Source organism: Brassica rapa, chromosome A03 (genome assembly GCF_000309985.2).
Source record: "Brassica rapa cultivar Chiifu-401-42 chromosome A03, CAAS_Brap_v3.01, whole genome shotgun sequence".
Classification (NCBI taxonomy): domain Eukaryota; kingdom Viridiplantae; phylum Streptophyta; class Magnoliopsida; order Brassicales; family Brassicaceae; genus Brassica; species Brassica rapa.
In genome coordinates, this window is record NC_024797.2 from 31035462 (window position 1) to 31314803 (window position 279342).

A 279342-nucleotide genomic window follows, 5' to 3' on the forward strand; every position below is an offset into this window, starting at 1 on the left:
TATATTATGTGATACAAAATTCTGAATTGAAATATATTATCAGTTAAGGATCAAAATTTTAATTGAAAATTATTATATTAAATTAATATAAAAAATTTAATATAAATTCTACATGATTTTAGTTATAATTACAAAGTTAATTAGATATTCAAAAAGTTTTCTATTTAAAATGGAACATCGATACGACACCAGTCCATGCATTCTCGTCAAACCTTCGAATGCTATCTCCCGAAGACCGTAGCAAGCTCAGTCCATGTTTCCCGCTATCCTAATTCATCGATCAAACTTCGCGGATTAGAAACCGCGGAAAACTCGTAGTAAATGTGTCGAGTCGGAAAACGGCCCAAAGGGACCTAAAACACGATTCGAAGCCCATCCTACGATTTTCCTAACCAAAAGCCCGTAAACCACAGCATGGTTTACGCTTGGCCCACGAGGAAGGATAAATGTCAAGTTTCCGCGGATAAATACGGAAGTTTTGAAGATAATTATGAAGAACGGGAAAAATGGAAAATCTCCATTTTATGCTATGACGGCTTAAGGGCAGAAGAGTAAAAGCGTAAACCGACCTTGGAGCTAGTATATAAGGAGTCCTAGGCGAGGAGCAGAGAGGAGGACTTTTTTCAGAGCAAACTTAGCACTTAGAGCAATTTAGGCAATTTTCCGTTTTTGTTATTTCGAGCTGCGACTCAATTAGGTTTAGCCGTCTTAGGGTTGCTAGAACTAAGAATCTCGCCGACAGCTCTCGAGCCCAGGCTTATACCTTGTTGTAACGCTCATACGCAGATTCGGAATAAGATCTACTTTGCTCTCTTTTCGATTTCTTATTTTTATCGTTGTTATTCTCGTGTTCTGATTGCTTGACGTGTGGTAATTAACAGATATCCGGGTCCTCTGGGAAACTAGGGTTTTCTTAGTTTCCTTATTTAAACGGAAATCGACAGTGTGAATTTCGGTTCCCACAGTTTGGCGCTAGAAGGAGGGGGCCTTACGGATCAATCTAACCCGCAAAAGCCACTCAACGATCAGGAACGATATGCGATATTCGACGTGCGCGAACGTCATCTCATTCAAGGGGGGAGAAACGATCGATCGGGCCAAACCTCGAAACGATCTCCTTGTTATCGAGTTGACAATTCGAGATATCGACGTCGCTAGAGTACTAATCGATACCGGAAGCTCGGCCGATATCATCTTCAAAGACACTCTTGAAAAGATGGGGGTCAGTCAATCCGAAATCGTGAAATACCCAAGCCAATTGCTAGGACTTTCGGGAGAAACGACCATGGCCTATGGATCGATTAGACTCGCTGTCAAAGCCGGAACCGTGACTAACATCACAGAGTTTCTAGTCGTTGACCGCCCTTCATCTTACAACGTTATCATGGGGACGCCATGGCTAAACACCATGCGCGCAATCCCATCAACCTACCATCTTTGCCTCAAGTTCCCGACCCCTAACGGAGTCGAGGTAATCTGGGGAAATCCAAGAGTTTCACAGGTTTTTTTCGCCGCGGAACTAAAACGAAAGAGACCGATCATCGAAGTTACTCCTAAGAAAGCGGAGAAAAAGACCTCCAGCAAAAATACGCAAAGTCAGGATTCAGCGGAATTCTTCTGGCAGTCTCGCAGCATCGCAGCTCTAGACGAAAAACGCGAGCCAACATGCGAACCCGTGGTAACGATCTGTCTCGACGAAGCCTTCCCAGAACGGTGCGTCGAGATTGGAGCCAATCTCCACGAGCCTTTAAGGACAGAACTCATAACCTGTCTTAAAAAGAACCTTAATACTTTCGCATGGGCTGCGGAAGATATGCCAGGAATTGACATTAACATAACATGTCACGAGCTGAATATCGACCCGACATTCAAACCCGTCAAACAGAAAAAAACGGAAGCTGGGACCCGAACGTGCTACCGCAGTAAACGATGAGGTCGAAAAACTGCTTAAAGTTGGGTCGATAACGGAAGTAAGATACCCGGACTGGCTCGCCAACCCCGTAGTAGTCAAAAAGAAAAACGGGAAGTGGCGAGTTTGCGTAGATTTTACCGACCTAAACAAGGCATGTCCAAAGGATAGCTTCCCTCTACCGCATATCGATCGATTGGTAGAAGCAACAGCGGGCAACGAACTCTTATCCTTCATGGACGCCTTCTCAGGTTATAATCAAATTAGGATGAATCCCGACGATCGTGAGAAGACTGCGTTCATTACCGATCGCGGAACTTATTGCTATAAGGTAATGCCCTTCGGCCTCAAAAACGCTGGAGCAACTTACCAACGACTCGTGAACCGAATGTTCTCCAAACAACTCGGAAAAACGATGGAAGTTTATATCGACGACATGCTCGTCAAATCCCTCAAAGCAAGAGATCACGTATCACATCTCGAAGAATGATTTGCACAACTAAACTCCCATAACATGAAGCTCAACCCGACGAAATGTAGATTCGCCGTGGCATCAGGAGAATTCCTCGGCTACTTGGTCACCAACCGCGGCATCGAAGCAAATCCAAAACAGATCAACGCATTAATCGAGATGGCTTCACCAAAGAACAAGCGAGAGGTCCAGAGACTGACCGGCAGAATCGCAGCACTTAACCGGTTTATTTCACGATCAACAGATAAGTGCCTGCCCTTCTACGACGTCCTGCGAGGAAATAAAAAATTTGAATGGACGGAAGAGTGCGAAAAAGCCTTCCAACAGCTGAAGCGTTATTTAGCTACTCCTCCAGTCCTCGCAAAACCTGTGGAAGGGGAGCCTTTATTTTTGTACATCGCGGTGTCAGCAACGGCCGTAAGCGGAGTCCTGATCAGGGAAGAACGCGGAGAGCAGAAACCTATTTTCTACATAAGCAAAACCTTGCTGGATGCCGAATCTAGGTATCCGTTAATGGAAAAATTGGCATGCGCGGTCGTGACATCGGCCCGAAAACTAAGACCATATTTCCAATCCCACACGATTGTCGTCCTCACGACTTTTCCCTTACGGACAATTCTGCATAGCCCAAGTCAATCAGGTCGATTGGCTAAGTGGGCGATCGAGTTGTGCGAGTATGACATTGAATACCGACCAAGGACGAGCGCAAAATCACAAGTGCTTGCAGACTTCCTGGTCGAACTTCCAACGGGAGCAATAACCAATGAGGAACCAAATTCTACCTGGCTCCTCCACGTCGACGGATCCTCATCCAAACAAGGATCAGGTATCGGGATCCGTCTCACATCTCCAACGAGCGAGATCTTGGAACAATCGTTCAGACTGGAATTCCATGCCTCAAACAACGAGGCCGAATACGAAGCATTGGTCGCAGGTCTACGTTTGGCTCACGGCTTAAAAATACGTAATCTCCACGCTTACTGCGACTCCCAGTTAGTGGCCAGTCAATTCAGCGGAGAATATGAAGCCAGAGACGAACGGATGGACGCGTACCTCAAACTAGTCCAAGGTCTAGCTCAAGACTTCGACTGTTTCACCCTTACCCGGATCCCCCGTTCCGAGAATATCCAGGCGGACGCCCTCGCGGCCTTAGCATCAAGTTCCGATCCAGGACTCAAAAGGGTAATTCCGGTCGAATTCATCGAACATCGGAGTATCGGACCACCAGTCATTGTCAATCTCATAGAGGGTCAAGACGACGAAGAAGAAGAGATTACAATACCACCACCATCGGAGCAATCTGATTACGGCTGCGATACCTCATGGCTTCAGACGATTCGAGACTACATTATCGACGAGCAACTGCCCGCCGAAAAATGGGCGGCTCGCAAGATCCGAACACAGGCCGCACGCTACGTAACAGTGGACGGCGAAATCTACAAATGGAGATTCTTCGGACCACTCCTGACGTGCCTGGAAGGAGAAAAGGCGAGGAAAGTAATGGAGGAAATACATTACGGCTCATGCGGCAACCATTCCGGCGGAAGATCACTAGCCGTGAAAATCAAACGCCACGGATACTATTGGCCAACAATGATCGGAGATTGCGAGAAATTCGCACGAAAATGCGAAAAATATCAAAGGCATGCGCCAACTATCCGACAACCGGCCGAAGTTCTTTCTTCCATCACATCGCCTTATCCTTTTATGCGCTGGGCCATGGATATCGTCGGACCTCTGCATAATTCAAAGCAAAAGCGTTTCCTTCTAGTCCTTACCGATTTTTTCTCAAAATGGGTAGAGGCGGACTCATACACAAGTATAAAAGACGTCCAAGTCGAGAATTTCGTATGGAAAAACATCATCTGTAGGCATGGAGTTCCTTACGAAATCGTAACCGATAACGGGTCTCAATTCATTTCCACCCGATTCGAGGCATTCTGCGAAAAGTGGAAGATACGACTCAACAAGTCAACTCCCAGATATCCGCAGTGCAACGGACAAGCTGAAACAATCAACAAGACCATTCTCGACGGGCTGAAGAAACGCTTGGAAGTCAAAAAAGGTAGATGGGCTGACGAACTCGAGGGAGTCCTCTGGTCTCACCGTACCACCCCAAGGCGAGCAACGGGAGAAACTCCCTTCGCGCTGGTATACGGCACGGAATGCATGATTCCCGCAGAAGTAGAATTTCCCGGTGTTCGAAGAAGGTTCTTACCTGAACGAGAGGAACTCAACAATGCTATGCTCTTGGACGACCTCGACCTCATTAACGAACGCCGGGATCAAGCGCTCATCCGAATTCAAAACTACCAGCACGCCGCTGCAAGATACTATAATTCCAACGTACGGAATCGTAGGTTCAATCAGGGAGATCTGGTCCTTCGCAAAGTCTTCCAAAACACCGCTGAACGAAACGCGAGAAAACTCGGAGCAAACTGGGAAGGTCCCTATAAAATCGAAAAAGTTGTCCGACTGGGTTCTTACGAAATAACCAACATGCAGGGCATAAAAATCCCTAGAACCTGGAATGCGATGCATCTCAAAAAATACTATCACTAAACAAACCAACTCGCAATCACTGAACTACGAGACGGCTTGATCTCCGCAAGGAGTACGTAGGCAGTTTGCCGAAAGGCAAATTCAGCTGTCCCCCCTCATTAAAAAGGGGGGGGGGGGGGGGAGTGGGTACGTATACTCATATACTCCCAAAAAAATCGAAAAACTTCTTACCATACTTTTGGTGTTTTCGACTTACCAAAACATCCTCACCCGCGAAATCGCAACAAGGTCTTCGGAAATCGGTCGGCCGCTTGGGAGAATCAACCTTTAGCATCGCGAGACGTCGCAAAAGATGCCTCAAAGCTGGTTTCTTCCGAGCAAATGAAATCTCCGCAAAAAGACACACACATGCACACATTAACATTTATTTTGCGCAAAATAATCAAGACAACAGCATACGCCACCAAGTCCGATGCTGATCACATCGAACTCATAAACGTCCTAAACAGACATAGACATCTCATGAAGATGACTCTCTTACATCCGACACAAGGATAATAGCGCTATAAAAGAAATCCGAAATTTTGGTCTAGCACTTCCGGTCTCCGGAGAGATGCTCGATTCGTATCAAATAAGTCGTGTAAGCCGAGAACTTTTCGCGGACTTTACATCGATACGAATCAGGAAGAAATCACGACAGGAAAAACGATAGCCGGTTAGTCACCGCACAATCCTTAAACCGAAAGTAAACCTAGGTCTTGCCCTAAACCCAGCGCTCTGGTCTCTAACATCTCAAAGGCATGATATCGAAAGATAGGAGATTCTTAAACCACGCCTCTATGTTTACGTTCGATACCTTCAGCACCCCCGCAGAGTAGCGACCGAGCACTCGTCCCGCTCGGTCGCTACGTAGCGACCGGGCTCGAGCCAAAGTTCGGTCGCTGTGTAGCGATTGAACCTTTCCGAACATCGATACGACACCAGTCTATGCATTCTCGTCAAACCTTCGAATGCTATCTCCCGAAGACCGTAGCAAGCTCAGTCCATGTTTCCCGCTATCCTAATTCATCGATCAAACTTCGCGGATTAGAAACTGCGGAAAACTCGTAGTAAACGTGTCGAGTCGGAAAACGGCCCAAAGGGACCTAAAACACGATTCGAAGCCCATCCTACGATTTTCCTAACCAAAAGCCCGTAAACCACAGCATGGTTTACGCTTGGCCCACGAGGAAGGATAAATGTCAAGTTTCCGCGGATAAATACGGAAGTTTTGAAGATAATTATGAAGAACGGGAAAAATGGAAAATCTCCATTTTATGCTATGACGGCTTAAGGGCAGAAGAGTAAAAGCGTAAACCAACCTTGGAGCTAGTATATAAGGAGTCCTAGGCGAGGAGCAGAGAGGAGGACTTTTTTCAGAGCAAACTTAGCACTTAGAGCAATTTAGGCAATTTTCCGTTTTTGTTATTTCGAGCTGCGACTCAATTAGGTTTAGCCGTCTTAGGGTTGCTAGAACTAGGAATCTCGCCGACAGCTCTCGAGCCCAGGCTTATACCTTGTTGTAACGCTCATACGCAGATTCGGAATAAGATCTACTTTGCTCTCTTTTCGATTTCTTATTTTTATCGTTGTTATTCTCGTGTTCTGATTGCTTGACGTGTGGTAATTAACAGATATCCGGGTCCTCTGGGAAACTAAGGTTTTCTTAGTTTCCTTATTTAAACGGAAATCGACAGTGTGAATTTCGGTTCCCACATCAATCATTTTCATAGAAGAAGATCTACTGTATGAAGATTTGATGAAGATTGTCTCTGAAGATTTTAGTGTTAAAGAGGAAGAAATCAGTTTGAGTTATGGTATTTTATTGCATATGAAATGTATTATTGAAAGTTTCCCCCCACTCTCGATAGGTAATACTCGTCAGCTCAGAACTTTTATTTCCAAGACTAGAGCATTTGATGGAACCTGTCGTTTGTGTGTTAAGGTTTGTATGATTTTTTTCTTCCTTAGACTTTTCAGGATATGCTTCATAACCAAGTATTATGCCTTACAGAAATACTTGACTTTTGCAGATTAGTACTGATCCAGCTAGCTGTAACACTCAAGCTTCTGATACATTTGCTTCTACTGTTCCATTGAATGCCAATCCAGTGATTCTTTCTACTGTGCAGAGAGAAAAACAGGTACATTGTCCCTAATTCCCTTTTTCTGTTTGTGTTTGCATGATATGCTTCATAATCAAGTATTATGCCTTACAAAACTACTTGACTTTTGCAGAGTCTTCTATATGAAGGTGTTTCTACAGTTCCTCTGAATGCTCTTCCGGATTTTAGTACTGATCCAGCTAGCTGTAACACTCAAGCTTCTGATACATTTGCTTCTACTGTTCCATTGAATGCCAATCCAATGATTCTTTCTACTGTGCAGAGAGAAAAACAGGTACATTGTCCCTAATTCCCTTTTTCTGTTTGTGTTTGCATGATATGCTTCATAATCAAGTATTATGCCTTACAGAACTACTTGACTTTTGCAGAGTCTTCTATATGAAGGTGTTTCTACAGTTCCTCTGAATGCTCTTCCGGATTTTAGCCCTGTCCATATTGGACTTTCACCAACCACGAGAGGAGCTGGTGATATTAAGGTGAATAGCTATTTTAAGACAAAGAGAGAGTTGATGTTGAGGATGAAGAAATGGGCTTTAGAGTGGAAGTTTGAGTACAAGACTGTCTCTTCTAACAAGTCAAGAGTGCTTTTGAGTTGTGTTGATGAAAATTGCACGTGGAGGATGCGTGCTATCAAGCTACCTGTTTCAGATTTTTTCGTTGTTAAAAAGTATGTTCATGAGCATACATGCGATACAACACACAGGAAAGCCAACCACAGACAAGCATCTGCAAAGTTGTTGGGTTCTTTGATTTGCAGCAATTATGGAGAAAAAAAGGAAGGTCTCAAACCGAAACAGATCATTGAACATGTCAGGATGCTGCATGGTGTTCACATCAATTACAAACAAGCTTGGAGAGTGAGAGAAGAAGCTCAGATTTTGGTTAGAGGGACTCCTGAAGACAGCTATTACAATTTGTCTAGGTGGTTGTATAAAATCACAGAAACAAACCCTGGTTCCTTGACTTATCAACATGTTGATGCTGCAGGAAAGTTCAAGTATGCATTTGTGGCTTTTGGTCCATCGATAAGAGGATTCTCATTGATGAGGAGAGTTATTGCAGTAGATGGTACATTTCTGAAGGGAAAGTTCAATGGGACTTTATTGGCAGCTTGTGCTCAAGATGGGAATTATAATTTATATCCTCTCGCCTTTGCAGTGGTTGACGCAGAAAACGGCGCTTCTTGGAAATGGTTCTTTAGAGGTTTGAGCCAGAAGATCCCGGACGCTTCGGATCTTGTTTTTGTATCAGACAGGGCTAACTCCATTTCTTCAGCGTTGGAGGATGTATATCCCTTATCTCACCATGGAATTTGCAGGATCCATCTGCTCTGCAACATCACTCCTACATATGCGAAGACTGGGTTGCTACCTCTGGTGGAAAGCGCTGCTGATTCCTATACGTGTCACGAGTTCCGGTTAATCTTCAAGGACATAAAGGATAAATGTCCTGAATTGGCTAAGTATCTGGAAGAGTCTGATTTTAGGAAGTGGGCACGAAGCTATGCGCCTGCGAACAGGTATAATATCATGACTACCAACATTGCAGAGTCTCTCAATTCTATGTTGAGGATGCCTCGTGAGTTGCCCATTATCTCTCTCCTTGAAACTATCAGATTGATGATGACCACTTGGTTTTTTGAGCGACGCGAAGCGGCTGCGAAACATAAGAACCTGGTTACTCCAAAAGTTGTGCAGAAATTGGTATCTAGGTTAGGGGCCGCAATGATGTTGAATGTGTATCAAGTTGATCGAAGCGAGTTTGAGGTGAAGAATGAAACAATGAAGTTTGTTGTTGACTTGGAGAAGCGGCATTGCACATGTAATGTTTTCGACATTGACAAGATCCCCTGCATCCATGCCATCGCTGCAGCTAAGCTATCAAGAGAGATGAAAACCGTTTTGTTGATGCTTCTCACTTGATAGAAACGTGGGCTAAAGCTTATGCTGAAAGCATACATCCTGGTGGAGAGTTGTCAACGTCCACCTATCCAGAGAATATTGATGAACTGTCTTGCCCACCTCCAGCTACCAAAAAGAAAAGTGGACGCCCTCCTACAAAGAGAAAGAGATCCGTTGGCGAGTTTGGGGTTCCTGGATCTAAATCTCAGTCCCACAAGTGCAGCAGATGTGGCACAGGAGGGCACAACAAGATCACATGCCAGAGGCCTATAGGATGAAGTTCTACATTTTTACATTTTTATTGATTATTATTTGGATGTTGGCTATTTGATGGTTACATGATATGCACACGACCATATACATTTTTTCTTTTGGAACCCTATCCTGAATAAGTATGATTTCTTCCAACTTTTATAATATACAACATTATCTTTTGATCTCATTTCAATTCTTAGTTTAAACTTCTTTGCTAGAAAACAACACAGTAATATTCAACTATTCTGGAATCCCATCCAGAAATCCCGAGTTCCTTTCCAAGGTTTATAATATAACATTTTCTGTTAAGAATATTTATGTGGAAAAGTATAACAGATGATTCTCCTCGGTCTAGCGGCTAAAACACCTATCTGTCGAAATTGTAACGCTTGACTCGACCCGGGTTCGATGCCCCTACTAATCAGAGTTTTTAAAAAAAATTTAAGTTGAATAAAAATAAAAGAAATATATTACTTTACTTACAACATGTAATGACTGAAATTAACTTGGCCTAGTGGCTACTACACCTTAATTCCCTCTTTCCTCCTAGTCATCTTCAGGTTCGAATCCTATGAGATGTGTATATATATTTTTTTTCTTCCAAAATTTGCAAATCACATTATCAAATTTTCCAAATGTGTAGATATTAATCCTTAGTTTTGATCTCATTTCATTTTTTTCTAGTTTTTAATTAAATATTCAAAAGTTATTTTCGTTTTATTATAGCTTTTGGCAAGTATAACACCCTTGGCACAACGGCTGCACACTTTGATTCATCTTTCGAGAGTTCACGAGTTCAATCAACATCGGATCACATTCTTTTTCATTTTTTTTTGTAAACTTTAAAGGAATTTGCTAGGCTATGGTGTATTTTGCTTTCTCACTCTTTTCTGGAAACCCATCCTAAAAGTACCATAAGCATTTGACAATTCATCAATACATCCTAAAAAATTTTCAATAACAATCTAAATGAAAAAAACGTTAGGGATAATTCATTACAAACTTAAACTTAAACGTTAGGGATAATTAACATCAAAGTAGAAAAACAGAATAGAAAACAGAACAAATATGACATTTTCACTTCCTTTGACCTTCCTGGAAATCTTTATCCATAAACTGGTCGAAGATCTCACAACATAGCTTGCTTCGTAAGTCCATCGCAGTTTCATCATTTATATTAGCCATGCTCTTCAATCCCAGTGACCTGCATTCCAGCATCTTCACAACAAAAATACCACAGTTGTATAGAAATTTTGTCTTTGGAAGCCCTTCTGCAAACTTAACTTGAAACGGACTGATATCTTCGAAATTAACCTCTTCACCAAGAAGTTCCATCTTTATGGCACTAATCAACACTGTCATAAATACCCAAAATTATACAATAAATCAATAACCAACAGACAACAAAATGAATATGTAAAAATGCATCACAAGCACAAGCAGCAAGTGACAAACTTTTATTTTTTAAATTAGCTAAAATTCTTTTTTCAGGATACGCATTCTTTCACAATCCTATCCATTATCAATGTAACAATATAAATAAAACTGATTTTTCTACACTGAATGATAAAATTAATAAATCACAAAGAGTTTTTACCTGCCAGTTCTTGGATTTGATTAAGAGCACGTTTGATATTTGCTTTTGGAAGACCACAATGGAAGAGTGTGATTGTGTTGTTCATCAATTGTATCTCCACCCCAATATAGTGATAGCTCAACTTATCTTCACTGACACCATATATAACATCAACATCTTCCAGTCATACCTTCTTTGGATGTATTAAACCTTTCACAAGTTCGCCTACACAGCCCTCCAATAACGTTTGTTTTTTCTTATGTGGCTTCCTGACAGATTCATAAGCGTACCTAACCACTTCTAAGAATTTGACTGGTACAAAGCATGCTGCTGGAAGATTGTTGTTGCGGAACCAAGCACCTTGCTCAACCCTCTTACAATTTAGCATTTCAAATGCAACATTTATGTGCTGCCAATGTAACAATATAGTTAGAAACTTCATATAGAACTGCTATAACATGGACATCTAGCATAGCTCAACTCAACCTCTTCCTAAACATATGACACAATCAAATAGAAGACAGAACATAGTGTTGATTACCTCTTTGTTGAGATTGTTTTCTGCATCGTCCATTTTTTGAAAGAACTCTTTTTCAATTTCTCTTCCACTGATATAAAACGGTCTGTAGTTGATAAAATTAACTAGTATCAATCGAAACTTTTACAAAATAAATTAGGAATATTTATGCAAGGATAAAAAGTTGCTTACACATGATATATGCCCCGTAGATCCATCCAGTGTGCAAGCCTTGAAAACCGAGGAAATTCAGGTGTCACAAATGGATCAATTGGAAGGATTACCACGGGTGTTACAGGCATAGGAGGGTTTCTAGGTCGTATTGGCCTCTTCTCTTTTCGCTGTAGAAAAGGAAGCAAATCTACTGTCTGAGCATTTGCTTTCTTCTTCTTACCAACATCAGGCTTCCCCTTTAATTAAAAATAAAGACAAAAATTCAGGATCGTTTTTATCTTTATACTTGAATGCCTTCCTAATATGAAGTAAAAATATTTTTATACCTTTTTTGCATGATCGTCTTGACTTGGTTTCACACTCTTACCCTGCTTTACTTCCATCTGTGAAACAAAACCGATATATCAAACTATTGACCTGAACTTCAATTCAAGTGGATCTTATTCATTTGTATTACCTCTTTTGCCATTTTCCCAACACCATCTTCTGATGGACCAGCTACTTCATTTTTCTTACAAGCGACAGCCTTCGCCTTCCCCTTTTTGAATGACAAAAATTCAGATACATTTATATCTTAATTCCTAGTATGATGTATAAATATTTCATACCTTTTTATCACCATCTCCTTCACTTCGATTCACACTCTGCGTCTGCTCTTCTTCCATCTGAAAAACAATACCGAGATATTAAACAAATGACATTATTTTTCAATTCAAGTGATCCAAGGCATTTGTTTTACCTTTTTTGTCATCTCCCAAACACCATCTACCCATTTTCTTGGTTTTCGCATCTCAGAATGGTTGAAGTAAATTTGTTCAGTAGAATTGTTCAAAGAGACAAAACACGTGCCATCAAACAAAATGACTTTAACTTTTCCAGCGCACCAGGCACCATTGTCGAACGCCTCCATGTCCTCCATTAGCTCATAACTTTTCTTCGCTCCAGGTCTCTCAGGTGGTGGTTGAGGACATATTCTGTCAGTTGATACACGTGTCTGAACACTCCTTTTCCTCTTCTTTTCGTCCAGAGACGGGGCGGAGTACTCAACTTTCCCCATCTCAACCCCATCAACCAAATATGTTGCCAACACATTTCCTGGATACCATTTATGACATGTATTGTCATCTTGTGATGAAATCTCCACATTTGCTCCGATCTCAAAGGGATTTTGAACTCTGCTTTCTACATCCTGTGATGGTTTAGATTCAAGGATATCCAGTCATTTTGATAGTTGTTGTATATTTATTAAAGGTTTTAATAAAAGTAATACCTTATTTTGCTCTGTTAAAAGATTTCTGTGAGCTCGGGTATTTGGCTGTGTGTCGGAAATGTTTGGTGAAATGTTCTCATTCATAAGCTCGTGAGTCTCCTGAATTCAGGAATGGTTTCATGAACACGTACAAGGGCTTCCAAAAATTACTTGAAAAGTCTAATTTTTTAAAGAAGGTACCTGCTGCGTCTGAATTGGAGTAAGGACTAGAGTCTCAATATTCTGTTGAGCTATTGGAGAACCAGGTGTCTCTTTCGTGATCTCATTCATAGGCTCTCGTGTATCCTGAAGTCAGGAATGAGATTATGAACACGTACAAGAACTTCCAAAAATTAATTGAAGTACAACCAAATTCATAATTTTATAAATACCAACAGTTTTCAAAATTATACTTGCCTCATTGTTAAGTTGTTCATCTGCTTGATCTGTATTGGCTTCACCTTGTCTGGAAGCTGTCTCATGAAATGGAGTTGTGTCAGTCTGTGCAAGTACAACAAAAATTAGGAAGGCAATCCTAAATATGTATAACATCCTCCAAAATTACTTGACAACTCAAAAAAAAAACTGAATCAAGAACTAGATAAACATTAATTTTAATTTCCGAAAAAAATTACCTCATTGTTTGGAGTTTCATATGAAGTAACTCTTTGTAGTTTCTCTAGTTTTGTCACACGTTCTTTAATCTGTTTCCTGTCTTTTTCAATCAAACACAAACGATCGTTCATGATCCTTAAATTATCTCCTACCATCTCGCTGATTCTGTTGATCTTTAATTCCAAAGACTCCTCCTGATACGAAGAAGAAGCTTGACTCATCCCTCCATTCCCAAACAGTAAAGATGCTCTTCTTATTTGTTCATTAGCACCGTATAGGTCTACTGACATGTTTCGCCAATCTCTAATTTTAAACTTATAACCTCTCTTGGATAAATCGGCCATGTCATCCAGATCTTTATTAGCTTCGTCTTCCATGCAAACATCAGCTTCTGGTTCATTAGAAATAGGAGGTAGGATGCATGTGACCTTAAGCTGAAACCATAAAAATAATTAGCTTTTAAATGGAGAATCATAAGGCAAAACAGAAACAAAAAAATAATGTAAAAACTTACATGATCTTTGATTTCAATTAGGAGAACATCTATCAGCTGTGGAGAAGCTATTTGAAGGTACTTCTCACACAAAAATATTGGGGTAGACGGTTGAACGCTCAGAATAGGAACCACTTGACTGAATGCATACTGTAGCAAAGGTACTGACTCAAGTATCCATATAAGAAATGCCATAGGGAATCCTTGCAAATCATAATTGTTTTTGTCGAGGCTTTTGTCGACAGCTCTCTGAAGTGATTTTAACAGCAAATTATAAGCTGTTCTCCCCCATGGGTATGTCATCAAGACATCCATATCCTGCGCTATTTTCACATAATCCAAAGTAAAAGTTGTGCCACCGTCGAGAAGGCTCTTCTGTAGTAGTATGCTCTCAATCAGGAGGAGCATTGCAAGGCAGAATCTCTCATCAGAAGCATCTTCTTTTGTGTTTCTGAGCTGCTTCTCCACGTCCTTTACTGTATGAGTACGCCCTTTTAGGAAGTCCCACTTAAATTTCTCGGTTTCCTCTCGTGGTTCTCTTGCTTCACCACTACATTTCAAACCAGTCACCATGTGGAATTCTCTTATAGAGAACCTCATTGGCTGAGCACCAAAATGGAACCATGCTTCGTGTCTCTTCACTGTCTTGATGCTTTTGGTGAGAACTGCGTGCACTATCTTAGCTGATAATTTCAAAGACCTCTCTCCAAGCTTGATAACCGGTCCCAAAAACGTCCCTCTTATTCTGTTGAACTCATCATTTCCTAGAATTTCCTTAACAGTTTTGATATAAGCAACTATCGAGTGTTGGTTTATCGATATCGTCTTCTCTGGCTCTGATCCAATCGGATACCTCAGCTCAGGCAGTGCTAGTCTTAATGGTAATGGATCTCCCATCTTGTTTCTATCCTGCGTAAACAAGAAAAATTTTATTGTCTAAATTAATTAAAATCCAATTTTCAGGAAGGGTTTCCTGAAACAATACAAATTCTTCCTGAAGTCTATACACATGCTTTCACATGAACTAGAATTCTACCAATCATATTAGGTTAAAACAAGCAAGTCTATACACAAGCAAAAACCAGGAGACCAATCTCTCAGAAAGAAAACACACATAAGGTTGAATCTGCAACATACCTTAAAGAGATAGAGCTCTAGAAATAGTTTTTCTCGGAGAATAGAGAGAGCTCGCGTAAAAGATCGAGAGAGAGAGAGTTCTGGAGATGGGTTTTTGTCGGAGATCGAGAGATATGGAGATGAGAGAGAGATTCGAGAGGCGGAGGCGAGTGAGATTCGAGAAGTTTGAAACGGCGAGAGTGTTGAGACGGCAAGAGTTTTGTCGTTTTTTCAATCGAAATGTATTGTTTTGGAAACCTATCCTATATTAATTGGTTTAAGTATGCTTATGTAATATTCTTTAACAGATGATTCTCCTCAGACCAGCGGTTAAACCGAGGCATTTCATAACTCAAAAGTCTCTCTATCCCCGGGTTCGATAAGTGGTGGATTCAAAATCAATTTTAATTTTTTTTTGTGTTACAGTTTGGAGTTAAATACAATTAAATGTAATCCATTAACAGATGATTCTTCTTGGCCTAGTGGCTAAACTCCCACACTATCCAAATACGCAAACTCTCTCCCTCTGGGTTCGATCCTTTGTGGATCTAAATTTTTTTTTTTTGTTGTCTGTAAACATCACAATTTTAAGCTTACCATATACATGTCCAATCCTTAGTATATAATCTCATTTCATTCTTTTTTACATTTGAAACACTCTAACAATTTTTTCTGGAAACCCATCCAGAAACATTATTTTAACCTTCCAAGATATATGATACCCAAAAAAAATACTTGATATCCTTCCAATCTTTCTTATGTAACCAGACGCCAACAACATAACAAAATAAACAGTCATAACTAAAACCGAGTCTTAACTAAAACAAAAAATGTTTTCATGCATCATTCTCATTTTCCAAAGCTCTCATCCACAAATTGGTTGAAGATCTCACAAGACAAGGTTCTCCTTAGCTCCAATGCATTGTCATCATTAATCCTTGTCATGTCTCCTATCTTCAATGACTGGCACTCCAGAATCTTGACAAGAAATATCCCACAGTTGAAAGGATGTTTTGTCTTGGGTAAACCTTGTGCCTGCTCAACCTCAAATGGAATCATCTTCACTTTATCTACCTCATCACTAGAAGATTCCACCAGCAGATCAGAAATCAACACTGTCATATTTAAATCAAGATAGAATCAGTTGAATATTTCAAACCAAGAAACAGTTGAATACATCAAATATAAATTGTTTATACATACCTACCAACTTTTTCACTTGAGGAATATCAATGATGTTGCTTTCCTTTTGAAAACAATCATATAATGTGATTCTTTTCTTCTTCAAATGAATTTCCATCCCAATCCAGACATTGCTTTTTTTTCCAAGAGTAATCCCATACACAACATCAACATTTTCTCCCCATGTCTTCTCTGGATATACCTTCCCTCTCACAATATCTTTAAATAAATCGTTGAAAATCTTTTTACCTTTGACCTTTTCTTTCTTGTAAGCCAAATCATCAGAGAGCAAGCAATGCAAGAACTCCATAGGTAGGAAGCACGCCTTTGGAATCTTGTAGTTGTGGAACCAAGCAGCATTCTCATTTCTTCTGCAATTTAGCATTGCAAAGGCTCCATCAATGTGCTGCAAAAAAAAGGCAAACATTATCTAATTTGTTACTATATAATTCCTGAAACTAAACAAATCCTTCCTGAATTTTTTTTTAAAAAAAAAGCTCAAGGCAAGAACATATGTAAACAAATTACCTCTTTCTTAAGGTCCTTTTTTGCATTTTCCATGCTTTGAAAGAAAGATTTCCTTATCTTATTATCATTGATTGATAGGGACCTGCAGTCGATTAAAGATTCAAAGGAATTACTAAACCTCTTATACATAAATATAAGAATATATAGACAAGGACAGAAACATGCTTACGTTTCATGCATGCCGGGCTTTAATGTCATCCAATTTTGAAGCCTTGAAAGCTTATGTTCCGCAGGAGTTGAAAACGGATCAACTGCAGGTATAATCTCAGGTATTACAGTTAAAGCCGGATTTCTGACAGACTTGAATGGAGTTTTTGTGTCTCTAGATCGTTTAGGCACCCTCTCGCTCCTTCTTAAGAAAACATTATCCATTCCTGAATTTTGCGATGAGGCAGCAGCTTTCCTTTTCTTATCAGGCTTCACCTTTATTCAAACAATAGACACCAAGCAAAATATTATCAAATTTGTTGCAATCGGAATTTCTGGAAACCATTCCTGAAACTAAAATGTATGTATATCAAACAATTCACGTGAAGTATAATTCAAGTTATGATTTACCTTATCTGCCATCTTCCAGACTCCATCTTTCCATTCTCTATGAATTCGCAAACATTTCTATGCTTACCTTTTTATTGTTTGCTGAAATGATCTCAGTCAATGGCTGTGTAGCCTCATACTTTTCCTCTGTTACCGTCTGCAAAAAAAAACAAAAAAAGTCAGGAAAGGGATCAAAAACACGTACAAAAGCTTTTAAACATTACTTGAAATCTCCAAGATTTTTTGAGCATTTACCTGGTGTTTCTGAATTGGAGTAAAAACTTGAGCCTCAATACTCTTTGGAGATATTGGAAAAGAAGGTGTCTCATTCATTTCCAGTGTTTCTTTTTGCAAAACTTGAGTCTGAGCAGCAGGTGACTCAATCACAATCTGCAAAAAATATCAGAAAAGGCCATCATGAATACATTCAATTATAATTTCTAGAGTAAATATTACCTCATCATTTGTTTTTCCTTCTTCTTGATTAGTTTTGGGTGGCGTCTCATCAGTAGAGGTTTGTGTTTCCCTCTGCTAAAAATTAGAAAGGTCTATATATGTAAATCACCCAAAACTAATTGTAAACTCCAACTGTCATTGAGCATATACCTCTTTTGTCAGATTAGGAGTAAAAACTTGAGTATCAAAGGCAGGCGTGTCATCCGATGGCTCTCTCTCAATCTGTAAAAATTATCACGAAGTCAATCCAGAGTACGTTCTAAAGCTTCCAAACATTAACTTAAAAATCCAAGATTTTTTTTTGACCATGTACCTGCTGAGTTTGACTTGGAGTATAAACGGGAGTTTCAATACTCTTTGGAGCTATTGGAGAAGAAGGTGTCTCATTCATTTCCACTGTTTCTTTCTGCAAAACTTAGCTCTGAGTAGCAGGTGACTCACTTGTTAATTTCTCTCTCACAATCTGCAAAAAAATATCAGGAATGGCCATCATAAATACATTCAACTATACTTTCTAGAATAAATATTATCTCATCATCTGGTTTTCCATCTTGATTAGGATTGGATGGCCTCTCATCGGTAGACGTTTCTGTTTCTTTCTGTCAAAAATCAGAAAAGCCTTTATATGTAAAAAAAAAATCACCCAAAACTAATTTGTAAACTCCAACTGTGAAAACAATATCATTGAGCATATACCTCTTTTGTCAGATTAGGAGAGAATACTTGAGTATCAAGGGCAGGAGTGTCATCATCTGATTCATTCATTGTCTCCTGCAAAAATCAAGAATGCATTCAAGAATATGTACAAAAGCTTCCAAATATTACTTCAAAACTCAACAATATTTATTGGTTACATACCTCATGTGTCAAATTAGGCAGTTGAGACATTGGAGATAAAGGCGTCTCACTCGATGGTTGCGTGTGTAATCCTGCAAAAATCAGGAAGGCATTCAGGATTTTGTACAAGAATTTCCAAATATTTTCTTAAAAATTTTTGAGCATATACCTCATTTTGTTGAGACTTTGGAGATGCAGCTGATTCAATCATTGTCACCTGCAAAAATCAGGAATGCATTCAAGAAGTACAAAAGCTTCCAAATATTACTTCAAAACTCAACAATATTTATTGGTTACATACCTCATGTGTCAAATTAGGCTGTTGAGACATTGGAGATAAAGGTGTCTCACTCGATGGTTGCGTGTGAGACATTGGAGATAAAGGTGTCCTACTGGATCGCTGTTTGTCAAATATTAGGAAGGCATTCAAGAATATGTACAAGATCTTCCAAAAAATACTTGAAAATGCAAATGTAAAAGAAGATGTTTTGAGAATTTACCTTTTGTGTCACGTTAGTGGGAAAAACATTGTTGTTTCCTTCCAACTCTGACACACGGGCTCTAAGATGTATGTTTTCTTTTTCCAGTAATGACATTCGATCCTTCATGCTCTTCAGATTCTCCTCCATTACCGTGATGATCCTGTTCACTTTTTCATTTACTGAATCCTCATCAATCGGAGTAGAAGCTTGGCCAGTCTCCTTATTTGCCATCATTTGAATAAGAGCATCCAATGTGTCAAATGTGTCTACACACCTATTTTCCCAGTCATCGGCTGTAAACTTGTACCCTTTCTTTGTTACATCTTTCACTGTTTCCAGCTCGTCACTATATTTGTCTTCAATGGAGATATCATCTTCTGGATCATGAGGAATAGAAGGTAGTATGCAATGGACCTTCAGCTGAGAGTATTTAAAAAAAGACCAATGAGAAACATATTAAAAAGAAGAAGCCAAATAAACTGAGAAACATATACTTGGAAAAGCTTACCTTTGTATCAGCTTCAACATGTAAAACCTTATCAAGTGATGGATTCTCTACCTCAGTGTATTTTTCACACAAGTAGGTCGGCCCAGGAACCTCAACTGTTGGTACACACTTACTGAACTTATTCCTTAGCAAAGGAATCGACTCTAGTATCCAAAGAAGGAATACTAGAGGATAACCTTGCAACTCAAATTTGGATTTATTCTCCAAATGATTCGCGACAGCGTTTTGAATTGACTTCAGGAGAACAATGTAAGCCTCTTTTCCCCATGGATATGTCATATCCTGTGCATTTTTCGCATATTCCAAAGGAAAACTCCCTCCTTTGCTCTTCCGCAATAATATGCTCTCTACCAGGATGAGCATTGCGAGGCATACTCTCTCCTCAGAAGCATCTTCTCTTGTGTTTCTGAGCTGGTCCACCACGTCACTTAACTTATGACTACGCCCCTTTAGCAATTCCCAATTAAATCTCTCGGTTTCCCTTCATGGTCCTTCTAATGCACCACTACATTTCAAGCCTGTCATCATATGAAATTCTCTTATAGAGAACCTCGTTGGCTGCTGTGGGAACCGAAATTTGCACTGTCGATTTCCGTTTAAATAAGAAAACTAAGAAAAACCCTAATTTCCCTGAGGTCCCGGATCTCTGCGAGAGCCAACGACAAGTGATCGAATATATGCGGAAATCATGAAAAGATAACAAACGAGTTTAGAGAAAACAGTAGATCTAATTTCGAGTCCGCGTAAGAGCGTTGCGATCATTACAAGGGATCATAAAAGCTTTGGCCGCAAAGGCTGTCAGCGAGTTACTTAGTTCTAGCAGCCTAAAAGCTCAAACCTATTTGAGTCGCAGCTCGATAACAAAAGACGAAAAAGATAAATAAAAGGTTTTTGATTGATTTCGGACTGAACCTTGTTAAAGGCTGCCTACGTACCCCTTTCGAGGATCAAGCCGAACGTAGTTCAATTGATAGAGCTGGACTAGAGATCGAACTGCCTGGGCGAGTTCGTCTAGTAATTGAGTGCCGGTCATAGAAACCGAACTTGTCGAGAATAAAGCCTAAAGTTTCTAAGTGTAGAGAATTCCGAATCTAAAAAGTCCTCCCCCTTGCTCCTCGCCTAGGACTCCTTATATACTAGCTCCAAGGTTGGTTTACGCTTTTACTCTTCTGCCCTTAAGCCGTCATAGCATAAAAATGGAGATATTCCATTTTTCCCGATCTTCACAATTATCTTCAAAACTTCCGTATTTATCCGCGGAAACTTGACATTTATCCTTCCTTGTGGACCAAGCGTAAACCAGGCTGTGGTTTACGGGATTTTGATTAGGAAAATCGTAGGATGGGCCTCGAGTCGTGTTTTAGGTCCCTTTGGGCCGTCTTCCGACTCGACACGTTTACTACGAGTTTTCCGCGGTTTCTAATCCGCGAAGTTTGATCGATGAATTAGAATGGCGGGAAACATGGACTGAGCTTGCTACGGTCTTCGGGAGATAGCATTCGAAGGTTTTGACGAGAATGCAAGAACTGGTGTCGTATTGACGTTCGGAAAGGTTCAATCGCTACACAGCGACCGAACTTTGGCTCGAGCCCGGTCGCTTCGTAGCGACCGAGCGGGACGAGCGCTTGGTCGCTACGTAGCGACCGAGCTTGGCTGAGCTCGGTCGCTAAGTAGCGACCGAGCGGGACGATCGCTCGGTCGCTACGTAGCGACCGAGCATTGGCTCGAGCTCGGTCGCTACGTAGCGACCGAGCGGGACGATCGCTCGGTCACTACGTAGCGACCGAGCTTTGGCTCGAGCTCGGTCGCTACGTAGCGACCGAGCGGGACGATCGCTCGGTCGCTACGTAGCGACCGAGCTTTGGCTCGAGCTCGGTCGCTACGTAGCGACCGAGCGGGACGATCGCTCGGTCGCTACGTAGCGACCGAGTTTGGCTGAGCTCGGTCGCTACGTAGCGACTGAGCGGGACGATCGCTCGGTCGCTACGTAGCGACCGAGCTTTGGCTCGAGCTCGGTCGCTACGTAGTGACCGAGCGGGACGATCGCTCGGTCGCTACGTAGCGACCGAGCGAGACGGATGCTCGGTCGCTACGTAGCGACCGAGCTTGGCTCGAGCTCGGTTGCTACATAGCGACCGAGCTGTGTGCATGCTTGGTCGCCGCGTATCGATCGAGCTTGGCTTGTCCGCGGTCTGATTTCCATACTCGAGCTTGTCCGCGGCCGATTTGGATACATGTCCGTTGCCTTCTGACAATCGGTATTTAGTGGTTCGATTGAGATTTAGACGATATTTTACTGCAAGGCTGTTCGTAAAGATATCTTTACGAAGATTACTTTTTGTAAAAACGGTTATGCTGATTTTTACGGACTTTCAGACATTGATTCCGTTGTGACCGATTTTGACCCCAACACCTGCGCACCGAAATGGAACCAGGCTTCATTCTCCTTGACAGAAACGATGCTTCTAGTGAGAATGGCGTAGACTATCTTTGCTGATAACTTCAATCCTCTCTCACTGAGCTTCATTATAGGTCCCAGAAATGATCCTCGGACTCTTATCATCTCATCTGGTTTTAGGATGCTGTCAACAATGGAGATATACTCTGAGCCGGAATATTGGTTGATTGCTGACTTTTCCTTTGGCTGTGAACCAATAGGATACTTCAGCTATGGCAGTGCTAGTTTTAGAGGTACTGAATCTCCCATCTTGTTTCTATCCTGCGTAAACAAGGGAAAAAAAATCCAATTTTCAGGAAGGGTTTCCTGAAACAATACAAATCCTTCCTGAAGTCTATACACATGCTTTCACATGAACTAGAATTCTACCAATCATATTAGGTTAAAACGAGCAAGTCTATACACAAGCAAAAACCAGGAGACCAATCTCTCAGAAAAAAAACACACATAAGGTTGAATCTGCAACATACCTCAAAGAGATGAATTATGCTCCAACAACTTTGTGTTCCCACAATTCAAAAGTCTTTCATTTGCTTTAACTGGTTAATAAAAAGAGTAACAAATAAATCAAAATCAAAACGCAAGCTTCCCAAATTTTAATTCAAAAACCCTAATTTTAAAAAGTTACATAGTGATTTGTGTCCGATTTTGAGAGTAGAGAGTGTGACGCTGATGATTTGATAGCCGGAGAAGATGATTAGCGAGCCGGAGAAGATGATTAGCGAGCCGAAGAAGATGACTAGCGAGCCGGAGAAGATGATTAGTGAGCCGGAGAAGATGATTCCCGAGCCGGAGACGATGATTCCCGAGTCGGAGACGACAGTGCCGGTGAGGGTTTGAAGATTCCCGAGCCGGAAACGAAAGGATTCAAAGATTTGCGATTGAAGGAAATGAGATGTTTGTTTTTATTTATTCTTATAACACAAGGGTAGTAGTGACATTTTACCCTTTAATGAATGTCATTTTTGTGACTTTCATTTCCTGGTGTCATTTTTGTGACATAAACTTGAAAGGTGTTCTTTTGGACAATTGCCCTAAGATTTATGTTATGAATAAATTTTACCAAAAAAAAAATGAAAAGATTTATGTTAATAGATTTAACCAATAAATTTTTTACCAATAAATAATTTTATGCATGTAATCTGTAGTACATAAATTCAATAATTAATAAGATTTATGTTAACAAGATTTAACCAACAAAAGATTTCTGTCCATAAATAGCCCAAAAACAATGTATAAAAGTATAATAAATCTACAGTTTAGCACAATACTTTAATAAATCAATAAGAAAATTTGTTAATGTCGTCCAAACCTATAGCCTCCACCACCGCCATGAAGGTTGAAGTTCTACCTGTTCTAACGTTGCTGATGCTTCCTGAAGAGTTAATATTGAGCTGCTTGGTCCGCGTCCCGAGATTGTACTATCCGACTCTCACCCTTGTCTCCAAGAGCTTCCGCTCTCTCATTAATTCGCCAGAGCTTTTGTAAGACGCATTCACTTTTAGCTCGCACCGAGAGTTGTCTATATGTATGGTTTCAATTCCAAAATGACGAGAACACACATTGGTTCACTTTATACCGGAACCCTTATCAAACCGTCGATGATAACTCACAAACGAATAAATTAGGTGGCTATAAATTAGTTCCAATTCCATCTTTAGATTCTCCTCCTTCGGCCATGTCAGGTGTTGCTGCAGTTGGTTCTGATATATATGCCGTTGGTGGAAGTATTGATGGCGTTTCTTCGTCTAGCGTCTTCGTCATGGACACTCACTATCACACATGGTGTAAGGCTCCAAGTATGCATGTGTCTAGGGTGTCTCCTTCTGCTAGCGTTCTTGATGGAAAATATATGTGACAAGTGGAGGAGGATGGGGAAAACTTGATTATACAAACTGGATGGAGGTATTCGATACCAAAATCCGAACTTGGGAGTTTATGCCGAGTCTTGGCAGCGAAAGCTTTGATTATGAAAACATGGCATTGGAAGGAAGTATCTACGTGAGGTCTAATGAAAAAGGAGAGACTTTCAAGCTGAATAAAGTTCGATGGAGAGCGGCAGACCTAGCGTTGACTAGGGGATGGAGTTATAATTGGAAAAGGTTGTTTTGTTATTGTGTGATAGAGAATGTGCTGTACTGTTATAGTTCCATAGATTTCTGTTGGTATGACTTTATTGATAGAAAATGGAGAGAAGTAAAGCGATTGAAAGGACGACTGCCTATGTCTTCTAAGAATGATCATTATCGATTGGCAGATTATGGTGGAAATTTGGTGTTTTTGTGGGAAGAGCTTGTGCATATACTAAGAATGTTCAAAACAAAACGTTAGTTTGGTGCGCTGAAATTTCATTCAAAAGGCGCCAAAGAACGGAGATATGTGGAACAGTTGAATGGTGTGACGTTGTGTTTACAATATACGAAGCAAGGTGATTTAATGCATTTTATTGCTACTACTGTTTGATGAATGACTTGAATTAGGCTTCACGATGAATTGAGTCATCAATATTTCTTTTGTTCCTTCAAAAACGAAATGTTGTTTTGTTTTGAATCTGTATATTTTGTAGGTTTATGCTAATAAAAACTTCTATTTAGTTTTCTTTTGCAAATTTACTATTAATATATTGAAAATGTAAATCAGATTATCAAGTCGGGATTATTCCGTTTTATAAATACTGATTGTGTATTCATTTTTGTGATTTTTATAAAATTGAATATATTTCTAAAAATATGTATTCCGTACATTTTTTTTTAAAATATTATATTACTAGATAGTAATCCGCACAGTGTGCGGAATGAAATAATTTATTAGACTATTTATTGTATGTACTAAAAAATTTGTTGTATAGCTTTTTCTAGGGATGAACATTCATATATACGTTCAGATTCAGTTAATCTATTTGGATTTCAAATTTTTAGAGTTAGAAATTTAAATCGTATTCGGATATTTATAAATTTGATTTGAATTTGATTCTAATCATTGCGGGTTCAGTTTGAATTTGAATTCGAGTATCCATTTTAATTATGTATTTTTTTAACAAAAATCTAAATATACTTAAATACTCAATATCTTAAAAAAGAAGAAGAAAAAAACATAGATTTTGAATAATGTAAGACTAAATATATAAATTTACATAAGAATTCATTCAAATTAAATATTTGGATGGAGAACATATAAATATTTTCAGTATTTTGAACATTTTCCTGTTATTTTTAGATATTTACTTGTGACTATGTTCATATTTTTTTAGATATTTTCATATTTTTGAATATCTAGTAGATATAAAATTTAAAATAAGTAACGTATTTAAGTATATAATTTTGATTTAGATATTTTTGGTATCTAAAATATTTTAGTTTGGATCAGATTCAGGTATTTATCTGGATATTAAACTTTTGAATCCATATCAGTACTTAATCAATTTTAGTTTGTGTTTTGTATTACTTTGTAATTTAATTTGGTTCGGTTCTTCGGATCCAGATATTTTACCTAGACTTACTTTATTCTACTAATATAAAGCAAAATAAAATAAATGTAAAACAAATACTATCGGCTTATTTAACATACATAATTACTGGACCATACTTTTAAGAATACCAATAAAAATAGTTGGACGTCGTGTCAAAATTGTTGAGAATTTTGTAAAATTGATGTAGTTTATAACCAATAATGTGTATTTATTATAAAACATATTGGTAAATATTATAAAATATAATTTAGTGAAAATAGTTAGAGTTGATTGGAAATAATGTCATCTCTTCAGTCGGTACCTAAATTCTGATTTTAATCATTTTCACGAATTTTCTTTTCTTTTTAAGTTTTTGTGATTTCCGATTTTTTCTAACAATCTGATTATGTTTTTAATTGTTGGTTTGATATGAAAAATCCGTTAAGAAACATTATATTTGGCTAAGCTAAAGAACTGAATTTGTATGTGGTATTTTTTACCTTAGTTTTCTTAAATCATACAAATCATAATTATTTATTGCCTCCGTTGTGTACAGAAGCCTCAACCATGGCTAAGTTCCACAAAATGATGCGTAACTTTCAATTTCTGAAAACATTCTCAGACACGCATATGTCTCTTTCGACATTACTATATACTTCTTGATCTCCTTATTGGTATCTTCCCGTGACGCCATGTAAGCATCCAAGTCATTATATATATCATTATATCTTATTTTTAATTTATTTAGTTTTCTTTTTTCATGGATCTTTTTTTATCTAGTTATATCTCTTTACAAAAACCAAAACGTAGTTATCAGATTTCAAGAGTGATCATAACTCATGTGTTCTTGCTTATTATATTCACCATATGACGCCCGATATGAGTTGAGTTTCTGTCTAAGACATCAAGAACATCTCTGTAATATGTATTATATAAATTCAATAACTAATAAGATTTATGTTATGAATAAATTTTAACAAAAAAAAAAAGAAAAGATTTATGTTAATAAGATTTAACCAATAAATTTTTTACCAATAAATAATTTTATGCATGTAATCTGTAGTACATAAATTCAATAATTAATAAGATTTATGTTAACAAGATTTAACCAACAAAAGATTTCTGTCCATAAATAGCCCGAAAACAATGTATAAAAGTATAATAAATCTACAGTTTAGCACAATACTTTAATAAATCAATAAGAAAATTTGTTAATGTCGTCCACAACTATAGCCTCCACCACCGCCATGAAGGTTGAAGTTCCACCTGTTCTAACGTTGCTGATGCTTCCTGAAGAGTTAATATTGAGCTGCTTGGTCCGCGTCCCGAGATTGTACTATCCGACTCTCACCCTTGTCTCCAAGAGCTTCCGCTCTCTCATTAATTCGCCAGAGCTTTGTAAGACGCGTTCACTTTTAGCTCGCACCGAGAGTTGTCTATATGTATGGTTTCAATTCCAAAATGACGAGAACACACATTGGTTCACTTTATACCGGAACCCTTATCAAACCGTCGATGATAACTCACAAACGAATAAATTAGGTGGCTATAAATTAGTTCCAATTCCATCTTTAGATTCTCCTCCCTCGGCCATGTCAGGTGTTGCTGCAGTTGGTTCTGATATATATGCCATTGGTGGAAGTATTGATGGCGTTTCTTCGTCTAGCGTCTTCGTCATGGACACTCACTATCACACATGGTGTAAGGCTCCAAGTATGCATGTGGCTAGGGTGTCTCCTTCTGCTAGCGTTCTTGATGGAAAAATATATGTGACAAGTGGAGGAGGGTGGGGAAAACTTGATAATACAAACTGGATGGAGGTATTCGATACCAAAACCCGAACTTGGGAGTTTATGCCGAGTCCTGGCAGCGAAAGCTTTGACTATGAAAACATGGCGTTGGAAGGAAGTATCTACGTGAGGTCTAATGAAAAAGGAGAGACTTTCAAGCTGAATAAAGGTCGATGGAGAGCGGCAGACCTAGCGTTGACTAGCGGATGGACTTATAATTGGAAAAGGTTGTTTTGTTATTGTGTGATAGAGAACGTGCTGTACTGTTATAGTTCCGTAGATCTCTATTGGTATGACTTTATTGATAGACAATGGAGAGAAGTAAAACGATTGAAAGGACGACTGCCTATGTCTTCTAAGAATGATCATTATCGATTGGCAGATTATGGTGGAAATTTGGTGTTTTTGTGGGAAGAACTTGTGCATACTAAGAATGTTCAAAACAAAACGTTAGTTTGGTGTGCTGAAATTTCATTCAAAAGGCGCCAAAGAACGGAGATATCTGGAACAGTTGAATGGTGTGACGTTGTGTTTATATATACGAAGCAAGGTGATTTAATGCATGTTATTGCTACTACTGCTTGATGAATGACTTGATTAGGCTTCACGATGAATTGATTCATCAATATTTCTTTTGTTCCTTCAAAAATGAAATGTTGTTTTGTTTTGAATCTGTATATTTTGTAGGTTTATGCTAATAAAAACTTCTATTTGGTTTCGTTTTGCAAATTTACTATTAATATATAGAAAATGGAAATCAGATTATCAAGTCGGGATTATTCCGTTTTATAAATACAACTATTTACTATTCCTTTTTGTGTATATATGTTTTATTTTAAACAATAAAGATTTCATCTCTTGTTTAAAATATATATATAGCAATTAATGATTTTAAACAATAAAGATTTGATAACAATCTGTATATTTCTTTTATCATTTTTGTTTATTTTTTTATTATTAAAATAAATTACATAATTACATTAATCATATAATAAAAATCTAGATTTTTTTGTATATGTTATATTTTGAATTTTTCAAAACGAGTATAAATTACTAGTTTTGTTAAAAGTCTCACATAAACTTTTATGATCAAGGTTTAAATTTTTTTCTATATTAAGATACAATGATTATAAGACCATTTGAAGAAATAATTTTATTTTAATAGGTTTATATATATATATATATTTCATATCGTTTAAATTAAACTATACATCGTATGAAAATATATACTTATATTTTGATATTTGCATTGAACATATATTGGATAGTTAATATTTTATTTTTGAGATCTTCATTGTTTTTTAAATGATTATAAATTATTGAAATTATCCCACATTAAAAAAAAATTGTTGGTGTAAACTTTTGTTACACAAATATGCAAATAATCATGAAATCATATGAGTAGAAACTTCATTTAATAAATATCCATATTAAAAGTGCACTATATATATGTTAATATCATTTAAATTTAATTATATATCATATACGATAGATAAGATTGATTATTTTTATTTATTTACCCTGAAATGATTGCGAATAAACAAGAGTGATAATTTGATTTATATGCACACGCCAATTTATTACATAATAGTAACTGATTTCTTTGTTATTTAATATATATAGTTATTATTTTATTATTTCATAATATGCAAAAAAATATAAAATAAATATATAATATCTAATATTTATTTTGCAAAAGGTGCATATCTTAACTTAAGTATGTATTTCTTTAATTATTTTAAATCATATGCATTTTCTAAATCTCAGGTCAAAACAAACAAACGAAATGATAACAAACTTCAAATTCACTATTTATATCGAACAATAAGTAAAATGAAAAAAAGAAAAATATTGAAGATAGATAGGATTGTCACGTGAACATAAACTTCTAATAATTATAATTAATTTTTAAATTACTAAATCATGATATAAAACCAAGCTGACATAGTTTCATTGTAATCAAATATACCCAAGATTTTTCGACATAAACGTTAGGTTCTTATGCGGTAAGTGATTTTTTGACCTATTTTTTTTTTTTTAAATGGGATCTGCTCGTTAGTAAACAAATTATGTAATTAACAAAAAAAATTTTAAAAAAATGTTTAAAGACCAAAATATTAATTGAATCAAGAATATAAATTTATTTTACCGTATTATATTTCTTTAATAATTTTTATATAAATTTATCATGCACAACACGCATGTCTTATACTAGTTTACCTAATATAATTCAAAGTTTTCAACGTTTAAAGAATGGCTACTTGGACATTCACGATTTAAATTGGCACGATTCTTCCAACAAAATTTACCCATTTGATTAGTAATTATCTATCCAGTCCAATTACTGGGCTAATATTAGCTTTTGACCCAATTATTTTCTCATCAATTATTTTCTTTGGTTAACAAAAAAAAATATAATTAACTTACAGAGAAAATTTTATAAAAATACGCCACCTAATTTTCATTAAACTTTATATCATCAATTTTTTTTTATATCCAGTTTAATATCCCAACTAATTATTTCGTTCATTTTAATACACAAACTTCTAAAATTGTATTTTATTTAATACCCAAACTTTTATATTTAATTAAAAATACTAATAAGTTTCAAATAAAAGTTGAAAATTCTCCAAAATCTAAGAAAATACTAATTTTGATTTTAAGAATTAGTAAAGAAGGTAAATAAATTAGGGAGAAATTGTTTTAAAAAATTAAAAATTAATTGTGAAGGAAAAAATAAATTTGTTTTCTGTTCCAAAAACATAACTAGATTAAATATTAAGACTTATAAATTTTATTGCAAATTTTAAGATTATACACAATTTAATTACTTTTATTTCTCAAACAGAAAATTTGTTTCTAAATTTTGGAGGTTTTCTAATTTTTTTTTGAAATGTAGTAGTATTTTTAGTTGAAATAAAAAAAAAATTTGAGTACTAAAATGGCCACAAATTTAAAAGTATGTTTATGAAAATAAATGAAACAATTAGTTGAGGTATTAAATTGGATAGTAAAAAGTTTGGGTATTAAAAAGCTTAATGAAATTTTGTTATCGTATTTTTATGAAATTTTCTCTACCTTAAATATAACATCTTCATGCATATATATTCATTGAAAAAAATGGTGAAATTTAGATGTTGTAAGTTTCGCAACTTCTTTCAATGCATACTAGGTGTTTTCCTGCACTATGTGTAGTAAGAAATTTTTTAAATCTAACTTATATTTAAAAACATATTTTATTAAATATTATAGATTTTATTATTTTCTTACTAATATTTAATATAGATTTTATATACATTAAATCAATTTGTATAAAACTAATAAAAATGATATAAAATTGTATAATTATCAAATATTTAGCCTAAACAATATTTATAAAATTTGTAGATATATAAGAAACTAATGATCTTACGATTAGATATTTAAATTTTTAAAAACTGTAGAAATTTTTGAAAGCTTTAGTAATACAAATTGTGTAATTGTACAAAAATAATAATATTTCAAAATTTGAAATGTTATATATGAATATATTTATTTTATAGATGATGTATGAGCTATTACCATATTTAGAAAAAGTTTACCAAAAAGAAATATCAATATTGAATGTAATATATGAATTATTAGCATATTCTAATAAGTTTGCCAAAAATATAAATCAACATTAAATGAAATTATCTATGTCATATTTTTCTGAAAGCCATATCATCAATTTCAGTAAGCATATCATATTTTTTTTGTGAAATTGATTGTAGAGAGTTAATGTGGCAAAATCACTTTGCAAATATAGTGTAGAGTATTTGTATTATTCTTCAAAATTTATTTGACTTAACTACATAATACAACTATCTTCTGTTATACGCGTTTTACTAGTTAAAGGGAAAAGTCCACTGGGCCATATTGGGTCGATATTAACATTGTATGTAACCGGGTTTTGTACATGGGCTTAGGGTACTTAGCATGCTTGTATATAAGGCATTTGCCGTCGTTACTTGCCGTCGTTACTTGTTGAAAAAGAAGGAATATGACACACTGCTGAACCTTCTTGACAAAGTCAAATTTACAACATCTGATTGTGCATATATATATTATGAAATATGATTTTCTATATTAGAAAGCACAACACATAGTTCTGATATAACTTATTTTTATAATAATATTATGTGTATTATCATCTATTATTTCATTGACAACGTAGCATTTGAGATATAATTAATGTAGGTAACTCTTTTACAAATAGCAAAAAGCAATTTTCCGAATTATCTATTTTAATATTTGTTTCGGTTGGGCATTCAGATCTTCGGGTCAGATTCAGACCGGATCTTATCGGATCCAGATCCTTCAAGTCTTAGATATTTAAATCCAATAGGATAATTAGAACTTGTCGGTTTGGATTCGGTTCGGGTCTTTTCGGGTCTATGTCGGTTCAGATCTTAGATAGCTAGACTCAATGCGGTAATTAGAGTTTTTTGGTTCGGATTCGGTCAGGTTTCAGATAGGGTTCGGTTCGGTTCCAGTCAAGTCCGGACAAAAAAAATACTCAAAACACACAAAAATAAATACCTGAAAATATTTGAATACTCGAAAATGTGATAAATTCTATCTAAAAATCTGACATGAATACATGAAATACCTAAAATGTTATCTGATTACGAAATTATATTTTTGAAAATCTAAATTTTCACCTGAAATCCAAAACCATACCCAAAAACTCAAATATGAAACTTAAAAATAAAATACCCATAATATCAAAAATATACTGAAATATCCATATATACCTAATATTTACTAGAAATTTCGGGTTTTCGGATATCCCACTCGGATTCGGATTGGGTCCAAAATCCGCGGGTCTTCCATAACAAGATCCAATAGGATAAAGAAATTGGTTTGATTCCTACCTGAACCGAAATTTTCCGAATCGGTTTTAGATCGGGTCCGGATAAAATGCCGAGGCCTATTACGTATAGTTGTTTACTTCTCGTCTCTCGTCTTATAGGAAAAGAAAATCAGGGAGAATATTTTCATATTCCATTTGAATTGTTCTATCAAGTTTACTTGTTCCGACGAATAAAGAAGTATGCGGTGGTGAGATTAAAGTGTGCAAAATGAGAAAAATAAATTATTTTAAATGAGAAAATTTTACTTAACAAAAAAAAAGAGAAAATTTTAAAGGTTTCCCCTAACAAGTAACGTGACCACATGCGAGATCTATTCTTCCTCTCTCCTCTCACCCCTTCCTCCCCCCGACTCTCTTCTCCAAAGTTCACCACCATTTTGCTTGCTTTTTCCGGCGGCCGCTCCGCCGTTCGCGGTCGTCGGATCCCCTCCTTTCTCCTGTGTGTTTTCTTCTGTCTTTATCTTCTTTGTGCTCTCTTATCTCTGCGGCAGGGAGAGCTCTGCGTAAGCTCAGATCCAGAATTTCAAGTTTCAGATATGTGGCCTCCGGTGGCGAGTTTAGGCGCGTGAGGACGGTGTCTGTCTTTCCTATGGTTGTGGCCTTCAGTCTCGTGCTTGGAGTTCTGGCGTTTTTGTTTTGCTTGGTGTGGGCTCTCGGGTGAGCAGTGGCGCGTTGACGCCGGTTGGGTCTTCTTCACGGCGGTTCTCTCGGTCTTTGGTCGGGGTGTCTGTCCGTGGTTGGCTCTGGCTAGGAGCTTTGTGGCAGGCTTCTTGTTTCTGTTCAGTCTCGGGTTATCGGTTGTCCTTCCGGTAACGGCGCGTGAGAGTCAGTCCGGAGCTATAGTCGGTAAGCTTGGTCTCTGGTCTCTCTAGTGGTCACGCGTTTGGTCAGAACTTTGTTTCTTGCTCTGTTCGATCTACGGATCTGGGGTGTTGCAGAAGTTTTTGCCTCCGTTTGTGTGCAGGTCCGATGTTGTGGCCCTCGGGTTACTCTCGCCTTTCCTAATAAAGATGTGGGGTTTGGCGGTGGCGGTCGTCGTTTCTCCATCCTCTCGGGTTTTTGGTGATGGTTTAGCTGTGGAGTTGTTTGGGTTAGCAGGAATTGGATAGGCTTTAGTTTGGCTCCGGCTTTCTAGCGTGCTTGGTGGTATTTCTTCGGAAGAGGTGTTTCTGGCCGGTCCCACTGCTCTATATGAGCCTTGGGTTCAACGGGTGTACACGGTCACGGGTTGGTGAGTTGGAGGCAGCAATCTTCAGCACCCTTCTCCGAACGACGGCATCGTCGGTTGTGAGATTCTCTTCGTGCTGCCGGTTAAGTATCTCTCGGGTTAGCTAGCGAGTTTGGGTTGTGATTCTTTGGGCTGTTTATGACGTTTGAGTTCTCCAGAAGCTGCAGGAGCCGTGTGTTTCAAGGTTTGAGGGCGCCTTTCTCTCCGGTAGCTCGTGGCGACTGGTAGCTCTCTCTGTTGTCGATTCGCTTTCTGGTCCTTCGCGCTAAAGTTGAAGTTTTGTTCATTGTCAGCTTCTTCTTTGCTTCATTAGTTTTTCGTTGCTTAGATCCCTTTTGTTTAGTTTATTCATGTTCTTCTGCTACTAGTTCGCTGTGTATCGTCTGTAAAAAATTGAAAAGTTGGTATAATAATTTAATATTTTACCCAAAAAAAAACGTGACCACATGCATGACAGTAATTCCTTATTAAGATTGACGTCGTTGTATTGTAAGTGCAATTTAATGCTTTATTTGATTGTAGAATTTCGTCAATTGTGCAGTCAATCGGATTTCGTCAAAATTTAGAAAAAGGTTAAAGAGAACTGTCACGTGTTCCAAGGGTGATGTTCCCAGCTTCATGTGCGTTTCTTTAATTTGATTTACCTAAATTTCATATATATATCGTTCAGCCCAATACATGACTTTAATAAGATAAACCCATAATTAAGATCCAAGGGACCCAATGAAAGGTTAGAGTTAGTCGGCGGAGGGAGATAAAACAGCTTCGTAGAACTATAGAGATCGGTCGCAAATGTGAAGGATAGGGTGATGAATGATCAATGCATGCAACAGACTTGTCAGTCGGCTAGCCATAGTTGCAGAAGTGGTTTCTATAATTATCATTGGTTCTCTCAGTTCCGAGGGTGATGTTCGTAGCTTCATGTGCGATTCTATAATAATCATTGTAAACTTATATCTTCGTTTCTTCCGTGTGCGTATCATGCTACTATTTGTAAAAAATGTCCCGTTTGGGAAGGTGGAATGAATAAGGAAAAAGTTTTTTTTTTTAAACTGTTGCGTGTTACTTTATTAAAACAAATATGTTCTTGGTCAGACAAATGAGGAAGGCGTTGGTTAGATGAGATTAAAGTGTAGCAAAATGAGAAAATTTTATAGGGTTTACGCTAGCAAGTAACGTGACCACATGCATGCATGACAGTAATTTCTTAGTAAGATTGACGCCGGTGTGTTGTAACTGCAATTTAGTGATTGCGTAAGCAAATCGGGTTCGTTAATACTTTTTGTTACTTTCATTAAGCAAATAGGCAAATAGGGAAAACTAATTGACGATCCGGATCATTTCCACGTCCACTAGTAGATAAAAGTAGTAAACGATCGAGATTATAAATAAGCTATATGGTATTGTTCTGAAAACTCACGAACTGATCGAGCTCATAATTAAAATCACGAAAAAATGAATTCTTCTCTTTCAACTTCCCCTCTCTCCAACTCGGGAGATAACCAAACCTCAGAGAACCCACCATTTCCAAAGGATATAATCGATAGTATTGTGGCACGTTTACCCATATACCTACACCCGATAGTCCGCCAAGTGTCCAAAGACATCAAGAATTTTGTGGACACCAAGAGTGTATACACGAAACGGTTAGAAATCTCACGCGCAGAACCTCTACTCTATATTTGCTTGAGAAGTCACATAATTAGCAAGCGAAGGGACTGGTACGAGCTTACCAAGAAGGCTTACAATGAGAAGTTTATCTTGCGTTCTGTTGGGCTATTCCATGGTATACCCGGCCGTGAGTACTCACTTGTCACGGCCGGCTCGACGGTCTACGCAGTAGGTGGACTGCACAACAACGAACGGACGTCTGACGTGTTTAGCATCAACGGTGTCTCTCATGACATTGAAGTTCTCCCCAAGATGAAGGAGCCTCGCTTCAACTCCAAGAATGTTGTCCTCAACCAGACTTTATATGTAATAGGAGGCAGTCTTCGTGAAGATTCTCAGAATTGGATGGAAGCTTTAAAACTCAAACCAGGGTCTGAATGGGAGTCTGTTCCTTGTGCTGCCTACAAAAAGGATGTAGGTTTTGGACCCACGGTGGTGATGAATGGGAAGATTTACCACCTCGGCTATCGAGGGGAATGCTATGTTTACGACATTAAGGAAGACCGTTTCGAGGAAGAAAAGGCGTTGGGTGCTCGATTTTATCATGGTTCTTGCGTGATTGAAAACAGGCTGTACGCTTTAGACGATGATGATGGAATCGTTGTGTATGATCCTACTCAGAGGGCTTGGAGCGTCTTAAAGGTCCTCAACTTACCTGAGCTCAAAGTTTTGTCGACTAAGTTGGTAAATTACGGTGGGAATTTACTCATCGTTCACAACCTTGTCGCTAAATCAATATGGTGCACGGAGATCGCATTAAAAAACCGAGAAGGAAACATGTGGGGTGACATAGTCACCTCGAATGAAGCACATCATGTCACGAATGCCTGGGATACGGTGATTGATAACTGTCAGGTTATAGAGATTTAAGCCTGTTCCGTACGTATGTCCATGCCTAGTATTAAGTATTTGCTGCTTCGTTATAATTTAATGTAAGTATATGGTAAAGCTAACGAAATAAAAGGTGTATGCATTGCATTAATTATATTATAAATAAATGATAAAGCTAATGAAATAAAAGGTGTATGCATTGCATTATATTAATGTCTCTCTGTTAAATTATGCACTACTATAATTTCACCAAGTTTAGCAAATTTCGAGACATCATATTTGCAGTTACATCTACTTCGCTCACATTTCCTAATTTAAAAGAATACAAAGCAAAAGAAAAAAATGTACGAACATGATCTATCAAATCCCATTTTTATGTCATTATAGACTTTAGTTGCGGGTAATATATCATTTACATGTATATTCGAGACTCTTATAAAACATGTGAAAATATCAGTATTTTAACGTTACTTTCATGGACACACTTAGGAAAAGCTAATAGATGACCAATCACGACATTTATCAGCGTAGTACCAACTCCGAGGTTTCAACAACGAAAGCAAAGAAATTATTTGTGGAATTGGGTCATAATCTAAGAAGAACATGGAAATTAGGAAAATACCCAAGATAGAATTTATGTTGGCCTTCGAAATAGAGCAGAAGGTTGAAAAGACCGAACAGTCCTTCTTCCGTTTAGGCTTCTAATTTGTGTAGGCTAAATATAGGCCCTGTTCGGAAACTCGCTAGGCGCTACGCGTGCGGCACACCCGGGCCTAGCGATTTATTGAAAAAGCGGAAAAAAATCGGAGAGTACGCGGGGCAGAATTTTTTTGTATTTTTATACATATAATACCATATTTTTATACATAAAATTAACATTTTAAAATGCAGTCGTTATATAATATGGTTTCACAATTGTACAGATAATTTACGTAGCCAAAGTAGTTTTTGATGCATTGTAAATTGAAGAAGTGAAAGGTTTGATCATTTTAAAATCAGATCAATAAAAAAAATTATCTTCTAAAGGTCTTATATTTATACGTTTATAAGTGTACAATGATTCTCTATAGCGTAATTGGTAAGTATGCATTGGAAATGTCGACCTGGACAGGGTTCGACGCCCACTGTATACTGTTATGTTACTTTTACGCATTTATTTAGTAAGGGTAAAATCGTAATTTTGCGTTCGTCTTCTCCCCAGACCTATTTTTTTTTTGTTTGCGGCCGCCATTGTTTCCACTCGAGGTTTTGACGACTTCATCATATAATCAAATAGATTTAGCATTTGCATTGTAAAACAAATACTAATCACGTGTTTCCACTCCAAAATTAACAAAATATGAGCTTTTTCTAGTGTTTACATGATTTGGACAAAGCTGGGTTTTATCAATTCGACGTCCGCGTTTTCTTATTCTATGCTCTAGTCGGAAATTCCGCGTGTTACTGTACAATACAACCGAATCAAGCATAATTGCCACGTTCATCATCCGTAGAGCGTGTAGGCGGCCGCAAAATCGGTAACGCGGCCGCGTTTTTGAACAGAGTATATAGGTTATGCGGGTATTAAATATAATTGGAGGGGTTAGTAATGATTAGTCTAGGTATTTTCCCATAACTTGTTACGTGAGGGTGGCTAGACCAATTTGGGCCAATGAATGTTGTACGTGTTCTGACACAAGTGTTCTGACACAAGCGGTGACGGAAGAGGTGTATGGAAAGTCGGTGGAATCATGCTGGGATCTTAATATTTGTCTTATGTACTAGTACTGCAAAAAAAAAAAAAATACTAGTTCTGCTTTTCTCAGCTTGAAGGTGTGTAGGAGTTATGGATGTCTCGATATGTTATAATAAATAAAAAATGACCTTTTTATATTTAACGTAACGTGTCTTATAATTTATTGACCTGTTAAATATATATATATATTTTTTAACGACCTGTTAAATACATTTATTTATCCTTTAATATATAATGTTGCCAGTGTAACCATTGGCAGTATAGTATACATTGTGTCTGTAATACCCAAAACTGAAGCCCAAAAAGTTTTTGTGTTTTAAAAGGAAATGCTCATTCTGCAGTCCATTAGGATTAAAACCCTAGGGTTTCCTTGCCTTTTCCTATAAATACAAGCCTCTACCTCCTTTGTCTCTCATCAGAAATTCCAGAGCGAAGCTCTGCAGAAAAATCCCAAGACAGGAAGCCCTAGCCGTCGACGATCTCTCTCTCTCTCTCCCCGCGCTGCCTCTCCCTCTTTTCTCTCTCCTCACCGCATCTCTCTCCCCTCTCTCTCTCCTCGCCGTGAGCAGCCGCGAGTGGTGGTGGTGGCCGCTTGGTGTTGTAGATCTCAGATCCCGTTTCTCTCACCTCTTATTTTTAGATCCAGATCCAGATCTAGGCTAAGGTGAGGTGTTCTATTCCAGATCTTGTTCATGATCTTTTATATTGTTGAATGAGGAATTAGGATGGTTTAGATCCTGATTGATGTTAGGGTGATAGATCATACTGCATAAGAACGCTCATACTGATTAAGGACAGTAAATGGATTGTTTGTGTTGATTGAATGATGAATGATTGATTGGTTGATGATCTATTTCTGTTTGCGGTTGAAAGCTAGGATGCTTAGAAAGAATTAAAAGTAGGTTGATAGTAAACGTTAACCGGTTGATTAGATGAATGATAGGACATCCGTGAAATGGTTGTTTACTGAATTGAGTGTGACACGGAGAACGGGTGGCGTCTAAAAAGGAAAGTATGAAAGAGTCTAAAGAAATGATAGGAAAAAGGAAATGATAAGAAAAAGGAAATGATTAAGGAAAGAAAGAAAGAAGAATGAATGATTAGTAAATTACCCGGGAAGGGTGGGATAAAATACCCGGGGAGGGTGGAAAGAAAGATAACGCGGCGGTCGTAGCGTTCAAAAACGGCGGAGATGCGGGGCCATAGCATCGGATAAAAATGGAAGGGTAAGAATAGAGGCGCCGGTAAGATTGAGTCACGCCGAGTTTTGGCGGGAAGGGGTCGTAATACACTGCAAAGGCGGTCCGTACCCGAGGAACTGGGCGATGGGCCTACCAGGGCAGGCGACTTCACAGGAAGCAGCAAGAAAAGGGGAGGAATGGTCCGCTTGAGCTGTGTAGGTCCTAAAGTCCCATTGGGAGTCTTAAATAATAAACTGAATTCTATGATCTGAGTGATGACTGAGTTCATTACAGTGCTTGATGTGTGAAATGAAACTTAATAACTAGCTGATAGGTTGCATCGACTGAGTGTAGTGACTAGACGGTTCTCGTTTCGCATTGAGCCGTATAGAGGCTCATGGGGGAGACTGGTCTAGAATCGCTTCACTGAGTATTAATACTCACCCCTCTTTTCTCTCTCCCATTTTTACAGAACTATAAGTGGAAATGTCAACGGTGAGGAAGGAAATGCACCTGAAACTCATGGGACCAGAAACGGAACACACGGAGATGTCGGGAAAATAGACATGTGTGTCCTAAACCCCGCGCCCTGGAACCCCGGTCGGAAATGGGGAAGGGGCGGGTGTTTCAATTGGTATCAGAGCCAGGTTAAGGTCCCTTAATACTAACTTAAGGGATCAGCGTTTCCGCCATTGTTCATTTTTCCTTTATGGTTCTGTTGGACCCGTTGTAGTCAGTGTTGAAAGAGAATTCGAACAGTTCAGAGTCTTCGTCCGAGATCAGAACAACAAAAATTCCTCGAACCGCGGTGTGGAAGAGTTTTAGAGGCCCAGGAAGGGATTAACAAGGAATTCTAGGACAAGTGCACAGAGGGGTCAGTTGCCTAGCACGACATGCTAAGGAGGAATGGAAGATCGGACATACTAGCTTGAGATGATACGTCTAGCCGACATCACCACCCCACGCCGGCCCGGGAAGGTTAGGGGACGAGGATCAAACACAAGGTCGAGGTGTGCGCCGCTTCACGGAAGAGACATCTCTACAGGAAATAGCGATGCATCGCTCTGACATTACAGTCAAGCTCGTTTCCTATATATAAAAAAAAATGGAAAAAGGCGCCAAGTACTGAGCAAGGGAGAAATGCTAGTGTGGACTCTTCCAACATCAGCAAGGTCAAAACTGAAGGCGACATGGAGGCTGGGAAAAAGGAGCGGGCACGACATGGAGTAGCACTCCGATTTGGGAAGATGACCCTAGAGTAATTGGCTAAGCAGATGAAAACTATAAGGGAAAACAAAGGGTCTCAACTCTAATATCAAGGATTCAAGTCCTTAAGGATAGGCATGGTGAGAGTTTTATTGGTAATAAACTACACAATGACTAAGGATGAAGTAGCTAAAGGAAGGAGCTTCTCGAAGTCGCAACGAGGAGGACCAACTCCGGTTTACAGGGAGTAAACTAAGTATCATCTTACGGTAAAATGGTTGATGGTAATAAGGATCATTGTGGGGTAAGAAAGATCGTCTTGGGGTAAAAAGGATGATGGAGTATCACCATGTAACAAAAAGGTTAATGCTAACAAGGACTAGGAGGGAATGAAGTTCGTGGAGCAGCCGAACGTCCACATCCGGAGACAACCATGAGTCGTCAAGTGCTGATGCCCCAGTTCCAGAGATCTGCAGAGTGTAGGCGGATGTACCAAGGCCATGTGATCTTCCAGTTCACGCCTGAAGTCGAAATGACGCTGCCCAAGATGGGCTGTTGGCACCCAAGGAAGTCAGGATTGACCGGGAAGGTCTTGGACCGTTTAGGATGGAAGACAGTGTGCCAACGAGGAAACGTGCACGTCCGAGGAAGATTCCTAGTATTGAAGCAGACCGCCTAAGGAGCGTAACCGGGGTATGTCGGTGTGAAAAACTTATGCAGGCTAATCAAGGAACACACTCAGTTTGGGAGTACATCGAGGAATTCTTGGAGACAACCAAAAGATGCAAGCCAAATTCAGCGGATGATTGGTGCCGAGGGATTAAGGTAGGGCTCCGCGAGGAAATTCAGGGCAAGCTGCTTGGTGTGTTGGAACCATGGGAATTCGTTCTGATGAACTAGATAGCCGGTCAGGCAGTGGAGGCAGAAAGGGCACTTACCATTAGGGTCGTCGCCATCTCGAGCTCTAAGGAAGAAGTGGAAGTGGAAGAGGATCTGCGGAAGAGATTGATTATGGATGAAAGAACCTCGGGAGAATGTACCGAGCCGTGCAAGTGTGAGATCCTTGTTCAGATAGTGCATAAGCCTCGCCTGGTCCAAGAGTACACTAAGGAGTTCTTAGACATGGCCGAGAAATGCAAGTCGAAGCCTGCGGAGGGGTAGTGCCGGGTTATAAGGCGAGACTCCGTAGAAACATTCAAGGAGAGCTGAATGGAGCCATGAAATCTATGGAATTTGCCTTAGTGGTGAGGATGATAGGGAAGGCGATGGCAGCAAAAATGTGGTTGTTAAACATGTTATTTATGTCACAAGTGCTGAACCGAAAGAGGATCCATCGGAAGATTAACAATATGGGGATTATCTGGAACCGTCAGCTAGAGGTGTCCGAGTGTTTGGTTATGATTCAAGGCAGAAACGCACTTCTTCACTTTGTAGAGACTAGATAAGATTTTGGAAACATCCCGTATGAGTAGGAATTATGTTCTTCCTTATTTATTTGGGAGATTTCGAAAGAAGATCCTTAAGAAAATATTGTGTGCCTCCCTTGAATGTGTTTGAACTCACCTCGGGTTTTGGGATGTTAGTGTTCAAAGCCTGAAGATTGGAATTCGGGGCGAATTCCAATTAACAGGGGGAGAATTGTAATACCCCAAAACTCAAGCCCAAAAAGTTTTTGTGTTTTAAAAGGGAAGGCCCGTTCTGCAGCCCATTAGGATTAAAACCCTAGGGTTTTCTTGCCTTTTCCTATAAATACAAGCCTCTACCTCCCTTGTCTCTCATCAGAAATTCCAGAACGAAGCTCTGCAGAAAAATCCCGGAGACAGGAAGCCCTAGCCGTCGACGATCTCTCTCTCTCTCTCCCCGTGCTGCCTCTCCCTCTTTTCTCTCTCCTCACCGCATCTCTCTCCCCTCTCTCTCTCTCCTCGCCGTGAGCAGCCGCGAGTGGTGGTGGTGGCCGCTTGGTGTTGTAGATCTCAGATCCCGTTTCTCTCACCTCTTATTTTTAGATCCAGATCCAGATCTAGGCTAAGGTGAGGTGTTCTATTCCAGATCTTGTTCATGATCTTTTATATTGTTGAATGAGGAATTAGGATGGTTTAGATCCTGATTGATGTTAGGGTGATAGATCATACTGCATAAGAACGCTCATACTGATTAAGGACAGTAAATGGATTGTTTGTGTTGATTGAATGATGAATGATTGATTGGTTGATGATCTATTTCTGTTTGTGGTTGAAAGCTAGGATGCTTAGAAAGAATTAAAAGTAGGTTGATAGTAAACGTTAACCGGTTGATTAGATGAATGATAGGACATCCGTGAAATGGTTGTTTACTGAATTGAGTGTGACACGGAGAACGGGTGGCGTCTAAAAAGGAAAGTATGAAAGAGTCTAAAGAAATGATAGGAAAAAGGAAATGATAAGAAAAAGGAAATGATTAAGGAAAGAAAGAAAGAAGAATAAATGATTAGTAAATTACCCGGGAAGGGTGGGATAAAATACCCGGGGAGGGTGGAAAGAAAGATAACGCGGCGGCCGTAGCGTTCAAAAACGGCGGAGATGCAGGGCCATAGCATCGGATAAAAATGGCAGGGTAAGAATAGAGGCACCGGTAAGATTGAGTCACGCCGAGTCTTGGCGGGAAAGGGGTCGTAATACACTGCAAAGGCGGTCCGTACCCGAGGAACTGGGCGATGGGCCTACCAGGGCAGGCGACTTCACAGGAAGCAGCAAGAAAAGGGGAGGAATGGTCCGCTTAAGCTGTGTAGGTCCTAAAGTCCCATTGGGAGTCTTAAATAATAAACTGAATTCTATGATCTGAGTGATGATTGAGTTCATTACAGTGCTTGATGTGTGAAATGAAACTTAATAACTAGCTGATAGGTTGCATCGACTGAGTGTAGTGACTAGACGGTTCTCGTTTCGCATTGAGCCGTATAGAGGCTCATGGGGGAGACTGGTCTAGAATCGCTTCATTGAGTATTAATACTCACCCCTCTTTTCTCTCTCCCATTTTTGCAGAACTATAAGTGGAAATGTCAACGGTGAGGAAGAAAATGCACATGAAACTCATGGGACCAGAAACGGGACACACGGAGATGTCGGTAAAATAGATATGTGTGTCTTAAACCCCGCGTCCTGGAACCCCAGTCGGAAATGGGGAAGGGGCGGGTGTTTCAGTGTCCATTGTATTTCAGCAAACAAGAGTTGACTAAGTGAGGTGGATTTGAGTTTTGTCAACATACCGAGTTATATCAGTTTGTTCAAGTTTACAAGATCAATATATTTCAGACTAGGACCGGCCCGCGGGATGTAATTTTAAATAATTAAAACAGTTACATTATAGGTTTAATATATATTCTTATATATGAAACTTTACATATTAGTTTAATTCTGTACATGTTATTGTACGTGGAGACTAAATAAACCATGTTATTTGTATATATTATTATTGTTTGCATATAATTATGTATTATTTTTGAATCAATGAGTAGATCGCAGGAAAAAAATCTTAGGGGTTTCTTACTTTTTTTCTTTTTTTCTGTATATATTATGTATTAAACCTTAATAATGAATATAAATTAATATACATCGCTTTTACATCAGAATATGGGAAGAATACATTTTAACCTAACAATATTTTGGATGTACAATTTTGTTATTTGTTTTTTTTTTAACTATCACTGTTATATTTATGTGTATCTAGTTATGTTAGAATAATTAATACTATTTGGATTATATTTTATGGGGCTATATAATTTGTATGAATAAGCTAGTACGAATAAAACTAATTGTGCTGATTTATTTGACATATATTTGTATTTTTCTGTATGAATAATGTAGTAAGATATATTCTATGGATATACTAAATCATTCGAAACACAGTAAACAGGTATTATAGACCCTGTATTTGGTAACTAATAATTTGACGTATGTGTAAGTGTTAACATGATTTTTTTTATTTAACCGAGAAATGTAAACTCTAAAGTATGACGAAGTCGTCCATACCGATATCTAGGTGGTAGACTGATGATACAAATTATGACTCAAATCTATACCAAAGAACTCTCTTTTTCCTCTGCTCTTGTCACTCATGTTGGTTCAGATGGTGTTTGTCTATCCTTTTACCTCCAGACTTCATATATATAACAAACACACATGTCTTCATTAACAAACGATGAATCTAAGAAATATGTCTGTGACTAACAATGATATATCATTAGACACAAATGCATGCAACTTTGAATCCAAAAAGAAACGGGTCCGTGATTGACACCACAAAAATTTGAAGCGGACTATATGTTAAACCATACTAAACCAAAGAAGGCTGTATCTCCCTCCAGAACATAACCCTAAATGTATGACAGGAAACTTATATTTACAGGTTCGTGATTAACTCTGTGAGAATCTCCTACTCATGTCACGGTTATCATGCATGTGGCAACTGGTAAACGTAAAACAAAACTTGTAAATGGTCAAGTGCCTTTCCTATCGAAACTGGTGTACCACTTAAAGAAGGGCAATAGAGGTGGTTAGTTGTGTACTTAAGAAAAAAACAAAGAATATTACTGCTTAAAGATAATTTTAGACAATAGTTCAGAAAAAAATAGAAGAAGATAACTGTAAACCTTCAGCCAAAAAAAAAAGATAACTGTAAACCTCGATTGTGAAACCTAAGCAAAGCAAAGCTCTAAGCCTTTAACGTAACGATACAAACAAACTCCTTGGTTCTTACGAAAAGATGAGAAAGGGAATTCAAGTATCAAGACGTTCCATCAACCTGAAGAATCTCAGTGTCAAGATATTAGCCAATGACTCTCAGAAATTGAATAGCATGAAAAGTAACAGACTAAACATGATAATGGAACTCATTAGCCGTATATGAAGATCCAAAAACAATTAAGTATGATTCTCATATAATAAAAGCTTGAGGAAACTACGAAAGGAATTCGGCTAATTATCTACTATAAATTAACAAAAGTATAATAAATACCAGTTGAAGTGAATCCTGGTTTTGCTGGTTTGCATAGGATCTAACTCTTTCTTCAAGCATAGTTGCACATGTAGTCACACCCAGCAGACCACGCTCAGCACAGATCCCACCTGATACTGAGAAGATCAACTTATTATCTCTGAAAATATCAGTGCATTAATGCATATAAGTTGATTGTTTTTACTTTTACCTGAGCTTTCAGGGATGGTAAGACATTCCAGAACCTTAAGGTCGCATCTCCTCCTCCAGTTACAATCGTCTTTCCAACAGGTGAGACCGCAAGGTACAACACGTTCTAACAGTTTCAAAACTTAAAGGATCCATTTCACGCAGCATTTACTGTGAGGATCGAAAATACTCCAATTGAAGTTATAAACTTCAGAAAAAATCAGTTATAAACTCCAATCACTAAAATAGCGTCTACCATAAAATAAAAACTTAGAAACATTTCTGCAATTGTTCGAATAATTACCATACGGTCTTCTGCTTGACCTTCCTAAACCAGATGCTGAAGGACTACCAGCAATTGTTGAGAAAGCAACTCGACTGGATGAGAGATGAAGAGAGAAGAGGTTTCAGTTATTAATCACCTAAATACTGAGTATGCTGCCGACGGAAACTACGCCATTGAAGATCTCGTAGTTGGCGTCTGAATTAATGGGATTAAAGACGTAGAAAAGACAACGTGATCCGTTACAGAAACGGCTAGGACACTCGATCGGCAGCATCTCCGCGAAGAACACACATGTTCATCACCACAGATTAGGGTTTGCGCAGTAAGGTGGTCGCTGGGCCAAAAACAAAGAACGAACTTAAGCCCAATCTTTAAACAAAGCCCATCTGATCGCCAAGTTAATGAATGGTAAAGCTGGACACGTGTCAATAACACAAAACTCGAATTAGTGAGCTGGAATCCTAGTTGAACACCCTGGAAAAGATTCAAACTCTTCATTGTACATAAAGATTGTTATATCCAATAGAACGTACTAATCTATTACAACTAAACATTACTTTTCACTAATAAATTATTTGTTATTAGCTAATAACTATTATAAATGTTATGAGTCTAACCTTGATTTGGCAATCATATAAAGTGTTTGATTGTAATATATTGTTCATTGTTAACAATACTTCTATATAATCCTTGTTGTTAATCTTGAATGTGCGCAACTTAAAAACATTCAAAATTTAAATAAGATAAAATAAATTGTTATATGTTATTGGATATATTAGCTGTTTAACAAAAAAATTCAAAAACTAATTCAAAGATGCATATAAAAATACAATCAAATTGTTATATGTTGTTAGATATGTTAGCAAGCTAACAAAAAATTTCACAAATAATTCAAAGATACATTTAAATATATATGAACAAATTGTTATTGCAATTAAAATGGTTAGACATCTAACAATAGTTCTTTATGTTATTAAATATGTTAGCAATCTAACAATGAAATTTAAATTTCATTTGGAATTTATATGTAGCCAATATCTGGCCAAAACTTGTACTGTCTAGAATAAATCTGTAAGTGACTTTCAATTATTTGTTTATCGCGCCAAACAAGTTCTTAGAAAATTAATCAAAATTTTAACACATAAATACAAATCGCTTGATCATCTAAATACGGTTGGAGCGAATATCTTCCTTCCTTTGCAGCTCGAAGAGTGATTTAAAGCTCTTTAGTTACTACTTTTGAGCTAATAATGTCTGCCTTTAAAGACACACTCCGTGTTACAAGAAAAGACACACTCCTTTCTTGATCCTCTTCGTCTCTATGTGGTGATGGTATCTAACACACAAAAAAAGCGAGAATTCACACATTGCAATCTCTTGATGAACCAGTTTAAAAGATTCAACATACCAGAAGAAAATGGTTGAGACCATGATCTCCGAGCAAATCACAACACCCACTCTCGAAAGAACTTAATACAAAGAAACCACATTCTTTGTTCGGAGTTCATAGGTGAGGCTTATAAAAGTGTTTTAAAGAATGTTTGTAGCTCACTGAGATTGAAAGAGACAAGGATGCATTCTAACGAGAATATCCATTTCATCAAAAGCTTCAACAACATTTTGGATCAATGGTCTCCCACACCTCATTCACTTTAAGGGCAATCTTCATCCACATCGACCAGACGGTATAGTTAATAGAATTTAACATAGGAAAACGGATGGAGGTTGGTCCGGAATCCTTGCCACTCATCTCGGTTTCGTTTTTGACGTCGCTCATGGTTCCGGATTTGTCATCTTCAATCTTTCAAAGATGTAAGCTCTGATACCAATTATAGAAAACACAAAATCAAATTCAAGAACAACTTTCGTATTGCTTTAGAAAAGTAACTCAAAAACTAAAGCTCTCATCGATCACACAATTCATTAAATCACTCAACACAATATGCATCTCCTTATATTGGAATAGATGTCTCCTAAACATATTGAACTTAACATATTCCATATTTCCTTTTTCCTAAACCTTTACAAAATCATAACTCAATAAGTTTAGGAAACTTGCTTCTTAAGGTTTCTTCAAGCTTACTCCAACAGAATCAATGACCGTGGCAGGAGTTGCCGACCTCCTCCGCCTGTTGTAACTCAGAGCAGACCCTCTGATTTGCCTCTGTCCATGGTCTCTCGTCTGTTAGCTTAGAGGCGAGTTAGACCAGCTGTTTGTCATTTTGCTGCTAGGATTTGTAATCTGTTAGCTTTAGTTTGAGTGTACTGAATTTGCTAGACCTAATATTTAGTGCCCAAGTATTTTTTTTTATCCTTTTGGGATGTTTAGGTTCTTCTCTGCTGTTAACCATACTGAGATCCAAGCTCATAACTTGTACCAATCTGCTCATTGTTCACTTAATTTTTTTTTTTCATTGTTCAATTAATGAAATTTACATTCTTAGCAAAGGAAAAAAACAACCACAACGAAAGCAAAAGTATCTTTAAGAGTAAAACACAAGTCTTCAAGTAATACACTATTAACAAGCTAGTTACGGGTATTTAGATATGTGTGATTGTAGAATTTCGACAATAGTGCATGGCTGCATGCAATCGAACCTCGTCAGAAGTAAAATATCAGTTTTCGAAACCGACGTCATTTTTAGTTATAAAATGTTACAGTTAATTATTCAAAGTAAATTAAACAGTTTAGTATCATGATTTTAATGTTTGTGACGGAAATGCTGACTAAGGTTATCAAAGGCGGTGGTAAAGGAACCTCGGCTGAGGTGCCCGCCATCACGAGTTCAAGTCCCGGCCACACCGGATTTAATATGGTTTCTTCCGTTTGGTCTCCAGAATCTTTCTCGCCAGTTTCGGTTGAACGTGGTGGGATAGTCGGATGTGGTGGGATAGTCGGAGTAAGTGAGAGGTCCGGATACCTGGATTATCAAAAAAAAAAAGGTTATCAAAGGCCTGTAGACGAGAGGGAAAGAAAAACAAACAAATAAGCAATTTGTCCACACATACACACATAAAATCAATACTTTTAATCTATTAATTTATGATCATATTTTTATTTACTATTAAAAATCATAGTATGACCACTTCAAAAATTATTTAATTGACATATTTGATTATTTTACATTAATAATAAACCAACTATAAATTTAACTTTTTTAATTATAACAAAATCTGTTGAAAAGAATCTAACAAATCTTACTAAAAAATTAAATATTTTATAAAATAAGACATTAATTAATTTCCTAATTAATAATATAATATTATTATAAATCAGTGTTAATTAAATTTTTATTATAAAACAAGAAAATAAAAAACTCTATACTATTTTTTTTATAAATTTTATAATTGTATTCTGTATTATATAACAATAGAAGTGATTTATGAATTAAATATGAAAAATTATATTAAATAGGTAATTTTAAAAAAAAAATTAAATTGTTTCATTTAAATAAATTATCACTCATCATTAAAATGAGTTACAATTCGTAAACTAAAGAATATTTTTATACAAAATACATTTATTAACATAAGTTAAACTTTTATATCTACATCAATATATTTTCTTAAAATGTTTATATACAAAAATATAATAGTATATGATAACCTTTAGTTCATATACTATTTAAAAATATGTTTTTAGAAAATTAGAAAATTTTAACTATAAATTTATTTTTATTTTAATTATAACAATATCTGTTGATAAAAATTTAGAAAATATTACCAAAAATAAAATATTTTTTATAAAATAATGTATTAATTTAGTAACAAAAAAATTCAAAATTCATATAATCTACTCAAAAACTAATTCAAAATTCATATAATCTACTCCAATTTTACAAAAGATAAAATCATAGAAAATAAAGAATAATTTTTTTAAAATGCACCACGAAAAAACAAACTATATATGTTGTAAAAATTTAAGTAATCTAATATTTTGAAATCTTAATTAAAAAAATATAAACCATCCAAAAAATATCCTATATCAATAATATTTACTAAAATAATATGATAGGTGTCACTATGTATAAAATTTACTAAAATAATAAGATTTTATTATTTAAACAAAACAATGTTTTTATTTATAAATCCCGTAAAATGCTAAATGATATATGTTAAAGTATACTTTTTAAACACAACATGTAAATGTAAATTATCTTAAACATATATATTTTCTATAATATAAATAAAGAAATTTAATAATGTGTTATATGCAAAATATATAATTTATAAATAAAATTTGAAGAAGATTTTTTATTTGATTATTTCAGAATGATATTTTATTGTACCTAACTCAAAAATATATTCGTAAGTAATAAAAATTAATAACAAAATAAAATATATTAAAAAAAATCACTATATGTTAATAATGCCGAATAAGAAATATAAACAATAATATTATACAGTTACCCAATAAATAACACTAAAATGAAAATTATATATTTAAAAAAATTGTAATAATATCAAATACATTTATAAAATGAAAAATATTAGCACATATGTGCGGGGTAAAAATCTAGTTTCAAGTTAACAGAGGTGTATTTGACTTCAATTCGTATCTAAATTAATCAGGAAAACGTGTAACCAAAGAAGAGAGAGGGATTCGAATAATGAACCATAAAGTTGAAAACATCAAAGATACTACTATTACTTTCAAGTCTCAAACATTACCAAAACTGTAAGAAAGCCAAGATAACATTATTGTCTTAAACCCAACAAACGAAAAATCCCCCCAACATCAAATCCTCCAATTCAATAATCAAACAACACACCAAACTAGAGCTTGAGGAAAACAAACTCTTCCACCGCTGGAATCTCCCCAATCTTCTTAAGAGTCTCCTTGCTCGGCTGATCATCTACACCAATCGCCATAATAGCTTGCTTCCTCGGTGCGATTCTTCCAACGCTCATGAAGTTAACATTAACATTAGACTCTCCAAGAATGCTCCCAACCGTCCCGATCATACCTGGTTGATCCACCTGCCTGCACAGTATGATACTACCTTCAAGAGTCACATCCACCTCAAACGATCCAACCTTTGTCAAATGAGGGACTCCGTCTTTAACCTTTCCCTCTACTTTGACCTCTCCTGACTCGGACAAGGAGCTCACGAATTTCGACTCCACGTTCCCTAGCTTCACAGTTATCGTCTCCAACGGGTTCTCTGGTGACCCGTCCAAGACCACACGCTCCTCCGAGAGTCTCAAACCTCTCTGCTTAGCTGTGAAGTCAGCGTTGACCAAGTTGACATAAACGTCAGAGATCGGCTCGATGATTCCCTTAGTGATCATTGCCCTTAGAAGTCTCGTGTCAAGATCGTCAGTGGCTCGTGCCGACGTGTACGAGACTTTAACGTTCTTCACGCCGCTTCCTCCAGCCACCAGCTGCACCGCTAGTCTCCCTAGCTTCTCAGCTAGTACCACATACGGTTTCAGCTCCGTCAGAACCTCAGCAGAGACCATAGGCGCGTTGACCGCGGTCGCGGCAAGCTCCCCGTTCAAAGCTCCAACAACAGCTTCAGCAATCTCGATAGCAACTCCTTCCTGAGCCTCCATCGTGCTGGCTCCGAGATGAGGCGTCACCGTGACCCTCTCGTGCTGCACGAGAGGGCTGTCTTTAGCCGGCGGCTCTTTGGTGAAAACATCAAGCGCGGCCTGAGCAACGATCCCAGCATCAAGGGCCCTCACTAACGCGTCTTCGTCTATCACACCTCCGCGAGCGACGTTCACGATGCGAACTCCTTTCTTCATCTTGGCAAAGGTTTCGTCGTTGAGTATCTTCGATGTCGCGGGCGTGAGAGGCATGTGGAGAGAGATGAAATCAGCGGTGGCGAGGGCTTCGCCGAAGCCAACTAGCTCAACGCCGATGGCGTGCGCACGGTCCGCTGGGGCGTAGGGATCGTGAGCGATGACACGCATGCCGAGACCTTTGGCACGACGAGCGACTTCTGTGCCGACTTTCCCGAATCCCAACACTGCAAGAGTCTTGCCGACGAGTGAAACACCTACATACTTGTTCCTCTTCCATTCCCCTGTTCATTCATTACAGAGAGATTAAAAAACAAGATACTTTCAGACAAAGCTATCCACGAGGCAGTAATATAATATTATAGACACACACCACATACACAAGAACCATCTTTCAGACAAAACTCTCAACGACTCAGTAATATTCCAATGTTTAAGAATATAGATAGGGAGTAGTTAGGTGTTATAAATGAGATTGTTGATTATACGCCCAGACCAATTTTTTGAAAGTCTACACCGATTTTTTATAAAAGTGTTCAAGAAAAATCATTTTGTTAAGGTCTGATTTACCGCCTATACCAAAATTTAGAACACTGAATATTACAGTAAAACAAAATCTTTCAGACAGAACTCTCAACAACTCAGTAATATACCCAACGTTTAAGAAATTGCTAAGGAGTAATTAAACGTTTTATGCCTATACCAATTCTTTCAATGTCTACACCGATTTTTTTTTTAAATAAAATCGTTCAAGAAATCATTTCGTTTAAGTCCGGTTTGCCAAATTTATAACAGTAAAACAAGATCTTTCAGTCAAAACTGTAAACACCTCAGTAATACTACCAATGTTTAAGAAATTGCTAAGAAGTAACTAGGCCTTTTATAGGAGATTATTGATTATACAGATGCATATACCAAACTTTTAAAAGTCTACACCTATTTTCTATAAAATAGTTCAAGAAAAATCGTTTGCTTAGGTCTAATTTGCCGCATATACTGAATTTCTGAACACTGCAAATCTATGTTACAGTCACTCTACACACACACACAAGAACCATCAAAACAAGTATGAAGCTTACCAGCCTTAACAGACGCATCAGCTTGAGCAACGTTCCTAGCCATGGCGGCCAAAAGCGCTATCCCATGCTCAGCGGCGGCAATCGTGTTCGCCGTGGGGGCGTTTACAACAAGACAGCCAAACTCCGTCGCCGCTCTCAGATCCACGTTGTCGATGCCAACACCAGCGCGTCCAACAACCTTGAGCCGTCCACGAGACGACTCGAAAACCTCGCGGCCAACCTTAGTCCCGCTCCTAACGATCAACGCGTCGCAGAGAGAGATCTTGGTGTTGAGCTCCTCGGGTGTCATGTTGTAAGAGCAGTCGACATTCGCGAAATCCTCCAAGAGCTTCACTCCGGCGTCGCCGAGCTTCTCCGCGACGAGGATCGTGGGTTTGGATCCGTCTCCGGTTGTGCAGGAGACGAGAACGAGTCGGCGGGGGTTGCGGGAAGGGAAGGAGATGGAAGAGGCGGAGGGGAGAGGCGATCTGGAAGAGAGGGACAAGCTCTTGAGGGGGTTGGTGGTGGCGACGGAGATCGTTGAAGACGCGGCGGCTGACATTGCTAACGTGAAAAATGTTAGTTGGTGGCACGAAGGAGAGAGAGAGAGAGATCTTAAAGGGTTAGAGAGGCGACGTCGGCGTTTTTATAGGGGTTTGGTGTAATCTCACGCGCCTTCGCGGAATATTATCAGCGATTGAGGAGAAAGCTTTGTTCTCGGACCAAAGCCTGATTAGAGATCCAACTTTTTATCTGAATCTTGTAGTAATCATGTGAAAATCGACTAATGTGAACTACAAATCAGTAATTTAACACAATCGAGCGTGGATTTACTTTCCAGAGTGATCCAAATTGCTATTTCCAAATATTTCAGTAAAAAAAAAAAAAAAATTTGCACTTCGAGTAAATATTACATTTATGATTTATCTGCTACCCGAGAGAAATATTTTACAGCTTCCAAGATTTTTTCCAGATCTTAAACTTTGCATATGATTTTAGCTTATTCAATTGAACTTTTTCTTAACTCAAATCACTTTTTAATTATTTTTAGTAACTTTGAAGCAGGAATTTAGGTGTACCTATAAAACAAATGTTGAATATGAGAGATGCGACATGCTAATCACACTACAACTTAACAATCGATTAATGATTTTTTATTTTTTAAGCGACTATACTTGTATGAACCCAAATAGTAACAAGGGTTTCACTACTAAAACGAGGTATGTATGCACTAGAGAGAGTTGCAAAACAATTGAAAAGTAGCTGAAGACTTCAAATTGGAATTGAATTGGAGTTGTACTGAGTATATAAAACTTCCAAAAAGAGTAATGTAGAATAGTACAATAACTTTATTTAGTTGGTGGTCAAGTTTTACTGCAGTATTATGGCTTACTCGTGTGGAATATTTCAAAGGATATACTGGTGGCTGTGACGTATGTTTAATTTATGGCACGTGAAAGATTTGCATTTTGTGTGTTTGCATCTGCTTTAAGATGCATTGTTTTTTTGGTAGGTCGACCTGTCAAAAACCCGTTACTACTATGCAGCCGCGCATGCTTTATATACTGTTACATGTGTTAAAACTTAAAATCAATGCCAAATTTTGTTTTGTTTTTGTATAGAACATTGATTATCTATATGCAAAAGAAATATCTTTGAAAAAATAATATAAATATAGATAGGCTTCTCCGAACCTGAGAAAAAAAAAACACTACATTCTTTGACCATCAGGTCCATCACAGTACATGCATAAACGCCAAACCAATGTTCTTTGCAGAGAAACTAAAATAAAAATACAAAGCTGGTTTCTGATCGAGATGTGATTACAATCTCTGATCATGTTTGTGTTTGCTTTGTTTATTCAATGGCAAGCTGCTAATGTCAAATTGAGTTATGTCACGCAATGAAAGAAAAATAGCTTAGTTGGATAGCTTTGGAACTTGTTTCGTCATGCTGCTGGGGTTGGCTGAGCTGAAGATGGACATGTTCGCTCGAGTTACCTCCCATGTCTAGACCATTTGTGAGAAGAGAAATTTTGTCTGCGCTTTTCACACTCTCAACCTCTGAAACCTGCAAGTAGTAGCCAGATTACATTATCCTCAATTTAGAAGAAGAAAAACATTGTTAGTTTTTTGAAAGATTAATCTGCCTTCCAAACTCAAAATACCTTCTTATGTAACTCCATGTGCTGCTGGTGCATTAGGTTTACTTTCTTATGGAGCTCTAAATTCTCTTGGTGCACGAGATTACCCTGCAATCGAAAATATAAGAATTAGCAATTTGTAGGTATTAAATAATGTGGATATGCCTAATCAGAGTCCTACCTCTCGGTTCAGTTCTTTTATTTCTTCGACTAACATTTGTTCCTGCAAACGTCAATAAAAGAAAAGAGTAAGTACAACATACATGAAAAAGTTGACTTATTTGCCACAACATCTATACCTAGGCCCTATCTATACCTTTTTCATTCGTACGTCACGAAGGCTCATCTCAAGCTGATTCTCCAGTTTCTGAAGATCTTCCACACTTAGTCCAGAGAGCTCTTCACCCATCATTTGCCTATCAATTACAAGCTCTTTCCCCATCACTTTTGAATATGCAAACTTTTCTAGAGTGATTATATACCTTTCCTAATTCATCCAAACAAAAATAAAAAGAGAGATAGGGAATGTGGAAGTGTTTGGTTATTCACTTCTTGTGGATGGTCTACAACTCTAGATGTGTGGAGATATAACTCACGAGTTTGCTGAGATAACAATGGTGATTTTGGAGAAGATATCCAGCATCATGGTAACAGGTAAAGTCCTTAAGAGGTGTTAAAACAGTTTTCCATTTTATTTTTGATATCCACATTCTTTTATTGAAAAAATGCAAATGCTGGAATAGTTTTACTTTTCCGAAAAATCTTATAGCCTTTGACATTTTTAGTACATCATGTCATGTTAATATCGAGAGTGTTTGACGAACTCAGAGGATGCAAGAACATACCGGTGGTTTTCTTGCAAGTTATGTAGCTGACGCTTTAGAATCGCAGCCTCGTTTTGCCAAAACTATAATATAGCAGAATTATTTTCAGGTGACTGAAACTGAGAAAACAATTTTTTTTTTTTGCGGCATTAACATCTTATCAAGTCTAGAATGGATTCTTGAAAAAGATAATGCAACGTAATGTATGTAATCTTATGTTCAGGTGCAGCTTGAGAGGAGTCAAAAGTTGAAATAGGCTAACGAAGCTGTAACAAGCTAACATTATAAAACGCACCAAGTAACTATCTCTTTGTTTTACTATGTTACTTGTTTGGTCTATTCGTAACTCATTAGAAAATTAACTGCAGCAATTATTCGTTGAAATCCATAGAGAGGAGTAATAAACATTAAACCAAAAGAGGAATTTATCAAAAAAAAAACAAAAGAGGAATACCTTGAGTTCTGAAGCTGGGTTCATTTCCGAATTGGTGTCACATTTGGCATCTCTGTATCTCTCTATTACCGATTTCATGCTGCCATAAAAAGAAGAAGATTTAAGTTGTATATCTGCAGGAGTGAGTTTGGCAGGTAAGGTAACTAGAGCAACATCAACTGCATCATTTCTACTTACATAGTTTCGGTGACAAAACTTTTACTTAAACTACCCTAAGCCAATTTTACCTACATGGAAATTAATTCTCTGCACCAAAAATACAGATTCTCCATACTCTAAACATAACATGATGCTGCATGAAGCTTAAGTAGAGAATGAAAGAAACAAGACCAAACTTATGTACAAGTGGCCAACTCTAATCACCAAACCAGAGTTAAGTTATTATTGTTGTCAGCTGACAAATATGAACTAGTGAGACATAAATGTGTCCCTTTAGAACCATTGCCTATTCTATCTAAATCTCATGGAACCATCAACTCTTCTGGATCTACATTTATTTCTGACAATCTTTTTAGTTTTTACTCTATAGTTTATTTTCTTTTTACTTCAGTGAACTCCTTCTAAAGTAGAAAATCAGAAGGGATTTGATGATTGATATGTAAAAAGAATATACTTTTATATATAACTAAACAATGACCAAGTTGAGCATTTAAATGGAATGGTTTCTTTCCAAATTGGATAAATTAAATAGGAAAAAGATAGATTATGGATGACCACGAAAGCAAAAATGATTCCCCCACTAGTGTATTAATATATTAACCATTAGATAATGCAGCTCATTTTAGGTACATCAAACCCACCAACTAGTTGCCAATAAAGAAAAAAGTAAACAGTGAAAGAGAGACTACTCTTTTTCTAAGAAACCTCAAAACCAAACCAAAGAAGAGTTTCTTCTGCCCTTTTATACTAAATTTAGTATGGTTTTGAGAGAACACTACAAGTCCACCTTATGATCTATACACTCCACACAAATCTCTATCATTCTAGTCCTATCCAATTTACTTTTGTCCTGTCCTGCATCGAAACATACATAATATACAAACCATAAATCAAAATCTCATATTACGTTACAGAACTCATATAATCTATGACTCTTAAACACAACCGTACTGGCCTTGTTTTTTTTTCCAGCTCTCATATATGTAGATAGTCAACCAATCAAGTGATGTACAAATTTCAGCCATTGCCATAAGACTAAGATGGTGTTTATGTCTATCTTCAGTGGATTGAATTTGCAGAGAACAAAAATAGCGAAAAATCGAATTAAAAAACTGGAGATTTATGATTGGTTTGTGGTCAATAAACCGTCGGTGGATCATGGATGGAGTAATCAATAGCATCAAAAATTCAACCAAAGAGATAACAAGTGATACCTGGAGCTGGAGAAATCGTAGAGCCTGCCAGTACTAGAGAAGATGATAACACCAACTTCAGCATCGCAAAGAATCGCAAGCTCCTTGGCTTTCTTCAACAAGCCGTTCCTTCTCTTGGAGAAAGTCACCTGACGACTCGTCGAGTTATCGATCCTCTTAATCGCGATCTTTCCCCTTCCCATTTTCTCACCGCTTTTTAAATCCAATCCATCACATCATTCACACAAAACATCGTCAACTCGGCGCAAACCCAGGCTGAGATAAATTCAAAATCGAAAATATATAATCATTACCTTCGTCAAAGAATCTAATTGGAGAAAAACAGATCGCGCTAGATCTGCTCGAGAAGAAAACCAATGTGAGTTCTGTGATCGAAATTATAAATAGAAAGAAAGAGACAGAGCAGAGAGCTGAGAAGAGCCCACAAAAGGAAAGAACATATGGCTAGTTTGGGAATTTAGGGCAAAAGGCTTCTTACTATTTTAAACATAAATCGCTTGTCATATCTTGACACTTGCCATCTTTTAAGTGGCTTCTTTTGACCTGTTTCCTTTTTTTATTACCATAAAAAGTCATATTATATATTGTCTTATCGTACGGCATTGCCGCATTATTAAAGTACACTTCTTGTTTTGTTTTATTAAAGAAGAAAATAAAATACTTGAATCAGTGTATACGCTACGAACAAATCAACAAAGAGAACCCCCAATAATTTTGTGAAACCCAAAGTGGAACTATTTTTTTCAAAATAATTATAATTTCTGAAACCTAGAATCCCGACAGAGAAGAAAAGCACCCAAATTCAGACAGAAAATACGGAAGGAGCGGACTCATACGCATCTTAAAGAGTATATACCCTTTTATGTGTATATATAATTTACAGGGAAGGGAGGAGAGACGACGACAAAATCTACAATAATAAAATAAGAGGACGAGGGTTAAAATCTAAATCCAAAATTAAAAATGGTTAAAGGCCTGTGAAGTAGAGCAATAATGCCTTAGTTTTAGGCCCGTTCTCCTTTTTTCTTCAAAGGCCTGTGGCCCATTTCCTCCCCCATAAATTGGATCACATGTGTTTAAAGTTAAAGATCGATGTCACCTCTTCTTTTATAATGCGAGTACTTTTTGGGACTGATCCACATTACCCTTCATGTTCCCTCGTCATTAGTTCAGTAGTTTGACTAAGGGTTCATTAATACTTTTATACCACAAAGTCTGAAATTCAAATCTCAAAAAACATAAATTATGTAAATTATGAAGAAAAAATATTACAAGAGATCTTCTGTAAATATCATTGAACATGGATCTCATAGGGTGGTTCGAAGTGACGCAGTCAGACGTATATTCTCATATGATAGTAGAATTGTCGGATGTAAAATCGTTTCTGAAATATTTCTCAGCGTTGTAATAGCATAATTAATCAGACATTAAAAAAAGCCTAAATGGAGTTTAAGTAAATTAGACCTTTTAAATTACATTTTCCATTTTTTTATTAGAACTATATATCAGAAACATGGGTGGCAAATGATTATTTGTCGTACATGGTTTTAACAGTTTGCGTCAATCTTGTATAAATTTGCCATTTATAAAAAAATGTGACATTTCAAGGAAAAAAATTACAATTTTATATACTATTAGTAAATATCTTTTTTTTTTGTTAAAAGGCTTCAGTTAGTAAATATCTTACAAATGAATATCGTATTAAAATCATTTTGCAAATTGTAGTAAATAGTAAAGTTATTTAGTATGTAGTTTTTTAAAAATATCTAATTTGCATCTGAATATTTAGAAATATCAAGATATTCGTCCAGCCACTTGTCGTAAAAATATATAAAAGAGGAAGAGGAATCATAGAAACAGGCTAAAAGTGTAATGAATTATCCCTAACTTTAAAATATTCTTGCCATGCTCGCTGGTCTGGTCCAAAAGTTGTCACATAGCACTGAGATGCGTGACTTTATTTACCAACTACGCATTATTGACCTATCTGCACCACCGATTGTGTATTAAAATTTACAATCAACAGCAACGTTCTTGTGGGTGTAATATGTAATACATAGAAATTCAACAACGTTATCGGAATTAGTCCCCACTAACCTAACTACCACTTACTTTGATAAACATGACATCACCAAAGGTCCATATTGTAAATCAAGCAACAAACAATCACCTTATGTTCCTCAACCACCGCATGATCAACGGCTTCAATTTTTTGTCTAAGTCGTATGTTTAGTTCGCTTTTGCTTTTAGTCACTTTTGAATCGAATAATATTCTCTTTTATCATATAGTACCGGCTCCAACCCGAACAAAGTGCTCAAGGCCAGTAACTTAATCCATCAAAGGAGTAGTATATATGATTAAAATTGCTCAAGCAAAGACGTTTTAAATTCAGTATAAGTATATGCTTTCACATAAAAAGCAGCGACAAATCATTTTTATGCTCACAAACAAACATAAAATGTTATCATCGGTTTGTAAAGAAGGACAAAAGATGTTATAGTTTCAAGTAACTCAAGCCTCAAGTTTGCTTCCTTCGACATCAACCACGAACCTATAACGCACATCGTTCTTCTCGAGTCTCTCAAACGCAGTGTTCACATAATCCATCTTCACTACTTCGATGATCGAACTCAAACCCTTTTCTTTACAGAACTCAAGCATCTCCTCTGTTTCCTTCATGCTCCCAATGAAGCTCCCCGTTATCACTTTCCTCCCTAATTAAAATAATCATCATAACCCAAATTAATAAACCTCAAAAATTAACCCTTTTTTTTTTGATACACAACTTATATTAATGCCATAGGAATAGTTAAGTGACAGCCATAAAGACTTCACCATCAAAAATTATAACCGTTTATTATATATTATTCAATTCTTGTTTTTTATAATTGACTCACCAAGCATAACCATAGGAGTGAGAAATTGTAATGGATTGCTTATGACTCCCATGAGTATGAGTTTCCCATCAAGCCTAAGCAGAGACAAGTAAGGCTCAAGTGCATGATGAACAGGGACCGTGTCGATTATGTAATCCATTGAATCCGCCAATTCGTTCATCTTCGATTGGTCGGATCCGATCACGTAATCATCTGCTCCAAGATCTTTCAAAGCCTCTTCTTTCTTCTTGTTTGATGAGCTTATGACAGTCACATGGTGACCCATTGCTTTGGCTATTTTCACACCCATGTGACCAACTCCACCTAGCCCTAGTATACCTCCTCTTAGGCCTGGTCGCTTCAGACCGAAGTGAGCCAGTGGACTGTACACTGTCACACCGGCACACAGTAGTGGTGCCGCCTGCTCAACAGCCATTCCTTCTGGAATCTTCACCACAAACCTGACCACAAAATTGACCCTTTAGCGATACATACCCTAACTTGTTCCACAGGAACCTAAAGATCCGGTTTGAAAGGTCGATTGTTATTTTAAAATATTCAAATTCATATGCACATCGCATTTCGATTATATATAAGAATTTAATATTGATTTCAATCCTCTTTTGTATTTTTAACGAAAATTTTCTTAATGATTTTTAATATCTATAATAGTCTTTAGTAGTTTGCATATTAAAATCAGTAGTTGAACAAAACAAAGATCGTTAGTTGAACAAGACCAAGATTACCACAGAGTTTAAAACACATGACATTTTCAGGTAAACATTTTGTAATTAGTTAAATTACTATGATATTTGCAATAATACCTAGACTAAATAAAGATCATTTGTTATATAGTATAGAAAATCATAACGTTAGGAAAGATAAGAATAAGTTTACTTTTGGTGAACGACGGTGGCTCTAGCGAAACCGCCTTGTGTTGGTTGACCATCGATGTAAACATCGTTGTAGCTCCAGATCTTCTTGGGACAATACTGTTCCAGATCTCTCTCGCAGGGGCTACAACCTCCGCAGCATCCAACGAGACAACCAACTCCAACTATATCCCCTGCGGTGAACTTGCTCACATCTGATCCCACCTCCACCACTTCCCCAACAACCTCGTGCCTAAAGAACATGATCAACTCAGTTTTAGATTCATTCTAGGTTTTCTTGGCTATAAGGAGATCAAGAAAGAAGAGTTACCCAGGAACCATGGGGTAGTTTGACATGCCAAGATCGTTTTTGGTTTGATGGAGATCTGTGTGGCAGATTCCACAGCATATGATTCTTATGTGAACATCCTCTGGTCCTGTCTCTCTGTAAGCATATACGATCAGATTCAAACCAAGAAAAGATTCATATCATAGATCGAAAGAGAAGAAAAATGAACCTGAGAGTGTAAGTGTAAGGAGAGAGTAACCCAGAAGGGTCTCTCGCAGCCCAGCCTGTTGTTTTCCTCTCTACCTCCATTTTCCCCATTCTTGATTTCTTTCTCTGTTTGTAATGCTTTCTTGCTTTTCTTTGCACCCTGTTGCCGATTATGCGTGTGTGTTACTATTATATATAGAGAAAGTTGGAAAAGGTGATCAAAAAAAAAGAAGAGAAAGTTGGAAACCCAAAAGCATGCGTAAGTATGTGTGGTAAACTTGGTGCTTGTACATAGCGTACAATTGGGGGCAGTTTTAGTGTGAATTTGTGTATTTTTGACAAAATTAGTCAAAGCTTTTAATTCTTTGGTCGCTGAAATAAGGTAACTTCTAGAAAATATTTTATTTCTTCTTATATATGCGGCTCTCATTTATTATAAATTATGTGAAATTATGTGAATTTGTTCGACGTTCTTAATTTGATCTTTCAGTTTATGATAATCATTTTAAAATATAAAATTAAATGAGAAAGAAAGAATGAATATTTAGCAAAAAAAAGAAGAAGAATGAATATCATTTTTAAACCAATGACAAATAAAAAAGAAAATTGTAAGAGCATGAGCATCAGTGAACCCCCCTTTGGGGTTCACCTTCTTAATTTTTTATTATTAAAGTTTTTCTTTTTTTCATTTTGATTTTTTTTTTTAAAAAAAAAAAAAAAAAAAATTGACCAATCGCGGGCCGCCACGTGTCGTGGGGCCCGCGCTACAGGGATGAACTTTAGGAGAGAGGGTATCATGCAGAAGAGGTGAGAAAAGGTGAGTTCATCACTTTTACTTTTTTTAATATTTTTTTTTTCTCGTAAAACGTGTGAACCTCCCTCTTGAACCTCTAATGTTCTTGCTCTAAGCTTTAAAAGGAAGAAAAACTCCTTTATGATGTGGACTCGTCAGCTATAGGGTCCACGGGGGTTGGTGAACCAACATTTGTGGGGTCTAGTCTTTGTGTTGTCCGGCCACGTGTTGATTCTTAGCCTATGATATGCAACTATAGTTTCGCCGGCTCGGATCAACTGTAAATACTTCCTAGTTCTCATTTTCATGCAAATTTCTTAGTTTTGACGGCCTGATCAACTATATGTTTTATGAACATATTATACCAACCGGATTAGAAAACACCATCTAGATGTAGTTAATTAACTAGCTACATGTGACACCATTATTAACCAATAAAGGGTAAAGAACACACTAATTTTGTACCCAAAAAAAAAAAGAACACATTAATTCTCAAATTGAGTGAAAATACGCCTAGACGAAAACTGGATTATTTGTTGGGAGTTGGGACATAATTATTTAACAATGGTCGATCGCTTATTATAAGTAGGGCAATAAAGTATGCAAGAAAATAAGATATAAAAGGTGAACAAAATAGAATCTAAAAGTTTATTGGAAACGGTCACAATAAAGATTATGTTTATGTAGTACGGTCAACAATTACAGTTAAAAATTGATAGATCGTTTTAGACCATAGAATTCATCATCCTTTTTTGATCAGAGGTTCTTGAATACCACAATTTCGGAAAGGGTTGGCACTTGTGGAGACCACTAGCCACACCAACAAAGAAAAAAATGCCAGATATACAGAAGATCAATAGCAACTCACTATATTCTAAAACGAATTTTCAGCATAAATATTACGTCATTGCCTACGATATTTTCTTCCTTTTAATGATATACTATGACTGCTAATTATATCTACTGATTATGATCATTCTGAAGCAAATTTTGAATCCTTAAGATATAGTCACGTCTTTGAACTCTGTAACAAGAAATATCCATGTGCCAGTAGGTCCGTTTCCTGCACAATAAACATCAAGAGTATATAAAGAACAACATTGATCATTTAATGCAATAACTGAGATAAGCTTTCTTGCATCACAAGTAATCAATTCCTCTCTTGGGTTCTGGAGAGCTAATCCGCCTCAATGTAGATGTAACTGCGTCTATTAGCTACATATATTTCCATATTCCCTGAATGTTCTCAACTTCTCTAGCTAGTGGTCAACTATAATTCTAACCGACATGAACAGAGGGTTTCTCTTACTAGTTTGGCATCATCTCTTGTTCTCCCAAATGATAACGTTACATGACATCACTCGATCTCTATCCAGCTATTGTAATATGTCGCGAAGCTCTTCACTTGGAAGGCAAGCTAGAAACGTAACAAGTGGATAGAGATAAGGGTAAAACTGGAATTCTGCTTCACGAGCTTGCTTCTCCAATCGCTCTCGCCTCACTAAATGGTCAACTACTTCCACTGCCGATGATTAATTATTGGTTCCTTCTTGTAACAAAACTGTTATCGATTGTGCCATTGTGGATAGCCTCTTCTCATTTTAATTTTACTTAATTAAAAAATCTCTGATAAAACAGACGAGGAGAGCCATTCTTTCTTTCTTTTTCCCTTTCCTTCGCTTTTTGTTATTGAAAGAGGAGAACCACTCTCGTTTGAATTTTTGTCTGTTTTCTTTCTTTTGTTGCAGCAGGTTAGTCTTGTTCCTTGTTTGCTTTGACTAAGAACTCAAATACTTCACTTTACTCAACACATTTCTTGACTATTTTTTTTACATGTGAATCGGATCTTTACTTTCTTTCTTCTGATTTGATCTCACTCAACCTTTTTGTTTGTTTTTCCTTTATCGGTTGAATTTGAAGGATATTGAAATTGGACATCCTGAACCACATCTTCCATGGATCAGGTGGGTCATACCCTTGACTTTGGTTATACTTATTTCCAATCTATCTTGTGATAAAAAAAAATCAACCCAACTTATAAAATTCAGTTTATAGCAGATTATATGTTACGCTCCCTTGTATAATGCGCGTCTCTGATGTAATTTTGACCTTGCAGGTCAAGACAAGGGTTTCTCCACTGGAGGCGTACATGACAAGTAAACTCTTAAGGCAATGTAATACAAGTACCTCACGCCTAAGAGAACCGTTGCTGGATGCAGTAAGATTAGTTCTATTTATTTTTTCTTCCCTTCTCTCACCTCAAATCAAATAGTGTTGTCAAAGTTGTGTTGATTGACTCAGATGATAAACTAATAAGGTTATGTCTACTTAAAAAAAGAGTGCCTTCGTCTGTTTTGTTGTCGTTTACGTTAGTTTACAAACAATTACGACGATCGATAAGACATGCAACATATTATAATACTATTCCCTTGACACAAATGACGAAAAACATTAAAATATATGGTCAATGCAAAAATTTGATTCGTATAGTGATTAATAGCTAGTGATAATCAAGTTATAACAAACAAACTTCAACATTAACCTAAAAAAAGGGTGAAATATATTAATAAGATTTTTAAATCTTGGAGTGTTGAAGGAAAACTCAAAGCAAATGGAGCAAGAAACTGAAAAAGTGGACAAGGAGATTACAACAGTTTCGCCTGCGGCTCAACATGTAGTCGGAGACAACAGTGACATGCAGAGTGTAAAGGAAGAGGTGAAGAAGCAATTTTGGCTCTCTGCTCCACTGATCGGCGTGAGCCTCCTCCAATACTCTCTTCAAGTCATCTCCGTCATGTTCGTTGGCCATCTCGGCTCACTTCCTCTCTCCGCCGCATCCATAGCCACCTCCTTTGCCTCCGTCACCGGCTTCACTTTCCTGGTCCGTTTCTCTCTCAGTCCAAGAGTTTGATTTAATCTTTACACTTGTTTCTGACTCGATTTTTCCAAACAGATGGGTACAGCGAGCGCGTTGGAAACACTTTGTGGCCAATCTTACGGAGCAAAGATGTATGGAAAGCTAGGCATCTACATGCAGAGAGCCATGTTTGTTCTCCTCATACTCTCCATTCCTCTCTCCATCATTTGGACTTACACTGAGACCATCCTTGTCTTCGTCCACCAAGACAAATCCATCGCCAACCTTGCAGGCTCATACGCTCAATACATGATCCCAAGCATCTTCGCATACGCTCTTCTTCAATGCCTAAACAGGTTCTTGCAAACGCAAAACAATGTGTTCCCTGTTTTTGTCTGCTCTGGAATCACTACTTGTCTTCACGTGCTTCTCTGTTGGGTCTTGGTCTTGAAGACTGGTCTAGGACACAAGGGGGCTGCTCTTGCTATCTCGGTCTCTTATTGGCTCAACGTCATTCTTCTCTCGTGCTACGTCAAGTTCTCAAGTTGTTGCTCACAAACATGGACTGGTTTCTCCATAGAGGCTCTTAGCCACATCCCTGCTTTTATGAAGCTTGGGTTTCCTTCCGCGGTTATGGTCTGGTACATTGTCCTTACTCCAATGATTTTTGTTTAGTCCATCTTGTTTTATAGTGTCATGACTACGCGGTGTGAACATGGTTAATAGCTTAGAGCTATGGTCGTTCGAGCTTCTGGTTCTCTTGTCAGGCCTACTTCCTAATCCGGTTTTAGAAACTTCAACTCTTTCAATCTGGTAAGACTTGTTATATTCTATTTTTTTTTGTCATTTTTGATATAAAGTTATTGTTTCTACTAATTTCTACAAAATTTTCAGCCTTAATACTTCATTAACGCTCTGGATGATACCGGTTGGCCTTGGTGGTACTGCGAGGTATGTACACAAATAACCAGGAAAAATGGGCATATAAACTCAGTACTGTTGGTAACACTATTTTGTTTTTGCTGGGTCACATGCAGCACAAGGATTTCGAATGAGTTAGGAGCAGGGAATCCAAAAGGGGCAAAACTGGCTGTACGTGTTGTTGTAGCTATAGTAATCGTAGAGGGTATTATGATGGGATCAATTTTGTTAGGTGTACGGAATAAATTGGGATATGCTTTCAGCAGCGATCCAAAAGTCATCAGTTATGTAGCATCAATGATACCAATTGTCGCTGCAGGCAACTTCTTGGACGGATTCCAATGCGTTCTGTCAGGTTCTTCCATCAATAAAACAAAAAGATAAGTTTGTGAGTGTAAATGATTTTTTTAATGTTGAAACCAAACCTAGTTGTACTTTTTATATATTAAAGGAGTTGCGAGAGGGTGTGGATGGCAGAAGATTGGAGCTTGTGTGAATCTCGGCTCATATTATCTAGTTGGAGCTCCCTTGGGGTTATTACTAGGTTTCCATTTACATCTCGGTGGTCGGGTAAGATTAAAGAAGAAAACTCAAGAATTTTTTAGTTACAGCCAGTGGTGGTTCTAGAAAACTATTATGTATGAAACATATCACACATAAACATACAATATAAGGTTAGAATGTGATTTTTAGTAGGGAAATAAATGAAGTTTGGAATCTTTGGATATATTATAAAGAATTTGAAAATATCTGGGGGCAAGTGCCACACCTCCTTGGCTCACCTACATCCACCACTGGTTACAATATCATGATATCAGAATAGAGCTGCATAGTGTAATATATTAATATCACTTATGCATTTATTTTTAGGGGCTATGGCTGGGAATTGTAACGGCTTTAGTTGTTCAAGTGATGTCTCTTTCCATCATCACATTAGTTACAAACTGGGATCAAGAGGTAATCAGAAACCTGATGTGTTATCGAGTTTGGTTCTATAATCTCTTTTTTAGGTAGTTAATATTTTCGCTATTTTTAAAGGCCATGAAAGCTAAAGACAGAGTTGGATCTTCGAATAATGAGTTTAGAGAAGCTGAAGCATCAATCATATAGTAATGGCTCAGAAAATGTTTCGATCTTTTTTGCATTGTTCTGTTTCAAATTGTATTTTCTCGGTGAGTTGAAGCTTTCCACGGATTTTGGTAATGTAGTTTTTTTTTTTTTATCAACGTAATGTAGTTTTCATGCCATGAAATTCATGGTTGAAACTTATACCGAGTGGAGAGTAGTTGTTTTTTCTTTTTTAAAAGAGAGTAAGGGTCTGACTGGTTCAAACGCAGCGGTTGCGGTTGCGGCTGCGGGCGTTTACGGATGCGGGTGGTTGCGGTTTCTAGCGGTTTTAAGAGATTTGTACGACTGGTTCTGCGGTTAGAAATTGGTGCGTTTGCGGGATACTTATGACTGGTTAACTACCAAATACAGCAGCAGTTAAATAATAAATTAACAATATTTACATTTTATATAATTATAAAAATATCAAAAATCATAATATTATAATAAATATGTAAATTATATTTTCAAAGTTATAGTTTTAAATTTTTAAAATTATAGAAAATATTTTTATTTTAAAATTTTATAATATTAATTAAAATATAATAGATATCTTTTACTATTTTTATAATTCCATTTTAAAATTTTTATTTTTATTTTTATTTTTGTATTTATATGGTTTTTAAAAAAAAAAGAAAAAAAAATTATCCTCCCGCAACCGCCCGCAACCGCAAACGCTAGCTGGAACCAGCTTTTGATTTTAAGAGGTTCGGAGCGGTTTGAAACGATTTGTAGCGGTTTGTATGATTGTTTCGAAACGCTGTCAACCGCTACCAATCGCAAAAGCTGCGTTTGCGGGTGATAGCGGGAAAACCAATCAAGCTCTAAGTTGTTGGCAAAAGTTAAACGCAGGAAGACCATCTCTAAACCAACCCTATTTTTTCTTAATATATTTCCTACTAAAATATAGTGAAAAAATGGCAAAATAAATAAATATTAGGATGAATGCAGGAAGACCATCTTTAAACCAACCCTATATTTTCTTATATATTTCCCATATTTCCCACTAAAATATAGAGGAAAAAAATATAGTTGCATTGGAGATGTCGAACATGAAGTGCTATGATTCATATGATATAATCAGGTTGGGGAACATTAATTCACAACAATTTGGATTATATTTTTCATCTTTAGTAAAATCACTGCAACTGTAAATTATGCAGATTAATTGAAAAATACTTGTGTTAAAAAAAACTTACAGTTCTTTAAATCGTACTGTAATAAGTGTGTGTATATATATATATATATATATATATATATATATATATGTAACTGTTGTAATGATCCAAAAGTGTCGGTAATGGAGTCATGTGACTGTGTCGACAGCTCTGGTACGATTAGGTCCAAACTCTTTATAAGGTTGGTGCTGAGGTAAATTTGGAGAAAAAATCTACATTTTATTTTGCAAAATTTGAGAAAATTATTTTTAGTTTTAACAAAAATGATGTATCCAGTAAAGATGGAGATAACACAGAAAAAAACTCCATATACCAAAAGAAGGAAAATAAATGAGGTTTTATTGACTTGATTAAAATAGACATGGTATGCACGTCTATCTATTCGTACTCAAGGCTCTGTCTCATTCTCACCTTCTTGGTTTCATGGCTTGACCCGGTCTGCCCTCTATTCTTCTACATGAGACCCATATGCAACCCCACCGTGATGTGTCATGTCAATTCCACCTTCTTGTTCTTCCACATATATTCTAAGAAGATCCATCTTATGTAACCACAAAACAAAGATCCCATTGTGAGCATTTGTTAGCTGAATTTAAATCCTTCAACAGAATTAAGATGCATCTATGTAGACGTCTGTTAGGATTGCCTAAATACATTGATTTAAGGAGTGTCACAGAAAATAGCTACCCGAGTGAATGTTCCCAACCACGCTCTAATTAAGTCTACTCCAAACATTCAATTAGCTATCACCGAATTTTCAAATATTCTGATGAGTGCATTACCTCTATCAACTGTTACGTTATGGAAAACTCGGTGGAACTCCAGATATGGAGTAGTTTTTATACAAACATCCATAATTCTCAAATAGCTTTTAACCTTGACTTGCTTTTTGTCACAGGCTATCAATCATCATTGAAGAGTTCTTACCAAGTTCGACAATTTAAAGACAAAAATAAGAAACATCAAGACATAAAAAAGGGAAGAGTCTCAAAAAAATACAGATTCATATCAATATTATTAAGAAATTAAAATTCCAGTGGATTTCTAAACGATAATGATGCTCTCACACGTCGCACTCTCAACTCCCAATTCTTTATCAAACATAAATTCTACGGTTTAATTTCTATAGTGGTGAAACAACTAGTAAATATTGTTATGCCCAACCATGTTTTTCTACGTTGAGATCTGTGCGCACCATCCTTCCGCTTTAAATTGGGAGTGCAAATTATCTGAATACAATTAGTGTCCTGCGCCCATATGTGGACTTGTATCGACTCCATTCCATCAAATTTAATATTTTTAAACAAGTAGAGTATATATAGACAAAATAGCATTTAATGTCTTCTCATATCATGAATGGAAATACTGTTTAGGAGGTAATCTTTGCTTTTCCTAGAGAAAACCCCTTTGCTTGCATTCTTTTCTTTTTTTTTATAAAAATATACCAAAACTGATAGATTGTTTCAAGGTTACGAAAGCATGTTTATTGTAGGTCTTTTAGGTTGGATCTTTTAGGTTAGGTCTCTTGACGTAATATAAGATACAATTTCTTATTTTTTAATTAAAAAAGGTAAGAGACGTCTCTTAAATAAAAGATATAAAAGACGTTTAAGCTAGAGACTGTATCTTATATTACGTTAAAAAACTCAAGTTAAGAAACTTGCAATAAACATATGCTCTGAGATTTCACTATAACTAAAAAAGTAGGAGTAGAAAAAGACAAACTGTTAAAGGAAAAAACCATTGTTACCTGACAATGTCTTAGGTTTTTCTGAATTCTGAAGCAAGAAGATGCTTGTTTTACGGACATGCGGCAAAAGATAGGACGTTGTTTAGTTACAAGCATTTACTACCTGAGTGTTGTGTAAAAATTCATTTTCTAAAAATTTGAGAAAATACATTTTCTACAGGATATAAGATTCTTTTTTAAAAGATTTTAATAATGAAGATGTAACATATTAAACTTTGATTTTTTTCCATGCAAATATCTTTGAATATACACTCCAAACTTTGACATAATCAGCATAGTAAAAAATCGAAAGTATGATGTGATATGAAAATTTATTGCATATACATTGACTAATCCTAGTTGAACAAGGGTAAAGTATATATAAGCTCGTATAATAAATGATTTTGGGTTGATCTAGTTATTTTTAACCATGAGATGTACAGCTTTCGGTCCAAATAATCTACCTAGGTCAGGGACCAGTTGGCGCAAATACTGATAACACAGCCACTACAAGAAAACACAAGTTTTACGAAGGCAGTTTTCCTCGTTACTTCGTCGTAAAAGCAGTGTTACGACGAATTAGCGAGGAAACCCGTTTCGTCGTTATACGTTTGTCGTAACGCATATATCCTCGCTAATTCGTCGTAAGTTAGCGAGGAAATAATTTCGTCGTAAAAACGAAGGAGGATATTTCGTCGTAAAGACCACGTAAAGATTCCACGTAAGGACGTCGCTAAGTTTCCTCGTAAAGACCACGTAAAGATTCCTCGTAAGGACGTCGCTAAATTTCCTCGTAATTACCACGAAAAACTTTCCTCGTAAAACCCACGTAAATAAATACTCGTAAAATTAACGTAAATACCTTGACAGCTTTCCACGTAAAGAAAACGTAAAAACCTTGATAGATTTCCACGTTATTTCCTTATAAATGATTCCTCGTAAAAACCACGTTAAGCTTCCACGTAAAGAAGCCGCAAAATTAGCTACGAATTTACTTCGTTTCATTATTTTATAGAAATATAAAAAATTATAATTATAAATATAATTTAAATTATTTAAATTATTAATAAAATTAAAATTCTAAAAAAATCAAAACCAAAATATTTTATATATAAATAAGTTTTGAATTCATAATACAAGAACCGAAATTAAAAAGAACTAAGGGTGGTCGTTAATCGCCTCGTAGAATTCATCACTCCTCGCCTGAACATCCGCCTCGGCATGTGAGTCGTCGGTCGGTGACTGGCCTGGGATAGGATTTTGTTGTCGCATGGTCCTCAACAAAGTCGCCCATTCCGGATTTGTGGCCGCTACAACGTCCAAGAAGCCCTCGAGTCCACCCATACGAGATCGCAGCTGAGTAGAATCTCTACGCAGCTGAGTAGACTCTCTACGCAGCTCTTCGGACTCCCTACGCAGCTGAGAGACTTCATCATCCCGTCGCTGAACATAAGACGATGTCGCTCTCGGAACATCGTTGACGGAACCAATCCCCAACGTCCGTCCCTTTTTTTTAGGGACAACCTTAAAAACAAAAAATAAATTTTGTTAGTAAAAATTTAAAGTTAAATTAAATGAATATTTAAAAAAATTAAAATTTTAGAAAATTTACCTCCTCGTAAAGCTTATCCACTTCAGGTGTGGATAAGGTGACGGGTAATCCATCGGTGGACTGTTGGGTCAGCTGGGTCTGGCGTTCTTCAACCCGAGCAGCCAAATCGTTGTAGATTTGCTCGGACTTGCCATCTATAAATCGGCCCGCCTTGTTCTTGTGGGTCCTCTCGTAAAGTTGCATAAGAGACGGGAATTCTCCCGTCTCTTTGGCCTAAAAAAACATTTAAGAAAGTTGTTAATTAGAATATATATAAAAATATACTAAAAATTTAATATAATTAAATTTTTAATTACCATTTCCAAACGGACACCAGCGTGGGGTTTTTGGCCCGTAGTGTGAAGCATCGGCCCGTTCCCGTGCTCATCGACTGTGTTACGGGAGTTAGAGCAAGACTGGGCGATTCTAATGGAATCAGGAAGACGCCAATATCGGATGAGGCCATCCCAGACATCCGTGGTGAGCTCAGCGGGTTTGCCACGCTCATACCCCTTCACGATCCAGTCACCCTTCCAGTTGGAGACCGTGTCCAACAAGCGAACTTTCGCCTTCGCTTCAAACTTCTTCCTCACCCTCTCAGTGATCCCGAAGGCCCAATTATATTTTTGCTGTTGAAAAAATAATTTATAATTAGTTTTTCAGAAAAAAATATATATATAAATAATAAAAAAATTTAAAGATATATATTTAATTAATAGAACTTACAGCGTAAATTTTGAACCACGTCTTTCTGACGTAGTGGGGCGTCATTTTCCAGTTCGGATGTGCCATGGAGAAGTAACCTTTTATCGTGTCGGTTACGTCCGATGCAAGACATCCGTCAATCCCCCACCTGAAAAATACAAATTTAAAATATAAATTATTTTTTAAAGTTATAAAATAATTTAAAAAGAATAAAAAAATAATGAAACATACCATAAAGTTCCGTCCGGTCGGTCGGGGTCGATGACTGGTAAACCTTCTCTGCCTGGCAGACGGAGAATGTCCTCTACGGTGTACTGCGAGTAAGGAGCACTCGGAGGCACCATCAAATCGGGATGAATCTCGGCCGCGGGCATCGGAGGTGCCGGCATCGTAGGAGGCACAGGAGGAGGAGGCATCTGGGGAGGCACGTGAAGAACCGATGGTGCACTAGAAGAAGGAGATCCAATGACTCTCTGAGTGTACTGAGTCTCGGGGACAGTCTCCTGACCCGAAGAACCGGGAGCTGAAGAAGACGACGGGTCTAAACGACTACCCGGCTCACCGAACATCTCTCTGTAATGGGCAGTAAGTCTACCTTTTCGAACCTGAGAAAAAAATTTAATTTTTTAAATTTTCGTAAACATATACTTCCCAACATTATCCACCTAATCAACACTAAATAACATAAGATCCGTAAACCTATCTAAATTCCCTATACTAACCACCTAATCTATCCTAAACTAATCAAACTAGAGAGGAATTAGAGAGACTTACCATTGCTACGAATTAGGGAGGAAGTGGAGAGGAAGTGGAGAGGAAAGACGGAGCGAGCTCGCTCGGGATATATATAAGATTACTTGTCCTCGTAATTTCCTCGTAAACTTACGAGGAATTACAGAGGCCCGCGTTTTCAGTTACGACGAAATAGCGACGAAATACAAAGGCCCGCGTTTTCGTTAACGACGTTTTTACGACGAAAAGGGTTACGTGGAATTAACGAGTTAACCAGTTACGAGGAATTAGCGAGCCTTTATTTTCTATAAATACCCACAACTTTCCTTCTCAAACCACACACACAAGTCCCACACACAAATCACACTCCTCACCAAAATACTTTTCAAATTAGAAATATTTGAAAAAAAAAAGAAGAAAAGAAGATATTAAATTTATGTGGGTGAGACTTAAGTCTCGCCACATATAATTCTAGTATCTTTCTTTTTTTCTTTTTTTTCTAGTTTTTATACTATGAGGAAGTAGCAAGTCCCGCTTTTCACCAATTTAGAAAATTTGGAAAAAAAAGAAGAGAAGAAGATATTTGGAACTATGTGGTCGAGACTTACGTAAGTCTCGCCAAATGTGATTCAAGCATCTTTCTTCTCTTCTTTTTTTTAGTATTTTTAATATTTTCGTCGTAATATCGTCGTTAGTTTACGACTCTTTTACGACGATTCTGGCTTACGTGGAATTAGCGTGCCCCGCTTTTTTAATTTCGTCGTAAAATCCTCGTGGCCTTACGAGGTGTTTACGACGAAATCATCCTACGTGGAATTAAAGAGTGCCTCCTTCGTCATTTACTTTACGTGGTATTTACGTCAATTTACCTTACGAGGTCTTTACGACGATTCTGTCCTACGTGGAATTAAAGAGTGCCTCCTTCGTCATTTACTTTACGTGGTATTTACGTCAATTTACTTACGAGGTCTTTACGACGATTCTGTCCTACGTGGAATAAACGACGATTACGTCGTACATTCGACGTCAAGTTACGAGGAATTAACGAGCAGTACGTTTAAATCCCTAAAATCCGAAACCCCAAACCCCAAAACCCCATATTCCTTATCTTCTACTTCATATATTCCAAACCCCATGTTTATTTCCATTCCAAACCACAATTCCCACATTTACTTATTTATAAAACAAACTCCCACAATTTCTTATTCATAAAACAAACTCCCACATTACCTTATTCATAAAACAAACTCTCACAATACCTTATTCATAAAACAAACTACACAAAATCAAATACATCAATCGGATACATCGACATTCTCGTCATCACTAGAAATATCATCATTTTCATTAAACTCGTCTTCTACAGCTTCGTCTGTGGCATCATCGGTAAGATCTTCGTATTCGTGATTATGCGGATCAATGAGAAGGATGTCATCAACTTCTTGTTCAGGTTCCTCGACTTCATTTATCTGTTCTTCTTGCAATGGTGGTTCTTCTCCACTGATGATTCGTCCTCGAGGTGTAACTTTGATCACTGCTAACCAATTTATACCCGAATCTCTCATCCGAGGGTATGGAAGGAAGCTAACTTGGTCTGCTTGTGAAGCTAAGATGAAAGGCTCGAATTTGTTGTACCGACGTCCACCGTTGACATCAACTACACCAAATTTGTTAGACCGAACACCTCTGTTGACGACGGGGTCGAACCATTCACATTTGAAGATGACGCATTTCAGCTTCAGTATCCCTGGAAATTCGACTTCAATAATCTCCGTCAAGATCCCGTAGAAATCTGTTTCCCCTTTCACACATATTCCATAGTTACTGGTCGCCCGCTGTCTACCATACTCATATGTGTGAAAAGTGTAGCCTCGTGTGAAATACATCTGTGATGTGGTGACCTTTACAAGTGGAGATTGAATTACTTCGTGTAACCACTTAGGATAATCTGCATCGTCGTCATAATCAACCTGCAAAAATAAAGAGAACATTAAAATACAAATCATGTATGAAAAAATAGTTTGAGTTATAATACCTGATTCCGCAACCACTTAATGAAGTGCTGATCTTTCCTTTTGTCTACGTCACTTGTGGATATACCAGGAAATGTTTCTTCGACTTGAGAAACAAATAGGCTGTAAAATTAATCACATTTCATAGGAATGAATCTCTTGCAATTATATAATTAATTATATGTGTTTTGAAGTGTCCATATATGTTACCTTTCAAAATAACGCATCAATGGATCCTCGCAATTGAGTAGAATATAGGTGTGTGCACTATGAGCGTCTTGTTCACTCGACCACCAAACCTCTTTAGACTTCCCACCGAGTCGTCCAATCTGGCTAAAGATGTCTGGAACACCAGCAACTGCATATGTTGGCGCAACTCCACCATCATCATATCTTCTTGGAGCTCTTCTACGGGTACGTACTTTTGACGCAAAGTAGTACGATGTGAAGTGAGAAACTTCTTCCGTCAAACTTCCAGCAATTATAGAACCTTCAACTTTGGCGAGGTTCTTTGCTTTTCCCTTCAAATATTTCATGGCTCGCTCATACTGATACATCCATCCGTAATGTACAGGTCCACGAAGCAATGCTTCATATGGGAGGTGGACAGCTAGATGCTCCATGACGTCAAAAAATCCAGGAGGAAATATCTTCTCCAAGTTGCACAATAAGATGGGAATGTTCTCCTGAAGCTGTTCTACAACTTCTTCTTTAAGAGTGCGTGTGCTCAGATCCCTGAAAAATGCTCCAATGCCTTTTATATTCCAAAAACAATTAAACACATTGTTAGTCGTATATTATTTTGCAAACTAACCGTTATATATTATTGTGATATAAAACACTACGAACCTGCAAGTGCTTCATGTACGTTTGTTGGAAGTAGCTCCGCAAATGCAAAGGGCAGTAGTCGTTGCATAAAGACATGACAATCATGACTCTTCATCCCAGAGAACTTTTGACCCTTTTCAACACATCTAGAGAGATTTGAAACATACCCATCGGGGAACTTCACTTCTGATGCCACCCAGTTGAACAACACCGACTTTTTTTCTGAAGACAGTCTGAATATCGGAACGGGAACTTGTCCATTGCTTTTAATATGTAACTCGCTTCTTGAGCAAATATCCGGCAAGTCCAACCTCGATTTTATGTTGTCTTTTGTCTTCCCTGGGACATTCAATATTGTATTCATGATGTTCTCAAAGAAATTCTTCTCTATATGCATCACATCGAGGTTGTGGCGCAGAAGAAGATCCTTCCAATATGGCAACTCCCAAAATATACTCTTCTTGTGCCAGTTGTGATGAACACCGTAAGAATCAGGCATATTACGAGGGACATGCCAATTACCACCCCAACGAACTGTTTCGTTAGCTCCGTAGTAGTCGATTTGTGCTTCAATTTGTTCTCCAGTTAGATATGGTGGAGAAGTGTCTCTCACAACCCTTTTGTGCCTAAACAAATTCTTGTTTCTTCGGTAAGGATGGCCAATGGGAAGAAATCGACGATGACAATCAAACCAACTTGTCTTCCTACCATTCTTCAGTTGAAACGCATCTGTCGTTCCATTACAATATGGACAAGCTAATCTCCCATGTGTAGTCCATCCAGACAACATCCCATATGCAGGAAAGTCACTTATGGTCCACAAAAGCATAGCTCGCATCGTAAAATTCGTCTTCGTTGAACAATCATACGTCCTCACCCCTGTTGACCACAAATCCTTCAACTCTTTTATCAGTGGTTGTAGGAAAACATCCAGGGACCTTTTTGGATGGTTCGGACCAGGTATCAATATCGTCAAGAATAGCAACTCCCGTTGCATGCACATCTCCGGTGGCAGGTTGTATGGCGTAAGAAAGACTGGCCACAATGAATATTGTCTCCCTGACATTCCGAACGGACTAAATCCATCTGTGCATAATCCGAGATACACATTCCGGCTATTGCTAGCAAAATCCGGATGTACTTTGTTGAAATGTTTCCAGGCTCTTGCATCTGATGGATGAGTCATCTCACCATCCGTCTGAGTATGCTCGGCATGCCATCTCATCTTTGCAGCAGTCTGCTCTGATTGATACAATCTTTTCAATCTGTCTGTAATTGGTAGGTACCACATCCTTTGGTACGGTACCCTATTACGTCCCCGTCCTTGCGGCTTGAATCGTGGCTTCTTGCAGAATCGACATACTTCTAGCTTCTCATCATCTCCCCAATAGATCATGCAGTTGTCGATGCAGACATCTATCATCTCCGAAGGCAACCCAAGACTATAAATTAATTTCTGAATCTCATAATAAGAATCAGCAGACACATTGTCTTCCGGCAAATACTCTTTAAACAAGTCCGCCCATTCGTTCATGCAACTTTCAGGTAGATTGTGATCAGTTTTAATATTCATCATTCTAGCAGCCAACGACAATTTAGAGAGACCTTCTCTACAACCACTGTAAAGTGGTTGATTCGCCGCGTTTAACATTCCGTAAAACTTTTTTGCATCTATATTAGGTTCTTCATCATGAGCTACGAATGCATCAGCTACCATATCATGAACCCTATCATAATCTACCATCTCCTCCTGATGGTAACTATGTTCATTATGCAAATGATGATTAACCGGTTCTTCCTGAAAATTGCTATTACTACTACTAGCTTCATTCTGATCATAATTATAACCTTTCCCATGTTGAAACCAGATATAGTAATTTGGCGTGAAACCTCTATTTATTAAATGCTTCCAAACATTTTCACGGTTTGCCAATTTCGAATTGTTGCATTTCCGACAAGGACAGAACATCTTACCACTTTCTTGGGCGAGCGGTGTTGAATCTGCTTGGTGCATAAATGTCTCCAGCCCCGCAAGGTATTCTTTCGTCACTCTCCCGTTAGCATCTCTATGCATATACATCCAATTCCGCAACTGGTAAATAGTCCCAGAGCCAGCCATTTTTTTTTCTTTCACGTTTTTTGTTGTTGGTGTGTTTAAAATGATGTTCCAACATCCATATTTATAGAAAATTTCGAATCTGGTAGTTGTAATTTTACTATGAAATTACGACGAAAATTAATTGTATGGCCAAAAAAAAACGTGAGCCACCTACCAAGTTGGTGGATTCAAAATTTCCTCGTTAAGTACACGTAAAATATTTCGTCGTAAAGCACTCGCGAAATTTACGTGGCTTTTACGAGGAAAAACTATTTCCTCGTAAAAGCCACGTTAATTTACATCGTCTTTACGACAAATATTTTTTGTCGTTAGCTTACGACGAAATAACGATGTTTTTCTTTCTCAACGTACTTTCCTCGCAAAATCAACGTTTTTTTACGAGGATTATTTTTCCTCGTTAAACTTCCTCGTTAAAATTACGTTTTCTTGTAGTGAGCGTAAAATATCTCTCCCAACGAAATCGAACTAGGGGCACAATGGAACCAAATCCAGTCATTAAACCACTGGCGGCTGATCGAGTTGAACTAGCTTCAATATATTGACACCCCCATAGTTGATATGATCATACGGATTATCCAACTTATATATCGGATAGGGTTGGCCAACACCATCTTCGCGCATGCATGTGTATATCTTTTTTTTTTTATTAATATGGGGTATCCCAAGCCTATGGAGAGGCCTAGACTAATCTCCAAAGGGAGATGCAGTCCACAAATAAACTTTTTTTCTGGGTATTCAAATAGTCTCTAAAATATAAGCTTATATCTGTGTTAGGTGACCAGGATAATTGTGACTTAGTTTCGCACAGCAGATGGATCGAACCTGAAACGTGTTGACGTCTCAGTCATGTCTCCTTACCACTCGACCACAATCACCTGGTCAATGCATGTGTATATCTGTTGTCAATCGAACACGTTTCATAATTTTTTAAAATTTTTTGGTAGTGAACTGACAATACAAACGGCGTAGTGTCTCCATTCATATTTGTTCTGTTTAAAAATATGTATGTGCATTGACAATCCTAACTAGACGAGGAAAGCACCTAACTAAGACGTTGGTACCCAGCTAGGAGACTGCATCGCCGGTTTGTGTACATTAACATGAGATAAAATTGGGTTAGTATTTGAGTGTTTCATCTGACTCCATATTTTGCCACTGACTTTATGACTCGTAAATGATCCCCAACAATGCATATGGCCTACAAACTTCAAGATAAATGCACCTCTTGATATATATTTTTCTCTTATCCTCGTTAAACATGAAAGTTAATATTCAGTGTGTAGCTAAATAACTCATACTTACCAAATGAGGAAACGCTGAACCTGAAAAACATCCGAGTTACATTTGAAGCGTTAAAATAAAACTTGGAAATGTCGCTATTCGGAGTAAAAACTTTCACGTGCTTGCTTATTTATTACATTCATTGCATGAGAGCTGTCTCTCTAGCTATCTCTCTTCTTCTTACCCCCTCTATCATACTCAATCAAAACCTCTATAAATGTAATACGAGCCAGAACGAACAAAGACCACACTAAGAGTTTAAACACAAAACAGGGGAAACATATCACTAAAAAGTATTCCCCACTGAATAACGTAGAAATGGTTTTCAACTACCTCACGACCCATCGCTTGAAGCTGTATTTCCTCCCATTGTCGGTTGCTATAGCCATGCAAGCTTCTCGTGTTTCCTCACAAGATCTCCACAGCTTTCACCTCTCCCTACAGAAAAACTTCACATCCCTAACCATATTCTCCTTCTCCCTGATTCTCGGGTGGACGCTTTACATTATGAACCGACCCAAACCCGTTTACCTTGTTGACTTCAGCTGCTACCTCCCACCGTCTCACCTCAAAGCCAGCGTCGAGAAGATCATGCACCACGTAAGAGTTGTACGTGAATCGGGCAAATGGGCGAAGTCAGGCGAGAACGATTACTTGATGGACTTTGTGACCAAGATTCTAGAACGTTCCGGTCTAGGCCAAGAGACCTACGTACCGGAAGGTCTTCATTGCTTGCCGATAGAACAAAGCATGGTCGGGTCACGTAAAGAGACTCAAGAAGTTATACTAGGAGCGGTCGATACTCTTCTCCGCAACACCGGAATCAGCCCGAGTGATATAGGTATATTGGTGGTGAACTCTAGCACTTTCAATCCAACTCCTTCGTTAGCAACTATCATAGTGAACAAATATAAACTTAGGGAAAATATAAAGAGCTTTAATCTTGGTGGGATGGGGTGTAGTGCTGGCGTCATCGCTATAGATGTCGCTAAGAGTTTGTTACAAGTTCATAGAAACACTTATGCTCTTGTGGTCAGCACCGAGAACATAACTCAGAACTTGTACGTTGGTAACAACAAATCAATGTTGGTTACAAACTGTTTGTTCCGGGTAGGTGGAGCTGCGGTTTTGCTTTCTAACATCTCTAAAGACCGAAAACTCGCTAAATACAAGCTTGTCCACACGGTGAGGGTCCATACCGGGTCCGATGACCGATCTTACGGATGCGCGACTCAAGAAGAAGATGAAGATGGTGTAGTTGGAGTCACCTTGTCAAAGGATCTACCCATGGTAGCTGCAAGAACCCTTAAGATTAATATCGCAACGTTAGGTCCACTGGTTCTTCCCATAAGCGAGAAGCTTCTCTTCTTTGTCACATTCCTTAGAAAGAAGTTTTTCAACCCCAAGATCAAGCATTACATGCCGGATTTCAAGCTTGCGTTTGAGCACTTCTGTATTCATGCTGGTGGTAGAGCGCTTATAGATGAGCTTGAGAAGAATCTTCATCTTTCTCCGTTACATGTGGAAGCATCAAGAATGACGTTACATAGGTTTGGTAATACATCATCGAGTTCTATTTGGTACGAGTTGGCTTACACGGAAGCGAAAGGAAGGATGAAGAAAGGAGATAGGACTTGGCAGATAGCGTTGGGGTCAGGGTTTAAATGCAATAGTTGTGTTTGGGTGGCTCTTCGTAACGTTAAGGCTTCTGCTGATAATCCTTGGGAAGAATGTCTGAACAAATATCCAGTTGAGATCGATATATGAATCAAGAGTATGTCCGACTCTCTATAAGTTTTTTCTTTACTCATTTTAATGTGGTGATGTTTCTTCTCGTGAAAGAATAAGTTTAAATATTCCGTGTGCTTTTATGCAAACAAGTTTTTTAAAAATCAAATATACACATAGACATAGGGCAGAAATACAAGACTTCAATAATCATCAAAAATCTAAAATTCCACAGTTTTACGTTTAGGAAAAGTTCTTAAAATTCAATATATATATATAATTTAATTATTGTATGACATAGGTGATAATATAATTAGAATCATCAGTCTGCAGATACTTGAAAATTTTCATAATTTTTGATAAAATAATAAATAATGTTAAAAGGTTAAAAAATCCATATTAGATCATCAAAAAGACTAATGAATAGCTTTGAATATTACATATGACTAACTTAATTAGTTCAAATAAAACTCAACAACAAGCTCACTTACATTTCATGTTTCCTCCTTTATATTGGTAAGACTTGGGATTCATTCAGAGTCAGAATCTGAATTAGCACTCTGCCTTACACTCCTCCTGGCTTGTGTCATAGACTTTACCTTATGAGATGATGATTCACCCTCGTAGTGGATAACTTGAGCTCTAGCTAACCTGTCTTCCAGATCATCTGTGCTGAAATCGTCTTTCCCTCCCAGCTCATTAAACCCAGCCTACCAAAACAACATTGAAAAACCAATCATACTCCAAAAGACAAAAAAAAAAAACAAAAGTTAAGAGTTTGTGTAGTGTGTGATTATACCACATAATCATCCACTTTAGTGTTCTTAAGGAGGGCAAGAGTGGGAAGAACCACAATCTTGAGCCTCTCAGCCAAGAACGGACTTTTCTCAGCTTGGATCTTCACAAAACGCGTCTCAATGTGCTGCTTCGCCAATATACTCATGTCATGTGCTTATCCATCACCTGCAAAAAAAAAAAAGAAGTTTATTTTTATATAATAACTAAGTTACTGTCCTAACATAAAAAGAAACTAAAGTTACTGTCCTAACATAAAAGAAAAACTAAGTTACTGTCCTAACATCTCTTGTCAAGATTGGTGAATACCATACTTTACAGGGCCAATTCTCGCGGTAGAAGTGGCAGACGACGCGCTCGCTGGCCTTGACGGCGGCGAAGAAGTCTATCTCGGAGGGGATCTCGGTGTACTCTCCGCCATTCTCTTCATCTGCTGCAACCTTCTCTCCCTCAAAACCTCAAGATCGTCCGCGTCGGGCTTCTCAAGGGATGCGATCTCCTCGTCGAGCTTATCCTCCATAGCTTTCGCCACCGTCAGAAGCTGCTTCTCCAGAATCTGCCATGAAAACAAATCCAGAATCATCCCTCGCAAATTCAAAAGCAGTGTAAAGACTGTACCTCTTGAATAGGGATCGTCCATTGTGAGATCTGATGAACGGATCCTCGTTTTTTTTTTTGAATTCAAAAGTGAGATTCTCAGTTTTAGGTGACGGACGAGACGGGATGAACATAATAGAGTTCTTCAAAACGACACCGTTTCAAATAAACCCGGTATGCAGAAATCATTAAATCAAGTGAAAACCGGCTAAACCGGACCGGATCATTTTTTGGACAACTCCGGACCGGATCATATAGAATGATAGAGACAACACGATGTGGGACTTTAGTAGCGGGTGTGTGTCAGTGTGAATCATTGAATTACATCCTTGATCTTTTCTTAAGTGTGTTATAAGCTAGACCCGTTTTTTTTGTCATAAGTACACTACTACTACGTCGCTCACTCATATACTATGATCTAAGGAAAAAAACAGGGCAATGAAAATGAATGATATAGACCACACGATGTGGGACTTTAACAGCATGTGTGTGTCTCACTCATATATGAACTTTTTAAAAGCTTCTAAACGAGCGAGCTGGCAGGTTCCTCAAAACTCATTTTCGTGTATGAAAGTTTGTGATAACATCGAAAAAAGTTCATTTTGGTTGAGTGGCTACGCTCACTGAGTCACTGGAATGGCCACCCTCGAAGAGAAGTGAGTTTTTTTTTATCACACTTTTTTTTTTGTTGTTTGTCTAATATCTTGCGTTAAGACATAAACCGTTGAGATGTCCATATGTATGTTTGGGTTTCGGGTTTGGTTTGTTGGGTTTTGTCTGAAATTTGGTACATTTTTTTCTAGAAATTGATGAGTTCTTCCTTTTCTCAGTATTTTTGTTTGGAGGAACGAAATCAATAGGTTATTTTGTCTTCTTTGTCTAAAATTCTGCCTAAGGATCCATTTTGATTCTTGTCTGTACAAATTTTTTGCTCTAAAGAATAAAAAAAATTTAATAATCATCAGTGTCGGTTCTAAGGGAGTGCTGGGAGTGGGAGTGCAAATGCACAGAATCCATCTTGTATGTTAAAATTTCTTTATTACTTTAGGGTTCTAAAGTTTTTTAGATTGATATATTGAAGGTCTAAACTCTAAAAATTACTCATTAGTCTAAAGGAAAAAGAGCACATGGCCTTTTATTTTTCTAAGCCGGGCCTGATAACCATACTCGATCATATTACATGAATGGAAACAACTACATCATCAGTGGAAGCTACAATGAGAATGTGGTGTGTGTTTGTTGTATTTAAACGGGAAGACGCCTTATGAATATATCTCTAAGAGAGGTAATATTACATATAAACGGCAAATGAATGTAAGCTGCCATGTGAGAGAACTTATGACCTTACTATGTGATTCGGTCTGACCCGCAGGGGTACGGCTCGAATTTCTCCACGATGGGTGTTCAGTCTCTACGCGGTGACCCTTTCAGGTCTTAGAACATCAATATCGTGGGCTCTTAACCTGGGTTTTTAGAGCATCTTTATCCCTAAAACCCCAAATAAGGTTCTTAATGATTTTGTACTTTAAGAACTTTTGTTAAGAAACTTCCATTTTGAGTGGTCCAATGGAAGTTTCTTAATTGAGGATTTTTAAAAAAAAAAATTTACATCTCCATCTAATCCTACAAAACAACCAAATACATCAAGCAACCATAAACATATCAAAATAATAGCTCCTGAAAATCAATACAAATAATAGCCTGAAAATTAGCAAAACTTCGTCATGGCTGCAAACAAAAGCTTGTTTACAGTGACTCACTCAGCGTGAAAACAATCAAGCCAAACCAATAACTAATGATCTAGACCACTAACAAAGGAGCAGACTTGTAGATATGTTCTCATTTCCATTTTAATTGTAAGAACAATTCCACTATAACAACTAAAGAGAGAGGGTGTTGCAATAGTAATGATAACAAGTCGCTTAGTCACAGTAGCTACATAGAAGACTACAAACTAATGCAGGTCAAGTAGTCTTCTTTATGCACCAGTTCCTTAAGGGAAGCAACTCAGGAAACAAACCTTCTACATGAGGTTCACCATGAGACAAGTCACCCTTTATGAAATTGTCCAACACAATGAAAGTCCGCTCTGCAATTATAACAAACCAAACAACAGAAGCATCATGGACTTTTACATGTAAATAACGTCCTGAACACAACAGTCAACACACTTGGAGGATTGGTGACATCAAACTTAAAAGAGTACCAAACTCAAAACAGAGAATCATGAGTATAAAGGTCTATTGATCAAAACCCATATGCAAACAGTCAACTTTGAGATTCTGGAAAGAAAACCTAATACTCTAACACAAGAAAGTGATTAACTTTAGATAAAAGAATATGCACTTCCTTCCACGCAGGCCGTCATGGCCAAGAACTTATTCAGATTAGGCTGACAAAAACAGAGCACAAAAACTAAAACATTAACAAACAAAAGAACAAAACTTTATATTATTTGGGAACATCCCAACCGATAGGTTTACCCCAACATAACAGAACTATAGACTTGTAAGTAAATCCAGAGCTAGTAACCAATATAACAAACTTTGAGAAAAGATCAGATCAGATTCAAATTAGGTAGTAACCATAGCACATAAAGCAATCTAGAGCTACTAACCAACTTAAAGCATGGAGCAAACTTGAGAAAAGATTAGATTCAAATATTGTAACTTTCTAAATCATCAAGAGCTAAGTTCACGAGAAGACAGAGACACTGTGGTGGTTTCAAACCTTTCCTTCCAACAGTGGTGGTTTCGATCGGTGGAGGATCGGTGGTGGTTTGGCTGATCGGTGGAGTATTGATCGGTGGTGATCTGTGTGGAGGATCAGTGGTGGTTTTGATGGGTTTCACCCCTTTCCTTCAAACCAGAACACGAGGAAGACAGAGCAACTAAGGGGGTGGTATTCAATCTATGAATTTGAAAGAATTCATAAGGAAAAACTTTTGCAGTATTTTCAAAGATTTGATGAGATTTTAATGCATTTATCTAATTCTTATGCTTACTTCTATTATTGATTTTAAAAGAATATACATAAATTTGATAGAATACTTCTGCGAAAGCACACAATCGAAAGTCTCAGAAGGCATCTTGATTTGGTTAACTGGGTTTCTTCAGCAACAAGGCAACATTGACTTTATATTTGTTAATTGTTGTTTTTTATATTTGCGGGTAACTCATTAATTATCATCCACAAAGGTCTCTTCATTCTTTACGTACTTCTGGAAAAATGAGAAGTAGAGAAATGCTATTGTTTGTGTTTTCCTACAATTCATTATAAATCTCTGCATAAGAGCAAAGAATTGACCCTTTACATTTATACATGACTTTTTCCATTAAATTCTTATCAAATACTAGGCCTATCAAATACCATTACTACAAAATCTATCAACTATTGAATAACAACAGATTTAAAGTAATTAAAAAAATGATTCCAAATGCTTAATCCAATAACAAAAGAATTTAAAAGAATTGATGAAATTCATAATTGAATAACAGTGGAATTGAATGGAAACAATGATTCCTTCTAATTCCTTCTAATTCTATCAATGAAAGAAAAAAAAAATAGAAAAAAAAAACAGAAAAAAAAACTTTAACTAGGAGACTGACACGTGGGTTTAAACCCACTAATAATCTATCACCAAACACCCAAATTAAAGATCGGTAATCTCTATTTTTTTTTTTTTTTCTGATTTAATTTTAATCACTTTTTGCCTTAAGAAACTCATTAAGGTTCAGGGTTAATGATGGTCTTAGTGTTTTAATGTTAAAAAAGAAAAGAAAATTGTGTAATTAAGGAAGAAGCGTTGCTTAATTAAGGCTGGGAAGAAACGTTGCTTCTCTCCTTCCCTCGTGACTTCTTGACCGCTCCGACTCTTCTGGTGATCTCTCCTCGGCGAAGCGGTGAAAACAAAGGAAAGAAAAATATCTCAACCTATCAAGAGTCTCCTTTCATCTCCATCTCCAAAAGATGGCTTCCTCGTGGAGAAAGTACAAGACCCGAAAGCGAGACCCAAGCCCTCAAAACGTCGTTCTTCTCGTCATCGATTTACAAAACCGCTTCTCCTCCATGGCCAATCCTATCCTCCACAACGCTCTCGCCACCATCGACCTCTGCCGACGCGCCTCTATCCCCGTATTGTTCACGCGCCACGTCCACAAATCCCTTACGACTGACACCGCCATGCTCGGCGAGTGGTGGAACGAGTTGCAGCTTCAGCTTTATGGGTTGTATAAGATTGCTACCGAAGGAGGTTGTACTGCTCCTCAACCTTCAGCTCTCAAAATGACTGCTCGTGCTAAGTGGTTTGCCTCTCTCTCTCTCTCTTTATTCTTTACTCTGTTTCTGTGCCATGATTGATAATCTGATTCCGACGTTTTGACTATGAATCTGTGATGATGATTGCTTGTAAATGTTTAGTTGAGGTATCTTCATGTTGGAGTCATGTATGTATCACCAAGTTCACATCTGATTCAAGAGAAGATGATTGCCTGATCATGTTTAGTTGAGTGAGATAGTTGACGTATCTTCACATTGGAGTCATGTGGGTATCACCAAGTTAACAGCTTGCATTTATAACGGGTTAGACCACCCTTGTGATCTTTACAGTTTTTGGTTTGTTTTCTTATTGTTTGTTCATGAACTTATGTCTCTCTATTTTTTGGAAATTTCAGTGCTTGTTGGTGAAGGGATGGAAAGGATCAAGCTGGAGCTTTCCCCGCCGGAAGAAGAGTAAGGATGAAGAAGACTATGCATGTGCTATACGTGAGGTTAGTACTATTGATTTTACTGCTTGTTATCTTTAGCGTGATTCATTTTTTTTGTTCTCTTGTAGTAGCTTGATACTTGATAACAAGCACTCATTTATCATAATTGCATCTTGAAAATGAATACTTTGTAATTAGAATAAGAGCTTCTTGAGTCATTGTATCTTATGATTTAGGCCGTTGCATATTAACATCTCGTAGTGGGTTCATTGGTTCCTACTTTGTCGGCTGTTGACATTTACAGAGATGTCAGCCTTATGTGCGCATGCTTTTGTTTTAAGTTATAGATGATGCAGGTGAAATTAGAGGAGATGTCATTTTATATTTTCTGTATTGGTACAGGGTTTCTCATTTTTCATACAAATATAATAACTTGATCATGACACATGCTCCTTAAGTCTTTCTCGTACTTGATATTATAGTTGAGCAAGGAAATGTTCTTTAGAGCACCATTATACATAATCTTTTTGCAAATGAGAATAGCTTATGTTGACAATGGGAAACTATAATGGGTAATGGCTTATCTGGTCCTTTTACTTTTTCATTCGTAGAGAAATGGTCAAAGTCCCAAAAGTGTTTCTTGTAGCTCTCTACTGCTATTCTACTTGTGCCAGTTTAGACTGAATTGTCCTGTTGATTGTTTGTTTAAACTTGGATCATGTGTTAACTATGAAAAACTGAATGTTTTGCTTGATTGGTTAAGTGATCCGTCTTGTGTGCTCTTTTGAAACAAGTTTTAACTTTTGGGAAACATCCTCGATGGAATTTAGGTTCAGTTGGATTTGAATCTTACCAGACATGAAAGTGTAGGACTTGTCATGTGGTTTTGTTATAACATTACAAATTGCAGACTGTTTTGTTAAATGTCTTTGTATGTGTTCGTGTGCTACCTTGTTTTTGTTTTTAAGCTCATACAGATTGTTTTGTGTGTTGGACCATTATTCCATGAAGCTAACTTGATGTTTTGAGTTTGCAGGATAGGTACAGAACATGAGAAGTTTGGTTTTGAGGTTAATACTTTGCGCCCTATGAAGTATGATCAAATAGCCAAGCTGCTTAACAGTATTGCCGAAAGATTTGAATGGGAGAAATTCATGGAAGGTGACAAGATCATACTTAGCAGAAGGGTGAGTAAATCTCTCTCTTTTATTGCATTGCTTAGGCTTCTCTGTGTACAATTTTTCTTGTGTCATTGTCTTTATAATACTATTTTGTAATGAAAGTTTATTCACAAGAAGCCTTTGTTCTTCCTTCTCCTTCTCCTTCTCATGTTATTCCTTCTCATATTTTCTTTAAGAACCCTTAATTAAGAGATTTACATTGGAGCACATAAATGTTGAAATCTCTTAACTAAGTCTCTTAACTCACATTTACTATTTAAAAAATATTAAAAAAATAATTAAGAAACTCTAAAAGGGTATTTGGGATAATGATGCTCTTATGGCATTTCAAGATTTGTTTATGTTGCAGGATTTTAATATGAGTGTTTTGGCTGCGTACACGCGGCCTAACTCAGTGTCTGAAATTGTCAAGGTACATTGTAAACACTGTTGCTACTGTTAAAGCTCCCAAATATTTTAAGCTCTTGTAACACAGTTTCTGGCAACCAAATAAAACATTTTGCAAGTGAATTTGCTAAATATAGAAAAATAATCTTATGGTCTTCGTTGTTATCCCTCAAATAGCATGGAAGGCTAAAGGAAAACAATTAATGATTGTGTTAACTCTGCTGGGAAAGTGTATGATTTTGGTATAACATGTTTGTTGTTGAGCTGTATTATACATTTGTACTTGTGGAAAACTATCAACAGAGTTCTAAATAAAAGTGTACTAGGAGAAGGAAATGCAATGTTCTGAAAATTGGTATATGTCGTACTCAATTTTTTTTAAAAAAAAATCTGAATTTTGCAATTCAAATAGTCTAAATCATTTTAAATCGATCTAAGATTGTCTAAAGAGAAAAAGACTAGGATAGCACCAAACCAAGTTTTTGTTCCCAAAGTAGCACTCAAGGCTCAAAGTCACAAAAATAGATTTCATTAAAGAGGTAAATATACATTTATACCCCTTGGGTTAATTAATCCAAACCTTAGGGTTTAGAGTTAAGGGGTGGGGTTTTGGAATTAGGGTTTAAAATTTTATAAAAAATAAATACTAAATTAAAAAATAAAAAATTTTAAAAACAGTTTCCAAAAGTATTTTTTAAATTATAAAACGAAAATTTGAAAAAAAAAAATCGAAAAAAATATATTATAAAAATTTCGAATCTGAAAACATATAATCTGAAACTATAAAAAAATTATTTTTTTTCATTTTTTTATTTTTTATTTTTTTTATTTATTTTTGTTTATTTATTTAATTTTAAACCAAGGGTATTAGGGATATTTTACCCTTTAATGAATGTTATTTTTGTGACTTTCTTCTTTTAGTGTCATTTTTGAGACATAAACTTCAAAAGGTGCTATTATTGACATTTGCCATTGTCTAAATCTGTTGTTAGTGAAAATTCATAAGTTTGTCTAACTGTATTTTATATAGAGAAAAAGACTATTATAGCACCAAACCAAGTTTTTGTTCCCAAAGTAGCACTCAAGGCTCAAAGTCACAAAAATAGGTTTCATTAAAGAGGTAAATATACATTTATACCCCTTGGGTTAATTAATCCAAACCTTAGGGTTTAGAGTTTTTTTTTTTTTTTTTTTTGTCGACAACATTACAGATTCATATTGACTCTGTAAACCACACCGGAAGATATTGATCCATGTGAACGACGAAAGACGTTTGTTTCCTGACACTGCGTGCAAGGTTATCCGCCTTTGTATTCTGCGTTCTTGGTACATGTATAATCTCTGATCGTGTGAAGCTCTCTTTCAGACTCTTGATATCTTCCAAATAACTTGCAAAAGCTGGCCACTCTTCTGGTTCCGAAACCATCTTCACCAATTGAGAACAATCTGTTGCAAACGTAACCTGGAACTGACGTAAATTCTTCATACATTCCATAGCCCATAGTAGCGCCTCCATCTCTGCATGCAAGGGAGTTAAAGAAGCCCTTACATTCCTGGCTCCCATTAGACCTTCAAAACCTTCTAACGCACTGAACCAACCCTGACCAGAAAACATATCCCCCTCTTTCCATGATCCATCTGTAAAACACCATCTTCCAGGAATTGACGGCAAAGATGCCTGAACCTGTGTTCCCGTGTTCTGGTCCTTCAAAATTTGTGCCTCTGCCCAGAGTGTGGATTCTGTCTCTGCCAACTTAAGAGTGTCCCTAGGGTCTATATCTAGATTACTAAAAACCTTATTATTTCTTCCTTTCCAAATGTACCAAAGGATCCAAGCAAAGTGATGATCCTCTATCGGTGGAGCAATTCTCCAGAAAAGATGATCCATGTTTGTAAATATAGAGCTTGTTGGGAAAATAGTTGGATTTGTTGGAATCTTTGACAGCGCCCAAACCTGAATTGCTGGAGGACACTCAAAAAACACATGATTAATCGACTCCTCATCCGCTCCACATCTTGCACAACATATATCTCCCTGGATCCCCCGCGCTTGCAAATTCTTCTTAACTGCGACACACCCTGAAACCAATTGCCAAAGAAAATGTTTTATTTTTGGTGGACACCTTAGTTTCCAACAATATGCCTTTAGAACATCAACTGTAGGTCCAAGTAATACTGGTGATCTTTCCCTATCCGGATAAATCCTCTCCACTTGATATCCTGATTTAACCGTAAATTTCCCATTATTTGTGAAATGCCATCCTTCCTTATCAACCATCTGGTTTCTACTCAGTGGTATGCTCTCTATGATTTTCACATCCTGCGGATCTACCAAAGTCCGAATAACCTGCGTATTCCATTGTCGCGTAGTGGAATCAATAAGGGAATCCACAGTAAGGTCTGGGTACAAATTGTGTTGATTTTTATTGGCTGGTCTCGGGCGAGTGGTTGGGAGCCAAGGATCGTTCCATACAGATATAGAGGATCCTGTTCCCACCCTTTTGATTAGTCCTTTGCTTACCAGAGATCTAGCAGATACAATACTCCTCCAGCCGTATGACGGAGAGTATGTTCGAATCGGTTCCAGGGGTGAGGCGTTCCTATAATACCTACCCTTGAAAACTCGAGAAAATAAAGTGTTTGGCTTTTCTATTAGCCTCCACAACTGCTTACCAAGCATAGCTGTATTGAAATCAGTTATATCCTTGAAACCTAGTCCTCCATCTTCCTTGCTGACACATACCTTGTCCCATGATTTCCAATGTAATCCTCTTGTACTGCCCCCAGGACTCCACCAAAATTGTGCTACTGCACTCATCGTATTTTTTTGCAATTGCCTTAGGGTTTAGAGTTAAGGGGTGGGGTTTTGGAACTAGGGTTTAAAATTTTATAAAAAAATAAATACTAAAATAAAAAAATAAAATTTTAAAAACAGTTTCAAAAAGTATTTTTAAATTATAAAAAGAAAATTTGAAAAAAATAAAATAAAAAATTCAAAAAAAAAATTCAAAAAAAAATTATAAAAATTTTGAATCTGAAAACATATAATCTGAAACTATAAAAAAAATTTCTTTTTTTTTTTTATTTTTTATTTTTTTTTATTTTTTTTATTTATTTTTGTTTATTTATTTAATTTAAAACCAAGGGTATTAAGGATATTTTACCCTTTAATGAATGTCATTTTTGTGATTTTCTACTTCTAGTGCTATTTTTGAGACATAAACTTCAAAAGGTGCTATTATTGAAAATTGTCCTTTTATATATGTAATTTTTATAATTACCAAAATATTTTTTATAATTAAACTCAAAAACTAAAATATCTAATGTAAATATAAAATACATATATAACTTATTTATTTGTTAACGCGTAGATCCCATCTAAACTTTGAATAATTTGTTTACCTAGTCTCTGATCTTCTACGAAACCCTTATCCATCTAGCAATGTTTTAAACATTAGGAAATGTATTCCTTTGCAAACAACCAATATTAATTCGATTCTGACATACTGTCTGTCTTGGTAGTAAACCAGAACCAGACAACATTGGTCCGGTTTAGACTAAACGGTTTACATAGAAACTCGAGAAATCAAAAGGGACACAAAGGGATAAAGCAAAACCTCTCTCGTCTTCCAACTCCACCACACAGACAGACAGACAGACACAACACCCAAGACGACAATGGCTCTTTCTTCTGCTACCTTCTCTACCTTTCTCCGCGTCGATACGGCGCCGTTCCGGAGTACGCCGTCTCTCTCCTCCCTCCGTATTTCCTCTCATCCGGCTAACCTGCGTATGGTTCGAGCCGTGACCTCCGCGACCGCGGCGTCCTCCGAGCCGTCTTCAACCACCAAGACGAGGGAGCCACGTGGCATCATGAAGCCTCGCCCGGTGACCCCCGAGATGCAGGACGTTGTCGGCGAATCGGTGATACCTCGCACACAGGCCCTCAAGCGTATTTGGGCTTACATCAAGGAACACGACCTTCAAGTAAACTCTCTCTCTCTCTCTCTCTCTGTTAAAAGGCTTTACCTTTATTGTAGACTAATCCCAAACAGGGTCTTTCTAATTGCTTATTGATTCAAAAGAGACAGCTTTTTAATAATTTGGATGAGGTGTGAAACCTTTTTGGAGCTTAGTAAAAACCTTCTAACAGCTTATGTTGACTAGGCTCTGTGTTATCCTCTATGTTGTGATGATACAGCTGACTAGTGACCTCAATTGTTATTATTAAATAGTAAATCCCTTTTTTATTCCTTAGTTAGTTGTCATGTTTGGATTTGAATCACCTTATCTAATGACTATTTTGAGTTCTGTCTAGTTGGAACAAATGTAGATTTTATTCACGTTTTGCTTTTAGCTCACCTTAAGAAAGTTTACTTGTGCTCGTGTTCTGTTGTTATGGGTTTTAGTAGTGATAACTTTTCAACATAATGACTGCAAGTCAATTCATATTATATCTTTTGTGTTGTTAACCTTGGTGGTGGTGACTTAAAATGAGTGTAATGTTGTTCTTTCTTACAGGATCCACAAAACAAGAAGGTTATAATCTGCGACGAGAAGCTGAAGAAGATATTTGATGGCAAAGACCGTGTCGGCTTCTTGGAGATTGCAAAGCTCATCGGCCCTCACTTTCTCTGAATGAATTGAAATTTGGCTGAAAAAAAAAAGAGAATCAATCATTTGCATATGTTTTGGTGAGCTATCAAGGGAGCAGATTATAATATTAGTAAAATGTTAGGGTTTTTAAGAAGTTTTATTCAACCAAGTTTAGTCGTTAAGCCTTTGGAGGATATCTATAGTCGGTTATGTGTCTCCTTGCTTCCCGTTTGCGGTTACAAATATGCTTCATCTTTTTTTTTTTTGTCTTAGGACATGAACAACTCTTTTATGAATCGGTCAGTTGTGTTCGTTTACATCGTTTCTCTCGTGTTTTTCTTTAGAAAGTGTATTTTATTGCGGTATAAAAATACATGCGAGGCGTGGTCATTCTTGTTAACAAGCGTAGAGTTCACAACTTCAAAAGACACAAGTTCATGGAGTACTGTCCAACAAAGTATGGCAATGTCTAATATTCATATTAATTCTAAAAACTTGAGATCATTTCGCAAGGAAAATAAAATTGCTTCGTCTCCAATCTTGCAATCGCCGTCTCTTCCCCGCCAACAACCGGTTCTCTCTCAATCAACCTCTCCTCACAGTCCTGTGCTGCCATCTCCCAGTTTCGGTATCTAAAGAAACTATATATACATGACGAAACTGTGACAGATAGGGGATAATTGTGATAGATAGGGGAGCTTATAAGTGGCTCAATGACTTGCTTCGCCAGCTCCACAAGAAAGGGATTGTACAAGTCCTTAGTTTCTGTGAGTTTGTTGACTACTTATGGGGTCTCTTTACATTACAACAATTACTGACACTCAGCTCGCAGCGTTCAAGATCCAATGTTAAACCGGAAACTGGGATACATGATTTGATTGAACCAAAGATGAACGAAGGTGGTTTGTGCTAGTTGATGTACAGCTTTACTATAGTTTTTCATTGATTCTGTGTGTACATAACAAAACACGAGTAGGTTTCTTTCTTTTCCTTCTCTACTCACTGGTTTTTATTCGTGTTCCAAATTTATTTGCACAATTATGTGCTAGTGGGAATAAATATGAATAAAGGTGTATATCGCACAAGAAAAAGTGGCCATAGTGCGATGTTGTCTTTTCATTACATTTATCAGATTCAGACATATCTAATTTAATATCAACTGAAATCTATGAAATTAATTCCATGCTAGTCCTGTTTTTCAGGGTCATTCTTGATGTTTTTGCCATTAAAATGTGTATAGTGGTAGAAAAAGAAATGTACATTATGGAAAATTTCTGCTTATAAGATTGTGTGGTAGAAGATCTAGTTCACACGGATTCATCCATTAGAAAATTTCATGTAACGCAACTCTGTAATATATTAAGCAATAATGTTCTTTTCCAGTAACTAATTTTTTTTTTTTTTTGTTAATTGGAGGTTCAAAGGTGATCCGTAATTCGCATGTGGTTTCCATTTGCCCAAAAGCCTGTAATCTGCACGTGGTTTCCGATTGCCAACCATCTAATCCCCTGGCCCGGAACCAGCTGGTACTAATACCCATTACCCAAGGACCCGATACCAACGCCATGACAACTTTAAACTTAGGAAAGGCGTAAAGCATTCCGTGGCCACAAGGAGTATTCGAACCCGGATCCGTATTGGTGTGTTAACTACCTCAAGACCACTAGTCCCGTAAGTAAAATTTAAAATAGATCAAAGCTAAAAGCAAGTTAGCAATATTTCAATAAACATCAAAACGAAGGTTATATAAAAGAGAAATAAGAACACTCAACGCACCCTTTTCTCCTGTTAAATTGTTTTAGAGAAAAAAAGAAACTGGCATTTACCAGTTAAATCAATATGAAGTTATGATCAACCAATACAAGTATCGAACAAAAAGATCAATTTGCTTTGGGAAAAGAATTACTGAACAAAAAAATATTTTTACAGAACCAAAAAATAATTAATCAGGTAACTTGTGGAAGCAAGGCAGCGCGTCAAAAAGCACGTGACGTAGCGTATCGGTAGTTATTTCCCGCGGAATATTTGTATTTCAGTGTTATCTGACGCGTGTTCTTATGGTTTCCTTACTTCTCTCCCTCAACAAGACCATCCGAATTTTCTGGTATCACTAATTACCAATTTACCATTATGTTATCTCCGACGTAATACTTTTTTTTGTATCACCGACATTAGAATGTTGGAAGCGTACCTTTTTTCTTGAAAGAATGTTAGAAGTGTATTTACAAGTAATAAATAAAATTTATCTTTTCTTAAGTTAATAAGAAGGTATAACTTTCACATTACATTTTTTAAGAAAAAATTATCTCCATTTTTTTTGTAAGAAGGTATAACTTAGCTTATGCTTTTACTGCCAAAAATGATAAGAGAAAGTTAATGAACAACGTTTACTAGATGAACACATTTTATAAAATAAAATAAGTGTTAATGGTAATTTGGTAAAATGTCCAAGAGAGATAGCTGTCTGATGACTTGTTCACCAAGTTGGTATCGTCAAGTATAAAAAGGGAAGCTGGTGAGGACACAAATTTGTTGTTTTTAAGACGCTTTGGGCGGAAAGAGATAGAAAAAGAGAGAGGCTCCAAGGTTTCTTATCTGCTGCAACACCACTGATTAATTAAGGTAATGCTTAGCTAATCTGTTAATCTCTTTCAATCATTACATCATCAATTCATCATTTAGTACTTCGTGCAAGCTAGTCCTATACTATCAATTAAGATTCACCACTCACCATAGGAGACTAGGAGTACATAGTCATTCAGTCCTTTCTGAAGTTAAATTGGATAAGATGAAAAAGTTTAACTGAAAAAATAAGATGAATGAGCTGTAGACGAATTGTGTATGAAAAAATATATTTTATATATTGTATGAAAAAATCTATTTTATATATTGTATGAAAAAATCTATTTTATATACATGTTTTTGCATAATAGTAGATATCGAAATTTTTATTTGAGCGACATGTTAATTATGTCATTATTTTCAAATTTCAAATGGTATGATTGTAGAAAAGTTATTGATGATTAATGTTTCATTCTACCATATTTTAGTCCTTACTCTAACTAGAAAACTTAGCAACATACAGGTTTTAATGCTTTTTAAATTTCACAAAATCATCTGACACAATTAGTTAAAGGATATTTCAGCTGTAGTTAAAACATTCAGGCAGCATTGCTTGTGTAGTTTTCATTATAAATTTTCCAATAATATCTGGGAATAAGAAGATACGAATCTACATTTCAATTTATAGTTTTTTAATATTTTGGTAGAAAAGTAAAAATTTTATCCAAAAATAAAAAATAAAACAAAAATTGTGGAAGCCTTGTTGGACAATCTTCCGGAAACGATATCAGCTACCATTAACCATGTACAGTTATTTTACCAATTGCTATATTGCTAACAAAAGAACATAACCAAAAAAGAAGTGAAAATCATATGAATGCAAATAAAGTAATATAGAAAGTTTTATTTTTTTGCTAAAATAGTATAGAAAGTTATTGGCCGATAGTTTCTTCAAACAAGCATTTCTGTTTATCTTGTGTGCTTGATTTGTTGGCTTAATCATTGATACTCAACCCATTAGCCATTACATGCATCTTTACTTAAGCATGACCATGGACTATGATTTGAAGCAGTACCATTCTTTCATTTAATATTTAAATTGTTTAGGATTTAGTAGAGGAGTGTATACTGTATATTGAAATATAATATTTATTAGTATACACATATCTAGCGAGAGCAAACAAGTATGTGGCGGCTACATCTACATGCCCTGGCTGCATTGAAATAAAATATCTATTACAGTACGTTACACCTAGCATATAAATCAAGTCAACACAAAATTAAATGCAAGACTTAACGTGTACGTGCTTAATAACGCCCATAACAGTTCGCGTAGGGCCATATATAGTTTAATCATCATAATCCAGATCTTCCTATCGGAAGAACAATTATAGTTAAACTCTATATGCATTATTATATTAGTTAAAACTAACAAGATAATGAGTTAAAGATGCATCACATATCTGTTTGTGACCAAAGCATGAACAACTAAATCAGTACGTAACCTTTTGTCAACCATCAGATAATACACCGTACATGATATACACGTGGTATAATAGAAATTGCGTGATATTTACATTACATGTAAAAACAAATGAATGATTGCGTAGGCAAAAAGGCTGCTAAGTAGAGAGAGAGAGAGAGTAAACGTTTGCTTCCCGCGTTATACAATGCCCTAATACTCATCATCATCATGCGTGCAAGCTATTTTTCATTTCCTTTAACGATTCTCATTCTTACTCTCTTCAAGCTTCTTCTTTCTTCTTTCTTAATTATTTTCTCCTTTTTTCCCGGAAAATTCTCTCTGTTGTTGTTCTCTCCTGATAAGCCCGACCAAGTTTATCCTCTTTCTCACTAATCATTTCTCTTACAACTTCTTTCAATCTCCCTTTAAAACCTAACCTTTTGTTTCAGTTTACAGATTCTTCAATCTTTGTACGTTCATTTCCATGTTAAAGAACTTCTTTATTCATATTTTCAGATAATTATTTGAGTTCCAAGAAGAAGAAGATGGGAAACCAAACAAGCAAGAAGTCACATGAGACATCGTCTAAGACCACAACGACGAGCATGCACTACACAACGGAGCTGAGATCATACGAGGCTGCTTGTAAAGCAGACACGGAGCTACAGTCTTTCGACACGTGTATGCAGGCACGGACAAGTCACGTGATAAGCACGCTAGCTACGGGTGTTGAGGTTCGAGCGCTCTCGTTCGATTCCCTCAAAGAAGTGACCGAGTGTTTGCTTGAGATGAATCAAGAAGTGGTGAAAGTGATATTGGATTGTAAGAAAGATATATGGAAGAATCAAGAACTGTTTGAACTCGTTGAAGATTACTTTGAGAATAGCTTGAAGACCCTTGACTTCTGTGCTGCTTTGGAGAAAGGTTTGAGAAAGGCACGTGATAGTCAGCTTTTGATTCTTGTTGCTCTTCAGCAGTTTGAAGACGAGAGCCTCGTTGAAGGTTCGTTAAACAATTTTTTAATTCATTTTCTTTGGGTCGGGTCTTTAATGGATTTATAAAAAGCATACTAAAATCTTTAAATTTAAAAGTACTATCTCCGTTCTGTTAGAATATTTATTTAAAAAAAAAATTTTGCATATAGTTTTATAAACGCATTATTTGTTTGTAACTATCAATTTTCAATAAAGTTAAACAAATAAGTATTTAATAAATTCAATTTTTGAATTTTTTTTCAGTTTTTTACTATTAACTAACAAAAATCATAGAAAATATTAAAAAAGTTATTTTTGTGAAATATTTTTTTTCTAAAATATCTATCTTATGATAAACTAGAGAGTATCTTATTGTCTTTTGTCCTATTATTCTAGTTTTCATTACACATTTGAAACACTGATTTTAGTTGTGGTAACAACTTATCTCGTGTTTATTCGCAGGTGGGAATGGATACGAGAAAACACTTGAAGAGCTGAAGAATTTCAAAGAGGCAGAGTCACCTTTCGACGAAGACTTCTTCAAGATGTTCCAATCTGTTTACAAGCACCAGATGCTGATGCTTGAGAAGCTACAACATCGCAAGAACAAGCTTGACAAGAAGCTCAAGTCCATCCACACATGGAGAAAACTCTCCAGCATCATCTTCGTGGCTACATTCGCCACTGTACTCATCTGCTCAGTCGTGGCTGCGGCCATGGCGGCTCCTCCCGTGGCTGCGGCTCTGGCTGCAGCTACAGCTATACCGCTGGGATCAATGGGGAAATGGGTTGACTCTCTGTGGAAAAACTATGAAAATGCACTCAAGGGACAGAAAGAAGTGATCAGTTCCATGCAGGCAGGGACATTTGTCGCGGTCAAGGACTTGGATAACATCAGGATTCTGATTGAACGGCTGGAGATTGAGATCAAGGGGATGGTGATGTGTGCGGAGTTCGCGGTGGAGCATGAAGCTGTGAGGATTGGGATTGCTGAGATTAAGAAGAAGCTGGAGGTGTTTAAGAAGTGTGTAGAGGAGTTGGGGGTTCAAGCTGATTTGTGTAGCAGAGATATAAGAAGGGCAAGGACTGTGATACTGCAGAGGATCATCAAGCATCCCAACCATGGTAGTAGCAGCACCTGAAAAACATACAAGGAAACACAAAGGAACTATCATTTCTTATTCTTCAGCTTTGTGCTGCAAATAATAAAATGTTTGAAAACTCTCTATAAAGAACAGTACAGATTCTTTCTTGAGTTTATTCTCAATGTTTAATTACTAAACTGCTGCATTTCTGTATTCTTTGATGATTGAAAACAATGAAATATAAGTATTTTTTTTTAACGTTTGGACTATTAGTAGGAGTTTACAATATCAGAGTGAGCAAAACATACTAAAGAATACAACTAGATACTAATAGGAGAGTTAGTTTATTCAGTTCACCAGAGAACTAGAGTTTAATTTAACGAGATAGGCCTTTAACTCTGGCACAGTCTAACTAATGTATGTTAGATCCAAGTTTCTCCAAGAAACTTATTCTCTGTTCTTAGCTTAGACAGAGCAACATGTGTTTTCTTCTTTGCTTCATTCTGAACTTCACTGAATAAAAGATCTCTTTCAGAATCCATGGTAGGAGGAGCAAATGAGAACTCTTGTTTAGTGGATCAGTCTTATTCAGAAGCGTTCTCATCACGCAGGAATCGCTTCTGGTAGCACAGGTAACCGAGTATAGATAGCTGAGAAGTTTGATCGCTTCCTTATTGAGTCATACATAGAAGACAACAAGATGGTCGTCAAGTGGTGTACAAGCACTCCTCATTGTGTGAATGCAATACGAGCTGATTTCATAGATCAAAACTGAAATGAAGCTCAACTCAAATCCTGTGTTTTGTCCAAATGATCTCATAGCAGAAAAAGTTTGCCTCTATATCTGACTAATTATTTTATGTTCTTATAGTTGTTATACAACTCTACTTGTGGCTTATTTTTCCTTGTACTAGACTTCTAATACATAGATCTCTGGTATTTGCCTCTTGATGCCTTTGAGATGTAAACTTGCAAGTGAAGAGAGTAATTTATTAGTGGTTAATTTGATAGCAACAGAACCAGTATGAAAAGTCTGGCTCAAATGTTATGTGGTCATAGAACTTTTGGATATACATGGGATTAAAAGAGGTCTAATATAGATTCTAGTTTCCAGTCTTTGATATTACTACATACATTAAAAATAGTTTCATAAAAGTTTTGATCACCAAGTGCACTTTCAACTTTGGAAAATTATTACTCAAAGAAAAAAATTGTTTTAAGTTAAGGTTGAAGACATTATTAAGATGTTAAATATGAGATACAAATATGTATGAAGAACAAGAGAGATATTTGCGAAGTCAAAAGCCAATCGAATAAAAGATAAGCATAAATAGTTAACAACTAACAAATAGTGGAAACATGCCTAAAATCATTTGCCTAATATTCAAGTGGTTTATAAAAGTCTTTTGATATAAATATATATGTTTGATCATAGTTTTAATATTTTTTATGGATATATCAAGTGTTATGGCCTTGTGGGACAAGGACAACAAATGCTTTGACAATATGGTACATTCGTTTAATTATCTTTTGACAAAACAAAAGATATTTTTAGGCAGTAAAGCTATGTGAAATGAGCTATGGAGGAGAATCAGGAGATTTAACTATCTTTAGGCTTGCGTGCCTAATATTCCAATGTATCTACAACCTCAAATACATTTAACAAAGAATGTTCACGTTCAATGTAATACAGTACATGCATTTAGATACTTCCGAAAAAAATCATAGAAGCTTCCACTAGTTTCAACCACGTGGGAAGCACCCCTCCACATATCACATAATGATCACTAGTCTTTTGATATTTTGTTTTTGTATATAAGTGTGCATTAATAAGATCATTTAAACAATCCCTCAAGATGCTCTAGACCCTTCAATTTCCCGTCAAAATCTCTATCCATATTTTGCCAACCAAAATCTACAAACACACATTATCCCTCAACTTTCTTATTCATAGCAACCAAAACCCGAAAAAAAAACTCCCTAAACAAAAAAAAGTTGGAAGAGAATTTTATCATTATTCTATAACCTTTTTTTTTTTGAAGAAGTATAACCTTCTTTCTTTTTAAAATCAAAACATTAATTTTACTTTTGCGACAAAGATTTGAAGGAAGATATGAGGAACGAAACGGGTGGTACCATGGTCGTTGATCTCCAAACCGATCCATATACCATTAATCACCATCCCTACGATCATTGCGACAATGGTCACAAACCGAGGCCATTATTGAAAGCTGACCACGACGGAATATGCCCTCCTGAAGATCCCATCATTAGTGACACCAACCTAACTCACCAGCGGTTTAGCAGTGTCTCATCATCGATTATGAGCATCGGTCCGAACAGCGGAGAAGGTTCTCCATGCGTAATGTCTCCTTGGGCTCGTGTGTCGCCACCGTGGCCTGCGGGTTTTAATGAAGAAAATTCTTTAGAGACCATTGGTCTCATTGGCTCTATTGTACGTGAAGAAGGGTATATATACTCGCTAGCGGCTTCTGGTGACCTTCTCTACACGGGCTCGGACTCTAAGAACGTTAGGGTTTGGAAGAATTTGAAGGACTACGCGGGGTTTAAATCAAGAAGTGGGCTCATTAAGGCTATTGTGATATGTGGAGACCGGGTCTTTACAGGCCACCAAGATGGTAAGATCCGGATTTGGAAGGTTTCTACAAGAAAACCGGGTAAACACAAACGGGTTGGAACGTTGCCCACGTTTAAATCGATGGTCAAGACCTCCGTGAACCCTAAGAATATCATGGAGGCACGCCGCAATAAAAACTCCAAGAAAAAGAAGCATAAGGACGCCGTGTCGAGTCTTAGCATGGACGTGGAGGTTGGTTTGTTGTACTCGAGCTCTTGGGATAGGACGATCAAAGTGTGGAGAATCTCGGACTCAAAATGTTTGGAATCTATACAGGCGCATGATGACGCGATAAACTCGGTGATGTTCGGTTTCGATGACTTGGTGTTCACGGGATCTGCGGATGGTACGGTTAAAGTGTGGAAACGTGAGATGCAAGTCAAAGGAACTAAGCATGAGTTGGAACAAGTTTTGCTCAAGCAAGAAAACGCGGTAACCGCATTGGCTGTGATACCAAAGTCTTCGATGATATATTCCGGTTCATCGGACGGTTTAGTGAATTATTGGGAGCGTTCTAAAGGTATATTCATCGGTGGAATACTCAAAGGGCACAAGTCCGCCGTGCTATGTCTAACAGTAGCGGGGAACTTGTTATTGAGTGGGGCTGCTGACAAGAACATATGTGTCTGGACGCGGGACCCGTCTGATGGGTCTCATCAATGTGTGTCTGTTTTGACGGGACACATGGGACCGGTTAAGTGTCTAGCCGTGGAGGAGGAACAAGCTTACCGTACAGGAGTTAAAGCATCTACGGTTAGTGAGGGAGACAGGAAGTGGATTATATATAGTGGAAGTTTGGACAAGTCGGTGAAAGTTTGGCGTGTGTCGGATAGGATGGGGACGTGGAGGGAAGTGGACGAGCCATCAGCATCTTCAGGGCGGAAGAGCTCTTTGTCACCACATGGAGGGAGTGGCGCGTGGAGTTCATGTGATTTGGGAAAATAAAAAGGAATAATGTATCGGAGCATAGTGTGATTACTTACGAAGATGTGTATCAGTCACGATGACCGTCGTCACGACCGGGAAAGAGTGGAAGGACTGTGTTTGAATTTCGTGGCCTTAAGTCAGCTAGTGAGGGAGTCAAAGTCAGGTTGATGGTTTTCACGTAATGAATTTTACTTCTTCATTTTTTTTTTGCTCCAAAAGAAAATATTTGTTTAAAAACGAAATTATACTATTTACCTTTTCCCTAAATTTGTAAAGTATAAAACAAAGACTAAATCAAACATGTGTGTTGTCTTTGTGTTCTATATCGTGGTTGCAACTTTATACTTTGGAATTTTGGTGATACGTGGTTTTTACTTTCGTTAGGGTTTAGCTTTCTAAATTTCATTCAGGAATATTGGTTCTTGAGAAATTATATGCTTTTGTTATGGCAACCAGATCGAAATGATTGAACCAAAATACTTGTTTGTCAATAATCAAATTGTAGTCAGTTTGAATTTGTTGTGTAAAATAGGGTTTGCAGACACTAGACATATGAACATCGCTCGTCGTGCAAAGTGGGTTGTTGTGAAGATAATGCCTCGCCAACATGGTAAAATTTAAATGTCATTTTTTTCTAACTAATCTAAATAATTAACATGTAAGCAGCTATTACCACCAAATATCCACCTAAAGTCGTTGGAAATTAGTAACCAGTGAATTTGAAATTACCATTTAGACATAATTATTTTGATATACGAAACACATTACTAATCACATAGCATGGTTCAAAAATCAAACGACAACAATAATTGGAAAACAAACATAATTCATAATTATGAACTAATCATTTCGTAAATCGTAATCAATCAGTAAACCGAAACACAATTCCACAGCCGAATCATTCATTATGTAATTATAAGCATCCGGTTTTCTAAGAACCGCGTAATTCCGGTTATTAGAACATGATGGATGGTTATTAGAAATGAATATGGTTTACGAAACTACCCTCTCTTTGACCCTTTCGCAACGCATCGTTGTCAACTCCCAACCCGCGTTGACGGCAATAATTTTCCCGGAAAATAAATATTCAATTTCTTTAGGTGCAGAGAAAAATCAAAACACAAAGAGAGAAGGACAATTGTCAATAATAGCACCTTTTGAAGTCTATGTCTCAAAAAGGGCATTAGAAGGAGAAAGTCACAAAAATGACATTCATTAAAGAGTAAAATATTCTTACTACCCTTGGTTTAAAATTAAATAAACAAACAAAAATAAATAAAAAATAATAAAAAAAAATAAAAAAAAGAAATTTTTTTATAGTTTCAGATTATATGTTTCAGATTCGAAATTTTTATAATTTTTTTTGAAATTTTTTTTTGAAATTTTTTTTTGAATTTTTTTTTTCTTTTTTTCAAATTTTCTTTTTATGATTTAAAAATACTTTTTGAAACTGTTTTTAAAATTTTTATTTTTTATTTTAGTATTTATTTTTTATAAAATTTTAAATCATAATTTCAAAACCCCACCCCTTAACTCTAAACCCTAAGGTTTGGATTAATTAACCCAAGAGGTATAAGTGTATATTTACCTCTTTAATGAAACCTATTTTTGTGACTTTGAGCCTTGAGTGCTACTTTGGGAACAAAAACTTGGTTTGGTGCTATCCTAGTCTTTTGGAATAATAATAATAGTAATTACAAAAAATATTTTTAACATCATCAGAAAAAAACTAAACTCTAAATTCGAAACCCTAAACCCTTGGGTAAACCCTAAACTCTTGGATAAATTATAAACTCTAAATTAAAAACACTAAACACTAAAACATTTAAGGGTTTAGGATTTTAGTTTTAACTATTTTTGATTTAGAGTTTATGATTTATCCAAGGGTTTAGGATTTACCCAAGGGTTTAGGGTTTCGGATTTAAGGTTTAGGGATTAGGATTTAGGGTTTAGTGTTTTGCTGACGACGTTAACAATATTTAAAAAAAAATTGTAACTACTACTTTTTTTACCTTTTTATTTTAAAAATATAATATAACTTGACAATATTTTGTTTCATTTTTTAAAAGATATCAAATTTGAAATAATGAAATCTTATTGGTTAGTGAACCTACAGGTTCATCCAAGAATAACTCTTTTATGTAATCAATTCGATGTCTTTCCGGAGATGGGTTCTTCTTTCTCACGCGATTCGCGTCTTTTCACCTTAATACTCTCTGTGAATTCAATAGTTTCCGGTTTAGGAACGTTTAGGAATTAGAGTTTCTTGTCCTAATTTTGGTAAGAAGATGGCTACTATTCTAAGCAAGTTCTCACCTTTACCATTATTACCAATCCCTAATGATGATGATGAAGAGTTTAGTTATAGTTTCCAGACTGATATCTCATTCGCTAACGAGTACACAGGCCCTAGTATTGCTAATGTCCCACGAGCTAACCCTCTCAAAGTTGATGAGATTCCTACAGCTCATCCCCTTTCGTCTTCTTCGTTGTTTAGTGGTCTCTCTTACCATGTAGTCCAACCACTCGTTTCAGTTACCAAGAAGCCACCTGACGCTAGTCCTAGTGTTTTTTTGAGGCCGCATCATGTGGTTTCTGGCTCCTCATCATCATCATCACCATCAGAGAGGTTGGATCTAGCAGAAGAAGATAAAAAGTTCAGTTGATTTACAGTTATCACTGTCCCCATCATCATCTGGTGAAGTAAGAGAGGATACAATAGATGATTGTACCAGTGAAGTGAATGCAAACCGTGTGAGATTCGTTAATGAATGTGACGAAAGCTCTTACATGACCGATGAGAACAGCGTAGCTGCAATACCTAGAGCTGAGAGGAAAGGTAAAAAGGGGTCGTGTTACCGATGCCTGATGGGGAACATGTTTACTGAGAAGGAAGTCTGCATCGTCTGCGAGCCAAGTACTGTTCCAACTGTGTGAGGAGAGCCATGGGTGCGATGCCTGAAGGGAGAAGGTGTCAGGTTTGCATTGGTCACAGAGTCTCTGAGTCCAATAGAATTGAGTCTCGGAAAGTGTTCGAGAATGCTGAAGCATCTTCTCACTGATTCAGAACTTCAGAAAGTCATGCATGACGAGGTCACCTGCAAGGCGAATCAGTTGTATGCACAGCTTATCTCTGTTAATGGCAGGCCGTTGAGTGAGGAAGAGCTTGACAGGTTGCAGACTTGTCCGTATCCACCTAAGAAGCTTAAACCTGGAGATTATTGGTATGATAAGCTTGCTAGCTATTGGGGAAAGGTAAAACTTCCTTTGTATACATATTTGCAATGTTCAATAAATGGTGTTAGTTAGGCCCTTTATATCGGATTATTGATTAAACAGGCGTCAAGAACATTTTTTTAAAAAATTGTTCTGAAAAATCGTTTCGTTTAAGTCTGATTTTCCGACTAAGCGCGGACACTTAGGTGTTGCCTAGACCGATTTTTAGAACAAAGTATATTTGTATTCATTTGTCAGGGTTTATATCTTGAATACTCAGCTGAATCATAGGCTTTCTATGTACATATTAAAGGTAGGAGAGAAGCCTTGCCAGATTATTAGTCATAACATGAACATTGGAGGTGCCATCATGGAGAAAGCAATCAATGGTGACACTGAGATTTTCATTAATAGCCGGGAAATAACCAAGACAGAGCTCATGATGCTCAAGGTACCTTAAAGAGTTAGTGTTATTGTTCTCCTTATAATTCATCATGTGTTACTGAGTGCCTCTTTGCTTTTGATGTAGATGGCGGCGGTGCAATGTGAAGGAAAGCCTCATTTTTAGGTCGATGCAGATGGAACTTATCAAGAGGAAGGTCAGAACCGTATCATGGGGAACATCTGGAGTAAGGTATGATTTCTAGAGCACATGGGCTTGCTTCTTTACAACATATGAGTTGTGAGGTTAAGATAAATAAGGGTATGAGGGATTGTAAATTATTCATTCATTTCTTTGCTTTCTTCATAACATAAACCGTATACAACTATGGATGTTTTTCTCAGAAAAGAGGTAGGCTTGCTTGTGATGTGCTCTCTCTACCATTTCCTCAAACTTCATCTGCAGTAGAGCCAACTGATGAACAACCCATATATAACCCAAAAATGCTTAACAGGCTTCTTCTGATTGGTAACGAGAAATGTGGCGCCACTACCATTTACAAACAAGTGAGCTATTTATACGTTTTACATATCTAGTAGAGAATCTGGTAATTGACTTCTTTTTTCTTGTTTCAGGCAAGGTCTCTTTATGAAGTCCCATTCACTAAAGACGAGCTTGAAAAAATCAAGTTCATAATCCAAACAAACCTCTACGCTTATCTCACAATGGTCCTTGAGGCACACGAAGAAGAGATGGACACTAACCAGGCTGATACGGAAGGTGAGACCAGCTGTAAAACAGTAAGCTCAATGAGTCCAAGGCTTAAACATTTTTCAGATTGGCTTCTGAAAGAAAAGGAGGAAGGAAACCTCAAGATCTTTCCAGCATCAAGCCGAGAGAATGCACAAACCGTTGCAGATCTCTGGAGAGTACCAGCCATTCAAGCTACTTACAAAAGACTTCGCGATACACTTCCTAGAACCGCTGTTTATTTTCTTGGACGAGTAAGATTTTTTTTGCATTTCAAATGCTTTCTTTGTTCTGCAAATAAGAGGACTAACCTTGTTTCTACTAAACAGATTTTTGAGATCTCGAGATCAGAATACGATCCTTCTAATATTGGATATATTGAAAGCTGAAGGACTGTCGTCTACGGAAGGACTTTCTTGTGTGGACTTCTCTTTCCCAGTAACCACCCAAGAAGGCTCTCTTGAGGATGATTATCATGTACACATGTACACATCATTTTCAGTATGTACACTATATGGTCACGTACATAGTTTACTACAGCAACTGCACAGTTGAATGCCAATCCAAAAAAACCTTTGTTCATCGTTGTTTCTTGTCAACATATACACATACTACATGTACATTCACTCGTTCTTTACCATGTACACATCTCTACTCAATTTTCTAATATTCACTACGGAAGCCTGCCGCGGTTATGCACTGCTTCTTTTAAGTGAACTAACTGTTTCTAATATTCACTACGAAACCGACGCCGTCGCTATTCTCCTCTTCACCTCGGTAAAAGTTACGAAAAGTTACTTACTCACACGCCTCACGCCTCGATAATAACTCGGTAGTCAGACTCGAGAAATTTTATCTTTCATCAAAGTGCAATTTGACTGATCTATGACTTTATATACAAGTATTTCAAGATTTATTAACATGTCTTGATAGTTTTTGTTAGAGGCTTTCATTTGGTGTCTTGACATTAATTTTGGTCGTCTATTGATTATTGGTGATTTATTTACTCTTCACGATCATCATACGATTATCAGTTTTTGTAACATCCATCCAAAATTTGATCAGCGGTGAGTTATAGTTTTTTAATAAAGAATATATATTTATTTTATTAGTTTTAAAATATAACTTATACAAGAGTTCAAACTTGTAGGCTCTAGATCTTCATTATTTAAACTATAAAGATGTTTTCTTACGAATATTTTGGGGCATTACAATTTATCTAAACGACCAAATCAGTACTATATCCACCGTAAATTGTGAATAAAAACTCATGATTTTGGTATAATCATTCCGTTTTGATATGTCGATTTTTTTGTTTTTACAAAATATTTGCACCCATACATATCCAACAAGCTAGTTAACGTAACAAATATGTGAAGTAAAAAGCACTAAAATTTAATAGAAATGAATATAATGGTTTCTTTATTTTATATTTGAATTCCAAAATACGTCTTAATGATTAATGCACCATAATCTTTGCCTCATGTTCATATTCTCTGATTATATCTGCTATAATCACAGTAACAAGCCAAATTTTGACAATCTAGCATAAACCTCCTTTTCCTAATACAATGATGTGCACATTCTTCACAAAAATCATATGGGTCACTGGCAGCATGAGGTTTAATTTTTTCATCATGAAGCACTTGATTTATTATTTGGATATCAAGTTGAGGGCTAGGTGCTTGACTTGAAATATCTGTTTTATCTTCAGAAAACGGGTTTGCAAAAATATTTGAGGTACCTACAAAGTTTTCAATCATATATAGAGTTATCAAATATTCATTTAAAATATTAAAATTTTTGAAAATGTATGATATTATATTTATCACTGAAAATATACTTACATGACATAAAAATTACTAGAAGAGTTGCAAACAAAACACCAGATTTCATCATTTTGGAAATTTAGTAGTAGTTAAGAATTACCGATTTTAAATTCTATTTGTTTTGATAATTTGTTGTGATGTTTTAAAAGTTTGATGCCCTCCTATTTATATATGTTTTCACAAATGTTACAAAAGAGCAATGTTTTAAATTACAGTTTGTGATATTAATAACCACAAAAGAAACTGCTAACTTTTAGATACTTTTACGAAACTAGATGGAACTGCAGTTACTTTTTTTTTGTATGGTGAAATGTTAAAAACTGTAAAGAGACTGTGCAATGCCCAATTGTATGTACATATAGTAAAAATGATTGTGTTAATATAATGAAATTAATAGTTTGAATATGTATAGGCACAGAGATTTATGATCAGTTTCAAAATTTTAAAAAGTGATGTTTTTAAATATTGAATAATAGAAGGACAGTAAAAACGACGTTATGTCTTCATCAAGTGCAACGACTCACTTTGAAACCTCAAAATATGTATCTTCTATTAAAATGTTCAATATTTGTACTCGTTTCACAGCTCCTTCACCTAAAACATTTTCTACAGCCTCCTTTGCGGATTAGGGTTAAAATTGTTGAACTTTATTTTTTTTATCTTTATTCACTTCTTTTGGATTCTGCCAAGAAATAAACGAGATTTCTTGTATTTTAATAATTATAATTTATTCGTTTTAGTTTTGAAAATTTCTGGTTGTATTATATCTTGTTTAAAATGTTTTGTAAGCTTCTTTTTTTCTTTCAAAATGTTCAACCATCAAAGAGATTTAGCTCGTCAATGATGATTTTCTGTTTGATTCAGAATTACATTGGAAACTATACAGTTCTAGAAACTCAACAGCATTGACTGTTCATTATTTGACAGTTGGAATCAAGGAGAATCTGATGGGCAAGGTTTTCAATTCCACATGTTTTGTGAAAAAAAAAATATATTTCCAACTGATTGTCAAGGTTATGGGACGGTTTCAAGACTGGTATGTTGAACACTGATAAGCGCCTTAAATCGGTAGTCAAACTCGACAAATTTCATCTTTCAACTGAGTGCAATTTAATCGTTTTATGACCTTATAGACAAGTATTTCAATACTTATTACCATGTATTGATAGCTTTTGTCAGATGCTTTCATTTGGTGTCTTGACATTAATTTTGGATCATCTGTTGATTATTGGTGATTTATTTACTCTTCACGATCATCATATGATTATCAATTTTTGTACCATCAATCCAAAATTTGATTAGCGGTGTGTCATAATTTCTATATAAAGAATATATATTTATTTTATTAGATTTAAAAATATAACTTATACAAGAGTTTAGACTTGTAGGCTCTAGACTTTCATTATTTTAACTATTAAAAATGTTTTCATATGAATTTTTTGAGGCATTACTATTTGTCTAAACGACCAAATCAATACTATCTCCACCGTAAATTTTGAATAAAAATTCGTAACTTATGTACAATCATTCCGTTTTGATATGTCAATTTTTTGTTTTTAAAATATATTTGCACTCATACATAACCTACAAGCTAGTTAACGTAACAAATACGTGAAGTAAGAAACACTAAAATTTAATAGTAAATAATATAATGGTTTCTTTATTTTATATTGGAATTCCAAAATTCATCTTAGTGATTAATGCACCATAATCTTTGCCACCCTGTACATATTCGCTGATTATATCTGCTATGATCACAATAACAAGCACAACTTCGACAATCTAGCATAAACCTCTTTTTTCTAATACAATGATGTTCACATTCTTGACAAAAATCCAAGTGGATTATTGGCAGCATGAGGTTTAATTTTTTCACCATGAAGCACTTGGTTTTTTTATTTGGATATCAAGTTGATGGCTAACTGCTTGACTTGAAATATCTGTTTTATCTTCAGAAAAGGATTTTGCAAAAATATTTGAGGCACCTACAAAACTTCAGTCATATATAGAGCTGTTAGATATTCATTTAAAATATTAAAGAAATTAAAAAAGTATGATATTATATTTATCACTGAAAATCAACTTACATGACATAAAAATTACTAGAAGAGTTGCAAGCAAAACACCCGATTTCATATTTTTGGAAATTTAGTAGTAGTTAAGACTTACCAATTTTAAAATCTATTTGTTTTGATATATTGTTGTGATGTTTAAAAAGTTTGATGTCATCCTATTTATATATGTTTTCACAAATGTTAGAAAAAAAGCAATGTTTTAAGTTACAATTTCTGATATTAATAAGCACAAAAGAAACTGCTAACTCTTAGATACTTTTACGAAACTATGTGAAACTGCAGTTACTTATTTTTTGTATTGTGAAATGTTAAAAACTGTAACGAGACTGTGCAATGGCCAAATGTTTGTATACATAGTAAAAATTATTGTGTTATTATGATGAAATTAAAAGTTTGAATCTTTACAGTTCACGGAGACTTATGATCAGTTTCAAAAGTTTAAAGTGATGTTTGTAAATATTGTAAAATAGAATGACCACCTTGCAGATAAATAAAAACAACGTTATATCTTCATCAAGTGCATCAATTCAATTTCAAGCCCAAAATATGTATTTTTCATAAAAATATTCAATATTTATACGAGTTGAATGCCAATCCAAAAAAACCTTTGTTCATCGTACATTCACTCGTTCTTTACTATGTACACATCACTACTCAATTTTCTAATATTCACTACGGAAGCCTGCCGCGGTTATGCACTGCTTCTTTTAAGTGAACTAACTGTTTCTAATATTCACTACGAAACCGACACCGTCGCTATTCTCCTCTTCACCTCGGTAAAAGTTACGAAAAGTTACTTACTCATACGCCTCACGCCTCGATAATAACTTTTGTTCTTATCTCCACACGGGCCCACCAAGTTATTTTAAAATTTAAAATTCTAACTAGTTAAATGTCGTTCCAACGAGAACAAAAACACAGATTACCTTTTTCAAAGGTAAATCATGACTTTTCACACAAAAAGTACTTCGGTAGCAACAACTGCCCTGGCACGTAAAAAAAACATAGAAATTGCAAATAACTCTTCTTAAAATGGTAAGTCTTTTGACATAGTTCATCAATATATATATATATATATAAATATACTAAAAAGTACTTGCATACATCTAAGGCATGCAGCTGCACCAAAAGTACTTATAAAACTATGATAAGACCCGCGCCTTGCGCGGGATTAAGTTATTATTTTTATTATATTTTGGAGAATGAAACAATAGTTTGGCATCATTTGGATTAGGGGTGTTCAATCCGGATATCGGGTTGGTTTCGGTTCGGTTCGGTTTTTTCGGTATTTCGGTTAGTAAAATATAACTACTATTCTAAATTCATATTTACTTTGACTTTAGTCTTTCACGTTCTTTTCAACGATTTCAACTGGACGACTAAATTGATCAGCCAATCTTGTTGCTTTAAATCATTAGTATTTATATATATATATATATATATATATATATATATATATTATTTAGTTTGAATATTTATTAAATAAAAATTCATATGCGTTATATTTTATGATCATTTGTAACTTATTATAACAAAAAATAATCTATTGATCACAAAATTTTCAAAGTGAGAATCTTCAAATTTCTAATAATATATAGACGTCTTGAAAAATTCAAAAGATAACATATAAGAAAAAATATAAATGTTTTTCTTATATATTTAATGTGATTTTTAATATCTTTCAATAATATAAAATTAAAAAAAAAGAACTAAGATACCAAAATTGTTATCAAATATTTATTATTCATAATAATTAATTTTCATATATACGTTAATCATATTAGGTAATTTCGTAGCTTCTAACTAAGGAAAGTGCAAAAAAAAAATTTGGTAGATTATTTATCAATTCAATAGTTAGTTTATAAAAAATATAATGTAAGTTAAGATGGACCAACCTATTTTTCTAAGAATAGTATATTTTATATAGTAATTTATTAAATGAGAATTTATAATCATACAGTTCTATGATCATTCATATCATTTTATAACTGAATATTTAAATCATCTATAACAAAATTTTCAATGTGAAATCTTTAATAAGTTTATAATTTATAAATGTTTTTGAAAATTCATTGAAAGTTTTAATATTAAAATATTTATGTAATCTTATGGTATATAATTTAATCTATATATATATATATGTTTTATTATTAAATGATATTTTTTACTCATATGGTTTTAAAATCATGTGTATCTTCTTATAATATTAAATAAAAGTTCATATTAATACAATTTTATGATCATTTGTAACTTATTATGACAAAAAAAAATCTATTGATCACAAAATTTTCAGAGTGGGATCTTCAAATTTCTAATAATTTATAGACGTTTTGAAAAATTCAAAATATAACACATAAAAAAAATATAAATGGTTTTATTATATATTTAATGTGATTTTTTTAATATCTTTTAATAATATAAAATTAAAAAAAAGAACTAAGATACAAAAATTGTTATCAAATATTTATTATTTATAATAATTAATTTTCACATATACGTAATCATATTAGGTAATTTCGTAGCTTTTATTTAAGAAAAGAGCAAAACATTTTTTGGTACGTTATTTATCAATTCAATAGTTAGTTTAATAAAAAGTGTAATATAAGTTAAGATGAAACAACCTATTTTTCTAAGAATAGTATATTTTGTATAGTTATTTATTATATAAGAATTTATAATCATACGGTTCTATGATCATTCATATCGTTTTATAACAAAATATTTAAATCATCGATAACAAAATTTTCAATCTGAAATCTTTAATAAGTTTATAATTTATAAATGTTCTTGAAAATTCATTGAAAGTTTTAATATTAAAATATTTATGTAATCTTATGGTATATAGCGTTTAATCTATATATATATATATATTTTATTATTAAATGATATTTTTTACTCATATGGTTTTAAAATCATGTGTATCTTCTTATAATAAAAATGTTAAACCATTGATCATTAATTTTTAACATAATAATTTTAATAGTTTTAGTCATTTATTGTCGTTTTTAAAAATTCAAAATATAACATATACGAAAAAATCTAAATTTTACTTTTATAGCTAATTTGATTGTTTAATTTATTTTAATATATAAAATTAAACAAAAAATGATGGAGGAGATATAAATTGTTATCAAATCTTTATTATTAAAATCATTAATTGTCATATATTTATTAGTCATTTATGGTAATTCCGTAGGTTTTATTTAAGGAAAGAAAATAGCATATCATATCATTATATCATATAGTTTGACCAACTTATGTATCTAACAACATATAAAAATCGAATGTGGACCTACTTATTTTTCAATTGAATGTAATTGACTACCTAATTGAGTGCCACCTATGCATTGGAGTCTCTTTTAATTAATACAAAATTGAGGTTACATCTTTTCAAATGTTCCTCAATTAATATATAAGGGATTACAGAAAAGCAAAAAAGTTGATTTTAAATTAGAAAAACCAGAGAGAAGAGATAAAAGTAGGATAGTATGCTGGGTAACTTGGGTTGAATCTGTACGAACGAAAACAAATTTGGAAAGTTTGACCAAACCAAGACAAGACACGACACAAATCTCACCTAGATACTCCAAAACAAAGACTCCAAAACAAATGCCTAAAGAAAGTGAAACCAACTAATAAGTCCCGAACTAAACTAACTCGTCTGGTTAAGCAAAAGGAAAAGGAAAGAGATGGAAGTACAGTTTGATTGTAACGTTATCAACTGATGAAAAGAGATACACACACAAGTACTTTCTTTGACCGTAATATATCAAGACTCATGGGTCTCTTTTGAAAACTGTTTTGGTGTCAAACTGCTCTCTCTCTCTCTCTCTCTCTCTCTCGCTCTCTATTCTTCTGTTCTCATCTCTCTTTCAATCTCTCTTCTCTCACTCACACGGTTCCAGCATCCTCCAACAATGGCTGAAGACGATACTCCCCCACGTTTCTTTAAAGTTTTCATCTCCCATCACAGCTCAGATTCCATGGTAATGTTTCCTCTCCCTTACCTTTAATATAGTTGTGGTTTCTTTGACTGCAACTACTTTGGAATATTGATCTTCCTTTGAAGCTTTCTGTTTCTTACTCTTTGCTTTCCTCTGTTTTGAGTGGTAAAAAGTTGTTTCACTTTTACGTTTGGAGAAAGTAAAGATGTTATTTAACATATAAATCAGTTTTTGGTACTAGAGAGTAGATATGCTTGAATATGATAGTTTTACTCAGATTTGTTCCTTGGCTACCATGTTTTTACTTTTGAAGCTTGTAACTCTGCTTACCATTATTAGGCCCATATATAAGATTTTATCTGGCTGATTAAAGGTTCAAAAAACTTCTGTTTGTGGATACCCTCTGTTACAAAGAGAGGGTTTACTTCTAAATTGGTTTTGAAAGTCTATATCTGTGTGTGTCTTTGTTTATCTCATTAAGTTAACAGTTTTTTTTTTTTTGCTAAACATTTTTGTCTTCACCAGTTGATTCCCATTTCCTACACCCATGAACTTCCGAGAATTTTACCCAAAACAGCCATTCTCCAAGGAACTGGTGGGTGTTTTTGGAAAGTCGAGATGAAGAGGAAGAGAGATGAGGTCTACTTTGGAAAAGGATGGACCAAATTTGTTACGGACAACTCTCTTAATGACGGAGACTTTCTGACCTTTGTGTATAATGGAGCCAACGTTTTCGAGGTCAGCATCTATGGCCTTGGTGGATGTAAGGAGATGAGAGCAGTCACTGAAGTCGAAGAGGTCAAAGAAGACAGTGTTGTGTCTTTAAGCAGCACAGACTCAGACACTAGTTCTGAATCCGTGGTGGCCAATACAATCAGCAAGAACAAAGGTCAGGTTTTAACACATTTTTCTGCTTTATACACACAAGCTGTTTTCTTATAATTTGATTTTTTTTTTTCAGGGAAGTCGCAAGTGGTAGAAGATGAGGATGAGTCTGAAGAGGCTGAGGCTGAGACTTGTTCTGAGTCCACTGTGGCTAAAACAACCACGGGAAGCCGAAACAAAGGTTTAACTCTTTTCATTAATTAGTACTTTGGTTGTTTTATGTTATTGCTTGAAATAGACAAACACATGACCAGTCTTGTTTAATTTGTTGAGAGTTTTTCCACTACATGCATCTTTACTTAAGCATAACCGTGGACTATGATTTGAAGCACCATTCTTTCATTTAATATTTAAGTTGTTTAGGATTTAGTAGAGGAGTGTATACTGTATATTGAAATATAATATTTATTAGTATACACATATCCAGCGAGAGACAAACAAGTATGTGGCGGCTACATCTACATGCCCTGGCTGCATTGAAATAACGTGTACGTGCAAGACTTAACGTGTACGTGCTTAATAACGCCCATAACAGTTCGCGTAGGGCCATTTATAGTTTAATCATCATAATCCAGATCTTCCTATCGGAAGAACAATTATAATTAAACTATGTATGCATTATTATACTAGTTAAAACTAACGAGATAATGAGTTAATGATGCATCACATATCTGTTTGTGAGTCTGTGACCAAAGCATGAACAACTAAATCAGTACGTAACCTTTTGTCAACCATCGCATAATATACCGTACATGATTGGTATAATAGAAATTGCGTGATATTTACATTGCAGGTAATGATGTAAAAGCAAAAGAAAGAAGGCTGCTAAGTAGAGAGAGAGAGAGAGAGAGAGAGAGAGAGAGAGAGAGAGAGAGAGAGAGAGAGAGAGAGAGAGTAAACGTTTGCTTCCCGCGTTATACAATGCCCTAATTCTCATCATCATCATGCGTGCAAGCTATTTTTCATTTCCTTTAACGATTCTCATTCTTACTCTCTTCAAGCTTCTTCTTTCTTCTTTCTTAATTATTTTCTCCTTTTTTCCCGGAAAATTCTCTCTGTTGTTGTTCTCTCCTGATAAGCCCGACCAAGTTTATCCTCTTTCACACTAATCATTTCTCTTACAACTTTCATTAATCTCCCTTTAAAACCTAACCTTTTGTTTCAGTTTACAGATTCTTCAATCTTTATACGTTCGTTTCCATGTTAAAGAACTTCTTTATTCATATTTTCAGATAATTATTTGAGTTCCAAGAGAAAGAAGATGGGAAACCAAACAAGCAAGAAGTCACATGATACATCATCGTCTAAGACCACCACAACAGCAAGCATGCACTACACAACGGAGCTGAGATCATACGAGGCTGCTTGTAAAGCAGACACGGAGCTACAGTCTTTGACACGTGTATGCAGGCAAGGACCAGTCACGTGATAAGCACGCTAGCTACGGGTGTTGAGGTTCGAGCGCTCTCGTTCGATTCCCTCAAAGAAGTGACCGAGTGTTTGCTTGAGATGAATCAAGAAGTGGTGAAAGTGATATTGGATTGTAAGAAAGATATATGGAAGAATCAAGAACTGTTTGAGCTCGTTGAAGATTACTTTGAGAATAGTTTGAAGACTCTTGACTTCTGTGCTGCTTTGGAGAAAGGTTTGAGAATAGCACGTGATAGTCAGCTTTTGATTCTTGTTTCTCTTCAGCAGTTTGAAGACGAGAGCCTCGTTGAAGGTATGTTAAACAATTTTTTAATTCATTTTCTTTGGGTCTTTAATGGATTTATAAAAGCAAACTAAAATCTTTAAATTTAAAAGTACTATCTCCGTTCTGTTAGAATATTTTTTTAAAAATATTTTGCACATAGTTTTATAAACGCATTATTTGTTTGTAACTATCAATTTTCAATAAAGTTAAGCCAATAATAATTTAATAAATTCAAAAATTGAATTTTTTCAATTTTCTACAATTAACTAACAAAAATCATAGAAATATTACAATGTTATTTTTGTGAAATATTTTTTTTTCTAAAATATATATCTGAAGATAAAAGTAGAGAGTATTTTATTGTCTTGTATCCTATTATTCTAGTTTTCATTACACATTTGAGACACTAATTGATTTTATTTGCGGTAATAACGTATCTTGTGTTTATTCGCAGGTGGGAATGGATACGAGAAAACACTTGAAGAGCTGAAGAATTTCAAAGAGGCAGAGTCACCTTTCGACGAAGACTTCTTCAAGATGATGCTTGAGAAGCTGCAGCATCGCAAGAACAAGCTTGACAAGAAGCTCAAGTCCATCCACACGTGGAGAAAACTCTCCAGCATCATCTTCGTGGCTACATTCGCCACTGTACTCATCTGCTCGGTCGTGGCTGCGGGCATGGCGGCTCCTCCGGTAGCTGCGGCTCTAGCTGCAGCTACAGCTATACCGCTGGGATCAATGGGGAAATGGGTTGATTCCCTGTGGAAGAACTATGAGAATGCACTCAAGGGACAGAAAGAAGTGATCAGTTCGATGCAGGCAGGGACGTATGTGGCGGTTAAGGACTTGGATAACATCAGGGTTCTGATAGAACGGCTGGAGATTAAGAAGGGCAAGGACTGTGATACTACAGAGGATCATCAAGCATCCCAACCATGGTAGTAGCAGCACCTGAAAAACATACAAGGAAACACAAAAGGAACAATCAGTTCTTATTCCTCAGCTTTGTGTTGGAAATAATAAAATGTTTGAAAACTCTCTATAAAGAATAGTACAGATTCTTTCTTGAGTTTATTCTCAATGTTTAATAACTAAACTGCTGCATTTCTGTATTCTTTGATGATTGAAAACAATGATATATGTTTTTTTTAACGTTTGGACTATTAGTAGGCGTTTATAATATCAGAGTGAGTAAAACATACTAAAGAATACAACTAGATACTAATAGGAGAGCTAGTTTATTCAGTTCACCAGAGAACTAGACTTTAATAGGCCTTTAACTCTGGAACAGTCTAAATATCTTAGACCAGTCTAACTAACCGACATAAGGTGTGTTGTTCAGCTGGCAGAACTACACTTTCCTGCATCACCCCTAGGCTAGTTACTAGACTTAACAACAAAACCTTATCAAACTGTCTTAAGTGAAACAACCACACTATTGTCTACCAACTTCACTCTTCATCTGCAGAGTTAGATCCAAGTTTCTCCAAGAAACTTATTCTCTATTCTTAGCTTAGACAGAGCAGCAGGTGTTTTCTTCTTTGCTTCATTCTGAACTCCACTGAATAAACTATCTCTTTCAGAATCCATGGTAGGAGCAAATGGGACATTGCTCTGTTTTTCTCTGTTTGAGAGAACCAAACATGAGAACCAAACATTATATATCTGACTAATTATTGTATGTTCTTATAGTTTTTATACAACTCTAGTTATGGCTTATTTTTCCTTCTACTAGACTTCTAATACATAGATCTCTGGTATTTGCCTCTTGATGCCTTTGAGATGTAAACTTCAAGTGAAGAGAGTATTTACTTTTGATAGATCAGTGTTTACCGCTTCATATAAAATGTAAGATATTATCCGTATTCCATCAATTCAAATGTTGGAAGCAACAGAACCAGTCAGAAACGTCTGGCTCAAGTTTTGTGTGGATATAGATGGATTAAAAGAGGTCTAATATAGATTCTAGTTTCCAGTCCTTGATATTTACTTATATGAAAAATAGTTTCATCAAAGTTTTAATCACCATGAGATTCAAATGATAGATGCATATACAAGTACTAGTCCCAGATGTTGTCCAAAAGAAACATACTAGCCCCACATGTTTTTTAATCACAAACATACCTGTTTTTTTCTTTTGGATTACTATATACTTAGGCCCATATATAAGATTTTATCTGGCTGATTAAAGGTTCAAAAAACTTCTGTTTGTGGATACCCTCTGTTACAAAGAGAGGGTTTACTTCTAAATTGGTTTTGAAAGTCTATATCTGTGTGTGTCTTTGTTTATCTCATTAAGTTAACAGTTTTTTTTTTTTTGCTAAACATTTTTGTCTTCACCAGTTGATTCCCATTTCCTACACCCATGAACTTCCGAGAATTTTACCCAAAACAGCCATTCTCCAAGGAACTGGTGGGTGTTTTTGGAAAGTCGAGATGAAGAGGAAGAGAGATGAGGTCTACTTTGGAAAAGGATGGACCAAATTTGTTACGGACAACTCTCTTAATGACGGAGACTTTCTGACCTTTGTGTATAATGGAGCCAACGTTTTCGAGGTCAGCATCTATGGCCTTGGTGGATGTAAGGAGATGAGAGCAGTCACTGAAGTCGAAGAGGTCAAAGAAGACAGTGTTGTGTCTTTAAGCAGCACAGACTCAGACACTAGTTCTGAATCCGTGGTGGCCAATACAATCAGCAAGAACAAAGGTCAGGTTTTAACACATTTTTCTGCTTTATACACACAAGCTGTTTTCTTATAATTTGATTTTTTTTTTTCAGGGAAGTCGCAAGTGGTAGAAGATGAGGATGAGTCTGAAGAGGCTGAGGCTGAGACTTGTTCTGAGTCCACTGTGGCTAAAACAACCACGGGAAGCCGAAACAAAGGTTTAACTCTTTTCATTAATTAGTACTTTGGTTGTTTTATGTTATTGCTTGAAATAGACAAACACATGACCAGTCTTGTTTAATTTGTTGAGAGTTTTTCCAGGAAAGAAGAAAGAGAAAGTTGTGGAGTCTTCTAATGAAGACAGTGACAGTGATTATACTGAAGCGAATGAAGACAGTGACAGTGATGATACTGAAGTTTCTGGTGACTTGTATGCATTTAGTGAGAGTTCTAATACTGTGGCACAGCCAAAAAAGAAGAGGGAGAGAGGTTAACTCTAGTTAAGCTTAATTTAATTACTTTTTATTCTAGTATTGGTCATTAGTTAATGTGATGCTTATATACAAATGTTTTCAGTAACGATCAAGAAGATCAAAGATCCGGAGAAATATTTGGTTGATCCAAAGAATGTGTTCTTTGAGACAAACGTGAAGAATAGGCCATATGAGCTGGTAAGAATCGCAATATATAAAACGTTTAAACTTGAATTTGCTTAATTAACGTATTTGTTTTGCTTTGTGACTACAGTTGGTTAGTGCACAACTAGTGAAAGACTATGACTTAAAGTTCAAGAAGTTGGTTTACTACACTGACTATCACAAGGACGGGAAGCTACAAGCGAAGACAACAAAATGGAAGGATAATCGCGTTTGTATCAAAAAGTGGAACCGCATATGCAAGAGGAACAAGTTGAAGAAAGGAGACGGCATATTGTGTGAGCTTAAGCGCAAAGAGGGTTTTGTTTACGCCGTTATAATCCATATCGTTCGTGAAAAGGATTTGTAAACAGAGTGAGTACTAGGAGGAGAACCTGCAGGTCAATTACATGAGCTTGTCTTTTAATTTTATGTTGTCTATTAGTGCAGTTTTTTTTTTTTTAAACACTAGAATTTTATAGATATATAATCCTGAATTGTTACACAAGGAACAATTACAACCATAAAACATAGAAGATATTTTGACTTAAACAAAGAGATTAGTAAGCCAAGAAGGATGTCCTCTACCAATGTAAGATTGAAAGAGATCTTTTTTAATCACACTTTCCGCAATAAGCATGGCTCCCTTAATGTTGTGTCGAGGGCTGAATTGAGCTTTCCGGTCTTGGAACTCATTCAAAAGTGGTAAAATCTGTGAAGAGTAGAACTTAAGAGAAGGCCAAGCATGAGGTTTAGAAATAGCTTCAATCAAATCATGATCTTCACTTGAAAAGATGATAGAATCATACTGAAGTGTTTTTAAAGATTCCATAGCCCACTTCCAACTTTCTAGAGAAGCATCTTGTTTGTTTTGTATGTTGGTGAATGATCTTCTTCCATGAAGAAGAACTTTACCTTCTCTGTTGCGAAGTATCCAAGAGGCTCCACTTTGCTTTCTGATCTTATCCCATGCACAACCAATATCACATTTTAGCCAGGAGATAGGAGGTGGTTTCCAACCAAAAATGTTCTTCTTTTTATTTTCCAAGTCAATGAGTTTTTCTTGTTTATCAATAGACTTGATAAGAAACCAATGGTCTACACTTTTGTAGATTGAGCTGATGAAAGGAGGCCCCAGATTTAAAGACCCTTCAAAAAAGAAGGCGTTTCTGTTTTTCCATAATTCCCACAAGATCCAAGCTCCTGCTCTTCTGATTTCTTCTGGAATGAGGTGATTCTTCCTCGTCTTTAGCACATAGAAGATGTTTGAGAAGACTGAATCAGGATCAAAACCACTTAACGGGGAGGGGAAGTTACTCAATGCCCAAGTTTGCTTAGCAATAGTACAAGTAAAGAGAACATGATTCACCGATTCTCCTTCTAGACCACAGACTTGGCATCTTGTATCAAGCTTAATGTTCCTTTCAGACAGTTTTTCAGCAACCGGCAAGGCTCCACTAATTGCTTTCCATAGAAAAATTCTGATTTTTGGCTCCGTGTCAAGAGACCATATGTAATCCTTGATACCATTCAGAGAAGGAAGAGTGTTCCCATGAACAAAAGCTTCCTTTTTAGCCTCTTTTTCAGCTAGCCAGTAACCTGATTTCACCGAGTAATCTCCAGAACGAGAATGGTTCCAAATGTAAAAATCTGATGAAGAAGTAACCGGTTTGATTTTGAGAATGATTTCTTTATCTTGAGGATAAAAAAGATCATCTAACAAGGTTTGATTCCACGTTTGAGAACCATCCAAAATTAAGCTGCTGACTTTGATATTGAGATCGATCAATGTGTTCTTCATAAGAGGAATTCTCATTCGATCTCCATCAACTAACCAAGGAGAAGACCAAACAGATAAAGAACTACCATCTCCAACCATGTGTCTGAGACCTTTACTCAATAACTCTCTACCAAAAAGAATACTTCTCCAAGCATAAGATGGCCGAGAACCTAATGGAGCAGGCTGGAAGGAATTATTAGGGAAATACCTGCTTTTGAGAAATCTACTAAGGAGAGAGGATGGAGATGAGAGAATTCTCCATGCTTGTTTGGCAAGAAGAGCTTGATTGAAGAGTTCAATATCTTTGAACCCCATGCCTCCTAAGTCTTTAGAGATACATAGCTTGTCCCAACTGAGCCAATGTATTTTCCCTTTGTCTTCAGATGAGTTCCACCAGAAGTTAGCCATTGCTGAGGTGAGATTATTACAAGTCGTTTTAGGTAACCTGAAACAGGTCATGGCATGAATGGGCATGGCAAGGGCTACTGACTTCAAAATAATCTCTTTCCCGGCTTGAGAAAGAAATTTAGTATACCAGCTAGACATCCTTCCTTTCAATTTGTCTTGAATGTAGTTTAGGAGTTGAACTTTCGAACCACTAAAACATTCGGGTAAACCTAGGTAAGTACCTGCTCCACCTTCAGACAAAATCCCAAGTGAAGTTTGAATCTGAATTTTCATCGCAGGGTCAATATTCTTGACGAAAGTGAGAAGATTTTGCTAAGTTGATGACTTGCCCTGTAGCCTTTTCATATTTTTGTAGGATCTCTTGAAAAACCTGACATTGGAGAATGTCTGCCTTGAAGAGAAACAGACTATCGTCTGCAAAAAAACAAATGATGAATAGCTGGGCCTTCTTTCGAGAATTGAATACCATGTAGACGACCTTCATCAGAAGCTTGGTTGAGTAAATAAGTTAAACCTTCAGCACAGAGCACAAATAAAAAAGGCGAGATGGGATCTCCTTGTCTTAAACCTCTTTGTGGAGATATTAAACCATGAGATTGCCCATTGATAAGAACAGAGTACTGAACAGAGGAGACGCATGCCATAATCCAAGATACCCAAATAGAGTGAAAACCAAGAGAAAGCAATAATGCCTTTAAATAATTCCATTCAACCCGATCAAATGCTTTCGACATATCAGTCTTGGCTGCCATAAAGTTGCTTGAGACAAACTCATGAGTGTTAAGACTATGAATAGCTTCATGCGCCATGATGATATTGTCGGAGATCAGTCGGTCTGAGACAAAAGCAGATTGAGATGGTGAAACTATATCCGGAAGGAACTCTTTAAGCCTGGAAGCAATAATCTTCAAGATTGTTTTGTACATGACAGAACAAAGACTTATCGGTCGGAGATCAGACATAAGAGTTGCATTCATCTTCTTAGGAATCAGAACTAACTGTGTGTAATTCCATTCAGTAGGCATAGAACCAGAATCAAAAAAATGCAAGACTTCTTTCGTTAGCTGTTCACCGACAATATCCCAATAAGATTGAAAGAAGAAACCAGACATACCATCAGCACCTGGTGCACTGTCCGGTTTTATAGAGAAAACTGCTTCTTTGATTTCTTCAGATGTTACCTTCTTGATTAACTGATGATTCATTTTCTCTGTGACTCTTGGAGTTAAACCTCTGAGCATAGTAAAGTAGTCTTCCGAGTTTGAAGATTTAAAGAGATCACCAAAATATTGTATTACAACCTGAGCTTTCGAAGCTTCTGATCTTAGTGCATTGCTGTTTTTGTCTATGAGTTTGACGATTTGATTTTTTGCCCTTGATATTTTGACCGCAGTATGGAAGACCTTGGTGTTTCCATCACCATATAAAAACCAATTGTCTATTAGTGCAGTTATGATGTTATGTTTGAGTGTCGTAGCAGAAATTTTTATATTTCCATTTTTTTTTTGCTAGTAACGTATGCAACTTTGAACTGTAGACTATTTTTTTCCATCATTTTTAGTTTTTATAATATTTCCTGAACTTCATGTTATAATCTTGACTTAGTTTTGAGTTACCCTAGATTTTGATCCGCGTTTCGAAACCACGGATTTTTGGGTTATAAACTAAGTTGGATATGAATTAGTATATTAGTTTTGTTATATATTTATACTAGGTGTTTTGCCCGCGATGCGGGCTTAAACATTTTCATAAATTTTCGAAAAGTTATTTACACACTATATTTTTAATTATATATTTTATGTTTTTTAACTTTTTACTAAAAGATTTTTTCAGATAACAATACAATATATATATATATATATATATATATATATATATATATATATAAAATTTTAAATTATATTTTTAGATTTTGGATAATTCAATATTCTATTTTTAACTATATGATTAAAAAATTTATCTGATTAATATTTACTTATATAATTATGTTTTTAACTTTTCACTAAAAGACTTTTATATAAATTATCTCTTTTTAAAATTATATTTTCAGATTTTGGATAATTCTTACTATTGTTAATTTTAATCAATTATCTAATCAAATAAATTAAAATTTCATTTTTATTTTTTAATTTATTTATATATTTTATTCATTAAGGGTATAAACGATATTAACCACTCTAATTTTTAACTTGAGAGCTCGATTCTAAAAATTTACTTCGCAAATAATAATATAGATGTCATAAAATTCTATTATATCGAATAAGAAATTTTGTTTAAAATTTTATAATTTATGAATTAGTTTATTTGAGATTTTGTAAATATACTTTTATGTAAATTTTTCTTAGGCATGATAATTTTAACCGTTTCGATTTATCATTCAAAATTAATTAATTCCAATCTTATGATATAAAGTTTGGTTTTTCAAAGTTATTTTTTTAAATACTAAACAAAGATAATAATAGCAAAAGACTATTTGATGGTTTTTAGTTGACAATAATTTTTCTTTTAATTATTTGTAGTCGAACTTAATTTTATTGTTTTAATTTCATTGTACCAATGACTATCATTAAAAAAGTAGTTAGGTAAAATGTATTGAGAATCTGAGATTATTAAATTTCCGAACTTTTCTGATTTAAAAAGAAGAAAAAAAAGTGTCAAAGAAATTGAACTACATCTGATTCACTTGATGCTAATTAATTTCTTACTTGTCCAATAAGAAATCAACTCCAAGTCTTATTAATAACTAAAAAATTTCACTCCTTCCCATTTCACTATAAATACGACACCATGCTCTCGTCTCCTACATCACAAAAACACAATCTTCAGTTCCAAAAATCGTTTTCCTCTCTAAAACATTAACATTTAAACTAATCGTGTTTTTCCCCGATAATGGAAGCTAAAGATACGGCGGCACCTCCTCTCCGTAAGATCATCTCCGTCGCTTCCATCGCCGCCGGTGCACAGTTCGTGTGGGCCCTACAGCTCTCTCTCCTGACTCCTTACGTACAACTTCTCGGTGGCCCTCACAAATGGTCCGCTATCATCTGGCTCTATGGTCCCATCTCCGGCATGCTTGTTCAACCTATCGTAGGTTACTCTAGTGACAGATGCACGTCAAGATTTGGTCGCCGCCGTCCTTTCATTGCCTCCGGGGCCGCCTTTTACGCCTTCGCCGTCTTCTTGATCGGTTACGCGGCTGATATCGGTTACAAAATGGGAGATAAGCTCGAGCAAACGCCGAGGGTACGAGCCATAGCGATCTTCGCTGTCGGGATCTGTTTCCTCGACGTGGCCAGCGACACTCTCCAAGGACCTTGTCGTGCTTTCTTGGCCGACTTAGCCGCAGTAGACGCTAAAAGAACGCGAGCCGCAAACGCGTTTTACTCTTTCTTTATGGCGGTTGGAAACGTTTTGGGATACGCGGCTGCTTCTTATACGAACCTACACATAATGTTCCCGTTCGCGATGACAAACGCTTGCGATACCTATTGTGCTAATCTCAAAAGCTGCTTCCTCTTGTCTATAATACTCCTCCTCATCGTCACCGTCACGTCTCTTTGGTACGTTAAAGACGAGCAATGGTCTCCCCCGCCGGTGAACCCCGACGAGGAGAAGACTGTGAGTGATGATGCTTCCTTTGGAGAAATTTTTGGAGTTTTTAAAGTAATGGAACGTCCCATGTGGATGCTTTTGATCGTCACGGCCCTTAACTGGATCGCATGGTTCCCGTTTCTTTTTCTCGACACTGATTGGATGGGTCGTGAGGTGTACGGTGGAAGTTCCGAAGGAGACGATAGGATGAAGAAACTGTACAGCCAAGGAGTACACTCTGGTGCGTTGGGACTTATGTTTAACTCTATTGTTGTTGCTTTCATGTCACTTGGTGTTGAGTGGATTGGTCGGAAAGTGGGTGGTGCTAAACGGCTTTGGGGAATTGTGAATTTTATACTCGCCATTGGTTTGGTTATGACGGTTCTTGTTACAAAGTTGGCGGCGGATTATCGGAAAACAGCCGGTCCTTATGCCGAACCGTCACCTGGTATTAGAGCTGGAGCGTTGAGTCTCTTTGCTGTTCTTGGTATCCCATTAGCTGTAAGTATTTCAGCTTTTGTCTTTTATTGTGTTTTATTACATTTTAATATTTTGTCTAAATATAATATTAACCACATCTTTTATTTTTTACAGATTACTTTCAGGATTCCGTTTGCACTAGCCTCCTCCACAATTTCAAGCAGCTCCGGCGCTGGCCGAGGTAAATTTTAACCTTAATTTATAATATATATTTAAAAATTCCCATTAATTTAAAAATCCAATTGTCTGCCAATATGTATGGCTGGCCAGTTAGTTACCATTAGGTATGTTCAAACGTTTGAATTGAATACATTAATTGAGAGATTTGTTTCCAACTTTATTCATATCTGATTGAAATTAGTTTTTCCTTTTTTTTGCCAAGAAAAATAAGGGAGTCCAATTTTCCAATGTAACTTTTTTTCTAAACATTGTGTGGATATAACAACTAAAAGTTTAGATTTATCAATATCACTGAATTTCGTGGGATTTATTAACTTAGTGATACTAAATTGACATCTTTATGTCATTAGTTCAGTATCTTTTAAACATTCATTAATTTCATTTAGTAGCATAAACGTTGAAAAAATGGTTTCATTTCTAACATAAATAACTAAATAATATTTTTGTTTACATGATTTTCTTTAGGAATTTTAAATCTGGCGATTGTGATACCACAAATGATAGTATCACTGGGAGGAGGACCTTTCGACGCCTTATTTGGCGGTGGAAACCTACCAGCATTTATTGTGGGAGCAATTGCAGCGGCGACCAGTGGAGTATTAGCGTTAACCGTTTTACCTTCACCGCCATCATCAAATAACAAAAAAAAGAATGCATAAAGTTAAAGTCTAATAACCTTCGGTTGTCAAAAAAAAAGGAAAAAGAGAGGTTGTATGTATTTTCACCCTTCACCTAGTTTATTGTTCTTGTTACCGATTATCAATTTAAAATATATATTTTTCTTACTGTTTGTTTGCTTGATCGTTAGTAACTTGTGTCTGGCTGTGGTAAACGAAAAACTACAGAAAATAACTCTAGAATACGAAATCAATCCTGATAATTAATTTTGTGACAAATTGACAATACTTAAAACGTGAAGAAAAGGTTGCAAAGGGTATTCTGATTTTCGAAGGCCCAAAATAATCAAACTTAGCTAGTAACCATATATATATTACTACTGGTTACCCTAAAACAAATAATTATTTGTTTGATTATATCGAGCTTATTTTTCTGGACCCAAACAAGTTGATACATTCCTTTATATTACATGCACTCGATCTACATAAACTTCCTTATATATGAAATGGACGGTTCAAGTTGCTTAGACATTTATTTATAAATAGTGAATTAGGGTTGATGAATTATGTCATATGCAATGGAAATAAACATTAGATAAAAAAAAGTAGAAGCTTTGACATTTAACAATTATCAAATAAGTATCAATGTTTAGTACTAATCCACAGAATCTATAACTGGTTAGTGTAAGGAGAAAAAAAAAGAGAAGCTAAAGTGAAAAAGTAATGACGCGGCGTGATCATGAAGGAAACGTTAGTCAGCGCAAAAAAACAAAAACGTGTTATAATCAGTTTTGCACGTGCAGAACGTGCCTCTCTGCCTTTGGTAGCTGAGGCCTTCACTTCTCGTTTCTTACCTCAACTTGTATCGCAGCATGCTGCCGTCCGAAGTCTATCACATACAATTAGCAAAAAAAATGTTTTATACGTTGCATAAAATGTTTTTATTTATTAGCATATATGGTTTATACATTAGCAAAAAAATATGTTTATACATTGCAAATATGTTTTATAGATAAAAGCCCTTTGTCAAAAAAAAATATGCTTTATAGATTACAAAAGTAAATAATGATGCATCAACCGTCAGCACGTTAAGTGCTAGAGTAAAATCTTTGCACAGTTACAATTAGCTATATATACTAAAGTTTAAAGAAAACGTTAAACACCAAAAGCCTAAATTCTAGTATATCAAGAAAATACGTGCTGAAAAAATACGTGTACTGTATGTTTTGCACTAAACGTAGTCGGCGATATTTTTAAAAAATTGACAGTAATATTTGTTCGTATTCCTTTATAAGAACCCAAAACTACTCTTTTGCCTCTATGATATTCAGTAGTCAATTATGTGATGTACTTGTTTATAACTGGCTACGAGCCTACGACTATGCGAGACAAAGTCAAAGACCAAAAGATAGAAAGAATAATCAAAGGTCAGCGTGAAGAGAGTCTAGAAAGGGAAGACGTAGTGTGGTGGGTCAACACTGTGATAGAGTGACGTAAGAGCTTACTGAATCAACATGCCAGCTCATCATCATGATATACATTTCAAATCATTGAAACATTTGACCCCAGAAACAGTCAAACCTTCGCTTTCAGTCAAACCTTCGCTTTCATTAAACAAGTTAGCTCATTTTCCCTTCATTTCTTTTCATCTTTTTTTTTACAGAAAACAAAGGAAGAAATTATCCAAAGAAAGATCGTTTTGTCTCATGCTAGTTGAATTTCATAGAGCCTTATTGTGTAAAAGGTTGATTTAGTGTACATGTGATAAATTACTAATGATAAACTATTATCCGGTGTTCTCTCGCAAAAAATATGCTAATTATTATAGTTAGAACCGTAAACCTAAACATAAATGTTTTCAGTCCGGTCTTTCCTAAAACTCTCAAAAATTATTGTTTGCAATATGATTTTTCTTATTTATATGCTAATAAAATTCTTACCATTTTATATACTTCTTCCGTTTCATTTTAATTGTCATCTTAAACTTAGACACACAAAATAATAAAGCACTTAATTTTGTATATTTACTAAATAAAATAATTATTACAATCACATTTCAACTAATAAGAAAATATATTAAAATATAAAGACAATAAATTTTCTATTGAAATCATAAAATGACACTTATTTTGAAACGGAAATTTTACTCTACGAACACAATTAAATAGAAACGGAGAGAGTACATAAGTGACTAGTACAATAAATCAACTATACTAATTGGAAATTGATACGGGAATAGTGTACTATAGTGAATTGAAGTGAGACAATGAATGCACATGCCAAAGGGTGGTGGGGATGTGTAAATCTTTAAAACAGTTCAATTTGTTAATGTTGCAAAGCCTAAATATAGAAAAGATACAACGTTAAATTTTATAGATATTTAACTCATATTCAGTTGATGATAAATAGATGAATTTATTTTATGCATAACACTACAAGAAAACATGGGGATTCTGATGGCCGAAATCGTCAGAAATTCGTCGGAATACACTGATTCTGACGAATTTCTGACGAACCAGTCCGTCGGTATAATTTCGTCGGAAAAAAAAGATTCGTCGGAATTTCGTCAGACCTTCCGACGACTTTCTGACGAATACCGAGAAACGTCATTCTGACGAACTTCCGACGATATTCCGATGCGGACACACGAGACCAGAGTTCATCGAAAAAACTATATACCGACGGAGCACGTCCCTCGGACAATACCGACGAACCGAGTCCTCGGAAAATACCGACGGATAATGGTTCGTCGGAATTTTCCGAGGAACCATTTCCGTCGGTATTTTCCGAGGACTTCGTTCGTCGGTATAGTCTGATGCCCTCAATTCGTCGGAATATATCAATTTTAAATACGAATTAATTTTGCATTTTTATATATATTTTTTATATTAAAAATTAATTAATAAATAAATAAAATCTGAAATTTAAAACCAATAATATTATAGAATTTAAATTCATACAAACTGAAATAGAAAAAAAATATTCAGAAAGTTAAAAATTCATACAAACCGAAATAGAAAAAAAACATTCAGAAATTTTTAAAAAGCAGAAAAAAACTAAGAACTCAAAGACATCAAACGATCTAGCTTCTGCATTATCTCGGCGTTGAACTTCTTCTGGAGCGGGAGCTGGAGCGGGAATATATGCGGGAACCGAGTTTTGTTCGTGAGACGATCCCGATGCACGGGAACTGCTCACCGAAATACATCGAAGACGGGCTGCGGGGCGGGGTACATCCTCAGACCTAAAAAAAAATTAATACATCAAAAATCTTTTCAAATCATTTCTATTTTTAATGTTTTCATTTATATATTTACAAAAGGTTTTATAAACGTTTTAAAAAAAACTACTAGACCTTTTATTATACATAGTTTATTACTGGAAACTTATAAAAATTATAAAAATTATAAATTTTTTTATTATATATGATTTATATATATATATATATGTATACAAAATTATAATTTTTTATAAATATAGAAAAATGTTGTTAAATATTTTTAAAATTAAAAAAAAACATTTTATTATACATAGTTTATTACTGGAAACTTGAAAAACGTTTTTAAAAATCAAAAAACATTTTAAAAATAGTAAAACGTTTTGAATTTTGACAAAAACACAAAATAATTCCAAACCAAAACTAAAACAACAATCCAAACAACAATCCTAACTTATATATCCTAAACTATCCATTCAATCCTAAAATTTTAAATTAAACAACCTAAAATCCGAGATCTAACTTCCAAAACCCTAAAAAATTGAGATAAAACAAGGTTGGGATGATTCTTACATGATTTGGGGTTTGGGGAAGAGATATGAGGGTGAGAAGAGGATTCGCCGGTGATGGGAGCTCGAGAATGGTCGGAATCGCCGTGAAAGGGAGAGAAATCGCGGAAAGGATTGAGAGAGAGGCGGAGGCGGAAATAACGAAGAAGAAAGAAGAAGGGTAATTATATTTAACGTTTCCGACGGACACAGATTCGTCAGTATTCCGTCGGGATCATTAAATATATACCAATTGGCGGTTCGCGAAAATTTTCACGCGGTTTGGTTTTCCCGGGTAAATTGAAATTCCGACGGAGTTGGTGTCCGTCAGTATATTCTGACGGAATACTGACGACCTTTTCCGACCGAATTCCGACGACATAGTGTTTAGGGGTTGATTACAAGTTTCTAAATGCAAAATCTAAATCTTTGATAATATATATAGTATTTGCATAAAGATTTATCGATAAAAATGTTTTTATAACACGATTTTACACAACAACATTTTTTGTAGTGTAAGATTAGATGAATATGATTGTATAAGTATATGAGTGTTAAGATGAGATGTTATGAAAACAATGATATGCATACATAAATATTTTAATGAGTTGCTATATTTGAACGGTTGCGATCTAATACTATGCTAAACACTTATTATGTATTATTTTCATAGTTTTGGCATCTAAATTTATAGATTTTTATGTTTGAAATTTTTTAGAAACACATGTCCTTGGTAATTCGTCGGAATATACCGACGACATTCTGACGAACTAGACAAGTTCGTCGGAATGTCGTCGGTATATTCCGACGAATTACCGAGGACATTTCCAAACTTCAATGGAACCCTTTGTCGTCGCTATGTCGTCGGTATTTTGCGAGGGATTTCCGACGGAAACATGGTTCGTCGGAAATTCGTCAGAAAATTCCGACGGAATACCAACGACGGTAACAGTTATATATGTTAATCGGAATATCGTCGGAAGTTCGTCGGTATATTCCGACGAATTTACGACGACTACAACGGTTATATGTTTTATCGGAATGTCGTCGAAAAGTCGTCGGAATATTCTGACGAGTCATTTTTCCTCGGAAATTCGTCGAAAATGACCGACGGAATTCCGACGACTTCAAATTTTTTGTTTTCGTCGGAAAGTGGTCAGAAATCCGTCACAAACGTCCGACGACATTGTAGTCCGTCAGAACCTCCGTCGGAATTCGGCGTGTTTTCTTGTAGTGTAATTTTAGATTACATCTTATTATATAGAATTATCAACATGTTCTAGATGATGACTCCTATAATATATCTCGAACCTAATTACATTTTAGAATTGGCAATATTATACCTGGATCAAACATGACTACAAGTCTACAATACTATGTTAAGTTTGATACTTTTTATTCAAAATCAGTAAAATAATTAGTACTAACTCATGTTCTTATGTGTAATAATTTAGATTTCATCTCACTTCCGTTAGTATTTTTTTTTTTGTAAGTTCGATACTGAAAATTGATAAATAACGTTGAATCATCAAGGTTATATGAAAGAAGTTCAAAAGCTCAGCAGTACACTGTTTTTATGTGTGCTATTCTAAAGATAACAGGTTTCCTTTGTCTAATTTATTCAAGAGCCTCAAACTTACCATTGTTCATGTCGACCACAATGTTATTGTAATGTTACACATGTCTATTGGCATAACCTTTTAAAAAATGTTGTTGGATTGATTCGACGTACTACAACTCAAAGTATAAATAGAGAAAAGGTAGATAGATGCGCTATTGAGTTTTGAGACGATGGATCTAGTCATTTAGAAAGACAAATTGATTCCTACAAGGGCATAAATGTGTAGACAATGTAGATAATTGCCCAAATAGCAGGCGAAATAATAAGTTAAATATTTGCACGTGAGTTATTCCCAGCCAATCAAATTATGTACCTAAGATACTTATCCCATTTAAACATGTTTAAATTTAAATGTCGACAGTGTGAAAACGAACATAACGCTATGTCAATAATTAATTAACAAATACACAAAAGCGACCAAAAGTTTTCAAGAAAACGGGAGAGAAAAGAGAGAAAAGAGAGAGGGTTCCCGGCCGACGGCGAGGCTCCTTTAGCCACCGTCGGTCCGGTTATGTTTTTCAAGTTTTTAAACGGGGTTTTAGGTGTTTAGATCTTTAGTTTGTGGATCTGTTGGGTTTAGTCTCGGCGGCGCACCTATCTACGGTGGCCGTCCGATTTTGTCCCGGGAGGTGATGGCTTTCTCAGCATCTTCTTCGCCGGTTTCTGTTTCCGGGAGTCGGTGGCTTCGTCAGCACCGAGATCGCCGGTTTTGGTTCCGGGAGGCGGTGGCTCTCTTAGCACCGCTAGCGCCGGCTAGTTTCTCGAGTTACCTCACCGCGATCTACGAATCCGAGCCTCTCTTGTTCATCTGGCTCTCGTCTCTGAATCTGGTTCCGCATGCATGTATGTCGGAGATGATGAGCGATTGTAGCCGGGTTTATTCTCTATTAAAATCGTAGATCCGGTTAGTTATGAGTCTCGGTGTGCGTTGGTTGCATTCGAGTTGTGGTGGAAAGGTGGGTTTGAATGGTCTCGGCTCAATTCCGTTGACGGCGCAGTGGTTAGGCGTCGTATCGCGGAAGCTGGAGCCGCAGGAAGAAGATAGGGAGGCGCGCGCTTCGCGCGGATCGAGCGGCGTTGCCCTAGCTAGGGTTTTCGGAATTTGGGCCTGTTGGGCCATTATGGCAGTTGTGGTTTTTAATGTATTTGGGCTTTTGTAGTTTTTCTTTGTATGGTTTGGGCTCTGCCCTTTTGGGTTTTTTACCCCTTTTAATTAATAAATTCAGATGGAAAAAAAAAAAAAAAAAAAACAAATACACAAAAGCGCAGTTCACTTCTTAAAAAGCGTCACATATGTTGATAATAATCCAAAACTTTGTATTGTCAAATGGTATAAACCCAACCCCAAAATAAAATAAAATAAACTAAAATAAAATTCTCTTTGTCAAAATATTTGAGAAAATAAACGGCACGTGTTTCCAGAACAAAACAAAAACAAATCACTAAAACGACCCCGTGTCTGAAGAGCGTGCCAGTTGGCAGCTGAACAAGCCACAAAAATTTGAAAACACGGAACCGTATATAAATAAGAGCATTCTTTCCACTTTCAGTTTCCTCAGACACAACAGAAAACAAAAAAAACATAATCATCCTCTCCAGGTGCTTCATTCAACACTTACACAGTCACTCGAAAATGCATTATCCTAATAACACCAGACCCGAATTCGTCGGAGCTCCAGCTTCAGAGCGAGACTCGACCCGGAACAGGTATCAACAGAAGGAGCAGTTGTCACCGGAGCAAGAGCTCTCGGTTATAGTCTCCGCTTTGCAACACGTTCTCTCAGGGGAGAAAGAAACGACGCCGTATCAGGGCTTCTCCAGCAGTAGCACAGTGATTAGCGCGGGAATGCATTCCGACACGTGCCAAGTGTGCAGGATCGATGGTTGTTTAGGCTGTAACTACTTTTTCGCGCCAAATCAGAGAATCGAAAAGAAACAACAAGTAGAGGTAGAAGAAGGGGTTACTAGTAAGAGTAGTGGAAGAGAGAGCACGGTGGTGGCGGCGGCGGCTACGGGGAAGATAAGGAAGAGGAAGAACAAGAAGAATGGATACAGAGGAGTGAGGCAGAGACCTTGGGGGAAATTTGCTGCAGAGATCAGAGATCCCAAGAGAGCGACACGTGTCTGGCTCGGCACTTTCGAAACAGCTGAGGACGCGGCTAGGGCCTATGATAGAGCAGCTATTGGGTTCCGTGGGCCGCGGGCTAAACTAAACTTCCCCTTTGTGGATTACACTTCAGCTACTACTTCTTCCTCTGTTCCAGCTGAGGATACAAGAACGAATGCAAGCGCGAGTGTAAGCGCAGTGGATTCTGTGGAAGCAGAGCAATGGCGTGGAGGAGAAGGAGGAGATTGTGATATGGAGGAGTATTTGAAGATGGTGATGGATTTTGGGAATGGTGATTCTTCGGATTCAGGGAACACTATTGCTGATATGTTTCAGTGATAAATAAAAGAAAAAAAAAATGATTCTTTTCAGATTAAATTGTAGTTACAAAGATGTAGTTACTCGTTCATAAAAAAAGAGAATTGATTCTTCTCAGATTAAATTGTAGCGTGTTTTATAGTTAAGTGCAACAGGAGAGTGATAGTGGCTTGGCTTGTCAAAGTGAGCAAGATTCTTGGTCTGATAAAATTATATGAGTGAGATAATAAAGAGGTTAAGAAACTCATCTTTGGTCTGATACTCTGATGTAAGAACGATGCAAAGAATTACAAAACAAAGTGTCAAATTTAGTTATAACAGATAAGATAAAACTATATTTGATGGCAAAAAATGGCATCTTCTTTTACAAAGCGTCTTTTACAAAGCGTCTCGTGCAGCGATCCGGCAAACAATGGCATCTCCGAGAGAGGAAATCACAAGTTCTTGGCTAGTTATCTTGTAATGCTGAAAAGAATCAATGTCACAGATTATTACTTTTTTTTATAACACTAGGATAAAAAAAACGAAAAGGGCTTATAACTACTGTTGTTAACGAAATGTTACCTTTAAAATATGGGCTTGATTAGCTTGCGTCTTTAACTCCTCCAAGTCAATCTCCTTCCCGTTGATCAATTTCGCCACCTCCTCCATCTGGTTTTGATCTCAAAATAATGTCATAGTTGATAGAAACAAACAAAAATACAGAATCTAAAAGAGCTTAACATCAGGGAAAGTCAGAGATGATGATTAACCTCAATGGGAGAAGCATTGAACCGGGCAGCTAGAATGTAAGTAGTAGTTTCGGATATCCCACATCGTTTCAATGATTCTGTAATCTAAGATGGAGGAAGAAACGAACAACAACATTAGACAACTTCGGTAATGAAACTTGATTGGTAAGATACTCTCATTCTCTCAACAAACTCACAACAGCTATAATCAACAATCCTAGTTACAGTAGACTAATAGCTAAGGCTCGAACAACTAAACTAGACCCCAGTGTCTCAGAACAAGACAAGAAGCACAAGCAAAGTTTGTTTGCTTCGTACATGTTTAGATCCAGAGTAATTGTAGACAAGCTCAGAATGAAGAGTTCGTGTTGATAACGAATCACGTGATTTGGAGACGAGTGCTTTCTGAGCAGCAGCCAAGAGAGGGAACACATCTGGGATCTGATAATACACAATTCATTATTAATAAGATAAAAAAAAGATCTAAAGTCGTTCTTGAATGTGAACGTTGAGGAAAGATAAGAACTTACGAGTAAGGCGTTGAGAAATGAGACCTCAAGCTTCAGACTTCCATCTAGCATCGAGTTCAAGAGCTCCCTGATCACAATCAACAGCTCAAGAAAATTGAGAAATTGAAGCTAAAACAAGAGAGAAAATCGAGAGTGAGAGAGTACTTGGAGTTGGTGACATCGGAGAAGAGAGAAACAGAGAGAGTGTTTTCACCGCCGAGATGGAACACCTTCATAACTCTTAAGTCGGCGGCGATAAGGAGGGAGAAAATTAGGGTTTTAAACCGCCGGAACTCGAGATACAGACACACCCGGCGAATCAATAATTTATTTAGGCAAAAAAAAAAAAATTTTTGAAACACTTTTTTTTTTGAGGAACACGGGCAAAACATATATATATATATCCTAAAATATAGGGATAATTTGTAAATTATTCTACTAATAGTTTGAAATTTGAAAATTACATCTTCTATTTTATTTTTAAAAAACTATACTTTATTCAATGTGAATTGATATTTTTTTCCAGATTTGATATTTCAATAATTAAAATATAAATTCGAAATTAATAGTATTATAATTATTTATGTTCAAGATAAATTTGTGTGTTGAAATAAATCTGTTATTTTACCTCTTAAAATTTTAAAATAACAAAAATATTATAAAATAAACAAATTATGATTTGTTTCCACTCTCCAAAAATTTAGCTATATGCATCATGATTTTCCTAAAAGCAAAAAAAAAAAACAAAACTATTTTCAGAATAAAATTGAAGCATTATTAGAAATTGAAGTTTGATCCATGAACTAACAAACCTTTTTTTTTTTGGACATATAAATGATATAACAAACCTTTTAATGAGATGAGAGGAAGAATCTTAATGATATAAGAGGAAAAATCTGTGAAACTAGAAAAATATTTTTCTTTTGAGAAATGGACGACACAGAGAATGAGACGAGAAGCTGTCTTGTTCTCTTTTTTTTTTTTCTAAAAAATAAATATTTTAAGATATATTAAAAGAGTATTATATAGATATTGTAAATATTTTTTTTTAATTTTTTTTTGTAAAACCGTTACTTTAAATATAAATAAATTAAGAATTGAAAAATATTCAAACTGGACAATTTAGTAAATTTTTATATACATAAGTGTATTTAAAAAAACTTTAAATAATTGTGTAGTTTTCAAATTAAAATCTTATTAGACTGTATTTCTCCAAATTTTCTCTAAAATATCACTAAAACACTTTATTGTTGCAAAATTAACGAGAATAACATTAATTAAAAAATACATCATTTTGTTTTATATTTTATAAATTTATAACCAGAGTTTTAAATTTAGTATTTATCGGGTGGTAATTAAGATAACACAACTCCACTCAATAATTCAGTAATTTTTGTTTGATCCTTTCTAACACAACTCAACTATTTTCCACAGATTACAAACCGACCGTACCGGGTTATACAACTTCCAGACTACAGAATATATAAACCAAAACCACAAGAACCGGAAATGGAACTGAGACCATAACTCTTCATGTCACTCTCCTGTGCCCTCCAAACGCCCATATCTGTGTGTAATTCCATCAAACACATACACACAAATCAAAATGTTATTCTATCTTTATTCAAAATCATAATATACATATGATGATCAAAGACACTAACTAACCTTTAGATTTGAATCCCAACTTCCTGTACACAAGGCACTTCCATCTGCTGACATCCCCAAACAGCTTATCCGATTCTTGTGTGAATCTTGCAGTTCCCCCAAATCCAACACAACCTGCAAGAAAAAAAAACACATCACAATGAGGCCAAAAGAAAGAAAAAAATTTAACTCTCACCACTCAATACTTAATATTACTCTTAGCTTACCTCTCCCAAGAGAGTATCCCAAACGTAGCAAGTGCTGTTATTTGCGTAGCCAGCGAAGAGAAGCCTCCCGGAGGCAGAGAATGCAATGGATGTCACAGGCAGATTCTCACCATCACCATTTGCCTGATGATACACTTGGAGCTGATGACCAGTCCTTAAATCATACAACCTGCACGTCCCATCGTCTGATCCAGTCCCAAATCTATACCCATCCGGAAAGAACTTAACAGTATTAACATCTCCCTCGTGTCCATGAAACGTTCTCACCGCTCGGCTTGCAGCTCGAGTGTCCCACAAGCAGGCACTGGTATCACACGAACCGGATATAAACCAATTCGGGTTTGATCCACTGATTGAGACACTGGAAAGACAATCGGTTACATAAGGGCATGAGTTTATTTAAACAAACCGATGGTAATAAACCGATCCATACCTTAGTACGTCACCAGTATGTCCAGACTGAAACTCGCCGCCGAAAACAGATGTTTTGAGACCAGTAGTCACATCCCACAAGACACATGTCTGATCACCCGAGCTGGTGATCAGATGAGCATCCTCATTTGGGACATACTGACAGCACGAAACGTAACCCCTGTGGCCACTGAGGGTTCTCGAAACGGGTACTGTTCCGTCCTTGTCAGCGGTTGAGCTGAGACTGAAGATGGAGCACACACTGTCTAAACCACCACACGCAACCGTCTGACCGTTTGGAGAGAAGGCGCATGTCATCACCCACGCGCAAGGGAGTTTAATAGCGTGAGTCTTCTGACTCGTTAGAGCGTTCCACACTATTAACCTTCCGTCTTGAGATGCGCTCACGATCCTGTTCCTCTCAGGCGTCCAGTCCAAAGAATAAACCTGTTAATAGTTACAAAGCTAGGATCTTTACCAAATCCTTCAAAACATAAAAAAAACTATTCAAATCTTATTAGACCGAACATCAAACTAGTTCGGTTAATTTTGAAAATGTCTAAAATCTCTATGCGCCAGTAAAAAGCCAACATTTCACAAATTAATATACAAATTCAATAAATATTTGGTTTTGCTTTCTGAAGTTTCTTTATTTTGTTCTACAATAATTCAGGTTTGTTCGCAACAAGTTCGGACCTAAACTACTCAAAGAATGAAGCTTTATTAGAGATTGGTTACACTAATCACAAGCTACAAAACTCTATAAAGGAGCAGACTTTATGGGATAAAAAGATATGCTTTGCAGAATCTATGTAAGGTAGAGATGAGATCGAACTTTACACACTCACCTTCCCGGTGTGTCCCAGAAGAGTACGGCAACAAACAAGATCCGTGGCTCCAAACTTCACTGGAGAACGACCCTGAGCTGCTGAGTACTTGGACACTGCCGAAATTCGATTCGAAAGAAAGCAAAACAGATCTAAGAACAAACAATCACAGATAGATTGTTGAAGAAGAAGAAGTAACGAACCATCAGTGTCTAGGAGCTGGAGGCGTCTCTGTCTAAGCCTGTCACGGAGGTTGTTAACGGTCTCCGTAGCGACGGCGTGGCGTTCCTTGAGCTCGGAGACAGACATTCTTCTCCGTCGTTGATCAAAGGAGTTAGATTTTGGGTGTGTTCTAGAAGAGAGGAAGTTTCATGATTGAGAGAGAGGGAGATCGAACCCTAGAGAGGATGGATTCGAGGGGATCACGTGGGGGAACGAAAGGTGAAGTAGTCAAGACAGGTGTAGTTCTTGTCCTGAGAGAAAAAGAGAGAGCCAAGAGTCAACCAACGATTGACTGTTGCATAAAAAAGTATGGACCCCACAATCCATAAGCGACGTCGTTTTGAGCTTCAGCTACCTTTGCTCCTTTCCCGCTGATTAGTTATTTGTTGTGATTTTGGTTTTGATTTGATAACTGTTCAACGCTTGTAATGGTGGAGTTATGAACATTTTTTCAAGTCGTGATTATAGATAGCATCTTCTTCATTATGCAAAATTTGGAGATGAGATTCATGTCACTCATATTCCATAAAATTGCAGTTAACAAAGAAAAGGGTATAATCACTTGTTTCCTTATATTATTATCTCTCTTCTTCTATTCATAAGCAAAATTGGACTATAGTATAAAATAAAGGTATGTCGAAGTTTATCCTAGTTTAATATTCAGATCCACATGTAAACGGAAACAAGTCTGTCAAAGTGGGGAAATAGCCGTTACCGAGTACAATAGAATATTATTTATAGAATGTTTGTACTTTGTAGCTATTATAAAATAAAGCTAATAACAACTTGATTAGGCAAAAATACAAAGGAGGGAGGAACACAAGAAGTAAAGAGTAGTAATAATTAAACTACCCCAATAAGCTTATTGGCCCATTACATATTTACATGGACGATTAGGGACACAACGATGAGTAGAAAAGATAGAGAAGAATAAACTTTTGATTCAACTGCTCCATTCTTTTTGCTCTCTATTTTGTCTGAGTTCACGTATTTGTTCATTACTCCTGCACTTCCTGCTCCTCCTCCACCTCCCGGATAGACGCAACTGTTATAACCTATCGAATTTAAAATCAAGATAAGGAGAACCAATTAGTATGTGCATTTTTACATTGTTAAGTGGAGCAAACAAATACTTAAAAAGACATTCATGTGGTCTCTTTCATATATTTTTCAGACCAATGATATGTGGTCCTTTTTATGGTGTGAGAGCTAAGGGGAGAGAAAAACATACTAGGGTTTTGGGAGGTGATTGTTGCGGTTTGAGAGAAATCACAATCTGTAGGCCTTTTAGGAGACTTTTGGTAATACATATTCATGGCAAAAGCTGCATGTGACGCCACATTGTTTGGCTCAAAACAAGCTCCTCCTGGTTGTATCGCCCCACAGTCTATTCCTTGTCCGCACGCCCAATCTATGCTCGATTGCAGCTGCTCATCCGTGGCATCCTTCTTTGATACACACCACCCCGTCGACGCTTTTCCCGATGGCGTCTAAAAACATATAACCACAATTTTTAGTATTTTAAACAAAATTATTTTATTAACTGTAATCACAAATGTGTAAAGCAGCCAAGATTATCTAACCTGACTACTACTGTTACTGGTGCTACTACCGCTACTCTTGGCAAGGCCAACATCATAAGCCATGGAATGATCGGTTTTGAAAAGCCCGAAGGCCCGTTCAGAAGATGGTCCACTCTTCAGGTTCTCATCGTAGAGTGCGAAAATGTAAGTGTCGACGGACTTTCCAGGCATGAGAGGTGTGCCAACCATTGACCTTAGATGAGCTATTAGGTTTCCGTTGTAAGCTTTAGCATTATCCACGCTCGGTCCAACTTCGTTGGGGTCCCCTCGTGAAGCCCAACCTGTTTCCGCCACCACGATCTCCACCTTTTCGAATCCCATTGATTTCAAAGCCGAGTGAACCGCGTCTACCTGTGAACGATGAATTAGAGAGACTGTAACGTGTGTTTCAAGCAAAGACAAACACGTAATATATGACATGAAGAGCACCGTTTCCGCCACCACGATCTCCACCTTTTCGAATCCCATTGATTTCAAAGCCGAGTGAACCGCGTCTACCTGTGAACGATGAATTAGAGAGACTGTAACGTGTGTTTCAAGCAAAGACAAACACGTAATATATGACATGAAGAGCACCGTTTGATTTTCCTCTTCTATTATTTTAGCTATATATTATGAACTTCTGGTCAATGCTGCTTGTTGATGATGACGAGTGTAAACAAATGTTTCAAGAAACATCTAAAATAAGTAAAAAAAAACTAGTGCGAATCTGGCATGTCAGACAAATCAGTAAAAGACTGACTACAAGCAAGACATCATCACGCATGCTTATTCCCTGAGAAGATAATTATTAACAACGTATGAAATAGAAAAATATAATTAAGTTTTCAATACTAAAAGCCACAGTAACGAAACTAATAGCAGATTTAAAAAAAAAAGATTGTGTGTTAGTATAGTAGATTCAGACACACACGGCACGTATGTATGCAGCCGTATCATCCAACGTGAACAACTGTCTTTTGTACTATATAATAAGAATATAGATTCCTTCTAAAAGGAAAAGTAGAGAACAGAATAAGTTCCTTGCCACAATCTAGTGCAAAGAAAATCATTATACAAACTATATATTTTAAGACCTAAAGTTCATACTATATATTGTCCACGTGAATACTGCAAATTATCATTATTATCAAGATCCTTCTGTGTCACAACAATACATAACTTATATAGCGAAAAAAAGAGTACATAACTTGAAACTAACCCACATAGCTAAACTATGCGTTGCCGTCTAAGTAAATCATTAGATATAAAACAGTCCACCAACTTTCATAACCAGAGAGAGATTAGTTGATTTTGCGTTAAGTTTAGTAGAATTTAGTTAGCCACCCAATACAAAAAGTGAATTGATTAGTTTTAGACCAGACTGTAATTAATTTTACCTGAGCATCGAACATGTTCATGTACGTGATTCCGGTGTTATGGTCGGGTCGACCCGCATTAGGCTGAAAGAGGCAAAACGCCAGCGTTTCGGGTCTCGGGTCACTCTGATAAGCGAAGAACGGGTACGGATTGATAGCGAAAGGCGAGCCGGTATCGCTTAAAAACTGCAGAATATCCTTTAAACCGGCTTGATAACCGGACGCGAACGAACCGGAAGACGGCGGTTCTGAGCTACCAAGCACCGACATCGCGTGCACCGTCGACACCTTAATTTTCCCGCCGAGCGACACCGCCTCGAGCGCTTTTTGAACGTTCTGCATCGCCGGGAGGAGCTGGCTCACCAGATTCGGGTCTTTCGAGAGCAGAACCTCGTTGCCGACGGTGATGAGGATGATCTTGGAGGCGGGGTAGAAAGGGAGGACGTTGGAGCTGATCCATTGAGAGGCGGCGTTGGGATCGGCGGCGAGAGAGGGGAGATCTCCGTTGGCTGTGCCGATTACGATGCCGACGCCGGTTCCGGCTAAAGCTTTGATGATGGCGGGATCGGCGCCGTAGAGTCGCACCTTCTGGATGGAAGTGGATTGAATGAGCTTTGCGGTTTCAGAAGGCGGAGGGAGGTTGTCGGCGACTTGACCGTAGTTGACTCCGATGAAGGGCTCTGCATCTGTGGACGACAAACAGAAAAAAAAACAGAGTAAGAAACTAAGGTTTAGAGGGAAGAAGAAGAAGAGAGGAGGGGGAAACTACGTCGTATTGAAGAAGATACTTACGTGAGGAAGGGAACTGGGAAAGGACGATGAGGAGGAGAGAGAAGCAGATGGAGATAGCCATGATGGTGAGTGAGAGCGAGGAGGAGACACAGCGAGCTTGAGAAAGTTTTATAAGCTTTGTTGTTGGATTAAAGAAATTTTTTTACTGTAACGGTTATGTTAAAGGAAGCGAGACATGGTTGTGCTCGTTTTTCCACACTACACGTGTTGGTTGACTTCTATGTCTCAAGTCTGAATGTGTTTGTGTTCTGTCTTGGTTTACTATTGTAGTAATATTGTAGGGTAATTTTTCCGGTAAGAAAACTTTTTTCAAAAGAAATTTCGAAAGAGAGATTGATTTCTTTTTCTACACAAGTATTATGTCCGAAAGCAGGTTCGTGAATCTGATTTAAAAGATTAAGAGTTGATAACTTTTTAACTTTTTAGTGGACCGGTTGTGAACTGATCAAAATTAGGTAGAATGTAGGATTCAGTAGTACAAAAATGGTTGAAACATTGATTCATATCTTGTATATGAGAAGGAGATGTTAAACCTCTGAATAACTTCATATACTGTATATTATTTTTTTACTTCATTTGTCATAAAAAGTGGATTACATTATTTCCCCATTTCCATGCTAATTGCCTAATTCCCAACTTGTGTATAACCTTTCTTCACGTTTCACTGACCACCACCAACAATTCTTAGCTTTTGATGATTTCACAGTTTCCACCTCAATTATTATATATGACTGTTATGTTGACTAAAGCTTCTATTCGCATTTGAAATGATTTATATACTTACCCTCAAGATTTGTAACTAATCATTTACAAAAGAAAACAACCAAAATTGTCGATTTGTATATAAATAAAATTGCATATTTGAAAACTAGGACCGCAACTCCCAACTTTTTCTGATATTTGTTCACATTTTCATCAGCAGCAAAAACACAAATCCAAATCCAAAACCCAAAACCACAAACAAACAGATTCTCTTATATTATAATCTGAATAAGGCAAGCTAAAAGAATACCTGATATTAACCAAAACCCAGTCTGAACAGATATTCCCCTTAACTTAAAGCACCTGAGTGTGAGACCGGTGTTGTCTCGAACTTCCCTTCAGTGAACACATGGTTGTATTGTTAAGGCAGTGCATGTTCCACCTACAATCTTTTAATACAAACACTATGAGATATGATTCCTTCAATGAACAGTATCCCTTCCCTCACTCGCTTGGTAGCAATAAAATTCTAATCAATGACTTCTGAATTCTGTAATACTCTAGAAGTATTGCGTTCCTCAATGAAAAAATTTGAAGAAAATAAAAGTGTTCATGGATAAACATACCCAATCTCCCTTAAGGGAAGCACCAGGCATTACATTGATCTCCCTCGACGTGACTGTTGTTATAGCTCTCTCTAATGAGTCTTTGCTTAGGTATAACTGACATCCAGTTGTGTTTTCCACAGATACTGTGGGAGCTGAACCGTATATCATCCAAAAATGAGAGCAAGAGTTAGAGCCACATCATAACTGAGAGACAAAGTGATGGTCCTTGAAAAGACACACCAGCAGGTTTTGAAACCATTACAAAAGATAAATAGATGATGCAACCACACCCTATACAAAAATGTAAGACTGGAAATCACGTAACCGTATTCTGTAGATATGTAAGAGGAAACAGTATTGTTCCAGTTCCACTCATCCGTCACCTTTCTAAGACCTGGAAAAGCAAAAAAGGAATAATAAGCTACTTGTGATTCACTCCAAATAGACACCATGCTTGATATATGAAGACATACACAACTTCAAGACTTACCTGAGGTTACATAACCTGTGCTGATCTGCTGGAAAACAGCAGACATTCCTTGTTTCTGGTTCGACGGTGATGATGGCTTCGAAGATTCAGAACTGAAGAGCGATGCAGATGGTGCGGGAGGAGGAGGAGGAGCACTAGTAGGTTTCCCTGATGCATTCCATACAGGTCCCAGGGCGTAACGAGGTTTCACATAATCCCTCTAAAACCAGGTAAGTAAAGTCCTTTCAAAGCTTTAGCCCATTCCACATGATTAGCGTCTTTCTTTAAACGAGAATTTTTATTTTTTGTTACCTTCATCGCCAAGAAAGTTTTTAAAGATAAAATCAAACATTACTACGTACCCGATTTCAAGCTTGCTATTGACAATTTTTGTATCCATGCCGGAGGTAGAGCCGTGATAGATGTACTAGAGAAGAACCTAGGGCTAGCACCGACAGATGTCAAGGCATCAAGATCAAACATTACATAGATTTGGGAACATTCCGTCTAGCTCAGTATAGTATGAACTGGAATACATAGAGGCAAAGGGAAGGATGAAGAAAGGAAATAAAGTTTGGCAGATTGCTTTAGGGTCAGGGTTTAATTGTAACAGTGCGGTTTGGGTGGCTGGCTCTACGTAATGTCAAGGCTTCTACAAATAGTCCTTGGCAACATTGCATTGGTACATATCCGGTTAAATTTGATTCAGATTCAGCTAAGTCAGAGACTCATGTCCAAAACCGTCGGTCCTAATTTACGTCGTTTACTCTCTCTAGTTCTAATAATTTGATGGCTACGATGTTTTCTCGGTTCGTTATAAATAAATAACACAGTGGTGTTCTAGTATTCATCAATTGTTTTATTTCTTACATGAAGTTTATAAACGCCGAACACAAGTGAATTATATGACGTCATATCGTGAAACAGCGTCATGCTACATTACAAGAAATTAAGTCAGCAGTGGATTAGGCTACTAATCTGTGGATAATGTGTCACTAGAACCATATACTGCAGAATCAAATAAAAGCTTTACTTAGCATGGACAACGTATATGACTTTTTTTTCTTTACAAGGGACCATGCGTTATATGACTTTCTCCACCTTTTCACTTTAAAATTTGTATTAAACGCCAAAATTCTTTAAAATAAAAGAAGAGGAGAGACCATTTTGGATGATACAAATTCTACAAAAACAAATGGATAATCTAAAGAAATTAGAGAGTTTTATCAACTTAACCAGCAGCCACAAAATGAATTAAAAATTTCTTCGATTGATCAATCATCTCCATAACAAAAAGTTTATATAGTTGAGTCAAAAACTCTAAAAAGGAGATATTGATTGCATTGATTTTAGAAGATGGGGTCTTTCATGTTATGGAAAAGCAAACTTAAAGTTGATAAATTATTAAAGAAAGACGAAAAGGGTATAATGTTGAGCATGTCTTATTGAAGAAGGAAATCACCCTCATTAATTCATTTACATATATTATATATTTATATATTTTTATAACTGTTAGAACTACACCACAGTTGAACCGCTTGTCCCGCACCGCTCAAACCGCAGTCACCAGGAACCTAAGTGTTCCATTGATATTGCCAAATGCACTTTCTGCTAGTAGATATTATATAAATCAGTTCATTTAATCTGCATAATTTGTGGAATATATATCCTTTATGATTTAACATAATTTCGTGGATAGTAACTTTTTGCTTGTAGGTGAATGAGTTTTTGTTATGTAATGTGTATTATGAAGGTTTATCTCTTTGTATGTTTGTCAAAAAAAAATGTTTTTTTGTAATTTTTTATTGACCCTTGCAATGTTTATTTGAAAATTTTCATGTAAAATTTAATGTTCTGTCTTCTTTTTATTTTGGTGAAAGTGCTAATGGAATTAGTGTTTTTAAGATTTTTTAATCAGAAACTCTATGAAATAGATATGGTATGTACGTATTTCTAGTTTTTGTTGTAAAATGTTAGAGGTATGCATGCATTAGACCATCAATTCAAGTTCTACTGTATTAATTATCAGTTTAGCCTATACATTAAAACAGCCAAACATTTCACAACAAAAATTAACATAAGGAATCCAAGACATAATGGCCTTTCAGCTTGCGTTCTCTCCTTTTTTCTTTAAAGAGTATCAAAATGAAAAACAGGAAAGCTTATCACTGTTAATTTATTTTTTTATCGACAAAACTTTTCTGTCCACAACGCCTATTCATATTCATTAGAAAAATAAAGCTTCTCAATTTGAGAAATCAACCGCAATAACCTCCCTAACTATATAAGTTACTGTTGGGTTAGAATTTAACTAGAACCGAAGACTCATAAATACAAACTCATGGTTTCTTTAATTTCCCCTGTATTGTTTGTGTTTTCTTTTTACTAACTGAAGTCGTCTATCGGCAAATATATTGATCAATTTAAAACCTTAGAATACAATACAAGTGAAGATGACATTTCTAAACTAACTAAGAAACAATTTATTATAGTTGACATTTGCATGTGGACGTAGTTAGACAAAGAGATATTTCATATGTATAAGAAAATTTATACGATTGATTGTTTAAATATATGCATTCAAGTGTTTCAAATTTGAGGAAAAAAAACTTCACATCTTATATAAAAGTGTATAATCAAAAGTTATTGCATGTTTGAAGAAAATCGAAAAATGATTAAAGCACGGCATGGAATAAGAAGAAAGATGTGATTAGTCATGGCCTCGTAGGCAATGAACAAATAGCAAGGACAACTTTTGGAAGCACTGAGAATAATGTTGTGGATAAAGAGTAAAAACAATAGAAAAACTATTATGATATTCACAATTTAAGATAAAGGAAAATTTGAGTATTTTATTTCCATGGTTTTCCAAAAAAAAAATTGCTATAATTATTACTTAATAGTCTATGAATAAAGTTCAATAAAAATATTGAAAATAATATTTCTATGGTCTATAAATAAGAAATGAAACCATCACAACACCAACAAGATACAACAACCCCAAGAAGAAGAAGAAAACATATAGAAAAACGGAGATTTTCAATAAAGATTCATCTGTTTTTCTTCTTCTCTGTTTGCCATTGTTCACCATGACTACTGTTCTTCTTCCTCTATTTCATTTCTTGGTGGCAAAGGTCTCTGCTTCTCACTTCTTCACTGAAACTCTCACTTCTTTCTAGTCACCTAAATCACTAACTCCCACACATACAATCCCTTTGTTACCAAAAAAGAATCTTTCCTTGTTTTTTCTTTCTATTTTGTAGTACTGAAAAAAATATCATAATGGATTCAGTTCAGTTTCAACACTTTAAGAAGGAGAAACCTAGAGGATTCTTGAACTTCCAAACAATAAGATCATTCAAAAGTTTATTCAGACTCATCGAACTGATTCTTCTTCTAATCTTGATCTCCAAACTCTCTTTCCCTTCAGTGAAACTATCCACTGACATTTTCAGGGGAGCAGCAGAGTTTCTCGTTAGCCCGAGATTCGTTTTCTTCATAGGCAACGCTATTGTAATAACTCTTTTTGCGATATCCAGACGATACAACTCGGCTCACGAGCCTATCTCAAAGACAACAGAAGCCGTAAGCAACGATCTTTACCAAGAGTTTCTTCACGAGAGTGAGAAGAAGAGATCCGAAGTTTATGAGAGGAAGGAAACAGAACAGCCCAAGAAGCCGAGTGGAGTGAAGAGAGTTAGTTTCGAGAGAAGCCAATCGCAGAAAGCGTTTGAGGTGGTTCACCCGCCTGAGAGTACATGTGGTGGGAGAGTCATGAAGAGGTATGAGTCGGAGAAGCATCTGAGGATATGTGATACGGACAAGAAAGTAGTGGTGAAAGGTAAGAAGCCAGAAGATAAAATGAGCAACGAACAGTTTAGGACAAAGATTGAAGCCTTCATCGCGAGGCAAAAGAGGATTCAGAAGGATGACGAACACTTGATAATCTAGCTCATCTTTTGTTACTGAATGTTTTTGTTTCTTTTTAGTTATAAACTTGGATGCTCTGTTCAAAACATTTCATAGTCTTGTAAGTCGTAACTTTGCCTTGGTAAAATTCTGTATCCTAAGTCCTAACTCTTGTAAACCTTTAAAGTTGTTTAAGTAAATAATACAAATGTTATGGTATGGTATGTTACATATGCTTTTTAATTGTAACGAGTTAAATTGATTGATTAAACGCGGGTGATCAGTGCAATTGTATAGTTTGAAGATTGAAAAAATATTTACTGAACTGAACTCATTATGTGATGTTTTATGAGGCTTATAATAAAAATCTTTAACCAAACGATTTTACTGTAGACTTTTATTGAATATGTTACTTATACCATATTATTATCTTTGGAGTTGTCACGCTAGCTATTGTACTTTATGTCAATTGCTATAGCTTTGTTCTTCTAATGGTAAATGCACTTAGTTACCACAAAGGAAGTTCTGGACCAAAGCTGATATGTTTCTTTCCGAAGTTTTGTGAGACCACTGTTAAGTGAGAATCGAACTAAGAGTTTTAGGAGTTAGTCAACTTCCATAGGAAAACACACCGAAACGCCACTAAACCAAAACCCTATTCTACTAGAAGTTACTTACCATTGATGCACCAGTAAGTGCAATAACGTACCAACGGTCACTACATTTTTGATCCATGTAACGTCGAAAATAAAGAAAACATGTCAGCTCAATTAAGAAATTGACTATGTTAAGATAAATGTCATTTTAAATCTCTAATAACTTTTTGGATCATTTTCTAATAAATCATTTTGATATGGTTGATATTTTCTATAAAAAAAAAATGGTTGATATTTTCTTAGTTTTTCAATAGATGTAGAGCTATTGAAGGAAGAAAACTCTCTACATAGACAAGTATTTCGAATTTTACAGCCTTGTCCGACGAATGTGGAATCCACAGGCCGAGGATCGATGTGGGCATACTGACAATAACGGTGGAACGTTACATACAGTTGATCGCAAGGGATGAATCTTGATCACACGCTATTAACACGGCTCGCGTTTAGGTTTCGATGTGATATGGCGAACGTGGTTAGTTTACACAGTTGCACTAGTCGTGAATCGAATATTCGTTGTACTAATTTGTTCCTAATATGGAGATAACAAATAGAAAGCAAATAGATAAGCATATAAACGATGTTTCCAAATGCTGAATACCGTTATTTAGGGTTGTGGGTAAAAGGGAATAAAATACATTATAGAGGAGGGAATTGTTGGTAATATATCGATCTTGGTCTCAGTTTTTTTGGGAATATTTTGAAATCCCATAACTTATTTATCTCCATGCAATACTAGCATATTTGCCATCGACAAGCCAACACAGGAGTATCGATTCTTTGATATTTGAATCAGCTATCAAAGAATCCAACACTCAATTATAATTTAGCATAAACTTCAAGCATATATGCCCAACACAAGTGTATCTTGGTCTCAGTTTTACACTACAAGAAAACATCGGGATACTGAGGGAAAAAATCGTCGGTATGTCGTCGGAATAACGCTATTCCGAGGACATACCGACGAAAAAAGTCCTCGGAAATAACTCCTCGGAAATTCATAATTCCTCGGAATTCCGTCGGAATTTTCCGACGGAATTCCGAGGAAACAAAATTCCGAGGATACTCCGAGGACACGAAGTTCGTCGGAAGGTTCCTCGGAAAATACCGAGGGAATTCCGATAGCCCAATCCTCGGAAGTTTCGACGAAATATTCCTCGGAATGTTTATCGGAAAATACCGAGGAACATTCCGAGGAACTCCTCTCCCTCGGAAAATTCCGAGGGAGTGGAGTTTCTCGGAAAATTCCGAGGAACTTTTTCCCTCAGAAAATTCCGAGGAACTTAAAGTTCGTCGGAATTTGCCGAGGGGAGAAAGTTCCTCGGAATTTTCCGAGGAACTCCATTCCCTCGGAATTTTGAAAAAATTTATTTTTTTTAAAAATTTATTTTTTTTTTTAAATTAATTTTATTTTTAAAAATTAAAATTTTTAAAATTTAAAATTAAAATTGAATAAAACATAAAATAAAACATAGTAGATAATATTCAAATTTAAATAAAACATTCAGAGTTTTTGGAAAAAAAAAAAACTACGGGTCTTGAATGTTCGGGAACGTCTCGTTCGGGTACATCCTCTTCATCATCTCCATCATCTGCTCGTTCAGCATCTTCTGGGTCTCATAGCCCGCCTGTTGAGCTGCCATCTGAGTCTCCAACGCAGATATCCGATCATCCTTGTCCTTCAGCTGAGCCGTAAGAACTTCTGGATCAACATACGCATGTGGTGCAGAAGAAGGAGCAGCCGACCGGGAGCGACGACCCAAACCGACCGGGGGTCTTGTAACAGTAACCCATGGATCATCTCTGTTCCTTACCCGGGGGTACTTGATATAACAAACCTGATCGGCCTGAGAAGCAAGAATGAAAGGATCATAATATTGCAGCTTCCGTCTTGAATTTACTGATGTAACACCAAATGCATCTGTTCTCACACCTCGATCTGGAGTGTTGTCGTGCCAGTCACAATAGAAAACAGTACAGCGCAATCCAACCATGCCCAAATACTTGATTTCTAAAATCTCATTTATGTGTCCGTAGTATACATCATCTCCTGATGCAGAACAAACACCAGCATCGTAAGTCGTACTCGAACGTCTCCTCTTCTGAGTTGTGAATGCATATCCTCGAGTACAAAATCTCGGATATGACTTCACAACAAAGTTTGGTCCAACGACCATCTCGCGTATCCAATCGTCAAATGTTTCGCCTCTGGCCAAACCATCACTCACATAAGTAAACATCCATCCACCAAATTCTCTCTGCTTCATTTCTTCTAGTTCGTCCTCTGTGGCGTATCTATATTCTAACCGCTTTTCTGCCATGAAAATCCTTTCATATTGAAGAACATCTTCGCAGTTGGTGAGTAAATATGTTTGCAAATGACTGCGCTCCTGATCAGTAAGTCGGCGGTCCTTTGGTTTTCCGCTAAGTCGTCCAACGTCTGTGAAAATGTCTGGAACCTTCCAATGATATGTTGCCCGTTCGCCTCTATCATCATGCCGAGCAGGTCTTCTGTTTTTGGTCTGAACTTCTGCTGGAAAGTAGTACTCGGCAAAGTTTGAAGTTTCTTCATTGATCATCTGTGCGACTATAGACCCTTCCACCCTACTTAAATTTTTCACCATCTTCTTCAAATGGAACATATACCGCTCATACAGATACATCCATCTATACTGCACAGGACCACCAAGTTCCAATTCTCTTACCAGGTGAATAACAAGATGCTCCATAACATCAAAAAATGAGGGAGGAAATATCTTCTCAAGGTTGCACTGAATCACAGCTATGTTAGTCTTCAAATTTTCAATACCTTCAAGAGTCACTGATCTTGTGCATAAATCGCGGAAGAAACCACTTATCCCTGCAATTGCTTCATGAACATTTCGTGGTAATAGTTCCTTGAAGGCAAACGGAAGGAGACGCTGCATCATTACATGGCAATCATGGCTTTTCAAGCCAGTAAACTTTCCTTCCTTTCTGTCGATACAGTTACGCAAATTAGATGCGTAACCGTCTGGAAATTCCACATCGTTTGAAATCCAATCAAAGAACGCATCCTTTCCCGCTGCATCAAGTCGGTATATGGGAAAAGGAGCCCTACCACTCTCATCAACATGAAGTTCTGAACGAGCACATATATCGACTAAATCCAGTCTTGACTTCAAATTATCCTTTGTTTTACCTTGAACATTAAGGATCGTGTTCATGAGATTGTCAAAAAAGTTCTTCTCGATATGCATGACATCTAAATTATGCCTTAGTAGATGATCCTCCCAGTATGGCAGATCCCAAAAAATACTTTTTTTGTGCCAGTTATGTAGGTTTCCAACACCATCTACCGGAAAATGCTCATGTCCACCGACGTCTGGCGTCCTTTCTGCACCAAAATCTCTAAGTTGTGTCTTCAAATCTTTCCCACGAATTTCCGGAGGTGGACTGTCAAACACCCTCTTGTTCTTCGTAAACAAATTCCTACTTCTACGATATGGATGATCTGGTGGTAGAAATCTCCTGTGACAGTCAAACCAACACGTTTTCCTTCCGTGTTTTAGTTGGAAAGCATCAGTGTTATCTTGACAATATGGACATGATAGCCTTCCATGCGTTGTCCATCCAGATAACATACCATATGCTGGAAAATCACTTATTGTCCACATTAGTACTGCCCGCATTTGAAAGTTTTCTTTATACGAAACATCGTATGTTTCAGCACCTTGAGTCCATAGTTGTTGCAACTCATATATTAGTGGCTGAAGAAACACATCAAGTGATCTCTTAGGATGCTCTGGTCCGGGAACGAGAATCGAGAGAAACAAAAACTCTCGTCGCAAGCACAAGTTTGGGGGTAGGTTGTATGGTGTAAGAATGACTGGCCATAGAGAATACTGTCTTCCACTCTTGCCAAACGGGCTGAAACCATCAGTACATAATCCAAGGTAGACATTTCTTCTCTCATACGCAAAGTCGGGATACTTTGATTGGAAATGCTTCCACGCTTTTGCATCTGAAGGATGTCTGATCTCACCATCTGTTGAGTGCTCCGCATGCCATCTCATTGGTTGCGCTGTGCGTTCAGACAGATACAGCCTCTGCAACCTTTCCGTCAAAGGCAAATACCACATCCTTTTATATGGTACTGGAACTCTTCCACTCGTATCTTTATAACGAGGCTTCCCACAAAATTTGCATGAAACCCGCTGTTCATCCGCCCTCCAATAAATCATGCAGTTGTCTCTGCATACATCTATTACCTGATACGATAAACCAAGACCAGCTACGAGTTTCTGAACCTCGTAGTATGAGCCAGGAGCTACATTATCTTCGGGTAGAATACCTTTTACATAATCAGCAATCGCATCCACACAGTCTTCAGCCAAATTATAATCCGTCTTAATGCCCATCAATCTTGTAGCAGATGATAAAGCTGAATGACCATCTCTGCAACCTTCGTACAATGGTTGCTTTCCAGCATCCAACATATCATAAAATCTCTTAGCTTCGGCATTGGGTAAATCTTCCCCTCTAAAATGATCATTTACCATCTGCTCAGTACCTACACCGTAATCTACATCCGTTCTAATTGGATCTTCTAATCTAACCGCTGGCTGAGGTTCGCTAGTACTACCAAGTTCATAATCAGTTTCTCCATGATGATACCAAATTTTGTAACTTCGTGTAAACCCACTCAAATATAAATGAGTCCAAACATCCCATTCTTTAATAACTTTTTTATTTTTACAATTAGAGCAAGGACATCTTAACATACCTGTTTTTGCTTCCGGTTGTCGGTGAACTAACCCCATGAATTCGGTTATACCTTGTTGGTATTCTTCCGTAAGCAATCTCGTGTTCGGATCCAAATGAGGTCGATCGATCCAAGAACGAAAATAATTTGAAGAAGACATGTTTTTTATGAATCAAATTCGTGTGTAAAGAAAGTGAGAGGGAGGATGAAGATATGGTGTGAATGAAGAGGAAGAGGGGTGCTTGTATTTATAGTTGAAATCCTGCCGACGGTCCGAGGAAATTCCGACGGAATTCCGATGCAAACGGCTAGTTCGTCGGAATTTCCTCGGAATTTTTAAAATCCCCCCAACGGCTCTCCAACGGCTCTCTAACGTCTATAATATTTCCTCGGAATTCATCGGTTTTTTCCGAGGAATACTAGTTTCCTCGGTATTCCGTCGGAATATTCCGACGAAATGAATTTTCCTCGGAATTCCGTCGGAATATTCCGACGGAATTCCGAGGAAGCAAAATTTTGTGTTTCCTCGGAATTGCCTCGGAAATGCCTCGGTATATTCCGAGGAATTCATTTTCCGTCGGAACGTCCGTCAGAATACCGCTGTTTTCTTGTAGTGTTATTAGGTATATCGGACATAGAGGTTTATGCTAAAATATGAATTACGTAACAGTTAATTCCAAGCATCTGTGACCGACGACTACATCGGTAAATTCTGAAGAATACTGATTCATACATACAAATATATATTTTCTGTTTTGTTTTTTTTTATACTGAGCGAGAAACAAAGAGAAGTATTTTCCTTCTTTGTTATTAAATTTTAGTGATTGTTTAAAGTAATTTGTTATATTATTTCAGCTTTTCACAATTAAATTTTACACTGGAAAAAACATTATACCATCCTATAATATTTTATCTAGCCAACGCACTCACGATTGAAATGCTAATTATTGTTTTAAATCGTTTTAGTTAGAATATAAGATTAATAGCAGAAATATAAAAAATGATTTCCTTTGAGAAACTACGTCAGAAAGTATCTGACGTATATGAACCAATATCTGGAAAGGTGTAAGAGACAAGATATGCTCGATCGGATAAGAAAAGATCGATGCAAATCTATAGTATCTAATGAGAATGACGAATACACGTGAGATCGACAGGAACCTGCAAGGAACAAATCTTATAATATAGAAGAATACTTCTAGTTTGTTTACTCTACTTTTATACGTTTCACGCATGTGATTAATAGATTATTAAAAAGTGTATTCACTCTTATGAAAAGTAGAATAAAGTTTGGTTTATTTTCTTTTTTTCTATACAAACATCGTGACTTAAACATATAGAACACCATTTGAACGTAGACTAGTTTGTAAAGATGTTTTTCTTATACAAAAAAAATCAGATCGAATGTGAATTTATTTTCTCTAGTCATCCTATAAATTTTATAATTCTAAAAATGTAAAAAAGTATCCAATAATTCAAGAGATATATGCATACATCATACAATGATATGACTAAGTTGAGGAAGCAGAGAATATGTGCCATATGAATGTATTGTCTATTTCAGGGTTAGCAGAGATCCATTCATCAGCTGCCATTCAACATGCCAGACAAAACATCACTTCGAATCTTTACTTTAGCATAATTTATCTATTATTAACCGAATCAACTAAGTTCCTCTCGGTATAATTTTCTAGATATTTTGTTGGATGAAATTAATACCTTTTGGAAATTTGATGTAGACTATCTAAATTAAAAGAAAATATTATTTGAACGGCTGTGCATTGATCTGAAACCTTTTTGTTTGATCAAAGATCTGAAAGCTATTGATACAAAGCTTATTACTAAAATTTTACTAAGCTGCATGCTGATAAGAGTTAAGGATTATGAAAACAAAAACAAAATCTCACACATTTAAAATAAAAGAAACGTCACCCACAAGTAACACAAAACTTTAGTTTTTTTGGATAAACAGATAAACCAACTGCTTATCAATAATTGACTTTGTGATTAGGCCTGGATACATATCAATTCCATCTTTAACATCTTATCATCCAAATGTTCTACATCATCACCCAACAAAAATGATTCAAGTTTTAACTAGAATATTCAGAAGAACTCTGTTTTTTCAAGCTAAACCGCCACTTTCATATCTATTTTCTTGTGAGGATCATAGCCAATGAGCTCGAAATCAGCTGCCACAAAAGAATCTATATGTTTCTTCTCTGGATTTATCTTCAAAACCTGTAAAGAGCCCAAATATAAATAAGAATATAGTTGAAACAAACTAAGCTTATGCATTCATCAAAGATCACGTGTGCTTATATACTCACAGGAAAAGGTTTTGGTGGGTTCTCAAGTTGCTCTTGTAGAGGCCTAACATGGTTCTTGTAAACATGAGCATCTCCAATCACATGGATAAAATCACCAGGAACAAGATCTGCATAATATCAACAAAACATCAATAAAAGAAGAAAAATAATACTCTTTCTGTAGTGAAAATCTAACGTACAACAGACATGAGCTAGGATGCATGTAAGAAGTGAGTATGAGGCAATGTTAAACGGTACACCAAGACCCATATCTGCTGAGCGCTGATACATTTGACACGAGAGCTCTCCGTTTGCAACGTAAAACTGTGCAAACATGTGGCAAGGAGGAAGTGCCATCAGCTTAAGGTCAGAAGGATTCCAAGCTGACATTATTATCCGGCGATCATCAGGATTGTTCTTGATCTTGTTAACTACATCTAAGAGCTGATCAAATCCTTGGCCAGTGTAATCAGCATGCATATCCGTGTACCTGTAGAAAGAGATTAAACAAAATTGCTAAACAGTATAAAAATGTTTTGCTAAAACTCAGAAAAGCAAAGAGAGAAGGTACTGACTTAGCACCAAAGTGTCTCCATTGAAATCCATAAACGGGTCCAAGGTCACCTTCCTCTCTCTCAGTCAGTCCAATACTGAAATTATAATGTTTCAAATTTTCAGTGTGATGACCGTATAGTTTCAGCTTATACTAGAATAGAAAATTTTCTATTAGAACTTACCCATCAAGATACTCTCTTGACGCATTCCCATCCCAGATATGGATACCCTTTTCTTGAAGTAGCTGCCACTTACACAAACCACTCAGATAAACAATATAGCTCGTTTGCTTACACTCTAGTTCGGTTAGTTCAGTTACTTCCGTTAGGAGTTCGGTTCGATTAGACAGGTTTAAGTAAAAAATTCGGTTTTCGGTTCGGTAATCAATTACTTCGATTTTCTTTTAAAAAAAAACTTATAACCAAACTACACCAAAAACCCGAACCAAACTAACTGAATTTAACCGAAATTGACCAAATTTATCCAAAATTTTAACAAAAACTAACCGATATTCGATAAGATTTTCAAAAACAAACTAACCGAATATTGAACCAAACTTTATTTCTAGTTAATTCGGTAAGATTTATGTCACATTGAACTAAACATAAACCAAACTACCCGAACCGAATAATCCGCAGGCTTAATTAAGGCATAAAAAATATGATAAAAGATCTGATTCTTACCTTTGCATTAGTTGAACCGCTTATGAACCATAAAAGTTCCTCAACAACACCTCTCCAGAAAACTCTCTGCAAATAAAAAATGCAAACAGATCTTGTAAAAGCTTGAATGTATGCAGAGAACAAGAAGCAAACTCTTTTTAAGGGTTCCAACATGAACGTCAACTGTAAAGATGAGCGTACCTTTGTCGTCAGAAGTGGAAAACTCCTTCGCAAATTGAACGTCATCTGTGGATCCAAAGATGTGTTAATAAGCAAACAAGAACAAGACATTCAGATACAATATCAAGCGGTATTAGTACAGCACACCTGGCAACCGAACTTAGATACTGTACCAGTCCCTGTCCTATCGTTCTTCAAGTTCCCACTAGAGATAATCTCATCAACAAGATTCAAGTATAGAAACTCCTCGTGCCGTTCAAAAACCTTCTTAGGAAGAAGAGAAGAAAACTTCTTCCAATCAACTTGAAGTGCCTCCTTTGACTCATCACTCTTCACACGAACATAAGTGGTGAAGGCAAATCGAACTCCATTCTCACACATTGGCAAAGACGAACACCAAGGCTGATACGCAGAAGCGTCAACCGCGGGAACAAACGTATCACATTCAATACACGTATCAATCTCAGTTAAGTGGATGGCTTCACATCTAGCTCCGTTCAACGAATCCCTCAAGACCTCGCCGCCTCCTATCACAAACACCTTTTCGATAGAGAGACTATAGGGAGGTCCAGCTAACAACTCTAGCGCAGAATCTAGGCTTCTGCACGTTACAACGTTCTCTGCGTTGGCTATCTCGAACCCGCTTGAGCGAGTTAAGACGACGTTGAGGCGACCGGAGAGAGGCCTATGCTTTGCGGGGATGGACTCCCAGGTTCTCCTACCCATTACAACAGCGTTCTTCTTGGTGGTGGAGTCAGAAGTGGTTAGCGTTAAGTCTTTGAAGAACTTGAGATCGGTAGGGAGAGTCCAGGGGAGTTTCCCGTCTTTGCCGATGCCCATTTCCTTGGTTGCGGCGACGACAACTTGGTAAGAAGCTCGCTGAGGCTCATTGAGAGTGGTAGCCATTGTCAAGATGGAAACTTTTAGTATGTTTGATGATGGTGATAGGCAGCAAAGGTAGAATCTTTGTAGGGTTATGCAAACACCTGAAACAGAGAAAACCCAAAAACTTTTCGGACGAGATCAGTTACAAGAAGACCAAACTCATATAAAGTAAGCACCTTTGCATCGAAATGTTATGTAACAATCAATTTACTATACTTAAATCTCTATATGCTTAAACCCCATCCATAACTAACCTCATTGGAGTATAATTGCAAAACAGATGCTAAAAGCATTCAACTTTATTCTACACGGCCAAAACAAAACAAAACAAAATCACTCCGAGATTTGCCTAACCTTGAGACAGTGATAGTAGATTCAGAGTAGAGATTTTGGAAGTCGAGTTCCGTGGCGTTGTAGATAGAGATTAGAGAGAGAGAGAGAGAGAGAGAGAGAAGGAGAGTGAAACGCCGCGTTTCGGAGCTCTCGGAGAGGAGGATCATATAATAATCGGCGGGAAACGAGGGCTCGTCGCTAACTCGTTCGTTACAAATCCATATATGGGCCTACTTCCAGGCCATTGTAGGCCCAATTATTTATTTGTCAGCCCGTTTGTCGCTGTCTTCGCCCTTCGGAATTATTACTACATACTGGATCCAAACTGTCTATATTGCGGATTGTTTGTCATATGTATCAGTGTATCACTTATCACACTAGATCGGATGTTTGACTTATATAATACACCACTTTCTCTAAACTTATAACTGTTGAATGTAATATCTGAACGAAGAAACAATGTTGTATACCAGGCATCAGCACCGTCTTTGGGAAATATCGCCGTGTGGTCATGGGATATATTATTTACAAATACCAAATTGTATTTTTTTGTATTTGTATGTATATCTGCCACTATTTCTTTTAAAGAATATTCTTTGTTATTGGTCAATAATTTATAGAAGAAAAAAAAACTTTTCTGTTTAGTATTTCATTTTGGGCATGTATTCAGTTTGGGAGATAATATTACAAGTCACATCATACAACAACGAAAATTAAATTAAATAAACTATATCATACTTTGGTCGACATCAATATTTTCTTAACATCGACAAAATGTTCAAGTAGTGGATTGCACTTCGTCTTAATACGAGGGCATGCCTTTTCTCTCTTTTATTCATCTTTTATTTAGCTACTTATAAACGATTGGTTGCTCATTAGTTTTAGTTTTTTTTTTTTTTTGTCAATGTCATACGATTTGAGTGGTCTATATCATAATTTTTTTTTCTGTCAAAGGTTTGATATTCATTCCAAAATAAAATACAAGAGTTCATACCTAAACTGACGACTTAATGAAACAGCCCCAGAAACAAGAACCCATATGAAAGCGGCAACTAGAACCCACACCGGAATGACTTATGGAACCAATACATAAAACTAAAATCACATCTAAACCCAGAATAACGATTAACTGTTACACTCAAGTCTGAAACATATCAGCTCATCAAACTTTAGAAATAAGTACATGCCAATGATCGAGATTTACCATTGCTGCACATAGCCCTCCACACACACGATAACCTCCACTTCTTACACCCACACACGACTTATCGCTGCAGCCTACGCTCGCCAAACGATAACGTCCAAGAACCTGAGACTTCATAACCCGACAAGAGGGATCAATACTGTATCGATCAACCTAACCTTCGGATACGGATGCGATGTAATCATAAACGTCCATTTACTCCGAGATAGAAGCCCAACGAAAACACCACGAAGACGAAGCCTTACCAACCGAACCTTACCGGACACACTCACGGAAAAAGAAACGGACGACAAGCAATCACTGCACTCACCACCATTGGAAGAAAGTCTACTAAACCAATTGTCAAACTCCAAGCATAGAGACATCGAAACCCAGATTTGAGCGAAAACAAGAACAACCGAAAACAATACTTAGTAAATACGGGTTTCCACTCTGACCAAACCATTGGTCACTGAACCAAAAGGATGCATACCAGATTTGGGCAGACGCTGAACATCTCCGACACCATACGACATTGCTCCTCCACCTTGCAGATCTGAAAAAACAAGTCGATACCCCCTACCAACTACCAGATCTGCGATGAAAGGGACACAACATGGCCTCTTGCCTCCTCCTTCGAGTAGAGTCACGCCAGATCTCAGGGGCGGAGGCAGTGAAGGAGGTGTGGGGTCAGCTGACCCCACTACTTTTTTAAAAAATATTTTTTTTATTTAAAAAAATTTGTATTGATCCCATTAAAAATGAAAATTTGACCCCACTAAAAATATAATTTCACAAATATAATCACAAAACATTAAAGATTGAAGATAATTTAAAATTATATAAATAATATGTTTATTTTATTTGTTAAACATTTGATTTATATTAATTTTAGCTTAGATTTCAATAAACACGTTTTTATAATAAGTGTTAGTTACATATTTCAATAACTCCCAAATTGTATTAGGTCCAATAATGAGCGAATTTGAAAAAAGGGATTTGTACTTCTTTTCTGGACAACGCAAAGAGGAAGAACTTTCATGTTCCCCAAACAATTTTTAGATATTTTTTTTTTGATCGAATAATTTTTAAATAAGTTTTCTATTTTTTTTTGTTATACACTCTCTTCTTTATTTTAGCAAACTAAAAATGATTATGATTCAATGATTATGTAAATTTATCAGTTAACTAATGGATCAGTTTCTGAATCGGCAAAAAAATATCAGCCAATGAAAATCATCAAAAAATAATATTACAATATCGCATCAGTAATGAATTTCTAAAACTTTTATGATTTGTTTTATCAAAATTATTTTAAATTGTAGTAAATAATTATGGTAAACAAGTTTTAAGATATGAATGATCATATAGTATATTTATAGTTTTTCCGTGGTTATAAATTATGTATTTGGAGATAAAAAAATTTGACCCCGGTACAAAAACTTTCTGGCTCCACCACTGCCAGATCTAAAGGGGAAAAACGATCGGCTCAACTCACTAACCCTAAACACCGACCCTGCTCAAAGGCTTCTCTTCACTTAACTCGCCGGAACTCCATATATCCATCATCCAGAGGCCGTCATCAGCACCGCCAAGGTCGGATTTGACACCGGAAGCTAATTTGAAATATAGAACACCGAACATATCATTGAGGAGTGTGAAACCATATGAAAGGGCAAAAAGAAAACAAGGTTTGAGATGAGAGAGCCTCGACGCCGGGAGAGGTCACCGCACATCGGGGGAGAGCACGCCGTCAGAGATTTGTTCGAGAGAGAAGTAAGGTTTTTTTTTCTTGCCACTACTAGGGCGGTCTATATCATAATATGATGAGAATAAATGGCCTTCTATATAAATTAAAGATGGTAAATATAACACTAAAACGGTATAAAATGCTTTTATTAAAAAAGATGTTTAATTTTTTTTTTAATTAGGACCATGGTTTGTGGAGACTTAAAAACATACTCTCTCCGTTCCTAAAAGATGTATGTTCTGGAAAAAAAATTATTTTAAAAAGATACATTTTTTACTTTTTCAATGTATGATTTTATGAAAAAATTGTAAGTTTCAAAAAAATTAATGGTGTTTATTGAATTTCTATTGGCTTAAAGTTATGAAAAATTATTTTTCACAAAAAACAATACATATTTAATGAGTTTTCTTAATATATGTAAAAAAACTAGAATATGCATCTTTTAAAAACAGAGGGAGTATTTATTAAGTAATGAGGTCCGAGTTTTTTTAAGTTTGCCTGTAAAGAGAACATCCCACAAGGATATGTTGATTCAAGGTCAAACTAAATTAACCACTAACCAAATTAATATTCTGTAAAATGTTGCCCTTTAATTTGAGATGTATTTTGTGTTTTGACAAGTGCTTCATATGGCTTATAAAAGGGATAGGACGGGTCATGTCAGTATATAGATTGATAGAATCAGAACGAAAAGATTTTTCTACATGTTATGAAGTAGTTTCAAATGAGTCTCCCCATTATCGTTAACGTCCTCCCTTACCCCTCCCCAAACACTTCTGCAATAAGGTAAAAGCTCTCTCTCAATACATCTCTTTAGCTTTCTTATCTTTTGTATCCTAAAACACATTTTGTTATAACATATAACTTAGTTTGATTCATTAGATTCATCTCACAGTATTAAGGGATATGTATCCCACATTGGTCGTAACCTGGCTCTGATACCATGTTAGATTCGGGTTTATTATGGGCTTCCAACTCAAAACCAATTGGCAATTAGTGGATTGGCCCTAACATTTTATATATTACTTAATGTCCCATTGATTTTCCAATGTGGGATACATATCCCTTAATACCCCTCCTCGAGATGATGGCTCTTATCGGCCAGAAATCTCGGAACTTTAAGACAGTTATACTCGGTCGAGCGAGTCAATTACGACCTATATACCCGGTCGGGTAGGGTTAATATTAATTAGGGGTTTAACTTATTAGGATCTGGGCTCTGATACCATGTTAGATTTCTTGGGCTTCCAACTTAAAACCAATTGGCAATTAGTGGATTGACCCTAACCTTTTATATATTACTTAATGTCCCATTGATTTTCCAATGTGGGATACATATCCCTTAATACACAGTTCTCTTGTAATTTGATCTGAACTTCTTTTTAAGATATTGGTTGACTATATTGTCTTGGTAGGTATCCACTTGCCGTGTGAAACAGAGTGCTTTATAATTCATCTAACCATGGCTGAGATCAGACCTGGTTTGTCCTAGTTTCAACTATTGCGTTAATTCATGTAAATTATTTCTTAAAAACTAATGCAAACTGAATGTGTTAATATCAGAAATAGAGATATTGGAGGAGGAGAGGAAGATAATGAAGATGGGTTCGCTGAAGAAGAAAGCATTAAGCGCGTCAAACAGATTCAAGAACTCTATCAAGAAAAAGGGTCGAAGAAGCAGGGTCATGTCCGTACCGATTGAGAACGACATCGACGCAGAAGACCTTCAATCTATTGATGTTTTTCGTCAAGTTCTTGTCCTTGACGAACTCTTGCCATACAAACTCGATGATCTACACATGATGCTTCGGTACACATTTCTTCTTCATTACCAGTCAACCTCTACTTAATTAATTATCGTAATCATGACAGTAATTGAGTGACCATTCATAAAGCGTATTATTGCATTCTAGACTTGAGTATTATTAGGTGATAAGATTGGAGATTATAATCCCGATAAGCTTGGTTGGACTAGACTTTATGGGATATAAATATCCTATCATATGACAAAGTTAGATTGCCATATTTATTATTTTTGGGCAAATCTTTAAGTGTAAAGAAAAGACACGATGTTTAGCTTTAAAATCAATTAATCATTAACATGCGCAGATAATTTTATTTCAAATTTTTATGTTGAACATAAAACAGATTTCTGAGGGCAAGAAAGTTTGACATTGAGAAAGCTAAACAAATGTGGAAAGACATGATTCAATGGAGGAAAGATTTCGGGGCTGACACAATCATCGAGGTGAATCTCTTTGCTAAAACCTGGGAGCAATTTTGACCTAACTCTCATCTCATGTATTTTGTTTTTTTTTTTGGATTTAAAACTCTTATCTTATGTTGGTTAACAAAATACGTTCTATTTAGCTAAAAAAAAGGTTCAATAATGTATGTTTCTAAATTATGATGAAGGATTTTGAGTTCAAAGAGATTGATGAAGTCATGAAGTATTACCCTCAAGGCTATCATGGAATAGACAAGGAAGGCAGGCCGGTTTACATTGAGAGATTAGGTCAAATTGATGCGAACAAGCTACTTCAAGTGACAACAATGGACCGGTACGTGAAATATCATGTCAAAGAGTTCGAGAAGACTTTCAATATCAAGTTCCCTGCTTGTTCTGTCGCTGCCAATAAGCACATTGATCAGAGCACAACTATTTTTGATGTCCAAGGCGTGGTATGTATACGATAATTAAATCCATCCTTCGTGTCTTTGAGTACAAAAAGGTAAAAAAATTTATTGTCTAAAACTATTTGTGCGTTGTTCTGAGTAATTAGGGGATGAAGAATTTCAGCAAATCTGCGAGAGAGCTTCTTCAAAGTCTTCTCAAGATTGACAATGACAATTATCATGAGGTTTATACATAGTTTGGTCTCAGTCATCGAGTTATGTTATTATGTTTAAATGATGTGATTGTGAACAAAAATACAAAAGGGGTTTCACACTTTTAACCCAAAAAATCCTTTCAAATTTTAAAACCCAAAATATATATTTTTGCAAACCTTCCATTTTGCGTTAACACTTAACACATATTTATTCTGGTAAAATCCTACAATTATTTTTTAAAAAAGTAACATAATGTAAACACAAAAATAAAATTTTATTGTAGACGTTGAACCGGATGTTCATCATCAATGCGGGTTCCGGGTTCCGGCTCTTGTGGAGCACAGTTAAGTCGTTTCTTGATCCCAAGACCACTGCAAAGATTCATGTTCTTGGTAACAAATATCATAGCAAATTGCTTGAAGTCATCGATGCTAGGTAAGATCACACATCTCTGGAATCATTAAAAAGTAAGTTCTGCTTCGCTATGGAGACTCAAGTATTCATTAGATTTTTGGTATTGTACTAAATAGTGAGTTACCAGAGTTCTTTGGAGGCGCTTGCACTTGTGAAGACAAAGGAGGTTGTATGCGCTCTGACAAAGGTCCATGGAATGATCCTGAGGTTCTCAAGGTACTTAACATTTCACATGTTCCTTAGTTAGAAACCGAAATTTAATTAAATTAAACTGCTATCTTGAATCTGATAAATACAACATATTTTAAAATGGAAATAGATGGCTATAAACCGTGAAGTGAAGTGCGCACCAATCTCGGAAGATGAACACGAGCATGTTGACCAAGGAAGATCAATTTCAGTTCCTAAAGTAAGCTAAAGAAGAAGAATACATTTTAAAGCAGATAATTAGTACTCTACGGTGTACTGAAATTACCCATTAACGCCGCAGAGTGTTGAGAGATACAATAAGAAAAAGGATGAAGACAATGCACAAGAGGAGCAAATTACAACCATTGACAAGTCCATGGATATGTCACGGTATCAGAAAGCCGAAAATGATCCTCTCTCTAAAGGTGTATATAATATCTTCTCATATTTAGCTCAAACTAAAAAACAAAACATGTTTCTTCTGCATGCACTAAATTAAAGTTTATGTAGGGTTAGAATGTTACGTGAGGAAGGGGGCACCGAATAAAGGGGGTGGATCACTTGTGGGAGGGGTCATGGCCTTTGTGATGGAAATTGTTGCAATGGTTAGGCTATCAAAAGACGTTCCACACAAACTCACCGAGGCTGCTATATATGGAAACTCAGTTTGTTATGAAGAATCTAGGTCCAAGAAAACTAAAGTTCAATTTGCAACACCAGTCTCGAGCTCTGAGTATATGCTGATGACGAAACGTATGGCTGAGCTGGAAGAAAAGTGGATGTCCCTTGATTTGAAGCCAGCTAATATCGAATCTGAAAAGGAGGAGAAACTTCAGGCCGCGCTTACCGTGTTCAAGTGCTTGAGCAAAAGCTGACCCAGATACAGAAGGTAAGACAAAACCTAAACTACCAATAATGCCCCTGACAATTATAGAGATATACTAGGTTAACAAGGGTTTACTTGTAATTACCTATTCTAATTATCCGAGCTAGACTTATATACTAATAAGGGTTTACTTGTATTTGATTAACCTTGTAGAGTATATATACATGAGTCTAGGCTTCTAGCTAGAGTAATTAGAAGAGGTAATTAGTTACAAGTAAACCCTTGTTAATTAACATATAGTAATATTTGTATCAATAACCAAAACAACATATTAATCAGTGTAATAAGTGAATTTTGGTTCTTCTTTTCGGTTTAGGCTTTAGAGGAAGCTCTTGTGAGTCAGGAGGAGATTTTGGCATACATTGAGAAAAAGAAGAAGAAGAAAATGAAGAAGAAGAAGCTGGTAAGGACAAAAAGTCATAAACATATATAATTTAACATCCCACATCATTGTTTCTATTCATAATACTATTGTCTTACTTTTTTCAGTTTTTCGGGCACTAAATGTGCCAAAATTAAGATGAGATCACAAGACAAGTGGCTGGATAACAGAGAGTTTATTTGTGTTTTTGTTTTCCAAATGAGGAACATATTCATCTGAAAAGCAACTGAGTTGAACATTTATTTGAAGTGATAACTGTTTGTGTTTTTTGCCTGTGGCATCGTTTGTGTGTGTGTTTTTCTAATTCCTAAGTATTTGTGACTTTTGTGGACGAGATTACAGTACAATCTACGTTTGACTGTATTTGTATTATAATAACCGCCTGTAACATAATAGTCCCAGCAATTATATTTTTGAGTGCGATGGGTCTTTGGATTGTAGGGTTTGTTGTTTGGGCATGTGATTGCAAAAGATGGAACGCAAATTTGATTTTTGTTTTCCTTTTTTGCCTTTGCCTTCATTACTTCCTTTGGCCTCTCCCCTTCGCTGTCCCCACTTAAAGATTATATGTACCCTCCATGATATTTACTGATCATATTTTTCTTCCAACAATATAATTTTTTCTTATATTCCCTCCGTTCCTAAAAGATAGACTTTTTACTATTTTCACACATATTAAAAAACACATTAAACTATCATAATACATGTATCGTTTTTCATAATTTTCAATTTTCAATAACTTCTAACTAATAGTAATTCAATAAAGTCGGTTAATTTTCTTGAAGTTTACATTTTTTCATAGAAAACACAAAATACATCTTTTTGAAACAAATATTTTTTCTAGAAAATCTATCATTAAGGAACGGAGGGAGTATTAAAGAAAGCACCATGTCCATGGATATATACTTCATCGCGTTCCTAAAAGATCCATGTTTTAGAATTTTCACGCTTTTTAATAAAACATATTAAGCATAATTTTTTGTAATTTTATATTTTCTATATTTTTAAACCAATAAGATTTTAAAAAATGTAATTTATGTTCTTGAACTTCACAATTTCTCATTATTAGTTGACAAAAACTACATTGAAAATATAAAATATGTATCTTTTTAAACAAAAGTTTTCTCTATAATATGAACTTTTTAGGAAAGGAAGGAGTATTAGATATCTAAAACTAATTTTGTTGCCAAACCAACTTGGTTTCTGATGATAACAATGAAAGGAGAGTGCAGATTAGATATATCAACCAAATCAATCAATGGACGTTCAACTAACTTAGCCCTCTATCTTTTTGGAACTAATTTAGCTCTCTATCTCCAAAGTTTATACGTGAATTATTGGAAATAGTAATTGTTAGAGATAGTGAAATACAAAAAGGAGTTGAAACACGGAAGATCGCATGAATGCTCCAGACCATTTGTTACCTTCAAAGGCCAAAAGATGTTCTACTACTATCCTCAGCAGCCACTGTAAAAATAATAATTGTACTTTGGAAGTAAAATATTCATACTAAAAGTAAATCAAAATTGTAATCACGTGAACCGTGAACCGTGAACGTGTAATAAATGGACACACATGTGCGCTCAGATACTTTTTGAGGTTTTCGGAGAGACGTTTGTCAAAATTGGAGTGACATCATTATCAATGATAGAAAGTTTCAACTATTAGGTACGTTGTTGTTTCAAAATTTAAGCCTAATTTAAAAAAATAAAAAATCAAACCTAATTTTTTAGGATCCCATGATCCGATTTCGATCTATGGTGTGTACTGTGTAGCTTCACTGTTAAAAAGCATGTAGAGTGAATGTATTTGGTGAAATTCATGCAACATCGTTTAGGGAACTGGGCTAGATCAGTGGATCTCTTCCACACTTTCCCAAAATATTATTGTTCTTTTTAAGTACAGTAATGATCGTAAATTGATTTTTTGTTAAATGTATCATTTATGATTAAGTCGGTGAAAATACATTAATTATCATATATACTGTAGAAGTACTTTACTGAGCATAATGTTATTCTCCAACACAAAATAGTGATTTCACGTTAACCTGCCATCCTTCAAAACACTATAAGCATCTGAAATTCTGAATAAATAATTAAGAGCAAATTAGGTCAATATACTAAACAAGGTGGGATACCATAGAATAGGGGGAAAATAGTAGTGATGGGGAAAAAAAAAATTGGGAGAAAATAATGTATAGAGTGCAAATAGGGTGGATTTTATGTATAGGGAGTGCAAATTCTCAATAATTAATACGTTTTTCTTCTTCGAATTTGCACAAAAGAAAATGGAACAGCTGTGTTGAGTCTGGAGACTTCTCTTCCCAACCTCACATGTCCATCTCACCTTTTCTCTTCTTCTGCTGCCTACTTACACATGTTCTTTTCATTTTTACTCTAAGCATAGATTCCTTTATGTTTCTTATATGTTTTCTTTAAAAATTATTTCTGGCTTTTCATATTTGTTTATTTAGTGTTGGTGGTATATAATTTTAAAATAAATGGTTCATAGATTTTCCAGACAGATTCTGACTTTGGGTTAAAAATGAGAAATAAAAAAAATACATTCTACGAATATTATTAATTTTCTGTCTTTTTGTCGTTACATGAATATGTGGTTTACTTAAGAAAATTCACCAAAAAAAATAAGTGACCTCCTTTCCATCAACTCAATTTTTACTTTTAGGAATACAAAAATGAAAGTTTGCATCTGCATATGCATTCTTCGTTGAAAAAAGAATCTATAATTTGTTATTTATTTTGTTTCCTCGTAAGAAAAGACAGTTACTGTTAACCAAAAAATTAGGCAAGTTTAACTATTCTAACTTTTTTTGTGAGCTTTGAAGTAGGGGTGGGCGTTCGGGTACCCGTTCGGGTTCGGATCGGGTATTTCGGATTTTCGGGTATTTCGGTATAGAGGTGTAGAACCCGTTCGGGTATTTATGTACTTCGGGTCGGGTTCGAGTATTTTAAGTTCGGTTTCGGTTATTTCGGATCGGGTTCGGATATTTAGATTTTGAAGAAAAAAAAATGAAAATTTTCATTTCTCAAATTTCTTGTATTTAAATATATAACTTTTCACTTAACTATTTTTTATTTTTAATAGATTGCATGGTTAATAGATTTGGACATAACATTTTCAAACTAAAAAGACATTAATTTGGTTATTGTTTTTAAATTTTGGATGTAACTTTTTGTTAATTGCTGAAATAAATAGTTTGACATGCATTTTAAGCGAATAGCAAATCATCTTCTACGTAATTGTATGTATATCATATGAATTTAAAGTATGTGTAGTATCAATATAAATATTTTATATAAAATGAAAGATGTAAACTATAAATATAAGGTTAATTATCATATGTTCGGTTATTTTCGGATATCCATTCGGGTTCGGATATTACCCGTTCGGGTTCGGATATCCAATCTCTCCTAATTCAATACCCGTTCGGATATTTTGCTACTTCGGTTCGGATTTCGGTTCGGGTTTTTCGGATCGGGTTTTTCGGATCGTGTTCGGGTGCCACTTCGGATTTTGGGTAAAATGCCCACCCCTACTTTGAAGTATCAACATCTACAGTTTATAAATCCGAACGGTCAATAATATGTTTAACTATGGTTTCCTAAAACGTAAATATAATTAAACTCTAAAGTGTAAAAATTGCTTTCATACCAAAGTTGAGGTGTAACCATCTTTATATATCAAAAGATAGATCATAGTAAGATTTAGGCTTATTTAACTCCATGAATAAACAAAATTTATTTAATATTGGAATTGAGCTGAAACATAAATTAATTATAGTATTTATCAATGGTGAAGTTTAATACTGGCATAATTTTAACGTAACACAACACGTTAATCAGTTTTTTTGTTGCTGAACTTTTGTTTAAGTTTCTCCAACTTGATTAAATTATTAAGTAATTTTTTCTCTAAATATTGCCGACTTGTGTTGATACTTCTTTACCAGCCTTTAGTCAAAGAGTGATAAGAAAAAAAAGTAGCCAAAAGGAAGTAAGGAAAATCAAAACTAAAACAAATAAATACCTCCAATAGAATGCAAACACATGAACCACTTCTCATCAAGTTGCAGAATCACTCAAAACACTTTTCTTGAATTTTCTTCTATAAATTCATTCTCTTAAACCATTCACATCCCCCTTTCTCTCCTTCTTCTTCTCTTGCTTTCGTTTTTCTTCATACGATTCATTATAGAAGTTCTCAGTTTCTGTTAGAATAATCTTTCAAAAAAAAAAAAATCGATAAAAACATTGATGCTTAACCAGCAGTTCTTGGTCTTTGAGACACATGTCTCCGATTATACTCAGTGAGATCTTCCTCTCTGGGTTTATGTTAAACTCTACAATCAGGCGCAGGACCCATCTCGTTCAATCTTTCTCTGTTGTCTTCCTTTACTGGCTTTACTACGTCTCATAGTTTCTCAAACTCTCAACTTTATTACATAGTCGTATAATTAAAATAAAACCCTAGTTTCAAAAAATAAATCTTTTTTCTTGGTTCTGTTCTGTTCTTGACTTCCCCTACAAGAAAACCCATTTTAATATTCTCTCTTCTCGAAAAAGACTTCTTTGTTTGTTTGTGTGTGTGTGTGCTGGATGGACTCGTCGTCGTCTGGAACAACTTCTTCGACGATTCAAACGTCGTCAGGACCTGAGGAGAATCTCATGGAGCAGAGAAAACGGAAGAGGATGCTCTCAAACCGTGAATCAGCGAGGAGATCAAGAAAGAAGAAACAGAAGCTTCTTGACGATCTAACGGCTCAGGTTAATCAGCTTAGGAAAGAGAACAGCGAGATCGTGACAAGTGTCAGCATCACAACGCAACACTATTTAACCGTCGAAGCAGAGAACTCTGTTCTCAGAGCTCAGCTCGATGAACTCAGCCACAGGCTCGAATCTCTCAACGACATCATCGGTTTCCTTGACAATACCAACGGGATCTGTTCGAACACTCTGTCTGGTCCAGAGTCTGATGATTTCCTCGTGAGTCAGTTTAATATGAACATGTTTTATATGAACCAGCCACTCATGGCATCTTCTGATGCGTTACTGTATTAGAAATGTGGACCTAAAAACCTCGAAATTACAAAATGTGGTCGCTTTTTTTGTCTGATTGCAAGATATGTCCAAAGAGCAAGAGAGAGATATGTGTATAAATGGGTATGTTGTTCGATTGTTCCATTTCATTTTCTTTTTGTAGTTTGTTCCGTCTTTGGCGCAATGTAGTAAAAGCATTGTTATGAGTGTTGTTTGTAATAAAGGCTCTGTTGCCGCATGACTACAAAGTGCTTTTAATATCTCAAGTGGCCCTATTTTTACTAGTTTATTGAGGGTTAGTAGTAATTTTTTTTTTGGTAAAATGGGTTAGTAGTAATTGACTTCAAACTGTCGCCACCGTTAGAGTAAATAAAGATTTTAGCGCGTATAGACCAAAATACTGCTTGCATTTTGTATAATCTTGTCAGACTATCGTATTGGAATTCAAGTAATGAAACATGGAGCATATTTCTTTTATAATACATGTAACAAGATCATATCTATTTTCAAAGAGAAACAAATCGTTATTTTGATTACTTAGCCTGTGTTTCTTTTTAATTGACCAACATTTATTTAAAAAAAGTCCCACGATCACTTACCTAACTACAATCTCATAAAGAGTTAGTATTATGCAAATGACACTAGCTTCTTTCTCAGCACTCTTACATTTACATAAAGCAAAATTTCACAAAAGGTATTAATTAGTCTTCAAAAAGTGTCGATATCTCCATGATATCAACGCCAACTTATGCATTTGGATGTATTCATAAGAAGAATTACAAATCTGTTACGCTAACGTAGCTAGCTAGTTAGATGAATTGAGGATTGTTAGGTTTATGTTTTTTATTGATTATATTTATATATTATATATAATGTTTTAGTGGTGTTGAATTGGTGAAAGAAGATTTTTTAAAAACCCAGTGCAAAAGAAAAACATAGAATAATTGTAATGTATGAAAAAAATTGTAATGTATGGAGACCACTCAAATGTAAGGGTTATCAAAACGCCCTATCTGCAGATTCTTGTAATATATTTTCAACGTATTTTTTGGTGAATTTGAGAGGTTTTGATGTGAACAATAGTCAATAGTTATACGTCAAATCTTCGCATCGTGTATTGTTTACTTTTACACATCTCATCTTTTTACTTCTTTTCGTATCTCGTTTTTTTCAGACTTTTTAATTTCAAAGTTCGATATATATTTATGAGTACTCTATATTTATACACCAGTAAATCACAAATAATGGTTATATTTCATCGTGACTCATAATGGGGAATCCTATTCTACCCTTTACTGGCAGTATTATACCTTTAGATGCTGCGTAGTTTGTTTTATATCCATTGATCACGGATGGTTCATTCGTGAGTATTAAAAATATATAGAAGCCTCTTTATTTTTATTTTTATATATAAAGGGGTCTTCTATTTGATAGTTTCCTTTTTGCTACCATTATTTCAAATACATATACAGTATTCCTTCTTGAGAGTATCGTTGCATGTGTCAACTCAAGACTCGAGAGATTAAAGGGGGGGTCTTATCTAGGCTCTTAGGGCATGCCCATCAAGGGTTTTAAAGCGGTTTATGGGCTCGGTTTCATAGGGTCATTTACCGTTTTTATTTAAATAAATGGAGTAAAATTGGTGAACCGGTTCGCCAGAGTGAGCCCGTATGATACGGGTTCAAGTGATGTGGCAAGAGATGATTGGAAGCGCGTTTTTGTGTTGACGAAGTCGAGACACGGGGTCTGTGCAAACCAAATTCATTTGTTCTCTTTCCTAGGGTTTGTTTCTCTCAAAGGCGATTGCGCGAGCGACGGTGACGCCATTCCATTTCTCCATTTCCTCGACGTATTTCTCCATCTAATCAACCATTTCCTCCACGAGCTAAGGTGAGCATCCATTAGGGTTCGTTTCATCGGGGGATTTTGGGATCGAAACCGAATTAGGGTTCGTTTCACTGGGGTTTGAAAATCGATTTGGGGGTTTCTAGCTAGAGTTGTAAATCGAGTAGTGGGGTTTCGAATTTCGTTTGTAAAGCGTGATGAGGGTTTGATTAAGGGTTCGTTTGATTGGGGGTTTGAGATCGAAAGCTAATTAGGGATCGTTTCACTGGGGTTTGAAAATCGATTTGGGGGTTTCTAGCTAGAGATGTAAATTGAGTAGTGAGGTTTCGATTTATGTTTGTAAAGCGTGATGAGGGTTTGATTTAGGGTTCGTTTCAGCTTTTTGTTTCGTCAACAATGTTCTAACCTATTTGTTTATCTGTTTTAGATGGATCCCGCAGCTGAGAGAAGAGACAGAAAGAGCCAAAAGGACTACATCAACATGCTAGGATACGTTGCCGATTCGGAATATGGGATTCCGACAAGGTGTCCGTGTGGTGGGAGAATAATAGACGAGGTCCGGAAGAAGGAGGAGTACGACACTCTTCCTGGCAAGCGGTTCTTCACTTGCACAAACTACGAGGTAAAGTTTGTCTTCAATTGGCTAATTTGTAATAATTAATCTGCAAAAACCGATTCTAACTTGTGTTTTTTTTTGGTGTTCACAAGGCTGATGGGTTCCATTATCGTCAGGCATGGGTGGTTGGGGTCCAGGAGGAGATCCAACGGCTGTCTAAGCGGGTGGAGGAAGCTGAGCAGGTGATCAACGGGGTGCCTGAGCTCAATTATCAGATTGACAGACTGGAGGTTAGTGAACTATACTTTTCCCTTTTAAGTATTTTCTCCGCAATTATTTTATTTCTGTTAACATGCGCAGTCACAGGTTAAAATCCTGACGGTTCATGTTGATAACCTCCATGTTCAGGTCACTGACATGGAGAAGTTGGAATGTCTGAGTAAGCGGTTACAGGAGGCTGAGGAGATGGTAAAGGTGATGCCGGATCTCAATAAAAAGATTGCTTCACTGGAGGTAAGTGAATCAAAATTAGGTAGTTTAATACTTGTAAAGCTACTCACTAACACTCTCTTATTGGCGTTTGAATGTGCAGGGACAGGTTGAATTCCTCACTGGCCAGGTTGATAACCTCACATCCGATGTGGAAACCCTGGAGAAGCTGTGTTTCCATTGAAACCCAAAGGTACACTAATGCTCACTTCATGTTTTTGAAAGTCAATACTATACTTAAGTGAACTAGAACTAGTTTGGTAAAGTACATGCGTGGAGAGAACTTAGGTTCGATCAAAAATGGAGATCAAACTTTCTGTCCAGAGATGGTGCAAAGGAGAAAAGGAAGGAACCAGTGGAGCTGCCTGATGAGGAAGAAGTTAGGCAGATCAAACTTTTTTATGAATGTGTGTTATGTTTTCTTGTGAACTTACGTGTTTAAGTTAATTGAATGTGTTCTGTTTGGTTTTGCAGGTCACGGGTTGCAGGAGGTGGATGCTTGTCACGGGTTGCAGGAGGTTGATGGTTGTTCTGTATGTCAGTCTGTTTAGGTCACGGGTTGCAGGGTTTTATGTAATCTTGTTCTTTTTCTTGATGTCAGTCTGTTTAGGCGCACGGTAGTAGGACTTTAAGTATGTTTCATTCACGGGAAGTGTAGAATTTTGTATCTTTCTACACTTCTTTTCCATCAAGGCTGTACTCACGGGTGTATGTACCCGCTTAAGTTGAATCAAGGATATGTAAACTATGACTCTATATATAAACTAGGTCTTTATCTTCTCTTTGTGCAACTCTCATTTTTCTTTGGTTTTAAAATATCCACTTTGGGTTTCTACACTTCTTTCTACACTTCTTCTTCTCTATGTGCAACTTTCATTTTTCTTTGGTTTTAAAATATCGACTTTGAAACTAACCTCAAATATCACACTTCCACTTTCACATCTCTTTCTCACTTCAAGCTTCACCATAGGGAAAAATATATATATTGTTTGTGAGTTGCTTTAACGATGTCTTCCTCATCGAGTGATGAAGTAGATGAAGCTATAGAAGAAATGGTCGACCAAGTTGTTGATAATTACATCGATTCGGTGGTTAATGTTCAAGCCAAGAGACGAGCTTATATCGAAAGAGATCGGGAACGAGGACACAATCAACTATGGAACGACTATTTCATCGAAAATCCAACATACCAACCGGAAATGTTTAGGCGGCGTTTTCGAATGAACAAGCCGTTGTTCCTTCGCATTGTCGAAAGCCTAAGCTCTGAAGTTCCATACTTTCAGCAAAGAAATGGGCACGGAAGGTACGGGCTATCTGCACTCCAAAAGTGTACGGCGGCTATACGTATGCTGGCATATGGTCAATCGGGAGATACGTATGACGAATATCTCCGACTTGGAGAAAGTACTGCACGTTTATGTTTGGAAAATTTCACTGATGGGATAATGGAATTGTTTGGAGAAGAGTATCTGAGAAGACCCACACCCGATGATCTTCAACGTTTACTCGATATTGGAGAGGTACGCGGTTTTCCAGGGATGATAGGCAGCATCGATTGTATGCATTGGGAGTGGAAAAACTGTCCTACGGCTTGGAGAGGACAATACACACGTGGTTCAGGAAAGCCGACAATTGTCTTAGAAGCTGTGGCATCTCAGGATCTGTGGATATGGCACGCATTTTTCGGCTTACCAGGTACTCTCAACGATATCAATGTTCTTGATCGCTCTCCTGTTTTCAGTGACATTTTAGAGGGTCGAGCACCTAAAGTTAATTTCAAGGTCAACAACCACACTTATCGTATGGCGTACTACCTTACTGACGGAATTTATCCGAATTGGGCAACATTTATCCAATCCATCTCGCTTCCTCAAGGTCCTAAAGCAGAGCTATTTGCTCACCGTCAAGAATCCACCAGAAAAGATGTTGAACGGGCTTTTGGAGTATTGCAATCAAGGTTTGCAATAGTTAAAAACCCTGCTCTACTTTGGGACAAGGTTAAGATAGGAAAGATTATGAGAACTTGTGTCATTTTGCACAATATGATAGTAGAGAACGAACGAAGCGGATACGCTCAAATTGATACATCTGAGTTTGAGTCAGGGGAGTCGAGCAGGAGTTCCCAGGTGCAAAGGACAAGAAGTATGAATATCGGTAATATGCGTGGCATTCGCAATGAAGTTCGGGATTCACAGATACATGATCGTTTAAAAGCTGATTTAGTTGAAAATGTATGGCAAAAGTTTGGTAATGTCGATGAATAATATTTGTATGTTCTTGAAGTTTCAATGTTTTCAATAAAATGTTTTCAAAAAAAAATGTGTGTTATGAATTATCATTGTATTGAATAAAATTGTTTTTAGAACTTTTTATAAATATATCTTATTAATGAATTCTCAATATGCAAACTTAAAAAAAAAATATTATTTAATTTATAAGAACCTCTTCTTCGGGTTCACTAATGCGGATGCAAAATATATAGAGGTTTATAGAGGTTCACTATTCCGGGTCCCACCATTAAATTATTAAAAAAATCTTATGAACCCATATGGGGGTTCACTAATGCAGATGGCCTTAATACAAAGAGGAGTTATGTAATTAATTGCTTAGTTTTAAAATTACAGTATTCGAAGATAACATACTAGCTAATACCAAAACGTAATTTAAGTCAAGGATTTAATTGATAGAGTAGAATGATTTACTTCCCAACATTTTGAATGAGAAATAAAAATGTAAATACTTAATTGGAAAAACCTGTAGACTACATTTCTAGAGTGAGAATACAAAATGAACATTATGATTTATGATACGGTAAAATTGTAAACAAATGGGGAAAAAATAACGCATGTTGAAGACAGCTTGAGCTTGCATTAGTTTTATTGTATTTTAAATAAAAGGATATGTTATTTAAGTTCACAAATATAACCTAGCGGTTATTAAAAACTATAAACATAATAATTAAGAAGCCGTAATCAATTATGAGAAATTTGCCATGTGCAGGGAACAATACTCGCCGGCATTTGACCTAAAACACATGATGATTTAGCGACTTTAATACTATAGATCCCTAATTAGGTGTTTTTATTGTTAACATTCGTTCTCATAGATCTACCTGAACAAACATAACTGCTTCTTATATAATTATAACCAATTGGTTTGTGCTTACGATATATCATGCCATACATCCAACAAATATGATCTAAGGTTATAATTTTTTTTTTTTTTTGAAAACGGGCTTATGATCTAAGGTTATAATTTTCTGTAAACTTATAATGTTTAATTTCCATCATTTTGTGGACTTAGAGTCACTGTCAAGAGTAGAGTTCTTAATCAATTTTGAGTTGCCGACTTCTTAACTAAAATTTTATCTCGCCATCTTCTCTATTTCCATTGATTGACATCTTAACTGTTGCACATAATACATCTACGCACTTGTTAAGTATTGTCTACCACACTATAACATCAATTTGCAAGACGTAAAAAAAACTTATCAACCTGAGAAATGGAATCAGATCTCCGAGAGGGTTGAAGAAAAACATAGGAGCCAAAATACGGCCATTGGCGCATGGGTCGAACTTCAACAACAGCGGCACTAAACTCGATTTTTACTCTCCACAAAGGCATTTGAAGAAAGCTCCATAGTCCCCCTTTACTAAAAGTTGAGGCCCTAGCCGTTTGGAACTTCTTTTCTATTATTTACCTATCTTTTGTTCGAGGGGCCAAATTATAACTTTTCAAACAGCTTCATTTTGATCTGCATTACAGATTACATACACCAAATTATTTACATGAATACCTGCCGATACGTCAGTTAAAAGATATATGTTTTTGATTAAAATAAGAACGAAAAGAAAGGAAGAAGAGCTTTTAGCAATACCCCTGAAATAAAGATGTGGTTTAAAATTTAAAACATTTCTAGACTCGTTGTTATTTTATCCGTTCCCGAAAGTAAGATTTTCTAGAATTATTCTTGTTTCACAAAAATATTTTTTTTATATTTTTAAAGTATTTTTGTATATTTTTAAGAAATATTAATTGTGAATATTTGAATTGATTAAATTTTATTGGTGGATAGTTATTAAAAAATGTATTCAAAAAAAATTTTAAATTAAATTAACATTTATTATATTTTTACAAAAAAATATTATTTTCGAGAATAGAGAGAGTATATGATAATGTTTTGTCAGCCAGAGTCATATATTTGTTTTGGTATATTCCCATCTCATGTAACATGCAAAGGTATTTAAGGTTGTCCAAATCATAGTTTGAGTCGCCTATCATGAAGGAAAATGTTTTACCTTGATTGATGAAGCAAAAAAAACGAAATATTACAACAACAAAAAATCTGTAAATCACAGTAACATGATGTAGGTGTACCGTAAGTTCGTATTATTATAAATAGATATTAACAAAAGAAATAGAAATATCTTATATATTAAAACAAAAGTCATAACTTTGATTCATACTTTGATTCATGTTGACTCATGTGCTAGGTGCTAGAACTTCGCCATCTGCTATGGTTTATGTTGACTCAGTTCCTCCGAGTTGGCTCTCGGATCAGGAATCTTCTTAGGTTCTTAGCCTTTTGTCGTAAAAAAAAAAAACTTTGATTCATGTGTGATTTTTTTTTTAAAATGGACCTAATGAACTTATTTCTAAAAAATCATATTACATTTAATCTCTAATCTTATCATTTAAAATTTTGGACCTACCAGAAATTTTTATTGGACTATTAATAATTAGATTTAAACAATAGATGATTCATTAGATTTATAGATAATATAAATTAAATAGATATAATTTAATGAGATGTCAAAAAAGAAGATATAATTTAATGTTGTTATAGTATACCTCCATGTGTTAATTATTTAAATATTTGTCGATGTTAACTTTTAAAGTTATAAAGATTTTTTTTAAATAACAAAAATTATATTATCTAACAATGATTAATCTTTACTATCTTAAACTAATGAAAATAAATTTTAAACTATATAGTTTATTTATAAAATTAAACAAAAGCTAAATATTTAATTATTTACTCGATAATATAAATCTATGAAGCGAAAAGTTTAATTTTTTAAAAAACTTTCTAAATTTGTGAAATATTACAGTATGAAAATATAAAAATATTTTACTAATCTTTATATATATATAGTTACGATTTTAATAATAAAATAATAATTTGAAAATATATATATAGAAGAAGATACAAATACATGTAAAAGTTTGAAACAATCAATTCATGAATATAATATACCGTAAAATTATTATGTTTTAAAAATTGATAGACACATATATATATATATATTATAATATATACCAATTTAGAATTGAAAACAAAATATTTATATAAAAGTAAATGAAAACAAAAATCCGCGTGGTTGCACGGATCGAGATCTAGTTATTTAAAAAATAAATCTTTGTCAAAAAAAAAAGATTATCAAAAGGTAAATTTGTCATGACTGAAACTGTGGTCAAATTGTTGAGGCTAAAGAGGATTAATCAAATTTGGAAAAGTCGCTTTAAGATATTCAAGCAAAAATTAATAAAACTAATAAATCTAACGTGTCATGTTCTTAATGAATTAATTAAGAAAATCTTTCTAATAATGTTGACGTAAAAATTTAATGTATCTTTTCCCTTAATGAAAAGTATTGTTTTATGAATCACCACCTTCTTTAAAAAAAATAAGAGAGTAAATGTAGTTATACTAACCATTTTAATATCTTTCATTTTTGCTTCTAGGTCTAGCTTGTTTTTAATATTCAATATGATAATAAATTTCTTACATAAGAAATTATTAAGGTATAAAAAGAGAGAGTTGTTAAGTTAAAACATTTTTCCTACTTCACTTCAGAAACATTTTTAAAATTTAAATGCTTTAAACAATATGAATTTAAAATAGTATATCCCAAAAAAGTTTTTTCAAATTTATATATTTTACCATATTTTATTTAGTAAATTTTATTCATACATTCATTACTAAATTTTTATTATCATATATGTTTTACTATTTAAAGTTAAAGTATTAATTAATCTAAAAATATCATATCACATTCTTTATACCAATTTTTTTACCAAATTTGTTAAATGACTTAAATTAATATATTTGTGATCGATTATTTGTTTAGCATATACTTATATAATATAGTTTTAAACATTTTTTTCTAAGATAATTTTAAACATATTATTTGCTATATATATGAAACAAATAGCCGTGCCATGGGACCAGAGTCCACAGTGATTTTAAAGGCCTCCAGAAATAAAAGACTTCCAGCCAATAACAGGAAGACGTCGGTGCTTTTTGTATAAAGGTTCAAAGGGAATAAAGGGAGAGGGGCTAGACTTTGGCAAACAACTGCAAATATATATTTTTTCCCATCTGGTTTTGATCAATGAAACTTCTAGAACATACAAGAGTGAGATTCTAAAAACTACAAATATTTTATAGTTAAATTTCACTGAATATATATTTTCTTTTTTGAAAAAGGGCTTAACTTCTCTGAATATTTACTTTTACAAATTTAATTTTGGAAACATCGATGACGAAATAGTGCATATTAAGAATTAGCTATATCGAAAGAAAAAAACAGTTAGCAAAACATGTGACATAGCTTATAATATAATGAAATAACTAGGTGATATCCGCGTTTTGCGCGGAGTGGATGAATTAAAAGAGATTATAATTTTAAATCTATAGATAAGAAAAGGATAAAAGTCACAGTCACAAATTTTACATGTTATCTACCGAAATATTGAAAGATAATGTGCATGTTTATATAAGGTAAGCTTCAATTTTTTTTAAAACTTGTGTTATTGATTAGGTGTAATTGAAATATAGTTCGTGGAAGCAAAACTATGATATCGAAGCTTATATTTATATAAAATTAGCTATGAATATAAAATAAACGAAACATAAGTAATATAATTATTGATTTCATAATATAAAGTATGGATATAAGATAAAACTAAATATAGGGTATATAACAATAAAATATGAAAGGGACAAATTATAAGAAAAAAAAAAAAAACTGTAAGTATGATACAGTTTCAATGCTAGTTAACAAGAATTCAAGAGGAGTTATTAAATTTTGAGATTCCGTTGTTATTGGTTTATGGATTTTTAAAATTTAATTAGAATCCATTGTTATTGGGATGATGACTTTTAAATTCTACTCAAAATCTTTTGTTATTGGAAAAGTTTAGTTTTCATTGATTTTAAGATTCTATTAAAATCTATTGTTATTGGGATGTAAATTCTCTTTTTTTTTACTCATAAGACTAAACTTTGAGAATATCATCTATACCCATAAGATTTTTGAAATCTATGCAATAAAATACACTCGCATACAAAAACACACAAAATTGAACAATGAAATAATACAAATCACAACTTTAACATAAATTAGAAAACAAATATTAAAAATTTAATAAAAGTAAAAAAAATAAAATAGTTTTAAAAAGTATTTTCGAAATTCAAAAATAATTAAAAAAAAAACAATTTGAAAAAAAGTCGAAAACTTTTATATAAAAAGTTCAAATTTAAAACCATATATTTTTATAAAAAATAACTTTTATTTATATATCTATATATTAAAAAGGTACAATGACATTTTGTCTTTTTAATAATTGAAATGATTCTTTTTTCTTTTCTCCTATTATACCATTAATTCTTACTTTAAAAGTTAATAACAATCAATATAATTCTATACACAAGTAATGAAAATTTATAGACCACTTGCCTGATTTATAAATTGCGTGATGCCTGGACGTGAAATAGGTAAGGAAAATTAGTGATGGTCACGCAAAAAATATATCAGAAATATTTTCCTATCGATTTAGGTAGGTCTTTCAATTCTTTGAATTGTGTTTCCTTGAATACGTTAACAATTCAATTGTGTTTCCTTAACATTTTGAAACATTAAGTGATATGTACATTATTATAAACGATTTGATATTTTTTTTAAGAAAACCGTAAAGAACACTTCCAAATTTTCGAACATACCATAAAGTCTCTCATAGAAAGGAGTTAATATGCTGTCTTAGTTAAATCTCCAGTTTTTTTTTTAAATCGGAATGTAATCAAGTGTAAATGACTTACCATAGACATAATCTGGAGGTTATTTTTGAAATCCGAAAATCCAAAAATCATATAGTATAATGTAATGACCAGTGGCATTTGTTTGTAATTATTCTAGTTGTTAAAGAGTTTTTTTTTAAAAGTAAGTGAGCGTGCATGTGATATGATGACACCTAAAAAATGACACTCATGTAATAAACATATAAAGCCAAAATTTATTTCTATCAATACTCCTCCTTTAATAAGAAAGAGATAATGTATGCAAATTAAATAATTCATAGTGTGAAACAGAAAACTATACATTTTTTTTTCTCTCGCATTCCCCATTTTGTTACATCATAATAAGGGATACCACTATTTTCAGGCGGCCTACATTATACCGTTGTCTATAGCGAACTTCAATCCATGTCTGTATAGTTACACATATACCGATATACTTACAACACAATTATTTGATTTAAAAGATTTATACGGTGATTTTGATTAAAATAAATAAATTCTTACAAAACTAAAATCTAGTCACAGAAATTATAATTTAAATTTTACGGCAATATATATATATATATATATATCTGTAACCTCGACTAGTGAAGTGTTTAAGTACATACATCAGACAATATCACAAACAAAAATCACATTGCATATACAGAATCAATTAATATATACTAGGTGACCGGTCCGCACCCTGTGCGGACATAACAAAATTCAAAACATAGAATAAATAGTGTATAGTTTTAGAAGTAACGGATTTTACATCTTAATACCACCGTCTCTGCGAGAAAGCATCAGTCATGGAGAAAAACTGGTACTCAATATTTGACATGGACGAGAGAGAACAAAGTAACTTCAGTATCAAGAGGCAGTTATTGTGTATATGTATAATTGCAACGTCCCAAAATAATTTGTGTGTTTAAGAAGAAAATTTCAAGTGGGATTTTATATTGTAATAAGGTAAGTCATTACAAACGAATTAAGAATTTAGAAACATTAAGGTAAATTGGCATTTAAAATTTCAATAAATGTGATAATAACTTGGGCAAAAAATGTTTAAAATAAATAAAGTAACTTACATTTAAACTTGCACATGTCAAATCAGAAAACAACAAGTGCAATAGGAAAAGAGTTGAAGAAAAAAAATGATTATATAGCTCACTTTCTCAAAGAACATATAGAACCTCTTATTATAATTTAAAACATATGATAAGCCAATATAAATAATTTTATAAATTTATTTATAATTTAATAAATGATTTATAAAACATGCATGGAATTTATTAGACATTAATAGTTATTATGATACTTTATATACAAATATAAGGCTTTCTATAAGTATATAAAATCATTATATCAATTCAAATAAACATTTTTGTTTCTTATTTTATGTAATTTATAAATATATAAAAAATTTGATCACATTATTACTCTTTCATAGTTTCAACAATTAGTTACCATAAATAATTATTTCTAAAATTATGTAGATTATTTGGAAAGTGGTAATTGAATTATCCTTTCCTTTTAGATATAATTATAATAAATAAAATCCTCAAATCATCGGCCAATCAAATTATAACAATTTGAAAAGTTCATTTATGATCGACACGTAATAAAAAAATCACTTATATGACTTCTCAATCAATATGTAGTAGGTTTATATTTTTATAAACAATTTATAACATTTTGTAAATTATTTTAAAATTCTGATAAATTTATTCTTTAAACAACGATAAATAATTTTAAAATAATATTAATAAATGTTTTTGGATTTTGTTATATTTAATGGGGGAATTTTACTTCTACACTTTCTTTGGTACCACATTTCAAGTATACCACTAGTATGAAGACATTTTCATAAATACACTTTTTATTAATGACCAAAAGACCATACTAGCCCTAACCTTATCTCTCTCTCGCGATCCTCTTTTCTTCCTCTCTCTCTCGCGATATTTTTTCTTCCTCTCTGCCTCTGATTCACCGGAGATCCACCATCTCTCTCTCGCGATATTTTTTCTTCCTCTCTGCCTCTGATTCACCGGAGATCCACCATCTCTCTCTCATTCCACCGGTTCTCTGCGGTTCACACTGTCGACTCCTACTTCTGTACAAGATTCCCAACTGGTATGCTTCTAATTTCTCCTTTTTTTGTTTGTGTCGATTAATTTTGCGAAATTTCAATTCTGTGGTTACTCTAGTCGAAAAATCAAACAAGATTGCTTTAGACTTCTAATCTGTACAGGTCGATCTAAGATAAACAGTTTTGATTGTGAAAACATTGAGTTTTTGACAACTTAAGACCCTTTATAACCCTTTGTAAATCTAAGTTATTTTGTAATGTAATTGATATGTTCAGTTCCCGAGAAGCTGTGTTCAAGCTTATATGAGAGCCACAACCCTGCCAGCACACATTTGCTTCGATGTACAATGGTAATCACCATTTTCATCATTGACTCTTGTTTATCACTTAAATCTTATTGAAAACAATCATTGAGATTTTTTTTTGTTTCTTCTTGTGTCTTAAATTGCAGAATCTGTTCCCTTTAGCGAACTAATCTCCTATGATTCCTTGATTGCGAAACCTCTGTTTCTCAGTTGTTGATTTTGTTCCATTTACTTTTTTACTTGCTTTCTCTCTCTCTCACATACAAAGACCATAGCTTTTCCACAAGTTTCGTGGCAGAAAAATTTCAGGCTTTCTATATCAGATTTTGAGTGTTTGGTTACTTTAACAGCCTGCTTCTGCTGATGGATCTGGAAACTGAAAATCGAATAGCTTCGGTTCTGTTGAGAAAAGCAGCAGAGTTAAGGAAATAAGCTGAAAAAGATGGTGTCCGAGCTTATCTTGAGAAGCATAATGTAAGGCATCGACCTAACTCGAGGTTTCTCACAACAACTGTCCTTGGTGTTCAACAATGTAATGCTTTTCTTTCCACCCTCTACTTATTTTCGTTTTACAAAAGTTAAGATTAAAAAGGATAAGCCTTTGCATTGCTATAGTGTGTGATATTCTTTTGTTCGTTGAAGCAATAGTTGTATGTTTTTGGAAGAGGATTATTTTAATTGTTGGTGAATGGTCGATTCACAATAAGAAAGTTGGCAGAATCTGAAAGTTTTGTTTTGGGTTATGCGTTTCTTAACAGTTCAATGTTGTGACTTACGTGTCTGTCTAGTACTCAATGTAGCTCAATATGTTAATTATTTACTCTAATCTCTTGCATGTTTCTTGACCATAATACAATAAACAGAGTGGTAGAAACCAATGAGATGTGGAAGGCTCAGGAGCAAGAAAACGAAAGGCTCAAAAGAAAATCAAGAGAGGAAAGCAGCAGCAGCAGTAGCCAAATGAAGCGGAGTAGTAGTTTCTCGAAAAGGAGTTTGGATAAGAAATGTAGCTCCATTAATGAGGAGAGAAAGATCACTCATCAATCATCATTGGACAAAAGATTGTACTTGGATGATGATGATGAAGGTTTAGGAGATGATGAGAATTGAGTCTTTTCTCCAATTACGGTATATATGTCTATTTGCTATAGCTTTTGTTACCTTTAGCTTTCTTCATCTTCTGAGTCTCTTTGTAAATGACAGGAACAAACGTGGGAGAGGCTCTGTTGGTCCTAGGATGGATGCAACTGTCCCTTATCTTCCCACCGAGAAGGTTGATCAATTGCAAAGTTCTGATACAAGGGAAAGGAAGGTAGCCTTGCTGCAGCTTGGGCTCTAGCTAATCTATATTATCTTGCATGTTAGAAACCTTTTATAAGGGTTTATAAAACTATTTATAAGAACTTATAAATCATTTTTAGGGTTTTAAAAATATATTTATAAAAGTTTATGAATCTGTATATAAGGGTTTGTAAAAATATTATAAGAGTTTAATAATCTTCATAGCACAATTTATAAGAGTTAATAAATCTTTTTCAAGAGTTTATAAATCTTTACAAACATTTAGAAGTAAAATATTCATAAAGCTATTATAAGTGTCTATAATTCTAATATAAATGTTTGTAAATTATTTATAATAAATAAAAGATTATTTATAATGGTTTATAAAACAATTAATAAGACTTTATAAAATCAGTCTATAAGGTTTTTTAAATATATTATTAAAGTATAATTCATTTATAAGAGTTTATAAAATCAGTTTATAAGGATTATAAATAATTAATAAATGTTTATGAATTATTTATGAAGATTTAGAAATCATTTATAAACCTTTATCAATAGTTTATATATATTCCTCTTGTGGTGGAAAACAGCGAGATGAGGCAGCAGAGGTTCGTGGGGATATTGAGTTTGCTGTATAGTTCTTAGCTAAGAATAAGAGCGAGTGTCTCCAAGAAGAATGGGGAGTGTTGGAGAAGTCTCCGGAGGCGGCTTTAGATGTGGATCAGACGATCTTCGTGGTTGTGGCGGAAGACGTGGAGAGGAGCAAAACGACGGTGTTATGGGCGGCAAGAAACTTCTCCAGCAAGAAGATTTGCTTGCTTTACGTCCACCGTCCTGCTCGGCCTGCCTCCTGCAGTGAGAATCTTCTGCTTCTCTTTCTCTCTGACTTAACTGTTTTGTGGAGAATTATAGAATATTTATGGATGTTGAATTGTTCTTGAGTGTAGATTTGCTCATGAATCATGATTGAATCTTACCGAATCTATATATATATATATCCTTTAGTTGATTGTGGATGATGTTAATGATGTACCTCTGTTTGCTAAGAAAATCTGAGAAGTGATATAATTGTTTTATAAAGAAGAGGCAGAGAAACCATATCAAATTATATGATCTTAATAAAATTCTTATAAGGCTTTATAAAGATAATAAATAATTTATAAATGTTTATAAATCATTTATGAAAATTCAGAAATCATTTATAAACCTTTATCAATAGTTTATATATATTCCTATAAATGATTTATAAACCTTTATAAAATCACTTATAAGAATATACCAACTATTTATAAGGTTTTATAAAATCATTTATAAATATTTAGAAAGGTAATTTCATTTATAAAGTCTTAAAAATCATTTATATGAATATATAGAAACTTTTTATAAGGGTCTATAAATCATTTATAAGAATTTGTAGAATATCAAAAGGTAATTATTTTATGAAGTCTTATAACATTTTATAGAAGCTTATAAATCTGTATATAAGGGTTTATAAAAATATTATGAGAGTTTAGTAATCTTCATCGTACAATTTGTAAGAGAAAATAAATCTTTTTCAAGAGTTTATAAATCTTTTATAAGATTTTATAAATCTTTACATTTAGATGTAAAATATTCATAAAGCTGTTATAAGTTTAAAAAGTTTAAAAAGTAAAATCGGTGATATAAATACATGAAGATGCTCGTTACTAATTTTCTTAAAAAAGAAACTAGAGTAAATGTAAAGTACAAATAATTTACAGCTTACAATCACTTATAAGAATACGTGTTACACATATAGATTACAGAAAGACATGTGTCTTGTTTCTCTTATATGTGTCAAGAACATATATATTACATATAAAAACACGTGTCCTCTCTCTCTTTCTGCAATTCCAATCTTCTTGAAAATTGTGTTTCCCTCTGAAAACATAAAAACATAAGGCTATATATATATATATATATATATATATATATATATATATATATATATATATATATTGTTTTACGGTTTCTTTTTATAAGGCCTTATAAATATAAAAATTATAATAAATACCACAAGCGGGTTACCTTTATAAAATCACTTATAAATTTTATAAGAGCTTATAAAACCTTATATCAACCATCTATAAAGTTTTTAAAACATATATAAATATTTATAAAACTATTTAAAAGGGTTTATAAAACTATTTACAAGAACTTATAAGCTATTTATAAGAGTTTTTACATTTATTTATAAGTGTTCATAAATTAATTTACAAGGTTTATAAATCTATTAATAAGAGTTTATAAATCACTAAATTAACTAACTTTCCACCATTTCTTTGCTTATTAAAGAACATCATTTTTTACAGTTTCTTTTATAAGGCCTTATAAAAAGGTATAGTTGAGCATTGAGATGATTGAGCATTGAGAGATACTTGGGGTTTCTGAATTTATAATGGTTTATAAAAATTTATAAAGGGTTTACAAAACCACAATGTTAGATGAACGCCTCAGTTCTGCAGATGCACATAATGTATCCAGACCAGATATAGAGCCTTCTAGGACCTTTCTCACAGCAATAGCAAAAGCTTGATTGACAAGAGTATAGTGGCTCTTGTTATTGGCTTTTTCATTTTCACCTACTTTACAGCTCCCCCCTGTCCCTCAACTTCCAACTTGAAGTTCATGAAATGGGTCTACGAAGTTATGGAGAAGAAAGACCAAATAACCAAAACAGCCTATGTTTCAAAGAATTTGTTCCAAGGTGTCAGTGTTTGATAACCGATGCCACAAGTTCAGACTTTGGTGGGTTGTCAGCTGGCTCGGAGCATAATCCATAAGAGAGCTTCTGTATGCTAATAAGAGAAGTACACCTTGCAGGGAATTCAACGCCAACCTAACCAAGCTTAATTCCTATTAAAAAGCAACAAAATTGTCAGAGAATGTGGCCAAAAGTAGAAGTAGTCTCAATATACCTCTTTCATTTCATATAAGCACTAAAGATATTCCATTGTTCTGTAATTAATTACTAAGAATAGAAATCTGAGAATATCACATCGTAATCTTCCCTAAGATAATGATTTCGTCGTAACTCAATACAGTACATCGAGTACTAAACTCAAATCAATAAAATTGATACTTCTTTTTCCCCAAATCATTTCCTATTAGGTTTCCGATCCTAGCCACTCAAGCAAAATGCAAAGCTCATGTTTCCACGCATACAAACATGAAAAGCGTAAATGGTGAACTTACAAAGACAAAGGAAGAAGACGGAGGAGAAGCACGAGTTGGAGGAGGAAATTGGCAGCTCTGAGAATGTAAGGACTCTCAATTACTTGGTGGAAGGTAAAGCTCCTCCTGTTTGAGCTTCTCCAGAAGCGAATCAACGCTCGTCGCCACTGTCATTATTTCTCAATGGAGGAGAAAGTGAGAGATCGTCTTGTTCGCCTGAGCTTGTAGAGTTTTTCAGCTTCATCGGAGAATTTGTCAGCGCCGTCAAATCCACCAGAGAACTCGCCAGCGCCGTCCGGAGAACTCGTCAGGATCGTCGGATTTGATCACCGTCGAATTCGAAATCAATCTGGGAACTCTCAGATTTGGAATTGAGGAAAAAAAAGAGTAATTTAGGTTTAATTATTCAGGGGTATATTGGTACTTTGTCTATTAAAATTTTAATGGTAAAGTTGAAAAGTGGTAAAGTTGAAAAGTGGTATTAGGAAAGTGGTTTTAGTGGCAATTCCCCATATTTAAAATAGTTATTATATAACCATATTCGAATACAATTCATCAAGTAGAGTATAAAACTATTACTAGATTTTGACCCGCGCTTGAAAGTGCGGGTTCTTTTGTTATAACAAATTTTGATATGAATTAGTATTGTGTGATTGTTTTACATTATTATGTTACAAAGTCGAATTATATAAAAGAAATAATTTTTAAAAATATTATATAATTCATGAGTTACTTTATTTGGAATTTTGTATAAATCTTATGTAATTCTCTTTTGCGCATGGGTATTTTACATGGACCCCGAAAAACCAAACCAAAATCAACTCGAAAATTCTGGTTCGGTTCGCGTCGGATCCAGAGAAAAATACGTATTTTTTTAGAAATATGGGTCTCTGTCCGCGTCTGGGACCTACCCAAAACCCGTTTGGGAGCCAATGTACCCAAAATATTTGTGTAAATTATATATATTTGTGTATTTTGGATATTTTTTAGTATACATATATTTTTGAGTTTTGGTTTGAATTTCCGGTTATAGTTTTGGATTTCGAGTAAGAAATCAAATTTTAAAAATATATTTGGGTATTCAAATAAAATTTTGAGTATTTTTTGGTTCCTCGGCTCAGATTTCAAGTACAATTTTAGGTCTTTTGAGTATTTTCTGATTTTCAGGTATTTGTTTAGATTTTGGATATTTTTTTGTGTTTCGAGTATATTTATGTTTATCGAGTTTTATTTGAGTCCTAAATATCTGAACGGATCCATACCCGTTACATACAAAAAAATAACATATATTTAATAGTTATTTGAATTATGGAGTCGAAACCATCAAGATACGAAAGAAACCGATCCGAACCCAAATAAATTTTTTTCTAAATACCTAATTAGGTCCAAAAATCCAAAACCTAGCAAAATTCATTGATTCGTTTTATAAAATTTTGGGTGAAAAATACTCTCCAGGTTTGATCTATAATGTTTAATAGGACATGGCTCATTTATATTTCAAAAGTTGATCTCGTAAGAAAACTTTGATGTAATGGAGGAGGATGGTATATATGACAACGACTCCTACGTATTAAAATTTTGGTGCCGTTTATATCAAATATATATATGTTAAATTGATAGTCATGATCTTATTAAAGTGGGTGAGATTTATTTAAATGTTAGAATATATTATTTGGTTGCTATATAATAGGGGATAGTTAATAATATTTAATTGTATACAATAAGTTGGACTAAAAAATAAATAGGTGCAATAACTTTGTATCAGTAGATTTTTTAGGACTCTTTCCCTTTTAATAGTATTGATAATTATCTTATATAAAATTTCGTTCATTATATTTTATAGTTTATAAATATTGAAAGTAATAAATAAAACATTATTAATCTTTCTATAATTTAGAGAATTAGTTTCCATAAACAGTTATTTGTAATATTCTTTAGATTATATGGCACGTGATGTTAAATGATTTTAGACTTTTCTTAAATTTGTAGATCTAAATTAAATAAATAAAAATTAAGAACAATCGACCAATCAAATTATAACAATTTCTTGAAACTTCACATATGAGCGACACGTCACCAGAAATCACTAAAGCGAATTCTCTTTCAAAATATGGAATAAATAGTGCATAGTTTTAGAAGTAACAGATTTTATATTATCATTAATTAGAATTGTATTGTATATGTGTTGTAATTCTTTATTTTAAGTGAATAATATTATTTTTACATAAATAATATCGAAAAATTTATGTAGACATATTAAAAGAAAATATAATAAAATTGAAAATATTATCCATGAATAATATAAATTATGAAGTACAATTCTTGATAAAGAAAACAAAATCCATTAGAAACCTGCAAAAAAATTTCTTAAATTTTGTAAGAAATTAGACGGGTTAACATTATTTGATAGATCTACAAGTTTCTAAATTTTATTGAACAGAAAATAATATTAAATTGACATACTGTCACCGAAATAGTCGAAATACTTGATTCGTAAGCTGTGAAGGTATACCGCGCATCCGCAAAATAGTCGAAATATTAAATTGAAATAGTCGAAATATTAAATTGACATACCGCGCATCCGCAAAATACTTCTCCGGAACTTCACTCGGAAATTCATCAGCTGTTCCAACAAAATTTGTTTGAAAGAAGCCAATTTTGTACGGATGCGCGGTTGTCCGATAATCACCAATAGCATCGTACAATTTGAATAACTGGACGACCTTCGCATCGCCCTCAGTTAGTTTCCTTTCAAATTGTTTGATGAGCTGTTCACCAACTGAAGCATGAATTCTTGTCCCCTACACGAAGATGAGATGAAGTTATATGAGTTGGATTGAGAACAAAAGACTATAGACGATTATGAGTTGTAAAAAATGTAGTAATCTACTTACTTCTTTATCAACGAAAACCATTTCGATGGTGTTTCCGGAATCTTTGTTGTAATTTCTCCACAAGTGAAGAATCCTAACCTCAATATGTCATGTATGTTTACATGGTTTTAATTGCCTGATAAAAGACACTCGGTTTTTGGGAGCTTGAACTATTGCCATACTGTTTTAAAAAATTTGATATCTTCACAACACTGTATTGTATTGTATGTAAGACCTTGGGAGTATCTTTATATATAGTCGACTTTTCATAATAAATGACGTTTGAATATTTATTTTTGGCAATAAATATTGAAATAGATTAAAGAAAGATATTAACTCTACATTGTCATAAGCTGGTTTGCATTTAATATATATAAGAACTCGCGCAAGTAATGCATATTTAAAACAAGGTAAGTCATTAAAAATGAATTAACAATTTAGAAAGATTTAAAAGTCGAATTAATGTGATACTAACTTGCGTAAAAAATGCTTATTCTCAATAAGGCCACTTTATATTGTCGATCTTTCAAAAATAAATGACGTTGCTATATTTTTTTTTCACAATAAATATTGAAATAGATTAAAGAAAGTTATCCCCTTATTAACTATTTCACCAGGAATTTTATATTGTAATAAGGTAAATCATTACAAACGAATTAAGAATTTAGAAATATTAAGGTAAATTGGCATTTAAAATTTTAATAAATGTGATAATAACTTGGGCAAGAAATGTTTAAAATAAATAAGGTAACTTACATTTAAACTATTCATAAGTTACTTTGCAACTTGCGCAAGAAAAAAAAAATATTCATAAGTTACTTTGCAAAATAAATAAGGTAACTTACATTTAAACTATTCATAAGTTATTTTAAAATTCTGATAAATTTATTCTTTAAACAACGATAAATAATTTAAAAATAATATTAATAAACATGTTTGGATTTTGTTATATTTAAAATAGTTATTATATAATTATATTCAAATACAATTCATCAAGTAGAGTATAAAACTATTATAATTATCTTATATAAAATTTTGTTCATTATATTTTATAGTTTATAAATATTGAAAGTGATAAATAAAGCATTATTAATCTTTCTATAATTTCGAGAATTAGTTTCCATAAATTTTTATTTGTAATTTTCTTTAGATTATATGGCAAGTTGTGTTAAATGATTTTAGACTTACCTTAAATTTTTAGATCTTAATTAAATAAATAAAAATTAAGAACAATCGACCAATCAAATTATAACAATTAAATTGAAACTTCACCTATGAGCGACACGTCATCAGAAATCACTAAAGCGACTTCTCTTTTAATATATAGGGGGATATGTATATATATATCCCCTATATATTATTTGAGAAGCATTGCAATATTTTTTTGTAGCCACGTGTCATCACTAGAATGATTCTTAGAATCCTTAGAGAAATAGGTTGGTCCATTTAAATATATAATAAGTTTTTATTAAACAACAATAAATACATTATTAATGTGATTCATTATTTCCTTAAATAAGATTACGGAATTGCCTAATGTGGCTAAAGTATATATGACAATTAATGATTTTTAAGTAATAAAGATTTGATAAAAATAAGTGTGTATTATAATTATATTTTTTTTTAATTTTAAGCTATTAAAATTAATTAAACAATCATAGTAACCATATAATAAAAATTCAAAAAATTATTTATATATTATATTTTGAATTTTTAAAAACGAGTATAAATTACTAAAACTGTTAAAAGTTTCACATTCAAATTTTTTGATCTATGATTTAAAACTTTTTTTATGACATGATACAAATAATTGAAAAATAATATAAGTTGAAAGTCTCATTTAATAAGTATCAAAAATAAAAGATATATAAATATATGTATCATTTTAAATTAAACTATATGCCATATAAAAATACATAATATCGTAATTTTAAAATTTACTTTGAACATTTTTTTGATAAAAAAATTGAAAAAATATTGATAACTTAATTGTTTAAAGTATTATAAATTACTTAAACCATTATTTCCACAGTGAAAATTTTGTTATCACTAATTTAGACTTTTTGCTATAACAGATACAAATGATAAAAACAAATATGAGCAAAAAATATCATCTAATAAATATTAATATTAACATATACCATATATATGTTACTATCATTTAAATTTAATTATATATCATATCAAATAGAAAAATTATTTTTTCGATTTATTAAATTTATTTATATGTTCGCACCAATTTAATTATATAAGTAGTAGATAATGACTTTTTAATTATTCAATACATTTTTATTATTTCATAATATGCTATAAACATATAATATATAAAATAATTTATATATATAACGTTTATCCCGCGCAAGGCGCGGGTCTTAACCTAGTATTCTATTAAAACATAAGTCATAATTTCATTTCATGTGTGATTTTTAAATTGGACCATATCTTAGAAAGTTGTTACATTATTTTTGTTAATACAATTAAAACATAAACTCTATTTAACATATCTTAATATGTTTTAGATATTACAGAGATTCTGCCATTAATATTTAATTCTCATTAAATGTATATTAGAAATAAGAAAGGAAACCAACTATATTACCTACTACTACGTTAGTTTAAATTATTAATGCTCATTTTTATAGTTCTCTTAATAATAACTCGAATGATACCAGTATTAAAATAGACTTTTGAATAGGTATTATCCAACTCGACCAACAAATCAACATTCTTAGAATCATAAGAGAAATTTGTCGATCCATAATTATATAGTAAGCTATTTATTAAATAACAATAAATTCATGATTAATGTATTTTATTATTTCTTATATAAATTTCTTACAGAATTGTCTAATGTGACTAAAGTATATATGTCAATTAATGATTTTGAATAATGAAGATTTGATAAAACTTAGTGTATCTTCTATCATATTTGTTTAATTTTAAACTATTAAATAAATTAAACAACCACAATAACCATATAATAAAAATTTAGATTTTTCTCTATATGTTATATTTAGAATTTTTTTAAACGCATATAAATTACTAAAATTGTTAAAAGTCTCACATTCAAATTTTGTGATCTATGGTTTAAAATTTTTGTCATGTCAAAATACAAATGATTACAAAATTATATAACTAAAAAGTCTAACTTAATCAATTATTAAATTTTTTATATATATATATATATATATATATATATATATATATATATTATATATATATATATCATTTTAAATTAAACCATAAACCATATAAAATACAGAAATATTTTAGTTTCAAAATTTACTTTGAACAATTTTTTTGATAAAAGTTTTGAACGAACATTGACAACTTATTTTTTTTTAAATTATCCTTTTCTTATTAATAGAGAAAAAAATTGAAAAATAAACCTTTAATGTGTAAGTTATTTACAAGGATATCATTTTAGTTTAGGTGTCATCACTACAAGCCTCATTTAAGTTTTAAAAAAGACCAACACTAACTAGAATAATTAAAATATGTACCATTAGTAAACATATAATATATTTAGGTTAATGACATTTAAAAAAAAAACGTGATGTTCCTATTCTTCATTGTTTCTTATATGGCATATAACATTTTCTCTCATTTAGCATAGCGTGTTCTCAAATCTCCATATATTAGAACAATGTAGATTGTTAATAATCTCAATGCATATATTATTACTTTGAACCATCATAAACAATTTTCTTCTTTATAATTTTAAAGTAATTTGCTTACAGAACTAATTAAACAGCAAGGTTCATTGTTCCGGATAACCTAAACATGATCAGCAAGCAAGAATCGCTTTAATATATACATATGATTAAGAATGAAAGCTATATTAAAAAATGAACTAAACAGCAAGGTTCATTGTTCATTGGTCTTAATTGAAGGTCTTTTCATTGTTTTGATAAAGCTTTAATATATAGATGTGGTCTAATATCTAACGCTTTGTCTTTTGTTATATGGTTTTAAATGCAAAGAAACAATATAAATTTTTATAGATTATATAGTGCATGACAAATTGACACCAACATGATCGTATATATACATGACTCCATATTTTTAATATATGGGATTCATCCCTCATAAACCTCATATTTTGTTTTTGTTACATGAACAATTTTGTTTTAAACAGTATTGTTCGTCTCATATACCTAATCGATTGGAATTAAAGTTCGGTTTATCACAGTTGACCGTAACGGATGTATATATCAGAGATGTAAACTAAAATGTGATTTTCAAGTATGTGGACCATATATATCAGACTCCATAAATCTGTCAATTAGAAAATTTCTAATAAATCATGAATATGTTAGTACTTGGCAAGATGGTAACCGTTATTTATTATGTTGCTAAATATGGAAATTTTGAATAATTTTATCAACATCTTCAAATGATAAATATCCTTAATTATTGGTCAAACTTCGAAATGAATATTATTTGCCATATTAGGTAATAATAATATTATACTTTCCAAATTAAAAACCGTGGCATAAATTTAGACTGAATTAGCAATGCGTTTCTCTGTATTTTCTACTAAAAGGAATATTTTTACAAGATTCTTTTTCTATTTTACAATTAACAATTTTATTAATAATTGTTGAAAATTGATCCATTCATTGTAATTTTTGATTTTTTTCATAAATTTGCGCTATTATTTAAACTAACCATTTTACTAGAAAAAAAACATAATACAAAATATAATAAATTAAAATAGACATTATCTAACGATTAATATTTATATATTTCCATATAAATGATTAACTAATGCATTCCTAAATGAGAAATGGGTTTTAATCAAAGTTGCTGGAGCATGCTGTATTAATTAATATTTAGGTTAAATTTAAATATGTTATCAATATGAAAAATCTATATGAAACTTTTAACAATAAAACTTTCATTTTCATTTTTAGCTATATATAAAACTAAATATCATTTGTTAAATAAAAGTTTTCTTTTTAAATAAAATAAAAAATATTGTTTATTTATTTTATTTATAATTATGAAAATTTAAGGACAATTATGTAAACAAAAAAACTGTGTTGTTATATGTTAAAAAAATTGTATTTCTCTATAGACATATATTTTAGTTATAATTTTAAAAAGCTAAAGGACTAATATGTAAACAAAAAAGTTTGGCTCATTTATAGATAATGCTATTTTTACTTCTAAATATATAGGAAAAAAATAACAATCTTAAATTTAGGAGAAAAAATAGAGGCGGATTGAAATAAATTTTACTCTATTATAGAATGCATATAAAGGCAAACATAACATAGGGTTGGAGATGCTCTAATAGAGTAAAAAAGTTGGGGAAATGCAAAAAAAAAACACATTTCTATTAACACTTTTCATATTTACATTAGTCACTTTTATCATCACTTTTAATGAAGGGTAAAATACATTTATAATCGTAGGGTTAATTAATCTAGATTTACGGTTTAGAGTTGAGGGGTGAATATGGTTTTTGAAAATTGAAATTCAGAATTCTAATAAATATAAAAAATACTTAAAAATATAAAAAAATTAAAAATAGTTTCAAAAATAATTTTCAATTTAAAAAAAAAATTGAAACAAACTAATTCGAAAAAAAAAGTTTGAATTTGAAAAAGCATAATTCGAAAACATAAAAAATATATTTTTATATTTATTTAAATAATTATTATTATATATATATATAGAACAAGTGTATAAGAGACTTTTGTCACTTAAAGAAGAAGATATTTTTGAAAACGTCTCATTAGTGGTGGTAAACATGAATAATGGTATGACACAACTTGTTCTTCGCGTGCCCGTACTCTTTCATAGTTCTTCGCGTGCCCGTACTCTTTCACAGTTTGGCACAACTTGGCAAATCGACTACTTGGCTCTCATATTGACCCAGATTGGCAGCTGACATTAGATCACCTACAGACATTGCGAGTTGGTATGGATACTATCATTCTCAAAATGCTTTCCCAGACGACCATTTATCACATATGGCGAGAACGTAATGCAAGGCGTCACCACACAAGTTGGAGGACAGCTGAGGCCATGTGTGCCGTGATAGATAAGGCAATGCGGAACCGCATTTCGTCTCTCAAGTATCGAGCTGATCATAAGTATGCAGGTCTGCTTCAGAGATGGTTCATTCAAACGATGTAGACGGGCTCTCTTTTTTTTCTCTCTTTTTTCAGTCACACATAGTATTAAAAGTAGTCATAGAAGCCTCATGATTCTTTTGTAAATGATGCCCACAGTGGATGAATAAATTTAAAATTTCATCAAAAAAAAACATGAATAATGATACCCAAAAAATGGTAAACATGAAAATTTCCCAAAAAAGTATATAATCTCAGCCAATATAAATTATAAATTCTTCACATTGCGCAAGGCGCAGATCTCCACCATGACAGATTTTCTATAATGTTATAAATTTAATATATTAATGTAAATAATCAAATTGATGTAATTGATGTGTTGTCAAAAAATAAAGAAAATATAATTGATGAAATGGACCTAATATGACTTTTCATGGTAGACAAAAATTGCACTTTTATTTTAATAAATAAGATTCTTATACATAGTAAGATTTTTTTAAATGCTATATATTTAATAGATTAATGTAAATAATCAAATAGATGTAATTGGTGAAATGAACGTATTATGATTTTTAATGGTAGATAAAAATTGTACTTTTCTAGAGAAGATGTGTTCTGTAATTACTTATTTTTTACAATATGTAGGCTTTTAATTTACCTATGCAACAAAAAAAATTACAGTATGAACTTTTAGTTCATAACCCAAATTATAAAAGTTTGGATCATGTAATATAGGTTAAAAATCAAAAACTCATTATGGTTTTATACCAATTTGGTCAACCGACGTATTTTTTTGGTACGCATTAATCAATAAATTTTATTGTAAATATTTACATTTGTATAATATTATTAATTTAAAGTATATTTAATGAAAATTATGTTATTTTGATAATACAATATTAATTTTATTCTGCACAATGCGCGGATCTCACCTAGTAAGTTACTAAAACTATTAATCCCATAATAAAATTTTTGTTATCAGTAATTTAGTTTTTTTTCTATAAAAGATAAAAATGATCAGAAAAACTATATGAGTAGAAATCATCATTTAATAGACATTAATATTAAAAATATACTAAAATATAGTATGTATGTTACTATCATTTAAATTTAATTACATATCCTGTCAAATATAAGAAAACAAAAATTTTATTAATAAAATTGATTTATATGTTTGCACCAATTTAATTATATATTTAATAGTTACTGGCTTTTAATTATTTAATATATATTTATTATTTTATAATATATATAAATATATTTAATACATAAAATATTTTTTATATATAATATTCATTCCGGTCAAGTCGCGGATCTTAACCTAATATGATACTATTATAAGATCGTCTTAATAAATAACATTTATACGATACTCTTATATTATAATTTTAATTACAGTATTGACCACATAAAATATAAATGTTTTCATAAAATAGCCATATCATATGCTATATATTTCATTTTTCTACACTGATACATCATCAAAATTAATATTTTTAAAATAATAATTCCATTAATAATTTTATAAAATTTGATTTAAAATGGAATTTTTGATTATATATATATTTTACTAAACAGAAGTTGTGATTTGTTTCATATGTGATTTTTTCTTTTGAATCATTTTTTTGAAAGTTACATAACTTAATTAAAGAATTATCTAGATAGCATTATATATCCATAAAACCTAAAATGAAACTATATATACTTTCAACTAAAGTTAAAAAATACCGTATTCTCACACTCACACTTTTCAACACGTTTATTCTAATATTTAATTTTTAAATTTTTGTTAAGTGACTTGAAGTAACATTTATTATAAATTTAGAATAACACCAAACATTTACAGTTTAATCATATATTTTTGAAATATTAGCATCAATATTTTTTTTTAACAATAACCCGTGTATCCGCACGGATGAAGATCTAAGATCTAGTATTTCATTAAAACATTGTTACACGTATATCATTAAATCTAACTCTAACTCCTACTTGGATAAACCTATAATCTATTCTATTAAAAGGGAATCAGCCTTAATAAATCTACTTCTAAATGTTGTTTAGATTCTTTTATTTTTTAGTCCAACCTATTATATATAACTAAATCTTATAACCAACCTATTTTATAGCAACCAAATAAAAATCTCCTACATTTAAATAAAATATATTACTGTTTATTGACTTCAAATATTATAATCTAAATTGTCGACCTATAGCCTTTTAAATATGTACGTAGGTTTTGTATGAACCATTGTTCTATTAGTAATGTTTATATAATATGTTTGTATCGAATAATGGTATGAAATTATTATAAACCAACATTATACCTCATATAACAAGACTTTAATGAACCATATATTAGATATCTATTATTTAAATGAGTTAGTGTTTTCATCACAAAAATATAACAAATTAGTGTTTTCATCAAAGCATTTTAACAACTTACAGGTTTGGTAAAATGCTCATACATAAGAGAGAGTTATATAAGAGTGTACATATATTTGAACAAAAAAAGAATACATACAAAATCTTAAATAAATTAATTCATGAATTATATAATTTAAATAAATTATTTTTTGACATCATATGATTTTGTAACATAATAATTTACAACATTTTTAAAATATTAATTTACAAATTTTGTATATAATCCAAAGAAAAATCTGCGTTTTTAAAGCGCGGGTCAAAATCTAGTTAAGCCTTTTAAAACCCAAAAAGCTTATGTGATGTTGAAATTTGTGTGAATGCAAAGCTAATTAATTGAAAGGCCCAACATCTTAACAAATAAGGTAACTACAGATATTATAAAACCTCAAAAGCAAAGGCCCAAATTTATATATGTTAACACGGATCTACAATATGTTTGATTCCGTTGTCCATTACAAGTGTACTACTAAGCCTAAGCGTCAATAATCTAACAATCTATAGGCCCTTCATCGTTTCAGTGTTTTTAACTTTTTAATCGTATGTCTTTGTGTCGCATCTAATTTTCCTTCTTGCTAAGATATTTTGGGGTTCGGTAATCGGGTTGTATAAAGAGCTATGTTCTTTGACTTTTCTTGAACCTTATCAGGTGTCCTTCCTTACTAGGATTTATGATGTGTTTTATATGGTTTTGGTTTGTATGAGTATCTGTGTTCATTAAGATTTTTCCTCTGGATCATAGTTTTACTGTTAATTAATAAACTTGATATATTTCTAAACATGATGGTGCACAAGTAAAATAAAAAAAATGATATTATCAACTTACCAGGCACGCTTAATCAGAAATTAGTTGTTCGGGGTTTTGACGAGATCAGTCATGGGTTTTTTGACAAATTGTTGTGCGTGTCCCTATGATAGGATGTGCAATACACTAGCTTAATAAAATATTTTGTGACAAAACAAAACCGTAATTAAGAATCGTGAGAGTACGGTCATCCTCCACTACATCATCTTTACATCCCACTTTAAGTGAAACCATTAGATAATACGTCGAAAATTTATCACAGTGACGAATCAGCATTACTCATTAAAGCAAAGTTCAAACAACTTTGTTCTCTTTCCATAATCTCAATTAATCAGCTATCTGTTTAGGTTATTTATTCTGACGAATCAGTTCACCAAAGCAAAGTTTAACCAAAACTTTCTCCTTTCTCTAATCTCAATCGGCAATCCATTTAAGTTTGACACTTTGCATATACTTTACATTCAATTATTTTAAGAAGATTGTGACTCTTGATTGGAGAATAATACTATGACCGATACTGAATATCATCAAGTCTTCAAGGATTCTATATCATTATGAATTTACGAAGGTTTGGTAAATGAGTGATGATTGTTGTTTTTCTAAAAATTAAAAGTTGAATCCATTCATATTAAATAATCAAACTACTAACTTCTTTAAGACTTATTGTGGCCAACAACAGGAAAGTGGCCACCTTTCAACTTTTTCTCTAATCCCACCATTTTCAATATTTCATGAACAACTAATAATTATAAGTTTATAACCTATAAAGCATAAAGAGATATTTGCATTAATTAGATGATCAGTATATCGAAATGTAGTGCTATTTTTATTTATTTATAATTAGTGCAGATTCATTAGAAACACACAAACTAATTTCTAAAGGTACGTAAAAGCTAGTTTTGTTTATTTAAAAGCGGAGTTAACTTGTACTGGTGTTATTTCCTTAGAGATTATATATAGTGACAAACCAAATGCATGGGCTTCTATTTTGATAAGGTGTACCTAAATCAAGAAGATATAGCTTAAGAGCACATCCAACACTTTCGTTAACTTGCTTTTTCATAGACAAGAGTCGAAGAAGATGTATTTATTACAATTGGTGAAGAAACTAGGTTTCGTCTTTCTTCTTGTTTCAGCTTCAATGTTTGCTTTCTCTTCTGCAGGTGTTTTCCTTACCTCTCCCTCACTCTCTATCTATCTATCAATATATATATATATATATATATATATATATATATATATATATATATATATATATCATTTTCTCCTTAACTTCATGTGCCTATTATTTGTTCAGCTTTTAGAAAGTAAGATTATTACTTGTGCTCGTTTGTAAACACTTGATGGTTAATTTTTTGACATATTGTGTCACTGTTATCATTATTTGGAGTACTTAATCTTGGATATGAAAAACAAACAAATTTCATCATCATTGTTTTTTGTAGGCCGACCATCCATTCTAATCTATAGCCAAGATGATAATCATCAAGAGGTTAGTCATTGTTTTAACCCCAAAAAGTTGCCAACTAACCGGCGTTGTATAAAGCAAAATGATTATGATTTTCGAGAATTAATCAGATTATTTCAATAACTAAAATAATACTTTGGTGAATAAATAAAGCTGTTATATATGTGGACAGTTGGTGGAAAGAAGGATACATGAACATGAGAGAATTCTGAAGATGAATTCAAGAGACTATGGTCAGTTCAATCCTACACCAAAGCTCTTCAGGCCTCCTTCCAAGCTTATTCCCAACTGATCACAGGATTCATAATACGGATCGACTGTATATAGATGGAAACTTTATGAGATGTATGATATATATATATATATACCTAAAGACTAACATATTGCAATAAGTTTAAATGATGTTCCAGTTATCATAAGAAATTAATAGTATGTTAATTAGTAAAGATGCTATAGTCTTTGTTCATAGGTGTGTGAGTTTGGTGAAAGTGCATGTCACTTTATCACTACAATATCATGCAATGTTGCAATTAATGGAAGATGAGGCATTGATGAACTATATTCATTTACAACTAAAGAAACAAATCAAGATGTATTTTTAACTGTTTTTTAAGCTTCCACTAGAGTTCAAATTTAAAACTCATGATTGTGATTGTTGTACACTTTCTTCTTACACAAAAGAATGTTTTCTTTATACAATTATTTCTATTTTTTTTTCTCTGACCAAATCTTCCACTAGAGAATTGAGAGTGATCATAACATTCACACACACATTTATTCATTCCCATTGCTTTTTTCTTCAAGCTACAAAATCATGTACCATTACTGAAGAATTTATCCTGTTCTGGCGACTCCCAGGGTTTACATACTCCATCTCAGCTCCCGGTATGACATTTCCGTAAATATAAACCCCTGGAAAGCTGTTGTACGCCTCACTAGACATAGCAACAACATTATCATGTCCTTGAGAATTTTGAAGTCCTAGAGTTAAAGAGACACCACCACCACCACCAAATCTTGAAATCTCAGCCACATGATATGTAGGCTCAATTGATATAAACCTCCCACCATCCATTTGATGACCGCCCTGGACCATGCCACAAGTTTCCACACCATACTCATGTCCATGATCTTGTGGAAGCTCTTGAGCTCGATCTTCATCATCAGCAACAACAGGACGTACCTCAGACATTTTTGGTGTACTGTCGGAGGACGAGTTGGAATCATGCTCTGTGAACTCCTCCTTATATATTTCTTCCACCATTGGCTTCCATAAACGCACGCGCGCATTTATAAACCAGTTTGAGACCTTTTTACAAACACACATCAACCAATAAATAAATAAAAATCTACAAAGAGAAAGAAATAATCTTCAAGTAAAGCAATGTAGTACCTGACCACGGCTCAACCCTGTTTGTCTTGCTAGCATGATCTTGTCAGAATCCTTTGGGTAACTATACATGTTTCGAAACATTAATCCGTGTTATTTATGAAGAACTTATGTGCTAAGTTTCATGGATTTCCAATTCAAAACCAATTGGTTATCAGTGGACTGGTCCATATCACTTCTATATTATTTATATTCCAGTGAAACTCTATTTGAAAGCTTATATTCTTACACACTATGGGAGAAATTTTTTGGAAGAGATACTTACGGGTGAAGAAAATGTTCAAAGAGCCAAGCACGGAGAACCAAAACAGAGTTTTCAGGTAGGCCACGTTGAGGTCTCCAAGCCTGAGGTTGCATGAAACCTCTTTGTTGTCTTAAATGTTGATCAACGTACTTAAGTCGGCTTATTGTCCCAACTCCTTTCCCATCAGAACCATCTTGTTCCCCGAGGCATTTTCGTGTCACGACGATTTGTCCTGATATTGCATCTCTTAGGCTACGGAAATGGCGTGAAATGGTTTGAAGAGCGAGTGCTGTGTATGGCTTAGCGGCTCCATAACCTGCTATCACGTCGAAGGAGGATACAACTATCTGCATCTGCTGGTAATATTGCTTATATCTTCTATCCACCTTTACCAACATCAAATACACAAATACAACATGATTATACACCAAAAATTATGGATGAATTTGTTAATTCATGCTTTTGCATTTATTTTTGACTAAACATTTTCTATAATAAATATAATGTTTGCATTTAACATATTAAACTTATGAATTAATTTGAAAGATGTCCTATTATAAATGCAAAAGCAATCAAACGATCTAAGCCTATCAAGTAGCTATTGCATGATCAAAGATGAGAGGTTTCATTGGCATTATTTACCTCATCCAACATTGACAAGAGTTTTGTCAACTTGTTATGCAATTCTTGTCTCTCTGATTGAGAGATCTCAGCGGGAGGATTCATGTTTGAGTCTTGAGGGTTTTTATCCGTTTCTTGAGGGTTCTCTTTGTTCTTATCCCCCTCTGGCTGAAACTGCTTCAGCGATTTCTTTACATTAACAGCCTCATCTAGAAGCTCTTGAGCTGCCTTGAGATACTTTGAGTTGGGAATTGTTCTCACAACATCCATGTTCGGGTTACCGACCGAAATGCTCTGAGTTGCATACTCATTGCCTCTAAAATGCTCCGGTCTTGGAGACATTCCCTGATGTATACCAGGGAGAATCTGTGAACCGAGGCTAAGGGACAATCCCTGACCGGTCTGATGAACTCCTGTAGGGCCTGCTATAGCGCTCATTGGCTGGAAACCGCTCCTGTCACAAGCTTGATCTCTCCAAGAACCGAAGCCTTGAATGTCCTGCATTTGTGAAACTCCACCAAATCTTGAATATGCTTGCGTCTCTTGTGAGGCTGAGACATTGTTAGCTTCAGTTCTTTCTTTACCGGCTACTTCCTCTGAGTAAGAAACAGTAGGGTTCATGTGGATCATTGCGTTTCCGGGAAGAAACCTAGCTTCCTGATAATTCTCCATCGAAATGTAGCAATGCAGTGTGTTTCTTGGATCAGTTGAGTTCCATAGTCCTTTGTCCTATGATCAGGTCACAGAAGCATTAGCCTGGAAGCTTCAGATCAAACACAAACTTGACTTTTTCATTATTCATCAAACAGATCCTTTAATATTTTACATATTATACAAGAAATTATATAATGGAGGAAATGTCTGAAATTAAAGACAGATTAAAAGTAGTTCAAACAGAGAGGGTGCAGAGTATAGCAAAAAAATCATGTATGATTTCATCATATTGTGAATGTATGGCTTGGCTATGCATGTAATTATGGAGATGTAAGCATAATCCAGAGAACACATAAAGAGAAAAACTGGAGTTGAAAGAGAAATAAAGAAATATTAGAAAAGTTACCTGGATATAAACTGCTGCTTTGTTGAAGAAGACAAAGCTAAATCTTATATTGAAATTAAAAAAGTGAAAATGATGATCCAACAAATTACAAAATGTGAAAGACTTTCTTTTCTTCTGGTGATATATAATTTGAATTCACCATATAATCAATGTCACACGTGAAAGGCCCATATCATTCTCTCCCTCTCCCAGAAAAAGAAAGCAAATAAAAACTTTTCTTTATCTTATTTGATGTTAAATAAAGGGGGGGGGGGGGGGGGGGGGGGGGGGGGGGGGGGAATATATCAAATAAAGACTTTTATTAAGAAGCTTGCTTCAGAAAGCTATAATCTGGTTGGTGCTTGAACTTGCTTGTTGATTCTTGGAGTCAAGTCAATGGTAAAGAGAAGAAAATTGTTGAGAAAATGTTATAAGTGTATGGTTAAGGAGTTTCTATCCTTAACAACTAGTTGGTCGACCTAAACCCCTCTCTTCATCTTTCTCCTAATCCCAAATCTTATCTTCTTTTTGTCTCATAGAAACATATTGATTAAAAGAATATCCACCATACGATTACATTCTGCAATTTTATTTTCTTTATTTAAGCAAAAAGTATTAAGCAAAGAAGATGCTATCGATTCTTCAAAACTTAGGAAAAACCTTTCAAAATTGTTTTTTTTTTTAAATTGCAATTTATCTGTGTCAAAATAATAAATTCTAAAACCATCGTATATCTTTTCAACACAAACTATTAAATCAGTTAAAATTTATTCATGCAAAATAATTTATAATTTAATGATTTAGTATTAGTGTTATTGTTATATCATAACTAGGGTTTTTAAACTCAGACATGCCTATGTGAATTTAAGACGATAAAGACTAATACAGCATATTAGGTATTAGTGTTATTAGCTACATTGCTTTTTAAGTAAGCCATTATGGTTTCTTCTTCCATGTCTTTATACTATCTCCTTTTAATATATATATATATATAGTTTTCTTTTGTTTATTTGAAAGTACATTCGTGGACTATGTTAGTCCAGAGATGATATAGTTGCATACAACTATCAACGAAACAAGGGTCCCAAAGAAATAAGAAACACACCTTTTTTCTTGTTTAATTTTTTTTTGTAAACACCATAAGTGCCCAGTTTTCCCCACTGAGTTTTGTCTTTTCCTATGAACACCTTGTGGGTATTTGTGGATTAGTACCTTTTCTTTCAAATGTCTTCTAGTTTTAGCATTCACTTTCTTGCTTTACTGAAGTCTATACTCTATACATCCTAACTTGGTAAATACTAAAATATTTTTAGCTGATTTTTTTCATGGAAATCAGCTAAATGACATTACAGGCTAGAGCCGACAAAAATAGTTAGTTCCATAGAGACATGGGTTTGTGAGACTTGAGAGCATCAACACAAACATAAAGTGGTTGGATATCTTGGAAAGAATTAGGAAGTTGAGGGTAAATTTGTGAAGAAACAAGAAGTATTAGGGATAGATAGAAATAGAGGAAAATGTGTCTGAACTGGGACAGATGGTGCAGCGAGAGGGTCAGAGTCAGAGATGAGGTAATAATAATACGAACAATGGACTCGTCTGAAAAGAGAGAGAGAGAAGAGAGAGAGAGAGAGAGAGAGAGAGAGAGAGAAGAGAGAGAGAGAGAGAGAGAGAGAGAGAGAGAGAGAGAGAGAGAGAGAGAGAGAGAGAGAGAGAGAGAGAGAGAGAGAGAGAGAGAGAGAGAGAGAGAGAGAGAGAAGAGAGAGAGGAGAGAGAGAGAGAGAGAGAGAGAGAGAGAGAGAGAGGAGAGAGAGAGAGAGAGAGATCTACTGGTGGATACGAAGCGAGAGATCTTGTTGGGCCAAGAGAGCTGTAATGTCCCCCCAAGCTTTTCTCTCTCAGATGTGCCTTGTCATTCTATGGTTTAATTATTTTTCATTAGGAAAAACTTAAAATTAACATCCACTACGTTTGAAATAGTTTAAAATTAAGACTCTGTTTTAATAGATTAGATATCACATTTGGTAAAATTAAACTATATCATTTTGTTTTAAGTCAAAATATTATTTTCATTAGAAGATTAAGTTTGAAATAGTTTATCGTCTAGTAACTTCAACAACCATCTCTTTAATGGGAGTGTTTGTTATATACAGCACACAAGTACCTGCACTTAACACTAGTAGGGATGACAACATGCATTGCTCAGAACTCAATGATACTTCTTCTGTAAACTCATACCCAATTTTACAAAGCATGGGCCTATATTACCGAAGCCCAATTAATGATAGTACAAAACGTACCCCCATATTGACACAGATGCCTAACATGTCGAAATTTGTTCCGTAAATCCCAACGAGAATGACTGATCAAGCAAGCAACAAGATTCATATAGATTTTGTCAAGTTTCCAAAGATAACCACCAACATTACTCTTTTCCCCAGCTTCCTCACCCTCTGTCTCTCCAGTTTCTTACACACGCTCCACATAACAAACTCCGCTTCGTATTAGCCTTCATCACCTTCGCGATCGTCGTCGTCATTTCGAATTGTTTGATTCTTCATAGGAGGAAGGAAGTTAGTTACCAAGGCGGCAAAAACAGAGTGGTAGTTACTTTTAAACTTTGAGTGATACGTAATTAAACCAATCATATTTTGCCACGTCATCGTTCGTTTGCCGTGTCAGCGTCTTTCAGTTTTGGGCCTTTTGGCCCAGTAAATTAGTAACTAAAGATCGATGTCGTCGTCCACTAAAATTCTCTTTTTTGTCTTACCTTGTAATAAAATTTAACTTAACTAACTTGTAATAAAACGCTTATTTTGTAATAAACGGTATTAAAAGAGGAAAGTGAACCCTTTGTTTTCATCGATGAATAATAAAGAAACAAAGCTTGAGAAAAATCCCGAATTAGAATATTCGCTGGCGGAATCAGATCGAACCACATCGCAGGTGATGATTCATTCTCTGCAATTTCTTAAACTGCTTGTTGTGTTTGGTTCAAAGTGGGGTCTCTGAATCTCAGATTGTCGCAGGCATTGTTGTTGTCAGTGATTCCATTACAGGGGGGAGAGCTCTGTTTCTGTTTCTGAATCGAATTCTCAGAAGAACAATGGGGAGCTTGGGGACGTTTCTGAGATACCCTGATGATATATATCCGCTGCTGAAGATGAAACGAGCGATCGAGAAAGCAGAGAAGCAGATCCCACCTGAGCCACACTGGGCTTTCTGCTACTCAATGCTCCACAAGGTCTCTCGAAGCTTCTCTCTCGTTATTCAGCAGCTAGGCACCGAGCTTCGTAACGCTGTAACGTTTCTTCTCTCTCTCTCTGCTATATAATAAAGTTTCCACATTTATTGCCAGCTGTAATGTGTTTTGTTTTTTTTGTATTTGTGTAGGTGTGTGTGTTCTACTTGGTTCTTCGAGCTCTTGATACTGTTGGTTAGTAGTGTCTCTCTAAAATATGCAAAAGCTTCTGTGTCTTTGCAATGTATTCATGTTAAGATTCATCATTTTTGTGTACTGCAGAGGATGACACTAGCATACCAACTGATGAGAAGCTGCCTATCCTGATAGCATTCCACCGGCACATATACGATACTGACTGGCACTATTCATGCAAGTTTGAAGAGTTTCTTTACCTTTCCATCTTTCCTTCACATGTCCATCAATATTCTAACGGATTCAAACTTTAGGTGGTACCAAGGAATACAAGGTTCTGATGGACCAGCTTCACCATGTTTCTGCAGCTTTTTTGGAACTTGAAAAAGGGTTAGTTCTAGTATTTATTTATTTTAAGCTCTTCTGTTCTGTTTTATAATTTTGTTACTAATTATTGTTATATTATAAACAACCTTACACCTCTCCTCCGTATATGAAGGTATCAAGAGGCTATTGAGGAAATTACTAAAAGAATGGGTGCAGGAATGGCCAAGTTTATCTGCCATGAGGTCTGTCATACAAACATATCTGTTGTGTTGGATTAAACTAGACTAGGACTATGTTTCATTTAGAATCATGAAATGGTCTTTTGTTACTGATGCTTTAGGTAGAGACTGTTGATGACTATGATGAGTACTGCCACTATGTTGCTGGACTTGTGGGTTTAGGTCTCTCTAAACTCTTCCTCGCTTCCGGATCAGAAGTTTTGACCCCAGACTGGGAGCATATTTCCAATTCAATGGGTTTATTTCTTCAGGTACAACAATCTATTAATGACAATACTTTATCTATCTTTGAATAATTTATAAAAAAAAAACTGGACATGTTTGCAGAAAACAAACATAATCAGAGACTATCTTGAGGACATTAATGAAATACCAAAGTCCCGCATGTTTTGGCCTCGCAAGATCTGGGGCAAATATGCTGGCAAGCTCGAGGTGCACTCTCAACCTCTCATCATAGGTTCTCATGCTACCCACGTTGACTATTCTCTAACAGTGCTCTAATCCCAATGTAGGACTTGAAATACGAGAAGAACTCAAGCAATGCAGTGCAGTGCTTGAATGAAATGGTCACCAATGCTTTGACGCATATTGAAGATTGCCTCAAATACATGGCTGCCTTGCGTGATCCTTCTATTTTTCGGTTCTGTGCTATCCCTCAGGTCAGAACTTAATTTTAAAGTTGTCTACTTCTTGTTGAGAACTATTTTTTTTTTATTGTTTTCCATGTAAAATGAAAACCTGCATTAATATCTCTTTGCTTGGATGTGTTTTGTTTTGATCAGATCATGGCGATTGGTACACTTGCGTTATGCTATAACAATGTGCAAGTATTTAGAGGCGTTGTGAAATTGAGGCGAGGTAAGATGTTCATCACCATCTCATCATTCTTTAGGCTCAGCCTTAACTTGTATAATCCGCAAGCTTGAGAACGTGTTTCAAGCATGTTGTTTAAACAACTTTCTTTTGTTTAGGTCTTACTGCTAAAGTGATTGATCGGACAAAGACAATGGCTGATGTGTATGGTGCCTTTTATGATTTTTCTTGCATGCTGAAAACAAAGGTATCTCATCTGTTCCTCTTTTTGTTAAATGTGTCCTTTTTTAAACTCTGATTCTCTTCTTATAAAAGAATAATATGTTTACATGAAGGTTGACAAGAACGAGCCAAATGCTAGTAAGACACTAAAACAACTAGAAGACGTTCAGCAACTATGCAGAGACAACGGGGTTCTTCATAAGAGGTATATACACTCATCTTTTGATCTTCTTACTGTTTTAGATAATCCAAATGTATAGAGTGTGGCTTCTGTTGTTCCAATGCCTGGGATAAAACTGATTTTCTGATGAATCTATATGTCTCTCTGCCTTTCAGAAAGTCTTATGTTAATGACAAAGGACAATCAAACAATCTTTATGTAAGTTAACAGTTTTTTCCTTATTTCCGCAGAAGTATACTCTCTTTCTTTTAATAGATACATTACTTAATTATAATCCTCATTCTCTACCTGAAAAAAAATGCAGATTGTAATGCTTGTGATTCTACTGGCCATAGTCTTTGCATATCTCAGAGCAAACGGAGTGGTCAGTGATGAGCAGTGATTTGTTGGTTCATTCTTATTCACGCCACTCTCCTTTTCTTAGAGCTGAATCTCATATTCAAGATTGTTTCCATACAAAGAGAGATTAAACTTGGTTTTGTCTAAAACCATGGATTCTATTGTGGTCACTGCCTTCTTTGTCTTTTACCGTTAAATATCTTCTAAGTAAATGTTGCGATTATGAAATCTCAGAATCAGATCTCACTTGAGCCACACTTAGCTTTCTGCTACTATGCTTCCAAATGTTTATAAAAGCTTCTTCTCTTGTTAGTCCACAACTAGGCCTCGAGCTCTTTAAAACAACTTAACACTCTTGGAAACTACATTGGTCAAAATGAGGATTAGGTTTAAAGAAGACTTTCATGGTTTCCCACGTAGTTGTTTATTTACAATTAAACCTTGCTAACAACAACGTGTTGGTCAGCTGTCACATATTGACATGGGAACAAGACCTGCACATAATATATACACAGTTCTATTATAATATTATGCTGTATAACATCAATCGAGGCGTGGACCAAACTTAAAAGGATTCAAGATTGTTGTTTCCATATCGGGTCGGTGATGTAATATTTATAAATGATGTAAAGGAGTGGAGATTTTCGTATTAATAGTCAAGAATAAACAAGCTCGGTCAATTACAAGAACTAAAGATGCTCGTCTAAACAGTTCGTCTAAACAAGTATCTTTCTATTTTATGGTCTGAGGTCGTCAGGACTGAGCTCGCCTAGTGGTCGAGGTCGTCCAAGACTGTATGTGATGAAGAGGCGATGCTCTCCTTTTCTGTACTTTCTGTACTTTTCTGAACGTCCTTTTAATGAGTCTGACGTCTTCTATTTATAATGACGTACGTTTTGTCTTTCAACAAAATTATCAATTGTTGCTTAACGGGCGAAGTCTGATTTTGGGCTTAGCTCTTAATGGGCATGTGCTAAGCCCATCTCCAACAATTGTCCCCCCACAGTTCGCCAAGTGTTGAATATTGGTGAATTCTTCTGGAATCTTCTTTCTGAGAAAATCAGGTCAGGCTCGGGAATTGTCGGGAAATAGAGAAACACATCTTTTCTTTCCTATATAAGTGATGGTTGAGTCTCTTATATTTTTTTGTAAGAGCTTGTCTCCCATTTGGAAGCAAAGGTAAAAATTTTGCTCTATCTTTTTATTATTTTTGTGTGGTCCTTGTCATTTTCACTTATTATTATATTTATTTATTTTTTGGTTCCTCCTTGCCGACACTGCTTCCCGTCTCTCTTCTTCCTCGTTTTTTTTTTGTTTTCTTTTTTCGGTGGAGGAAGCTTGAAGGTCTGTGATGTGTGGAAAAAGCGAGGCTGAGTTCATTTAGAAAAGGAGTTGAGCTCGTCTTATTACTCTTCTCCTCCCTTCTTTTTTTTTAAAAAAAAAATCTGGTTTTGTTTGCCGTGAGGTCTGTGATGTGGGAGAAGGGAGGCTGAATTTGTTTTGAAAAAGGGGTTGAGCTCGTGTTCTGAGGTGTGGAAAGGGGTTGAGCTCGTTTTTGGAAAGGGGTTGAGCTTGTTTTGGAAAGAGGTTGAGATCGTTTTGAAAAGGGGTTGAGCTCGTTGCCCGTAGAAGGTTTAAGAAGAGTTCGTCGATGGTGGCGCCGAGCTTGCCGCCTGATGTTCCGAGCTTGTTAATGGCGGGTCCGAGCTCGTCGACGGTGGTTTTGAGCTCGTCTCCTGTTGCTTTGAACCTGTTGATGGTGGCTCCAAGCTTGCCTCTTGATGTCCCAAGCTCGTCGAGGGCGGATCCGAGCTCGCCTCCTGATGTCACGGGCTTGTCAACGGCGGATCTGAGCTCGCCTCCTGTCGTCCCGAGCTTGCCAATGGCGGGTCCGAGCTTGCCTCATGTCGTCCCGAGCTTGCCGACGGTGGGTCCGAGCTTGCCGACGGTGGCTCTGAGTTCGTCTCTTGTCGCTCCGAATTCGTTCGTGGTGGCTCCAAGCTCATCTCCTGTTGTTACTTCGGGTTCGTTGTTGGTGAAAGAGTATGGTCGAGATGCGGAGGGCACGAGCTTGCCATTGGTGGGGTCGAGCTCGGCTTTTGTTTCAAGTTCATCAGTTCCTAGCTCGTTCCTAGGTTTGAGCTTGTTGTTTGCTGTTCCGAGCTTGTCGTTATCGATGGAGTCGTGTCACAGTGAGGTGGGGTTGAGCTCGTCGTCTTTTGGTTCGAGCTCGTCTTTCATTCCGAATTTATCTTCTGTTGTGCCAAACATGCCGTCGGTGATGGAAACGTCGGAGCTGAGTTTGCTGATTGGTATGCCGTCGGATGGGAAGGTTGCTTGTGAGCAGCTGTCTTTATTAGTTCATAAGATGGAGCTTGCCGATGGCCGCAAGTCGTGGTCGGAGATTGCCGAATCTGTCATTGCTGTTGAGTTAGGTATTCTTACTGGAAGTGAAGCAGAAGATAGGGTAAGCATGAGTTTGATCGAGGAAGGGACTGGGTTTCTTTTTGATGAGCATGGGACTAATTTAGCGGTGGAGCCTGGCGTTGAGGGGTCGAGGTTGTCTTTGACAAAGAAGACTATGTTAGAAACTGTCCGGGAGCATGAGCAGATGCGGCTGGCGAACTCTTCCCAAACTAAAGAGTCGTCGTTGAAAACTACAAGTTCCTCTGATGATAGTTCGTACTCGAGTTCTCATAGTGAGAAGTTTGTGGATAGTGCTGATGTTGCTGGTGAATATGATAACATTTCTTAAGATGAGAAACGAGATGATGACGTTGAAAACGTTGATATTGAGGATGATGGTGCTCTGGGGAGCGCTGATGATAAGTGGAATATGACCTGTGACGTTAATGTTGGCGAGGAAAATGATCAAGACGAGTATGCTAGTGACGGTGATCATGCTGCTGTTGGAGATGACGAGATGGGTGACTGAGATAGTGTAGATGGACGTAGTGATTTTAGTGGTGAGTGTGATGACTTTAGTGATGAGCAGGATAGTTATAGTGGTGAGCAAAGCGGTGTTAGTGGTAGTCTAGGAGTCATTGTTGTAGATGATGGGAGGGATGATACTGATGGAGGCAGTGATCGTCGAGCCGATGTTACCGATATTTTGAGAAAAATAAAACAAGAAAGTGTGGCTGCCTCCCTTGCTGGATCGCTTGATGTCTTTGGTAATCTTTGTGGCTATGGGAAGAAGAAAAAGAGGGTCAGGAAGGCGAGGGAAAGGCCTAGGAGTTTCGTAGGTCCTCTTGTTAATCATCCGGATCTATCGGAGTCATTTCCTTCTATTGTTGATGAGGATACGATTAGGTGGATCTCAGCCAACTGTTGCCGTAATGGTGTCATAGAAGCGCGTATTCCTGGCGAGGATGAACGTCCGTGGACGGTTCCAGATGGGTGGGTTTGTGTTTATGACTTCTGGTTCACCGAGTATCATTTGTGGTTTCCCTCCCGAGGTTGTTGCTGGCGTATTGTGATGAACATCTTATTGCACTCGCTCAACTTACTCCTGCTGCTATTCGAAACATAGTTGCAGCTTTGTTCACAGCCGCAAATATTGGTGTTCACATGAGCCTATGCTTGTTTGAACGTATTGCACATATTACTCGGTGTGATAAGACGGACGGGGCTTTTTATGTGTCTATGAAGGCTGGCTGTGGTGTTGTTGGGGAGAGGAAGAGAAAAACATTATATTGGATTAAGAAGTTTTTTTATGTTCGAATTGCGCCTTCGTCAGTCCCTGATGTTTCTGATATGAGTGTCCCTTTTAGGAGTAGTTGGAATCCGTACAATGGTAGTTTAACTCTTATTGGTGTGTTCTTGTTTGACATTCTTATTGATTGTTGTCTTGTTTTGCAGGTCGTCATTTAGTTGGTGTTCCTCTTGTTCCTGGTGATAGTGAGTGCGTGGAATACTTCAAGGAGACGAAGGCTCGGGATTGGACTGTGGTGAGGCGATCGGAGGTTTGGCGGCGCATCCCGTTTATTGACTCAGGTTGAAAATATGCGTTTTTTTTGTGGGTTAAATGCTTGTTGGTGTAGATAAGTTACTCATTTTTGCATTCTTTGTTGGCTTTTTTTTTTCTTTTTTTGTAGCTTGTTGGAGAAAAATGGATTTGAGCGAGATTCCGAGTTTGGTTGATTGTTTTGCTGGAGGTATTGATGATGCTTCTGTTGTTGAGTCTGGTCAGTGTGCCGCCGGTGTGGAGCGTTCGGCATCTGCTCGTAGTATTGTTATGGGTCTTACGAGTACGACAGTTCCTGTACCGTCCGCTGGTATTTCTGGAAAGGAAGTTGTTGTTGCGGGCAGTGGGAGTGTTGTGGCGAAAAGGGCTGTCTTTGGTCGTTCACCAAAAGACGTGCCGCCTTCGAAATCTTGCAAAATTGTGAGCTCTGATGTTGAGCTGCCTTTGGTGCTTGAGTCTCCTACTGCGGAGAAAGCATCTTTTGAGCCGTTTGAACATTCGTTCAATGGTTTGGCTTCGGGATGTGGTGATCTGTTCAAGTTGTTTCAATCATCTGGTGGCGTTGATGGTTTGTCGTTTGATTAAGTTAGGCGCGGTGAATGGTATCAGGAGTTCGTGGTCTGGGCGTTTGTGGTTTTGAACTAGGTCTGGGCGTTCGGTGGACCGTTCGGTTTCGGTCCGGATAATTCGGATTTTCAGATTTTTGGTGTTATGCTCAGAAGTACCATTCGGGTTCGGTTCGGATCGGATGTAACCAATGTTTAAAATCGTCCAAAAATATTTTTTTTTAAACCTTAAAAATTGACAATTTTTTTAAAAAAATATATAAATTGTACACAAATCTAATTAAAAATTAGTTAAACTATCTAAATTAACTAAAAAGTATTCAAAATAACAATTAAAACAAACTAAAAAATATTTTGAATATCCTAAAATATCTAAATCATCTTAAATATATAAAATTTTAACATATTTAACTAATTTCGGATCTTTTCGGATCCTAGTTCGAATGTCGGTTCGGTTCGGATTATAACCAAACACCAAAGTACTAAGCTCATAAGTCCTATTCGGATATTTTTGTATAACAGTTCGGATTCGGTTTTGGTTTTTCCGGTTCGGGTCTAGGTAGGTACTTCGGGTTGAGTTAAAAACGCCCAGGCCTATTTTGAACTAAAGGAATTTTTTTGTGCTGTTTTGTGCGGGCTACAAAGTTTGCGAACAAACTGGTGGTTAATCAAGATGAAGAGCTTGAAGAGGTGAAGACCGAGCTTGAAAAAACGAAGGCTGTGCTTGCTTCTATTAAGGACAAGGTTGACGGTTCCGAGGAAATAGCAGCTTTGCGCGGTAAGTATGAGGCTGAGAAGAAAGTGTCCTCAGATGCGTTGGAAGAAGTTGAAAAACTTACTGCAAAGATAGCTTTGGAAGCTGGGCGGGTGAAGAAATGTCAAGCGGCCGACTTGGAGCGTTTTAAGAAGGAAAAATAAGTGGCGGGCAGGAGGTATCGCAGGGCAGTAACGTGACATGATGATGTGCTTGCTACTTTCAATTCTCGTATGAAAAAGGTGCGGAGGTATGTGAAAAATCAGAAGGTTGTTCGCACATCTATGTATGGAGTGAATCAGATTATGGGAGTGCTTGATGCTGCCAAGACTTGGAAAAAAGAGGCGATAAATATTCCTGATGGTAAGGTTAAGCATCTTGAGAATGAATTGGTCCGGAGGAAGGAGAAGGCAAACTTGGTTGTTTTTGTGAGTTTGAACCCAAGGAACTGGCTGTTATCCCTTCCTTTGATTTTACTCGTCCACTCTCTCCTGTTCATCTAACTCTGACTGCGGGGGTTGAAAATGCTGCTAAGGCAAGAGGGAAGGAGGAAAATCATCATCGTGAGGAAGCAAGTCGTCGTCGTGTGGCTGAGCGTGCTGGTGCTGCGTCTTCGGCTGTGAGGCGTGAGGGTCAAGTTCCTTCCCGTCCGTAGTTTGGTTTGTGTGATCGGTAAGCCCATGTGTGGCTGCTGCTATCTTTTATTTTGCTGCTTGTTTTTTAGACTTTGGTTGTTTATGATTTGATCATGTTGATCTCTTTCGGATATGGATGGTGATCTGCAGGAAATTAGTGTTGTTGCCTGGGCGCTGATGTCTGGAGTCGATGATTGGTGCTGAAGATTCGTTCACATGAGTTTGATGCTGCTGTCCAGAACTTGCGATTGGTGCATGTAGATCGTTGGCTTGATTTGATCGATGCTGTCCTGAACCGGTTGCTGGTGTTGGTACATCGTTGAAAAGAACATGCTGGAGTCGTGGAGTGATATCAACTTGTTGTGATCGTGGTGCACCAATCTCGACAGACTGGAGTTCGTTGATACGGTTGTTGCAAATAATCTCACGAGGTCGTCCAAACGAGAAGTCGTTCCTCGAGCGAGCTCATCGATCCGACCGAGAAGGGTTTGAAAGATCAGGGAGATGTCCGGCTGAGTGGAGTACATCGTTCTTGTGTTAGACATGGTGGGCTGGATGATGTGAGATCGTAACCGCTGCTGGTAGGGCCGAGGTCGCAACCATAGATGATTGGGTTGAGGTGTTGGCTTGATGGTCCGAGGTTGCCAACATTGATGGTTTCTCTGAGGTCATCGCTACTAGTGTCGAGGTGTTGGCTTGATGGTCCGAGGTTGTCACCATTGATGGTCTGTCTGAGGTCGTCGCCACTAGTGTCGAGGTGTTGGCTGGATGGTCCGAGATTGTCATTGCAGCTAGTTGTGCGCTAGTCGCTCCAGGATGGTCAGTGGTTGCCGAGATCGGAACGTCTGGTTGCGATGTGGGTTCTGTGACTGCCGAGCTGTCTTGAGGTGAAGAAGAATCTCCGGCCTCACTGTGGGCGCCAATTGTTGTTTCCATATCCGGTCGGTGATGTAATATTTATAAATGATGTAAAGGAGTGGAGATTTTCGTATTAATAGTCAAGAATAAACAAGCTCGGTCAATTACAAGAACTAAAGATGCTCGTCTAAACAGTTCGTCTAAACAAGTATCTTTCTATTTTATGGTCTGAGGTCGTATGGGCCGAGCTCTCCTGGTGGTCGAGGAAGTCCAAGACTGTCTGTGATGAAGAGGCGATGCTCTTCTTTTCTGTACTTTCTATACTTTTCTGAACGTCCTTTCAATGAGTTTGACGTCTTCTATTTATAATGACGTACGTTTTGTCTTCTAACAAAATCATCAATTGTTGCTTAACGGGTCGGACCTAATTTTGGGTTAAGCTCTTAATGGGCCTGTGCTAAGCCCATCTCAAACAAAGATGTAATCAGGACAAAGTTCATACTTAGAGAACTTATAATCCAAATATCTCTTTGATACTACGGATATAGAAAAAGGTTTTTGAAAAAATGGGAAGCTTGAGTACGATTCTAAGACACCAGATGAAATATATCCACTCTTGAAGTTGAAGCAAACAGATCCCACTTGATCCACACTTGACTTTCTGTTACTCAACTCTCAACAAAGTTTCTAAAACGTTTTCTCTTATTATTCAGCAACTAGGCACCGAGCTACGTGACGCTGTACTTGTTTCTCTGCCTCTTTCTCTCAGTAATATGTGTGTGTGTGTTTATGTTATATTTTCACCATTTTCTTATTCAGTTTGTTTGAGTAGGTGTGTGTGTTCTACTTGATTCTCCTGTTGGTTAGTGCTTCATAAAAATAATATAGATCCATCTTTATTTCTTCGATGGGATAAAGTTCTTTATGATAGGAAATTAATATCATCTACTTTTTCTGGTTACTACAGAGGATGACACAAGCATTCCAACTGAGATCAAGGTTCCAATTCTTATAGCTTTCCACCGCCACATATACGATCGTGACTGGCATTTTGTATATAAGTAAGAAGAGTCACATCTCATTTCTTGTTCTTTTGTTTGCTTGGTTTAAGCTGGGGATTAATGGAGCATCTAAATAAAATTTTAAACTCAGTTAGAGATTGTGAAAATATCTGGATGAATTTTGAAAAAGCAGTTCTATGCACCTGATCCAGTTAAAAAATATTGCAAAGTGATTAATTTATTTTAATTAATATTTATCTGGTTTTAGGTGGTGAGGAAAAGAACAAGGTTCTAATGGAGCAATTTCATCATGTGTCTGCAGCATTTCTGGAGCTTGAAAAAGGGTTAGTTCAATTATTTGCCACGTGTTTTTATTAATTTTGTTGCTCTTCTAGTGATACAAATTAATTTATGTTGTTTTCTTAATTTACCCAAAAGATATCAAGAGATTATTGAAGATATAACTAAAAGAATGGGTGCAGGAATGGCCAAATTCATTTCCAAGGAGGTTTGTGATACATTAAAATCTCTATGATTTGGAATGTGTTTGTATCAGTTGCTTAGTTTTGTCATTGACTGTTCAAATATCAATGCTTTGAAATTTAGATATATCAGGTTAAGCTATCATCAATACTTAGTAACTACTTTTCTTTGTTAAGAGCTAAAATGATTTGTCAACAGGTAGAAACGGTTGATGATTATGATGAATACTGTCATTATGCTGCTGGACTTGTGGGTTTGGGTATGTCTAAACTTCTCCTCTCTTCAGAACTAGAAACAGTAACTCCAAACTGGGAGCAGCTTTCCAATTCTACAGGTTTATTTTTGCAGGTATGTATGTATCATCACAATAGTATAACATGAAAACTTTGAAATATATATTTTGGAATATTACAAAAAACTGTTATCTTATTTGCTAGAAAACAAACATCATCAAAGATTACTTTGAGGACGTTAATGAAATACCAAAACCACGCATGTTTTGGCCTCGTGAGACTTGGGGAAAATATGTTGACAAACTCGAGGTGCATACATTTCACTCTCGATATATCTAATGTTAAATCTTATAAAACAAAATGTAATTCTTTTTTTCTGATTTAGGACTTGAAAGATGAGGACAAATCAACAAAAGCAGTGCAGTGTTTGAATGATATGATCACTAACGCATTGATTCATGTTGAAGATTGTTTGAAATCTATGGCTGCATTGCATGATCCTGCAATATTACAGTCTTGTTCCATCCCTCTGGTTAGAGAAAATAAAATCTTTCACATATCTTCTTTAGCTTTTCCTATCTAATTTAATATTTAGTTGAGGTGTGTTTAGATTGTTCTCTCCTCTTCATTGATATATAATGTTTTTCCTTTCTGATTAGATTGTGGCGATAGGAACACTTGCATTATGCTATAACAACGTGCAAGTATTTAGAGGTTCCTTGAAACTAAGGCGAGGTAAGATGATTTTATCTAATCCCAAGGCTGAACATTAGTTAGTGAGTCAAAGTATAACTGAGTTATAAGACAAACATTGCTATGTGAAAAGGGATTTATTGACATAAGATTTATATGCTTTAGGCCTAATTGCTAAGGTATTTGATCGCACAAAGACAATGGATGATGTCTGTGGTGCATTCTATGATTTTTCTTGCATGCTAGAAACAAAAGTATGTTGCATTCTATATTCGTCTTTAGAATGCTCATTATTTTGATAGTCATACCATTAATTTGGTTTCATTGAGATATGTTAATAGGCAGGGCTGTCTCAAACTTTACGGAGACCATGTTCAAAAAAAATAAGACCTTTTATAATAATCTAAAATAATTTATGTTTTTCTGACAAAATATTGTAATATATAATAAATACACTAATCTAATTTAATTGGAAGAAGCATCTTTTTCTTTTATAATTGAAAACTTATGAAAAACATCTTTTCGGGACTATGAATTTTTCAGTTTTTTTCTTTTCTTTTGATTCTTTTTGTATCCACAATTAAGAGTTATAATCTATAAAAACACAAACAAAACAATAGAATCTTGATTGTGGTTAGAAAAAAAACCGTGGACTCTTGATTTGATTAAACAAGAAGTTGGAGACTCCTCAGTTTTATTCTCGATAGATGCTTAGACTAGTGTTTCTTTTTTGTGTTTACTATTTTTTGTAAACGTTGCTGAAAAATTATATATTTCCCTCTTTATTTACAATCACTAATTAATATAGTTTCCTAAATATAATCAAATTAGAATATTAACTTTCTAAATTTACATTGAATAATAAATCAAACACCAACAGCTATTTTTTACTTTCCAAAATATATAATTGATATAATGTTAATTTCTTCCTGACTTATTGCATTTTTGTTGGTTATGTAAACAAAATCAAATTTGTAATTTACATATATTGTTTAATAAATATGAAAATTAAATTAAATTTAGTTATCTGATTTTTAAAAAATACATGATTTTAAATTTATAGCTATTACTAAAAAAAAATTATGGATCCTCTAAAATTTTGGACCATGTTCGACCGCTACACTTGCACGTGAGGCCCTGTTAATAAGTTGACAAGAAGGATCCAAATGCCATGAAAACATTAAACCGACTCGAGACCATCAAGAAAGTATGCAGAGAATATGGAGGAGACATTCACCAGAGGTAAACTTTTCTTTTCTTGGTTACTTCTTTTATTGTTTGGTTGAAGTTCTAATGAATCTTGTTTTTCTTTCCCCCGGTCAGAAAATCTTATGTAAACGATGAAATACAATCAAATGCTCTCTTTGTAAGTTGATTCTTAATCTTTTTTTTTTTTTTGCAAAAGAATTTTAATCTTGTTTTCATAAAACAATGTATCTGATTTTGTTATAGCATAGTTTACTAATATCCCTCCTCTATATACAGAAACTGCAGACTGTAGCGCTTGTGCCTCTACTGGCCACAGTGGTCTTGCCGTATCTAAAACACAAAAAATAACGCGACTCTTACCTGTAAGTCTATGACGACATTTCAAAGATCTTGAAATCATGATGAACATTATGTCTAGGCTCCTGGAAGATTTTATCAAACTTCATTCACGTAACTCTCTTTTTCTTATCAGTTTTTTTTTAAAAGAACTCGGTTTGCTCTGAGTTCATAAGACTGTCTTTACTTGCTGCCTTTCTTTTCTTTTCTTATTTTATGTTATCTGGAGTTTGAATAATCGTACCTTTTCTTCATGTATCTCCCTTGATTATGAGTAAGTTCGATACCGGAATTGCAAGGCAATATAGTACAAGCACCAGATTCCAACTTTGAGTGTATGATCATTTGTAGCCCTGCAACTTCGGTTTTCCGAAACCGAACCGTCGGTTTTCGATTAACCGAAATTTTTAAAATATTTCCGAAAGTAACCGAATTAATTTCGATTCGGTTCGGTTCGGTTCGGTTTTCGGTTATTTTCGGTTTTTACCTAAATTTCCGAATATATCCAAATTTTATGATTTTCGGTTAATTTCGGTATAGGTTTTTAAAAAGTTCGAATTTTTCGGTTAAATTCGGTTAAATTCGGTTATTTTCGGTTATTTTCGGTTTTTCCAAAAAAAAAATAATAAAAAATCAAAAACCGAACCGAACCGAAAACCGAATTATTTTTTAAAATCGTACCGAACCAAACCGATCTCGAAAACATAACCGAACCGAAAACCGAAAATGTCGGTTCGGTTCGGTTCGGCTGGTTCGGTTCGGGGCAAAGTCGCAGGGCTAATCATTTGTGTAAATTGAACAAACACTGAAATGAACTCAGAAATTTGTAAGACCAATGATTGAAATAATAATCACTATGTGAAAATAATTGGACAAAAGTGGCCGATAAATAATCACTATGTGAAAATAATAATCACTATGTGAAATAATAATCATCAAAAGGCCCACTGGGCTTCAAAGATCAAATCCAGTTTATATCTAGGCCTCACAAAACCCTAGATATATAAACCTGAAGGCAGAAGTAAGCTTTCTCTCTCAGTCGTTGAAGCCGCCTCTTGATCGTCATCTTCTTCGCTGTTGCTCGTCGTCGTCAGCAGCAGCAGCTTCTGAAGCTCCCTAACCATGGCTGTCGGGTATACTCTTCTTTGCATCCCTCTTCCATAGCTATCTTAAAGAGTATCCATTTCTAACGTATAGTTATTGTTGAATGTATAGGAAGAACAAGAGGATCTCAAAGGGTCGTAAAGGAGGCAAGAAGAAGATGTATGTAACACGTTCCCTAGATTGAATTTATAGGTTTTATATTCAGACTGTGTATTGAAGTTAATTTGATAATGCAGTGTTGATCCTTTCTCCAAGAAGGATTGGTATGACATCAAGGCTCCCTCTATCTTCAAACAGAGAAATGTAGGCAAGACTCTTGTTTCCAGAACTCAGGGTACCAAGGTAACAATAATGTCTGAATGTGAGTTGTAGAGATTGGTTTCGTTGTTGGTAGTCTCAAGTTTGCTCCTTTTCTTTTAAAATGTTGGGAACAGATTGCCTCCGAGGGTTTGAAACACAGGGTTTTCGAGGTTTCTCTAGCTGATCTCCAAGGTGATGAGGACCACTCTTACAGGAAGATCCGTCTCAGAGCTGAAGATGTTCAGGGCAGGAATGTCTTGACCCAGTTCTGGGTATGTTTCTAAAAGGAAGGACCTTTATCTCTTTTTGCGAATGATGTAAACATTTTTGTTACGTTCTTGTAGGGTATGGATTTCACCACCGATAAGCTAAGGTCGTTGGTGAAGAAGTGGCAGACTTTGATTGAAGCTCATGTCGATGTGAAGACAACAGACAGCTACACCTTGAGGTTGTTCTGCATTGCTTTCACCAAGAGGCGTGCTAACCAGGTGAAGCGCACTTGCTATGCTCAGTCCAGCCAAATCCGCCAGGTAATTCCACTACATGACATATATATATCAAAACATGTTGTGTATGAAGTGACTGAGATTTGACTTGGTCTTTTTGTTGGGTTGTTGTAGATTCGCAGGAAGATGAGTGAGATTATGGTGAAGGAGGCTTCATCTTGTGACCTTAAGGAGCTTGTTGCCAAGTTCATCCCTGAGTCCATCGGAAGAGATATTGAGAAGGCCACTCAGAACATCTACCCGTTGCAGAACGTGTTCATCCGTAAAGTCAAGATCCTCAAGGCTCCCAAGTTTGACCTCGGCAAGCTCATGGAGGTGAGTTGAAACGTGTTTTTGTCATCAACATCTCTCTTAGTCTAGCCATTCAGACAATCATATATGACATTGTTTTTGTCTTGTTAGGTTCATGGTGACTACACAGCAGAGGATGTTGGTGTGAAAGTAGACAGGCCAGATGAAACAGTAGCTGAGGAACCAACCGAAATCATCGGAGCTTAGAGGATTATAGATTTTTTTTTTTTTTTCGTTATGTAGCCATTGATGTGGAGTTCTTTGATGAGAGAACTTCAACTTCAGTGCGACTCTTTTTGTATTCGTTTTTTGATGGATTCCTGTTTTTATCATGTTTTGATATTAAGTACCTCATTTCTATTCATTCCTGGATTTGATTAAACTGTTCGGAAAAAAGAACAATGAAATTTTGTTTTGTAGACAATAAGTTGTCCAAAAGATTTATATGATCTCACAGTTTTAAATGAATTACTAGATAATGTATAGGTTTGAGTACATTTACTGTGAACTGAACTGTACCGAACTGGAAAAAAAAATTAAAGTTAAGCTGAATTTCATAAATAATCAAGCATAACATATATTTTTGGAACCAAAAAATAAAAAGCGAACTGATAACCAAATGAGTACTTAGATTTTTAAAATACAAATTATATACTTACAAATATTAATTATATTTAATTTCTAAATAACCAAATATCCTATAAATACTATTTATAAACCAAATTATGCAAAAAACAAATAATCATTCGAATATTTTTTATTCAAATAATTAATAGTTAATTAGTTATCCTATATATTTTTTTCCAAACAACTTAAACGACCCGATTTAAAGTACACGATACTTTACATTTGTGAAAATTCAATAAAACGTATCATATGCATTGTTACAATTTGTAAAGTAAATAAACATGTTCTAATTTATACTAGTTTTTTTCTAATCTAAACTATTAAAACTGAAGTACATTTGGTACTTAACCCTGAATTTTCCTAAATAATTACCACTGAATGCCATTGACATTTAATCTATAGCTATTATTTAGGAACAATCTATTATATAATAGGAGAGTTTTTCTCCCCCTGATGCGACACGTCAGCGGTTTGTGGGTCCCACTTTTTAAAAGTGTGAAAAAGTGTCAAATATGTGATTCGAATCCAGGTTATTGAGATATAAATACCCACAACTATACCACTACACTAAAGGATACTTTGTACAATGATGGCCGAAACTAATATATATTATGAAGGTCGGAAATTAATATAACATTGTGGACCCCACCTTTTTTTTTTTAAAATTGATGGGTAACGAATGGACTTCGACAAAAAGTGGGCTTTGCGCTTATTGATTTTCTGTTTATTAGGCTTTGTATCTGTCCAAAGTGGTGATACAAAGAAAGCTAAGAAGATTAGGGAAGCCGCCATCTTCACCATCTCCTTCGTCGCTTGCGATTCTCCTTCCGGCAATCAGCTATTATGGTCGATCTTTAAGGCTCTATGCACGTTTTGCGCCTACCAAACGCTTAGTTTCTCCTCTAACGCCTTCAGAGCTCTCATATATATAGAATCCCTCGAGGTAAAAGCTCCATCTTGTCTCAAACTTTTCTTTTTCAGTTTTCCGATCGTTTTACTTTCTCACATCCGTCGCAAAAATGACTTATCCAGCTGCTCCAGCCGCTTCAGCCGCCATTGCCGCCGTTCCCTACTCCACCTTCAACTCTCTCTGCCTTGGAAGGTCCACTCAGTCCATTGTTGGTCGGCTCATCCGATTCTAGGATTCAAGTAACATTAACAAGAATTGAGAGTTTATGGACATCACCATTCTCCTCCTTGATGAACTGGTGATGATTGTTTCTAACTTATTTTTTATCACTTTAACTCTGCTTTGCTTATTCTTTGTTCATATATGAAACGTGTCTTCATGTTTTTGTTTTGGTTTTGTCTATGGGTTTTTTTATGAACAAATAATGATTTTTCTTTGTTTTTCTTACAGGATTCTGTGATCCACAGTTTCATCCCTGCAATCTCCAAACAAAATAGAAAAACTGAATGAATTATGTTTTTAGCAACCGAATCTAAAAGAAATAAAAGACATCTTACTTAACAAATTAAAACCTTTTATTTTGCAGATTCCGACGACGACGAAGCACCCGAGGACCAACGACAATGGAATGATGCGGACGAAGCCTAACTGATGTAAGTAAACTCCTCTTCAATAATGCATCACACTATTATCGCTCCTCAATCTCACAAACTTAAGCTCTAATCATGTCAGGGATCCCACAGGTGATGCTGTCCCGACGACGGAGAAAAAAAAAGAAAGATAACCTAACGTTTTTTTTTTTATTTTTAGTTTTTAAGTTCAAATCATGTTTTAGACATAGAGCCCAACATAACTTGAGCCCAAACATTTTAAACCCACAATTACTTTTTTCATAATGTAAAAACGTCAACCTTCGTTTATGTTTTGTTAAACTATTTTAATCTTTATGTTTTGTTAAACTATTTCACACAGGGGGCAGATCTCCTTAGAAGGGGAGCCACTCACCACGATGCTTCCAGTTTCACCATTCTTGAAACTCTTATGAACCACAAAGCCAATATAAGAGCTCTGTTTCAATCCAACGGCTGGATTTTGTCACAGACCACCGCTAAGCCTGAAGAGGGAAGAGAAGTGGAGTGCTGCGTTTTGGAAGATGGTTACTTGGAGTTTACAAGATGAAGATGGAACCCGTGACGAGGAAGACGAGGAGAAGTGTTACTTGGAATATCCTAACGTTAAGGATGTAGACAATGTGTGATCTTAGCGATGAAAATTAGTGTAGCTTTAATATATGCTACTACGGTCCTTGAGCTCCCTAACAAGTACTAGCAAACAATGTGTATTTTGAAAAAATAAAATAATTTTGTAATGCAAGTAGTTTGAAATTTTGAGTATTTATTCAAACAACGGATATATACAGAGTTGATAACTTGATATGGACCCCCAAATAAGTTGGTGCTGCGCTGTCACAATATCTGTCTTTTTAATTTTCTATATACCTGACGTAAGCTTCTTCATCTTCTTCTCTTTCCCTTTCCGTTGTTCCACGCTCTCTGTTTCATGTCTATGCCTTTTTCACATTCTCTATGTTTTACCTTAATTATATTTTTTGAATTTTTCTTCCGTTTTGGGAGATGTCTCTAACTTGAGTTAATCGTCAAAAGCTAAGATCAATTTTGTTGTCTTATTTCCGATAAATTTTATTCTTTAATTTGCACAAATCTTAAACAATACCAACAGCCCGTAAATCTTACCGTCCCACCGATATCCAAAGTAACCAGCCCCGCGCTTGCGCGGGGTGTCAGCACCTAGTATTTGTAATCTGTTAATTAGCCTTCTAGCTTTCATTTGGTTATAAAGGCAACGTTGATTGACATTATATATTTTCATTTATAGTATTTATTTTAGAAAGTGAATCTTTTTTATCACCTAATAATAGCTATATGTATATACCAAACCAAACCGGTTAAAATTTATTTGACACAAAAAGCTTTATTTTTTTTTACAAAAAATCAGTATTCTGACTATTTCACATTTGGACAATGAAACCATCTATATACTTACGTAGACCTGTTTATAGCTAAAATGGTTTAATCCGGTTTAATTTAAGACTTCTCAATTTTGTTCTAATCTTAAACCAATTTGATATATGCAAAACATATATCATATAGAGTATACATTATAACTTTGTAAGACTTTTTGTATTCAGTCTACAACAAAGTTTCATTGTTTGTGAGTCTTATTTGCCGAAATCTATCTTATTAAAACTCAAGTACAAAATGAGATTGTTTGGCAATATGAATAGTAGTTAAAAAAATAGTATTGTTTGGAAACATGGATAGTAGTAAGTTAGAAAAAAAAATAATGGGCTTATGCTACTAAAAAAATTGAAAGTCCATTACATTATATTAAAAAGTAATGGGTCTATGTTACTTGATATATATATATTCAAATCAAAATAATAATTTAAAATTGATTTATATCAAAAATTCATTCAAAAATATACATATATTCAAAATTTGATTTTTACTAACATATTTTCCAGTAACTATTATAAAAATGTTTTCAATATATGTAATAAAACTACAATACAAAGCTCAATTTCAAACAACAACTTAAATTATGGTTTTTATATTTCACATTAAATTTTAAAATATAATATATGTGATTATTTATATGATTGTACGTATAAAATATTATTAATTATAAGAAAACTTATTTGATGGTACGTATAAAATACTATTAATTATATGATAACACATATTTTGTAACCTATGATAACAGATATATGGATTATATATATAGTGATTATGGGTGGGCGTTCGGGTTCGTTTTCTGATTTTTTTGGGATTTCGTGTTCAGTTCAGATCTTTGAAGATTTGGTTCTGATTTGGATAACCAATTTAAATAGGTTTGGTTTAAATATTTGGATAGAGAATTAATAATTATTTAAGTATTTTTGGAGTTTTGAGTATTTTTTAACTATTTAAGATATTTATGTTTAATTATTTGTATATATTTTCAAGCATTTATGCGAATTTAAAAGTATCATATATATTCTGGATGTTTTTATATATATTAAAAATAATTCGGTTCAGATCGGATTATGTTTCAATTCTTCAAATAACAAAATTTTGAATAATTCGGATATTTAACCAATTCTGATTCGGATTTAGTACTACTTATTTGGATTGGGATCGGTTCGATTCTTCGAATTCGAGTTTTTTGCCCAACCTTAAATAGTGACATAAAAAGCAAATAGCATCATATTTTTTTTAAAATACACCCGCACAGGCGTGCGGGTCAAAATCTAGTTTCATTTAAATCTCTAACTCGTTTAGACCCATTTGATTTTTCTATGATAAGATTAATCATTTAGTTCATATATAAGAATGCAACATCAAATCTTAATGATTGATTGCATGTAATTAATTAAATTAATGTTTCAGAGTTGAATAGTTAACATTTTTTGCTAAAAAAAGAATAGTTAACATTAAGGCTTTTAGTTTTCAATTTACGTAAAAATGAAAAAAAAATTGTTACAAACCAGAGAATTCTCCATTACAGCCTATATTAAACATAACTAAACCATTGAAAATTTTATACTAATAATTGAACTATATGTGGTAATGATCACGTCATGTGTAAACATGTTTGAATAATCTGTCTATATTCATAAGGATTTATTTTTAGAGTAATTATATAATAGATTATGAGAAATAATAAATGAGTTCATTTAAATTATAAAAAATATGTAAAGTATTTTTATAGTTAGAGAAATATAAGGTAAGACCAAAAAATAGTTAAGTCAAATGAAATGGTCTAACAATCTTGTTTAAGTAGATTTTTTAATAATATTTCCCTTTTAATAGTAAAGATTTGATGTGCAATTTCAACTAAATCTCCCGTCAATAAAATATGTTTTCAAGTTCCATAAATAAGTTTATGCTTTTATTTGTTATAACTGATTTTCAATATATTATAATGTAAATATCATATCACCCGTAACGATGAATTTCCGTATTTGACAATTGTTGATCTACTATCTTATGCAAAATCTAGAAAATGATTTAGTATATTACTATATTTTGAGCTAATTATTTGACTTAGATATTTTGAATGAACAAAATGACATAAAAATATTTGGATATTTTAAAGTTGTTAAGTCGAAAAATAGAAAATTTATTAAAATGTTATTTTTTACATTTTAATTAATTATAATACATATTTAAGATTCACCGAATGTTAATATGTGAAAGTTTGAAAATATATATAACTATTTTTCTACCTAAACCGATAATCCATGAAGAGTATATAATTTCGTAAATGATAATATTTTCGAAGCACCAAGTACATGATGCCATTGTCAGAATCATCGCTTTTACCATTTGAAGTCGTGTAGATATTTATTTTGTAACACCAAGCTTCAAAGAATTATAAATATAGATACAGTGAAGCAATAAATATTTATTTTGTGAGTCTGTTTTATGTAGGTATCTTTTGCTGAATGAAAAATTTGTATCAGCAGAAAGAGAACGAAAGAATATACGTGTTAAAAATGTACTTATAAACTTTAGTTATATATAATAGAAATAATTAATAATGAGTAGGTAGATTTTTCGACTCATAATGTAGATGTATAGTTAGAGAAATATATAGCAAGCCCTTAATAGTTAGAAATAATTAGAGAAATATAAAGTGAGACAAAAAAAATAGCTAAGTCTAATGAAATAATCCAACAACTTTTCATAGGTAGTTTTTCCAAAACTCCTTTCCTTTTAATAGTATAGATTGCCAAAAAAAAACACTAAAATTAGAATTTTACTTGTGCTTTAATACACTACCATTAGCCAATTGTTATTAAATTTGTGCTGCTTAATTGTATTTTGGGTTATTCTTATTCCTCTTTCACAGTTCTTACTCTTGTCTTTTATAAATAAATTTATTGTTAGATCCTTAAAAGGATTTGGCTATAGTGGTGCTTTGATGAAGCTCCACTCCAACGGTGGCTTGCACCTTCCCCATTCCCATCACTACCAAAACCCCACGCTTCTCCCTTTTTTCTGGCAGTGGTAAATTGCTTTTTTAGGTTTCGTTTTATTGAACTTTTTTTTTTGCTAAACCGTTCTATTGAACTTTATTTATGCTGTTTTTGTTGAGAAATTAAGTGTTTTAATCGAATTTGAATTTGAATATTTGCTTTGAATTTATATATTCAAATTTTTTTATAGCAGAACAACGAGGGTTGGGGAGGCTTTTATATTGGCCTTTCGGAGCTGCATGGGAACGTTCACTGTATAATGGCGTAAACTTTGTTTGTCACACTACAAATTGTAAAATTTATTTTTTTTATTTTTTTGGTAATCAAAATTTAATTTATATTTCTAAAAATAAAAACGTTTCTATACTTACATCTCTAAAAAAAATGCAAGTATTATATAACGTAAAAAATGTATTTAAGGCTATAGTAGAGGAAGTCACCTTGACCTTCCCATGTTGATATCGGGAAATATCGGACGGTATATATAACCAGTGAGTAACTTTTATAACACTAGTTTTGATTAACAAATTCACCATTGTAAAATACTTTTCAGCATTTCGTAAGAAGAAATTGTCAACCCTTATAACAAGACAAGCTAGATAGCCATCGACAAGAGGCATGATATTAACCCTTCACAATAATATTAATATATATAGAAAAAAGATATTATAAAAATCAATCAAATTGTATTGAGTAATATGTGAAACAGACCTGACTTATCAATTTCTGACGAAAGATAAACCCAAGCTAGACATACACGTAGCGAACCCATTGATTAGGTCCAAAGAAAATGAAGGCAACAAAAACAAAGAATCTTGACGTATGGACAAGTAAATCATTACTTTTGTTTGGCTTTTATACACAAAATATGTTAATTAAATCGATAATTCTTGTGCGTAGATAAACAAATAAAGCAGAAACCAAAACAAAACATTTCAAGAACAAAAAGCATAAAACTAAGAAAGAAAGAAAGCCCTTTCTCAAAAAAAAAAAAAAAACTAAGAAAGAAAGAAAGGACACTTCATTTTACAACAAAATGAAGAGGCGAATAAAGAAGAGTAAAGCATTGATTCTGAAATACTAATGTAGGATCATTCATGAAATAAGATATGTAATATTCCACAAACTAGAAACTATTAAGAAAAATAAGTTAGGGGAAAAGAAAGAAGAAGAAAAAGAGCTTTAACTTTTGGAATCGGAAGAAGCCCAAACATAAAGTCTTTATTTTACCTTTTAACCCCTTCAAGAATCATGGATTAATTTCAGTGCCCTCTTACTTTGTCCATATCTCTCTACTCTGTTTCTTCGCCTTCTCTAGTCAGCTCTTCTCTCATCTTCCTCTTTATCAGGTAAAGAATTATGATGAGCATATCCCTCAACCATACCTCTCTTTACTCTTTTCAGTTTTACAACTTGTCTGAAGTTTGCATGCGCAGACGGTTATGTAGATCATAAGGTTTAGCTTTTTAGCTATTTTATTTGTATGGTTGTTGTAATAGTTAAGAGTTATATATGTCAAGTGATAATTGAAACTTGAAATATTTTATATGTATGTATGAAAGAAAGAGTGAATGGAGCTGTGGACAGAAGCTAGAGCCCTAAAGGCAAGTCTGAGAGGTGAAGCTATAAAGCATCAGGTGACTGTGTCATCTGAGGAATTAAGCCGAACTTCTTCTGCTGAAGATTTCTCCGTTGAGTGTTTTCTAGATTTCTCAGAGGAAGGTCAAGAAGAAGAACTTGTCTCAGTTACTTCTTCACAAGAAGAACAAGAACAAGATTGTTGTATCTATAGTTCACAACCTTGCATGTTTGATCAACTTCCTTCTTTGCCGGTATATATTCTTATAACTAATAGAAACTTATTTAATTTTTTTTTTAAATTTGATATTTATTTTCTGATATTTAGGATGAATATGTGGAAGAGCTTGAATGGGTATCTCGTGTTGTGGATGATTGTTCATCACCAGAGGTCTCACTTCTCTTCACACAAACCCACAAAACCAAAGCAAGCTTCTCATCTTCAGTTCCAGTTAAACCAAGAACCAAACGGTCTCGGAACAGCTTAACCGGTGACAGGGTTTGGCCACTCGTTTCAACAAAGCAACATGCAACAGGAGAGCAGGGGAGGAAGAAGAAGCAAGAAACGGCTGTTGTGTTTCAAAGAAGATGCTGCCATTGTGGCACAAACAACACACCTCAGTGGAGAACCGGTCCGGTCGGTCCAAAAACCTTATGTAATGCATGTGGAGTCCGGTTTAAGTCCGGTCGACTATGTCCGGAATACAGACCGGCGGCTAGCCCGACTTTCTCGAATGAGATCCACTCAAATCTTCATAGGAAGGTTATGGAGCTGAGGAAGAGTAAAGTGTTGGTTGAAGAGACAGGTGAAGCTACTACTAAATCAGACCAAGTCAAATTTGCCATTAACATGGTAGATAAGACTTAGGTAAAACTAAACCTACTTTTAACATTATCCTTAGTGTTTTAATCTAGCAACTTGCTCCATAACATTGGAAGCTGTTTTGGAATTAGTCTATAAAAAAGGTTTCTTCTAGATTATGTATTTTTTTAGTGATGTGAGACCACCACCATTACTACTTAGAATGATTTCGGTCCATGTGAAGTGGTGTAGACTTTTTGAAGTATTTGGTAAACTATAAAGCTAAAACAATCTGAGAAAACAAATGCAAAATGGTACAATTATTCTGAAAAATCCATAAATATTATGGTATACTAGAAAAGAGAGAGACAAAGCTGATTTCAAATCTAGTTCTATTTTTGCATATTCAGCATATTGCCAGTTTTCTGTCTCAGGCAAACAGTAAAATGACTTCTCTCCTTCACAAAGAACCAAGAAGAGTTAAGAGTGATAACTTTTCAAGTTTTGATACATTAATAAACTGTTCTTCATAGCAACACAACACACAATATAACTTTTGGAAAGCATAAAATATTCATGTTTAGGCTCTGGGGACAACATGATTAAACACAAACATAATATCACATTATCATTTACCGCCTTTAATATTCTAGCTATAAGTTGTAATTTATATCTCAATTGCTACACAAAGTCTTACAATAGAAAGACCACAGTTCCATGGACCCTTTGGTCAGTAGTTTCATAAGTGTTCTTTCACATACTAGATCCCAAAAGAAAAGGTAATTTATCACGTGCTATCTCTTTCTGATCTTCCCCAAACCCAACTATAATCGTTAATAATGCATCAAGTCATCAACCAAATTAAATACTTTGTTTATCATACTTGTAAATTCACAATACTTCAATGAAAAAGGAGGAAAAAAAAACCATTGAATCCTACAAAATTAGTACTTTGTTCCTAAAACAATCTCCACAACCAGAAGAAATGTAATGACAGTATGGAGTAAAACGAATTATAAAGTCAAAAGTATCCACTAGAAACACAAGATTCTCACAATCGAAGCAACTCTCAGAACAAGTCATTTGTAAATAGAAATATAATATCACCTAACTAACCAACAATCCGTTGTAGTCTAGCTGGTCAGGATACTCGGCTCTCACCCGAGAGACCCGGGTTCGAGTCCTGGCAACGGAGTTAACATTTTTTTCTCCTCCTTTTTCATTAAATTGGTTTAGGCCCGTTAACGATGGGCCAAATTCAAACTCCAATCCCTGGGCCACTTGAATGTTTTTTTCTTTCTCTATTCCCTCTAACTCAGACAGAAGGTTTCGACTGTTGTAAAAGAGAAATCAGATAGAGGAAGAGAGAGAGAGAGGGTCTCGCAAAAATCAATCGGAAGGCAGGAGAATGAGCGGAGTTTCAACGGCGGCGTATTTCGCGCGGCGAGCGGCGCAGAAGGAGAGGGTTCGAATCCTCTATCGACGTGCCCTTAAGGATACTCTCAATTGGGCTGTTCATCGTCACATTTTCTACCGAGACGTAAGTTCTATTAATTATTCCTCAGATCAGATCTCCGATTCGGACTTTGGACTCTTTCTTCGCGTTTTGGGGTTCATTGATCTCTTACTTTCATTTTCAGGCGTCTGATCTGCGCGAGAAGTTCAACGCCAACCAAGATGTGGTATTGTTTCTCTTTGATTTGATTTGATTTAATTTGGTAGAGAGTGACGTTAGAGCGAAGTATAAGAGTGTAATGATGAGAAAGTTTGGGGCTTTAGATGTGAATAGAGTGTTTTGATGAGAAAGTTGAAGGCTTTTTGCTGTGGATGGAGTGTTTTTGATTACTCTTGTCTTCTAGACTTAGGTGTTCAGCTTCCTTCTAATATAAAATACTTGAAATGTGCGAGCTTGGTTCACTCGTGTTAACATACTTACAAGAAAAGAGAAAACTTGAAATGGTGTTCCATAGTTCTTGTGCTGCTTTTGGCGATGCATTTAGCTCCATGTTAATTTCATCTACTTAAGTTACAGTGAAATTATGTATTCTTCCAACTACTAACTAGATAACAACATTAGTGGTTGCGTGTATTTACCCTTTTGAAGATATCGTCTTTGTTTCTCATTGTTTGTTCCTTTAATTGTGGCTTCTTGTAGGAGGATGTTGACAGAATCGACAAACTGATTGCTCATGGTGAAGCAGAATACAACAAGTGGCGGCACCCTGATCCTTACATCGGTAAGCATCTCGACCCATGAATGAATCGTGTGGGTAGGTTTGATAGGAAGACATGTTTGTTGAAACCCCTCTCACTCTCAGGCTAGAGAACAAGAACTTAACAACTCACTTTTTTATTTGTAGTTCCATGGGCTCCTGGTGGCTCTAAGTTCTGTAGAAACCCCACTCCACCTGCTGGGGTAATTTTTTCTTCTCTGCATTTTCCAATGTCATGATCTCACTCTCTTATTCACAAATGCTGATTTTTTTGTCTTCTGACTGATGTAGATTGAGATCGTGTACAACTATGGTCAAGAAGACAACCCATGAACCTAACTTTCTTGTTTTCATATCCATCAATAAAGGTAAGTTGGATAGCTACCAGATGCTTAATGTAACCTACCAAATAGTTTCGTTTCAGTCTCATTTACGTCTTTTCTGTGATAAAAAAGCCGCAGCAGTACCACAAAGTTGCTAAGTTTCGATGGTGTTTGTTATCTATTGCAGATTGAAGCATCATATGGTTCAGAGGATAAAATTCAAGACTTTCAAAAGTTGAAACTTTGAGTGACAACAAATTGTAGTTTTCAAAAGATGTTTCGTTTCAATAAGACACTCTTGTTTGTTGTTTCAACTTGTTTTATATTTCTTTCAATCTAAAACAAGCATGTCATCATGAATCATGGAAGTTCATGAAAACTTATCAGTAAACAACAAAAGTGTATTATGTTTTACCTACAATGGCTCATAAATTGTTTGTTCTTCTGTCACTTGTTTTGACAATCAACTTGTCCAAAAACGCAGAGTATCAACACACTCCAAATCTATTGGATATTCAATCTTGAACCATTGTCCACAGGTCGGAAAGTTTGGATAGGTAGGAATGGTATTAGATCACAGATCGTATATCCAACCTGGGAATCTGGACCGGTCCCAGCACACTTATGTCGTCACGCACCACTTGGGTATTTTTAAGGACCATGGTCGAGAAATGTAAAAGATCAACTTGATAGCAAAAATGCTGATTCCAAGCCCAAATTGATAAATACTCAAAGCATATATGTTATAGGATTGGATTCTACCCAAATACTGTTTCAATTTTAGCCAAAGAAAATAGAGCTTGATGATAAAAAAGATTGTTTTAAAATTTATTATATAGTTCAGATTCCCAATTTACCATCATATTTTGAAGATATGATGACTTACACCTAGTAAATAAATCAAATACAGAACATAGTATCAATGTCATATGTATATTTGCGACAAAAAAAAATACAACTTCTCTTTGTCTAAGTATCCTAACACAGACAAAACACCACCAAACACAGCTTTTCTTTGTCTAAGTATCCTAACGCAGACAAAACACCACCAAACACAACTTTTCTTTGTCTAAGAATCAATTTTACGTTGTATCCTTAACCCCAAAAAGAAAACATAAATAAAAAGAATATGCTATGAGCTTTTAATCTTTTTTATAAAATGAACTTTTTGTATGTAACCTACAAGGCTACTAGCATAGCAATATGTAATATTAGTGTTGCTTTTTAATTAAATTACTAGATTTTGACCCGTCCTTCAAAGGACAGATATATTTTTTATTTTATATTTTTTAAAATTTTAATTTTTATATTAGTTTTAAATTATATTTGTGTTTCTTTTGTAAAAAAAAAATTAGTTTTAATAATTGTAGTAAAATATTTGGACTAAACCTATATCAGTATATCATATTCTTGTTTTAATAGAGTAATAAATAATTACATGTACTACTTCCTCTGTTTGTTAATTGTTTGTTATAGACTTTGATATATACAATTTACTGTAACCGTTGTTTACCCAATGCATCTGCATTTGGTATAAATCAAATGAAAGAACAATTATTAATATCTAAAAATGACAAATAATATGTAGCGGAGAGAAGTGAATCCCGTGTATTGTGAGATTACATTAAGGCTCCGAATGGAAAAAACGGATCAAGCGTTGCGGATCTAGCGGATCAAGCAGATTGAGCGGAACAAAAGTGGATCAAGCGGATCGAGCGGTACAAGTATGGATCTAGCGGATCTTACGGTTTAAAACATATGTTTGAATGGTGAAAGTGGATAAAAAATGGTCCAAATTACTGTACAAATTTAAATTAATTAATATAAAATTTTATAATACTATATATATATTGTCATAAATTAAAGGAGTTTTAAAAAAAAATTATAAGTGAATGATAAAAGTGTATTCAAAAATATAATAGGAAATTATTTAAACATATATACTATTATTTTTAGTTTTAGAATTAAATATGTATATGAATTGGATAAACTAAAAATAATTATATTTTGATAAAAAGAGGTGTAAATTAAATATATATCAAATTTTGATGATGTTAAAATAGGTATAATTTTTTTGGTAAAATAGTATAATAATTTTTGAGTTTTAATATTAATTAACACATCCGTTTTAAAAAAAATAAAAAATTGAAAGAAAAAAAAATATTGTAAAAAAATAAAGTATGATATCTAATAGTAAAATATATGTAATCAAAATAATTCTTATTCTTTTGTTTAAGACTAAACGTTTGTAAGCATTATAAGATTAAAGCTATTTTAGCTTAGCTACATATTATACAAGTAAAAGAATATATATAGATATATTTTTTTTAAAGAAGAAGAATAAGAACTGCTAGAAACACTCAAGTATTGTTGTGTACGTACTGTAGCAGTGGTTCATAATTTTTCACTCACAAATTTGAACCATAAGCAGTTCATTACTATATACAGTGAATTGAACCACAATTAAAAAACAAATAATGAATGAGAACTTTGAGTGCAGTACGCACATCTAAGTGTGTCATACGTCTTTTTCCCACCCTCCATTCGAACTCTAAATTGAATGTTACGAAATGGAGTACGTTTATTCAATTGTGTTTAGATTCAGTTGAGAAAAAAAATTATATATGTAGATTCCTTAAATAAATAGAAAAATACTTGTACTAAACCTTATCAATAGGGCATGATCCTCTTTTAATAGAATATACTATAATTTAACCCGCACATTCGTGCGGGTATTTTTTACTTTATAAACTTTGACATTATCATACAATTTTTAAATATATGATTTATATTTTAGTGTTATGTATTATATAACTATTAAATCTTATTGTTTAGGTTTCTTATTATTTTATTAATATATAGTGATTTGTTTATGTTTTTTACTTTTTTATTAATTGTTATTACATTTTCAAGTTTGGTACAATTAATATATAATTTGAAATAATCAAATTAAGAATCTTCTTCAACGTAAATTTTTTGAAAAATATATAGCTGTAGAAATAAAATTTCTACATATGTTAATAACTTTATTTTGGTATAAAATATTATGTAGTTAATTTATTTTAACCCGTTTAATGGTAAATGATAATTTATTTATATGAAAGCTTTTCTAAAAAATTAAATAAGTTAATTTACCAGTTTAATATATTTTTATATAATACTTCTATTAATGAAATACAAATTATAATTATAAATTTTTTAAAAAAAAACATATAATTTTTTTTGTTTTATATTAAAATTTAATTAATATTAATTTGAATTATATCATTAGTTACGAAATTAATTAAACATTATTTAATTAAAAAAAAATTAAAATGCTTAGTAAGATTTTGTTAGATTTTTTTCAACAGATTTTTCTATAACTAAAAATAAAATTCAAATTTATAGTTAAAATTTATTTATTATAATATTCTTATTGATTATTATGTTATATTATGTTATTAATGAAATGGACATATTGTGACTTTTTTTATGGTGGATAAAAATAGTACTTCTCTTTTAATGGAGAAGATATTTAGTATATTAATCCGTTTAGCTGCACTACATTTTGCTAATTAATAAATTTAGTTATAATATGCTACTTTGTAGCTTGCAGTTTTAAAAAATACAATTATGTGATATTTTAACTTTCCTAAAAGCTATGGTGCAAAATGAATGCATATCAGTGTATAATCACATTCACGTTAATGTACAACTTCTTACATTTCTTATATATACATCTTCATCTGTTTCTTTAGCTATATGTTCATGTACTTGATTGATCTTTACAACCAATTCTGATTTCGAATCCATACTAACACTTGTCTTCTAAAGTGAAGGGAAAGAACCACTACTGGGATGCATAACTAACAATAACATGATGGTTCTAACTTCTACGTTAGACTCTCGTGTGATCATTATATGGGTCATGTGATTTTTAATAAATCGTTTAGAATGATAAGAAATCGACAATTTTTTCTTATGCTTATTTAATTTCACTCTCTGTTTAGAAATATGATTCCTATGTTTATAAGTACAACATTGTATAATATATCAACAAACATACACCACAAAGTGACACCATCATCTACAAGCAGATAAACATGAACATGAACCATAGGATACTAAACCATATTCGTCAAACTTTTTTACCTTTAAATTTTAATCTTTCTTTTTAGGAGAATTATATGCTTTTTAGCATGATAGCCAACAACCAGACAACTAAATGAAAACAACACATTATCTCGAATATCTTTTATTTTATTTTTTCCAAAATTACCTCCAAGTAAAAGGAAAAATATTCCAACAAGCGGTCCAATAACCCAAAAATACAGAAATTATTGAATGATGCAACTACCAAAAACACACAAAACATGAGCCACGCATATCAATCAGTCGTTCACTGAACCGCTTCCCAAAGCATAATTAAATAAAGAAGTGAGTAAGTAGCAACACATAAATGTCAGAATCTAGCATATGTAATGTGTGTTGTCACACTCTCTCTCTTTTACTCACAATCGCCCACGTCGCCGTTCATGTCTTCAAGATGCGGCGATACGTAACTGATACAAGGACTACTAGACAAATGAAACGTGTGTATATTATGTAATAAAGGACTACTAAACAAAAGTCTCTACCATTTCATTAAATTCTTACAGTAATGAAAAGAATTTGTAGCACCATGCATCCATTATATTTAATTTTTGAAACAAGAACGTTACATTTCAAACATCAAATAACATTACAAAGATCCGAATTTCACAAAAGACTTTCATCATCGGATCCTCTAATTAAAAACATTAAACAACGATGAATCTCATCATTGTGATTATTTTACTACTTTATTAAAAAGAAACATTACGACAATACAAGAATGCAACAACAGCAAACCACACGACCACCTTTCCTCATGCAGAGAGGTAGTCAAACCCGTCTTCATCGCAGTAGTAAAAGCCAAGGTTACTGACCGCATCCGAAAGAGAGTTACTCATAGACAATACCTCCTCGGTCGCTAGATACGGCATGTTGTGGAACGAACGATCAAGACAAGCCGCCACATTACAAAACTCCCCTTCATCATCATCTTCTCCTTCACCACCTTTTCTATGCATCACTTCCTCTGCTCGGTGCTTCAACGTCTCAAACATCATCTCCGGCTCATGCTGCATTCCCCTAAGAACATCAGCAGAGGACTGCCCCGGCACGGCTCTAGTCACAGCAAAGCTATGAGGCCCATCACTCTGCAAGACACGCACAACACTCGGCCCACCAAACAAATTATGCACTCCACCGAGCGCCTCCTCGTAAGCCCCTCCAAGAAACATCCCCAAGAAGTACCTCCCACCACCACTCTCCAGCTCATGCAACGGCAAGGTGGACTCGCCGCCTATGAACTTATCAATCTTCCCGTCACTATCACACGTCAAATCCGACAAGACGCCACGCGTCCCCGGCCTCTGGTCGAGCTTATGGATGGGGACTATAGGAAACAGCTGCTCAATCCCCCAAAGATCAGGAACCGAGGTAAAAACCGAGAGGTTGATATTGTAAGTCTGAACCGGATCCGACCCGCCAATAGCCTTTAAAACCCATTCGCATAACCCATCAACAGAAGCTAACTGCTCAATGCTCAAAACACCGTCTTTAAATCCTTCAACACATCTCTGCTTCAGCTTTTCCACATAAAGTAAACACCTTTCTTGATCCCCACGCATCACAGCAGAGTACAGCTCCTCGTAATCATCACCTTCGAGCAAAAACTGAATATCATCATGATCAGCTTGATGTTTAACCGTTGAGACAGCTTCAAAGATCAACACTGAGTGATGAGAGACGATAGCTCTTCCGCTTTCACTACATATCACAGGATGCTTCACTGATCTCCTCTCACAAACAAACCTAACAGAAGCTACAACAGCTTCGGCATACTCCTCGAGAGTATAAGCCACAGAGAGATCACTCTCTCCGGACTTAGACCCGTCGTAGTCAATCCCCAACCCGCCACCAATGTCTATAACCTTCATGTTCGCGCCGAGACGGACAAGCTCACAGTAGAGCTGAGCAGCTTCTGAGACACCATCAGATAGCAACGAAGTGGATGGGATCTGCGAGCCGATGTGGAAATGCAAAAGCTGGAGACAGTCAAGCATACAAGCTTCACTAAGCTTCCTCACCACACGAACTATCTGAGTAGTGGTCAAACCGAACTTCCCCTTCTCACCCGAAGTTGAACCGAAGTGACCAGAGTGTTTAGTCCTAAGCTTGGCTCGTAAACCAATCACAGGCCTCACGTTCATCTTGTGGCTAAGATCGATAACAAGATCAAGCTCCTCTTCTTGCTCCAACACAATCACAGTGTTCAACGCTAGCTTCCTTCCCAACAGAGCTAGCGAGACATACTCAGCGTCTTTGAAGCCGTTACATATAAGAAAGGCTTCGTTGTTGCCTTTACATAAACAACTCATAGCGAGGAGGATCTCCGGTTTAGAGCCAGCTTCTAAACCGAACCGGAATTGAGATCCGAATCTCACAATGTCCTCCACGACGAACCGGTCTTGATTGCATTTCACCGGGTACACTCCTTGGTAATGAGACTCGTACCCTTGGCTCTGTACCGCGAAATCGAACGCGGATTGGAGACACTCGAGGCGGTTTTTAAGAACGTCAGGGAACCGGACGATAACCGGGAGGTGTAATCCTAAACCGCCGGTTTGTTTCGGATCTGTTACTTTCTTGACGAGTTTCAACAGATCGATGTCTTGATGAGGGAGAGTGTTGGAGCCGTGAGGGCGAACGGAGATGTTGCCGGAGGAGTTGGCGGAGAAGTAAGGAGCTCCCCATCCGTCGATGCGGTAGAGAGAGGAGGAGAGAGAGGGGCTCCACGTGTCGACGACGGCGGCGGTGGAGGAAGGCTGTGGTGACGGTGGGATGAACACGTCGGTGGTGTAGGTGTCGACGCAAGCTAAAGCAGGCATCTTGATTCAATACTCTGTTTTTGACGAATCTATTCGAAAGGTTTGATTTTTTTGATTACCAGATTTTGTGAAGGTAAGGGGTTTGAAAACCGCCGAGGCCGGAGCCTCGGCTACCCCCTCAGGAGAAGGCAGAAGATGTATCTGTCGCCGCCGTGAAACCCACCACGAGCAGCGCGGCCTGATCCGAGAATCTCCACGGTGAATGTTTCAGAAGAAAGGTGGAGACTTTAATTTAAAAAAAAAGGGTTTTTTTTTTACGAATTTGAGAAACAACAGATTCTATTCCCCGACCATGCAGAGAGAGAGATAATGGATTTATATGGAGAGAAGGGGGACGAGAATGTGAAGTTTCTCGGGGAAAATGCAAAGAGAAACAGAGCGGAAAGTGAGGGAGAAGGGTGTGAGATTGATGAAGGGGAAGTGGTATTGTTTATATAGGAGGAAAAGCTTAGTTAGGAGAAGGTGATGACTGAGGCAAGTTGGATTCGGCCCATGGGGCCCATTTCCCCATTTCTCTTTTTCTCTTTTCACCTTTTTTTTACATTTTCACTAATTAAAGAAACTGCAAAAAATCTTACGTGACTGACTACGTCAGTGAGTGATTATTCAGGTGGTGTTTTTACATATTAACCCAGTACTGTCTTTTTTTTTACAAAACTCTTAACTAGTGTTCATTTACAATTGTGAATACTAGTGTTTTTTCTGTTAAAAAAAAGTAAACGCTAGTCTTTTTAAGTATATTTCGAAATTTAATCGTGTATCTTGCTGGTCTACACTACTGTTACGGTTATGCCATTACGTGGAATGAACTTCATGTATCAACTGTAAAAAAAAAGAAGTAAAACAACATTGCGTGTACATATTGATTGTTTCTTCTCCATTGGCCCAACTTTTATTCACATTGCCTGTACCAAACAATTCCTTAGATGATATGTTCCTTTTGGTGAAGAAAAAAGATGTTCCTTTTGGATTACCAAAAATAAAATACGTTTCATTTTATTTTTAAAAATTAATATATTTATACAAATTTCATATATTTATACAAATTTGGCCCATGGATATATAAATATATACTATCATTAATATTTGTTTATAACAAATTTCGTATATTTATAAAAATATATACTATTTTTTTAGCAAAGAAAATATTAGTATATACAAATTTCATATATTTACACAAATTTTTCTTTGCTAAAAATTAATATATTTTTACGAATTTCAAAATACGTTTCAAGAATTTTTCGCGACAAGGTTAGGATTTAGGAGTAAATCGAGAATATTCCTTATATCTACTATCATTAAAAGAAAACTTAATTAAAGTTTATCCATTAAATAAGCAGGATACTGAATCATATAGTAACGTTTAGTAAAAGTTTTAAATGCGAAAGATTTTCGATTCGGTTTTGGAGAATGTCTAGAAGACAATAACAACTAATCTTATAATGATATTGGACTATTACTGGACAACAGTGGAAGTGAAAATAAATTTCTTTCGATTATAGAATAACATCTTTTTTTGTTTAATAACATCTGATTTTATTTTACAAATCATCTTTATTTACTTTTTAAAATTAATAATCTTTCTTGCAGCTCATTTGGTGCTCGTGATTTGAAAAAGTTTTTTTTGGTAAAAGTTTATGTTTAGATTGGTAATGTCTTTGCTCAAAAGTAAAAAAAGATTGGTACTCCCTCCGTTTTTTAATATAAGTCGTTTTAGAGAAACTTTTTTGTTCCAAATTATATGTCGTTTTCGGTTTTCTATGTAAAATTTATTAATAATTAATGTTGTATGACCAATGGTAATATATCTTCTATTTTTCTATTGGTTGAATTGTGGTTAGGTAAATAATTAATTATATTTTTGTCTAGAAAATATAAGAAATTAATGGTTTTCTTAATCTACGTATATAGCTGTAAAACGACTTATATTAAAAAACGGAGGGAGTAGTCTTTATGAATTTTTTTTTGTCACTAGTCTTTATGAAAATATCTAAATTGGTAAAAGCAACGTGTGTTTTATAAATTAGAACTCGCAATGAGATTGGATCCGACTGTTGTGTCTTTGCTTTGTGGTGTAGGTAACACTCTGACACATGGCAAATAAATGCTATAGGGGCGCATGTACCTAATGGACCAATTTTTACCTCTTTCTAACAAAATTTATTCGTGCGTGATAGTGTTTATTTAAAAAAAATACAAAACAGGTATTTATCGTTTCATAAAAGTTTCCATGTTATCAATGATACAGTTCCTATACAGAAAGATTATAAATAAACAGACAATATAATTGACCAAAGAAAAACAATTTCAAATTTATGAGAACAAGGTTCCATTTTGGCACGGCCATTCAGTTACGAGTCGCCGCGTGGTGGTGTTACGTGGGGGAGTAGTTGTGTTATGAAGTTTCCTCTTTGCTAACGGACCATGCTTTATTTGGAAGCGTGTAAATAAATTTGTCAGCAGCCTATACATATAATAATAGTCTTCGTCCAATCGATTTATTTTGGTGTTGAGTAGACATTATATTCTCCTAAGAAAAATAAGAATATTACATCGCCAATTCTTCTTTTTTTTTTTTAACAAAAATCACCAATTCAACATATAAATTTTCTTGAAATTACAATGAAAAAATATTTTTTCTTTATTACACAAAAATTATCGTTTTAAAATTTCAATGCATTTTATACTTTCAGCTGAATATTAATTGTAAAATACATTGATCTGAAATACTATTGAAATGAACTTTTCAAGGATCCTAATTCAAATTATGTAGTATTTAAGATGTCAATCCATTTTTAAAAGTTTCAAGATCTTTTTGTCATGAAAAGCTTTGGTTTTCTCCTGTAGATCATTGAGTTCTCAAAAGCATCCAGTCTAATTTCATCAAGCTCATTGAGTTGGAGAAGTCTCTTCTCCTTGGCACTCTTGGTGTCAAAATTCAGCAACTTAACAGTCCACAATGCCTTGTACTCAAGCTCAACTGGTAGATGACAAGTTTTTCCATACACAATTCTAAGTTGATTTTGACATTGAGATTTGTTCCTTACTTGAGACTAAGTCTTATGTTACGGCGCCAAATTTGAAATGGACTTTTCAAGGGTCCTAATTCAAATCATGTAGTATTTAAGATGTCAATCCATTTCTAAAAGTTTTAATGCAGAGAGAATTTAGGTTCAAACTTAAACTTAAGCTAAATGCAATCAAAGTGATAGGGTGATTCAATCAAGCTAACAAGGTTCTAATACAACTAACTAGCAGCTTTCAAGCAATTGGATTAAGGAGGAGCCATAGGTATGGGAATTTGAATTTAGATGACTAAGTTTTAATCTAAAATGCAAGCTTCAATCAACACATTCCCCTAAGTCTAGATAACATTTTTAAGCTAGTTCTTTATCAAGACAAAAACTCATTTACTCTCAACATTTTTAAGCTAGTTCTTTATCAAGACAAAAGCTCATTTACTCTCATAGATCAAACATCAAATTTCTTTGGTTTGTGTCTAGCTAGGAATCATTAAGAACATATCATTCAACTATCAAAACTCCCCCAACATCAAATGTCTTTGGTAGGGTAAGTTAAGAGCATGTTGAGTTGGCTCAGACATTTCATCGAACACCTTTCACGCAATGAAATGTCTAGATCTCTAATATGAGATGGCCAGCTCTAGATTAGCATTAAGATCACTCAATCAAACAAGGAAACATATTAATATATTCTAAACGTTCTAAATCATCACTTAATCATCCTAATCATCCTAACCCATGAATCCAAAGATGACTACTCACTAACTGCCATGATAAACCCAAGAATCAATGATGGTTTAGTGTTAATCATGATTAGTGATCAAGATAATTAAGCAATCACAAAAGATAATGATAAAGATTAGATCTTTCACCTAAAAGTGTTTTTTGATTAGATAGAAAACAAGATAAGATCCAACTTTGAGATTACAAGAGTATTTATAACTCTTTGGAAAACCTAATGGCTTCCTTTAAAACGTCTAAAATGCCCTTAAAAATGTCTAAATTCGACTAAAGAAAAGATCCGACTCTGGTAGAAATCACGGGCGACAACCCGAGTTGGTTACCCCGCGTCGTCAGGCCGTCGACGCTGTCTCTCCGTGCGCGCGGGTACAACACCCCGCGTTGGATCGTCGACGAAGCTCACTCTCCATGCGCGCAGGTACGACTCCCCGCATGATATCGCCGTCGAGCTCCATCTTCATGTGCGGGTATGGCTTCCCGCGTTCTTCTCTCTGTGTTGAAACGTCGTTGTTTCTTCTTGATGAGTCGACGCGGGTAAGTGAATCCGTGTGGATTAACCCGTGTTGCACTCGGCCAAACCAACCAATCTTCATTCTTCATTACTTTTTGAACCACAATGCTTCTAAACACCTCCAATCACTCCATATGACACCCTAATACCTGATAAAGACATATGAATGCAATATGGATCCTAAAAATGCTTAATTTTTAATCTATATGATTAATGTATACAAAATGGATGGTTAAAACAATGCAAATATGCAAGATATCAACTACTGGTGAAATAAATGTAATTATTGAAAACATAAATACATATCCATTATTTTCTAATATGTGTAAAATAGTATGTCTAAGTGATACTCCTGTGTTTCTAAAAGATCCATATTCTATATTTTTCACACATTTTAATAAAATAAAATAAATTTGCATAATTTTTTGTGTTTATTTTTTTCTAATAACTCTAAGCCGATAAAAAATCAATTAGTGCAATTAAGTTTTTTAAAATTTGCAATTAGTTAATAAAACATGCATTGAAAAAATAAAAAATGGATTTTTTTGAAACAAGTTTTTTCTCTAGAATATGTAACTTTATAGAACGGAGGGAGTAATATTTTTTATGAAACGGACAGACTATCGTGGATAATCAAGCAACATTTCTGCTGTGTGTTTCAAGGAGTGAGTTGTGGTTTTTTATTTGTGCAACTTTAATTGTTTAGTTATCGCAATGAATCTGGTGTAATGATTCAAATTTACATTTAATTTAGCGAATGCTGTCCAGAGACTAATAAATAACGGTACATTGATGTATCCCAGTGGGCTGATGAATGCTATTAAATTTTCTGATTTTCTAATTGAAGTCATCCCATTCTCTATAATTGTGTATTACTTCAATGCTCTTCAACCTCCTCTTTCTCTATTAAATTGTTTGTAATTCTATCGTATTTTTTGTATATATACGTGAATTGTTTTGCAAACGCAAAAACACCATATATACAACATACTTGAAGTATGCACCAAATATTAAAACCATAATACCTTTCTGTTTTATCATGAGAAACTAAGAGCAGATGAGCATCTGAATCTGAATTTGAGCAACTTACACTTGGAATATGCAATAGACTAGGAAAAGAAAACGCGTTAGCGGCCGCTTACTGAACGCGGACGCCACACGTACACTACTAACTCTTGTGGCTATCGTAAATAGTGCTCTTTCAATTCATCTTTCATACCACTATTCTATTTCAAAAAAATATTCGCGTTATCTTTAGTTTAATGATATTCGTAATGAGTCATATACATTATATAATCTTTAAAGTGTGGTAGTACATCCCAATATCCCATCGCCCATCGTACGAAAGATATAGCTCTTAATTACGTGACGTGTGATTTGGAGATTCATTGTCATGTGGTTGTGATGGTCATATTAAGGCTACGCAAAAGACTTTGATACTCTCGATAATGCATTCTAATGTGCGTGTCCAACCCGGCTAACTAATTCTAGCGTTCTTGTTTTATGTTTACCCTATTTATTTTATTTATCTTATCATATATGAATTCATCTGAAGTTTATGAACAACTTTTCTTTTTGAAAGGTTCTAATCAGTATGGTATTAACAAAACTATTTAATTTCATGCCATACACAAAACCACATTTGAGGCGGATTGTGTTGCTAATGTAAATCGTCCGGTAGTTCAAACCATTTGTAGTTTCTCTCGTTTTACATTTGGAAGGGGGGGGGGGTGGGGGGGGGGGGGCGTGGGGGGGGGGGGTTAATTAATCATATCGTTACTTTATAGAAATGTTTTTAGGATTAGTATATATTCAAAACCTATAGAATTGATGAGAAAATTTAGTCCAGTTCTATATTAACTGAACAAATCATTCTATGAAAAGATGTTTTCCTAACCTTAGTTTATGTTCAATTCTTTGGTATTTTATCAAATATGACAGACGTCGGCGTATTTGATTTTCTCGTCCATAGATTTGACTCATTTTCAATTTTTTCATGCATAAGGGATTCGCTGCAATATCACGTAAAGACCACTCATCTCAAATTTGTTTGGCTAAACAAACAAAATGCAATACATAACCAAAACAAATTAATTAATAATACAAAGTAATTAGCGGTCCCTTAAAATCAGAAACTTTTGACCTTTTGAAGGTCTATTTGATACTATATAATACTTTTACGAAGTGATGTAGAAAACCTAATTTTTTTTCTCTCTGCTAACGTAGAAAACCTAATTTTTATAGATTACTCTTACAAAGCGATGTAGAAAAAGCTTAGTGGTTTTATCACTACTAAAGAGAAGTAGTGTGTTGTTAGTTTCTTAATGTCTTATTTATCATTTTAGGAATTAGTGAATTACCACAGGCTCTTGTCCGAGCAATTAAGAGAAGACCATGTGGTAAACCTCTAGAAATATGTTAGGATGTAAAACAATATATTCAGATTCAAACATAGCACTGATATTAAGGAGCACATCACATGGTCTAAGAGAATTCCATCAGATTAAAAAGTTATTTAAGACAATTACTTTTTCATAAGGGCTTATATGTGGGGATAACCATAAAAAAAAAATAGATTTGTAGTAAAAAGGTAGAAAGAGATAGGAGAGAAAGGAGGAGAGAAGGTGGAGTTTTGGTTATTTAGTGAATTATAGATTTTTTTGTGTGGTCATTTGGTTTAATTTCCCTTTTCATAATATATTCATAAGACAACAAATATGGATTTTCATAGTCTAAGGGAGGATCCAAAAGGCGAGGTCTTGGTTTGTGGCCCTGAAATAAATGGCCACTACCACCTCTCCAACCATATATTTAAACAACTAAACACGTTTATGCGTAATTAGAAAATAGCTGTGAAAGTTTACAATTCTAGAAAGATTTATATCACATGAGAAAACTTCCATCTTAAACCAATTACTGGAAATCGTCGTCATAGTCTTTCAAGTAACACATGAATAAAAGTGGGAAAATATTATTTGAAAACTATTACTAGTATTACTTTAAAAGTTTAGCACATATTGTCATATTGATTTAAGCTTTTTGGTCTGAAGGATAAACTCATTACGTTTAAGGTGCTATTTGGAATTGAGTGGTACAAGATTTGGAGTGGTAACAATATAATATGTTTAATTAGTGGTGTGACCTAACGATAAAGGTTGCAGCCTTGATAAATTTTCACTCGCGTAAAATGATATGTTAAGCTTTTGTGCTCCTAGCTTATTATTAAACATCAAAGCTTGAAGTTCAAGATATAAAAAAACAAAATCACAGAGAAATAGTTTTGTGTAAAAGAAAACGATAAGGAAATCAAGACTATGTCAAGGGTCAAACATCAACGCTTAACTTCTCTTTCAGCTTCGGTCACAAAAACTTTTAGCATAAATGAATGTTCATAGTATAGAAACTATAAATAAAATCAAAGTCAAATGGAACTTGTTCAAAGAAAACACAACAACAAAGTTGATAAACAAACACCAGAGAAAAGCAATCAGAGAGACTCGTGATGGTTTCAGAAAGCAAACTTCTTTACAAATAAATGTATTTAACTTTCCTCAGGACAATACAAGAATACAAAAACATACCAAGCTCCATCAGAGCTCTTTATTACAGAACAAAATAATAAAAATCCCTACATCGGAGAGCAACCACCGAGAGAGAAATAGGAGAGCGTCCAATAATTTTTTTCAGTTCCCGAGAGGATACATACTAATGAACGATAGAACAAAACACACAGAGAAAATAAAGTACCTTCGGGGGAAAATCTTGTGGGTTACATATCTCATTCAGCTCTAGACTGGCCAGCTCTTGAGGAGAGGATGATTCCTACAATAAGCCCGTAAAGAGCAAGTGCTTCTGCGAAGATAAGGATAAGAATCATCCCAACAAAGAGCTTAGGCTGCTGAGCATTTGCCCTGAAAAAAGAATTACAAACGAACAAGTCAAACACCAATGTCACATACACACTCACGTGTGAAGTATTATAGGTTGCAGGAGGAGGGAATAACAAACCTGACACCGGCATCACCGACAATACCAATGGCCATACCAGCAGAAAGACCAGCAAGACCACAAGCAAGACCGGAGGAGAGGTGAGCGTATCCATCGAAGAGGTAGTAAGACTTGGCCTTTGGGTTAATACCGGTACTGATGATAACAGCAATAATCAAGCCGTAAATACCCAACACACCAGCCATAACAACGGGGACAATGGACTTCATGACCAGCTCGGGCCTCATCACTCCCATAGACGCCACACCAACACCACTCTTTGCGGTTCCATAAGCAGCTCCCATACCTATCCACCCAATAAAAACAAAGATTTATTACCATAATGTCAAAAATATAAAATAATCCTCATAGGATCCCACAAGATTACTCTAACAATAACATAATGTCAAAAATGAATCGAATCGAATCTCAGATTTACAACACAATGGTGATTGAAACGCATTGCTTAATAGATTTTCCAAGGTCAAACACTAATCAAGATCCAATAGCTACTCAATGAAGCACACGGTGGGCTCCAAATTTCAAGGGAATGCACAACAAAATGGAAATGAATCTCTTCGCAGATCTTCAGCTAGATAAAAATTTGACTAAGCTACAATTCAATGGTGCTCGAATAACATTGCTGAATCAGCTGATCCAAGGTCAAATGAAAACAATATCTTATAAGATCACACATTCTTTTGTCTATGGACGCAGATCGGAACCTAAATACTCATTCGTCAATCAATCATACACGCGATCTGAAGAGCTATGCGCAAGTTAGCACATATCTAGCTTAGTTACAAATGTCAGACGTCAATCCTAGAATCCAGGAAGACGATCACGGACAAACGATTCAGATCAAAACAAAATGATATGGAATGGAGAAAAGGGGGATTACAGGAGAAGACGAGTGCGGCTGCAGCGCCGAGGAAGCCGAAGAAAGGAGCTGTTTCATCGCCGCTGAAGGTAGACATGTCGACGTTTGCGATTTGGATCTGAGATCAGGTCGCTGGATGATTGGAATCTGGCGAGAGAGAGAGAGAGAGAGATGTGGATGGATATATCGCTCTGATTTTTTTATTTATTTATTTGTTATTGTTTTGTTTTTTTCTCTCGGATGAGTGGAAGGGAACAACGTGCAGCTTGATCTTTCACTGAGACGACCACGTCACTCTGGGCCTGGGCCTGGGCCTGGGCCTAATTGTGATTCACTTAGACCCCACTTTTAAATATCTCAACATTTTCCAATCCGGTTTACAGTTTTGGTACGACTTTGAAAGAGTTTCAAATCGGTTTAAAACTTCTACTAGCAAACACATTACAGTAGACCACACTGTTACACTAATTAATCCAAAAATGCAATAAGATAACAAACTGAGGAAGGAGTCATGTGAGCTAGTAGAAGCCATGTGAGCTAAACTGTCATTGGTTCGCATCTTCTTTGATTCTCAGTTCCGTGACATCAACATCTTCCTTATACTCTTGTCTAAACTTCACACAAAATATGAACTGATCTCTCCTAGATGAGTTGAACATATGATGACTGAAACCTAGTGTTAACAGAGTAATATGCACTCGTGTTTGGTGCTAAAACTTGCTTCAGACCATTTACTTTACATAGATGATGTCTTCGTCGGGGTCATCCTCTGGTGTATCAGATGTTTCTGACCCTCCTTCGCTTCCTTTCTCAGCTTTTATTTTGTCTAGTATTGCAATTACCTGAAAAAAACTCCAGTTTCAGTCTCTTGTGATGGTTATATAACTAGTAACTACTAGCAACCACAAGATAGAAAACTCAGAAATCATGATCAGCACCATTAAGGATCTTCCAACTTTTATAATATAGTTAGTTTCTTTTTCTAGTGAAAGATACATCAGAAGGCTTACCCTGCTTCCTCTTTCCATGGATTCATCCTCAATAAACCTGACCTCAGGCGTCAATCTCAACTTCATTCGCTTCCCGAGCTCACTCCTAACGTACTTAGCTTTAGATTTCAACCCCGCAATTGCAACGTCTTTCCCTCTATCATCTCCAAACACCGATACATATACCTTCACAATCTACAAACCCCCAAAAACAAACCATTTCATCCTTTAACATCTCTCTAAGTAATATCCCAAGTTCATAACTTACAACAACAACGCCTAACCATATGAATTTGCTTATGTCAACAACTAAGTGTAATCAAAAGGAGATAAAGTTTTGGAATCAAAAATTTCGAAAGACACTAACTTTCTACCTCATTATTACCTGCAAATCATTGGAGACCTCGACATCACTGATGGTGGTGAGAGAAGAGAGGTAACGGTCGGCTCCAAGTGCAGCTTCGGGCAACACGGCGTGTTGCAAGATAGTGTCCGTGAGAAGCATATCTGAGAGCTCCCTCATTATCTGTTTAGCCACCATCTTAACTCGTCTCGGGTTCGCCATACACTTTACTGTCCGGCGCACGGAGAGGTTCGTACGGAGGTTAACCGGAGCCATCGATTGCGGGAAGTGGAAAGCCTCCGTCTTGCAATGCACGGCTGAGATTGGCGGATGGAGAGGGAAGAATAAGTGAGACTGGTGGGCGTGGAGCACGTTAGGCATCGCCGCAGTGATTCCTCTGTTCTTGAGGGTAAAGGAGAGAAAGTAACGAAACAAGAACACTATCCAGTGGAGATGTATATGAGGGTATTATTGTAATTTATTTAATTAACGGTGACGTGGTTGAGTTGAATCCACGTAAACCGATACCGAATAAAACCAAATTTAAACTGAACCGGATATAAACCTGATTGTTGAATCAGACCAGAACAACAACCTTTGAAAGATGCATCAGACAAGAACAACTCGTCCATGTCCACCTCAGACACACAATAATAATGCAGTAATAAGGTCAAATGGATAAAAAATTCAACAAGATTTTCGTCTGTCATATAACTCCATTAGTACCAAAAAATTATAACATTGAAAATGTGTAACGCGAAGTAAATGTGTTCGAAAATGCATTGCATTGGCTCAGCTTCGTGTAGTTGACTAAGTTCCCGTTGTGCGCAACGCCAACGGAGCCGAAACGGTAACCTGGGACAAACGGCTGGACGTTCTTGAGCAATGAGGAGCCGGCGGTGGAGTAACGGACGTGACCGATGGCTATGTCGCCGGGCAACTGGTCGAGTTTTGACTCGTTTAAAACCTCGGAGACCAAACCGACACCTATTATTGTCTGGAGGACCTTGTCTTTGCTAACGGTTACGATACCTGTGTAGAAGCCATAAACGATAAAATAAAAGCGATGTTAAGGAAATTAGACCAATGTAAAAACGAATACAAGAACGATAAGAAATCGTATTCGCTAAGAGACATGGAGTCGAGATATGATCTTTTTTTTTAACTCAAAATATTCGCTCCGATAGTGAGACGGAACTGTACGAATATAGAGTCTCAGGATAAAACCATGGCAGACGAATCACGCCTCACTCGTGATCGCCCTATCGAACTATAAACTCTACGAAACACTCTCGCAATATAGACTTACGCAGAGGGATTTTTGCTCTTGGATTTCGATTTTGGAAAAAGTTAAGAAATGAAGGAAGAGGAGAGACGATATTTAAAGAGCCGGAGAAGACCCACTTCCTGCAACAGCTGCTGCACGTGGACGAGAATCTCGCGGAGATCGAGGGAAATTGAGTTCCGAAACTTCTTCCTCAAGACTCTTTCTTATCTCGCTTAAAATTTTCGAGAGGATAACATGCATGACGTTTTTATTTTTTAGACAAACTACTTGTCGTTTTAAATAAAATTGTATGCTGTTTTTTCCGAAATAAATGGCAAAGCGTTGAGCTTAACTTGGTCCAAAAAGAATAGTTCTTATCGGCCCAAGCCCAAACCCAAGCCCACGCCGAGCCGGCCGGACGGAGGCGGCGTCGCGCGCGTGGGGAGCTCTCTCTTCCTCTGAGCTGTTTAACCTCTCATGTCATGAAGACATATATATACTCCTCAAGATCAACTCTCCCAACCGATGTGGGATGTTTTTAACTTCGTTTCATTAAAGCCAACAAGGCTTTTTATAAGAACCCATAGGCCCATTTCGTTTTCACATTTTGCCATATATTATTTGAGCCATTAGGCTTAATAATTAGGCCCAACAACCTGCACCTTCTTGGCCTCGGTGCTGGAGCGCGTGGAGTGCTAAGTAACGGTTAAGAGAGTGAAGCGGGAAGAGGTGTATGGGGTTACGGAGAGGTTTAGAGAGTTTATTGGGGTTGGTATTGAGAAGAGGGAGAGTGAGAAGGTGGAAGTGGCCGCCATGGTGGAGGATTTGAGGGCACCGCCAAAAGAATTTGTTCTTCAAATACATTATTGCTAGACATAAAGCGCATGTAAATTTATATGACAATTATTTAACAAATATCGTATGAAAAAAAAAATTATATTATTAATCGAATTAACATATTTGGCCCTTTAACAATTTTTTTAAAAAATATTTGTTAATTACATAATTTGTTTACTAATGAACTGATCTCACATTTAAAAATATTTTAGGTCAAAAAATTATTTATGGCATAAAAACCTAACCGTTTAGGCCGAAGAATCTCATGCCTACTATTTGGTTACAATGAAACTATGTCAGCTCGGTTTTATATCATGATTTAGCAATTTAAAAGTTAATTATGGTTATGAAAAGTTTATGTTCTGTGCTAATCCTATCTATCTTTGATATTTTTCTCTTTTTCGTGTCACTTTGGTTATTGTTCGACATAAATATTGATTTTTTAGTTTATTCTCATTTTTTCCTTTTATTTTGGCCTGAGATTTAAAAAATGTTTAAGATTTAAAATTATTAAAGAGATACATACTTAAGATATACTCGTGATTAATGCCAGCCCTGCTTTTCAAATTTTAATGAACTAGTAAAACTTTAAAACAGTTTATAAGAGATTTCTCAAAAGATATACTCCCTCTATTTTTTTTTATGTAGGTAGTTTTAGGTGAATGCACAAATATTAAGAAAGTTATTAATTTTTCCAAAAGTAGCATTTGATATATAAATTAGGTGTAGTTAAACCAATCATAAATTAGTATATATTATTTGATTGGTTTCACTATACCCAATAAAATTAGAAGTTACTTTAAGTTATAAAAATACTTATATTTTGAAACAAACAAATTTTATTTAAACTACTTACAATTAAAAACAAAGGGAGTATATAACATATGCATGAATCAGATATCTGAATAATTGGGCTGCTTATCTGATATTCTCATCATTCAAAATTTTTTGATTTAATATAGTGAAGAGTTTATCAAACAAAATCGTTTTAAAGGAGATCATTGCGATCATGATTCAAACAATGCAAAATTTAATAAATCAAAATTAGAACTTTGCAAACTGAATTTGTCTGAAAAACAAGCTTGATGATGTTGATCTCGAACGTAGAAAGTGTTTGGTTTTTGTGATTTGAAATAGCATTAATTTAGTTTCAATAATGTGAATAGTCGTTCATAAGTATGGAGACGATGGACTTACCGAGCCTGTGATTAGTCATACTTTGCATGAAATAGTAAATGTTTTACATCACGAGGAAATAAACAGTTTAAGGAAAAAGAAAAATTGTCTGAAAGCTTAGTTATAAAGAAATTTTCAATCTTTCATCTAAGACTTGTTTTATTGTTGCTAGTTTAATGTTTTAAAGTATATACGATTGGTAAGTGTTTTAGATGATTTCTACAACCAATCTTTTCTAAAGCATAATTTTTCTTTCAATCATGCTCTATCTAAATAAACTAAACTACATTTATTCATTTTTCTTATTTTTGCTTGTAAAATTCAAGATATTTAAAACATTTACATATTGACTTTAGAAGATATATGATTAAATCATTAAATTTTATCAAATATACCATAAAATCCTACTTAAAAATAAAATAATCAGTCATGATAAAAATATAAAATTTCAATATTTACAACGTAATTTACAATAAACATCTAAATCGACAACTCTTTTCACTTAAAGCATTAGTTTGACAATTAGAGTTTGATTGTGTTTTCTTTGTACAGTGTGACTAATTTCATTCTACAGTTAAAATATCTAATGATATTAGATTAGAAAGAAAGACTCAGTTTTTAATTTAGATTTTTTTTGATAAAAAGATCCTTATTTATTTCTTATGTCTATTATCAATAATATATTCAGGTTTTTGGATCTTAAACGAGTAAACGATTAAAATTTTGAATATGCTATTGGCTTATAGACTTTTTTATTGGTTATATAAATCAGATGTTTCTATTTATTATAGTTAGAAATATCCACTGAAATCAATTAATATTTTTATCTTCAAAAGATAATAATTTTACATACAAATGATTGCAAATATATAATTAAGTATACTAATATTTTATGAAGTTCTACCACGCTTAGTGAAAGCCTAAAACTAGGCCGAGAGAAACAAAATCTTGAAAAATTAATGTAGAATATGTACATTAATTTGGAAAAATGCACTAAAGCGATAATTATGATATAGACATTTCAAGTTCTTTCGACCAATAAAATCATCTAGCTCAAACTAAAAGTCAATATTTACATTAGGAATGAGTTTTTTTTAATGACCAAACTAAGTTGAGATTTCATAACCTATCAAAAGTAAAACACCCTTTGCTATATAGATCATTTGTTGAATATTAAGCATCATCATAAATTATAATTATCATAAGAGCACCTCCACCATTGCCAAAATGTTATTAAAATACATATATTTGTATGTAAATATTTATATTAGTATTTAGTTGAGATTTCTAAAGCTTACGAAAAAACGAACCAAAAATATATAATTATGCTTTTTAAAGAAAAAATGGTCATGAAACTCTTTACGAAGGAATATCATAGAGTTCTGATAGAAAATGGGATTGTATTCCGAAGTGAATCTCCTTCACTTTTCGTTTAATAGATAGACCCTTCAATATTTGTTTGATTGTGTTGATATGAGCATTATAATACTATGGTTATAGTACAATTGTAGAGTAACACTAATTGATACTCCCTCTGTTTCTTAATGTTACATATTCTAGTTTTTTTACACATTTTAATAAAACACATTAAATTTGCATAATTTTTTGTGTTTATTTTTGTTCTATAATTTTAAGTCAATAAAAATTCAATAAGTGCAATTAAGTTTTATAAAATTTGCAATTAGTTAATAAAACATATCTTGAAAATGTAAAAAATAGATTTTTTTAAAACAAATTTTTTTTCTAAAAAATGTAATATTAAGGAACAGAGGAGTATCATATTTTGTAGTCTTTTTAATTTCTTTTTGGCAAGTGTATCTCGTAATTTGTGCTTTACTAATGATGTACAAATCAATAGACTAGGGAATGCGATTGCATCAATTTCTAAAAGTTAATGACTATTCAAAACTAAACATCTATTAAAGCGTAGTAAATCTTGCATTAACTTTTTAATTATACAGCAGTTATACTAATGATTTAATATTGGGCCATAGGAGTTCTAACCTTTTCGAACAATTCAATACATGTTTAATTACAGCTTTAATTAATTGTACGGAATAGGGAAAAGCCATCGAAAAATCATTTAATTGCCTATGCAATCCAAATAAATAATGCTTACTTTAAGAATGGTTAAAGGACGCCACATTTGGATACAACTCATATTTCTTTTAAGTTTTCTTTGATACAAAGAAGATACTATAGTACTATACCCCAAAGAAGATATAGGAAAAGATTTGTACATATTTTTAAAACTAAACATCGCGGTGCGGCAGTATTGAAAAAAGAAACCTTTGCTTATGGCAGCAAAAAAAAAATTAAAGATCAAAGGCATCATTTACTACTACCATAGGCATAATATAATCACAAAAATTTGAGTTTACACGATGGAAGGGTTATAATGGTTTGGATTAAAAAAATATGAGCTTATAATTAACTAATACATGGGTTTCCTAAGTAACAACCAATGTAAAAATTTATTAAAGAACTAGAATAATTAGATATTGGTGATTATAGTTGTGACTACATTTTTGAAATTTTTTTAGAAAAAATTAAAGTATGTAGTTTTTTCTAAACTTTTCTCTGATTATGGCATAAAAGTAAAACATTGAGTCACTGAATTATTTTATCTTAGAATTAGTTATAAAATTTAATGATAAATACTTGATTAATATCTTTAATAAATAAAAATCTTGTTTTATAATCACTATTTTGTTTATTAGATTAATTACTTATTATATGGGTTTCCTCTATCATAATATGCATTATTGTTTTTACAGTATGAAATTTTATGATTCGTTTATGGCAACCATAAATGCTCGCACGGCTCTGACTATACTAGATAGATGAACTTCTAACTTTTAAGGGTTGGAAAAATAAGCCGTCTTAAATTAACCAAAATAAAACTGAAGAATCCGTAAAATTTCGAGAGTGTTGTGACCCTTATTCATATGCAACTTTTCTGTTTTTATGTTCAAAATTTTTGTATGCAACTGTTCTACGTCTTTATGTTCAAAATTTTCAGCCACACCGTTTGTTACATATTATATCTCCCAACACTTAGACGGTGTCGGCTGACGTTAACAATGATCAAAATTTAGAATTTCCCCCATTTTTAATGTAGATTAGTGTTGAAATTTTCTAGCACAATTGGTATTTATCATCAGTGATTAATACTGTACTTTTGGAATATATAAGATAGAGCATAGTAGAGTGTTCACGGTGATATAAACATTGTGTACAGTGAGTAAGGTGGAAAATGTAATTGTTTGGTTAGCAATCCCTTATATAACCTCTAGTGACCGCCTAGGCGCCTAGTTACTTTTTGAACATTGCTCTGTATAGATGTTTTCTCGAATTAGAACTATCATTATTTACACATATACCAACTTCTTTTAAGAACATTGGTGGCCTAATTTTCATTACAAACACCGTTAAAGACGACTGTTGACAAGTATATGCTGAAGTTATCGAGCAGAATGGATCTTATTGTTTTAAAATTTTCAATCCTTAGTATTTGAAACCAGTTTCTCAAACGAATGTAGAAAAAATCTTGTATGGTTCCGTACATGATAAATTGATAATGTATCCCACATTCTCTGACAAAACCATGTTCAAGCATGCACTTTCAAAATGTTATGTATCATTCATACGATTTGACTTATAATCTTTTTAGAGCCCTAATTATCTATGTATCACATGAAAATTTAGCCTCAAACTACATTTTTAATAATGTTTATAGCAAATTGTAGTCCAAAGTTAAACATCTTTATTTCTGTTTAATGTTTAAAATGTTGAAGCCTCTGAAAAATAGTACAAATTAAGTTGCACAAGAATCAATAAAAAAAATTAGGGAATCGTTAAACAAATAGAGGAATATTTTTTCCTGCATTAATCAACTTCTCTCACAAAATCAAGATCTGCGAGGAAAACATTACAAGCTTTTTAATTTACAAATCCAATTAAACCCATGGAATCTATATCTCATTCAGGTTTCTTTCTTATTAGACGAGTAAACCAGCTCGTAAAAACCCTAGATAGGCTTAAAAATAGAAGAAGAAAAAACTTAAAAAGAGAGGAGATGCTATTTCTCGTAAGAAAGCTTCTGCTTCGTCAACCATCTTCTTCAAATGGTTTACTTAAAATTTCATCGGATCACTGAAGTTAGGTTCTGGAAGACAAGTTCATCACAAGGAATGGTGATACCCATATCGTGGTCAAATCCAAACTCTTCCTCAGCTCGTCTTAAGAGAGATTGGAACTCAGGGTGAGTCAAGAAGGAGACTGGGACAATGTATCTGCTTCTGTTCTCTCCGACATAGACAGGAAAGTGCCCCTTTGGTACGTCTAGTGGGAGGAAATCTTCATCGTATCCTCCTCCATTCGTCTTTCCTAAGCTCGAGCATCTCTTTAGAATCTGCTTTAGCATTGCTGTCTGAGTTAGTTTTGAAGATTTCTTCATTATGGCCATTTGTCTTTGGGTTATTGAGAGAGAAAAGCTTTTGGTTGTGTTTGAAGGATAGAGAGAGTTGGGAAGGAGATGGGTGGTTATTGAGGAGTTGAGGTGCATATATTTATAAATAAAGATTTTGTATATGTATGTGGCTGTACATACTCTTGTGTGTGTAGAGAGAGAAGGATATGAAGACATGTGCATATGTTTAGAAGGAGAAGGTGGGAGCCAAAATGGCAAAGCCAGCTGAGGATTTAATTTCATTGTTGGTCCTCTTTGTGACATTGTGGCCCCTTCTGATCTCCTGGTCCTTACCAGGATACACCATATATACTATATATCCTTATATATATTTCCTATCTCCCTTTTCTTCGCTTAAATATTCACTTCAAACACGTATGTATGACTACCTGAATTAATTAATCGGAAACAAAAGAGACATATTTTTTCTCAATACTCTAAGCTATGCCTATACGTGATATCCACCCTACTCCAACCTTCTAAATCAGTTACTTTCATCTAGAGAGGGAATATATCTATATACTAGCTAACCTGAATCGTTTCACTATATATAATAATGGCCAAATTTATTATAGTTTATCCCTGTTGATCATTAGTAATAAACATTAAAATTCTGCATCACCTTTGTAATTATATTAACATACCAATAACTAAAAAAATAGTATAAATTATGACAACTTGATAATTTAATAAGAAGTTTGGTTTCTTTGGACCATAATTTTGATTCGGAGATATACAATGTGTAATGTTAGTTGCAGACTTGCAATGTCCAATGTAACTCTAATTTGAGCTTAGTACATCTTCCAATAGCTAAGAGTATCTCCAACCCAAGACCTCATTTTAAATGGAGCAAAACCGCAAAATGAGAATTTGAGGGGTGGTTATTCTAACCATGAATCTTCAAAAAAATCTTAATTTTTTTTTTTTACATTATAGTCCTTGACATTAACAAAAGTTACTAAATAAGAATAAAACTTTACAAATACGTAATAAAACATACTTTTAAATATTATACAATGTACAATATTACAATATATAATAAAAATAATACAAATTACATATATAGTAAAACAACACACATACACACAAATTTTAGAAAATTATAATTTATGTTAAATTTGTTTAATACATTTTTATTTTGTCTGAGCTTTATTTAATATACTTTTCTATTTGTGTGAATTTTATTTTGTGTGAGATTTAATTTATGTATTTTTCTATTTGTGTGAATTTTATTTTAATGTTATGTAATATTTATTCTATTTTATTTTATTTTGGTGTATTTAAAATATTCTAAATAAAGTTAGTGGATCTAATTGTGAAAGAAAATAGTTGTAAAAACTAAAAAGAAAATGAATAGTAGTTTTGAGGTTTTGAACAGTGAAACCTCAAATTTGAGGTGTCACTATTCAAAATCTCAAAATTTGAAGATTTGAGGTTGGGTTGAGATGACAAAAACTTTAAAAATTGGGAATTTGAGGTTGGGTTGGAGATGCTCTAAGTGACTACCACCCCTGTTAATTTTATTATTTTGAAATATTTGATATATCTATATGTAATATTTAAGGAGGATGATAGACAGGCTGCAGGCATATAATATCAAATTTGCTCTGGGGAAGGCAAAAGAGTCTGAGAAGGTTGTTCTTGGGAATAAACATACGTATAAAGTTAGAAAACATATTCACTAAAAGAACCATAAAAGTATTCATAATCCATATTACATAAAAATATTTCACATGTACTAATGTAATGTAATATATCCCTCAAAAGAATATTAATGTGATATGTATGATATGAAAACATGTTATCATGTGCTACATGATACAACTTGCAAAATGTCAATATAACCGATTATATTGTTGGCACTTATGATGATATTTTACTCTTTATCAAAATTTGATATACTAACTTTTTTGTTTTGATAGAAATAAGCTAAGAAGATAGAAGTAACTTAAACGGTTGCAGACTGTTAACTATATACTTGTTAAACAATTAATTAGAAACTGCTACAGTTGCTAGATAAACCACCTTATGTATACGAATACAATGTACATATTACCAGAGCCGGTCCTAGAACTGTAAGGGCTGGAAGCAAGACGAAAAAATATGACCACTTTTTAAAAGAAAAATCAGGAGAAAATGAATTGGAACTACTAGGGTTCGAACCCAACAACAAAAAGGAGATTAGTCACATAAACTCCCACTAGATTAAAGAGCATACTTGCAAAATGTGGCCGAAAATACTCTATAAATTATACGGCCGCAAGCGTGTGCTTCCTTGGCTTCTTGCAAGGGCCGGCACTGCATATTACTAACTACCCAAGTGTATACACATTTTACATTAGCCAATATTCTGGGCTGATTCTTAAAGAGAATAATATGAAAGACAAAATATTCTCCTATCAAAAGTAAAATTTTGCGTTAGATTATGTAGTTCTGAATAAATAGAAATATTTGATAAAAATAATAAATAGAATATATGTATCATCGAAGGCTAAAAATGTGAATGGCAGAAGAAAATGCACACCTATCTTCTCTTTCTCTTGAGAGGTGTCATCGATGAGCGTAACTCACGGACTTTGAAATGAGTAATGTACTGAAGAGTACAAAGCAGAAGAGTTTTTGGAGTTTTGTTAAATGTGATTCGAGGGAGTGTGCCTGTGACACTTTCAAACAAATTTCTTTTTCCTTTTATTCGCAGACACCCATGTGCATGCCTCTTTCATTGTAGTATATTTTTTTTCCTTTTCTTTTATTCTTTTTAATAATTGATTAATTTTTTTCTTTTTTAATTAAATTTCTGTTTTTTCTTATCGTTTTTCTTTTCCAACTATAGATTGCAGTTAATCCCTGGCCTTCCACCTTTTTCCGTTTCCTTTTTTTATAAATAAAATCTTTTAGAATACTCTGAAAAATGTGTCTTGGTATTTACAAACGAAAAAAGGTAAACTGTTTAGGACACACAAAAGATGAACGTAGGTCTCCCTTGAAGTTAGTTCACTTCAGAGCTTGATGTCGGAATTGCATCTCAAGTACAATTATGCCGACGTTGTCTAAACGGAAATATTTTTTTTTTGTTGCAAAAGGAACTTAATTTGGGTGGGGGTTCATCCACTGGTTAATGGTGGACTGTCTTCTTGTGCATGTTTTTCTAGATTCAACTGATTCGATTTGGATCCTAGTTCCGATTATTAGAAATCGGTTAAACCGGTAAAGAAAATGATGCATGCATGTTTATAGTACTTACTTTTGAATATGAGTGTCGATCTTAAATCACTTCAAAATTTTTTTTTGAAACTTCAACTTTAAGTGTTAAGAGATAATATGCGAGGCATTTCAAGGAATCACTTCAAATTTTGATCCAAGCAAGAACTTTATATATATTTTTATATACACCATGAGTTCAACATTCAAGAATAAATAGTGAAAATTCCTAATTAGAAAACGGATATAAGTCTAAAATATATCAAATACTCGTAAGCATAACCCGTAGGTCGTTCAGTAGGAGAACCTTTCATTGGAATTTTCACATAGTCAACGAGAGATTTAGGTTCCACCAAAAACAATAATAAATAAATGCTATGATATTGAAACAAAAGGTAGTAAATATAGAAGATAATCTAAATTCTTCAGTCATTTTTAACATAAGCTAAACTGTTTTGTTTTGTTTGAAAAACAAATGAGTAGTTGGACATTATGTTTCAAGTTTCAACCTATTTTCGACGAGAGACTTTTTCAACATAAAATTTATCATTTATTTACAAAAGAATGCCACTGAAAACCTAACTAATCTTAAATACTAGCATTAAGTATAATTTTGTCATTTAAAATAATCATAAATATGATCTTAATTTACGTACATACATAATTTTCTATTTGTGTATTAATGAAATTTAGTTGTCCGATGTCGAATACTGATGTTATAATTCTAAACAAAAATCATTTTATAAAGACATCTCTATTCCTACTCCTTTTTTTCCTATAAAATAGAGTAAAAGTAAATATGGAGTAAAGAATGCTTTAACCCAACTCTATATCTCACTTCATAATGAAATTTACTCTATAAATAGAGTAATCTATTTTTTGTTTGTTCATCACTCCATTAGAGCATCTCCAATGTATAACTCTATTTTTTCCTCTAAAATGGAGTAAAAGTGAAAATAGAGTAAAATTGTTTCAACCCTACTCCATTTTTCACTCTATAATGGAGTGATGAACAAACAAAAAATAGATTACTCCATTTATGGAGTAAATTTTATTATGGAGTGAGATATGGAGTTGAGTTTGAGCATTCCTTATTCCATATTCACTTTTATTCCATTTTAGAAAAAAAAATAGAGTAGGGATGAAGATGCCCCTATAGAGTGATAAATGAAGTAGGGTTAGAGCAATTTTACTCTATTTTCACTTTTACTCTATTTTGGAAGAAAAAATAGAGTTTTACATTGGAGATGCTCTAATGGATTGTTATGTAACAATCTATTTACTTTTTAAAAAATACTTTTATCAGTATTCAATAAGAAACGAGACAATAAATTTATTTAAACTGTAACTAATTGTATATATATATATATAAATTATAAATTAATATTCATATTTGAACTAACATAATCCAATCACTATTCTTGAATTATTCCTAAACTATTATTTTAACTAATTCAAAAAATAGTTTCCATATTTCTTTTAGTTTCCGTATTTCTCTCTTGCAATCTTAACCATTAATAGGATAGATTAGCATATATATGCAATCAATTTGATTTATTTAAAAACATAATATTACATTATACTTACAAGAAATAAATTGTATATAGTAACAACAAAAGAACATTCAATACAAATAATAATCTAATGATAATATAGCGTTATTGAATGGGTGTTCATTATGAATTTCGGTTCGGTTTGGATTTTTGGTACTTCATTTTTTTTGAAATATATCTACCATGTTAAAAAATATTTACTTTTTTTTTGTTTCGATTTATATACCATTAGTTTTTGGTTTATTTGATTTTATATCAAAACCCATAAATATATTTATTTTATACTAATTTTTTTTATGTTATATAATTATATATCGGCTTTACAAATAAATAAATATTTTCAGTTTTTAATTAGAATATTTTTCTGTTTTATTTACTATTTAAAATAATTAGTAAACATATACTAATTTATAAACAATAATAGTTTCCATAAAGTAAATATAAGAAAATTAGTAATACCATAATATTATTAAATTAATAAATATTAGCACACATATTTGTCTACGAAAAATTTAAAAATATGTTTTATTTAATTTAATAAAAAGGAAAAATAACTATTAAATTAAAACAAAATATTAAATTAGTAAAATTAACATTTTAAATATGAAAATCATATCAATAATTATATATTTTTTCTTTATTTTTGCCATCCAATCATTATATTATATAATCTAAATATAATTATACTACTCTATTTTAATTAATCAGTGTATATACCAAACTATATTTATATACTGCAGTTTATTAAAAATAATATACATTCGGTATATTCAGTACTACTAAATCCAAACTACTTTTTCTATCTCAGTTTGATTTTAATTGGTTCGGTTTTGCCGGATTGAACACTCCTCAAGTAATATGGACAATAAAGATATATATATATATATAAGTCAAATAAATATATGCACGGATGTACATGTCAAAATTTAGTTAAATATTTAAAATTCATGTAGTTTAAAGGCAATGTCAGAATCTGTGCTAGGTGGTTATAACCGGTACAAGTTATATAGTAAGCTGGTTAAGGGAAATCGGGAGTGTACTACATAGTTTAATCACACGAGAGTACTTTGGCGTATTTTTTAAATTAATTTGGAGGTATTCTAAACCTATAAAATGACTCAAATTAAGCTCTAATAATAAGTACAGTCCACGGATGGACTTTCTATTCGAGGCGTTGGGTTTAAGGTTTTTTCAACCAAAAAAGTTTCGGTCTAGTGTAAATTAAATCTCACTTAGAAAAAGAAAAAAAAATCTTACTTAGAATCACAACAAAGGTACCCAAATACACAAAAACAAAATCAATAGGATGAGAGAAATATATATTAGTAGAAAAAATTAACTAGACGTAGTCTCAGAAATAAAAATTAACTAGGCGTAGGGATACGTAGTCATACATTTTATTTGTTTGCCTTGCATGTTCTGTGTCGATGGATCATGGGAATACGTGACTGAAACAAGATGACCATGAGCATATGGCCCATAGTGTTTTCTTAGTTAATAATACTCTTTTGTATATTATTTCTTAAATTATATTGGCTAGTGTTTTAATCGGCTGAATGGTTTATTTTGCATAGTGAATATTGCCGTTCTTTGTTGGTGGTGTTGTTTGATGGACATTAGGGTCGGTGGAATCACATGAAACACCATGTTACTCCTTCGCCCCTTTTATTTACTTGGATAACTTTTTGTCATAAATATGTATAGTGTGTGAAATTGATTCCTCTAAAAAAAACATAAATAAATAGTTTAAATCGTGATTAATAGGATAAAAATCCGATAAAGAATCGCCAACTATAAATAAATATATATATTTAAGTTTCAGAGATATATGATTTTTAGTGTTAGAATACCCAGAGCCCATTTTGTTAACTATATAAAACGTATTGAGTTTAATTTTGTACTTATGTTCATAACCTGCGTGTATTTTTTTACTATTGACAAATGGACGTAAAAGTAATTAGAACGGTTTTTGTATTAAAAACAAAAATAGTACTGCATTTGAATATTTATTTCAGGGTCATACAAATGTTCAAATGCAACATCGTTTTAAATTGTTATATTTTGGCTTTCATTGTTTTCTATTAACAGAGTTAACAACGTTCTTAGTTTTTAACGTTTTTTTGGTGTAAAAAATAAAAAGTATTTTCACTTTTTTTTATCTGGAACCCAAATATTGTAAATAATTTCTTTTAGCACGAAACAAATTTGGATGGCGGAAATTACAGTCGCAACCTCTTTGTCACTAAAGCTGACTCGTTGGTTAATTCAATTATATGTGAATAACAACATTGAGAATATTTACCGCTGCATCAATCAAAAGACAATCAAAGCATTTACTGAAGTGGATTGAAATGAATTAGGACAGCTAATTCAGGACCCATCCATTGCATACGCGTCAGTGTTTATATTTCCAGCTAATGTTTGTACTTTGAAGGCGTACGTCAAAATATGTTGTTGTTTATTCGTTTATATGATGCGATATGGCATTAATAAAATTTGAAAAACAAGCTGAAAATTTGTGAAAGATTAGGTGATGAACTTTTTTATCGAATATATACAGATGTATGTTCACATAGTTATATATATATGCACCTGCGTTAATAGTAACTTAGTAACAATGAAAAAAACATTGATCGATTTCCGCACACTGAATTTCTGTTTTCTTCTTACTGGTTATTGGTGGATAACACAATAATAAAAAGTCGATAAAAAGTCTCATATCTGTTGATTCTTATTTGAAAAGCTGTCGTATATCAAATGTTCGCTCTATAATTTGGTGGGTCAAATCACATGCTCTCTAATTATTTCATATGAAAAGTCATTATCCGAAAGGGTATAACGCCACAAAAATGAAATCGCAGAAACATGGATATCCATGAATGGACTGTCACAAGATCTTCCAATAACATTTAGCTTTTTGGTCAAACGTCAAGAGTCAGTGAGTTGATGATTAATCCCTCGTGTTGTATGTAGTAGCTGCCAAACACTAACATACTCAAATCCACCCAATTAATAAAGCTTCGAAGAACAATATTTTTTATTCGACTTTATGACATTCCTTATGACAAATGCGGTCAAACGGTCACAATGATATAACAACAATAACAATTGGACATTTCGTTTTCTTTTATAATCTAACTATTTTGTATGAAATTTATTTATATATGATTGGATAAAACGAGAGCTTGCATGCACATTTGTTAAGTTGGAGATGCATCTTGATAAGTCACGTATGTTCCATGTGAATTTTTGCTCGTTTGAATTGTTAAATTCATATGTTTATTCAACTGAATTTTTTTTGGAACCATATTATTCAACTGATTTTTTTTTTTTTTTGTAAATTTCAAGATATTGGAATGGATGTTGAAGTGACAGATAAAATAAACACTATTTCATGTGATTCTTTAACTTCAGTTGTAACACTTTTGACTAATTCATTTGTAACACTTCATTGTAATCTTATTGAGTTTAGAAAAAACTCAATTGTTCCTTAAAAGAAAAGAGAGATTACCACTTGACGCGTACAAGTTCGATACGGTGATCTATGTTTCAGCTGGAAAAAGTTTTTTTTTTTTTTGTAAGCTGGAAAAAGTTACTAGATACAATATTAAAAACATTTATATCTTATTCATATGGAATTATTTTAAGTATATATCATCTACTTTATTTAATTTTTAGCAGAATAACCACTTTTAAGAGAAAGCATGACATATGAGGTGGTGCATATATATGGACAATCTTTTTGCTGGTAATGAGAAACAACTAGAATTTTGGATTTTGTTCTTTAGATTTCTTCGTTATTGCCTTTTACGGGTACGTTCAGTTCATCTATATACATACAGCCATTATCTACAGTGGTTGCAACAAATGCAGATGCTTTTGTTCCCAAATAATTTGGTGGATCTTGTTTTCATTTTCTTTTCTCTTTAGGAAATATAATTTCGACAAGCAGCCAAATTGTTCGTATCGTCTCATATTCATAGCTGGTTTACGAACGGTCTTAAACGTGAAACGAATTAAAATGATCGAATACTTTGTATTGTGGATATAATTAAATCTTGTATAGAGAAATGGGATACTCATAATCCTATCTTAAAAAGTGATTTATTCTCTACCTCTTGCATGTGGGCTGTGGCCTATTTGAAAATATGTGACTATGATCGTTCGTCTACCTCACCGTACAAACCAAAAAAGACCTAATTCGAAACAGTTTGCTTAATATGGTACGTCAAATCACTCAGGTTTAGTATCTAGCAAAGCATTGTATGATTTTAGCAAAGCATTATATATCGAATGTAACATCTTTATCAAAAGTAATAATGTCATACAAGGTGCTTGTAAACATGTTTCTCCTTTATTATTTTGGTTATATTAATATAAGAGATGGTAGATTGTTATAATTCATCTTCGTGAATGGTAGGGTCTTATAAACATGTTTCACAAAAAAAGAAAGAAAAAAGTTGTTTTTGAAAAGACAAGGCAGAAACATGTGGACTTCATACATTACCTCCACCTGATATGTTTCCCAGACTATCTACTCTCCAGTGACTCTTTTACTTTTAGTTCCCTATATATACTTTAGACACTTAGATAAACTTGCTTACAAACTAAACCTGATCCATTTCTATAGAAGCACAAACATTCAAATATTCATCACTTTCAGATTTTTCGTGTCAATATCCCTTTTTGGTTACTTGCATTAATCCTATAAGATGGGTATTCAATTGATTGGACTATCTAACGCCAAGCAAAAGCTTCAAAGAAGCTTATCAGCAAAAATCACGAGCTTTTTGGCAATGTCAGGTACTAATAATGTCCCAAAGGGTCATGTGGCTGTCTACGTGGGTGAGACTTATCAAAGAAAGAAGAGATTTGTGATACCTATATCATGTTTAAACCATCCATTGTTCCAAGATTTGTTGAGCCTTGCGGAAGAAGAGTTTGGGTTCGATCATCCCACGGGATGTCTAACCATCCCTTGTACTGAAGATTACTTCACTGCTGTAGCTTCTATTTTAAATGGTTCGTGATAAGAGAGTCACAATATTCATTAAGTTTCTTTATACATACTAGATCCTTTTTCCGCGCTACGCGCGGATAATATATTTAAATTTATTAAATTTATCATTTTTATTTATATGTGAATTTTTGTATATTAAATTATATATAACTAATTTTTAAATTTGATTTTTTTTAATATTTTTAATTTGAAGTAAGTATTTCTATTATATGTTGCAGAAGCCGTATGTTTTGGCTAAACTGTTTAATAGGATGATTAGTAGAGCAGTGTGAGTTTTCTATTTAAAATTATTATAAAAATTAGTATATAATATATAATATATTTATTTTTAATGAATATATTTCTAATATATATATAAATATATTAACATATAAAATTAAAAAGATATATAATTAATTTATTTATTTAATAATTAAAAAAATATGTTTATATCAAAAAATTTATTTAAAATAAAGTTTACAATTAAAATATACACTATGGCTTTTTACTCTTGTGGCCAACTACAAAAAGTTTAAATGGGAGGTGGAAGCGACAACGGGTTCCTCTTCCAACGTGGAGCATCCACCTAAACTCTATATGCCATTCAAATATTTGGTGTACCTTATATCCTTTATTGCAATTGATCAACCATGCACAAATAATAACTTTCAACTTGAACAAAATGTAATCAAATATAAACACAATCATGCATTAACAATTCTCAGTATGACTTGCAAAAACATCTATTAACATCCAGAACCGTACTTAACATCAAAAACTAACCAAAAAGTGACAACGTCAATAGTCAATGAAATCTCATATACATGTACTCTTTATTTTTGTTCTCAAAGCCAAAACCTATTAAAAAACAGTCCTTTACATCTACATTGAACCGGACCACAAGGTATAAAGCTCTACCGTAGTTCAACATTTTCGCCTTTTAGCACCTGCAAGGAACGAATCAAAAAAGAGCTGAGTGATGATCAATTTAGGATAATTAATGTGGTCGAGTATGTGGACATTACATCGGTCAGAGACTTCTTTGGGGCCGTATCTGCAACTTGGGACGCCTCTTTGGCTTCGAACACTTTGGAATCAGCCACTGCAAGAGCTTTTGCTGCAGACTCTGCTTTCTCAAGACTATTTTCTGATGTCAAAGGCGTACTTGGTAGATCTTGCGACTCGGTGGAATCTTCTGGACTTGATAGCTCTTGTGAGGAATCTTCTGAACTCGAAGTTTGTGCTGGATTTGCAGCTCGTATAACAGTACCCTAAACGATCTTGTAGCGGGTATCTACCTGCATTAACAATCATTTGGATGCTAACATCAGAAGGAGAAAGTTGCAATATACATAAAGTGAACCGTATCAACAGAGGAGAGTGAAAGTCTAAAATTCTGATTACACCTAGTGACATCAAAGTCACTCAAAGAGAATATGGAACCTACCTTCAAGTGTCCCCGGTAGGTGGGAAGACGGTTCACGTTGATGGTGGCGGGTATGAGCATCGCCTGAAAACGTTTAAAAACAGAAGAACACAATTTAAAACTGGATTCAAAACCAAATCACAAAGAGGAAATAAATAATATCGAAATCATAATACTGTTAAACATGAATCTAAATATTGGAGATTTGTTCAAAAATATGATGAACATGAATTTAAAAAACGGAATCACCTTAGAATCCAGAAGAAGCATATCTACTCCCATGAGGTGGCCACCACGTTTAATGTTTCGGGCTTCCCAAAACAGGAGAAGCCGCACCTCCACCTCCACGGTGGATGAGCAGCGTCCATACTTGAGAGCAGCAAGAATGGTAGATGTGCTAGCCATAATAATAAGAAAAAAAGTTTCGAGTGTAGTAGGATCTCTGAGAATGATGTCTATGGGAAGAACACGAAACTGGATGTCGAATGTAATTTAACACTGTCTGAAATATATATCTAATACAAATAAAGCAGTACCATGTTGCTTTTCTGTTTTCTCTTGTGCAAGAACATATTCCTTCTCAACCGGAGACAACTTGAATGAACTCAGTGACATCATCGACTTTAAGATCAGCCAGAAAATCTTCATTTTGAGTAACGTAGCCGCCGAAGACATCGTAACGACCGTCCAAGGTGTTAGAATTGCTTGGCGTCAGCTCACGCTCTTTCAGCAGCCAAAACACTTGGCTCGATTCTGAGTCATTCTCAAACCCCTTTTTTGCATTACATATAATTAGAATATATATATATATTCAAATGTGAAGGAAGAGAAAGAACTCTCACTTCTCTAGCCATTGCCATTGTACAGACCCAATTCCTGTCCAACCAAATTAACAAATGATAATTTATTATTATTATTATGAATAAATATACTGTCAGAAGGGTGTAAGCTTTTACTTTAGGGTTGAGCCATAAAATGGCATTTTCTTCCCAGTCACCATAATCTCAAGAGGAACCGTCCTTACTTTCTCTGTGGTTGGATCTATAAATCCTTCCGCATGACCGTCTGGATCTCTCGTTTGTACCACAAACCCATCAGCTGCAAAAAATCTTCATCCATTGATTAACAAAAATTTCCCATATACAATATATATATATATGTATATGTGTGTGGGGAAAGTTTGATGTCTTACATTTCTGGATCTCCATGCCATTGTAGAAATTGCGCTCCGCCAAGTCCACAAAGTTCCCGGCAGTAACAGGGGCGTTATAGCCATCGAAGACAATGTGGAAAACACAATCCTGAAGGTTGGGATTGTCCTTGATCTTGTCCTTCATGTACACCACTCTTCTCTTGAGAAAAGGCATGTTTATATACTCTTCAGGGACTTCATAGAGGAAGCCCTCGACCATGTCCTCTTCTATTCTGCAGAGCGCCACATGACAGGAAGATCTCAGCTGCAGTCATCAAGAAGGGTCTAAATGAGCAAGTATAACAGCTTCCTTACTAATCCAAAACTATATTGGCTTTTTTGTCTCTCGTGCATTACACTTTTGAGTAATGCTTTTTTTCTTTGAAACAAACGTAGAAATAAATTCAGATATGTGTTATGCTTCACTATAGCGAGAGACATAGTAATCCAAATTTAGAGACTACCACAATTATAAAGAACTGAGTTATCATACATGAAATATCATGATGTTTACCTGATCATGTGGCAGAAGTTGCAATAATTTGTTGTACTGAATCCTCTCTCGTCTTTTTTTGTCTTCTATTCAGCTTGAAAGAAACAACACATATAAAAATTATAATATGTGGAAGTATTTTCACAAATTAAAAAAAAACTGTAGAAGCGTTTTGATTCCGGAAAACGAACACTGATTCAGGAATGGATCTGTGGATCCAACGATTTTTGTAGGAAGAGTAAAATCATAAGTCTTTCTAAAAAAAATAGAGATCGAAAAATATGATGCTTGATAGTGTAAGACGACAATACCTTTTTAAACAAAGAGAAGAGAGTGATTAAAGGTTGAGTGGCGGATGGCTAATTGGACAACAACAGCATCACACGAAGATAATTCTCAGAAGGATTTCAGGTTTTTTTCAGAGAACATAACTGAGAGAGCGTGTTGGTGAAACTTGATTCCACTCTCAATCCTCTCCTATTTATAGTGTTTGAGATGTTTTCGGATTAGATACGCACAAAGCTAATGCTTTGATTGTAAAAGAGGGAGGCGGAGAGTTTGTGGGAGTTAATGACTTAAATGTAAACTGAAGATTCATTGTATAGATTAAGATGTAAACGTTGAACGGAAGGTAAGGAAGAGACAGAGATGAGGACATAGGGGAGGTTGGAAATTGAGAGGAAGGGGACGGCGGATCGTTGAAGAAGAAGACTATTCAGACATAACATGAAACGCAGAGTTTGGTTTTGTTTGGGCTACACAGCACATCATCGTTAAAAATTAGGTCTTGCAATGGGTTTGGAGACAAATTTGGTTTCTTTATTGGACTTATATATATATATATTAGATAACCAAATCATATGCAATTAAAAACACAATACACGAACTAAAAGAAATTGACAGAATAAATTTTTATTGTCCAGAAAACATTCACATGATGTTAACGGGCCGACTCATATTAAACCCAAGAAATTAATGAACATAGATCAAATATATAAAAGTCCACTCGTTTTTGATGAGCTTCACGGGCTTCTCGATTCTGAACGTTAACGGGCCGGTGAAACGCGAAACCCAAATAACATAAGTGAGTATCTGACGTGGCGGAAAGCTGACTTCCTATTGGTCGATTTAATTGTCCTACGTGGACACACTCTCTGATGCTCATATAACCCTTTTAATATAGTATAGATATATTTGTGTATTTTCTTTAAATCTATTTAAGGAAGTGGAAAGAAAATAACTCGAGATTGAGATACTAAGGCGTTTGTTTCAATTTTGGATGTCTTGTGAGTTCTTCTAAGTTCTAACCGTTCCATTTGTAAAGAACTTACTTCCTCAAAAAAATAATCTAAGATTGTTTCTATGTAGATTTGTTTACTTTTTCGATGTATATAGCGGATTGTTTTCAGAAGTTACTTTATGGAGGAAATTCGGAAGGACTTTTCTTTTTTTGAAACTGTAAGATTTGTTTCTAATCTACTCCATCTGTTCCTTAATATTGCATATTCTAGAATTTTCACAGTTTTTATTTTTTAAGAAAATTGTTGAAATGTCTATTTTAACCTTTTGTCACTACTATTAAAAAAATATCGTAACAAAGAAATCTAAATTAAAACAAAAAGTGATCGATTAACTGTGTCATTATTTTGCTTCATTATGTTCCGTTCCCCATATTTAAGATCTCCATATTCCATATTTATTGTAGTCAACATTCCAATGATGAAACTTTACATTTTTGATTTACTAATTCACGTGCATAATGCGAACTTCTTTTAAAAAAAATTTGGAGCCAAAATTTTTAAACAACTCAAAATTTGGTTTTAGTACCAAAAGTTAAGTGACTATGGGGGGCTTATTGAATTAGGGGTTTGAGAAGGTTTTCAAGATTTTAAGATTTAGAGGGTTTTGTTGAATTCTATGATTTTGATGGAGGGTTTTGTTGAATTCAGGGATTTTGATGGAGATTTAAAAAGAGACTTTTGATAGGATTTGGTAAGATATTTCTAAAATATTTTAATAATAGTTTCGGCCACAACCTTCTATTCCTATTTGTATCTAAGGTCTATGGATATAGGTTGGTAGGGAAAAAAATTATATTTACGGTTGTTATATATTGCTCTGATTTTGTGGCTAAAGTATTGACATATATATAGGTTGCCGGATGAATTGATCTACTAATATATTGCTAATCTATGTTTCCATATAACATGACACAAATAAAGATGCAGATTTCAAGCTCAACTGGAAGCGAGTAGCTATCACAAGCATGTTTGGACTTGGTTTTGTCGGTAATGTTGGCCACTCTGGTTTCTTTCCTGCTTCTTTCATAATCATTTAGCTATAAATCCCCATGTTTGCATCTCACCTAATCCAGCAAAACTGTTATACTTGCGGTATCGCAGGTACGGAGGTCTTGATAAATTCATAAAACTAAAGCTTCGATATGTACCAAAGTCAACACGTTTTGTGGCACAGTGGCAGCCGAAGTGGCAATGGATGGATGAATGGATGGCTGGATGGATGGATTTTCTTTCAAAAAGAAGAAGTGGCAATGGATGGTCTTATCTTTGGCCCCATAGATCTACTTATATTCTTCACATAATGGGATAAGCTACGGGCAAGAACACATCTCAAGTTAAAGAAAAACTCAAGAGAGATTTTCTACCAGCTCTAGCTCTTGGAGGCGGAGCATGGCCGCTTCTTCAGATCGCAAACTTCTGATACGTTCCCGTTCAATACCAGCTACTTTACGTCAACATCTTTTGCCTGATATATTGTTTTAGGAGATGTTGAAGACCGCAAGAGAAGTAAGGTTTGTTAGCTGAAGAGGTATCTTTCCATGTACCATCTGAAGCTACTGCATACAACACTGATGCAAATGTCTCAACCCTCCAAATAACTCATTCTGCCTCAATGGAAACTGATCCTGTCCCTCCTATAAGCTCACCAGCAGATAATTCCACAGCTATTAGCGCTTCTCCATCTGATATAGTATGTGTTCCGGAAACTACACAATTTAACACTGATTCTGGTTTCATTGGGAACATCACTACATCAACTTCTGTTTCACCTACTTCTTCTGCTCCTTTAGTCTTTGCTGCTGCAGGTACACTATCACTGTCTATCCCTGTGGTGGATTTGAAATGTAAATCCAGTGTAGATGGCCTTCCAGATAGTTGCTTACAGTTAAGTGATGCAAAAGGATCAAACAGATTTGTTAATCTAGCCATGTTAGAAGAAGATATATAGCTGGATGTTGTGACCTCCCTCTCTCAGTCTATGTCCCCATCAGTCGAAACCAGCACTCAATTTGTTTATAACTCTTCCCTGCCTTCAACGCCATCTTCATTTTCAGACCTTTTTGTGGACAATGTTGTGGCTACAAGCTCTGATAGTTTAGATTTGTCACAAAGATCTCGTGGAGATCGTAGTAAATATGAAATAATCTTTTTTTTCTTAAATTCCATCTCTTCAGATGGTATTTTGTTCTATTAGATTTGAAGGGTAAATGATAGTTTTTAATAATCCAAAATAACTTTTCATGAATCTCATTGATGAAATCCATATTTTCCAATAAGGGGTGATTTAATAGGGTTTTTATAAATGATACATGCAATAAGGGAGGATTTGTAAAACTTTTTATAAATACCTAATCCAATAAGGGAGGATTTGGCAAAAACCTAAATTTTTATGAAATCCCTAATCCAATAAGCCCCACTATATATGTTTGAAGCATACGATGGATTGTAGCTATGCATATTTGAGTAGCAGCTTTTCCTCACGATATTATGAGTTGTGAGGGAGACAGAGAGTTCGTTTTTGATTTAAACAATACACCGCCGAATTCCTTTGAGGCTTCGAATGGAAATAGCGGATCAAGCGTTGCAGATCTAGCAAAACAAGAGTAGATCGAGCGGATCTAGCGGTACAAGAGTGGATCGAGCGGAACGAG

General features: G+C 35.0%; 38 protein-coding genes, 4 long non-coding RNA genes, 1 other non-coding gene and 5 pseudogenes across 70 annotated transcripts in view; 30 read left to right on the top strand and 18 right to left on the bottom strand.

Annotated features, from left to right (window-relative positions):
* Window positions 1-6841: 6841 nt before the first annotated feature.
* LOC117132665 lies at window positions 6842-9227 on the top strand. The gene is made up of 5 exons (XM_033287467.1): window positions 6842-6853; window positions 6956-7066; window positions 7161-7322; window positions 7417-8869; window positions 8989-9227. Exons 1-5 carry the CDS (start codon window positions 6842-6844, stop codon window positions 9225-9227), a joined length of 1977 nt encoding a protein of 658 aa, XP_033143358.1.
* Window positions 9228-13359: 4132 nt separating this feature from the next.
* Window positions 13360-22176, bottom strand: LOC117132462. Of its 3 annotated transcripts, XM_033286550.1 has the most exons (5): window positions 21888-22176; window positions 17213-20032; window positions 16824-17077; window positions 16655-16736; window positions 13360-16532 (listed from the first exon to the last, which is right to left on the bottom strand). In XM_033286550.1, the coding sequence occupies exons 2-5, from the start codon at window positions 17222-17224 to the stop codon at window positions 16098-16100; spliced, it is 783 nt and encodes a 260-aa protein (XP_033142441.1). In that variant the 5' UTR covers window positions 17225-20032; window positions 21888-22176; the 3' UTR covers window positions 13360-16097. The 3 variants fall into 3 exon arrangements, with proteins under 3 accessions (XP_033142441.1, XP_033142439.1, XP_033142440.1); XM_033286548.1 differs by having other exon boundaries at window positions 16824-20032; window positions 21888-22105; XM_033286549.1 differs by lacking the exons at window positions 16655-16736; window positions 16824-17077; window positions 17213-20032 and having other exon boundaries at window positions 13360-14431; window positions 21888-22119.
* A 1012-nt stretch (window positions 22177-23188) lies between these two features.
* LOC117132464 lies at window positions 23189-25653 on the top strand (annotated as a pseudogene).
* LOC103862326 (F-box/kelch-repeat protein At4g23580-like) lies at window positions 24296-27899 on the top strand. Its single transcript, XM_009140021.2, has one exon. It carries the CDS (start codon window positions 26595-26597, stop codon window positions 27753-27755), a length of 1161 nt encoding a protein of 386 aa, XP_009138269.2. The 5' UTR covers window positions 24296-26594; the 3' UTR covers window positions 27756-27899.
* A 6848-nt stretch (window positions 27900-34747) lies between these two features.
* LOC103862649 (F-box/kelch-repeat protein At4g39240) lies at window positions 34748-35460 on the top strand. The gene is made up of 2 exons (XM_033287468.1): window positions 34748-35334; window positions 35382-35460. The coding sequence occupies exons 1-2, from the start codon at window positions 34748-34750 to the stop codon at window positions 35458-35460; spliced, it is 666 nt and encodes a 221-aa protein (XP_033143359.1).
* Window positions 35461-35474: 14 nt separating this feature from the next.
* Window positions 35475-44697, top strand: LOC117132465. The gene is made up of 2 exons (XR_004456028.1): window positions 35475-41946; window positions 42937-44697. It is a non-coding gene; the product is annotated as an uncharacterized LOC117132465 (long non-coding RNA).
* A 30-nt stretch (window positions 44698-44727) lies between these two features.
* On the bottom strand, window positions 44728-45374 carry LOC103862327. The gene is made up of 2 exons (XR_004456027.1): window positions 45099-45374; window positions 44728-45024 (listed from the first exon to the last, which is right to left on the bottom strand). It is a non-coding gene; the product is annotated as an uncharacterized LOC103862327 (long non-coding RNA).
* A 4606-nt stretch (window positions 45375-49980) lies between these two features.
* LOC103862328 (D-3-phosphoglycerate dehydrogenase 1, chloroplastic) lies at window positions 49981-53578 on the bottom strand. The gene is made up of 2 exons (XM_009140022.3): window positions 52190-53578; window positions 49981-51394 (listed from the first exon to the last, which is right to left on the bottom strand). The coding sequence occupies exons 1-2, from the start codon at window positions 52728-52730 to the stop codon at window positions 50139-50141; spliced, it is 1797 nt and encodes a 598-aa protein (XP_009138270.2). The 5' UTR covers window positions 52731-53578; the 3' UTR covers window positions 49981-50138.
* Window positions 53579-53822: 244 nt separating this feature from the next.
* Window positions 53823-59041, bottom strand: LOC103862329 (agamous-like MADS-box protein AGL16). Its single transcript, XM_009140023.3, has 8 exons — window positions 57256-59041; window positions 56963-57154; window positions 55590-55668; window positions 55157-55218; window positions 54628-54727; window positions 54493-54534; window positions 54336-54419; window positions 53823-54238 (listed from the first exon to the last, which is right to left on the bottom strand). Exons 2-8 carry the CDS (start codon window positions 57142-57144, stop codon window positions 54065-54067), a joined length of 723 nt encoding a protein of 240 aa, XP_009138271.1. The 5' UTR covers window positions 57145-57154; window positions 57256-59041; the 3' UTR covers window positions 53823-54064.
* A 250-nt stretch (window positions 59042-59291) lies between these two features.
* Window positions 59292-61485, bottom strand: LOC103862330 (cinnamyl alcohol dehydrogenase 5). Its single transcript, XM_009140026.3, has 5 exons — window positions 61230-61485; window positions 61043-61156; window positions 60737-60964; window positions 59861-60300; window positions 59292-59677 (listed from the first exon to the last, which is right to left on the bottom strand). The coding sequence occupies exons 1-5, from the start codon at window positions 61316-61318 to the stop codon at window positions 59475-59477; spliced, it is 1074 nt and encodes a 357-aa protein (XP_009138274.1). The 5' UTR covers window positions 61319-61485; the 3' UTR covers window positions 59292-59474.
* A 647-nt stretch (window positions 61486-62132) lies between these two features.
* Window positions 62133-67757, top strand: LOC103862331 (protein DETOXIFICATION 17). Of its 3 annotated transcripts, none has more exons than XM_018658039.2 (12): window positions 62147-63751; window positions 63921-63964; window positions 64117-64218; window positions 64597-64881; window positions 64954-65498; window positions 65584-65670; window positions 65752-65808; window positions 65895-66133; window positions 66230-66348; window positions 66649-66735; window positions 66817-67093; window positions 67715-67757. In XM_018658039.2, the coding sequence occupies exons 2-11, from the start codon at window positions 63956-63958 to the stop codon at window positions 66886-66888; spliced, it is 1602 nt and encodes a 533-aa protein (XP_018513555.1). In that variant the 5' UTR covers window positions 62147-63751; window positions 63921-63955; the 3' UTR covers window positions 66889-67093; window positions 67715-67757. The 3 variants fall into 3 exon arrangements, with proteins under 3 accessions (XP_033142438.1, XP_018513555.1, XP_018513557.1); XM_018658041.2 differs by having other exon boundaries at window positions 62150-63751; window positions 64589-64881; XM_033286547.1 differs by lacking the exon at window positions 67715-67757 and having other exon boundaries at window positions 62133-63751; window positions 65895-65949; window positions 66098-66348; window positions 66817-67084.
* An 11392-nt stretch (window positions 67758-79149) lies between these two features.
* On the top strand, window positions 79150-80916 carry LOC103862332 (3-ketoacyl-CoA synthase 16). The gene is made up of 2 exons (XM_009140029.3): window positions 79150-79164; window positions 79226-80916. Exons 1-2 carry the CDS (start codon window positions 79150-79152, stop codon window positions 80825-80827), a joined length of 1617 nt encoding a protein of 538 aa, XP_009138277.2. The 3' UTR covers window positions 80828-80916.
* Window positions 80917-81187: 271 nt separating this feature from the next.
* LOC103862333 lies at window positions 81188-86756 on the bottom strand (annotated as a pseudogene).
* A 5294-nt stretch (window positions 86757-92050) lies between these two features.
* LOC103862335 (upstream activation factor subunit spp27) lies at window positions 92051-93367 on the top strand. Its single transcript, XM_009140030.3, has 2 exons — window positions 92051-92441; window positions 92976-93367. The coding sequence occupies exons 1-2, from the start codon at window positions 92133-92135 to the stop codon at window positions 93090-93092; spliced, it is 426 nt and encodes a 141-aa protein (XP_009138278.2). The 5' UTR covers window positions 92051-92132; the 3' UTR covers window positions 93093-93367.
* On the bottom strand, window positions 93253-94902 carry LOC117133010. Its single transcript, XR_004456822.1, has 2 exons — window positions 94715-94902; window positions 93253-94436 (listed from the first exon to the last, which is right to left on the bottom strand). It is a non-coding gene; the product is annotated as an uncharacterized LOC117133010 (long non-coding RNA).
* A 690-nt stretch (window positions 94903-95592) lies between these two features.
* On the top strand, window positions 95593-99394 carry LOC103862342 (UPF0496 protein At4g34320). Of its 3 annotated transcripts, none has more exons than XM_009140041.3 (3): window positions 95593-95672; window positions 97594-98079; window positions 98514-99394. In XM_009140041.3, the coding sequence occupies exons 2-3, from the start codon at window positions 97623-97625 to the stop codon at window positions 99191-99193; spliced, it is 1137 nt and encodes a 378-aa protein (XP_009138289.2). In that variant the 5' UTR covers window positions 95593-95672; window positions 97594-97622; the 3' UTR covers window positions 99194-99394. The 3 variants fall into 3 exon arrangements, with proteins under 3 accessions (XP_009138289.2, XP_009138288.2, XP_033144744.1); XM_009140040.3 differs by lacking the exon at window positions 95593-95672 and adding an exon at window positions 95745-97449; XM_033288853.1 differs by lacking the exon at window positions 95593-95672 and having other exon boundaries at window positions 95751-98079.
* A 244-nt stretch (window positions 99395-99638) lies between these two features.
* On the top strand, window positions 99639-103984 carry LOC103862341 (protein JINGUBANG-like). The gene has a single exon (XM_033288851.1). It carries the CDS (start codon window positions 101250-101252, stop codon window positions 102717-102719), a length of 1470 nt encoding a protein of 489 aa, XP_033144742.1. The 5' UTR covers window positions 99639-101249; the 3' UTR covers window positions 102720-103984.
* Window positions 103985-104613: 629 nt separating this feature from the next.
* On the top strand, window positions 104614-107722 carry LOC103862340 (annotated as a pseudogene).
* A 6509-nt stretch (window positions 107723-114231) lies between these two features.
* LOC103862339 (B3 domain-containing protein At4g34400) lies at window positions 114232-117104 on the top strand. Its single transcript, XM_009140037.3, has 4 exons — window positions 114232-114939; window positions 115423-115786; window positions 115859-116494; window positions 116576-117104. The coding sequence occupies exons 1-3, from the start codon at window positions 114871-114873 to the stop codon at window positions 115984-115986; spliced, it is 561 nt and encodes a 186-aa protein (XP_009138285.1). The 5' UTR covers window positions 114232-114870; the 3' UTR covers window positions 115987-116494; window positions 116576-117104.
* Window positions 117023-118630, top strand: LOC103862345 (annotated as a pseudogene).
* Window positions 118631-119289: 659 nt separating this feature from the next.
* On the top strand, window positions 119290-124548 carry LOC103862346 (B3 domain-containing protein At4g34400). Its single transcript, XM_009140043.3, has 6 exons — window positions 119290-120185; window positions 120258-120362; window positions 120466-120633; window positions 120721-120815; window positions 120892-121229; window positions 124418-124548. Exons 1-5 carry the CDS (start codon window positions 119915-119917, stop codon window positions 121147-121149), a joined length of 897 nt encoding a protein of 298 aa, XP_009138291.1. The 5' UTR covers window positions 119290-119914; the 3' UTR covers window positions 121150-121229; window positions 124418-124548.
* A 561-nt stretch (window positions 124549-125109) lies between these two features.
* Window positions 125110-130835, top strand: LOC103862347 (sucrose transport protein SUC1-like). The gene is made up of 3 exons (XM_033288852.1): window positions 125110-127059; window positions 127153-127219; window positions 127684-130835. The coding sequence occupies exons 1-3, from the start codon at window positions 125857-125859 to the stop codon at window positions 127875-127877; spliced, it is 1464 nt and encodes a 487-aa protein (XP_033144743.1). The 5' UTR covers window positions 125110-125856; the 3' UTR covers window positions 127878-130835.
* A 2808-nt stretch (window positions 130836-133643) lies between these two features.
* Window positions 133644-135770, top strand: LOC103862348 (ethylene-responsive transcription factor ERF109-like). The gene has a single exon (XM_009140046.3). The coding sequence runs from the start codon at window positions 134855-134857 to the stop codon at window positions 135665-135667; it is 813 nt and encodes a 270-aa protein (XP_009138294.2). The 5' UTR covers window positions 133644-134854; the 3' UTR covers window positions 135668-135770.
* Window positions 135771-135878: 108 nt separating this feature from the next.
* On the bottom strand, window positions 135879-137946 carry LOC103862349 (EKC/KEOPS complex subunit Tprkb). The gene is made up of 6 exons (XM_009140047.3): window positions 137052-137946; window positions 136908-136974; window positions 136696-136818; window positions 136399-136482; window positions 136211-136297; window positions 135879-136111 (listed from the first exon to the last, which is right to left on the bottom strand). The coding sequence occupies exons 1-6, from the start codon at window positions 137276-137278 to the stop codon at window positions 136025-136027; spliced, it is 675 nt and encodes a 224-aa protein (XP_009138295.2). The 5' UTR covers window positions 137279-137946; the 3' UTR covers window positions 135879-136024.
* A 295-nt stretch (window positions 137947-138241) lies between these two features.
* Window positions 138242-140484, bottom strand: LOC103862350 (guanine nucleotide-binding protein subunit beta). Its single transcript, XM_009140048.3, has 6 exons — window positions 140202-140484; window positions 140020-140114; window positions 139194-139618; window positions 138761-139121; window positions 138555-138668; window positions 138242-138453 (listed from the first exon to the last, which is right to left on the bottom strand). The coding sequence occupies exons 1-6, from the start codon at window positions 140305-140307 to the stop codon at window positions 138418-138420; spliced, it is 1137 nt and encodes a 378-aa protein (XP_009138296.1). The 5' UTR covers window positions 140308-140484; the 3' UTR covers window positions 138242-138417.
* Window positions 140485-140925: 441 nt separating this feature from the next.
* On the bottom strand, window positions 140926-144305 carry LOC103862352 (glucan endo-1,3-beta-glucosidase 7). Of its 2 annotated transcripts, XM_009140049.3 has the most exons (6): window positions 143954-144305; window positions 143183-143847; window positions 142233-142301; window positions 141804-142154; window positions 141452-141710; window positions 140926-141275 (listed from the first exon to the last, which is right to left on the bottom strand). In XM_009140049.3, exons 1-6 carry the CDS (start codon window positions 144012-144014, stop codon window positions 141094-141096), a joined length of 1587 nt encoding a protein of 528 aa, XP_009138297.1. In that variant the 5' UTR covers window positions 144015-144305; the 3' UTR covers window positions 140926-141093. The 2 variants fall into 2 exon arrangements, with proteins under 2 accessions (XP_009138297.1, XP_033144741.1); XM_033288850.1 differs by lacking the exon at window positions 142233-142301 and having other exon boundaries at window positions 143954-144302.
* Window positions 144306-148199: 3894 nt separating this feature from the next.
* Window positions 148200-149870, top strand: LOC103862353. The gene has a single exon (XM_009140052.3). The coding sequence runs from the start codon at window positions 149015-149017 to the stop codon at window positions 149681-149683; it is 669 nt and encodes a 222-aa protein (XP_009138300.1). The 5' UTR covers window positions 148200-149014; the 3' UTR covers window positions 149684-149870.
* A 7051-nt stretch (window positions 149871-156921) lies between these two features.
* LOC103862355 (bifunctional dihydrofolate reductase-thymidylate synthase 2-like) lies at window positions 156922-162121 on the bottom strand. 6 transcript variants are annotated; one of them, XR_004456649.1, is made up of 9 exons: window positions 159984-162121; window positions 158892-159708; window positions 158766-158810; window positions 158586-158651; window positions 158085-158146; window positions 157923-157997; window positions 157555-157837; window positions 157369-157475; window positions 156922-157279 (listed from the first exon to the last, which is right to left on the bottom strand). XR_004456649.1 is itself a non-coding variant. In XM_033288383.1 (9 exons), exons 1-9 carry the CDS (start codon window positions 160127-160129, stop codon window positions 157169-157171), a joined length of 1719 nt encoding a protein of 572 aa, XP_033144274.1. In that variant the 5' UTR covers window positions 160130-162110; the 3' UTR covers window positions 156927-157168. The 6 variants fall into 6 exon arrangements, 5 of the variants coding, with proteins under 5 accessions (XP_033144274.1, XP_033144275.1, XP_033144276.1 ...); XM_033288383.1 differs by having other exon boundaries at window positions 156927-157279; window positions 157548-157837; window positions 159984-162110; XM_033288384.1 differs by having other exon boundaries at window positions 156927-157279; window positions 157548-157837; window positions 159884-162100.
* A 2236-nt stretch (window positions 162122-164357) lies between these two features.
* Window positions 164358-171844, top strand: LOC103862356 (annotated as a pseudogene).
* Window positions 171670-172912, top strand: LOC103862358 (bZIP transcription factor 11). Its single transcript, XM_009140057.3, has one exon. The coding sequence runs from the start codon at window positions 172212-172214 to the stop codon at window positions 172671-172673; it is 462 nt and encodes a 153-aa protein (XP_009138305.1). The 5' UTR covers window positions 171670-172211; the 3' UTR covers window positions 172674-172912.
* Window positions 172913-173169: 257 nt separating this feature from the next.
* On the top strand, window positions 173170-179988 carry LOC103862359. The gene is made up of 4 exons (XM_033288019.1): window positions 173170-174542; window positions 174925-175119; window positions 175206-175343; window positions 175414-179988. The coding sequence occupies exons 2-4, from the start codon at window positions 174925-174927 to the stop codon at window positions 175654-175656; spliced, it is 576 nt and encodes a 191-aa protein (XP_033143910.1). The 5' UTR covers window positions 173170-174542; the 3' UTR covers window positions 175657-179988.
* LOC103868573 (putative nuclease HARBI1) lies at window positions 176550-177806 on the top strand. Its single transcript, XM_009146660.3, has one exon. It carries the CDS (start codon window positions 176550-176552, stop codon window positions 177804-177806), a length of 1257 nt encoding a protein of 418 aa, XP_009144908.2.
* Window positions 179989-185217: 5229 nt separating the features above from the next.
* Window positions 185218-192387, top strand: LOC103829615. Its single transcript, XR_004456711.1, has 4 exons — window positions 185218-185737; window positions 185970-186043; window positions 186349-186530; window positions 186862-192387. It is a non-coding gene; the product is annotated as an uncharacterized LOC103829615 (long non-coding RNA).
* Window positions 192388-203583: 11196 nt separating this feature from the next.
* Window positions 203584-204683, top strand: LOC103862361 (protein CASPARIAN STRIP INTEGRITY FACTOR 2-like). Its single transcript, XM_009140062.3, has 3 exons — window positions 203584-203822; window positions 204105-204151; window positions 204300-204683. The coding sequence occupies exons 1-3, from the start codon at window positions 203741-203743 to the stop codon at window positions 204417-204419; spliced, it is 249 nt and encodes an 82-aa protein (XP_009138310.1). The 5' UTR covers window positions 203584-203740; the 3' UTR covers window positions 204420-204683.
* Window positions 204684-204706: 23 nt separating this feature from the next.
* On the bottom strand, window positions 204707-208195 carry LOC103862360 (BEL1-like homeodomain protein 6). Of its 3 annotated transcripts, none has more exons than XM_009140061.3 (5): window positions 207443-208195; window positions 206404-207138; window positions 205783-206147; window positions 205521-205581; window positions 204707-205436 (listed from the first exon to the last, which is right to left on the bottom strand). In XM_009140061.3, exons 2-5 carry the CDS (start codon window positions 207052-207054, stop codon window positions 204927-204929), a joined length of 1587 nt encoding a protein of 528 aa, XP_009138309.1. In that variant the 5' UTR covers window positions 207055-207138; window positions 207443-208195; the 3' UTR covers window positions 204707-204926. The 3 variants fall into 3 exon arrangements, with proteins under 3 accessions (XP_009138309.1, XP_009138308.1, XP_009138307.1); XM_009140060.3 differs by having other exon boundaries at window positions 206404-207145; window positions 207443-208193; XM_009140059.3 differs by having other exon boundaries at window positions 206404-207111; window positions 207443-208187.
* A 1948-nt stretch (window positions 208196-210143) lies between these two features.
* LOC103862364 (squalene synthase 1) lies at window positions 210144-213238 on the top strand. 3 transcript variants are annotated; one of them, XM_009140064.3, is made up of 14 exons: window positions 210144-210367; window positions 210451-210722; window positions 210815-210857; window positions 210945-211034; window positions 211112-211187; window positions 211297-211366; window positions 211465-211614; window positions 211691-211795; window positions 211876-212022; window positions 212146-212221; window positions 212335-212423; window positions 212512-212603; window positions 212735-212777; window positions 212884-213238. In XM_009140064.3, exons 2-14 carry the CDS (start codon window positions 210528-210530, stop codon window positions 212959-212961), a joined length of 1254 nt encoding a protein of 417 aa, XP_009138312.1. In that variant the 5' UTR covers window positions 210144-210367; window positions 210451-210527; the 3' UTR covers window positions 212962-213238. The 3 variants fall into 3 exon arrangements, with proteins under 3 accessions (XP_009138312.1, XP_009138314.1, XP_009138313.1); XM_009140066.3 differs by having other exon boundaries at window positions 210212-210367; window positions 210481-210722; window positions 212884-213230; XM_009140065.3 differs by having other exon boundaries at window positions 210239-210367; window positions 210467-210722; window positions 212884-213230.
* An 871-nt stretch (window positions 213239-214109) lies between these two features.
* On the top strand, window positions 214110-225047 carry LOC103862654 (inactive squalene synthase 2). Of its 8 annotated transcripts, XM_033286884.1 has the most exons (17): window positions 215670-216714; window positions 216780-216914; window positions 217016-217075; window positions 220666-220759; window positions 220968-221043; window positions 221138-221207; window positions 221381-221530; window positions 221620-221724; window positions 221801-221947; window positions 222075-222150; window positions 222274-222366; window positions 223257-223350; window positions 223432-223474; window positions 223594-223679; window positions 224673-224786; window positions 224869-224916; window positions 224994-225047. In XM_033286884.1, the coding sequence occupies exons 5-14, from the start codon at window positions 220994-220996 to the stop codon at window positions 223663-223665; spliced, it is 900 nt and encodes a 299-aa protein (XP_033142775.1). In that variant the 5' UTR covers window positions 215670-216714; window positions 216780-216914; window positions 217016-217075; window positions 220666-220759; window positions 220968-220993; the 3' UTR covers window positions 223666-223679; window positions 224673-224786; window positions 224869-224916; window positions 224994-225047. The 8 variants fall into 8 exon arrangements, with proteins under 8 accessions (XP_033142770.1, XP_033142768.1, XP_033142771.1 ...); XM_033286879.1 differs by lacking the exons at window positions 224673-224786; window positions 224869-224916; window positions 224994-225047 and having other exon boundaries at window positions 214110-215884; window positions 221469-221530; window positions 222075-223350; window positions 223594-223981; XM_033286877.1 differs by lacking the exons at window positions 224673-224786; window positions 224869-224916; window positions 224994-225047 and adding an exon at window positions 220412-220473 and having other exon boundaries at window positions 214110-216914; window positions 221469-221530; window positions 222075-223350; window positions 223594-223958.
* On the top strand, window positions 224669-226275 carry LOC103862366 (40S ribosomal protein S3a-2). 2 transcript variants are annotated; one of them, XM_009140069.3, is made up of 8 exons: window positions 224669-224719; window positions 224757-224786; window positions 224869-224916; window positions 224994-225099; window positions 225192-225329; window positions 225402-225587; window positions 225678-225878; window positions 225966-226275. In XM_009140069.3, the coding sequence occupies exons 2-8, from the start codon at window positions 224776-224778 to the stop codon at window positions 226059-226061; spliced, it is 786 nt and encodes a 261-aa protein (XP_009138317.1). In that variant the 5' UTR covers window positions 224669-224719; window positions 224757-224775; the 3' UTR covers window positions 226062-226275. The 2 variants fall into 2 exon arrangements, with proteins under 2 accessions (XP_009138317.1, XP_009138316.1); XM_009140068.3 differs by having other exon boundaries at window positions 224673-224786; window positions 225966-226236.
* A 4270-nt stretch (window positions 226276-230545) lies between these two features.
* Window positions 230546-235103, top strand: LOC103862367 (GATA transcription factor 3). 3 transcript variants are annotated; one of them, XM_033288207.1, is made up of 3 exons: window positions 230546-233888; window positions 233995-234264; window positions 234339-235103. In XM_033288207.1, the coding sequence occupies exons 2-3, from the start codon at window positions 234004-234006 to the stop codon at window positions 234876-234878; spliced, it is 801 nt and encodes a 266-aa protein (XP_033144098.1). In that variant the 5' UTR covers window positions 230546-233888; window positions 233995-234003; the 3' UTR covers window positions 234879-235103. The 3 variants fall into 3 exon arrangements, with proteins under 3 accessions (XP_033144098.1, XP_009138319.1, XP_009138318.1); XM_009140071.3 differs by having other exon boundaries at window positions 230547-233781; window positions 233999-234264; XM_009140070.3 differs by having other exon boundaries at window positions 230550-233781.
* Window positions 235104-235934: 831 nt separating this feature from the next.
* Window positions 235935-236007, top strand: TRNAE-CUC. The gene has a single exon. It is a non-coding gene; the product is annotated as a tRNA-Glu (tRNA).
* A 107-nt stretch (window positions 236008-236114) lies between these two features.
* LOC103862368 (NADH dehydrogenase [ubiquinone] 1 beta subcomplex subunit 9) lies at window positions 236115-237798 on the top strand. Its single transcript, XM_009140073.3, has 6 exons — window positions 236115-236352; window positions 236453-236494; window positions 236968-237049; window positions 237173-237228; window positions 237317-237393; window positions 237536-237798. Exons 1-5 carry the CDS (start codon window positions 236221-236223, stop codon window positions 237356-237358), a joined length of 354 nt encoding a protein of 117 aa, XP_009138321.1. The 5' UTR covers window positions 236115-236220; the 3' UTR covers window positions 237359-237393; window positions 237536-237798.
* Window positions 237799-241985: 4187 nt separating this feature from the next.
* LOC103862369 (arginine decarboxylase 2) lies at window positions 241986-244720 on the bottom strand. The gene has a single exon (XM_009140074.3). It carries the CDS (start codon window positions 244299-244301, stop codon window positions 242235-242237), a length of 2067 nt encoding a protein of 688 aa, XP_009138322.1. The 5' UTR covers window positions 244302-244720; the 3' UTR covers window positions 241986-242234.
* A 7338-nt stretch (window positions 244721-252058) lies between these two features.
* Window positions 252059-253715, bottom strand: LOC103862370 (V-type proton ATPase subunit c1). Its single transcript, XM_009140075.2, has 3 exons — window positions 253465-253715; window positions 252585-252870; window positions 252059-252487 (listed from the first exon to the last, which is right to left on the bottom strand). The coding sequence occupies exons 1-3, from the start codon at window positions 253538-253540 to the stop codon at window positions 252355-252357; spliced, it is 495 nt and encodes a 164-aa protein (XP_009138323.1). The 5' UTR covers window positions 253541-253715; the 3' UTR covers window positions 252059-252354.
* Window positions 253716-253884: 169 nt separating this feature from the next.
* LOC103862372 (probable ribosome-binding factor A, chloroplastic) lies at window positions 253885-255214 on the bottom strand. Its single transcript, XM_009140076.3, has 3 exons — window positions 254818-255214; window positions 254454-254627; window positions 253885-254285 (listed from the first exon to the last, which is right to left on the bottom strand). Exons 1-3 carry the CDS (start codon window positions 255154-255156, stop codon window positions 254175-254177), a joined length of 624 nt encoding a protein of 207 aa, XP_009138324.1. The 5' UTR covers window positions 255157-255214; the 3' UTR covers window positions 253885-254174.
* Window positions 255215-261861: 6647 nt separating this feature from the next.
* LOC103862373 (auxin-responsive protein SAUR50) lies at window positions 261862-266606 on the bottom strand. Its single transcript, XM_033286556.1, has one exon. It carries the CDS (start codon window positions 262788-262790, stop codon window positions 262200-262202), a length of 591 nt encoding a protein of 196 aa, XP_033142447.1. The 5' UTR covers window positions 262791-266606; the 3' UTR covers window positions 261862-262199.
* Window positions 266607-267778: 1172 nt separating this feature from the next.
* The window catches only part of LOC103862374 (auxin-induced protein 15A-like), a 13645-nt gene continuing 2081 nt past the window's right edge, over window positions 267779-279342 (top strand). Inside the window, exons 1-2 of the mRNA XM_009140078.3 lie at window positions 267779-272349; window positions 276580-279342. The exon at window positions 276580-279342 is cut by the window's right edge and continues 2081 nt beyond it. Of these exons, the coding sequence (XP_009138326.1) occupies window positions 271993-272310 (318 nt within the window). The 5' untranslated portion in view covers window positions 267779-271992 and the 3' untranslated portion in view covers window positions 272311-272349; window positions 276580-279342. The remainder of the gene's footprint in view (window positions 272350-276579) is intronic.
* Window positions 272973-274232, bottom strand: LOC103862375. 2 transcript variants are annotated; one of them, XM_033288549.1, is made up of 3 exons: window positions 273955-274232; window positions 273727-273789; window positions 272973-273577 (listed from the first exon to the last, which is right to left on the bottom strand). In XM_033288549.1, exons 1-3 carry the CDS (start codon window positions 274108-274110, stop codon window positions 273551-273553), a joined length of 246 nt encoding a protein of 81 aa, XP_033144440.1. In that variant the 5' UTR covers window positions 274111-274232; the 3' UTR covers window positions 272973-273550. The 2 variants fall into 2 exon arrangements, with proteins under 2 accessions (XP_033144440.1, XP_033144439.1); XM_033288548.1 differs by having other exon boundaries at window positions 272973-273789.
* LOC117125677 (peptidyl-prolyl cis-trans isomerase CYP38, chloroplastic-like) lies at window positions 274286-275117 on the bottom strand. The gene is made up of 3 exons (XM_018658053.2): window positions 274898-275117; window positions 274703-274803; window positions 274286-274477 (listed from the first exon to the last, which is right to left on the bottom strand). The coding sequence occupies exons 1-3, from the start codon at window positions 275115-275117 to the stop codon at window positions 274286-274288; spliced, it is 513 nt and encodes a 170-aa protein (XP_018513569.2).

Excerpts from the sequence above, each read along its gene's own strand:
- LOC103862352 (XM_009140049.3), bottom strand. The coding sequence starts at position 144,014 with ATGGCTATCTCCATCTGCTTCTCTCTCCTCCTCATCGTCCTTTCCCAG. Across the intron at positions 142,155-142,232 it reads AGATCGTGGTGGCGGAAACG|GTAGACGCGGTTCACTCGGC; the intron begins GTGCTCTTCATG and ends CATCGTTCACAG. Across the intron at positions 141,276-141,451 it reads AATCACCTCCCAAAACCCTA|GTTATAACAGTTGCGTCTAT; the intron begins GTATGTTTTTCT and ends TAAATTCGATAG.
- LOC103862364 (XM_009140064.3), top strand. The coding sequence starts at position 210,528 with ATGGGGAGCTTGGGGACGTTTCTGAGATACCCTGATGATATATATCCG. Across the intron at positions 210,858-210,944 it reads TCGAGCTCTTGATACTGTTG|AGGATGACACTAGCATACCA; the intron begins GTTAGTAGTGTC and ends TGTGTACTGCAG. Across the intron at positions 211,615-211,690 it reads CAATGGGTTTATTTCTTCAG|AAAACAAACATAATCAGAGA; the intron begins GTACAACAATCT and ends ACATGTTTGCAG.
- LOC103862348 (XM_009140046.3), top strand. The coding sequence starts at position 134,855 with ATGCATTATCCTAATAACACCAGACCCGAATTCGTCGGAGCTCCAGCT.
- LOC117132462 (XM_033286548.1), bottom strand. The coding sequence starts at position 14,725 with ATGGGAGATCCATTACCATTAAGACTAGCACTGCCTGAGCTGAGGTAT.
- LOC103862330 (XM_009140026.3), bottom strand. The coding sequence starts at position 61,318 with ATGGGGAAAATGGAGGTAGAGAGGAAAACAACAGGCTGGGCTGCGAGA. Across the intron at positions 60,965-61,042 it reads AACTACCCCATGGTTCCTGG|GCACGAGGTTGTTGGGGAAG; the intron begins GTAACTCTTCTT and ends CATGTTCTTTAG. Across the intron at positions 59,678-59,860 it reads CACTCCTATGGTTATGCTTG|GGAGGAAAGTGATAACGGGG; the intron begins GTGAGTCAATTA and ends TATTTTAATTAG.
- LOC103862372 (XM_009140076.3), bottom strand. The coding sequence starts at position 255,156 with ATGCCTAACGTGCTCCACGCCCACCAGTCTCACTTATTCTTCCCTCTC. Across the intron at positions 254,628-254,817 it reads AGGTCTCCAATGATTTGCAG|ATTGTGAAGGTATATGTATC; the intron begins GTAATAATGAGG and ends GGGGGTTTGTAG. Across the intron at positions 254,286-254,453 it reads CCATGGAAAGAGGAAGCAGG|GTAATTGCAATACTAGACAA; the intron begins GTAAGCCTTCTG and ends AGTTTTTTTCAG.
- LOC103862329 (XM_009140023.3), bottom strand. The coding sequence starts at position 57,144 with ATGGGAAGGGGAAAGATCGCGATTAAGAGGATCGATAACTCGACGAGT. Across the intron at positions 55,219-55,589 it reads ACCCAGCTTCAGAACTCAAG|TTTTGGCAAAACGAGGCTGC; the intron begins GTATTCCTCTTT and ends GCTATATTATAG. Across the intron at positions 54,239-54,335 it reads ACATGGAGTTACATAAGAAG|GTTTCAGAGGTTGAGAGTGT; the intron begins GTATTTTGAGTT and ends TACTACTTGCAG.
- LOC103862369 (XM_009140074.3), bottom strand. The coding sequence starts at position 244,301 with ATGCCTGCTTTAGCTTGCGTCGACACCTACACCACCGACGTGTTCATC.
- LOC103862649 (XM_033287468.1), top strand. The coding sequence starts at position 34,748 with ATGAATTCTTCTCTTTCAACTTCCCCTCTCTCCAACTCGGGAGATAAC. Across the intron at positions 35,335-35,381 it reads GCTTTAAAACTCAAACCAGG|GTTTTGGACCCACGGTGGTG; the intron begins GTCTGAATGGGA and ends AAAAGGATGTAG.
- LOC103862349 (XM_009140047.3), bottom strand. The coding sequence starts at position 137,278 with ATGTTTTGCCCGTGTTCCTCAAAAAAAAAAGTGTTTCAAAAATTTTTT. Across the intron at positions 136,483-136,695 it reads ATTACTCTGGATCTAAACAT|ATTACAGAATCATTGAAACG; the intron begins GTACGAAGCAAA and ends CCTCCATCTTAG. Across the intron at positions 136,298-136,398 it reads TCAATGCTTCTCCCATTGAG|ATGGAGGAGGTGGCGAAATT; the intron begins GTTAATCATCAT and ends GATCAAAACCAG.
- LOC103862375 (XM_033288548.1), bottom strand. The coding sequence starts at position 274,110 with ATGGCTAGCACATCTACCATTCTTGCTGCTCTCAAGTATGGACGCTGC. Across the intron at positions 273,790-273,954 it reads TGCTTCTTCTGGATTCTAAG|GCGATGCTCATACCCGCCAC; the intron begins GTGATTCCGTTT and ends AAACGTTTTCAG.
- LOC103862328 (XM_009140022.3), bottom strand. The coding sequence starts at position 52,730 with ATGTCAGCCGCCGCGTCTTCAACGATCTCCGTCGCCACCACCAACCCC. Across the intron at positions 51,395-52,189 it reads TGATGCGTCTGTTAAGGCTG|GGGAATGGAAGAGGAACAAG; the intron begins GTAAGCTTCATA and ends ATGAATGAACAG.
- LOC103862359 (XM_033288019.1), top strand. The coding sequence starts at position 174,925 with ATGGATCCCGCAGCTGAGAGAAGAGACAGAAAGAGCCAAAAGGACTAC. Across the intron at positions 175,120-175,205 it reads TCACTTGCACAAACTACGAG|GCTGATGGGTTCCATTATCG; the intron begins GTAAAGTTTGTC and ends GGTGTTCACAAG. Across the intron at positions 175,344-175,413 it reads ATCAGATTGACAGACTGGAG|TCACAGGTTAAAATCCTGAC; the intron begins GTTAGTGAACTA and ends TAACATGCGCAG.
- LOC103862370 (XM_009140075.2), bottom strand. The coding sequence starts at position 253,540 with ATGTCTACCTTCAGCGGCGATGAAACAGCTCCTTTCTTCGGCTTCCTC. Across the intron at positions 252,871-253,464 it reads AGCCGCACTCGTCTTCTCCT|GTATGGGAGCTGCTTATGGA; the intron begins GTAATCCCCCTT and ends TTGGGTGGATAG. Across the intron at positions 252,488-252,584 it reads GTCGGTGATGCCGGTGTCAG|GGCAAATGCTCAGCAGCCTA; the intron begins GTTTGTTATTCC and ends TTCTTTTTTCAG.
- LOC103862373 (XM_033286556.1), bottom strand. The coding sequence starts at position 262,790 with ATGTCACAAAGAGGACCAACAATGAAATTAAATCCTCAGCTGGCTTTG.
- LOC103862367 (XM_033288207.1), top strand. The coding sequence starts at position 234,004 with ATGGAGCTGTGGACAGAAGCTAGAGCCCTAAAGGCAAGTCTGAGAGGT. Across the intron at positions 234,265-234,338 it reads ATCAACTTCCTTCTTTGCCG|GATGAATATGTGGAAGAGCT; the intron begins GTATATATTCTT and ends TCTGATATTTAG.
- LOC103862346 (XM_009140043.3), top strand. The coding sequence starts at position 119,915 with ATGAAGAGGAAGAGAGATGAGGTCTACTTTGGAAAAGGATGGACCAAA. Across the intron at positions 120,186-120,257 it reads TACAATCAGCAAGAACAAAG|GGAAGTCGCAAGTGGTAGAA; the intron begins GTCAGGTTTTAA and ends TTTTTTTTTCAG. Across the intron at positions 120,816-120,891 it reads AGAATAGGCCATATGAGCTG|TTGGTTAGTGCACAACTAGT; the intron begins GTAAGAATCGCA and ends TTGTGACTACAG.
- LOC103862335 (XM_009140030.3), top strand. The coding sequence starts at position 92,133 with ATGGCTCTTTCTTCTGCTACCTTCTCTACCTTTCTCCGCGTCGATACG. Across the intron at positions 92,442-92,975 it reads TCAAGGAACACGACCTTCAA|GATCCACAAAACAAGAAGGT; the intron begins GTAAACTCTCTC and ends TCTTTCTTACAG.
- LOC103868573 (XM_009146660.3), top strand. The coding sequence starts at position 176,550 with ATGTCTTCCTCATCGAGTGATGAAGTAGATGAAGCTATAGAAGAAATG.
- LOC103862361 (XM_009140062.3), top strand. The coding sequence starts at position 203,741 with ATGTATTTATTACAATTGGTGAAGAAACTAGGTTTCGTCTTTCTTCTT. Across the intron at positions 203,823-204,104 it reads GTTTGCTTTCTCTTCTGCAG|GCCGACCATCCATTCTAATC; the intron begins GTGTTTTCCTTA and ends TGTTTTTTGTAG. Across the intron at positions 204,152-204,299 it reads AAGATGATAATCATCAAGAG|TTGGTGGAAAGAAGGATACA; the intron begins GTTAGTCATTGT and ends ATATGTGGACAG.
- LOC103862366 (XM_009140069.3), top strand. Across the intron at positions 225,100-225,191 it reads CCAGAACTCAGGGTACCAAG|ATTGCCTCCGAGGGTTTGAA; the intron begins GTAACAATAATG and ends TGTTGGGAACAG. Across the intron at positions 225,879-225,965 it reads ACCTCGGCAAGCTCATGGAG|GTTCATGGTGACTACACAGC; the intron begins GTGAGTTGAAAC and ends TTGTCTTGTTAG.
- LOC103862331 (XM_018658039.2), top strand. Across the intron at positions 66,349-66,648 it reads ATTTACATCTCGGTGGTCGG|GGGCTATGGCTGGGAATTGT; the intron begins GTAAGATTAAAG and ends ATTTATTTTTAG. Across the intron at positions 66,736-66,816 it reads TTACAAACTGGGATCAAGAG|GCCATGAAAGCTAAAGACAG; the intron begins GTAATCAGAAAC and ends CTATTTTTAAAG.
- LOC103862339 (XM_009140037.3), top strand. The coding sequence starts at position 114,871 with ATGGCTGAAGACGATACTCCCCCACGTTTCTTTAAAGTTTTCATCTCC. Across the intron at positions 114,940-115,422 it reads ATCACAGCTCAGATTCCATG|TTGATTCCCATTTCCTACAC; the intron begins GTAATGTTTCCT and ends TGTCTTCACCAG. Across the intron at positions 115,787-115,858 it reads TACAATCAGCAAGAACAAAG|GGAAGTCGCAAGTGGTAGAA; the intron begins GTCAGGTTTTAA and ends TTTTTTTTTCAG.
- LOC117125677 (XM_018658053.2), bottom strand. The coding sequence starts at position 275,117 with ATGGTCGAGGGCTTCCTCTATGAAGTCCCTGAAGAGTATATAAACATG. Across the intron at positions 274,804-274,897 it reads TGGCATGGAGATCCAGAAAT|CTGATGGGTTTGTGGTACAA; the intron begins GTAAGACATCAA and ends GATTTTTTGCAG. Across the intron at positions 274,478-274,702 it reads CGGTTCCTCTTGAGATTATG|GGGTTTGAGAATGACTCAGA; the intron begins GTGACTGGGAAG and ends AATGCAAAAAAG.
- LOC103862355 (XM_033288383.1), bottom strand. The coding sequence starts at position 160,129 with ATGATCCTCCTCTCCGAGAGCTCCGAAACGCGGCGTTTCACTCTCCTT. Across the intron at positions 157,998-158,084 it reads TCAAGAGAGTATCTTGATGG|TATTGGACTGACTGAGAGAG; the intron begins GTAAGTTCTAAT and ends TTATAATTTCAG. Across the intron at positions 157,838-157,922 it reads TGGAGACACTTTGGTGCTAA|GTACACGGATATGCATGCTG; the intron begins GTCAGTACCTTC and ends CTCTTTCTACAG.
- LOC103862654 (XM_033286879.1), top strand. The coding sequence starts at position 214,570 with ATGGTGGCGCCGAGCTTGCCGCCTGATGTTCCGAGCTTGTTAATGGCG.
- LOC103862350 (XM_009140048.3), bottom strand. The coding sequence starts at position 140,307 with ATGTCTGTCTCCGAGCTCAAGGAACGCCACGCCGTCGCTACGGAGACC. Across the intron at positions 139,619-140,019 it reads TTCTGGGACACACCGGGAAG|GTTTATTCTTTGGACTGGAC; the intron begins GTGAGTGTGTAA and ends AACTATTAACAG. Across the intron at positions 138,454-138,554 it reads GTTGGGATTCAAATCTAAAG|ATATGGGCGTTTGGAGGGCA; the intron begins GTTAGTTAGTGT and ends AATTACACACAG.
- LOC103862347 (XM_033288852.1), top strand. The coding sequence starts at position 125,857 with ATGGAAGCTAAAGATACGGCGGCACCTCCTCTCCGTAAGATCATCTCC. Across the intron at positions 127,060-127,152 it reads TTCTTGGTATCCCATTAGCT|ATTACTTTCAGGATTCCGTT; the intron begins GTAAGTATTTCA and ends TATTTTTTACAG. Across the intron at positions 127,220-127,683 it reads CAGCTCCGGCGCTGGCCGAG|GAATTTTAAATCTGGCGATT; the intron begins GTAAATTTTAAC and ends GATTTTCTTTAG.
- LOC103862368 (XM_009140073.3), top strand. The coding sequence starts at position 236,221 with ATGAGCGGAGTTTCAACGGCGGCGTATTTCGCGCGGCGAGCGGCGCAG. Across the intron at positions 236,353-236,452 it reads GTCACATTTTCTACCGAGAC|GCGTCTGATCTGCGCGAGAA; the intron begins GTAAGTTCTATT and ends TTTCATTTTCAG. Across the intron at positions 237,229-237,316 it reads ACCCCACTCCACCTGCTGGG|ATTGAGATCGTGTACAACTA; the intron begins GTAATTTTTTCT and ends TGACTGATGTAG.
- LOC103862326 (XM_009140021.2), top strand. The coding sequence starts at position 26,595 with ATGTCGTCCACAACTATAGCCTCCACCACCGCCATGAAGGTTGAAGTT.
- LOC103862342 (XM_009140041.3), top strand. The coding sequence starts at position 97,623 with ATGGGAAACCAAACAAGCAAGAAGTCACATGAGACATCGTCTAAGACC. Across the intron at positions 98,080-98,513 it reads AGACGAGAGCCTCGTTGAAG|GTGGGAATGGATACGAGAAA; the intron begins GTTCGTTAAACA and ends GTTTATTCGCAG.
- LOC103862353 (XM_009140052.3), top strand. The coding sequence starts at position 149,015 with ATGGATTCAGTTCAGTTTCAACACTTTAAGAAGGAGAAACCTAGAGGA.
- LOC117132665 (XM_033287467.1), top strand. Across the intron at positions 7,067-7,160 it reads CTGTGCAGAGAGAAAAACAG|AGTCTTCTATATGAAGGTGT; the intron begins GTACATTGTCCC and ends TGACTTTTGCAG. Across the intron at positions 8,870-8,988 it reads GGAGAAGCGGCATTGCACAT|CTTATGCTGAAAGCATACAT; the intron begins GTAATGTTTTCG and ends CGTGGGCTAAAG.
- LOC103862358 (XM_009140057.3), top strand. The coding sequence starts at position 172,212 with ATGGACTCGTCGTCGTCTGGAACAACTTCTTCGACGATTCAAACGTCG.
- LOC103862360 (XM_009140061.3), bottom strand. The coding sequence starts at position 207,054 with ATGGAGAATTATCAGGAAGCTAGGTTTCTTCCCGGAAACGCAATGATC. Across the intron at positions 206,148-206,403 it reads TCTTGTCAATGTTGGATGAG|GTGGATAGAAGATATAAGCA; the intron begins GTAAATAATGCC and ends ATGTTGGTAAAG. Across the intron at positions 205,437-205,520 it reads CAGGGTTGAGCCGTGGTCAG|GTCTCAAACTGGTTTATAAA; the intron begins GTACTACATTGC and ends GTTTGTAAAAAG.
- LOC103862341 (XM_033288851.1), top strand. The coding sequence starts at position 101,250 with ATGAGGAACGAAACGGGTGGTACCATGGTCGTTGATCTCCAAACCGAT.